Source organism: Podarcis muralis, chromosome 18 (assembly GCF_964188315.1).
Source record: "Podarcis muralis chromosome 18, rPodMur119.hap1.1, whole genome shotgun sequence".
NCBI classification, from domain to species: domain Eukaryota; kingdom Metazoa; phylum Chordata; class Lepidosauria; order Squamata; family Lacertidae; genus Podarcis; species Podarcis muralis.
In genome coordinates this window covers 6,600,799-6,887,908 of record NC_135672.1, presented here as the reverse complement: position 1 = coordinate 6,887,908, position 287,110 = coordinate 6,600,799, and the positions used below count along the sequence as shown (strand labels likewise).

Below are 287,110 nucleotides of genomic sequence, written 5' to 3'. Positions count from 1 at the left end.
CCTCCTCTGGACACGTTCCAGTTTGTCAGTGTCCTTCTTGAACTGTGGTGCCCAGAACTGGACACAGTACTCCAGGTGAGGTCTGACCAGAGCAGAATACAGTGGCACTATTACTTCCCTTGATCTAGATGCTATACTCCTATTGATGCAGCCCAGAATTGCATTGGCTTTTTTAGCTGCCGCATCACACTGTTGGCTCATGTCAAGTTTGTGGTCAACCAAGACTCCTAGATCCTTTTCACATGTACTGCTCTCAAGCCAGGTGAGACCAGGTGAGAGCCAGGAGACCTCTCATCTTCAGGTGTGTGTGTGTGTGTGTGTGTGTGAGAGAGAGAGAGAGAGAGAGAGAGAGAGAGAGAGAGAGATGGACAGACAAACAGAGACAGGTAGAGGCAGGGAATCGAGCAGTCCCTGATTGGTCAACTCATGCAAACCCCACTTCTGAAAGCTTAGATTCACCCAAAGCTCCAACATAAATGGGCAGCTGCAGATGAAAGTGAAGGGAGAGTTGAAAGCACACAGCCCCCCCCCTGATTCCTGTATGTTAAAGGTGCTGGGAACCATAGTTCTCTGAGGGGCAAACAACAGCTTCCAGGGATCTTTTTATGTGTCAAAGGTATGCTTTACTGTTTTTTTTTAAAAAGGTAAATGTTATGTACTGAAGTTCTCACCCTGGGCCAGCAGGGGGATACTGTAGAGAGTTATGCAAATGAAGGATCGAAAGTGACGTTCAGTGATTGGATAGTTTTAGAAAGTTGCAACAGTTACGCTGTTCTGGAGCTCTATATAAGCAGGCTGACTGAGCTCTTCAGTTCAGTTCTGTTCTGGCCTCGGAATAAAAAAGAGCTGTTTGAAGAATCGCTGTGTCGTCTGATATGTTCGCCCACAACTTAACAGTAAAGGATCCCTGGACGGTTAAGTCCAGTCAAAGGTGACTATGGGGTTGTGGCGCTCATCTTGCTTTCAGGCCGAGGGAGCCGGCGTTTGTCCACAGACAGCTTTCCGGGTCATGTGGCCAGCAGGACTAAACCGCTCTTGGTGCAACGGGACCCCGTGACGGAAACCAGAGTGCACAGAAATACTGTTTACCTTCCTGCCACAGCGGTACCTGTTTATCTACTTGTGCTGGTGTGCTTTCGAACTGCTAGGTTGGGACAGAGCGACAGGAGCTCACCCCGTTGCGGGGATTCAAACCGCTGACCTTCTGATCGGCAAGCCCAAGAGGCTCAGGGGTTTAGACCACAGCGTCACCCGCATCCCCTCTTTATGGTGTGTTTGCAGCCCTTGATTTGAGGCAGGGGGGGTCACCAACGATCAACTTCAGAAACCTGTTGTCAGTGGTGAGAAAATCTCCTCTGTTACAATGATCACCTTTTATTTAACAAAATGCTGCATGATTGTGAACAAGCAAACAAAACCTCTAAGCTGTTTAGAAAAATATAAAGCAAAATGTTAAAATCATTGATAAGAATCCAGCTGAAAAATAGGTACTTAAAATCGTTTAAAAGCTCATTTAACGTCAAAAGCAGCTAAAAAAGAGATAAAGCACATCTGGATAAGCTTGCCTAAATGAAACAAAAAAGGGTTTTATGCAGGGTGCTGAAAAAGTAAACAACTGATTTCTTACGAGTGTGGGTGGAAGGTAGGTGGTGCAATTATAATTCGTGCTTTGAGGATGGCCAGATATGGGGTGGAGCATCAAAAGGATGGACAATGTTGGCCACCAACTTGGATGGTTTTAAAAAGGTTTGGACACATTCTTGGCAGATAAGCCTGTCAATTGCTGCTGGCCACAATCACCACATTCTCTTTCCACCATCAGAGGCCGTAATGTCCTGAATTCCTGTTTCTGGGAATCACAAGTTTGGATTCTGCTTGTGGGCTTCCAATTGGAACATCTGGTTGGCCACTGTGAGAACAGGATGCTGGACTAGGTGGGCTAATAATAATAATAATAATAATAATAATAATAATAATAATAATAAATTTATACCCTGCCCATCTGGCTGGGTTTCCCCAGCCACTCTTTGTGGCTCCCAATATTAAACATGATAAAACATCAAACATTAAAAACTTCCCTAAACGGGGCTGCCTTCAGATGTCTTCTAAAAGTCAGACAGTTGTTTATTTCCTTGACATCTGGTAGGAAGGCGTTCCACAGGGTGGGTGCCACCACCGAGAAGGCCCTCTGCCTGGCTCCCTGTAACCTTGCAATGAGGGAACTGCCAGAAGGCCCTCAGTGCTGAACCTGTGTCCGGGCAGAACGATGGGGCTGGAGACACTCCTTCAGGTATACTGGACCGAGGCCATTTAGGGCTTTAAAGGTCAGCACCAGCACTTTGAATTGTGCTCAGAGACGTACTGGGAGCCAATGTAGGTCTTTCAGGACCGGTGTTATATGGTCTCGGCGGCCGCCCCCAGTCACCAGTCTAGCTGCCGCATTTTGGATTAGTTGTAGTTTCCGGGTCACCTTCAAAGGTAGCCCCACGGAGAGTGCATTGCAGTAGTCCAAGTGGCAAGCAACCAGAGCATGCACCACTCTGACGAGACAGTCTGATCATTAGGCTGATCCAGAAGGCTCCTCTTATGTTCTTATGCTTGCAAAATGATTTAATTCTACCCTGACTTTTGGACCTCAAAGAGGCTCCTGAGGCAGCTGGTGCTCCCCCAAAATAAACAGACATAAATCTCACTATATACATATATGTGTGTGTGTATGTGTAAAAGGTCGGGACGCGGGTGGCGCTGTGGGTTAAAGCCTCAGCGACTAGGACTTGCCGATCGAAAGGTCGGCGGTTCGAATCCCCGCGGCGGGGTGCGCTCCCGTCGTTCGGTCCCAGCGCCTGCCAACCTAGCAGTTCGAAAGCACCCACGGGTGCAAGTAGATAAATAGGGCCCGCTTACCAGCGGGAAGGTAAACGGCGTTCCGTGTGCTGCACTGGCTCGCCAGATGCAGCTTGTCACACTGGCCCCGTGACCCAGAAGTGTCTGCGGACAGCGCTGGCTCCCGGCCAATAGAGTGAGATGAGCGCACAACCCTAGAGTCTGGCAAGACTGGCCCGTACGGGCAGGGGTACCTTTACCTTTTTATGTGTAAAAGGTAAAGGGACCCCTGACCATTAGGTCCAGTCATGGCCGACTCTGGGGTTACGGCGCTTATCTCGCTTTATTGGCTGAGGGAGCCGGCATTCAGCTTCCAGGTCATGTGGCCAGCAGGACTAAGCCGCTTCTGGTGAACCAGAGCAGCGCACGGAAACACCGTTTACCTTTCCACCAGAGCGGTACCTATTTATCTACTTGAACTTTGATGTGCTTTCGAACTGCTAGGTTGGCAGGAGCTGGGACAGAGCAAGGGGAGCTCACCCCGTCGCGGGGATTTGAACCGCCGACCTTCTGATCGGCAAGTTTAACCCACAGCGCCTCCCGTGTCCCCAATGTGTGTGTGTATAAACAGAAATAATCATTTTCTTAGAAGCCAAGAACAGAACCAGAAAGGGTCATGAAAACGTAAACATAAACTTTAATTCACCTGGGTGGTTCCAAAAACTATGAACATCTCTTGGTAAAAGGAGTCTCTGGAGTGCTGGAGCCATGATCCTTCGCCCTAACACTCTTTGGATTATTCCTGAACATCTGCGATTTCATTCCGGATAATGATGGGGATCTTTGCCACCAAAGTGCTCATGCACCAGGGGAAGTGGACGGTGGCCGTCAACTCGTACCCGACATCCATGATGTCGTCGGACTTGCATGAGCTGCTGACGGACATGACTTTGGGCAGGGAGAGGGTGCTGTTGATCTTGGTGGCCTCGCAGGGGGACCCTCTCCCGATGTGAGACTCCAAGCGCATCATCTCCTCCCGCTGCTCCAAAGTGCGTTTCTCGGCCCGGAGGTTGAAGGCCTTGTAGAGGACCACAGTGTGCAGGGCGAAGACCACTTTCTTGATGGACTTCCCTGTCCGGTTGGTGATCTCCGTCGTGAAAGTGATGTCATCTCCCGGCGCGTAGATGTTTTTGCCAAGGGAGAGGCGCAGGGTGATGGGGGAGCTCTTGAAGCAGCAGTTGTACAGGAGGGCCTTCTCGACTTCCACCACCAAGGGGAACTTCAAAGCCATCGGGCAGCGGGAGAAAAGGGGATGCAAACACCGGGTGAATATAAGAAATAGAAGAATTTCCTTGTCAATGAAGCAGGCCGCGGCCAAATCACCCATCTAACCCAGGCTTCCTCAACCCCGGCCCTCCAGATGTTTTTGGCCTGCAATTCCCATGATCCCTAGCTAGCAGGACCAGCGGTCAGGGATGATGGGAATTGTAGTCTCAAAACATCTGGAGGGCCAAGGTTGAGGAAGCCTGATCTAATCTATCTCGTGTTTGTTACGCACTTTGAGCACCTCCTGAGATACCGTAACCACATTCTGCATGATGGTTCCTGAGATCAATGAGATTTTAGCTCATGTTGGGATATCACTGGGCACCCTTTTGAATCAAGATGGCAGGCTGAACCTTTCGAAACTGTGCCTGTTTTAACCAAACCTTGCACAATGGTTCTTTGAGATTGTTGAAATATATACCAAAAATCCATTTGAGTCGTGTGACTCAAATTGGGTCTACTAGACCCATTTATTTCTAAAGCGAGGTGGACTAAAGTCGCTTCTGGAACTGTCCCCCAAAATGTAGGTCCACTACAGAGCATAAATGAAACTTATTCACATCAAATACAACATTAAAACTTCAGCAGTGTTCTGTAGTGGTTAGTGTGTCACACTAGGACCTGGGAAAGACCAGGGTTGAGTCTTCACTCAGATATAAAGCTCATAGGGTGACTTTGGCCCGGTCACTACTCACTCTCAGTATAACCTACTATACAAGGTTGCTGTGAAGATAAAATGATGGGGAGCTGGATAACTGTACATGCCACCTTAAACTCCTTGGAGAAAAGGGTAGGATATGAAATAATAATACAGTGGCACCTTGGTTTAAGAACAGCTTAGTTTATGAACAACTTGGATTGAGAACGCTGCAAACCTGGATGTAGGTGTTTTGGTTTGTGAACTTTGCCTTGGAAGCAGAACATGTTCCGCTTCCTGTTGAGTATGCTCCATTTGTAAATTGAGTCCCCCGCTGCTATGGGAAAGCACGCCTTGGTTTAAGAATGCTTTGGTTTAAGAACAGACTTCTGGAATGGATTAAGTTCATAAACCAAGGTGCCACTGTAGTAGTAGTAGTAGTAGTAGTAGTAGTAATAATAATAATAATACAGTCGTACCTTGGAAGTCGAACGGAATCAGTTCCGGAAGTCTGTTTCACTTCCAAAATGTTCAGAAACCCAAGCGCCGCTTCTGATTGGCTGCAGGAAGCTCCAGCACTCAATCGGAAGCTGCAGAAGCCCCGTTGGACGTTCGGCTTCCAAAAACCCTGTATTTTCCCGTCTATAAGACGCCCCCCATGTATAAGACGCCTCCTATTTTGGGGGACTCAGATTTAAGAAAATGGGGGGAGATGGCCCCATGTATAAGACGCCCCTCTAATTTTTTTTTTACTATTTTTAGAGGGGGGGGGGACCTAGTCTTATACATGGAAAAATATGGTAGTTTGCAAACAGGAACACTCCTGGGTATTCGGGAGCCGAAACGTTCGAGAACTAAGCTGTTCGAAAACCAAGGTACGACTGTAATAATAATAATACAGTAATGGACTTCGAAATTTTAGAAGATTTGTGGTGTCCGTGGATAGCGGGAAAACGGAATTTGGCCCAGCTCAAAAAGGGAAGGGAGGATTCAGTCGTAGAACCATAGAACGGTTGCGTTGGAAGGAATCTCCAAGGGCTCATGTAGTCCAGCCCCACTGCAATGCAACTCGCTTTGAACCCGCAGCTCTGAGAGACTGACCTCCGATATGACAACGTCCTGCCTGAAGACGGAGATCCCTTGAACCAGCAGGTACTTCTTCTGCTTCCGGAGAATAAGCTCCCTCGTTGCGCAGACGCCTTGGAGGAAGTAGCTGATTCGTCCGACCCGGCTAGTGAAGGTGGAGGGGATCCTGGGAGGCAAGACGAAGTGGAAATCAAAAGGGTGGACACCCGGACCCAGCCAGTTCCCTGCAGGCCAAAAAGAAATTCTTCTCACTTTCTCTTCGTTTTCTCTGGTTGGAGCTCTTTGTGACGTGTGAGCCCTGGGAAGCCACTGGCTTGAAATCGTCCCTGTGAGGACTAGGCTAGAGCATAGCTGTCAACTTACAGATTTGAAAATAAGGGACCAGCAGCCTCAAAAATAAGGGACCAGCAACCAAAATAAGGGATTTTAGTCAACCAGCTTCCGAGCCAAAGGCAAAAAGCCCAGCCAGCAGCCAAACGAAGCCTCAAGCGGTGGTTCCCACAGCGCAGCAACCTGGCAAAGGGGATGCAGCAAGGAAAACTACTGTCACCTCTCCGCTGGGAAGCGCTGAGCAAAGGCGAATCCCCAGGCAACAACGCGGCCGATTTGATCAGCACGAGGCATGCAACCTCCACCCCCCAGTCGTTCTTAGACTTCTTATTGCGTGAGCAATGCAGCCAAGCAACAAATTGGAGCCTCCCTCCTCCCTGGCGCTGGGATAAGGGAGTTTCCCGTCAAATAAGGGACGGTTGACAGCTATGGGCTAGAGCAAGATTCGGGTCCTTCTGTGCTCTATCACTGAGCTACAGCCCCTCCCCTAAAATTAAAGTAATGTTCCAGTCCTCATTCTTCTGAATAGAAGCCAGGTTCAAATACAAGCCAGGCCCCTGATCCAGCTAGCTCAATATTGTCTAGCCCATGGGAGCCAGAACCCCATTAACTTGCAATCAAGTTAATTCTTAAGATCGACACACCTTCTTTTACACGCTTATTTTGGTTCTGCCTGGAGGCCAAGGTGCTCATTTTGTGAAAGATACTAGGGAACTTGTTATGATGACTCCTCAGCTATAATGGCTCTCTTCCTGTGCTCAGAGGCCCTCTTGCGTTCATTACCAGGTCCTGCAATCCAGATCTGGCGAAGGAAGTCTCATTTTCAAACCAGACCTTCTTTATTTATTGCCATTTTTAAAAAATTTTTTTTGCTGGCATCTGTCTTGAGATAACAGCAGAGTGCACCTCTGGAGCTGGAGAATCACAGCGCCTGCTGTGGCTGCAGAGACAGGCAACTTGTAACTTCCTGAGTTGCTTTTGCTGCATTAGCCCTGGGTTGTATGTCTGGAGGTCCTGGGCTTTCAGGATGAGAAGACCTCACTGAAGCTGGGATAGCTCAGTCTGTAGAGCATGAGACTGAATCGCAGGTTTCAGCCCTATGTTGGGCAGAAGATTCCTGCATTTGCAGGGAGTTGGGTTAGATTAAAGGTAAAGGTAAATGACACCTGGACGGTTAGGGTTATATTCATAGAGAATCATATTCTTTTAACAGGAATGCAAGAAGATGTCATGCACATTTGTCAATGGCATGTTAAAAGAATATGATTCTCTATGAATATAACCCTTGCAGTTTGGTGCCCTGCCTAGAATATTATATAGTAGATCTGACCCATAATTGACAGTGTCCATCAGACAAATAAAATATTGTAGAACCCTTTAAACCTGTAACTGAGGTAAGAATAGCCAGCATTTTAATTGTAAACAGTATGGTCTCAACTTCTTTTTTTACTATTAAGATCTGTCTCCCCATTTTTTGTGCAGAAATAAAAGGTTTAAGCAGCAACAGACAACCCTCTTTCCTCACGCTCTATCTTGAAAGTTTTTGTCTTGTGGACGTAATCTGCCTTGTTGACGCAGGTCCCGGGCTGGCTGTAGTCCTTCTCGACGTCGGTCTCTTCGATCCACTCAAGGTAGCCCCTTCCGATCAGCTCAACTTTCACCAGAGGGTCCACCAGGGTGCTGTGGAGGCTGAGAACCAGTTGCCCCTCTACCACCGAGCCGGCTACGTACACATCCTTCGGAATCACCAGCTCGATAGACTTCACCACCGACATGGGTGGCCCAGAAGGAGCTCCGGAGACTGTTCCCTCCGATCTCTAGAATCCCTGCAAGGGCTGCGGTGGATGATGTCAAAAGGGCTTGTGATGTCACAACAGTGTGTTTCAAGAAAGAGCAGCTCCTTGCAGAGGGAATGTTAGAATTCCTGCTCCGTGATTGCAGTCATGGGATTGTTGTCTTTCACATGACGGTGCATGTTTTGACTCCACAGAGTGGGAAGTGACGGAGACAGGATGTTTGTGTTACTGTGTTCCGTGAAGTGGGACTCTTGTCCTTTGTTCTTTTCCTCTTTGCTGACTGATGCTAGAGAGAGAAGGAGCCATGTTGCAGTGCTCCGTGTGTGTTTTTATGTAAATAAAGTAGATTAGCCAAAATGCTGAGTTGCTGAGGTCTGTCACGCAAGTTGCGAAGACTCTGCGGATCCCTAAGTGTACCGATGTCTGTTGGCATCGGTCGCTGTGATGTTCGGGCAGAAGAAAGCTTATGAAGCTCCCGAACGATCGACCAGGAGGGAGAGAACATGCCAGTCAGGCATGTGTCTCTGCCAGGGTCCTACTTGAGTGTAGGCTGAACTCCTGACAGGGAACCCAATGGCGACACCATTTAAAGCCCTTGAATAGTCAAGTTACTTGGTATGGGGAGTTATGGGGTGTTAGAGGAGGGGAGTACCTCTGGCTACTACAAGAGACACCACTTGCCGACAAAGGTCCATGTAATCAAAGCTATGGTTTTCCCCCGTAGTGATGTATGGAAGTGAGAGCTGGACCATAAAGAAGGCTGATCGCCGAAGAATGGATGCTTTTGAATTCTGGTGCTGGAGGAGACTCTGGAGAGTCCCATGGACTGCAAGAAGATCAAACCTATCCATTCTGAAGGAACAGGTAGGTAGCCATGTTGGTCTGTTGTTGAAACAAAATTAAAAAAAAACCTTACAGTAGCACCTTTGTTGTTGTTTAGTCGTTTAGTCGTGTCCGACTCTTCGTGACCCCCTGGACCAGAGCACGCCAGGCACTCCTGTCTTCCACTGCCTCCCGCAGTTTGGTCAAACTCATGCTGGTAGCACCTTAGAGACCAACTAAGTTTGTGTGCATGCACACTTCTTCAGATACTGATTTCCTTCATTCTGAAGGAAATCAGCCCTGAGTGCTGACTGGAAGGACAGATCCTGAAGCTGAGGCTCCAATCCTCTGGCCACCTCATGAGAAGAGAAGACTCCCTGGAAAAGACCCTGATGTTGGGAAAGATGGAGGGCAGAAGGAGAAGGGGACGACAGAGGATGAGATGGTGGGACAGTGTTCTTGAAGCTACCAGCATGAGTTTGACCAAACTGCGGGAGGCAGTGGAAGACAGAAGTGCCTGGCATGCTCTGGTCCAGGGGGTCACGAAGAGTCGGACATGACTAAACGACGAAAGAACAAAAACAAGTACCTCTGGCAAGGGACAAGGTTTTAAGGTCCTATTAGATTCAGCAGGGCTTACTCTCAGGTAAGTGCATTTCGGGCTGCACCCTTTGTGACCCAAGTTTTGGGTCCTTTTTAGGTTCAGGGTGTCACTGCTTTACACCCCCCCCCCCACAATATTTGAAAACGTCATCTTTGTACTTAAACACAAATTGGCCGGGAACGTCATTCTCTGTGTCCTTATCCATTTATTTAAAGAACAACAAACTGGTGGTTGCTTTAACTTTTTGATATGTGGCGATTTGAATCATGAGGATGAAATTGAAGAACTGCTGAGTCTTGAATGAATTGCCTTGGAATTGAGGACTTCATTAGACTTTCTTCTGCCTTTTCATTTTATTTTGTTCTAAGGGCTTGTTAGAGATATTGTGTAAGCGTGGTGTCAGCTCCCTAAAAACAGGTCAGCAACTTTGGGGCTCCCCCCCTTAAAAAAGGTCGACAACTTGGGGGGGCGTCAGAGGGATCTTTGCACCACGGCGCCGGATATGCTTATGACGGCCCTGGCTAACACAGTGGTTTGACTTAGCCCCCGGAGGCGGACTCCATTGTCTCTTGATGGAGGCCAACAATGGGTTACCTTTCTGACCCGCCAAATCCTTCCACCCCATGAATCCAAAGCACACCTGAAGTGCATAGCCCCCCCGCAAAGAACCTTGGGAAGTCTGTTAAAGGTGCTTGGGATTGTAGCATTGCGGGGGGTAAACTACAATTTCCAGGATTCTTTTTTTTTATAATAATATTTTATTAAGTTTAACAATAGAAAAAAACACAACCACAAAGAACAATAAAAACACAGGGGAAATATAAAACATAGTAATACAAACATTTAACCTAACAAGGGAAAAGAAAAAGTCAATACACACACAAAAAGGTAAAACACAAATCACTCTTTTCTAGTTTTTTATCTTTGATTAACTTATTTTCCTGACTTCCTCACGCCTCCCTTTTTTGTATCCCTTTTTAACAGTTAGTTCAGCAAATTCATATCCTACTACCTTTTCCTTACTTATTTTACCTTCCAAATTTATAATTTCAAATTTTTATCTATCTTGTTGCTAGAACCCCTTCATTTCATTTCAATGTCATCAGCATTCATACATTTTACAATACTTCTGTAAATAGATTTTAAATTTCCTCCAATCTTCTTCCATCGACTCTTCTCCCTGGTCTCGGATTCTGCCAGTCATCTCCGCCATTTCCATATAGTCAATTACTTGCATCTGCCATTCTTCCCGGGTGGGTAAATCTTGTGTCTTCCAATGCTTTGTGATGAGTATTCTTGCTGCTGCTGTAGCATACAAAAAGAAAGTTCTATCCTTCTTTGACACCAATTGGCCAACTATGCCCAGGAGAAAGGCCTCTGGTTTCTTCACGAAAGTATATTTAAATATCTTTTTCAACTCATTATAAATCATCTCCCAGAAAGCCTTAATCCTCGGGCACGTCCAGGATTCTTAACGCAGTAGAAATGTGTTTTAAATATATAGTGCGGGTGTGACATTTATGGGATTTTAAGTTCAGCCTCACAGGTTTTGTTCTCTGTGGGAGACATGAGACAGGAATCTCATACTCAGGACACCGCAGTTCTATATAATAAATCCCCAGTAGACCATGCGGGTGGCACCGTGGTCTAAACCACTGTGCCTCTTGGGCTTGCTGATCAGAAGGTCGGCGGTTCGAATCCCCGCGACGGGATGAGCTCCCGTTGCTCGGTCCCAGCTCCTGCCAACATAGAAGTTCGAAAGCACGTCAAAGTGCAAGTAGATAAATAGGTATCGCTCCGGCGGGAAGGTAAACGGCGTTTCTGTGCACTGCTCTGGTTCGCCAGAAGCGGCTTAGTCATGCTGGCCACATGACCCGGAAGCTGTACGCCGGCTCCCTTGCCCAATAAAGCAAGATGAGAGCCGCAACCGCAGAGTCATCTGTGACTGGACCTAATGGTCAGGGGTCCCTTTACCTTTAGAGATCCATCATCTTTTTCTCTTTTTTGCTCAACAAATTGTTCCAGTATTTCCAGTGTGGCAACAAAGAAAATCAAAGAGCCTCACAGTGCCTTCTAAGAGACTTGTTATTTATCAGTGATAATTAAATATTTGACAAATGGTGGTTATTGCTGAGATGATTATATTAACCCCTGTAGTGATGTGCGCAGGCTTTTAACACTTAATTTTACACTGGCCTTTGTTATAAGAAGTAAATGTGTTCTGATGCAAGCTTTTGCAGGCTAGAGGACCCAAGATGCATGAAAAGTTTCACCAGATGCATGAAAAGTTAACAAACTGCCAGGAATGAAGGGGGAGATAAGAATGCTAATTGGCAATGAATGCAAAAAGCACAGTCCACGACAATTAAATTAGGGCTTGAACTTTTACAAAATTAGCACAGTGACTCCTCATATCAGCAATTGTGCTGATAACAATCAACATTGCTGAGTAAATTTAATAATAATAATAGATTTAAGACTTTCAGTAATGCCTTTGCCTCTCTTCAAGATCCTGAATGAATACAATTGGGATATGTTTGACTCTTTCAGCAGTTTCACTCTTTGATATGATTATGGTAGTCAAGATAACATTGGAAGGATAATACTGGAAGACCAAAAGGCCTCTATGCAAATTAAATGATGGGATTTAGCCATTTTGAGCAAGTCAGCATGCTTAATTAGGGTGTAGCAAGGCACTCTGAAGTCTATAGGTTTGACATAAAGCAGAACATTTTAAAACTTTAAAACTTTGCTGGCATGCTAGACAAAACAAGATATTTAGAAATATTTTCCCATTGTGGTTGTATTAGGGTGCACTGAATTTTTCAGCTTTCAAATTCCAAAAAATGAGGGGTGCCAAAAAGTTGTAACATGACTTGGGAACTTTGGTTAAATTAATATACAGTAATTTAGTTTTGCCTGGTAAGTAAACTGTGGGTAAAATTGCACAGAAATAATTAAAAATGATTGCCAAGTAGCTGCAGTTACATATTATTATTTAGCATTGCCTGACATTTTCACAGGGTAAAATTAAAATTATTTGGTTTCCCGGAAACAGTTTATGTGCTTCTTCATCAAATGTAGACTTACCAAGCTAAACATTGTTCAGTCACAAAAACAGCAGCAGATTTGAATTCTTCACACCCAAAATCATATTTTTTAAGACCCCTCATTGAAGAAATTTGAAGAAATTCACCTGTTAAAATGACACACACTATTTTGTATTTTTTTATGGTTTCCCCACCAGTTCATCTCTGTTAGGGCTGTGTGTGTGTGTGTGTGTGTGTTTCAGCTTTTAATGAAAAAAGAAAAGTGAGGAAAGTTGACCTAAAGGACTGATCAAAAGCAACCAGGTAAGACGCAGGTGGCGCTGTGGGTTAAACCACAGAGCCTAGGACTTGCCGATCAGAAGGTCGGCGGTTCGAATCCCCGTAACGGGGTGAGCTCCCGTTGCTCGGTCCCTGCTCCTGCCAACCTAGCAGTTCGAAAGCACGTCAAAGTGCAAGTAGATAAATAGGTACCACTCTGGCGGGAAGGTAAATGGTGTTTCCGTGCGCTGCTCTGGTTCGCCAGAAGCGGCTTAGTCCTGCTGGCCACATGACCCGGAAGCTGTACGCCGGCTCCCTTGGCCAATAAAGCGAGATGAGCCCCGCAACCCCAGAGTCGGCCACGACTGGACCAAATGGTCAGGGGTCCAATTCCCAGCACACTTAATAATACAATTCCAAATATTATTTGGGAGAAGACTTCTGCTTTAAATGGGTGGTGTTTTCACAGTTCCAGAAAACGCAAATTTGATAAATTCATGGTTAAATGCAAACTAAATGAACTTTTGCACATCCCTACTCAAAAGTAACTGCCATTGAACTGAACACTGCTTACGCCCAGGTAAGTGAGTAGAGGGTTTGCAACCTCATGAGGCGAAAGCAAAACAGCTTCCAGAGCTGGGGTGACCGAGTCAAGCTGAACGTTTTAAGCCATCTCTTGATCAGTCGATGTCTGAGCTATTATTCGTCGCGCATGCGCACTCAACCCTCCGAGCGGCAAGCCGGAATGGCAAGTGAGCCGGGATGAAGCCACGCCCACTTCCTCCCAGTTCCCGCCACCGCCGACCAATCAGGAGGCTCAGAACGGCCCACAGCAACTTTCCCCGCCAAACTCTAAAGACTGGAGGCGTAAAAAAGGAGAATTTTGCGCGGGCTGCGCCAGTTGCGGGGGACCTTTCGCTCCCAGCTTTTTTATAGACACTCACATATATATATATACGTATAAAATATATATAATATAATATGCATAATATTGCCACGTGAGATCTACACCTGGATCAAACGGAAGCATTTGGGATTGAGTAATACAGTTTTACTTTTTTTAAATTAATTTTTCCATCGGAGGAAGGAAAAAAGGCGCGCTTTCCCCGTCTTCGGATTTGCAAAGAAGCAGAGCCGAGAGAAAGAGAGAGAAGTTTTATTTTTTTAAAAAAAAGACAAGCAAACCAGGTGAGTGTCCTTTTTAAGACAGAAATCCGCAAAGCAATTGTATTTCAGAAGTGGAGAGTGTGGTGGATCTCAAGGCGATCTGCCCCCAGGTAAGTGTTGTCTAGCATTGCAGGAGAGGTTTGCGGGGTGGGTCGGCTGCCAGCGGGGTGGGGGTACTTCAATTCCTCTCCCCCCCCAACCCTCAAAGTAAGGGTGCATATCCAAATAGCGGGAAAATAAGTTGCAATTTTCTGTTAACCTTAATATACTGCTAATATACTGTTCGTTGTTTAAGCAGAGTCTATATTCTGCCCTTCCAAGTCTACTCAATTAAGCCAGATGGACTTAACTCCCAGATCGTTGCAGGGCAAGGGCTGCAGCGGTGGGTGGATGACCACACATTTTTTTAAAACGGCCACACGCATTCATGAAACATACCCTGGAGTAGGAGCATTCATTGCAATGAATGGGAAGGGGGGAAAAACACTTATAGACCTGTACATGGACTTCCACGTCATCCCTGTGGCATGGTGCAGAGCGAAAGCCTCTGCATGCAGGCATGGCCAAACTTGGCCCTCCAGCTGTTTGGGGACTACAACTCCCATCATCCCTAGCTAAAAGGACCAGTGGTCAGGGATGATGGGAATAGTAGTCCTCAAACAGCTGGAGGGCCAAGTTTGGCCATGCCTTCGGGTGGGAAAGGACGTCCCAATTAGGTTTACTGGGGTTTGCTCCCAAGTAGCATAGCATAGCATCAGTAGTATTATTCATGTGGGGTAATGGCCAATGTCAAGGGACACGGGTGGCGCTGTGGGTTAAACCACAGAGCCTAGAGCTTGCCAATCAGAAGGTCGGTGGTTCGAATCCCCACAATGGGGTGAGCTCCCGTTTCTCAGTCCCTGCTCCTGCCCACCTAGCAGTTTGAAAGCACGTCAAAAGTGCAAGTAGATAAATAGGTACCGCTCCAGCGGGAAGGTAAACGGTGTTTCCGTGCGCTGCTCTGGTTCCCAGAAAACTGTCTGCGGACAAACACCGGCTCCCTCGGCCAATAAAGCGAGATGAGCGCCGCAACCCCAGAGTCGGCCACGACTGGACCTAATGGTCAGGGGTCCCTTTACCTTTAATGGCCAATGTTAGCCACACTGAGAGTAGACCCATTGTTTTCAATGGATCCATGGGTAGCGGGGCAGCTGCCCCCTTAAATAAAGTAAATAAATAAAAAGAACTCACTGACCAATTGTGTGGCAGATAACTCGGTTTTGCCCTCCCTCCCCCTGCTCCCAAATAGATCCTGGCCACGCCCATGAATGGATCCACCCTTGAGTGGCTAAAGTTGCTAGAAATCCCACTGAAATTGACAGGGTCAAGGTTTGCTTTGCTCCACCTCAGATTTAGCACAGGCTTCTTCAGCCTCGGCCCTCCAGATGTTTTTTAGACTACAACTCCCATGATCCCTAGCTAGCAGGACCAGTGGTCAGGGATGATGGGAATTGTAGTTTCAAAACATCTGGAGGGCTGAGGTTGGGGGAGCCTGTTTTAGCAGAAACAAACAGCTTCCGGGCGTGTGATTGTTGCACAACAGTCAGTCTTGCTCCCCCTTGAAATTTTTAAGTTTTTGAGAAGTACATTTCATTGAGTTCAATGGGACTTGTTCCTAAGAAAACGGGTGCATACACCTATTGGTTAGTAAGGGCCATTGAATTCAACGGGATTTCCTTCTGCTTAGGCGGTCAAAGGATCGCATATTGAGAAGTTGATGAACTTGCCTAACTTACGTCCATTTGCTTCTATGGGTTCCCGGCTGGATGCGGCTCGTCTTTTTTTAATATATTATATCTTTGGCCAAATGGGGAGAGTAGTTGCACTAAGAATCAATTCCATATGAAGAATGTCTCCAGGAAATGAAAATAAATACAGTGCGGCTGAGAAAATCAGCTATAATGAATTTAAAAAGGAGGAATCAAAGGTTAAAATAAGCTTTGCGTACATAAGGTTCCAGGTTCAGGTCCCAAGTTCCGCCCTCAGCATCTCACAGCAGAGCTGGACAATCCTGGAGCGCTTCTGCCGGTTAGTGTAGACAGCACTGAGTTAGATAGGCCCAATGGTCTGTCTTTTCCTGTGGTCCCTTTCAATGTGGCTTGCCCCATTTAACTCACTGGGGGTTTTCTCTTGCATAGGCATGTGCAGGATTGCGCTGCTGTTGAGAGAGAGGCTTTCGTGGACTGCATTAGACAAAGGTTTCGGGGATGTGTGTGTGTGGTGTTGGGCCAAAAATGCGCCGTCGAGCTCCAGTTGCACAAATGCCTGCCAAGGCAGCTGTATCTCCTGTCCTCCTTGCTTCTGGCTTCTGTGTTAGGGAAACCCTTTGGGCAGGCATAGGCAAACTCGGCCCTCCAGATGTTTTGGGACTGCAACTCCCATTGATGGACCTGTTCCATATCTGCTATTGGTTCCCCGGAGCACAGATTCACACGAAGTGGCAACCAACCTTGCAGGTTTCGACAGGATTTATTTGAAATGCATATGCAGAACAAAGGTACAGAGCGATAAGCCCGCAATCTGCGCACCCCAGTCAGGGTGCGCCCACTTTTTATAGACTATACAAAAAAACAGAGAGTGAGACTTTACCTTCTTATCCAATCAGGCTCTAACATTCCATGTTTCTCCTTTTGAAGGTTAACACTTCTTAATTTACTCATTCTTGGTTTGTCTGCCTGCTACGGCCTTCCCTGTCTCATAACAGTTGCTTTGTTTGTCTCCCTGCTTATGGCCTTGCCGGTCTTGTAACACTGGCTTTGATAACAGCATGCTGGAATTTCTATTTCTGAGGCCCTTCACCATCATCCCTGACCACTGGTCCTGTTAGCCTAGGGATGATGGGAGTTGTAGTCCCAAAACATCTGGAGGGCCGAGTTTGCCTATGCCTGCCTTTGAGTTAGGGCCAAGAACCCAGGGAGTTGAATGCCAGCCCTCTATGCCCCCGTTTCTGGCCCTTGGAATGCTTCCCAAGTCATAATCCTTTTCCAGGCAGTTCCATGTCCTTTTGTCCGGCTGGGATGTGCTCTTGAGCTCCAATCATGCCTTTTTTCTTGTCGCGATTGGGAGACATAGGGGTGTGTTTGTGCAAACCACTTGCCTTTTTGGGCTCTCTGCTGTACAAAACAAGGCTCACATCTGTGGCGCTCTGCCCTCTTTAGCCCCCGTCCGCCACTTGCATGCAGTAGGCTTTCCCAGAGGGAATGTGCCCCTTGTGTTGATACAAGGCTCCTTAGAGCATGGTTTGAACTAAGGCAGGCATAAGCAAACTCTGGCCCTCCAGATGTTTGAGACTACAATTCCCATCATCCCTGACCACTGGTCCTGTTAGCTAGGGATGATGGGAATTGTAGTCCCAAGCATCTGGAGGGCTGGAGTTTGCCTATGTCTGAACTAAGGGGTGGGAGTCAGTCCTACTCTGACTAGAAGCCATTGGAGTTAACTTATATATAATTTTTTAGCAACCACCAAAACACAAACAGTGAAACCCCCCAGGCGGCTGATACATTGGGTATCCATAATAACATATTCAAATCAACCATATGTACAATTCTATATACCTTAACACTCCTCCTTCCACAAGGTTGATTTTTAACATTTTAATTGCCTCAATTTGTTCAAACCTACTCAAATCATTCAATATCTTCTCAAACCAATCCTCCTCTTTCTTACTGACCTTAAACGCTTTCATTCTATGTATCTTCACAGTTAAGTATTCTAAAATTATAATATTGTTCAGTTTTCTCCTCCATTGGTTCACCCCTAGCTCTTACCCATTGGAGTTAACTTAGCTTTATTTTCTTTTGGTGGGTCTGTTCTGAGTAGGGCATAATTGAATACAACACATTGAATACCCCCAGGCTGAGGGTGGCTTTGAAAGGAATATGAGTATTCAAAGAATTTTAGAGCTGGAAGGGACACTAAGGGTCATCTAGTCCAACCCCATGCAATGGATGGGGGGGGGGAAACAGCAGGAAAGGGCTGTTTGGTGTAGTGCAGGGGTCTGCAACCTTTAAGACAAAAAGAGCCACTTGGACCCGTTTCCGAAGAAAAAACAATAACTGGGAGCCGCAAAACCATTGCGACATTTAAAACAAATATATCTCCGGAGCCGCGATCTGACAGCGGGCAGGAAGGTGACGTCGGGACGGTGCGTGACTAATGCACGCACTGCCCCCATGCGACGTCACAGCCAGTACAGCGCCCGCCACAGTGAGGAGTGTCGGGGCGCACAATGCGCCTCCTCCCCTCGCTAGTATCTGCCCCGGAGCCGCGGCAAAGATGTGAAAGAGCCACATGCGGCTCCGGAGCCGCGGGTTGCAGACCCCTGGTGTAGTGGTTAAGAGCAATAGACTCGTAATCTGGTGAACCGGGTTCGCGTCTCCGCTGCTCCACATGCAGCTGCTGGGTGACCTTGGGCCAGTCACACTTCTCTGAAGTCTCTCAGCCCCACTCACCTCGCAGAGTGTTTGTTGTGGGGGAGGAAGGGAAAGGAGAATGTTAGCCGCTTTGAGACTCCTTAAAGGGAGTGAAAGGCGGGGTATCAAATCCAAACTCTTCTTCTTCTTCTTCTCGTGAGTTTCTCGGGACACAGCTGCAGTTGGTGAACATTTTAGAATTGTTTTGCTTGTGGTCCTCCAGGCATTGCTAAGCTGCAAACTCCCACCCTCAACCCCAACTTCTGGGGACTGCAGTCCCCACACCTGGCCCACTTGGCAGGGCTGTTGTGAAGATAAAATTGGAGCTCCTTGGAGGGAATGGCAAGAGACCAAACCTTTTTTCAGCCCAGGTTGCCGTTGAAAGGGTGTGAGCAATGCCGCCTGTGTTGTTGTTTTTTGCAGGAAAGTGAGACAAGGATTTCTAAAGCTTATTTCTTTGTTTTGGTCATGGAGCAATCGGGCCTGCCCCTATTTATAGACAACTGCGCTTTGGTGGGGCTTGCAGACAAACTGGTGCTTTTTGCGGTTTTCCAACTGCAGGCTGTAACAGGAGGAAGTGCAATTAACCAGCTTCCAGAACATGAAGGCGGCAAGCTTGCAAATCTGCTTCAGCCTTCGCCGCCATGCTGGCTGGGGGCTCATGGGAGTTGTAGTCCAACCAGGAGGTTGGCAGAGGCTGATCTGGTTGTTCCAGAAGTGGAGAGGGTGATTTCCTCCACTACTCCAGCTTTTGACCTTTGCAGCAATATCTTGGGGGGTATTTTGTTTAGGTTAAAGGTAAAGGGACCCCTGACAGTTAAGTCCAGTTGCGAACGACTCTGGGGTTGCAGCGCTCGTCTCACTTTACTGGCCAAGGCAGTCAACATTTGTCCGCAGACAGTTTTTCTGGGTCATGTGGCCAGCATGACTAAGCCGCTTCTGGCAAAACCAGAGCAGTGCACGGAAATGCCGTTTACCTTCCCGCCAGAGTGGTACCTATTTATCTACTTGCACTTTGACGTGCTTCCGAACTGCTAGGTTGGCAGGAGCAGGGACCGAGCAACGGGAGCTCACCCCATTGCGGGGATTCGAACCTCCCACTTTCCAATCAGCAAGCCCTAGGCTCTGTGGTTTAGACCACAGCACCACCCCCATCCCTTTGTTTAGGTTACGTAAACCCAAATTAATGAGGACATTATTGGCTTATCTCTCCATTGGATCTTTTAATCCAGTGCTCTTCAACCTTGGGTCGCCAGATGATGTTGGACTACAAGTCCCATCATCCTCAACTATTGGCCAATCTGGCTGTGGATGATGAGAGTTGTAGTGCCAACAGCGTGGCATAGTGGTTAGACAGTGTGAGAAACTCAGATATATATGCTAATTGCCAAATGGCACTTTAAACCTGGGTTATGATTGCTGCAACGGAATGTCTAGGTGCTAATCCCCCGGTAGGGTGGTTATTATTATTATTCATTTAATTTCTATAACACTTAATATTTTAAAGGGAAAAAAACCTCAAAGTGATTGACAACACACTAAAACCAGTGTTAGGAACTCTCATATACGTATTAGCTAGGCGCCAAATGGCTCCTTGAACCAGGGTTACAGTCGCCAAAACGGACTGTCTAGTTGCCATTTGGGGATCAGACGGCTCAAAAGTTGTATTTTTCTATCCGACTTTTTGGTTCCTAAAATTCATTATGATTGTGCAGATGAAATATAATGGACAGAATTCTACAGGATGTGTGAAAACAGTCAGGATGCAAGGATTCCCAAGGCATGGACCTCCGGATGGTGGAGACGTCAGGCTCCGTCTTGGTACCTGGGCATCCATGCTTCAAACCCAGAAACCTGTCTTTCCCTCCTTCCTATTCCACCTTTATCTCAAAGAAGCTCAAAGGTGGTTTACTTTCTTCTCCCCCTCCTCCAGCCTTTCCTGGAGACTCTAAGGATCAAACCTGAGACGTTCTGATTGCTTTGAAAGTGCTCTGCTACTAAGAATAGAATAGAATAGATAGAATAGAATAGATTCTTTATTGTCATTACACAAGTGCAACATTGCACAAGTGCAACGAAATTGGATGCCATCCCTTAAAAACAACAAAAGCAAAACAACCACAACAACCAAACAAACCACATTCCAGCCACACCCACACCAACACCCATCAAACTCCCAGGTCACACTATCGAGTTACAGCATTCAAAAAGGCCACAGCTCTTGGATAGAAACTGTTTTTCAGTCTATTTGTCCTTGACTTGATGTTTCTATATCTCCTGCCAGAAGGCAGTAGTGCAAACAGACTGTGTCCAGGGTGAGATGAATCCTGCAGGATGTTGTTTGCTTTCCTAAGACAACGGGAACCGTACAGTTCTTCCAAAGATGGGAGAGGATGACCAATAATCCTTTGGGCTGTGGTTATGACCTTCTGGAGCACCTTCCTCTCCCTAGCTGTACAACTGGAGAACCAAGCACAAATACAGTATGTAAGAATGCTCTCTATGGAGCCTCGGTAGAAGGACACCAGCAGTCTCTCATTCAGATTGTTCTTCTTTAAAAGTCTGAGGAAATAAATTCTCTGCTGGGCCTTCTTCACCAGAGCAGTGGTATTTGCGCTCCAAGTCATGCCCTGATCGATAGTTACTCCCAAAAACCAAAAAGCTAGGGTTAGTGGGTGTTATCCCATTCCCTGAGTGGTTTAACAATTGATCTTTTCCCCCAGAGATCTCTGGGGGAGGAAGAGGGAGTCTCCTAACAACTCATGATTGTTCAAAGCAGCCTCATATTGCCTTAAGCCCATGGCGTGAATGTGGCCTTAGTCTTTGTTCTGCGAATTTCTGGCTTACTGCATTAAAGGAGCAAAAAGCTGAATAAGATCTAAGATCTATTCATTTTCCTTTGTCCCAACTACAAGTGTTAATGTAATCAACAATCCTGAGATGGTTGCAGTTGTCAGTTGAAACCTTCTGGGCTGAATTCAATTTGCATCTTCTGTAGTTGTAATTTTACTGTATTTGGGGAGAATTGTTAATAAAAAAAAACCTTTAAAAAGAAAGAAACCTGCTGGACTTAATGAAACTGCATGCTCATTTTAAACTTAAGGGAACTATCTGTCTTACTTCCAAATAAGCCATCACAGAGTTGCAGCCTTAACTGCCTTTTGTCTTTAGGCGTGTCCAGAAGATGCGTCATGTTAATGAATTGATTGATAATGATAAATAAGTATCCAGTTTTTAATTTTGGCTGAACTTGGGTGACTTGTATCCAGGTAAATTCTCCTGGCTATAGACCCACTGAAATTAACAGAGCTAAGTCAGCCTAGGTAGTTTATTTTCCGTTATTCTTGTGTGTGTGGATACATCTTTAATGTATTAAAGCGAATTTAAATAGCATAAAGGCAAAAGAAATGCCATTTATTTCTGAAATGGGATTTATGCAATTGAGTTTAGAGTGGCAATTGGAATTATTTCAATTTCCGTGGTGCTATTACAGAAAGTCCCTCCATAATCTCAATAGCTTTTTAAAATTAAGGTGGTTGTTGTTGATGATGAATATTTATTTTACCGCCTGCCCCTTTAAATGAACTCAGAAGCGAACAGCTCCCTCTTCCCTGCCCCGTCTCTCCCTCTGTCTGCTCTTTTACATAATCTCGCGAGAGAGCCTCTCAAATTCCCGTCCAACCCTCGCGCCGGGGGCGGTTTTTTTCAATTTTTGTGGCGCGCGCCTTCCAAGTCCGCGAGGGAGAAGGGAAGCGAGACACACACTTCGCTCAGGGGAAACGTGGCGCAGGCGAACTTGCTTTCGGTGGGGGCGGGCGGCGCCTTAAGCGGCGGCCAATGCGGTCCGCCGCTATGCGGGGACTCAGCCAATGGGTGGCGGAGGTGGCGAGAGAGATTGGGAAAAAAAAGCCGGAGCAGGAGGCGGGGCGGTTGGGGAAGGGAAAAAAATGCGGGAGCGAAAGGAGCCCAAGTTTGGCTGAGAGGTCGCGCTGAGTAAGACCGGCTCTGAGGGGATTTTGTCGCCGGGGTGCGTAATTGTGGGGCTGGGGGCTCTTTTTAACGAAGGAGGGCATAGGGCTCATTAATTGTGGGGAGGGGGGGTCGCTTTTTGGGTTGGGGGCGCGCAAAGTGGGTGGTGCGCTTTTTTGGGGGGGGCGCACAAAATAGACAAAGGGGGTGGCAGCAGGCGAGTGGTCTGTTTTGGTGGTGGGGGGGCTGTGGGGGTTTAAGGGGGACTGGTTGGGGCAACGAGGTGTTGCGTATTCCTGGCAAACGACAGGGGTGGGGGGGGCAAATGTGGGAGAAGCAGGGGGGGTTGGTGGTGGGGGGCTCAATGTGGATGGCCTACTTCTGAGGGGGCTCATGGGGCAGAATCTATAGGGATGTGTGGGGAAATCGGTACTTTCCCACTGGGGCGTCTGCGCTGCACTAGGGGTGGAAAAGGGGTAGGAGAATGAATAATTATTAATAATAACTTTTATTATGTATCTTATTTTGTTACATTTGTGTGCGTGTGTGTGCACGTGCGTGTATATATACACACACACACAGTGGTACCTCGGGTTAAGTACTTAATTCGTTCCTGAGGTCTGTTCTTAACCTGAAACTGTTCTTAACCTGAAGCACCACTTTAGCTAATGGGGCTTCCTGCTGCCGCCGCGCCGCTGGAGCACGATTTCTGTTCTCATCCTGAAGCAAAGTTCTTAACCTGAAGCACTATTTATGGGTTAGTGGAGTCTGTAACCTGAAGCGTATGTAACCTGAAGCGTATGTAACCCAAGGTACCATTGTGTGTGTGTGTATATATATATATATACAGTGGTACCTCAGGTTACGTTATGCTTCAGGTTACAAACTCCGCTAACCCAGAAATAGTGCTTCTGGTTAAGAACTTTGCTTCAGGATGAGAACAGAAATCGTGCAGCGGCGGCGGCAGGAGGCCCCATTAGCTAAAGTGGTGCTTCAGGTTAAGAACAGTTTCAGGTTAAGAACAGACCTCTGGAACGAATTAAGTTCTTAACCCAAGGTACCACTGTATATAGATAGTGCCGTTCACTGCTTTGGGAGCCTTGAGTTAAAAAGCAATCCGTAAAGAGTGTTAAATAAAAAACCCGTACTTTAGCTGGCAGTGGGATTGGGGTGGTGGCGGCTTGGAAGGAATCATATTTTTCCCTGGGGCGCGAGGGCGCTGGTAGTAATTGGGTTTGCATATGAGGGGATGTGCCTAGTATATATGTACGTGTGTGCATGGGGGGCGCATGGGGAGAGACTGGAAGTGTTGCTGGGGCTGGGAAAGCGAGGGGGGGATGTTTCTGAGGAGCACAATATCAAGGGGGCAGGAAGGTGTGAAAGACGTGCCAGGCAAATTTCACCCTGGGATGTTGGGCCAGATGGGTTCTTTTGGCCTGACCCAGTAGCTAGGTTCTTCATGGTCCGATTCGGTATAATGCAGCTCCTGGTTGTGGGCTTGAGAACGTGAGAGGAAACCTGCTGGATCAGGCCAGTCCGGCATACTGTTCTCACAGTGGCCAACCGGGGTACCCCAATGGCAGGACCTGAGCACAGCAGTAATCATGTGGGTACCTTGTTGGCCTTTGTAAGAACCAGAGGGCCTTTGGCCATTTTCATCTTTAGTTCTTATCAGTATGATATTTAGAGGGGGGCCAGTGTGGGTCTTCTTCTTTAATTACAGTGAAAGTAGGAAAAGTTATGAGAGAACAATTTGCCTGCTGAATTTCTGGTAGTAGAATTGTCCTGTGTAACTTTTTCCATTTAAAAAATATTTTCTTTTTTCTCCCTCCCACTTTATAACCTTGTATTAGTGCAACATTTAGAGAGTTACCACAGTTTTTTTAAAAAGTTGATGGGCAAATAAATTGGTTTGGGCATGTATATATTATGAAATAATAACCGTATGCATGCAGTGTAGAAGGAAGAAAAATGCTGTTAATAATTTGTGGGGTGACTGAAGGGAGGGGGTAGCATTTCTTATTCCCGCTTTGCCCCATTTTCCCTCCTTGTGTTTGTAATCTTGTCCTTTGCTTGTCCCTTGACAAAGGTACAGCCACAATGTGGATTCAAGTGCGCAGCATGGATGGGAAAGAGACGCACCGAGTGGACTCCCTTTCCAAGCTCACCAAGGTGGAAGAGCTCCGGCAGAGGATACATGAAGTGTTCAGGGTGGCACCTGATAGGCAAAGGCTCTTCTACAGGGGCAAACAGGTACCCGTCTCCCATTGTTCTTCCCTCTCCCAACTGCTATCTTGTGCATCCTCACTGCCATCCAGGCCCCACCTACTCTATACATTTAAAGCAGTATCATCCCACTTTAAACAGCTGTGGTTCCCCCAAAGAATCTTGGAAACTTCAGCTAGTTAAGAATGCTGAGAGTTGTTAAGGTAAAGGTAAAGGTACCCCTGCCCGTTCGGGCCAGTCTTGACAGACTCTAGGGTTGTGCGCCCATCTCACTCAAGAGGCCGGGGGCCAGCGCTGTCCGGAGACACTTCCGGGTCACGTGGCCAGCGTGACATCGCTGCTCTGGCGAGCCAGAGCCGCACACGGAAACGCCGTTTACCTTTCCGCTAGAAAGCGGTCCCTATTTATCTACTTGCACCCGGGAGTGCTTTCAAACTGCTAGGTTGGCAGGCGCTGGGACCGAGCAACGGGAGCGCACCCCGCTGCGGGGATTCGAACCGCGACCTTTCGATCAGCAAATCCTAGGCGCTGAGGCTTTTACCCACAGCGCCACCTGCGTCCCGCTGAGAGTTGTTAGGACACCCCTATTCCCAGTTCTCAGTCATTTAACAATGAATTCTGAGCACTGCAGCTCTGCAAGGGGAATAGGGAGTCTCTGAGCAGCTCTCAGTGCCTGTAACAAACTACATTTCCCAAGGGTTCTTCGGAAAATTCCATGACTCTTTAAAGTGGAAGGATACTGCTTTAAATGCATAGTGCTGATTGGGCCCAAATCTTTATGTGTGGTGCAGAAGAAGGAAATGCATTTTTCAATTCTCGGTTGAAAGAAACAAAAGATTGGCTTTAAAAAGGTGGGTTTGCTCCACCACTTTTGATACAAGGGCTTTCAAGCTTGAGTTTTCCACTAATAAAGTATTGTTGCAATGAATGCTAGGGTTCTGATGAAGCACCTTGCTTTGTGAAGCAAGCATCCCTACTGGTGGGGTTATGTAAGAAGCTGGCAGATATGCATCTTAACATAGCATGCATGCATTGAGTGCTGCTGGAGCTGTTGTGCCTGCAGGGTAAAACTAATGCAGGTTTTCATCCTGCTGTTGGTAGCAGCTGCTTGGTCATTGATGTTAATGGGCAACCAAGGATTGAAATTCTTGTTAGCCAGATTGTTAACTTTGCAAATGTGCTTAGACTGAGAATGAGTCCTGGCTAGTAGCCTCTTTGGAGAGAGTTGCATGAATTGATTGAGAACTTTTGAGCTAAGTGTATTGCTAACTTTGTTAAAAAGGAAAACAGCAACAACCCTGACTTGCACTGCCATCTAGCGACTTTGTTTAAACAATACTTTGTACTGACACATACTCTTTCAGTGATCTCTCCCTCTTAGTCCTGAGGTATCCCAGTGTACACTAGAGGGAACAACCCTCTAGTGTTCTGCTGAAATCAGTGTTTTGATGTTAGGTTGGCATTTTAGAAAGATTCTTGTTGCTTCAGTCCTTGTAAATGAGATTCAGAGTGATATATAAAGTAATTGTCTTTTGTTAGGTGAATATATTTGCATTTAGCTGCTCTTCCATTCTGCTTGATGGTGTGTTCTGTGAACTTGAAAAGCTTGTGTTCCCCTCCAAATGTTAAAAAGGTCTTCTCTTTTGGATTTTGATTGTTAGCTCAGCAATTTTATTAGGAGCTTTGGGTTCATTAGCAGTTTTAGGGCAGAGGGTCACCATTATGTTGATGATATCCTGCTCTGCTCTTTATAATATTGTGCTAGTTCTGAACTGATGCCTGAAAGGCAGTGCTAGGTCAGAGGAGGGGTAATACCTGAGTTTAAATCTTGGCAAAACAGAAGCACTGTGGATGCATGGTTCCCATGTCTGGGAGATGCACTAGTTACCTGTCCTGGGTGGGGTTGCACACACTCAGGAGTAATACTGTACACATTTTGTGGGTACTTGGGATGTAGATGTGTCACTTGAGGCTTAGGATGCCTTAGTGGCTAGGAGTACCTTTTGCCAGCTTCACATCTGACTGGGATAGGTTGGTTACAGTGGCTCAAGCACTGTAATGTTGTGAATAGACTGTAATGTTGTGGATAGTAATGCGGTCTATGTGGGGCTTATTCTTGAGGCTGGTGTATTGTATTGCAGCCCAGTTATGTTGGCTAATGACGACATAATACCTCTGTTGAGAGCTGCTTTGTGTGCCAGTACAGTGGCAACTTATATTCAAGGTTTTACTTCATATAAAACTAAATAACCTGGGGCCAGTGTACTTTAAAAGATCACCTTATTCCTTAACCTGTTGTATCTTTCTGAACTTGGTGATCTGTCATTGAGACATTTCTAGCAGTGTCAAACTGTCCTCTGCATGACATTGTGCACTTAATGTGATGGCACACTGCAGTTACGAAACTCTTTACCTAATGAAATCAAGCTGGCACTGTCTATAATGAGTTTTGGACACCAACTGAAGACTTGATTATTTCAGCAAGCCACCATAGGAGAACATTTACTCTTTCTTGTTACATGAAATTGTGCACCATATCAGTATTTTTTTTTGTGACTTTGCAGTATTGAATTGAAAAAATAATTCAGGGATGCGTTCAGAATGAGAAGGAAAATAGGGTCCCTATTCAGGTGAGCGAGTGCTTTCTTAATGTTACTGTCTTTTGAAATTAGCCAGGCATGTTCTGCAACTGGTGGGAGTCCATTGTGACCGTGTGGAGATCTCTGGATGCCAGGTTGGCGACTGGGGAAAGCAAAATGTTACTTATCTGAAATATTTTTCTTGAAGCTTGTATTAGTTTTATTCTGGATTGTTTTATTTGATGTCTTAATTTGTTGTAAAGTGCTTTGAGTTTTGTTCTTTAAACTATAAACTGGTATAGAAATAGAATGAGTAATAAAAATAAACATCCCATTGGAGGGGAATCAGCGTCAGCACATTCTGTTGTTGTGACCATAGCCTAGGTTTAAGGTGCCATTTGGTGGTTAGATTACCGTATATCTCTTGAGTGTGTATGTGTTTGCAAGACCTTGAAGAATCGTCAAGGTCTGAGCTTGAGATTGTTCAAAACTGTTGAAAATGTGGGCTGTTGGAGTTTTGTCTGTTTGATTTGGTATTTTACATACCCTCTTTAATACATCATAACATTCCCGTAGCATTTGAAGGGGTGAATAATTTCCCTTAAAACCGGTGATTTGTTCCAGGGATCCCTGGCTCCTTAGTGCACAGGCCACTAACTGTGGATAAAAGGTAAAGGTACCCCTGCCCGTACGGGCCAGTCTTGCCAGACTCTAGGGTTGTGCGCTCATCTCACTCTATAGGCCAGGAGCCAGCGCTGTCCGCAGACACTTCCGGGTCATGTGGCCAGTGTGACAAAGCTGCATCTGGCAAGCCAGCGCAGCACACGGAACGCCGTTTACCTTCCCGCTGGTAAGCGGTCCCTATTTATCTACTTGCACCCGCGGGTGCTTTCGAACTGCTAGGTTGGCAGGCGCTGGGACCGAACGACGGGAGCGCACCCCGCCGTGGGGATTCGAACCGCCGACCATGCGATCGGCAAGTCCTAGGCGCTGAGGTTTTACCCACAGCGCCACCCGCGTCCCCAAACTAACTGTGGATAAGCTTCCCCAAAAGACAGCTAGACACCAGTGTTGCTTTTCTGAAATGCACAGCATAGGGGAGTATTTCATTCAAGGATGCATTCTTGGTTCATGTAGATAGTGATGGGGGAATGAACTATACACCTCGTAAGAGGGATGGGTAATATGTAGTCTGACAGCAACTGGAGGGCTGCAGCTCAAATAATCCCTGACCACTGGCTGTGCTGGCTAGGACTGATGGGAGCTGGAAGTCCAACAACATCTGCAGGGCCACATGTTCACTATCCCTGCCCTAGAATACATCCCAGGCTAGGGACATAGGAAGCTGACTCAGTATTGCAGCAAGAGAGGAATCCAGGGGTATATAGACTGGGGTTCCTTGGCAAGCACTTCAGTATAGAGAGGGTTTGCTGAAGGTGGTGAAGCTGAAAATTATTTCCTTTAGGCTTCCAGAAATGCTAGTTAGGTGGATTGCTGTGTGTTAAAACTTGAGCTATATCTTTGTTTGGAGGAAGCTGCCTGTCCTTATTTGCTGCTAATTAGGAGCTAGCCATGAACTTTACAAAATATTTTGTAAGCACTGTGCATATCTTAAACAATATGACAGCCCTGCATGCAGGCTCACATAAACCCTGTATAAAAAGGGATGGGGACAGAAGAGAAAATGGAATGAGACTATGGTGTGGTTCAGTTGTGACATATTTTTTGTCAGTGCTCCCTTGTGTGCACTAATGCAAGAGTTCTAGGGTTTGTTAAACTTTAAATTCATGTTTACTTGCTGTGGTTTAATCTCTAGCAAGTGGAAGTCAAGCCTGCCCCGTCTTATCAGCCAAAGAAGGAGGAGCTCCCTGCATGAAAGGGCACTGTGTTCCAGCTGCCAGTTACATGTGATTTCATAGCTGAGGGGAGGCACAGTGGCCTCTTGGCGCCAGCCCTGTGACTTGGAGCCCCTGGGTGGTTGTACACTGTGTCTCCCAGGAAGAACATAATGGCAATAGAGAGATCAAATTGGCCCCGTCATTGGCCAGTGAAGCTGTAGGTGCTCCAAGGATTGTTTTCCTCTTCCCTATTCCTTTTGTGCCACATTGATTACATTGTAAGCCTGTGAGCGGGGACATTGCTATAGTTGCAGAGGGGTGTGTGTGTGTGTGCTTGGGAAACTTAATTAAATATACAGTGGTGCCCCGCAAGACGAATGCCTCACAAGACGGAAAACCCGCTAGACGAAAGGGTTTTCCGTTTTGGAGGTGCTTCGCAAAACGAATTTCCTATGGGCTTGCTTCGCAAGACGAAAATGTCTTGCGAGTTCCTGCAGGGTTTTTTCCCTTCCCCCCCCCCTTTTCCCAAGCCGCTAAGCCGCTTATCAGCTGATCCGCTAAGCCGCTTAACAGCTGATCCGCTAAGCCGCTTAACAGCTGATCGCTAAGCCGCTTAACAGCTGATCCGCTAAGCAGCTTATCAGCTAAGCCGCTAATAGTGCTAAGCCGCTAATGGGCTTGCTTCGCAAGACGTAAAAACTGCAAGATGAAGAGACTGGCGGAATGGATTCTTTTCGTCTTGCGAGGCACCACTGTAGATTGCTTATATTTCTATGCCACTTTTAATTCAAATGAATCTCAAAGTGGCTTGCAAACAATAAATAACAATAACATAACAAAACACAATAGAACATCACAAATGCAGCATAAATAATATAAAATAATTAACAAGCATCAATAAAACAATTACAATCTGTAAAACACTATTAACAAAATTGCAACAAAAATAAGCTAAAAATCACAATTACAGCAAAAGTCACTATACGATTAACAAATCAATAAGACATTTTTAATCTATAAAACAATATTAGTCACATTAATAAAATCGCAACTGTAAAAAAAAAAAGCTAAGCATTCATAGCTAAAACTTTCACTTTATCTCCTAGAATGTTGCTGGAGATAGTTAAGTTTCCTTGCAACTAAAACTTTGGTTGCAGGCTGCTGTTAAGAGACCCAGGAGCAGTAAGAGAAACATGGCAATGTCCTATCCCAGAGGTTTTCAACCTTTTTTAAGTCCATGGCTCCCCTGATACTTTCTGTGGCACCCCTGTGGGGCTCAGGAGCCCAGTTATGTCACCCCTTGCCTGCAGAGCTGGCAGCCTCATATTTTTTCAAACACCCTTCCTTGTGGAGCGTTCCCTCAGCCTCCCCTTCCCCTCTGCTTGGGAGTCCTCTGAGTATGCTTTTCAAGTTGAAAAGCCTTTTCCTAAGGATGCCATGCCACTATTCCAGTCATTCATCTTCACTTCAGTTTACTGTAGTACTGTTTATTATGCTATGCGTATTCACTAAACGATGACATTTTGATTGAATAAGAAAGAGAAAAGAATGCTTTATTCTTGCTTTTACTTCGGCTTTCTTTAGAGATCCTGCTGTTACGTATGCCACATGCTGAGGAACTTGCACCGCAAGTACAAATGTGTCCTCATCAAAGAGCATTAGTTGAATTTCTTTTGGTTGAGAGTATCTCTCTAGGAATTATTGTCTGATAAATGCATGCGGACATCTTTGTCTTAAGATACGTACTGTAAGGTGCAGAATCAATGGAAAACTTTGCAGGCTAATTCCTGTTCCCAGCTTCTAGTGTGCCCAAATGAGTAATACAGACCTAAATTGTTGATGAAACCTGTAGATTGATTTGTTGTTTGGTTGTCTTGGGGGGGGGGCACACACTAGGTGTTCTGAATTGACAAAGAAATGGAAGAATGTAAAGACCTGCAGTGTTTACAATAACTTTCAGAGAACTTGCAGCATTAGTCTGTTTGGCAACTTTCTTAGGCCAGTTGCATATGACAAAGCGTCTCTAACCCACAAGAGCTTATGCTATACAGTGGTACCTCGGGTTACAGATGCTTCAGGTTACAGACTCTGCTAACCCAGAAATATTACCTCGGGTTAAGAACTTTGCTTCAGGATGAGAACAGAAATTGTGCAGCAGCGGGAGGCTCCATTAGCTAAAGTGGTGCTTCAGGTTGAGAACAGTTTCAGGTTATGAACAGACCTCAAGAATGAATTACGTTCTTAACCCGAGGTACCACTGTAATACACAAGACTAGGGCTGGGTAAGAAAGATTATAAGGAAGCCAGAAGATGGTTAGATATGAGGATCTTCAATAATAGTCAAACAGTAAGATAGGGAAATAATTATTAGACATATGGGAAATTAATGAGAAGGGGCAAAATACTCAAGCAATAATATGGGATACTGTACAATGAAAGCTGTGATGAGGGGAATTGGTCAGACCATCGCAAGAGGTGTTGAAATTTGAGGAGGTTGGATAGTTATAATGGAATGGTCTCGGGGGTGGGGGGCACAGTTTTATTTCTATTTATTTATCATTATTACTTTGTTTAAAATAATAAAATAAAATAAACAACAACAACAACAAAAATGACTAAGGCTGGGCAATATTTGGTTCTCAACATCACGATATATTACCAGCTAAACCAGAGCTTTCAAAACTTTTCATGTTGGTGACACAGTAATTGAGTTTTACTATCAAACTGGAGGTTAAGCTAACCCCTTTCCAGCCCCAGGAGGAGCATAGGAAGCATTAGTGCGACATACCTATACACTGCAGCCAACACACTAACATGTCATGACACACAGTTTGGAAAGCTTTGAGCTAAACATTGCAATATTTCAATATACCGTATTTTTGGCCCCATAGGACGCACCGGCCCATAGGACGCACCTAGTTTTTTTGGGGGGAAATAAAGAAAAAAAATTATTTCCCCCCCCCCTGGTGTGGGGCTGGGGCGGGGGAAGCCCGAGCTTCCCCCGACCTCAGCCCCCAGAACAGGCTGCTATCCGCAAGCCGTGGGAGAGCTGCGTGAGGTCGCGCAGCTCTCCCACGGCTAGCGTATAGCTGCGCGAAGCCCGAAGCTTAGGGCGTGCTGAGCTCAGCGCGCCCCAAGCTTCTGGGTGCAGGCAAGCTCTCCGCTAGCCGTGGGAGAGCTGCGTCTCCCACGGCTAGCGGATAGCTTCCTGAAGCCTGGAGAGCGAGGGGGGTCGGTGCGCACCGACCCCCCTCGCTCTCCAGGCTTCAGCGAAAGCCTGCATTTGCCCCATAGGACGCACACACATTTCCGCTTCCTTTTTGGAGGGGGAAAAGTGCGTCCTATAGGGCGAAAAATACGGTATAAGGTATCATGATAACTGATATAAGGATGGAACTATGTTTTGCTTTCTTAGTGTTGAAAAGAAATGAAGCAACTTGTAATATTTCTGAAGATAGTGATAACAGGACGATATGGTGTGAGTTGTATGGGTAGCTTGCTGAGTAGTATAATGGATTCCTTGGGAGTTGAAAAGAGGACAGTTGTACAGAAAAGCATTTTATGTGTAGGATGAACCTATTCTTCAACTAGTTGATGGTGCTCGAAGCTTTTTGTACTAGGGAATGGAGACTAGCACCTTGTGCTTGGTACTACCAACCCTGCACAACATTTTGCTTTAACTTTGTTTAGTCTATTCACAGTAATGCTGGCATGAAAACAAAATGGGCATCGAACCTAGGAATTAAAACTGAATGGAGCAAAACATTTTGACCCACTTCAAATGGTTTTTGGGTTGGCTGTGTGTTAAGTCGTTGGATGTTGATATGTGACTGGTGGTCTTCCTACTCTTCTTTTACAGATGGAAGATGGTCATTCCCTTTTCGATTACAGCGTTGGCCTGAATGATATAGTCCAACTGCTGGTGAGGCAAAGCCCTGCCCTCCTGCCTTTGGCTAACAAAGAGAAGGATTCCGAACTTTCAGACACGGACTCTGGGTGTGGTTCAGGCCAAAGCGAATCTGATAAAAACTCCAATAATGGGGAGGGGGCTGTGGAAATGGAGGGACCACCAAGCACAGCAGGCCAAACTGATCTGGTGGACCCAGGCTTTGGATTCTACAAGGTGAGGTTGTTTTAGGCTTAATTTTAATATCAAATGAGCAAAGCAAAAATGTCTATAAATTCTAAAAACAACAACTCCAAACATGTTAGAATTGATTTCATTTTGCAGTTTATACAAATTCATTGGTCAATTTCATTGGTCAGTTTACACAAATGAGAAAATGTCTTTTGACACTTTCCTAAATAAATAGCTGTATCTAAAAACAAGCAAAATATCAACAAATTGGACACATGTTGAAACTGAGCTGTTCTCAACTGCAGTGGGATAAAACCTATACAACATTTATTTCTGGATGGAGAAAGGGAAGACATACCTATAGTACAAATGCATGAAGTTGGATACCAGTCCAACTGTGAACACTTGCATTTGGATTATTTCCTTTTTGAAAAATGAAATATCCTTTTATTGCAATTGCTCAGCTTTTTGTTAATTTGATAAAGGGGGAAGGAAAGGTCATGGTATCGTACTCCTTAGCTTTCTTTGCAGAAGAATATTTCTGCCCATATTAAAAGACTGGTCTGAAAACCTAAACAGCATCTGCACTGCTGCACAAGGTTAATATCATAAATTAAGGATGAAGCAGAATAGGGTACAAGTCTAGCCTGAAAGTATCTTGTGCATTTTACAATCCACAGTTGTTCCTTTGTGTTCTTTGTTTCCTTTTCTCCCCATTTTTTTTTAATTTTCCAAAAAAATTTAAACAAACAAACATAAATCTCAACTGTATTTAAACCAATCTTAGTGACATTGTTATGTGACTTCATGGAATCCCCCTAGTTGAATTTCAGTGTATATCATTATAACAGTTTTCCAAAACCAATTTTCTCATAAAATTCACTTAATCACTTAACATCTTTCTTTCTTTCTTTCTTTCTATTTTAACTTTAAACATTTTAATCTCTAACATTACATATTTAAAACCTAAGCCTATCTGGTATTTGCAAGCTTTTCCAATTAAATTATCTTAACATATTTAACTAAATAGTCTTTGAATTTCATCTATTCCTCCTGGTACTCCTCTTCCTTCTGGTCGCGGACTCTTCCAGTCAGGTCGGCTATCTCCGAAAAATCCATCATCTTCATGTGTTTTTTGTTTCCTAGGCTACTGAGGCAGGGGTCAGGCAATAGCACAGAACAGGAGAAGGAAACAAAAGTAGTGAGGCCCTTTCTGTGTGCCATGGATGCAGAACCTCAGGCCTTGGAGCCGATTGTGGCTCTTCAGACCTCTATATGGCCCTCAGGACTTTCTCCAGTGCTGCTCCATGCCATTCTAGAACAGGGTATCCCAAACTCAGGTCTCCAGCTGTTGTTGAACTACAACTCCCATCATCCATAGATAGCAGAACCAGTGGCCAGGGATGATGGGAATCATAGTCTAAAAACAGCCAGAGACCTGAGTTTGGGAAAGCCTGTTCTAAAATATTTCTGCCTGGTTGGAATGTGTTGGAATGTGTCTTTAACTATAAAAGTGCCCATCTGTTGATCTTCCCACTTCTTTCCTTCTGGTATGTGCCCCCAGAAGATTGGCCACCTATGATCTAACACTCCAAATACCCATTTCCCTTCGACTTTATTGCTTTTCAGAAATGAATGCTGTTTACCTTTTGAAATGGCTGTAATTTTCAAGATTGAGTTTATTTATAAACAGCTAAATCGCTGGACTCTGGGCTTTTGTTTTTAGATCAATGAGCTAGTGGATGCTCGTGATACAAGCATGGGGGCCTGGTTTGAAGCTCAGGTTGTCAACGTGACCCAGAAAGAAAAAGCTGCCAACAAGGCAAGTGAGAGTGATGAGGAATCTGATCTGCAAGAAGCCATTGCTGAAGAGGACATTGTATATCATGTGAAATATGAAGAGTGAGTGTTTTGGTTTTTTTCTAGTCCCTTTAGAACAACAGGCAATTAATTTTTTTGGCAAACACCTGATGGTGGAGTTCTATTATTCATAGAATAATAGAATCATAGAGTTGAAGTGTTGAAGGGTCCCTGAGGGTCATCTAGTCCAACCCCTTCAATGCAGGAATCTCAACTAAAGCATTGGGGATGTCTTTTGGGTATAGATGTAACCAGGCACTCACACTTTGTTTTCTATGCTGAATGTGCTATATTGCCCCAGCCACCTTCCTAAACTTGGAGCTGCAGAGGTGGGTGGTGATAGTCGTGGAGCTGCATGATGATCCCTGCCTGCTCTCCATCTCTGGGAGTTGCTTGAAGCAGCTGGAGTGCCTTACTGTGCAGGACAGAACAGGCAAGCCCTCTGCCACTCCTTCCTGTTCCCTTTCCCCTTGGAAAAGTGGGGGGCTTTCCTTGGCTGCCGCGTGAGGCTATCTTTTTCTTTGGCAAAACATGGGCCACTTTACTGCTGGCTGTAAGTGGCTGCTTTTAGAAATGGTTTGCTCCTAGTTTTCCCTGCACTCTTTTCTATAATCAAAAATGAGGCAGCCTCTGTGTTGCAGTAGATCACCAAAAGATGGCAGTTCACAAGAAACTGGAGGTCCCAGTATACTGCTCATGAAGATGGCAGCACCCGCTAGGTGCAGAAATGCAACTTGGGTCTGAGTGCTGCATATGTTTATACTACAGTGTACACAGGAATTATCACTTTCTAGTTCAGGGGTGAAGGAGAGAATAGAGCAGGCAAGCCAGGTCCTGATCTCCCCCACCCACTGTGAGCCACTTTGACAGATAGGTGTAATTTGACAGGTATCAGTTACATGACATCATGGCCATGTCATGTGACTCAATTTCAAAGGAACAAATTGGTAAGGCACTCTTAAGTGTGCTCCTGAATCCTCCTTTGCAGCCTGCCTTGAATACAAACTGTGGCTTCACAAGGAACACTTCTTTTTTGAGTTCAAGCTGTGACTACGGAGGGGGGGAAATAGTTTTTTAGCTGCACTCTGAGGTTTCAACCTGCAGTGTAAACTTTCCTCCACCTGACATCGTATATGACATCAGCCCAGGGAAAGAGGAGTGTGGTTTACCCAAAACTGCCTGGCAGGTCAACCTCCAAGGCTTGGCAGGCCTAAACGGTTCCTCACCGTTACTGGAATTTGACAGATCTTCACGTATTGCGTATCTTGCCTTAAAATGCCTTTCTCTTATTCCAAGTGAGATAATTTTTAATAGAATTTCCCTGACTCACATCCAATGTTCCCCCTTATTTTCATTTTTTTCTGTTGGAGAAATAGCCAAAAAGTCCTCAGGAGAAACCTTTTTTGTTCTTGTTATCTTGTCCAGGCCTCCACATTTCCAGTGCAAGCAGGGACTTCTTTTAGTTTTTACTCTCTGTACAGTGCTTGAAAAAATTTGAACAGTTTAAGTGATTGATGATAATTTTAAGACTTATGTTGCTATGGTAGGGTGGGTTGCATTTACCATGTGGGGTTGTTTTCTTACCGCCTCCCCCTGTCCCCCAATGAAGCTATCCAGAGAATGGTGTCATTCAGTTGAGCTCCAGAGACGTGCGTGCTCGTGCCAGGACGACTCTGAAGTGGGAGGAGCTAGAAATAGGAGACGTCGTCATGCTGAATTACAATCCTGATGATCCAAAGGAGAGGGGATTTTGGTATGATGCAGAGATCCTGCAAAAACGAGAAACCAGAACATACAAGGAGTTATATGCCAAGATAGTTCTTGGGTAAGTGATAGATTATGAGCAGGGAATCCCATCTGCCAAGCCTCCGCGGAAAATTTTATTCTGCGACACCCCAAATCCTTATTTTGTGCTGTCTGATGACCTAAACCCAGGGATGGGAGAGGCATTTCTCTTAACATGCCATATGTGTGTACCAAAATCTTTTCTTCTTCTTCTTGACGTGCAGCCAATTCTTATATACTTCCCTTCTAGGGATGCTGGAGATACCTTGAATGATTGCCGAATTACTCTTGTGGATGAAATCTACAAGATTGAAGAACCTGGCTGTGCTGTTCCACTTACTTCTGAGAGCCCACTAAAAAGTAAGTCATATCACTTCTCCCTCCTAAGCACTTAGAGGATAGCTGTCACTGGGGAAAAACGCCATACTGGGTTCTCTGAAAGCATTCTCTGAAATCTTCCAGCAAACCAGCTGTCGTCCATCCCCAGTGGGTGGCATAAAGTTCCCATTTAGTTATCCTAGCAAATAACCGCCCTCTGCGAGGTTTCTTGTGGTTTGTTCTCCTTGGCCTGATCAGTATGGTGTGTGGTGTTTCCTTTTCCACAGGGCAGAGTGGACCTGTGTGTAAGCACTGCAAAGACAACCCTAGCAAAACCTGCCGGATGTGCGCCTGCCATGTGTGTGGAGGGAAGCAGGATCCAGAGAAACAGCTAATGTGTGATGAGTGTGACATGGCCTTCCACATCTACTGTCTTAACCCACCTCTTAACAGGATACCTGATGATGAGGACTGGTAAGTAGCAATGAACACTTTTTGAAAATTATAATGCTTATTGAAGTTTTAACAGTGCATAATAAAACGAAACAGGTGAACAAACATAACATAAAATTAACTGAACAAATATAGTAAGCCAGTAAAATAGTGATGAGACAAATATTGGCAGCTTTTTAAATTGATTCGTAAGCAGACAGAAAATAATTTTAAGTATTATAGAAGCAGTGGATGCTTACGGCAAGTCTTAAGGTCACATGACCCATGGCCTTTCTGGTTTGAAAGTAATCTTGGGAGTGGGATCAATACCCTGGAAACCCCCCCCCCCCCAATATGGCTGATTAAAACCATTGTTGAGGTTTTGGTGCCTATTTCTTCTTTCCTTCCATTTCTGCCTAATTTACCCTGGACAATCATTGAGCATGTACTGGAGATGCTGACATATCTAGCAATCAGACATGGCTGTTTCCTATTGCCATTAAAAGCAAATGAAGCCCATTAAGAGTCAAAGCACTGCTTCTTAGCCAGTCATGGATCACGGGACCAATGCTTTCACAACCCTGTTTGCAAGGGTCCTCCTAAATACCCCAAAGACAAGGGGCTCTTTTGATTACAGCAAATACTTTTGTGACATTTCCTTCTATCTCCTTTCAGCTTATTTTTATGAAAAGTGATATCCTGACCTTTGGAAATGCCAGGGGTCTAGCTCTGACCCCTTCTACACACAACATATGTGTTCTGTTAATTCTAACTATTCCCTGGCTTAGTCAGGAGTTTGTTGTGTACCTTTTTAAAGGGAGTTTGCAAGACACTTGGTGATCTGATGTGTAATGAGCATGGTTCTTAATAGCATGTTGGATGTGGGCGCCAGCCTGGCTCTCCTCTTTTTTCCTTGCACCTCAACTTTGCTCTCAGGGTAGGAGGGCTGTAGCTCAGTAGAATACCATGTTCTTTGTATGTTAACTGGCACTGCCAGCTATCAGGGCTGTGAAAAACCACTGTAGGCAGCCCAGCTAAAGGCATTTGAGTTATTAAGCTGGGTATATCCTTTTTAGTTTTGCCCATTTGGTCTGTCTTCATATACTTCTAACTGCCAGTTTCACAAGGAGGAAAACTGGATGAAAGAGTTTTGTCAGGTTCACTGTGCATTAGTGTTGGCTCTGTGCTCTAACACACATTGACCAATCTGTATATGAAATTATGGATGCAGCTTTTAACAGGTTTTTTCTTCTTCTAATAGTGCATATTAAAAATAGTCGTAGGAACCAATCCTGGCCCCCCCCCAATGACGCGTCTGTTTTTTAATTTTTTGATAACTAGGTATTGTCCTGAATGTCGCAATGATGCAAGTGAGGTGGTTTTGGCTGGTGAGAAGCTGAAAGAAAGCAAAAAGAAAGCCAAGATGGCATCTGCAAATTCATCCTCTCAGCGGGACTGGGGCAAGGTCGGTCCATCCTGGTTTGTTTTGTCTTGCTCTCCTGCAGTGGCAGACACATGTAAAAACCTCAAGACGGATGTGTACACAATTACATGGCCCAGCCAGCTCAAAGTATTTCACATGTTCTCTAATCTACTAGAATGTAATATGTGTTCTACAAAGAGAAAAGTCACAGGGGTGACAAGTCGGTCCAAGCAGAGTTGTCTCTTGACAGCTTAGGAAGTCCTGAGAACAATTGCTAGTTACAGTGGCTTGCAGTGGAAACATCTACCTTTCAACAGCACAGGGCCAGTATTGGGCAGGTTAAACGACCCATTTGTTAAATAGGTAGCAGGAATGATTCTGTGCTAACCTTAGATGGGACTGCTTTGTTACATGGGTTTTATTTGGGGGAACGTAATGGATGAATGTGTCCTTCTCTTAATAGCTCAATAGCACAATAAATTGGTGGGCTAATTTGTGGCAATTTCTGTTTTGATCTGTGACTTCTTTATTTTCTAGGGCATGGCATGTGTAGGTCGCACAAGAGAGTGTACCATAGTCCCATCAAACCACTATGGGCCGATCCCTGGAGTTCCAGTTGGAACCATGTGGAAGTTCAGAGTCCAGGTGAGATGCTGTACCTGGCCCTATTCTTTTTCCATTGTGGAGTGGGTGGGTGTTCCTGGGAACAACAGACAACTGCTATTTATATCTGGGTACGAATGTGCAAGAAGGCCCTTGAATCTGATGGCAAGCAGGATGCTACTCATTTAGCTCTGTTTGCAAGAACTACAAATTCTGGACTGGCAAGTGGCTACTGCCATTTTTTTTTTATTGTGGCCCTGACCTTTTCTGTTCAGAAGGGGAATACTGCTTTTCCCATTGTTACTTACCTGCCTGAAATGTAACGTGAAGAGCTCTTGGGGAACTGCACTCTCACTGCAAATGGAGCCACGGCAGTTATAGCTCGTAGGTGGTGTAGTGGGTGAAGTGTTTTACGTTCATTACCATTACAAAGTTTCCATATCTCCCCACCCCATTGATCCTCTGGGAATTGGATGCTTCCATGTGACTGTCTGTACTTGACCTCATGGATTTGCATTTCTCCATAGGTAAGCGAGTCGGGTGTCCACAGGCCCCATGTTGCAGGTATACATGGCAGAAGCAATGATGGAGCCTATTCACTGGTCCTGGCAGGCGGCTACGAAGATGATATAGTAAGTGTTGTGTGTGTCAGTTAGCTCATCTCATCATTCTCACCTCTTTTCTAGAAGGCCCGATAAATTGCTCTTAAGAAGTACCCTGTTAGGCAAAAGGTTTGTCCTCTTTCTCCCATCCCAGTTTGGATCATGGAATGGACTCCTCCAATGGGGTGCTGCTCTTACTTCTTCACACTTTAAAACATGAATTGTTTGTGGTATGAACATGATGTATTGTGTAGAGAGGAAAAGAGTGTCAGATGTCAGAAACACTCCTGTAAGCTCTCTGTCTACACTGGTATGAACCAGTGAGGTTAATACTATTTTTGTTTGTCATATAATGTGTGACACAATGTTAGCACTGGGTGAATGCATGTATCAATCCTATAGTAGTTACAGTCTGCTGTATGCTGTTGTTCAATTTATTTGTTGCCTAATACAAAGCGTCTCTAGGAGACTTACATACTCAGCTAAAGGACCCATCGTGTTTAACAATAAAACAATATGATCATTACCACCCACGCCACCAAAAAAGCAGTATGCTGTCCTTGAGAGGTTACAGTAAGAGGCAAGGCCAAGGGCTGCTCAGGGTTGCGGCTGTCTTTTTATATATCTACACAGCCACAGTGTGGCAGAACTGGAATTAAAAATCCTCTTGAATGTCACCCATTTGGGAGGACACAATAATATAGTAACATCTGAGTTAAGCGATGTATGTGATTTGAAATAGGGCTGGAAAAATATCGCAAAATTCCTTGGCTGCCACAGGTTTTTTTTAAAGCGCAGATTGGTGGAGTTTGGCAAGTACCTAAGTGTTTTATGTGGCAACACCAGTTTATTCAGGTGCTTGAGTGACCAGGTGATTGGGATTTTCCCAGTCTTGGATTGAACCATCTGAATATATTTCAGGATCATGGAAATTCTTTCACTTACACGGGAAGCGGAGGTCGTGACCTTTCTGGAAACAAACGTACAGCTGAACAGTCTTGTGATCAAAAACTTACAAACATGAACAGGTGAGGCAAAAGAGCTTATCTTCCAAGGGGTTTTCAGGAAATGGCAAGCTATGAAAGCATTTCTATTTTTGCAAGCATTTAAAGAAAGAAAAGAAGCAGGTGTTTTATAGATGTTTACTGACCTGCCTAATGTGGTGGCTCTTGAAACATTCTTGCTTTGTTGACCACCTCTCTAGGTTGTAATAATAAACATAATGTTTATTATTACATGGGAAAGATACATTGAGCAACTTCTTCCAGTTCTAGAAGCTGATTCTCTCTGCTTTGTTTTGGAAATATGTTGAAAAGCAGCATAACTCCTTCACAGTTTGCTTATGGGCTTCCTGGAGGGATCTGGCTGAGCAGTGCGGGAAGCAAATGGATTTTTGTGTGGGGAGCAGATGGATTTTTGGCCTGGTCAAGTGAGGCTTTTCTGTCCTTAACCATGCCTTATTCTGTGATGCGGGAAGAAAAGCTACTTGCCTCTTCTGCCCTCATCTCCATACCAAAGATCTACAACTGGTTTCGGGAACCTGTGATCCTCCAGATGTTGCCGGATTCCTGTTTGCATCACCCCTGGCAATTGGCCAGACTGGCTGGTGCTGATGGGACTTAAAAGGAGGGTCACAGGTTCCTCCTCTCTGATCTCTTTAAGAACTAAGGGCTGGGTTCCCACAAACACTTTCTCTTTTTCAAAATTATTTTGTAGGGCGTTGGCGCTGAACTGCAGTGCTCCAATCAATGATAAAGAGGGCTCAGAGGCTAAGGACTGGAGAGCCGGAAAGCCAGTGAGGGTGGTGCGGAATGCAAAGGGGGGCAGGCATAGCAAATATGCCCCTAAGGAGGGGAACAGATATGACGGCATATATAAGGTAAGGAAGTTTGCCTAGGCAATGTGGATTCAAAGTGGGCTCATTAGGAAAGCATTGTGTGGCATTTAAACCTCTCTTCTCATTTCCTTTTACAGGTTGTTAAATATTGGCCTGAGACAGGGAAATCTGGCTTCTTAGTGTGGCGCTACCTGCTCAGGAGAGATGATGATGAGCCAGCCCCTTGGACCCGGGAAGGGAAGGAGAGAATGAAGAAACTTGGGCTGACAATGCAGGTAAGTCATGCTGCAGAGTGTGGAGAAGCCTTGTCCTTTGAAGGGTCAGGAGTCCAGCTGCTACGAGAGAAATGGTGGTTAAGGTAACCTCTCAGGATTGTGTTATGCTTCTGACCACTTATTTGGCTTTGTTTTCTTTCTCTGGTAGTTGAACAGGAGTGCACACCTGGTTCAGGTGTGCTTGATTTTCTCTCTCCCTGTAATGCCCATTGAATGTCCTGTGTTCAATACCTACTGCTGAAACTTTCGGATTTTGAGCAGCGTGTTAGAGCCATGCAGACATTAAGCTAAAAACCATTCCCCAGTAATTAGTGGCTGCTTTTTTATTAGAAAAAAAAAACTAGCTGTCCCCCTTTTCAGCTCAACAGTTACAGTGGAACATGCTTAGATCTTGAGGGAAGATGCATTTACACCAGTTCCGTCCAGTAGGCAGCCTAGCTCTCTGGATTTTATGGCAATACATTTTGCTTTACATCTGTACCTCCCATTGCTGCAGTTATGTGTAACACCAATTATTAGTCTTTGGCACTGGTGGCAGCAAGAGCAGTGCTGTGGTTGATGGATTTAGATCATGCTTCCTCAACCTCGGCCCTCCAGATGTTTTGAGACTACAATTCCTAGCATCCCTGACCACTGGTCCTGCTAGTTAGGGATCATGGGAGTTGTAGGCAAAAAACATCTGGAGGGCCGAGGTTAAGGAAGCCTGATTTAGATGGTGCAACTCAGCATTCTTATGGTAGGAGAAAGGAATCCTAAGAGCTTCCCTGTGAGATTAGACCAGATCAGTGGCCAGTCTTGGATTAAGGGATGTTGTCTCTGAGGGCTATGCACAGGCTAACCATTTCTCATCCCTAATTCAGTATCCTGAAGGGTATCTGGAATCTGTTGCAAACAAAGAAAAAGAAAACAGTAAGAAAACTGAAGAGCTTGAAACCCCAGGGCAAGGGAAAAGGAAGCGGAAATCTGGTAGGTATTGATACTGGAAAATAGGGGTGGGTGTGTGCCTATAGAGGCCTAACTTTCTTTTACAAGACTCAGAGTCCCCCAGGTTTGTTATTGGTCAGAGCATAATGAGCTGTGCTGAAGCAGGGTCCAGTGAAAACAAGGTAGATCTTTATTCTTCTGCTGCAGCACGCTCCCTCCTCCCTGCAAGGAGGTGAGAGAGAGAGAGAGAGAGAGAGAGAGAGACCAAGAACAAAGTGTGTCACATCTTTTAAATGTTTGCATTTTGGCCGTCAGAAGGAGGACATCCCCTTACCTCAGTGTCACAAATATATCACACAGTCGCTTGGGCAAGCCAAGATGTGTTAAATTTCTGAGGATTAGCAAGATTTACATAGTTCCAAACAGAGGTTATGCAGAGCATTAACACTGGAAATAGGTTCTCCTAGGGCAGGGGTGCCCAAACTTTTTTCAAAGGGCCATATTTGATGAAGTGAACATGCGTGAGGGCCGACCAAAGTAGCCAGATTAGGCCCCTGAAATGGACTTTGGACATGACTGTCCTAGGGATTGATTGATATGGCAATCAGGAACGTCGCACACCTGGGCAATATTTGAAGACAGTTGACACTTATTGAAGCCAAAAAGGGGGTAGGCAAACCTCTTCGGCATTTCCCCTGACAGGCAGCAGCCTACATGATCTCAGGCAATGGGGTTATGGAGGATGTAGGGTCTCCCACAATGCAAAGAGGCACACATGACCAACAGGTTCCAAAAGTAAGAATGACAGGTTGTTCCATAGTGAAATTCAAGCTTCCCTTGTTTTAACAGGCTAGATTTAAAGTATCTGGCTTAAATGAGGAAAGGGTGGGGTACATGCCTCCTTTAGGAACCAGGCAAACAAAGAAGGGGGACAGGTGGATTTTCTGGATAGCATGTGTGGTGTGGTGCTTTGGGGTGACATAGGGGTGCACTTATTTTATGTGCATCCTTGGGAGATGTGGTGGGGCACATGGTGCCACAAAACAGATGTATAGAGAAAAGAAAGGGGGTATGCAGTGGGAACTTTTCTGGTAACAGTATACCTTATCCAATTGTCTACAGTTTTCTTCTTTGGAGGGGGGCAGGCAGAAAATAAAACTGAGATAAAGCATATCCTGTGTTTTCGTTTCCAGGAAATGAGACGGACGTCTCTGTTTCTCCTGCTGGCACACCAAAGAAGACCAAGGTTGAAGTCTACAAGCTCACCCCCAAGCAGAGGGCCCTCATTAAAGATGACGAAGCCAATGCAAAGTTGTGGAGTGAAGCACTAGAAGCCCTTAAGGACGGCCCGGTATGTGTGGGGCGGGTGCAGCTTGTCCCAAAACAGGGTTAAGAAGCAATGGTTATTGGCATTCTGTTTAACTTGGGATTGCCCTGGTCTGTACATGCAGCATAATGCTTTTTAAAAAAGGCTTCCCACATTAAAAGCATCAGCACCCAAGACAAAACCTAAGCTCTCTCTCAAAGTAGAAACCCAGCAATAAGCGAGGCTGGGACCAAGTCTTTGCCTCTACCATGCAACTGGAAAGCTCACAGCCTCCCTGGGGAGAGCATTCCACAAGTGGGGAGCCACTGCAGAAAAGGCCCATTTAATGTTTAAGCAATAGGAGAACAGAAGTAGCATTACTGTAACTCCTCTATCTCCCTTTTCACGGCAGAAATTCCTCAACAAAGTGGAAGAAACTTTCCTGTGCATTTGCTGTCAGGAAGTGGTGTTTCGGCCAATAACAACGGTGTGCCAGCACAACGTATGCAAGGTGAGGAGCTGCCATTGATTTTCACTGCTGTGCCTATTTCAGAACATTGACTCTTCCTATAATTTTTAAGACTTAAAACCTGCTGAATGGCTCTGGAAACAGAGGGGAACCTCAGGCCTGCGGGCCAAATTTCGCCTGGTCTGAGTCCAGTCAGGTGTGGAGCAAGTGAATAGGTTGCACAAACGAGTTCCTCATCAATTATTCAATCGCATAACCAATTGCTTGCAGAAAACAGCATTGCAAGCCCTTTTCTGAGCAAAGCCCCTTGCGCTGTGGTTCCCAAGCGTCTGGCACCCTGCTGGCTGTCATGTGCTTGGAAAAATACAGTGCAAAGGGCTTTATGGGGGAGAAAACCCGGCCGTCAATCATCTGAGACCATCAAGATGTCAGGCAATTGAGTTGTCCTTCCCACAGGTCACCAAAGTTGTCCTGTGTTGACTGAGAACAGATAGAGATCTAGGCCAAAAGCGTTCCCACTCTTGTTCTAGGGTGTGCAATATTGTGTGAGTGAACAAGGTGTCATCAGTAGGCAGAGCCGAACTCTACAGGGACGGGGAACCAGTGCACCTCCAGCTGTTGTTGGACTTGCAACTCGCATCAACGTGGCTAGTGGTCAGGAATAATGGGAATTGGAGTCTAACCTCTGGAGCTGCACAGCTTTCCATCCCTACCCTACAGGGTGGCTGCATGCAGAATAAAGTACAAAAATTGTGTATCTTCCAGTATTTGTTAACCTGTTCTAAGAGGCCACTCCGATCTTCCACTGTAGTATTTCATGTGAAATGGGAAGGTCCTACTTAAGTCAAGACCGCAACATCATTGGGATTCTCTTCCCCAAAAGTTGTTAAAAGGAAGCAGCAGCAGCAGAAAACTAATTGTGTAAAACCACTAGCTCTTGGTAGCCAGTCACTGTAATTTGTGAATAGCAAGAGACTAAGGGCAGAAAGGAGGTGCTGTACTAAAATCTGTTGTCTAATCTTCCTCTGACCCTAGTTACTCTGTGATAAAGCTGTGATAAGGTCCCATGCCCTCTGGTAACATCCCTTGACTCACTTCAGTCTCCTGCTTTGTTCAAAAAGTTAATTGTCAGCTGAAGCAAGGTGAAAGAGTACCTCCCTCAGGCAATATTGGGTCATTGCTTTTGTCCTGGGATTAGTGAAGATGCAAATATTTGCAGGGTAGAACTCTTAAGGTGAATAGAGTGAGATGATGGCTGGATAGGGTGTGACTGAAATATCCTGGTGCTCCTTTTTTCTGTATAGACTTTAGCTGTTATCTCAGGGGGGTGATTCAATCTTTTTGTGTGTGTGGTGAAGAATTCTCATCACCCTTCACAAAAACAGGTGGGTTTAACAGACAAGTTTCAGCAATAACTCCTTTCAACACAGGCTGTTGTTGTTTTACTACAAACTTGATATACCTAGTCTACGGAACAATAAAAGTATTAGCATAGCTGGCTTGACAGAGGGCCCTCCTTGTTGCCCTTTACCAGAATTAAGTTTGCTGCAGTTTGTGTGAATGTTGGCAATTTTATCACTGAAGCAGAGTATTCTTAAGTTATATTTAAAGCAAGATGCTATCTTAGATGTGGGTTAGCACTCTTATTTCTCATTACAATCAGCAAAGGGTGGTACTGTGGGGAAGGGTTGAATCACCCATTCATTATTATTATTTTTACTCTGCAGAGTTTTGAATCTTAAATTAGAAATTTGTTTTCTTAATGCAAGGATCAAATAATATTTGCAAAAGTATGGTTTTTGTTTCATCTTATATTGAGTTGTTGTGGCTCTACAGGCTTCCAGGCAGGTGTTTTCTCAGGCCCGCCTGGATATTCTGGGGATTGAACCAGAGATTTTTCATGCAAAGGAGATTACTACCCTTTCATAAGTAGTAGCTATATTTTTCCCAAGGAAACATACTACACTCCTGTTGGCTTTCATGCTTTTGGCAATCAATAAACAAAAACAAACCCCAGATGCACTTTAATAGCTATGACAAAACTTTTAGTGGATGGGTTTTATGTCCCTGTTTAGTATTGTTATGGCTAAATCTAGGTGCGGGGCTACTCTGCCACCCAGCTCGTCGGACTAAGTAAGTCCGCGGGTCCCTGCGGAAGAAAATGAGCTCAGCCGGACAGGAGCAAACTGCAGAAGATCCAAGTTTATTGCGCAACAGGTTCAAGACGAGATTGAACAGCGAGAAAGGAGTGACATGAACTTTTGAAACTCCCTCCATGTCCCAGAATACAGTGCAAAATACATCCCAGTTACATCATGAATACATTAAGGAGAGGTTGGGTTACACAGATTACATCATGAATACATTAAGGAGAGGTTGGGTTATACCGAATTAACATATAGAGGAGGGAGGGGGAATATGCAGAGCTGGAGATATGCGCAGATAAGCGCTTCCTGAGTGCCGGTGATGGGAAGACAATGGTCCATATACACATAGTCTGCCACCTGGCATTGCCCGGAGGAAAGGCTTGGCAGAGTGATTTTGACAGGATTAGGGTCTTGGCACCTTACTTGAGGGATTATGGAGGACAGGGGAGGGGTGATGGAGTCCTAGAGAAATTGAGCAAATTGGCACGTTGATTTTCTATGGATTTTATAGATTTTAGTCCCTGTTGACATTGACAATTGGGAATAAATGGATATATTGTAGCGAAGAAGGTGAAGAAGACATGCCCCCCCCCTTCCGTAACAGTATGCTAGTGGTCTTTAAAAAATTCTCATTTCTTTGATGTCTCTTTTACTCCCCAGGACTGCCTAGATCGATCCTTCCGAGCAGAAGTCTACAGCTGCCCAGCCTGCCGTTATGATCTTGGCAAGAACTATACAATGCAAGTGAATGAACTGCTGCAGACCCTCCTGAGCCAGCTCTTCCCTGGCTATGGCAATGGACGGTGATTCCAAAAAGCACTTCTAATTTCATTAAGATTTATTTTAAAAAAAGCAAAACCTTGTGGGGGTTTTTTGACGGGGTTTTATTTAAATAAATAGCCTTTCAGAAAAAAGCTGTCACTGTCGTCTCCCTTCCCTGAAAACTATAAAGGTTGAGGAACCTGCTTATGTATTTTTGTAGTAATGATTGCATCTTTTTTTTAAGGAAACCTTCATGGTTGTAGGAATTGCAAATTTCTCATTGTGTGCTACTAAAATCTACAGAATTGCAGTTTTTTTTTTTAAATGGGGTGTCATTTCCTTTTAAAACTAAAAACCTAGTACATGGCTTGGTTGCTAGAACAATCTCTTTGATCTATGGATTTTTTTTACTGTTAAGTTTGATGCTCTTGATCTTTTTGTGGCAGCATTTTTTTAAAAAAAACTGTTATCACAGCATTTTTTACGATTGCCGGTTTAGGACCCGCCGCAGTGATCATTTGAGACCCCTTGATTCTTGGAGTGTTGACATTTTTTGCTAAAAGCCCTCTTCTCTACTGGTTACTTGTCTTAACCGCCTTTATGTAAAAGTTACTACCTCAGTCTCCACATTTAATCAGCCAGGTGTTGCTTCCTACTTAATAGTGCCATATGGGAACACACAAAAGCCATTTGGAAGTGCCTTTTTACTGCTTTTTTTTTTTGCTGTGAAAGACTGAGCTTTCAACATTGGAAAAGCACTGAATTTTCTAAACTGCCAACAAATTTTTTGCTCCTGGGATTCAAAAATGTCACTACCGCTGCTCTAGATCATTAGCTTTAGACCAGTGTCCTGCTTTGTGCATGTCTGAATATTCCTTTTTATCTTACTTAGAATGGGAAATGAGACATGGAAAGGCATGGTTGTATATTCGGTGGTTGGTCATTCTTGCTTCAAACAGTACCAAACCCTTACAGTTCAATACCTCAGGATAAAGCAGAGTTGATACTAAATCACTCTTCACATCATACAGACTGGAATAAATGTGCTTGTTTAACTTTTTTAGCCTCTTTACCTCCTTATAAATGTATAATATTGTTTGGAAACTTTTATGACTTTTGAATTATGCCACAGTTTTGTACAAACAAAAGTTCTCAAAAATAAAATACCTTTTCGTATCAAAGAGAATGTGCTTGATTAAATTTTGGAATTCGGTTTTTAGTTTGGTGATGATTAGATCTGTGTGGCTGGAGATCTAGATAACTTTTAGTCCAGCTGTTGCTCCCCCTACCCCACACTTAATCAAGGAGTTGACAACCTTATCTTGAAATAGCTGGCTGCCTGTTTTTAGCATGTGGTATAAACACTGGTTACAAACTGAGGAAAATGCTAGCAGCAGCAGCAATTTCAGAGACGGTGAGAAGATAAATTTGTGTAAAACTTTTGTTGTTGTTCTTGATTGCATAGCTTGTTGTGGAAGAACTAACTGATTCATAAAGGTCCAGACTATGCTCCAAGTTGGTGCCCTCCAGATTTTTCAGATTAAAACTTCATTTTAAATATAGGATTGTCTTTAAATTTCCCTTTTTCTTTTATGTATGTATCCGTCTGTCTTATATATTGTAGGTTGCTGTTACAAGTAATAAAACTGCTCCTTTCCCATTATGGGGTACCCAAGAGCCCTTATAAAGTTCTTTTGTAGGTTCTCTATCGGTAGGAGAAAATAACATGCAGGAGGGAGGAAGAGGACCCAGAACAAAGGTGTGCAAGCCCTTATATAGACATTTTAAATTGCCCACCTTGGAGTCCAAGACCACCTGAAGCAAAGTTCTTAACCCAAGGTAATATTTCTGGATTAGTGGAGTCTGTAACCTGAAGCGTATGTAACCTGAGGTACTACTATACCTGATTGCATTATTTGGATTTTGGGCATGCTATTGTTATTATAACTACTTAATTCCTGAATCTAGGTCATAGGTCACAGGCTCACACCCTGTTCATATCTTGAATGTGCCCTGAGGACAGGATTTGTGAGGAAAGAGACAATGGGGAGGTTTCCCACTTTGACCTTGCAGAGAAATATTTGAGGTCAATTTGTTCAGGATCTAATCTGGGGTTTCAGACATGTGGTTTATATATACAGTTATGAACACTTAGAAGAATCTTAAGGTCATATATAAAAAAGGGGCCAATAAATGTAATTATTAATAATAATAATACTCCCATCAGCCCCTGCCTTCATCCCATAGTCCCTTTGCAAGGGATCAGGAAGTTATTGTCCCTCATATGGACTACGCCTCCCATCATCCCTGACAATTGGCCATGCTGTCCGAGGCTGATGGGAGATTGTAATACCAAACATATGGAAGGCACCAGCTTGTGGAAGAATAGTTATGTTACAGAAACACCAAGAGTGGATTGTACTTTCTGAGGCCAAGATTATTAAACTTTGGAATTTGCTATCCAGTGTTGAGGGACAATTCTGGCTCTTAAAATATAAAGGTTGCCTGTCCTGAGGAGTAATTTCCAATGGACACAGAAGGATAGATGCTAAGGCTCACAATGCAAGACGTTTGTTGGAACTGGAGCTTTTCTTGCTTACAGTTGTTCATCATAAGATGTGAACTCCTTAGACTTCCAGTTGGTTGGCTTTGGTTGTGATTCTAAGGGCTCTTTCCAATGCATGTACAGTGGTGCCTCGCAAGACGAAATTAATTCGTTCCGCAAGTTTTTTCTTCTTGCGAGTTTTTCGTCTTGCGAAGCACGGTTTCCCATAGGAATGCATTGAAAATCAATTAATGCGTTCCTAGGGAAACCGCTTGCCAGGCTGGCGGTGCGGAGAAGGGCTTTTCTCCCCACCGCAAGCCTTCAGCACAGGTACGGGAACAGAGGGGAAGGCGCGCAGCGCTTTCCCTCTGTTCCCGGGGCTTGCATGGGAGGAGGGTTTTTCCTCCCCACCGCCAACATTCAGAACAGCATTCTGAATGTTGGCGGTGGGAAGGAAAACCCTTCTCCCACCCCAAGTCTTCAGGACAGCCATCCGAAGGCTGGCGCGGGGAGAAGGTCTCTCCGCCCCCCCCCCCACGCCAGGCTTCGGTGCATCCTTCAGAGGCTGCTGCCATAGTCACGCGTCACTTCTCCAGCTGGGAGAGGGTCGCGGGGGGCTGGTTTAGCCCTGCGCGCGCTCTCCCGGCTGGAGAGGTGACGGGCGCCTATGGAGGTTCCTGCCATAGGCGCGCGTCACTTCTCCAGCCGGGAGAGGGTCGCGGGGGGCTGGTTTAGCCCCGCGCGCGCTCTCCCGGCTGGAGAGGTGACGGGCGCCTATGGAGGCTCCTGCCATAGGCGCGCGTCACTTCTCCAGCTGGGAGAGGGTTGCGGGGGGCTGGTTTAGCCCCGCGCGCGCTCTCCCGGCTGGAGAGGTGACGGGCGCCTATGGAGGTTCCTGCCATAGGCGCGCGTCACTTCTCCAGCTGGGAGAGGGTTGCGGGGGGCTGGTTTAGCCCCGCGCGCGCTCTCCCGGCTGGAGAGGTGACGGGCGCCTATGGAGGCTCCTGCCATAGGCGCGCGTCACCTCTCCAGCCGGGAGAGGGTCGCGGCAGGCTGCTTTAGCTTCTTTAGCTTCGGAGCATCCTTCTGAAGCCTGGCGGCGGGAAGAGGTCTCTCCGCCCCCCCGCCAGCCTTCGGAGGAGGTCCGAGGACAGTGGGGAAGACGCGCTGCGCTTCCCCGCTGTCCCGGAGATTTCCCTATGGGCTTTCGTCTTGCGAAGCAAGCCCATAGGGAAATTCGTTTTGCGAAGCGCCTCCAAAACGGAAAACCCTTTCGTCTAGCGGGTTTTCCGTCTTGCGAGGCGTTCGTCTTGCGGGGTACCACTGTAATGAGATTTATGTTTCAGGGCAATGGCTTACACTTTGGCTGAGAGATTTAAAAAATGCATTGGTCAGAGCTGTAGCTTTAAGGACACTTGGAGGACCACATTCTCTTTTTAAAACAAGGCTATGGGGTAAGATAATAAATCAACTCTTCAACAGGTGGCTATCCAACATCTGCTTGAACATCTATGCAGCATATAGATCTCCTCTCCCTGTAGGCCGTTGGCTCCATGAATTTCTCTTTATCCTCCATATCTTAAACTGAGTCTACCCTCCTTACTGTTATGTCCATTTGATCTAGTCTGGCCTCTTCTCTGTAGGAGACCCTCAAGTATTTGACGAGGGTTCCTGTGCACACCCCACCCCACCTTCTCTAGATGAAACACCCTTCCTTCTGAAACCTGTTTCCATAACCAAATGATGTGTTTTTCCTTGCCTTCTGAGCCAATTCCTGTTTTGTTTTGAACTATTCTGCATTTTTTATTTTGTCCTTTCTCTTCCAAAGAATACCAATACATCTGTATGAAGGGCAGATCAGGAAAGCAAAAGCTCATCCTGCCAGGTGCGCGCATTTGAACTTGGGCGATCCTTGGGAGAGTCCCCAAGCCCAAGATCCCCTCCCGGCAGCCTCAAAAGCATGCTTTTATGATTTGCAGTACTGTAGTGACCTTCGGCCCCCATTGATATTTACATTGCCCGCTCCTTGCTCATAGAACTCTTTTGAATAACAATGCATTGTGCCAAGGGTGTGGGGTGCAGATTGCGGGAGGTGAATTGGAGAGATTAGTGGGGAAAGGGTGCAGATCTTCTTTTGATCTAATTTGCAAACCAATTCTCCCCTCCCCTCCGGGGCGCCCGCGATGCTGGAAAAGCAGCCAGCCGGCCCACCGGCCCCTCCCTCATTGGTTCCCATAACCCTGCAGCCCCCTCCTCCTCCTGCACGCTGATTGTGTGTGCACGTCCTCACGTAGGCCGCCGGTGCTGGCTTTCCCATCCAGCCCAGTGCGAGGAGGAGGAGGAGGACCCAGAAAAGGGCGTGTCCCGTGGGCTACCTTAAGCCTCGCCCTCTACCCAATCAGAAGCGGAGCTTGCCACTGACCTCCTTCCCCCGCCTTCCTCATTGGTCCTGCGGCTCAACCAATACCGGAGTGGGAAAGGGAGAGGGCGGGGGAAAGGCTCGAGAGCTCTTGCCATTGGGCTGAACCAGAAAAAAAAAGAGAGAAAGGGGCGTGGCTTGATGGAGAGCGAGAAGGAGGCGTGGCCAACCGCGGCGGTGTTTTCCTCCCCCTTCCCCCCCGGAGTTGGTCCTCGAGCCTGCCCTTCACTCGCCAGCCGGCCAGCCAATCTCGCGCGCGGCGGAGGGCGGGACCTCCTCGGCCGTTGGAGGAGGAGAAGATTGGCAACGGCCGCTGGCGGAGGCGCCCCTCCCCCCCCCATCCCTCAGCCCCAACTGCTTCACCCCCGGACCTGCCTCCGAGGAGACCCGTTGGAGGCCGCTAAGGCGGCGGCAGCGTCGTCGTCGTGGTGGTCGCCAGCCCCGGGAAGGCCGAGAGTGTTGGCGAGTGTGGTAAGGGCCTTGCGACGGCGGGGGGGGGCGGCGTGTGTGGAGGTGTCGCTCATTATCGCGACGGAAGGAGGAGGAGGGGGGGGGCGTTATCGCTTTATGTCTTATTTTACCTCAGGGGAAGGGGGCCGGGCCTACTGGGGGAGGGGAGGGAGGGGATTCCGCCGCCGCCGCCGCCGCCGCCGCCGCCGCCTCGGAACGGAAGCCCCGCCTCACAACGCCGTGCGTAGCTCCTTCTGTGAGGGAGGCGCTCGGGGTCGCTCGTTCTTTTTACCTCAGGAGGAAGGGGCGCGGGGACCGCTTCCCTCATGGGACTCCCCCCCCCGCTCCCTCAAATCACAAGTTTTGGGTGAGCAGGGAGGGGGAGATCAGTGTCGAAAGTGACTGCGCTGCCTTCCCCCCTACTTTGCAAATAAAACATATGTGAGGGAGAAGTGGGTTTTGCAGCACTGGGTCACGCTCTGGCGTGACTAGGAGAGACCCGCTTGCCTCTTTGTATTATTGTTTGTGGGGTGTTTTGAGGGTTGTACAGTATGTATTTCCAGTCTTGGAGGAGAGTTCAGGAGTCAATAGCAGGTCAGTAGATACCTGCACACACACACACACACACACAGACATATAGAAGGCGAATTGCATGCACAAACACACATGCACACACGCACACATAAATAAGAGGCGAATTGCATGCACAAACACACATGCACACAAGCAAACATAAATAAGAGGCGAATTGCATGCACAAACACATGCACACACATGAATAAGGCAGATCGCATGCACAAACACATGCACACACACATAAATAAGGCAAATTGCATGCACAAACATATGCACACGCACACATAAATAAGGCAGATCGCGTGCACAAACACATGCACACACATAAATAAGAGGCGACTTGCATGCACAAACACACATGCACACAAGCAAACATAAATAAGAGGCGAATTGCATGCACAAACACATGCACACACACACATAAATAAGGCAGATCGCATGCACAAACACATGCACGCACACATAAATAAGGCAAATTGCATGCACAAACATATGCACACGCACACATAAATAAGGCAGATCGCGTGCACAAACACATGCACACACATAAATAAGAGGCGACTTGCATGCACAAACACATGCACATGCACACATAAATAAGAGGCGACTTGCATGCACAAACACATGCACACATATATAAATAGGCAAATTGCATGCACACACACACATGCCCACGCACACACAAATAAGAGGCACATTGCATACACAAACACATGCACACATATATATGATAGGGATACATGCACATCAATAAGAGGCAAATTGCATACACAAACACACATGCACACATATAATAGGGATACACACACACATATCCCTATACACACACCAAAAAACCCGCACATATATAATGGCAAATATATACTAATATATACACATTTATGTATAAATATAATAGCATATTATTGAATCCCAAATGTCTCAACTTACTGCCTCTGTTCCATCAACACACACATGTATATATCAAACCAAGTCCTACTCTGGGTATACTCACCAAATTATTTATTGAATTTATTGGTTGTTGTTTTTCTTTTAACCTGGGCAACTCAAAAGTGTCTAATGTGTCCTGTTCACTTCAGGGGGTCTGCTCTTGAATGGAATTTAGCTGGACACGGGTGTTATATAATATTAAGTTGTATCCAGTGTTAGTCAGTGTAGACCCATGGAAATGAATGAATGTTACTAGCTTTGGGCCTATCATTTCAATAGGTCTGATTGAAACTTGGATATGTATAAAACACAATGAATAGAGTGCATCATAGTCATAGTAGAGATCCATTGAAATAAGTGAAGATGGCTAACTTGGTTCTTTAATAGTGGTCCTAGTCTGAGCAGAACAGTTTGTTAAAAGTTAATGGTTTAAATGGTAATTGTTGCTTTTTTATGGGTTGTATCCACTCATATTCGGAGCAGACCCACTGAAATTAAAAAGCACGGCGAATTTGGATCAGTTAATTTCAGTGAGTCTCCTTTGACAAACACCGGCTACCTTGGCCTGAAAAGCGAGTTGAGCGCTGCACTCTATAGTCGCTTTTGACTGGACTTAACTGTCCAGGGTCCTTTACCTTTTTACCTTATTTATAATAATTGTATTTGAGATTGTTACTCTTTTTCAAGTTGCCTGTGGGTCTTTTTGTCCTCACTGTTAGTGTGGTGAATGTAAATCTGGCGATGTATTATGTAAATTGATGACGATAGTAGTCTATATTGTGTTGTTTTAGTTTTGTTCTAAAAGTATCTGCTATTTGTGTGTAATTTTTTTGCTGTTTTGTACATTGCACAAGGCAATTAATAAAACAATGACGATGATAATAAATTGGAGAGAGTGAAACCACAAGATTCTTGTCTTTGTGTAGCAGAAGCAACAGGCTTAATCTGGGGACCTCCTCATCTGTACTATTATAGAAAGAGTTTACAGCAGTTTGTCTTATTTGGAGATGGGAAGGTAGGAAAGCCTGCTCACAATGTTCTGACACTATGTACTATAGCCAAAAGAGACCCCTCTTCTCCCTTCTCACCCATGTTATTACATAAGTGACTGAAAGTGAAAGCAACTTCACAACTTTATTTCTCACTGAAGTGTGGTCAACAAGTACCAGCTGGGTGCTATCTGGGAGCTGCATTTGAGATTTGCAAGGCACCAGCTGCATTTTGCACCTGGCTATTGACCACTTGCGATCAAGTGAAGGTGCCAGGATGGCGCCTGACATCTCCACTATCTGGAGGTGTATACCTAGGGATCATTAGATCCTGACTGTTTTCACACACTAATACCGCATCCTAGAGAATTCTATCAGTTATCTTTTATCTGCACAATCAGAATGGTTTTTAGGAACCAAAAAGTCATATTGAAAAATACGGCTTAAGGAGCCATTTGGCACTCGGCTTTTATATCTGAATTTCTAACACTGCTTGTAGCCACTGACAAATTTATAATCTATTAATTTGTCCAATCCCCCTTTGACATCTTCAAAGTGACTGCCCACTAAATGTGGCAGCTGGTTTCTCTTCAGATGTACATGCGATAAATAAATTCTTCTGCTTACCTGCTTCAGAAAGCTGGAGGATAGGGCTGTGTGATATGTCAATTTATCGTCCAAAACTGGTTTGAAGTCCATATCGTAATGTTGGTTTCATAATTTTTGACCTGGCAATACAGTATATCACAAATGTGTGTGTGCTGTGCAAAAATCACAATGTGGGGAAAAACTGTGAATGCTTCTTTCGATTCCTGCAGTCCCTGTTAACTCTGCCGGCTCAGCTCTCCCCAGCTTCAATCAGGGGGCAGCAATTCACAAGTTCAGGCACTGGCAAGAATCCTGATACAGGAAAAATTGTGAAGCCAGTTAATACGGCTACATAGTTCCATCCTTATTTCAGACATCGTGATATATTGGTATATTGTGATGTTTAGCTGGTGATATAGCGCAATGTTGAAAACCAGTTATTGCCCAGCCCTACTGGAGGGACCAACCAGATAGAGATGTCAGTTGCTAGCTAACCTGGCATCCAGAGATCTCCACGTGGTTGTAATTAGACCCACACCAGTCACAAAATGTGCCTGGTTTCTAATGCTGCTGCCAACCCAGCAACTCAAGTGTAACTCTGAGCCACAAGACGCTTCACAGGCAGATGAGTAAGCAACAACTTTTGAGATAAATGAAGGAACAGTGGGAGAAACTTAATTCTTAGATACCTTAGATAATGTGACATATTTTAGTAAGATCCAGGTTGGCACTTTAAGAGCAGCAAAATACATCCTGCTCTCGGTATGTAATTGATACAAGCCCTTCAAAAGCCACACTCCTGAGGTCTAAACTTTGAGCCTAATTATGGCCAACTAAATGCCAGCACCCAGTTTACAGTAACACAGTAGAGCATCCGACTAGAAAAATATTATTAACTACACAGCTGTTGCTGTTAACGAACAAATAAAAAGGAAGAGAGAGCACACAAGCATATCCAGTGTGGTTAGATAGTGTCTTTTGTTTTACAGTGTAAGACTTGCATTTTTGGAAAAAAAGACTCATCCATTTAAAAAAATTAAACATTTTACTTTATATATATTGAAGCAAATGCTTTGCAGAATATGAAATCAGTCTGTCTGGAGTTGTGTGTGTAGAGGTGAAGGTCACTTTCCTGATATGACGAAAAAGATCCAGCAAAGTTTCCCATAGGGCAAGTTGACCTAGTCAGAAGGCCAGATCCAGAAATGGCCAACTTTCCACAGACCACTTTGACAAGTGGATGGAGTCCACTACAGGTGATTTGAACTTCAATTAACTTCTGCAATACAAAAGAAACATTTGTTCCTAATTCTTCCTTTGAAGCCCTAGCCTTTATTCATTTGCAATACCCAGGCTCTCTAGGGACCTTTGGTTGCAACACTTGTTTTTAAGTGTCAAGCAAGCAGTTAAGAACTTTTTTCATTTGCCAAATTTTTAGTGTGGGTGAAATTTCTGTCTCCCTATTTTTATTTTGCACCTGGTTTTCTTACCTGAAATTTATTTTTTTGGAATTTTGACTGTTTTCCTGTGTTTACTGAACTTTTTGTAAGCCTCTGTGAGCTTAATTTACTGTATAAAGAAAAACTGAGTACAGTGGTGCCTCGCAAGACGAAAAGAATCCGTTCCGCGAGTCTCTTCGTCTTGCGGTTTTTTCATCTTGCGAAGCAAGCCCATTAGCGAATTAGCGCTATTAGCGGCTTAGCGGGCTTAGCGGATCAGCTGATAAGCGGCTTAGCGGATCAGCTGATAAGCGGCTTAGCAGCTTAGCGGATCAGCTGTTAAGCGGCTTAGCGATCAGCTGTTTAGCGGCTTAGCGGAGCAGCTGTTTAGCGGCTTAGCGGAGCAGCTGATAAGCGGCTTGGGAAAAAGGGGGGGGGGGAATGAAAAAAACCCTGCAGGAACTCGCAAGACATTTTCATCTTGCGAAGCAAGCCCATAGGAAATTCGTTTTGTGAAGCATCTCCAAAACGGAAAACCCTTTCGTCTAGCGGGTTTTCCGTCTTGCGAGGCATTCGTCTTGCGGGGCACCACTGTATGTTTTATAGTATATATAGATGTAAATAGAAATAAAATACAGATGGTCAGATAGGGAACTGACCAAAAAATCTTTCCATTACCTGCACAGTCACTGATGCACATTTTCAATAGCTGTACCTTTGCCTGAAGATCAATGCTTATATGATGCTAGAGCTAACATAAAGGTAAAGGTACCCCTGACCGTTAGGTTCAATCGCGAATGACTCTAGGGTTGTGCGCTCATCTCGCTCTCTAGGCCGAGGGAGCCGGCATTTGTCCGCAGACAGCTTCCGGGTCATGTGGCCAGTATGACTAAGCCACTTCTGGTGAACCAGAGCAGTGCACGGAAACGCCGTTTACCTTCCCGCCAGAGTGGTACCTATTTATCTACTTGCACTTGACATGCTTTTGAACAGCTAGGTTGACAGGAGCTGGGACCGAACAATGGGAGCTTACTCCGTTGCGGGGATTCGAACCTCCAACCTTCTGATCGGCAAGCCCTAGGCTCTGTGTCCCAATGTGCCACCCACTAACATACTGCACTACAACTGCATGCTATGCATAGCCTAAAATGGTCAGGGCCCAATGTCTTGATTGGTGGGTGGCAACAGAATTGCCAGGGTTGTTGTGGGAACATTTGTTGGCATTGTCTCTTGTTTCTAGAGTTATATTTGTGCTTTTTACTTTGCTGCTGGGAATAGAATAGACTCATGGAGTTGGAGGGCACCCTGAGTATCATCTAGTCCAACCCCCTGCAATGCAGTTATCCCTTATTGGGTCAAAACTGCAACCTTGGCATTATCAGCACCACACTCTAACCAACTGGGCTAGTGCATAGTATTGTGACTGTTATCTATTTCCTTCATTTATGTTCCACCTTTCCTCCAAGGAACTCTTTTTTTAAAGAAGCGGTTTGATGATAGCTTCTTTAAAGGGGCCCATGGAAAATTCCTCAGAGAGGGGAGCATTCACCACCCTACAGAATCCATTGCCCAGCCCTGCCTGTCTCGCTTTTAAGAGCCAGGATGGGTAAGGATCAAGGTGGTCAGTTTTACTTGCCCAAGAAGCCTGTTCAGATCCACTGTGGTAACAGGTTGAAATTGATCCCATACAACTTGACCAGACACAGGTCTCTGGCACTCTCCTGCCTTGGCCCTGCTACTACAGTGGCATCTAGCTTTTTCCAAATCTTGAGTGATTATAGCTGCAAAAAACTGCAAAATTCTTACAAGTGATCTTTTTTGGGCACTGATGGAAAAGGTGGTTCTGTTAGACTATGAACAACCTGAAAGAGTCTCCTGGACCTGTTTTCCGCAAATGCAATAGAGGTGGCGAAGAATATCCTCTTTGCCATCACTATCGCCACTTGGTAGGCTCAACATTGAACTCTTAATTCTTGTTTGGTCCGATTTAGAGTGAGGTTTATTTTTGCCACTGCTACTCTAACCATTTCAGCAAATGTTTCATCACCCTCACCTCTGGGGAAAACTACAGGGCCATTCAGGCTCCATGCAATTGGAGAGGGCACTTCAGAGCCACACAGTTAATAGCCCTTGTTAGCTCCATATTCCAGTAAGCCACCAGGGAATCAGCTGAGAGGCCATCAATATGGAATAATATATCCCTCAACACTCTCTGGAAGCCATTTGGATCCATTAACTGGTGGGGGCAAACAATTCAAATTGGTCCCACCTCCCTGCGGAGGGGAAGGGTTGCAGAGAAGTCTAGTTGCACCAGGAAATGATCTGACCATGGCATTTATTTTGTTCCACTGGAACTTAATGTCAGATCATCCACAGAGGTAAACACCAGATCTAAGACATGCCCATGGCTATGAGTAGGGCCAGATTTATTCAGGGACAGCATGGATGTTAGAATCCCCTAGAACCACCAGACTAGGTGTCTCCAGGAGAACATCCAACACGACCTGAAGCAGCTCAGGCAGAGAATCCATTTTTAAAAAAGTAATACTTAAGTTTTCCAATTTAATAATCCAATAAAGGCCACATTAGAGACATTCCGAATTACTGTATAAAATAATCTAACAGTCCAAATATTAAGCCAAATCATAAATCTTTGTTTGACTTCCTATGCTCTGAGGTTGGAGGATTGCCATCACCTCACATTTGCACTGCTTTCTTTATTAGTCCAGGTGGTTCCCATAATTCAATCCAATATTAATCCTTAGTTTGTTTTCACAGCCTCTGAATTCGTCCAGCAAGCGAGTTATATCAAAACAGTATGTTTCTGTGTCGGTGTTTTATTTCCTTCCGTGTCTTTCACTTTCACTTCTTAACGTCAGTAATTATCCAATACAACACATCCCAAAATGGAGGAAATCTGGCTTTCTGTCAGTTGTTCTAGGTGTACGTCCAAACCTTCGTTTCATCTCGTACTAGAACAGATAGGCCTGTACTTTGGCTAGAAGCCTCAGTTCCCATCTTCCGCTCTTAATGGTCTATCAGAACTACTTGCAAATTCGTAAATCTTTTCCACACAGTTAATAATTAGATCAAAATTAGATCAGTATTACAGTACAGTATCTCTTGCGTACATAATCGGAATTCAGACTTTCCAGGAGGATTTGCCAAGTAAAATAGCAAATACACATTATATCAAAAAGAAACAAAGGAGACTCCCCCTCCCCTCCCTTTCCGTTCTGACATACCAGTTCCATAGTAAAGATAGTCTCTCTTCCACTCGAATCCTTTAGCTCCTCACTGGCTGAATCAGTTGGCAGAGAAGTTTATCTCCCCTCACTCAGAGCATGCCTGTTAATTAAGTCCGAATTACCATCTTAAAAAACAGGAGTTCGTTTGCTCATGGCGGTTATTTTGGAGTGTTGCCAAAGAGACCCCCCAGCCTGGGGGGCGGTTGGGAGGATGATTACTCCCATCTCATCATCAAAATATCCTGTGCGAAATGGCTCAGGTGTACAACAGCCTCCGCCATGGCAAGGCAGGGAATCCTTGGTGCAGCAGGGAGGTCAGTACACCAATAGGAATCCTGCGCTAACCCTGAAGGAGGTGGATTAGCCCTGCCAGACCTTAAACTTTGTTGTGAACCAGCTGCTTTTTGCTGGCTGAGAGAATGGCTGCTTCTTGAAAACACTGAAGTGTTGGATAATGGCAGATGAAGTTGATGGACTATATGGAATTGGCGGAATTGACTGGCAAAATCCGAGACCAGGGAGAAGAGTCGGTGGAAGAAGACTAGAAAAAGTTTAAAGACTATTTACAGAAATATTGTAAAATTAATGAATGTTAGAAGAATGTTGGAATGAAGTTATATGGCTTTAGTAGAAATGTTATAAGGAATTAAGTATAAATAGATTAATAGAATATTGAAGGAAAAAACAAGGCTAGAATGTGTTAAGATAATTATAGGATAGAAAACAGGAAGATGGAAAGGAATTGCTGAAACAATTAACAGAAGTGGAATACAAAAAGGGAGGTGTGAGGAGGTCGTTGAAATAAGTGAATGAAAGATAAGATATTGAAAAATGTTTGAGGTGTTTTAAACTGTTTTTGTTTGTTTTTCTTCTGTTTTGTTAGTTTAATGTGTTAGTGTTATGTAGTGTTTTGTATTGTATAGTTCTTTTCTTTTTTTTGTAAGTGTTTAAATGGTTGGAAAAGTAATAAATATTATAAAAAAAAAAGGAATCCTGCGCTAACCCTATTGCCCAACTTTCAGAACGTGCACTCGGCAAACTGGGTCTCCCTAATAGGATGCCGGATGAAAACTAATGACATCCTAAAAATCAGTGCAAACCCCCCTACCTGCCCACAGGACCTGGGTTGCTGTGAGTAAGCAAGAACAGGCCCACCTAACATGTCCAACCAGGTCTCAGTAACACATGCCAGGTCAATTCCTCCATCCACAATCGAGTCATGGATGGCAGTGGTCTTAGGAATCATTGACCTGACATTGCACAGCAGCACCTTAAGGTCATATGGGGCACCCTTGTTGATACCTGTATCCTTCTGGTCAGGAGCACACCCGGAGGCAGGAATAGTCTTCAGATGACAACTAAAGTTGCTGCCTCGGTAATGACATAATCTCGCCCTAGTGTAACTCTTCCTCCTGCCTGTAATTGGGATTGAATGTCCCAATGCCTCCCCTCTGTGAAACCTGCCTCAGCCATTCTGTTCTGAACAACAACAAGCAACATGCCGGCTAATAATATACTAACAGAATATTTGTAACATTATACTGTTTCGAAATTCATAAACAGAAGACATATAATATGTGCATGGAGTCACAAATAATAGGAATTAAATAAATGTTCCAAGAACAGGAATGTAGGAGTAGTGAGTCACTATCAAAGATCACTGAGATGGAGGCAAAATGCCTTTCCACAGTCAGTATCCTACAAATGCGATGATAGGTGCTCCAAACGTAGCAATAGGGTACTCCGAGCACAGCAGCAGACAGAACAGCTCTTCCAGGATAACGAACTGTTTCAATGACAATTCTTCATCAGCTGGCAAAAGTGCTCAACTAGAGGCACTTCCATGACTTGATTCCTAATGTGGGATTGATGCTCTCCTGTTCGGACACTGCCCGCCAGTATGGTAGATCCAATATAAAGCAGATTGCAAGGGCATCTTATTAGGTAGAAGAGTTTGGATTTGATATCACGCTTTATCACTACCCTAAGGAGTCTCAAACAGCTAACAATCTCCTTTCCCTTCCTCCCCGACAACAAACACTCTGTGAGGTGAGTGGGGCTGAGAGACTTCAGAGAAGTGTGACTAGCCCAAGGTCACCCAGCTGCTGCATGTGGAGGAGCGGAGACGCGAACCTGGTTCCCCAGATTACGAGTCCACTGCTCTTAACCACTACATCACACTGGCTCTACAGCATCTTTGTATACAGGCATACAGTATCTTTGGTCTGACATGTACTGAAATGACGGATGGTAAATCTAAAGTTAGAATAAGCATCATAGATCTCTTTCGTCTGTCACACAAAAGGGCAAGATAGACATCTACCGCATTTATGATGACCCATCAGGCTGGAACTAGTGGGAGGACGTGTCAATGTAAGGTCAGAATGGACCAGCCATTCTGTTGGCTAGGGCCCACTCCCGGGGCAGCCCTGACCCTCTCCCCTTAAAAACAAAACATATTATGCCAACTACAGTGGTGCCTCGCAAGACAAAAAGAATCCGTTCCGCGAGTCTCTTCATCTAGCGTTTTTTTCGTCTTGCGAAGCAACCCTATTAGCGGCTAAGCGGATTAGCGCTTTTAGCGGCTTAGCGGCTATTAAAGGCTTAGCGGCTTAGCTGCTAAGAGGCTATTAGCGGCTTAGAAAAAGGGGGGAAAAGCGGGGGGGGGGGAATCGCAAGACTAGCAAGATGTTTCGTCTTGCGAAGCAAGCCCATAGGGAAAATCGTCTTGCGAAGCAACTCAAAAACGGAAAACCCTTTCGTCTAGCGGGTTTTCCGTCTTGCGAGGCATTCGTCTTGCGGGGCACCACTGTATAAAGTAAAGTAAACCAATAAACCAATAGAAAATAATAATAAAAAGAAACAATTTACAGTTGTACACAAATTAAAATGACCCCAACCAACCCAATAAAAACAAAACAAAACAACCAAAATTTAAAGCTCCACAGATTAAAAGCTGTTTAAAAACATTTTCCAGCAGCTGGAGCAGTAAAACCATTAACAGCCCCTAAACACTCGCCCCAACCCAAGAGTTTGTTCCAGTGAACCTTGCAGCAGGGAGCAGGTCCTTCAGCACTCACAGAAGCAGATGTTACTCTGGCCTCCCAGGAGCCTCTTGTAGGTTCGTGTGAGTCTGGGCCACACACCCTAGGCCAGGTAGAAAGGATCTTGCAGCAGGGAGCCGGTCCTCCGGCGCTCACTGTTCTTCCCTCAACTTAAAGTGGTTCATGTTACCAATATCACCACTTTTCTCTTTTGTTTGACTTTCTTGTTGAAGAGGCAGAGGGGCAAAGGGGGGAGGAAATACTGGGAGGGAGGTTAGTCATTTGCAAAAGAAAGCAGAGATGTTGCAGTGGTTAAGTGTTAGAGTGGGCGACCAAGGTTCAAATCCCCACTGAAAGCTCACTGGGTGTCCTTGGGCCAGTCATTCAACAATACAAACAACACAATAAGTGAGCATCTCACCACCAATGAGGAAAAAAGTCTGCGGCATCTTTATTATTATCAGTGTGTACCTTTTTTCTGAGTGGCTGGAGATAGCAGAGAGAGGAAGAATGTATTGTACGCTTTCAAGGACACAAGATGGGGAGGCACGTCTGAACACTAAGCAACTCCTGTGGTGGAGACAGGGGCATAGTGTCTCTTATTGCTGCCCGGGGCGGTGCACTCACACACTGGAGCCTGCCGCTTCTGCCCCTGGGTCAGGCCTGACCTGGGAGTGGAGCTGTGGCCGGCTGGCAGTGCTGGGCCACCGTGTGAGGAAGCTGACATCCATAGCTCCCTCATGTGCTGGAGCCCAATGAAGGAGAGCTTGATCCAGAGATGGTCCACCTATATATTGACCTACTCCAGCCTCTTTTTCTTAACAGCTTGAAACAGTTGTAAATAAAGCAGTCTGCAGCATACTTCAATCTACGTTCTACACATTTTCAGGAGGACCACAGTTGTAGGATTAGAACTTGTCGCCAGTTGTTTTCCGGTGACTCAACAGCACCACCTAGTGACCATGTTGAGATTTCCAGTTCCGCCATTTACTAGTGAAATAATTCTTCACTGCAAGAGAGCCAGGGCAGCTGCTTTCATCCCCTTTCCATGCTACTCCCCCGAAGCCTTTATTGGGTCCACACCATCCCAATAAAATATTTGAGGGGGGCACCCCCCCAAGTTGATGGGCATTGCCATTCAAATGGTGTGCATGCATGCATGGCATCATGTGGTCGATTATGCAGGGCAGTGCCTACCCCCCCCCCATTTTATTCAAGTTGGCACTCCTGCTTTTACCTCTCTCTGCCTTTTGCTGTTCAGAGGCCCATTTTCAGCTTCGCTTTTGGTTCCTGAATAGGAGAGGGCTGGATTGACACACACACCCCTTATTTCAGAAGAGAAGGGGTGTATGGGTGTGCTTTTAAGCAAAATGAGCTTTGCTTTGGGGGTCAGAGAGAGGGAAGGGAATCAAAGCAGAGTGGGGAGGTTGTTTTGTTGTTTCAACACGTTTACTTTGTGAGTATTCCTTTCTTGTTTACGTAATGAGGCACTGGAAGGCTGCTTTAGAAGGCTGCTTTAGAGAGGTCTCTCTTCCCCCAGCCCCCATTATTTGGGAGGAATATTAGGAGGAATATTGTGGCATTTTAAAGAAACACATTAAAGTCTGACATCTCCTTGTTGTATTGTGAGGAAACTCTTTAATATCGGGGACCCATTGGCTGTTTATACACAAGAAAACACCCATCAAGGGAGAGAGGGTGGATTGGATGGTGCTTACCTTAATCTTTTTAATGTTTTAAGAGATTCTCAAATCCTGGATATTAAAATGCAAAATTCATCAACATTTACATAGTTTGCCATGGTAAGTGTCTCATGCCAGGTAACCTTTCATGTAACTTTTCATGTAACAGGATTTTGAAGGTGCAACTGTACAGGCAGTCCTGTAAAAAAGTTATACAGTATTGCGATTGGAGAGGTACTGCTCAAAAATAATGAATTATTTTGCATGGGTGTAAGCCCTTTTGAATTCAGTAGGATCTATTTCTGTGTAAAAATGGTTAGGATTGTGCTGTTAGGGCTGTTCTTCCAATAATGTTGATATAATAGACACATTTAGCTGTGACTGCAGTACTTGCTGAAGTGTGTGTGTGTGTAACATTACATTACACGCATGCGCGCGCACATATACATACCAGTATTTGTAAATACTTATGGTTGGTTACTGTTGCTGAGACTGATTCCCATTTTTATTTGTGGTGTCCAATTAAGATCTGCTATTAAAAATGTGATATTAACAATGTGTCACTGCTGCGAATTGTGTATTAGTTCATGTGTTTAGAAAAAACAAATAGAAAGTGCTCTGCTGCATGGGGGGGGGGGGAAAGGCACTGGTGACTCCCCATTCTGTTTTTGCACCTGCAACCCAGGTTCCAGGAGCCATTTGGCTCCTAGCTTATACACCTCACTTTCTAATACTGTCACGGTGTTCCCACTTAAAATTTAAAGAGGCTATTGTAATAATATATGTATTGGATGTTACCCACACCCCCATAGGAAATTGGGAGTTCTTAGGGCATTTGGGAAACTTTAAGACGAACAACCACACCTTTAGTGTTAATATAACAGTAGTATGCATGTGCGTATGATAGAAGCATAGTTTTGAAGCAGTTGATTTTTCAGGTGCATTCTTGCATTTGAATCAGAAAATACCTTTAAATATTGATTAAAGGAGAAGGAGGTGCCACTACATTTTGCAAACACGCACCCTCTGATGCTGAAGGGACTCTTGGCACTTGGCTGTTGTTGAATCAAGACCACCCAGGGACAACTGGGGGATTCCTGCATTGCAGGGGCTTGGGCTAGACGCCCTTGAGGCCCCTTCCAACTCTACATTTCTGTGATATACATTAAGAAGAACTGGGTCTTTTACCTCTATAATGTCAACAGTGGACTTTTAGAACAGGAGCTGGCATTGCACAAAGGCATTAAGTTACTAAATCATTGTGAAATACTTTTATCGAGTGAAATAGTGTAATTAACCTTGTCAAACAATAATCTGAAACAAACATTACTATCTTATCCAAATAATACAGTATTATTGATATGTTACATTTTTGTGGTCTTCCTTCTTTTCTTTTTTAACCTTCTCTGTCTCTTATTAGTCAACTTTCCCAAGATAATTTTTTGTTAGACCTGTGAAAGACCTGAAAGTAATTTTAGTGTATACAGTATATATTATTTTTACTTAGGTCTGGTTTTGTGTCTCATGCTCTCTGTAAGCTGTTCAATATAAATTGTATTTACTTTTTTTCTTTTCTTTTGCTATAGCTATTTTCTTGTAAATGAAGAGAAGAGAAAAACTAAAGAAATAAACATAAATGTTAAAATTGAGAATTTTGATTGAAATATATTCAGTACAAAGTATTTCAATATGTCACAAGCTTATCCCATCATTAAACCCTACGGTGGGGAAGTAAGTATTGCAAGCAGATGATACCATAATAGAAACAAGAAAATACAGTGGTACCTCTGGATATGAACTTAATTCGTTCTGGAGGTCTGTTCTTATCCCGAAACTGTTCTTAACATGAGGCGCCATTACCTCGCATCCTGGGGCAAAGTTCGCATCCGGGAGCAACTACTTCCAGGTTAGCACAGCTTGTAACCCGACGCATGCACAACCAGAAGCGTTTGTATCCAGAGGTACCACTGTGAAGAGGTTAGTTTATTCCTTCACGGAGGGATTCTTAACTTTACCCAGTGTGGTTTATTTGTGTCCTGTGGTCCAATAGTAGGTGGTTAAGGATATTTGCCTGGCTATTGGAATAGCATGCCACCCTCCAAGCAGCTGTACATTAAACAATTTGCTATTTCATAAATGGAATTATATATAGTTTATATACAATTTATATAGTTGGGTGAAGATTTTATTTTAAATCCACGTTTCTTGGTGTAGTAAAGATTATTATAAGATGACCTCTTTGAAGATGGTTTTATGAAGCATTTTAGATAATTCTCTCCCTGCCCCCAAGTTCTTTATACAATTGCTTATTCTCTTCTCACAGCTGTTCACTTGCTAGCATTCATCTGCAGTAAAGCTCTGAATCTGGGTCAGTGTGTCACACCCACTGTTGGAGGGCCTGAAAGCATGTCCTGTGACCAGGAGTGCAAATAAGTTGAGTTTAGAGAGGCACTACAATACAATAATGGCTTTTAGACTAGCTTGTGGCGCTGAACAGAAAATGGTTGCATTTGTATATTGTCAAAATGCGGAGGAAGAGAAAGAGACTGAATGAATGAATGAATGAATGAATGAATCAATCAATCAATCAATCACTGAAGGATATAATTGCAGGCTTGTAATTTTTATGGTAGCGGGTTTTTGGGGGGGAGGACTGTTTATGTAATCAACAGTGGCATTAATTTTATCATGTATTTGCTACCACCTCTCCCACTCCTCTGCTCTAAAAATAGGTGAAGTAAATATGACTTTGCTCATGTGCACAGTTGAGGGAAGGAGGTCTGTGTTGTTGAGGATGATACTTTTGGTGCTTTAACTGTCTGTGTTTACAACTAAATCAAAGCTATTTACATATTTGTCTCAAGCAGCATATCTCACTTGCGGTTTTTAGTGGGTAAAACTCTAATTTGCTTTTCTTTCAAAATATAAACCTATACACATATGAAACATAAGTAAAGGTAAAAAAGGTAAAGCACCCCTGAGCGGTTAAGTCCTGTCAAACTCGATTATAGGGTGCAGCACTCATCTCTGCTTTCAGGCTGAGGGAGCTGGCGTTTGTCTGAAGACAGCTTTTCAGGTCATGTGGCCAGCATGACTAAACCTCTTCTGGTGCAACGGAACACCGTGATGGAAGCCAGAACACACAGAAATGCCATTTAACTTCCTGCCACAGTGGTACCTATTTATCTACTCATGCTGGTATGCTTTCGAACTCCTAGGTTGGCAGGAGCTGGAACAGAGCAATGGGAGCTCACCCCGGACCTTATGATTGGTAAGCCCAAGAGGCTCTGGGTCCCATACATGAAACATAAGGATGTTTGTCAGGCTTTCCCCATGTCCAAAATACTCAAAATCCAATCCATTAGGTGTGCCTGCCTAGCTTCCCTGCACAAATGCTTTTTCACCCACTATGGCATATGCACCTATCAGTTTCACATCTTTTCTACTTAATAAACCATCCCCTCTAGCTTCTACAGTGGAATGGTTCAGATATATTGCTCAACCATAGTTTACCATTACAAGAACAAATCTCAGGCTCATCTGCTCACTCTGCATGGCTGTGAGGGGTTTGCAGGTTCTCCTTTCTGTTTTTAATTAACCACACTGTGTCATGTCAGCTGAACCTGAAAAAGTGTGAGTGGTTTTAAATATGTAACGTTGAAAGAAACGAAGCTCAAACCATAGCTTAAGAAGTTGGGATGGTTTTGGGTTGATTAGATATAGTTTAGTTTTCAGGCATACAGCCGCTAAACTCTGGTTAAACTAAGATGGAAGCCAAAGCTTCTGATCTTCATAATGACCATTGGTAGTGCCAATAAAAGAGGCCTATAAGAAGACACTCAAATTATATAGCAGTGTTCCTAAAGTGGTGAGCAAGAGGCAACAGCAGGAGGATTTAAGATGTAAAACAGATATTGGTACCTGGCATGCCACATTTACCATCGCTATTGACTTGGAGATCCTGGGATCCATCGCAGGCTCCTCCTCCTCCTCCCTCCTTCTGAAGCCAGCTTACCTTGGGGGGGGGGGGAGTAGAGCACCGGTGGTGGGATGAGGGGGACGTGGTGGTTGGTGGGGGAGGCATGAAACGAAAAGCTCTGTGCCTGCTCGCCCGCTAGTTCAAATGCAAGGAAAAGAATAAGAAAGGAGCGCACCCCCCCAAACAGCGAGGAAGGCAAATAACAAAGCACATGGGGGAAAGCCCCCTTAGCGCTCCATGAGTTTGAGCAAGGGAAAGGCTTTAACGCAACAGCAGGGGAAAGAGGTGGAGTAAGGGCTTGGGGATGCTGACTCGAAGTCAGCTGAGATTTAAAGCAACAGTAGGGGAAAGACGGAGAAGCCCGGGGCACGCGCCTCAGATCTGTGTAAACTAATATAAAAATATAGTTTGACTTACCGGTACTTGTCCATCTAACAACTATTTGGATCTGTCATGGTGATATCCAAACATAACTACTGTATCTGTGAAATAAAGTTCCATTTATTTATTTGTTTGTTTGTTTGTTTGTTTGTTTGTTTGTTTGTTTATTTATTTATTTACTTACTTACTTAAAATGACTTCAGAGGGTGATAGATCACTGCCAGTTTTTTTATACTGGATTGTAGATCACACCCTACTTTCTCCTTTGTCATTACAATAAGAGGTCTGAAAATACTTTATTGTAAGAAAACGCTAGTCAGACTGAAGATACCAGTAGCCCCCTATTTTTCAAGCATAGAATGTGGGCAGATTCTTTTTCCTGGACCCTCCTCCAGTGTTAAATGTTTCCTTATAAAAAAAAATCATTTCCTAGCTTCATTAGTAACAGTGAATGGATGGCAATTGCAAATACAGTATTAGGCAAACTTGGCAGTTTCAGAGTTTTTGGCTTTGTTTTCTAAACACAAGTAAAACAAACATTCTAAATGAGTTACAGATAGGTAGCCGTGTTGGTCTGCCATAGTCAAAACAAAAAAATTTCCTTCCAGTAGCACCTTAAAGACCAACTAAGTTAGTTCTTGGTATGAGCTTGCGTGTGCATGCACACAATTCTTCAGATTCTTCAAGTATCTTTCTTCAGGTATCTGAAGAAGTGTGCATGCACACGAAAGCTCATACCAAGAACTAACTTAGTTGGTCTTTAAGGTGCTACTGGAAGGAATTTTTTTTGTTTATTCTAAATGAGATCACACTGTAGAGCATCAGAGATTTTCTGTGTGCAAACTGCAAATTGCCAGGTGCAGATTACCTTAATTTGCACAGGAAAAATTGAAACAAAAATTTAAAAGTTTCTGGAAAACCAACAAATGTAAATAGCTAGATAATTCTAGAATAACTTTCTCTAAACTTGACTGCTGTTCCATTTCTAATTTAATTGAGGATGACGATTTGTAGATATGGGATCCTGGCTCCAAAATAAGGAACTACACTTGAAGTTGGAACTGTTTATTCTTTGAATTGAGGAAGACATGCTATTATTTTTTTATGTACTCTTTTCTGTTCTCTCCATGTGAAATCATTAAGGAGCACATTAAGAACATTCTCTGTATTACAGTAGGTTTTGTTGGTATGTTGCAGATGAAATGTTAAACTAGCCCTGTGCAAATAGTAGGTGTCTCAGTGAAGACATTTTAGCCCACATACTGTAATAGTCCTGAGAAGGAAAGCTGAAATTGTATATCTTCCATTGGTACTGGAAAAGAAAAAAGGGGGATATATTACATCTTTAAACATCGCATGTATCAAATGTAGCAAAGAAAGATCTAAGCAAATGTTAGTTTAACCAACCCTTGAAAGCAGTGCTTGTGAGATTTTCATGAAAAAGTAGGGGAAATAGTTTCTGGTAGGGGTAAACACTGGTCAAAGATTGCAATTGTATCTGTACCTTTGGGAAGCAGCCTGATCTACTTTGGAGCCGCACTCTGTCTTTCCACTTTGTACTGTTATTCAAGAATGAATTAGATCTGTTAAAAAAGAAGTGTTGTTTTCTCCCTATTCAACATAATGGGGAATCAAAAAATGATTGTAACTTCCCACCCTTTTTTATGGAAATGGGTGAAATGTACTGGCATAGCTCCTCTCGAGTTGATCCACTCTGCCAAATTGTAAGATACACCCAGGGGAGTTTGTGCAGGGTCCATTAAAGCTTTTTTAAAAAAAAGAAGAAGAAGAAAAAGTCTACAATTTTCATTTTCTGTCAGAATTGGAAGCAATTTGCAGGCATGGGCATCCCACCTGAGGGGTTGAAGCCTACCAGTTTTTAGAATGATAGGTGCAGTGATTTTCCTTCAACAAACTTTGTAGTTTTGAGGTAGGTACAGAAGAACCATAGACATAGAGTCGGATAGGGGGCAGGGAACAGTAGCTATAAAGTAACATAAATCTTCATGGAAGACAGGGATGGGGGTAGATGCATCCCCCCTAGCAATGTGCATCTTACCCAGAGGGTTGTTCTTGAGAGGTGGGCTTCTGTCCCCATGAGGTTTTGGGTATGTGATAAAGATTTCACCATTGACTTGCATAAGGGGAGTCACAGGACCCTCAAAGTACTGTGATTGTAGTGAGTTGGAAAAATAATTCACTGGGATTAAAAGAGACCTGCTTGGCAAAATGAAGATTCCCCCATCCTTCCCAGCTCAATCTTGAGCTCTAAGCATTTCCCCAGTCTCCATTGACTTCAGATGAACAAAACCACAGTTCTGTATTTTTGGGACAGACAAGGCTACAGAGTGACTTAGAAAGTTTGGGAGTCTCCAGTTAGACTCGAGATGCCTTCCACGATCCATCACAGAGGTGCAATCTGACTTAGAGGCTTCCTCAAACCACCTCAATTTACTTTGTAATTCAGAATGCACTACCTTTGTTTCTTTCTCAGCCAGCATTGACCAAAGAAATTGTTTAGCTTAAATTTGCACCATACTTACTGTAGCTCTGGATCATCATCATTTTTTTATACTTCATGACAAGATACATTGTGGGTTGATTTGATTAATGAAAAGAGGGAGCTGTGATAAATGTAATCATTCCACTCATGCAATGCAAGTGAGAGCCAGTGTGGTGTAGTGGTTAAGAGTGGTAGTCTTAGGGGTAGTTCCCCTAGGGAACTGGGTTCGCGTCTCCACTCCTCCACATGCAGCTGCTGGGTGACCTTGGGGTAGTCACACTTCTCTGAAGTCTCTCAGCCCCACTCACCTCACAGGGTGTCTGTTGTGGGGGAGGAAGGGAAAGGAGAATGTTAGCCGCTTTGAGACTCCTTAAAGGGAGTGAAAGGTGGGATATCAAGTCCAAACTCTTCTCTTCTTCTTTTGAAGACAAGGCATTATGAGTTGGGTGTAGCAGTCTTAGGTGCAAAGGAGCTCTGCTGAATTACTGTGAGTGGATCATATTCCTTGACAGACTACTAAAGGAAGACTTGCAGAGTTAATTTATGGAATCAATTTGAACTTGTAACATAGAATATCCAAGTTTAATCTTTCTTTGTTTATATTTTTGTGCCTTCTGTTGTATACTATAATCACTTCTGTACAGTGTGTCCTTATTCCAAGCTTAAATGGGGACATTTGATGCTAACGAACAGATGCTGACTTTAAATGGCAATTAGCAGAACCTGCCTAACTTGGTACTTTGTAGTAATACCCTGTTGTATTTTTTTGTGGAGAGGGGGGAAACAATTTTGTCATTTTTGCTTTCAGATTATAAAGTGATCTACAGGAGTATCAAATCAATATTTATTGGGATGGAAAAAGCTCAGCTACCATGAACATTTTTTAGTGTGTATCAATTCAAAATTTGTGCTGCCAAGTGCAAAAACATGGAGTGTTGAATGGTTGTGAATCCTTTGTAGGTTTTACTTGTCTGGTTCATAGGATTAGGAATTACATTTGTCCACATACCTCTGTAACAATGCTGGCAAATCAAACATTTGCTCCAGACATTTAGTTTCAAGGCAAAGCTTGAGATCTGAAAATTTATTTCCTCTTGATTTTTCCGCAGTTGTGTCTTGTGGAAAGATTTTTGCATATTTATTTTTGTTTTGACATAAACTGTTTTGGCTTCATACAGACGTGCTGTAGTTGCTAGTCTGGAAAAAGCTTTAGGCCATGTAAGTCCACATGCTCTTTGTTTGCTAAAAGTTAGGGTGTGGGAAAATATTGTACTATTTTTTAAAAAAAAAAATGCACATTTTTAACACTGGAAGAGTTGAATTTGAGTAATAGACATGTTTCTTGCAAAGCTCCCAGTTTTTTTCTATAGAGTTTTCAAATTGGATCAAACTTTTCTGTAGTTAAAAAAGTATATCTTTTTCAATATCTAATTCTCTAGCCACAGCTTTGTCCATAAATTAGTGCAGGTTAGTGCCTGATAGGGCCAAAATACTGCATTTCCCTGACACTGTATGCATATGGAAGTCTGCAAAACATTTGGGCAATGCCTTCTTATAGCCCAGATAGAGTATGTAAATCTCATGACATCAGTGGAATTACATCAGCATAATTGCATCCTTGAGAAGAGAAGACTCCCTGGAGAAGACACTGATGCTGGGAAAGATGGAGGGCACAAGGAGAAGGGGGCGACAGAGGACGAGATGGTTGGATAGTGTTTTCGAGGTTACCAGCATGAGTTTGACCAAACTGCGGGAGGTAGTGGAGGACAGAAGTGCCTGGCGTGCTCTGGTCCATGGGGTCACGAAGAGTCGGACACGACTAAACGACTAAACAACAACAACAAATTGCATCCTTATGATGAAAGAATAATCAAATTTTGTATAGTCGTGAAACCTATATTTCCAAAGAGTTGCTGCTGCGCAGAATAGATTGATCCCATCATAAGCATCACATAACATTTTTATTTCTGAGAAAGAATGCAATTAGTTGTTTGTTATTGTCTGTTTCTGTTAATTTTATTCTGGTGTTTGGAGACCTCAACAGGAAAAAAGATAGGATAACCTGAAGGCAGGAGCTGTGAAGTGGTGAATCTAAATGTCCCACATATAGAGCAGGAGTGGGCAAGCTTTCTGGATTTTTTTTTGGGGGGGGGGGGAGTAGGTTTTTGTGTGCCTTTAACAGCTGCATGGTGGGCAGAAATTAAACAGGAAATTACACTATCAACAAGCATCCTGGCTAACCATAGAACACCTGTCATTCATGGCCACTGGTCCAGATGGAAAAGAGAGACTACCACTAGCTCCAGTCTGGTTGCTAGCATGGATCAGGACAGATGTGGCCTCTTGACACCTCCTCTTCATTGCCCTCTTTGCTGTTAACCTTGGCTGCTGCAGCTGCAAGATTTGCTGTTGCCAGGACTCTGCATTCTAGGGGAGCTGGAGCTGACCTTGTCACCTGCTAAATAAAACAGCCCAATACCATTGCTGGAGGAGGTGTTAATGGTGTCCACATTGGGGAAACCATCTGCCTTAGTTGAGTTCTATTTAGGATGAATGGGTCTTTTTGGAGTAAAATGTAACCAAATAAGACTTCAAACTGTGATATCTGTTACTTCAGGCATTTCTTTTAGAAAGTTATTCAATTAAAAGGTATCTGAAAAGCTAGTCGGGCTTTTATTTTTATTTTTTAAGTGTTCCAAAGCAGAGGGATAGCTTGCTGTTGCTTGGAAAGAATTCTTTTTAGTACTTCATTTCATGAACATTACAGCAAATGTTGCATGGCATGGTATGGGGGTGGCATCTGTGATAACCTTAGTTAAAGGACCTGCTGAATCAAGCTAGCAGTCTATCTAGTCCAGTGTTTCCCAACCGGTGTTCCGCGGCACACTAGTGTGCCGCGAGACGTTGCCTGGTGTGCTGTGGGAGGGAGGCGGGCGAGTCGGGCGGCGAGAGGCGGGGCGGCGGCGGTGAAGAGAGGCCGCCCAGCGCGGGGCTCTCGCCGTCTGCCTGCCTGGCTGCCTGCGTGGCGCTGACGTCACGGGGCTGTAACGTGCCCCACATAGGCACACGCGGGGCGGCGAGCGAGCTCCCTCCCACATCCCATCGTCGCTCGCTTCGGCCGGCCTACTGGGCTGTCGCAGGCGGAAGGCCTGCGCATGCGCGAGGTTTTCGCGCCTTCGGGATTCCCTTCACGCCTTCCTCCTCCCGGGTCCTTGAGAGCGCGGGAAGCGGCAGCGCGAGACCGGCCTTGAGCCTGGTAGGTATTGCGCTTGCCAAGGCAGTCATTTGGGAAATTAAAACTTGCAAAGCAAGCAACCAGTTCAATCTGAAGTACGTGTATGCTTAATATCCTGTATCTGAAACCTGTTCTGCCCCCTCCCCCACACTTGGTGCCATTTTCATCTACACATGCAGCAGAGTAATTTGACCCAGAATAGTACCAATTCAGATGGCAGATGGGAGAATGACAGTGCTGAATGCTTTCACATGTAGAACAGTCCCTGCAAATAAAAACCCAGCATATTTGGAAGAGGGCCTAACCATTACCTTCTATGCTGTTACTATTTTTTTTTTTTTTTTTACATAAGTAAAAGTTTATATATAGTCAATATAGGCACAGAGTTAATTTTTTAAACATTTTCTAATGGTAGTGTGCCTTGAGATTTTTTTCATGAAACAAGTGTGCCTTTGCACAAAAAAGGTTGGGAAACACTGATCTAGTCTAGCATCCTGTTGTCACAGTGGCCAACAAGCCGCTGGTGTTCAGAGATATACAGTGGTACCTCGGGTTAAGTACTTAATTCGTTCCGGAGGTCTGTTCTTAACCTGAAACTGATCTTAACCTGAAGCACCACTTTAGCTTATGGGGCTTCCTGCTGCTGCTGCTGCGCCGCCAGAGCACAATTTCTGTTCTCATCCTGAAGCAAAGTTCTTAACCCGAGGTACTATTTCTGGGTTAGCGGAGTCTGTAACCTGAAGCGTATGTAACCTGAAGCGTATGTAACCCGAGGTACCACTGTACTGCCTCTGACAGTGGAGGTAGAACATAGCCATTCACGAATCTGTCCAGTCATCTTTTAAAACGATGCATTTTGGTGCTCATTTCCTCCTGGGGGAGAGTCCCATAATTTAGCTCTACGCTTTGTGAATAAGTACTTTTGCTATCTGACATGACATTAAACTTGATTGGCTTTCCCCGAGTTCTAGTGTTATGAGGGAGAGAGCAAAACCTTTCTCTATCCACTTTCCAATACATTTCAGTGCCATGTATAATGTTATAAATTTCTATGATGTCACGACTCTTATCTTTTCTCTAAACTAACAATCTCAGGTTCTGTAACCTTTCCTTGTAGGGAAGTTGCTTCATCTCCTTTCTGTTCATCCAGTGACATGTGGTCTCCTTCATTTGCCAGAAGCAGTGTTGGTTTGCTGTGCTTTTAGATAATTAGAGATTGTGAGTGATGAGTTTCCTTCTCTCCTTCCACTGTGGGTTCTATAGTTAGCTGTTGCACTAAGCTTATTTGTGTTAATTAGCTGGATGTACCTTTCAGGTACGCAGGTGGCGCTGTGGGTTAAAGCCTCAGCACCTAGGACTTGCCGATCGAAAGGTCGGCGGTTCGAATCCCTGCGGCGGGGTGCGCTCCTGTCGTTCGGTCCCAGCGCCTGCCAACCTAGCAGTTCGAAAGCACCCCCGCGTGCAAGTAGATAAATAGGGACCGCTTACTAGCGGGAAGGTAAACGGCGTTCCGTGTGCTGCGCTGGCTCGCCAGATGCAGCTTGTCACGCTGGCCACGTGACCCGGACGTGTCTGCGGACAGCGCTGGCTCCCGGCCTATAGAGTGAGATGAGCGCACAACCCTAGAGTCTGGCAAGACTGGCCCGTACGGGCAGGGGTACCTTTACCTTTTACCTTTACCTTTCAGCTAGCATCATCTGGGGAGTCTTCAGTCTGAGAAGTACATGTCTTTCCCTCTTTGATTGTTGTGGATCCTGGTTGGTATAAAATGCTTCCCACCCACATTTTTCTAATCTGGGCAGCAGTGGCAACTGAGACTCATTTGGTGACCCAGATTTTTCCTTATTTTGTTTCATTGCCATGAAATTTTACTTAGGTATGGAATTAGATACAGTACTTGAGAAGCTTTTTCGTTTGCTTGTTAGAATGCAGAAATCCAGAAATTTAAAAGGCAGGCTAAACAGTTCTTCGATGCAGATTTGATAAGAACCTGGGCTTTCTTCTGGTGGAATATATGCCTAGGTCAGATTATGGTCAAAGACACTCTAGATCAGGAGTGGTCTAAGGTCAGTCTTTCATAGTCTTTAAAAAACCAACAACTTGAAACCCACTAACGATCCAATAATATATGTGTTCAGTCTAGGGAGCAAGAGTGCATCCTCAGGCACTCTTAAGTGACCTCATGTTTGCACTCTTGCTTAAGTATGGTCTTGCTGGATCATATCAGTGCTTCCCTGCATCAGGAAGTGTTTAATACTTGACGTCTTGGTATGTTCTGATATATGCTATGAGCTGCCTAGAGTGGCTGGGGAAACCCAGCCAGATGGGTGGGGTTTAAATAATAAAATTATTATTATTAGCAAGATGCACCTAATCCAGCTGCCAGTGGTATTTTTTGCACATACATTATTATTTTTCATAATTCTTCTTTGGCTAGACATGAAGAGGAGCAAAGATGCATGCAGGTCTCTGAAGTTAGAGTCCTCTGACCATTCCTGCTACATCTCCTGCTGCTCAGATTTTGCCAGGAATTGCCTGCATACTTTCAAGCCATAGTGCTTTAATAGGTGCCAAATAAATGTAATATATAAATAACGGACTTTTATAATGAGTGCATTTTGCTGTCACAAGGGCCAGGGACATTCTTTTAAAAAAATACTTACCGTATTTTTCTCTCTATAACACGCACCAGACCATAACACGCACATAGTTTTTAGAGGAGGAAAACAAGAAAAAAAAAATTCTAAACGAAATAGTGGATATATGATTTTTGTGGTTCATGCTGTGGCCACAGACATGTGATCTGACAGTGAGTTTGGAGTAGCCTAATGCAAAAATCCTGAGGATCCATGTGGATCCATGCTTTGTAACCACGGAGGAGGGAAGGAAGGGGAACCATGGATCCTCTGCTCACGACTGCAGCAGATCCCCCCCCCCCCCGCCACCCGCAGGCATTCGCTCCATAACACGCACAGACATTTCCCCTTATTTCTAGGAGGAAAAAAGTGAGTGTTATGGTGCAAAAAATACGGTACCGTAATTTTTATTACTGTTGCACCATTTATACAGTTACAGATTATTCTTTTCTGCAGCATTCTTTTATACTATAAAAAATTGAAAGTTGGGATTCTCGGGATGCTGAATTCTATGTTCTGAATGTGACTTCATAGCTGACACAACTCTGCTTATGGTCAGGAGCTGCCATTTCAATCATCCAGGATCCTCATCATGTCAGACACCCGGGGAGGATAGCCACTTGTTACTATAGGCAGTACCCCAGGCATAGCATATGAAAACAGGCAAAGGGGCAACTAGGTCAATGCCAGTTCTGTTTCTACACTTGGTAGGGGATTCCTATTGATTCACCAGAATAGAGCAAGTGCTTTGTGTCAAAGTAGTTTGGCTCAGTTGTTGAAGGTGCCATCAGTATAAGAGACTTCCGGGTTAGCGCCACCGGCAATGGCGGATTTCCTCTGATCGGGAGGAATCCGCTCCGTGGAAATCAGGGTCTGGACCGCCACGGCGAGGCAGAGACCCATTAAAAACCACAAGCGGGAGAAGCCTGTGGACCTGGGATTCGGCTGCCACCTTTTGCGCCTCCCCTACTCACGGGGAAACCCGGTTTCGGGGATCCGGAGCGACGTGGGGTGAGCGGCGCGGTGCTGCGAATTGACTGCTCTTTTCACGGAGTGAAGCCACATTGCTGTTGCCGGAGAGCGCTGACTTTTTCCTGTGGACAATTGGACTTTAAACAAGTACCCGTGAGTAGAATGGAAAATTGGATTATTAAACTTCGTAATTTGGCACCGAAGCGGGAAGGTCTAAACAGGAAGTCTGCCTTCCGCTTTTGTAAAGTTTGAAGCAAAGACATCGCAAGCTAAAGTCTGAAAAGTTTATTGTAAAGGACTAAATTTCCATCGGTTAAAATTACTAAACCCCCCTTGGAAGCAGGAGAAGAGGGGGGAAATTTTAGATCGTTTAAGCCTGCAGGAGAGAGAGTAAAGAAAGATAAATTTCTACCGTCTCGAACCTGGGAATGGGCTGCCAAGAAGATAGACGTTTTGGGACAGTTCATTGACCGTGAATAAAATGTATGTTGACAGATAGTTAAGTGAGAGAAACATATTGATTCCAATGTTTCCTTTTGCACTTAAAAAGGAACAAAATGCTAATGATACTGAGCTCTATTTCTCCATAACATCCGAATCGGGATTGGAATGGCCATACAGGCCCCAAACCAGTGCCTGGAGGCAGTAGTGAGATGGATGAGGGAAAATGAGCTGCACTTGAATCCTGGCAAGACAGAGGAATCCTGGCAAGATAGAGGCCAATAGTTCCCATATTTGATAAATTCATCAATTGCCTATCCTGGATAGAATTGCATTTGTATCCAGGGGTGCTTCTGGATCTAGTAGGTTTTCCTGCTGCATTCTTAAACCCTCTGCAATCACAACTTTACGCGCAGCAGCTTTATGCGCTTGGCTGAAATTGTTTTTTTAAGGGCAGGGTTGGGAGAGAGGGAGAAAAACATAAGGAGAGGCTGTCTGAACTTCCATGGAAGCCTCCAGAGCCTGCCTGCAGCCTTCCAAGATCCTGGAAAAGCAAGACAGAGGACTTAAGAGCTTTCTGTGGCAGGAAAAGCTGGCACCGAATAAAAGCTCTTCATCTTGCTTTCTGGGTTCTGGAAAGTGCTTGTGCGGACTTAAACCTTGAGCCTAGGTTAAGAACTTTGAGAACTTGAAGAAGAGAAGTTACTTGATCCAGGGACAGCCCACATATATATTGGCCTATCCCTACCTCTTTTTCTTAGTGGTGACTGTTCCTGCTCAGGCTGCACAGAAAAAAACTCCTTGGTTCCTGCAATTCATTCCAGTTGTACAGATAAACTATAACTGATAGAATTCTACAGGATGTGGTGTTAGTGTGTGAAAACAGTCCAGATCCAATGATCCCAGGTATGTACCTCCAGATGGTGGAGATGTCAGGCACCATCCTGTAGCTGATAGCCAGGTGGAAATTCCTGGCTAATTTTGGACATTTTGGACACTGGTCAGCAAATGTTGACCCGGCTTACTAGCAAGCCTCTAGTTGTGTTTGCTGCCAACCTCCACTGCTTCAGGTTCTCCCTCCCACCAAAAAAAAGTTCTAGTACAGTTTGGAGAAAGCAATAATAATAATAATAATAATAATAATAATAATAATAATTTATTATTTGTACCCCGCCCATCTGGCTGGGTTTCCCCAGCCACTCTGGGCGGCTTCCAACAAAGATAAAAAATACACTAAAATGTCACATATTAAAAACTTCCCTGAACAGGGCTGCCTTCAGATGTCTTCTGAATGTCAGGTAGTTGTTTATCGCTTTGACATCTGATGGGAGGGCGTTCCACAGGGCGGGCGCCACTACCGAGAAGGCCCTCTGCCTGGTTCCCTGTAACTTGACCTCTCGCAGTGAGGGAACCGCCAGAAGGCCCTCGGCCCTGGACCTCAGCGTCCGGGCAGAACGATGGGGGTGGAGACGCTCCTTCAGATATACTGGACCAAGGCCGTTTAGGGCTTTAAAGGTCAGCACCAACACTTTGAATTGTGCTCGGAAACTTACTGGGAGCCAATGTAGGTCTTTCAAGACCGGTGTTATATGGTCTCGGCGGCCGCTCCCAGTCACCAGTCTAGCTGCCACATTCTGGATTAGTTGTAGTTTCTGGGTCACCTTCAAAGGTAGCCCCACATAGAGCGCATTGCAGTAGTCCAAGCGGGAGATAACCAGAGCATGCACCACTCTGGCGAGACAGTCTGCAGGCAGATAGGGTCTCAGCCTACGTACCAGATGGAGCTGGTAAACAGCTGCCCTGGATACAGATTTGACCTGTGCCTCCATGGACAGCTGTGAGTCCAAAATGACTCCCAGGCTGCGCACCTGGTCCTTCAGGGGCACAGTTACCCCATTCAGGACCAGGGAATCCTCCACACCTGCCTGCCTCCTGTCCCCCAAAAACAGTACTTCTGTCTTGTCAGGATTCAACCTCAATCTGTTAGCCGCCATCCATCCTCCAACCGCCTCCAGGCACTCACACAGGACCTGCACCGCCTTCACTGGTTCTGATTTAAAAGAGAGGTAGAGCAAGAATTTCAGGGAAGGGATGTGAGCTTATTGGGCATTTTTTCTAGAAGCTTTTTCCTCAGATGAACTAAGGGAAATGGTGGATGCCTGGATCCAAGGAGAGGAACTTGTACACCTTGGCAAGGGTGCCAGACCTATCCACATATGTGGTGCCTCTTGATCTTGTAGAATGCAGGCAAGGAAATGTTTCTCTATCTTAACTAGGTGGAGAAAGAACTTGCTGTTTCAGGCACCTTTGTGGGGTGGGATGGGGTTGGCTGTTTTCAGTGTCTTTTAAGAGGTGCTTTTTCAGGGGAAAAGTTTTGTTTGACTTGCATTACTTTACCATTTTTTTCACTCTTGTGGAGGCAGATCAAAAGTAAGCATTTCCTTAGTAGGACTACCTACCTAGCTTCTTTACAAGATGTACAGGGAAATTATAGTTTACAATGCTTAGTTTTCTTGGACTACAGAGGCAGGGAGCCTTCCATATTAAGTACAGTCATACCTCTTGTTACGTTAGGTTCAGGTTACGTTCTTTCAGGATACGTACCGCGGCAATCCGGAAGTAACAGAACAGGTTACTTCCGGGTTTTGCTACTCGCGCATGCGCAGACGCTCAAAATGATGTCACGTGCATGCGCAGAAGCGGCAAATTGCGACCTGCGCACGCCCAGACGCGGGTTGCATTCTGCTCAGGTTGTGAACAGGGCTCCGGAACGGATCCTGTTCGCAACCAGAGGTACCACTGTACTTAAATAGTTTTGCATCTTGCTGCCTTTTGTTTTTATGCAAACGGATTGAGGCATTGCTTGGGGCTAGACTAGGTTGTGGGGAATGCCATCATCCCATAACTCTCTGCTGCCCTCTGCTGATGCTTCAAGTGAATAGCATATTATCGTTTTAAAATATAATCCTGTAGCTTTTATGTTTGCCAATAGAATGATTTTGCTGAAATTAATTATGGCATCTACTTCTATAAGGTGCTTCCTCGTGTAAAGTCACTCTTAACAAAAATCTTGGCTAACATGCCAAAGTAGATGAGGCACTGACTTGGAAATCTAAAGCAAATGAAACAGTTCTTTTCAGGTCGGTTGATGGTTTTTAAAATTCTGAGTGCTCTTCTGCTGCCTCTGGTGTACAGAGCAAAATTGATACCAGTCAGACTCTGTGATGCTCTGTAATTAGTATATTCCACAAGTTAAAGAAAACTACCAGTGTTCCCTCTTAGCAGTGCATTGTAGTAGCTGTTAATGCATATTTTCAAAGGCAGCCTGTTCCAAAGACGAAGCTGAATTATTGTAATACTGAGATGACCCCAGAAGGCAGGCCCCACCCCTTTCCTTCCTAGCAGTAAGACACCAGCAGCAACTCCTGTTGAGGAACAGTTGCCTTCCCTTGCTTGATGGGTGAGCAGGCGCTGGACCATGCTATGAAGACAGACCCTCCAAGTGTCCCTCTTTTCCAGAGACATCCCTGATTTAGAGAACCCATCCCAGTTTCTGATTTGATCCCGGAATGTCCCGCTTTTACTTAGGATGTCCCTATTTTCATTGGAGAAATGTTGGAAGGTATGGAGTTATTCAACTCCTGAGCAGTCGGAAGGCAATCCTGTATAGGGAAGGTTTTTTTTTTAATTGTTTAATGTTTTTAAAAAATATTTTTATACATGTTGGAAGCTGCCAAGAGTGGCTGGGGCAAACCAGTAAGATGTGTGGAGTATAAATAGTAAAATTACCCTTATAGAATGGGACATCCCTATTTTTGTTGGAGAAATGTTAGCGGGTATGTGAATAACTGGGACAGAGCTGTTCAAAAGTATCTCCTTTGGTCAGAGTTCCTCAGTCTCTCCTCCCTTGAGCCACAGTATATCTTGGACAAAAGGCAGAGCTTTTCCTTGGATAACTGCAAATTGTACTGTTCCTGTTTCCTCTGTCCTTGACTGAACCTAGACACAGCAAAAAAGTGTTTCAGAAAAACACGTTGTAAACCTCAAAGGGGGAAATCACGTTGGCGAAAGACAGAACTCCACAGTGCCATCTGGCGTCACAGTGTTATAACACATATAAAATGTTTTTACTTTACTAATGTAGCCGAATCCCTTGTAGCTTGAAAGGACACTAATAGTGAGACCAGCATGGTTAAATCTAAGATTATTCGCTTTGGGTTTAAAGTATGAAAAATGACAGTAATCTGGGAAGGTAGCTCTGGGTGCAATGGGTCTTTTGTCAGGGGTAGGAATATGTTTTGCAGGCGACCTAACCTGAGAAGTTTAAAATGTACTGTAAAATGTTCTAATGCAGAAAGAAGTGATGGCACACCAAAACTTTCCCCTGTGCTTTGCATTCCCTTGTAGAGAATAAGAGGAAGTATGGTTTGTATAAATATATAACTAGTGATTGTTTAAAATTACTTTTTAGCCACCCTGGGAATCATTTTTCTGAGGGTGCAGGATTTTTTAAAAAACAAAATAGTCACAATAATGGTTAGAGTTACTGTAATTGCAATGGGTGATATCCCATGTTAGCCATACTCCGCATAGAGCCACTGGAATAAATGGACTTGAGTAGCCTAAATTCATAAATTTCAGTAGGTTTGCTCTTGAGTATTGCTGAACAATAACAACTTCATCTCTTATTTAATTTTAATTTTATACTATAACTAGAAGCTAGAATAAAATAAGTTGTCAAATTAAGAGTTCGCTTCTCCTCCCTGGAATGTGTCAGTAGATTTGCCACATTGCCCACCTCTGATAGCTGCGTAAGTTGTGCAAATATGATTTCTTAATTTTAATAGTAATAATACTAATTTATATTTTGTACCCTACCCCCTCTGACTGGGTTGCCCCAGCCACTCGGATCAGCTTCCAGCACTACATATATAATATTCCTACAACTGACAGTAGGTATTTTGCAATGACAATTTAAAGAATATCTCTAATAAGATTGTCCTTGTTCCATGTTGACTTCTTGGACTGCTGAAAATAAATAAACATTTCCCATTGGATGCATAAAACTAAAAAAGAACACAAAAAGAAATGAATCAAAGGGGGCGTGGTGGTCTTCATTTAACTTTTATTTTTATCCTCTCTCACTTTCTTTGCTGTATAGGGGCTAAAAAATCACCAGCATGATGGGGTCTGAAAACCCAAGTCCACAGAATCCCAGCTGTAAAATCATGACGTTCCGTCCAACACTAGAAGAATTCCAGGACTTTGGAAAATATATTGCTTATATCGAATCCCAGGGAGCTCACAGAGCTGGACTTGCTAAGGTGAGTTTGGTCTCAGTGGTCCAGGAAGTGGTCCCAGCTGATCTTCCTATGGCCTGGGACAGTAAAGGGTTTAATTGGTAGGAGCTTGGTTTTAATTGGGATTAAAGTAAAGATCAGGGATTGTCAACCTTTTGGTCCTTCAGTTGTTAAATTCTGAGAGGGTTGTGTGTACCAGTCACAAAATGGTTGCCATTGAGACACGAGAATTCACAAAATGGCTGCCACATCTAAACAAGGGTGGGGTAACAGAACCACAAAATAGTGCAAATGTTACAGATTTTTTTTAGAAATTATTTCTTTTTACATTTCATAGAATCATAGAATCCTAGAGTTTTGGATGATAAAGGCAGGCTAGGTAAAGGTAAAGGGACCCCTGACTATTAGGTCCAGTCGTGGCCGATTCTGGGGTTGCGGCGCTCATCTCGCTTTACTGGCTGAGGGAGCCGGCGTACAGCTTCCGGGTCATGTGGCCAGCATGACTAAGCCGCTTCTGGCGAACCAGAGCAGCGCACGGAAACACCGTTTACCTTCCTGCCGGAGGGTTCTTGCACTGGCGTACTTTTGAACTGCTAGGTTGGCAGGAGCAGGGACCGAGCAACGGGAGCTCACCGCCGACCTTCTGATCGGCAAGTCCTAGGCTCGGTGGTTTAACCCACAGCGCCATCCGCATCCCAAAGGCAGGCTAAGGTGTGCTAAAGGAGGAGGTCGCTGGGCAAATTCTTTGCGTCTGCCTTCGCAGCAGAGAGACGCAGGGCAGATTCACAGGGAGGAACCGAGGCAAATAGTGGAGACAAAGTTGTAGCCCATTTTGTAGGCAAAATGAAAACCGACCAACTCCCAGGCATGGGTGGCATCTACCCAAAAGCTTTTAAAGAACACCAGTGTGACATTGCTGACCTTAGAATCATAGAATCGGAATAGACCACAAGTGCCATCGAGTCCAACCCCCTGCCAAGCAGGAAACACCATCAGAGCACTCCTGACATATGGTTGTCAAGCCTCTGCTTAAAGACCTCCAAAGAAGGAGACTCCACCACACTCCTTGGCAGCAAATCCCACTGTCGAACAGCTCTTACTGTCAGGAAGTTCTTCTTAATGTTTAGGTGGAATCTTCTTTCTTGTAGTCTGGATCCATTGCTCCGTGTCCGCTTCTCTGGAGCAGCAGAAAACAACCTTTCTCCCTCCTCTATATGACATCCTTTTATACATTTCCACTACTTCGTTTGAAATGTGGGTTTAAATAGTGAAAGACGTTTCAGGAACCTCCTGGAACAAAGAGCAAAATCCCACTTAGCTCTTGATTCAGGACCTCCTGCCCAACCTTCCCAAGAGAAAGATGTGTAAATGACACTCACCAAGTAGAATTTTGGTGTGTAAAGAGCAGGAAGCCACAATAGAAAAAGCCAAGAGCCGCCTGAAAGCAAAACACACCCCTATCTTCCTCCAAATTAACAGCTGACCTGGGACGTTCAAACTCCCACTTAACCACAGTGTTCGCAGGGACCCTATTTGAATCTCTTCATCAGTGTAGCACCAACATGATACACAAACAGACCTGGGACACAGATCTGTATGATTTTTTTACATGGGATTTCTCTCACACCATGATGCACTACAGATCACACCTATATTTAGACAATGGTTTGGGGCAGATCAGTTGTCAAAATCATCAGGATACATATGTCCTGCACCTTGAAATCATGTTTTTGATATGTAATAATGCTAGCTAGCACAAGAAAAGTGTTTTTTATTGTGCTGTCCACAAATACCAGTGCCAGCTTAAAGTTTGATACTGGCTTTCGGGGGTAGCTTTTGGAGTTGGGCAAATGAGCACAAAGGGAATGCCCTCTGTTGAATGTACTCTGTTGGCACCCCCCCCCCCAACATCTTTAAATAAAGTACCAATGCTTCCAGCCCCCTGTACCCACCATGGCCTGTGTGAGGGAAGCTTTTAATGTTTGATGTATTACAGTATTTTAATACTTTTTTGGAAGCCGCCCAGAGTGGCTGGGGAAGCCCAGCCAGATGGGCAGGGTATAAATAATAAATTATTATTATTATGAGGTGGATGGTTGGAACGGCAGCGGGGGCTGCTTCACAATTTCCAGGCTGTCCCCTAAAAAAAAATAAAAAAAATCTATTCATCACACTTAAAGTGCACAATGTTTATTTTATTAATCATAATACTTTGTATTCTACCTTTTAGGTTACAAGTCCTTCAAAGTGGCTTGTGGGTAACATTCAATTATATATTTTAAAAATTCAGTTAGTAATACTAACACAGAGCTGTAGCTATGGGAGGGCTAGCCAGGTTTTTTTTCTTTTCTTTTTTGCCCTGGGTGAAGCCTCCAGAGGGGCGCCATTTAGGCTCCCAGCCTCTGTGTGTGTACACAAATGTACACAGAGGGGTGCTAAACAAGGTCTTTGACCCAGGTGAAATAAAACCTAGTTTCGCCCCTGACTAACGTTAAAAAGTGGTGGCCCTGAGGAAGGCGTGGGAGTGGGGAAGTGGAAAATCTAGTTGGAAAAGGCTTAGTTTATATTTATATAATTGCTTTCTCTTTAATATCTTCAACATGGGCATTCAAGTGTGTTGGAGCATCAGGAAAGTTGTCTCCGCATAGTTGAGCCTCATTTGCCACAACCTGGCACAAAAACACACGCAGGGAACATTCAGCAGAACAAAACAGCTTCAGCAAGGAGTGCGTTGAGTCAGGAAACACAAGGTCCTCATTGAAGCAGGTCAATTACTCATTTTATTACCGATTCACAGGGGAAAGGAGTATTGTTGAAAGCTTTCCAGGTCATGTGTCCTTGTCCAGTCAAGTGTACTAATGAATTTCACTAGGTTTGCTTCCTTAGAGGTAGATTATTCTAACTAGCTATCAGCCAGTTGTAGATGGCAGGTACAATGAGGTTTTCCTCTTCTATTGTCTGAGGCTTTTTGCTTTGCTGGGTGCTTAATTATTGTGTCTTAACTACCTTTTTAGGCAGATAGCAAAAGGGCTTTCTTCTGGAGAATTGGGGCAGGGGGTGTGTGTTACTATTTTAGGTGTGAATTAGGAATAGCAAGGGTGCCCACAGTGAATTCCATTTCCCCCTCCAAATCTTTGGAACCTGGGACACTTTTTTTCTCTATGTGCAAAACATGAAGCACATAGCATGCTTGTTCTGAGCGTATTCCAGCTGAGGAATGACACGCCTTCTCCCTGAGCTAGTGAGCCCCACCTGGGCTGTAGGCCCTTGCCTGCCTAAGAAAGGAAGTAAACTTCAGCCTTTTTAATCCAGAGGTTTGTAGGCAGTAATTTCCTAATTCAGCCTGGCCAGGTGCCGTTTAATTTTGCTTTGCTGTTGGAGTTTTCTGCATTGTTCAGTTTCCCAGGACTTCTCTGGATATCTTCCAGTTAGCTGGCCTCCACTAGACTCAGCATGGGCTCCTTGATCACAGTGAAACAGATGGTTTGTTTTCTTAGTTGAGTTGCACTGTATGTAGCAGCAGCTTATCAGTATCCTACAAATAGGCTGTGTTGTACAATCAGAAAGCTTCTTGCCCTTTTCAAGGTGCCAACATAAGACAAAAAAACAGTCCTCTCAATATTGGTTGGAGTTGGTGTGACAAAGGACAAGGAAGGAAGGGATATGTGAACTAAGATTGGGTGGAGAAGCCAATATAAGCAAGGCAGTTTAATTGCTGTTACATAAGATGCTCAGGCTTAATAAGCTGCCAATGGGGAGTCACTTTTTTAATTCCAAGAATGCCCCTCGAGGTACTTTGATGCCTCCTTTATCTCCAGCCAAAATGTGACTCTTCCATGTTCTCTTGCTTTGAGTGAGGGAGCGTTGAGAATACTGCCTTTGATAGGGATATTCATGCTAGCAGTTTCTGCTCAGAAGGACCCTACATCTAGGGTTGGGCATTTGCCAAAAAAAATTTGGTCAACTGACCAAATATACTGTCAAAGAGTGGTCGGATGTTTTGAAAGCCTTATCAACAAATTTGATACGTAAGAACAATAAAGTAAAAATGAATTAAGTGAAATTAAGAAAAATCGAATTCATTAATTTCATTGTTTTGCAGTAGCACTCCCTCCCTCCCTCTCTCGCTATTATAACCAATTTTGGTTCGATTTGTCTTAAATGTGAACCATTTATTGCAGAGCAACTACCGTATTTTTCGCACCATAGGACGCACTTTTTCCCCTCCAAAAATGAAGGGGAAATGTGTGTGCGTCCTATGGTGCGAATGCAGGCTTTCGCTGAAGCCTGGAGAGTGAGAGGGGTCGGTGCGCACCGACCCCTCACGCTCTCCAGGCTTTGCACACCTCTCCACAAGCAGCGGGAGCCCAGCGCTGGGCTCCCGCTGCTTGCGGAGAGTTGCCTGCATGCCGAAGCCTGCGCGCGCTGAGATCAGCGCGCCCAGGCTTCACGGACCTCTCCGCAAGCAGCGGGAGCGCTCCCACGGCTTGCAGAGAGCTGCCTGTTTGGGGGCTGGGGTCGGGGGAAGCTCGAGCTTCCCCCACCCCAGCCCCACGCCTGGGGGGGAAAAATAATTTCCCCCCCTTTATTTCCCCCCCAAAAAACTGGGTGCGCCCTATGGTCCGGTGCGCCCTATGGTGCGAAAAATACGGTACTTGTCTTGGCTTTTATCTTCGAAGACCACAATCAGCCTACAGTTATAGAACTGGCACCACCTGGTTCCTGTAGCAAATAAGTTGGAGTCACAAGGAATTGCAGGCAGTGACCTTTGCTGTTGACGGCTGCTTCTGTTCCTACTGCAGTTATAACTCATAGGCAGCAGAAACTTTGCTCATCTGCTAGGTTTGCAGCTGACTGATGTAGGAATGGATTCAAATAACCTTGACTCCTGCCCTTTCTAGTAGTGGCACCATAATGAAATAAATAGCTGACTCTGTATACAGTGGCATTCTTAGCTTCATTGAATATTTGACCAATATGTGATCAATTGATTCTCAGTTGATATTTGACCAGTGACTTGACCAGGATGCCAAGTGTGCTAGCTCTACAACTGATGATGATATTAGCATAGTATTATTATAATAATAGTAAAGGAGCTTCCTCCAAAGTAAACAAGTAATGAAGCCAAGATAATCCTGGCTGCTGTTTCAATGACAAAAATAATTATGTTACTGTAAGCCTTGTGCCTTTTAGTGGTGATATCTTGACATGTGCTTTCCCACCTGCTTTCCAGGTGATTCCTCCCAAGGAGTGGCAGCCACGCAGGACCTATGACGACATTGACAGCATGGTCATCCCCGCTCCCATCCAACAGGTGGTGACTGGGCAGTCGGGACTCTTCACTCAGTATAATATTCAGAAGAAACCAATGCTGGTTGGAGATTATCGTCACTTGGCCAATAGTGAGAAGTATGTACATGTTAGGACCATTATGGTGTTTGTTTTAAAATGGACCATGATTTAACAGTGGGAGAAGCACTTTCTTATTTAGTATTGATAGAGGCAGCCTGGGTGTTGGCCATGTTTAGTTTCCTCTGTGATGCACCTTCCTGTCCTTTTTATAGGGTTTGAGTCTTTTTCTGTCAAGGGCCACACTCTCAGGGATAATCTCTAAGAAGCTGCATGCCTGCTATGGTCAGAGCCAGAGACAAAAGTACTCTGGATTAACTAATCTAGAATAAAGACTTTCACTCCTTCAATTTCTACCTTCAATTTCTACTATGGCTACTTTAGATTAGACTTCTCAGTCCTACTGAGGTCTACTCAAAGGAAGCCCCACTGGGGTTTGATGGGATTGCCCTCCTGCTGTTCTGGAAAGCAAGCTGAAGTAATTTCTCTCTACAAATGCGTGCAGATACAGCAGAATCTCAACAATTTGTTCTTAGCTATCTGGGGGAAAACATATGCTACCCAAGCTATACAAAAAAGGGGAAATGCTTTTTTGAAAATAATATAAAATATTGTCTCAGTTGCTCTGAAATTACATAGAAAAGAAGAGAAAGCAGTTTGAAAGCTGGAGAAAATAAGTAGGGAATGAACAGGAGGGAAGGAAGGAAGTCTAATGGGGTTTGAAGAATGAGGGCAGCTTCAGGAGGAATCGGAGAAAGGGGAGGTGCATCAAATGAAGTGATTCCCACAGGTGCATTCTGGAGAACACACGGCTAAAGCACCTTTCCCGCATGGTTCTTAATATGGGACTGGGCATAAAAGGCTGCATGGCCCTGCTATTGAGCAAAGAAGGGTAACCTAAATTTTCTCTCTGTGTGTGTTTGTGTGTTTTGTTGGCTGCAATCATCAGCTACCACAATTCTGGTGCTTTTAAGGTAACTGGCTAAGCCACATTGGGGGGCGGGGGGGGGAAGCTCCCCAGTAGTCTAGTTGCCCTGATGTGGCTTGTCAGGTGGAATAAATCTTTACATAGAAATTGCTTTTCTGCAGGAAAGTCATGCGCAGTTTCAACCCTATGTGCCAGCTCCAGCGATTTAAAGCTCCTCCACACGTATATGTGTGTCGTGTGGCTGCAGCTGTGTAGTTTGCACGCTGTTCCCTACATAGAAGCACATTCCTTATAAAAGTGATCAGGTGTGTGAAGTACAAGCATGTGAGATTAAGTGGGTTTGCCATGTCTAATCTTTGGCTTCCTCTTCTATTTCATTGACCAGGTACTGTACCCCCCGGCACCAAGATTTTGATGACTTGGAACGCAAATACTGGAAGAATCTGACTTTTGTGTCTCCTATTTATGGCGCAGATATCAGCGGTTCCCTTTATGATGCAGTAAGCGACCATGAGATGCGATGAGTGTGTGTCCGCTCTGCAGGCCCAGATCAGTTTGAAGCAGGCTTAATTGCAATTCTAATTAAATGGAAGTGCTGAGAACCTTTTGTGCAGGGATTTCTGGCTTCTTTCAAAAGTACTGCATTTCGTGTGATTCCTTAGTTAGGAGCTGTGACTGGCTTTAAATTTGCAAAGTTCACATGGGTGGTGACCCTTAAGCCGAACTCTGTGGATATAGCCTTACGTGCATTATACTTAGGGCAGGTTTCAGTCATGATTTTGTCTCCCTCTTCCAACTTCCATTGTCATCCTTCCCCCCTTCCTCTGTGAATCAGATCTCTCCGTAACATTGGTGGAGAGTAATTCATGTTGCAGAGGGGGGCTTTTGTACCTGTTTGATGGTGTGTGCGTGTGTGTGCGTATGCCAGTTCTTTCCCTCAGACCTGCTGCCCAGTGGACCATTGTGTATCCCATACCCCTGCTGTTGGTAATGCCTGCAGGCACCCTGCTCTTGCCACATGCGTTTCCTTAAGACATTGCATGTGGATGTGGCAGTCAGCAGCCTCTCTGTCCTGAAGCCAAAGGAGCTCTTACTTTCCCTCCTGAGAGTGGCTTCTTTCTCCTCCTATAGGATGTGGAACAGTGGAATATTGGGAATCTGAACACTCTACTAGATATGGTGGAACATCAGTGTGGAATTATCATCGAAGGCGTGAACACCCCCTACCTCTACTTTGGGATGTGGAAAACCACATTTGCTTGGCATACAGAGGACATGGATCTTTACAGCATCAACTACCTGCATTTTGGAGAGCCCAAATCGTGGTGAGTATGTTGTGGGTGGGTATTTAGCATTATAAAAGAGACCACAGAGCCATCTGGGTCCAAAGCAGGACCGCTAGCAGGGCTGGCATTCCTGGGAAGCTTCTTTGCGCTCAAATCCTACCCCTGGATGCTCTGTACCAAGGAACCACAAGCTTTCAACCAAGGAAACATTACCTGCCAAAGCTGGAAGGGCCATAGCTGAGTGGTTCAGTCTCCTGGTACATGGCAGGGCTATGTAGTCCAGTGTCCTGGTGAAACCTCACCCTTTGCACAGAGATCATCCAGAGAATGGGCGTGTCACCTGAAAGTGTCTGCAGAGTAAGGGACAGAATCCAATCACATACAGCAGTTGAGAAAGCCTCCTTGTGATGTGACTCCAAAAACCTACAATTCTGCTTCAGCACCCAGGAAAAAATAATATCAGGCAAATATAGGAATATGCAAATCAGGCAGTTTCTGGTAATCTCCTGCTTGGCAAACTCCTGCTGCAGTGATGCAAAGCGTGAGTATGTCATATCTTGTCATACCCTTGGCACACTGTGCCTTTTGGGGGGAAATCTGCAACGGTCAGATCCTGTTAAGTTGAGAAATGGGCAGGCCTTTCCTATGTAGCAGCATATGGGCTGGGAGTTTTGCTACTGCTGTAGCTTTATTAGCAAATGGTATGTCCATATATGCTACTGTTGATGTGGAAAAGAGCTGTCAGGGAAGAGGCAGCCTTCTGATTCCTGGGTGCATGGTTTTTTAATTGTATTTAATGCATGGCAACTTGATGGATGTCCCAAAAGTGTCCTTTCCTGAGATTAGTGATGCAACTTATAAATACTGACATTTCCAGGCAGAGTGGATCTGAAATGTCACTGGAAAGCTGTTGTCTGCCAGAGCACTGTAACAAGATTATTTTCTGCAGTATGATTTCCCATTGGCACTACTGGTCTCCGGGATGGCAGTGCCTGAGGGTGTGCAAGAGGTGCCAGGAGCATGGCTCAGACCCCAGTTAATGAGACCATTTTTGCAGTTGCCATTGCCTTCCGCATAGGAATGGGCTAATCCAACTAGGGCTTTGGTGTCATGGTGCAGTTTTAAAAAAAACACACACAAAAAAAACATGGCTTCAGGATTTTTCACATTTAGTCCAAAAGACATACCTCTTCCAGGGGCACCTTTTTGTTTCTGAAGCACACTTTAACTTAGAGATTGATTTATTGTACACCCTCACAGCTCATCTCTTCATTTTCGAAAGCTCCAAAAATCTTGCTTTATTTGCTTCCTGGCCTCCGCTAGGTGGCGCTAGTTCCAAAGCTAGAAGTTCTCTTGGTTCTTTAGACACAGCTGTATTTTCAGTGGTTTGATTTTAGCATGCTAATAGGGCTGGGGGCTGAGCTTCTGACAAAGCTCTATGACAGACTTCTAGCAGGAAACGAGTATATTTTTCCTACTTTAATTTTTCTCTGTTTCATTAGTTTTCAGATCTACAGAGGTAAAGGCAATCCTTAGCAAAGTTCTTCCCCCGTTGGACTAGCATAAGTGGCACTAGAACCTTGCATTAACATCTTTTTGGCATCAATTGAAGATTTTCCTCTTCTCCCAGGCATTTGATTGTTAACTTCTCTGTTACTCTTATGGTTGTTTTAGCTGGCTTGTATATGTGATGAGAGGATTGAGTTTCTGTCTGTTTCTTTTAGAATTAGTTTATGATCATTTTGAGTGTTTGCTTTTAATTATTTTGTTGGTTTTTTGTATTGTAGGTTGCCTTGGGCCTTTTTGTAGTAGGTGCCTTTACAAATGAAATTAATAATGTTAATAGTAGCAATATAATTCTCACGTAGTGATTTATTCAAAGTGGAGGGTGTGGTGGTTGAAATCTGTTCTGAGTTGCAGCTAGACCTTCCAGTCAGTTTCCTCCTCCTTGCACCTCTCTTTTTATCCTGATGGCTCTGCCTTCCCCCATCCATTGCAAACACACAAAGGGATTTTGTAGCCCTTTGTCTTTTTCTCTACATTAATATCCTTCAGGAGTAGCAAAGGCAGAATGGTTGGCACCTTGTAAAACAGGAGCACAATATAAAAGCCTCCAGAAAGCAGAGGGACCATAACTCAATGATAGAGCACCTGCTTTGTATGCAGAAAGTCCAAGACTCACTCCCTAGTGCATCTTGTTAAAAGGATCTGGTAGCAGTTGATGGGAAAGTCTTCCCTCTCCCTGAGACTCTGGAGAGATGCTGCTGGTCAGAGTTAATGATAATGGGCTCATCGACAAATAGTTTGCCCTTCTATATGGCAACTTCCTATATTTGTGTTCTGTATGCAGGACAGGGAAAATACTATTTGTTGTGAACCAAAATCCTGCCACTGGAATGGTTTGCACTTGATGGTGCATGTACAACACCAATTTCAATTGGCTTAAGTCCCATTTTACTGTCGTAGCTCTGCTCCCCCTCACTAAAATAAGTAAAATAGAATAAAATAGCCTGGGAACTATAGTTTTATGAGGGGTACTGAGACTGCTTTGAGATCATCAGCCTGTTTAGTAAATTGTACTTCACTGTGTGTGAGGGACGCAGGTGGCGTTGTGGGTTAAACCACAGAGCCTAGGACTTGCTGATCAGAAGGTCGGTGGTTCGAATCTCTGCGACGGGGTGAGCTCCCGTTGCTCGGTCCCTGCTCCTGCCAACCTAGCAGTTCAAAAGCACCTCAAAGCGCAAGTAGATAAATAGGTACTGCTCCAGCGGGAAGGTAAACGGCGTTTCCGTGCGCTGCTCTGGTTCGCCAGAAGCGGCTTAGTCCTGCTGGCCACATGACCCGGAAGCTGTACGCCGGCTCCCTCAGCCAATAAAGCGAAAAGAGCGCTGCAACCCCAGAGTCGGCCACGACTGGACCTAACGGTCAGGGGTCCCTTTACCTTTAAGGTAAAGGTAAAGGTACCCCTGCCCGTACGGGCCAGTCTTGACAGACTCTAGGGTTGTGCGCCCATCTCACTCAAGAGGCCGGGGGCCAGCGCTGTCCGGAGACACTTCCGGGTCATGTGGCCAGCGTGACAAGCTGCATCTGGCGAGCCAGAGCCGCACACGGAAACGCCGTTTACCTTCCCGCCAGAGCGGTACCTATTTATCTACTTGCACCCGGGAGTGCTTTCGAACTGCTAGGTTGGCAGGCGCTGGGACCGAACAACGGGAGCGCACCCCGCCACGGGGATTCGAACCGCCGACCTTTCGATCGGCAAGCCCTAGGCGCTGAGGCTTTTACCCACAGCGCCACCCGCGTCCCTTTACCTTTACCTTACTTCATTGTGTTCCCTGGTTGGGAGCTGTAGCACCAGACTCTCCTTGCAGGCTTACACCAAGGTGAATTGAGCATTTGTGTTTCTATCTGTTGCAAGTTGGATGCCATGGTTTACAAAGGGGCATGAAGACATTGGGCTCTTCCTCTGTGAAAAAGACATCAAACTGATTTAGTAGTGGAATTGTATTCCAAGATCTGCCTCTGGGTATGAAGAAAGTATTCTGGCTTCCTTTGCGTAGTCTGTGCTCTGCATCTGACCAGCCCTTTTCTTTTCTGACCCCCCCCCCCCCGGGCAATCTGTAGAATGTGCCAATTGGATTACTTTGCATTTTTCAGCATTTGTTGCTCGCGTGAATGTTTACTGTTTCTTTATATAAATTCAGCTGAATGGATTATATTCCATGCACTGCGGTTAGAGCCTATTCCATTCAGGAATAGGCTAGGATTGATTGCCTTTGCACAGAACTGTCAGGTGGAAACAGAACAGAAGCCCACTAGCAAATGCAGCGTTAATACTTGGCTGGATTCAGTGCTACTTAGTCCAGCATTAAAGGGAGGTCTGAGAATACCCTCTGAGCCCGTGCAGTTTTGATAAGAGAAGACTAATCCTGCTTCCTGGTGGGGGTTCTGTAATCAGAAGACCACTCTAGCAGATGTTGCTTTTGTATTAAGGCCAAAAGCAGTTGGGCTTTCTGGGCAAAGATTTATTAACAGAGATTAGTTGAAACCTCTTCTGGCCAATGCAGGAGGGCTTGGGATTTCTGATTTGAAACTCTGTCCTCCTGAGATTGATTAAAAAAAAGAAAGAAAAAAGCCAGCTTCACACATGCTTCCAGGGTACGTCTTTGCCAAGGACAGCCAGCTCTTCCTCTAAAGCTGTTGCAGCATAGATCTGCATTCATTAATGAGATTCCCATAAGCTGACCCCCTGCCATCGAAGCAGGGCTTGGTGATGAAGGTGACTCAGCGGGCATCAGGAGTTTGGCTGAGGGAGGAGGTAGGTGGACGTTTTGGCCTACGATGAATCAAGTTGCTTAGTCCCAATAGCCCCCAGGCCCTGCTTAATGAAAATTATAAAGCACAGCAAGTTGGTTCCTGCCCACGCGGGTGGAAACCACCATTACAACGTGTGTTTATAACGTTGTTTGCAGAGCTGGTTTACCCATGCATACTTGACTATGCGTCATCAGGTGCCTTTATGTTTCTCAATAGGATGTCAGTAAAACCCCAAACAGAATTATGATAAAAAAATCAAACTGATTGTTTTTCAGGAGTCATGCTTCCAGCTCCTTTTTATCAACTGTATGGTAACCTAAGTGTAGAGAAATCACACAGTGTTACATGTATGTCTGAGCCAGGGCTTGCTCAAACACAGTTTCAGAGCCTTGTCTAGAGGGTTGCAGCTTTTTGCTTTGTTTCGCAAGTGCCTTTAGGGCTTCAAACATATACTCTCCTACTAGGCAGCAAGCCCCATTGAAGATAGGATTGTACTGCATGCTTGTTAACATGGCATAGAAAGCAGAACAGAGCTGCTTTTAAGCTGAATGCAGCTTCTGGTTAAGGTGTTGACTTGTTCTATAGATGTTGACTTGCTCTATTTCAAAAACTGGATTAGAATCCACTATTCTGCATGGATTCCATACACCGCAGGAGACAAGACTTGCCATCTACCAGAAATTAGTGCCTTTTTATGCCTGGTTTGCACCTAAGGCTACAGTTAATTAAGGTAGAAACAAGCTGTGGTTTGTTTGATCGCCTATGGGACAACTTGTTTGGCTTAGCAGTCTGTGTGAACCAGGAGTCAATGGAAGTTCCAGCGTCATGGAATTCCTTCCCAAAAGGAAACTCATTAGATCCATGCCCTTTGAGAAGGGGAGTTGAAACTTTTTTCTTTTGTCTGACCTTTTGAGTTTTTATCCTTCACTTTTACACAATCTCTTACTTTATGCATCTTATTGCTGTATCATATGAGTGCTTCTGTTTTTGCATTAATTCATTATGAGCCTCTTTTGGGGGACTAAGTAGTTGGGATGTAGTGGAACGAATAAATAAAAAAGGACATTGTCTCCACCTTTTAAATGTTCTGAGTTCTACATTGCCTTTCTGATGAAAGAATACTGCAAAAATGAGGGTCGGGCTATTTCCCCATTTCACCTAGATTTTCGCCTGACAGCAGCTGTCCATGATTTCAGGTCAAGATGGGTTTCCCCCACCAACTGCTATCTGCATACTATGCACTGTACCACTGGTCCCTCCCTCTCCAGGTTTAAGCTCCAGGCTGGAGCAATATGATACTATTTCGGTGATCCTAATTTCTGTGAGACCAACACAGACCACCATTCTTGCTATTGCAAATAATAAGGATGCCATAAGTCAGCAGGGGGAGCTCTTCGATTTCAAGAAAAAAAGACTGGTGCAGCTGGCTGCCTTTTGTCAGAAATGCTTGTTAATGATGATTCCGTGACTCTCCTTCTCTGGTTCTACCTCTGTGGAATTTTCCCAGCTCTCTTCATCCTTTTTATAGACTCTTCGACCCTGGTAGTGATAATCTTAGAGTACCTCAGGGAATAGTAGGAGTGAAGAGAGTTACGAACTCCACCAGTTTGGAAGTCATGCTGTGCAATAACAGAGGCAGAGTTGGTGTTAACAGCCACTGGCAGGAGATATTTATGCATCAGGACATTGCACTCATTTCTACATGAGTGCCCTTCCATGCCTTAAAAATAGTCCCTTCACAATAAAATCTTTGTTCATGTCAGTTCCCTTCCCCTATTACATATGCAAGAATTTATTCGGTGGCTTAACCAACTAAAGTTTGGGTTGATTAATCAGTAGGAGCCAGTTTTAATCAATGGAGTATCTTATATTAAGATTTGATTGATATGGGGGGGAAAGGGGGGATATGATTCTAATAGCAAATGACCAATCACTGTGTTGTAGCTTATGCTGAATTATAAATTGTATCATACTTCCATGTGTTTTAAAGGGGAAAATATTGAGGCTGTGTTATTGTGCAGTTTTATAAATATAATTGATTGATAAATGAGTTAAATGACAGGTGATGGATTGACAAAAGATCTCCCTCAATTCTTCTAGATTGTTAGCTTTTTCAAGTGTGCCTTGGTATTCTGCAACAGTATTGGAGAATGTGGCCAACTAGTTGTGTATTTATAAAGCTACTTTGCATTTACCTTTGGGGCAGAGTTAAAATTAACCTAGGGCCATTCTACTTTTAGTTATATGTGTGTCCTTTCTGTGCCACCCAAAATGGTTAGCTTGCAGGTGAGGTGGTTTTGGATTTTGCTGGTGTGACCTGGAAATGGATGCAGTATTTCTGAGAAGTAGCAGCTTTTGGTTCCTCCAAGGCCAGAGTGTGCTTGGGAGCAGCCACATCCATTGCTAGACACTTTGAAGGTCAGTGCACTAAGCTGGATGAATGGAAGCTGGAATGAGAAATGCCACAAGAAGAATCCATTGCTGTGTTGATCAGGCAAACGCAGGTGGCCTGCCAGTCATAGGGGCTGACTTTTCCCTTCTAAACTTGAGGAATCACTGAGGAGTGAACTAGTTTTAGTCCACCTGAGTCTCTTATGAGTCTAGTTTCCTGGCCCTTGCGGTTTTTCGCCCAAAGCCTGGAGTCCTTGGTCAGCTGTCATGGTGCAATACGTTTGAAATCTGCACTACTTTCCCTTATCTGCCCTTGCACTGGAACATGAATTCATGGGGCAGGGTATAACATGGAGTATTCGGGAGGAGGACAACTGGCTTCAAAATCCACACCATTGGGAGCTTTTGTGCTGCCAAGAAATTTCATATTAAGCCGCCCACGTGGGGAGCTGCCAAATTGAGCCCATTGCTTTGCATGCTTCTCTTCATCTAATTATAATACACAGCTCTTTCATTCCTTGCTCTAATTACCGCCTTTTCCCAGCCTGCCCTCAGTCTTTGCATTCAGTCCTGTTCTGCATCCCATATTGAACCTCTGGTGGTGGTGGGAGGTTTGCGCTGTATCAATTAGGCATATTATATATAATTACCTTATACACTTATATGCAATGATTAAAATGCAGCAAATTGCTAAATTACATTACTGGAAAGCTTAATGTTTTTTCTTTTTGAGACGAAAAGAAGGAAAACCAATTGAACTCTTCCTTCCTTTCCCTCCCCAAAATACAACCAAGCTTATGAATATTTATGTGCTGACCTTTGTAGCCCCCCCCCCCATGTCTTTTGAGGGCATTAATCACAGGGGGGGGGGGTTGATAGTAGGAAGCATAGGTGGCGTTACTTCTGTTCAGAATATTGATACCAATGTTGGTCCACAGAATGATCGACACAAACAAGAGATGTAGTAGACCCAAATACTGTTTTAGCAAATATTAAAGAAAACCAAAGGAAGCTATCACTCCATTAAAAATAATTCCAAATAAAGCTTGGCTGAATATTTTGGATACAGTCAAACCTCATTCTGCATCTGCCTCCGCTTGCGTCCGCTTTGGCGGATGTCCGCAGCAAACCCAGAAGTACCGGAATGGGTTACTTCTGGGTTTGGCGCATGCGTAGAAGTGCTAAATTGCGCATGCGCTTTGATGTGCGCCATTTTTGGGTTGTGGCAGGGCCTCTGGAATGGATCCCCACCATAACCTGAGGATCCACTGTATTAAAATACTGTCGAGTGAGAGTTTTGAGGCAAGCTAGCAAAAATAAGGAGGAGGATACAAGAAGAGTTTGGATTTGATATCCCGCCTTTTACTCCCTTTAAGGAGTCTCAAAGCGGCTAACAATCTCCTTTCCCTTCCTCCCCCACAACAAACAGTCTGTGAGGTGCGTGGGGCTGAGAGACTTCAAAGAAGTGTGACTAGCCTAAGGTCACCCAGCAGCTGCATGTGGAGGAGCGGAGACTCGAACCCGGTTCCCCAGGTTACAAGACTACCGCTCTTAACCACTACACCACGCTGGCTCAAATCATAGAATCATAGAATCATAGAGTTGGAATAGACCACAAGGACCATGGAGTCCAACCCCCTGCCAAGCAGGAAACACCATCAGAGCACTCCTGACATATGGTTGTCAAGCCTCTGCTTAAAGACCTCCAGAGAAGGAGACTCCACCACACTCCTTGGCAATGTGGAGGAGGATTCTTGTGTCGGCTTTCTAGGTCAGGCAGGCAGGAAATAGGAAGAAGTGGATGGAGGTAGCTACCCAAGGAAAGGGAAGGAAAGTGAGTAGACTTTGGGCAGGAACCAAGGTAGCAGCTATGAAGAATGGAGTCTTAATTGGTGGAGCAACAGCATCCTTTGCTGGTGACACCCTGGGCAGGAAGGGCATTGAAACAGGACGATGATGGCAGATTCTCACTCTGAGGAGGCTGGGTTCTCTTGTGAGACCAGGCGTGGTGGCAGGGAGCATGAGCAGCCTTCAGGCTGCACAACAGCACCCTCCAAAACATCCTGCCAAGGTGGAGACGGCTGCATGTTTCCACCAAATCTAGTAGGAAATCTGTTCAGAAGGCTGTTAGACAGAGGGCTGGCAGGGGATTAGAATAGATGGCCACCTGGCCCCTTCTAATTCTGTTAACCCAACTCAGAGTATTTACTGTATAGAACCAAGGAACAGAAAGGTTTGAACCAGATCTCTTAGTAATCAGATTACAAATTGTCTATCTTTGTTTGAGGAAATTGGGTTATGCAAATCCTTTGGCAAATCAGTTAAAGAAAAAAACATTGCAAAAAATGCATGAAACAGCTATACATTCGCTTTTTTTGGTAATGTTGAAACCCACTGGTGGAGCGGGGGGTGTGTGTACTTGCAAGGTGGAGAATGGATAGGGAAAATTGAATTAGTCAGCCTAGAGAAGCTAGAGGTTTGGAAAAACCCATCCAGTTCAGATTCATTTTCATGGCATTACTTAGCCTAACTAGAGGGTTTGGTGTTTGATACTGTTTAAGAGCTCAGTTCCATATTGAAGAGGGCCTCAGTGATGACATGCCTGTTTTTGTCCTTTGGTAGGTTACAGAATTCCTTAGAGAAAGTTTCAGGATGTTCATAGCAGCACTGAGGACACAAAAATTAGGCACAAAGCAAATGCACTTAATTTCCTTTGAGGTTTGTCTCCTGCTTTCATAATAAGATGCAATATTGGTTTAAGCCAGTGTTTCCCAAACTGGGTGTTACCACTCCTTGGTGGGGGGTGTTCAAGTGCAATTGGGGGATGTTGAATAAAATAAGGGGGCAGTGGAAACATAAAGAAAGAAGAGAAGAAAATTTTGAAAAACCGTTGTACATTATTCATCTGTTGTGTAATGATGCTTACTGCGAAGTCGGGAACTGTTGTGGGACGGTGACAATGCCTCCCCTGGATCCAGTGGTCGGTTGTGCTGGAGGCGAGGGGTTTCCCAGGCTCTAAGTTAAAGGTGTCATTTAGCTCCTAGCTTTCATATCTCAGTTCCTAACACTTGTTGTCTGGGCAGCCCAGGCTTGCGCCCCGGGGAGGTCGCTTTGGTGCTGCTCGTGCAGTGGTTTGACTTCACCCCTGGAGGTGCACTGCATTGTCTCCCGAGACAGATGGATGCCAACAGCAGGGAGGAAGCAAGAGAAAAATACAAAACAGCAATGAAATGCGAACTGCTCCATCCCTCTGGCACATACGCTATACTCTGGTAAATTTCTGTTTTTTAAATAGAAATGGCCCTGCAAAGCAAGATTTATTGTGGCATGATTTATGGCTCAGCTGCAGCACCATTTGGCAGAGCAAAGCTCTTCTCAATTGATGAGCTAGTTGGGGGCTTGGATGGCACGCACTCCCGTTTATTTCCTATAGCCAGAGACAGGGAGGGCTCTCCAAGTGGTGTGGAGAGCAGCCTGCTCCTGCCTTCTCTGGCTCGCCCAAACTGCCTGGGAAAAGAATTCTTCATTAGAAGTCTGTGCGTAGCTCTGAGACTCACAAGGAGAAATGATGTATATATTAAGAGTTTGCATCCCCCAGTAATTTGGTGATAGATGGGAGGAGTGCAGCATGGAGTTATTAATGCAAGCTTTCAGGCTTCATATACCGCAGTCATTAGTTAATCAATGTGAACCCTGCCAGCCCACCTGCTAACATTCAAACGGGCCTTACTGGAGCCAACATGGCCCTGTTCATCCAGCAGGTGGAGTTATAGCAATGGCCATTTGTTTCTAGCAACAAGGAGATTCTGGCCTTCGAGTAAGTAAAGAGGATGAAGGAGTGAATTATAATGTGCTAAAGCTTTTGCCTGTGTGCCTCCTAAACCCTGGGTTTGAATCTGCCACTCAAGGTGTAACAGGTGGAATAATGAGGGGAGTTTAAACTGTTTTCTCACCCTGGCAGGGGTGTTGGCCAAAAGATGCTTCTTTCCTCTTTTCTACAGCTGTTCCTCTAAAAAAGATTCCTCATCTGTCAGTGTGTTGTCTTGATGAGGGAACCGCCTCCTCCCCACCCCTCCTACAATACTAATAATTCATCCCAGCTCCGTAGTCTGTCAGGATCCTCTCTGGAAGGAGGGGTGAGCCAGAAGTCTCCAGCTGAAAGCTGCACTCTCTCCTCCCTCTCACTCCATTTCAAAAAGGAAAAGAAACAAAGCATCTGCTCAAAGCCTGGCCCTAGTTTGAAATGAAGATCTCTGGAAATCTGACAGCATCACAGATTGGGTTTAATAACGTTGTACAGACTTTGTCTTTTCCCCATGCCATGCAACTCTTTTGCCAACCTGATCTTCTGGCATAGGTTTCCCCTATGGAAGGGAAGCAGCTTGTCTCCTGTCTGATAACAAAGTTATGCTAGTGAAAGGTATAAAGAGACATCCTCTCCATTAGCCACACACAGATCCACCCACTCTGACTCAGTAAGCCCAGCTTCATCTACTGCTAAGGGCTGTACTCTGTCCAAAGCCCAACTCAGCAGTAAACCTCATTTGCTATGGGGAGTGGGGGAGGGTAGGCAGGGCAAGTTGCTTCCGCATACTTTAACAAACCTCACAGGATAGCAACTCTTGAGTACTTTGGAGTGAGGAGTAGGAAACACCTGTAGATAACCAGGTGCTGGAATGATATGACCCCGTTCCACAGGATCTGCATGAATATTTGTTGGAAGGTTATCTTCATGTATGCAGTTCATTAATACAGGCATGTTTTCTCTTTTGCTCAGCAGTGGGAAATAGATCTTTGGGTTGATGCAAACAGCAAGCGTAATAATGAGACTAACTTTAAACCAAACCGGATTGCTCTAAACCCAGATGTGTTTGTACCCAGTGAAATGGGCAGCTTGCATGTACAAGTTGGTGCAGAGCAGAAACAGCTGTTACATATGGCCCTGACTTTAGTGTTTCTCTTTTCTCGCTTTCTCTTTCCCCTCACTCCAAATTATCATATGCCTAACTTTCACAATATTAATAGGGAGCTTATGAAACGAGGAAATGTTTCAAGGTTTTTGGGCAGTGCCTACCACCCAGTGGTTTTTTTCCTGTGCTTTAAGTCTGCTACAAGTCTGCTACTCTGTTTAAGCTATTGCTGGAAGAATAGACCTATACAGGGTTTTGATTTAGCAGGCAGTTTAAAGGTATCTTTACAGGAATGAAGCAAAGCTTTAAGTGAGGGAGAAGGTATATCTGACCTCCAGTGTCCTGTAACTGGACCTTGTCTAGTTAATGGGAGTACTTGAAATGCTTGGCTTGTGGTTGCACATTTTTATCTAACAGGCATTCAGCAGCTGATAACACAGGTTGACATTTTTTCATTCCCCCCCCCCCTCTAAGAATTTATTAAATTTCTTCTCCTGGGACAATGGATGGAGGATTCTGTGTTAAAACTCTTCGCTCAGGTAAGTGGATTAATGCTGATTTGGGCAGCTGAAAGGACCAGCAGGCATAGGATTGTGCAGCCCAGGGTCATGCTCCTTGTCCAAAACAATTTACTGTTTGAAATACAACAAGTTTGCAGGTTGGTGCCCGATGTGTGAGATGGTGCAGCTATGCTAGGCTGACCATGGAGGAAGGTTTGTATGTACTCCTCCCCATCTTGCAGATGATTCTGAACTCAGGGCGCATATTGTGTAAGCTCTTACTCCACATCTTCTGGAAATGGTGGGTTTTGTCACACCTAGTGTGACTCCTCTCACAAGCCTCCCCTGGCTGCATAATCATTCTACAAATCCCAGCATTTCTTCCTTGTTGCTCACAGAAGAAAACCTGGAGCAAAAAATGTCCCAGAGAAAGCAACCATTCACACGTGTACTGACCCATCCTTCAGGGTGTCTTACATTAGTCTAGTTTGCCCTCCTACCTACCCCCACCCCCAAACTCAGTGAAGTTAAGCTGAGGCCTTCTGACTTGAAAAAGGCTGGCCATGTGGGTATCTTGATTTTTTTTTAAAAAAAACAAATTGTTCCCAATATGTGGCATGTTGAGACACCACTTAGCTTCAGTCTCCTTTGCACAAGAGGTGGATGCAAACATTATTCTTTCTGAAAGCGTTGCATCTGCCTGCCTGCCTGCTTGCTTTGGGCTTTCTAATGTGAGAGCACTTTGTGTGATTGCACTCTGATCCTGCCATTTTCCATTTTACTCTATTGTTTTGAGTCTGAGTAAATACACTCTAGTCCCCATGTTTATCTGACAGAGTTGTAAGTGTGTATGTATTTCAAGAAAGAAGAAAATCAGTGTTAAAAATCACTAGCAGGTGCCGGTTAAAGATACCGAATTCAATCCTCTGTTGTCCTGTAAAATGATCAATTGAAGATAAAACTGCATTATCTTGGTAACAGTCCTTTCCCATGAAGAAGGAACTTGATTCATGCCTGATCTTATCTTTGGAGCAGGTAATCATAATCATAAAGTGAATAAATGGCTTCTGATGGAGGCAGGAACTCACATTGAGGTTTCCTCACTTCATTTGCCAAATTTTTTGGAGTTGAAAGGGCAACTTGTGCATATCATTTATTTTACTATAGGAGAGTTCCAGTTATTACCTCTGTCAAACTTTCTCAAATGACCCAATCCTGATAAGATAATTGAAAGGGAGCTGTGCTTGCTGTTGGCCCATGTTCTCTCAGTCTGCTGATGTAGGAGTGTATAGGATCTGGGTAGGGCAGGTTAAAGGTAAAGGTAAAGGGACCCCTGGCCATTAGGTCCAGTCGTGACTGACTCTGGGGTTGCGGTGCTCATCTCGCTTTATTGGCCAAGGGAGCCGGCGTACAGCTTCCGGGTCATGTGGCCAGCATGACTAAGCCGCTTCTGGCGAACCAGAGCAGCGCACGGAAATGCCGTTTATGTTCCCGCCAGAGTGGTACCTATTTATCTACTTGCACTTTGACATGCTTTCGAACTGCTAGGTTGGCAGGAGTAGGTCAGGTTAGGAAGTGAGAAACTGGACCTGTACACACACTAAAGTTTCTAGATTGGGAGCAATTTGCAAATACTGAGGGGTACCATTAAAATGTTGCAAATGTAGATTAGTTTGAGCAATGTGGTTCTGCACCCCTCTCTACCTGACTCTGGGATCTCCAGAGATGCCCTGTCCCTCACTGGTCTTGCTCTACACCATGCTTGAGTGCATTTGCCTGGCATGCATATGTCGTTTGAACTGTGAGAATGCCTCTTGCTTGCCTGGCTGGAGAGAGGCATGCATCTCTCTGTGTGTGTAGAAACCACTGGCTTTTGCTTGGTTAGAATGTAGTCTACTGTACAAAGTTAAGAAACCCACCCATTGCTGTGTCTGCTTTTATCTCTGGCCCTGTCCACCACTGGCAGGCAGCCCTCAGAAGATCGCTTGTGAGGGAATGCAACCCAAATCCCCATTCTTGATTCATATCAGTTTATGGTTTCTTTTGAGCCCACTTTTTGGCAGCCATTTTCTACCTTGCTCACAGAGATGTGCTGGTATTTTTTTTTAATGAATGGGCTGCTTTACTATAGGTTAGCATTGCTCTGGGGTGTGAGACCGATGGATGCCAACAACAACATTGTTCCAGGCTCATTGTAATATATGGCACCATTGTGTACTGCATTGCTTCTGTTTCTCAGCCCCAGAAGCTGGAGCATAAAGTAAAAGCATGAGCCACGTCATCAAGCAACTTACCTTTCCCTGGCTTTTGCCTTTGATGTGTTGGGGCTTTAAGAGCAGAATTTAATTTGTCCTATTAACACCCTGCTGGTGGAGGTGGATGCATGTAGCTTCTCCCACCAATGAGTCTATTTTTGATGGGAGCACAGATTTGTCTTGGATAATGTTTCTCCAATCCCCAGGTTGTGGACATAAATGCCAGTGTTCACATTAGCTGTCCCTGGACACATTTGCATCTTGCAGAACTTTTAATTGACAGCTTTCAGCTCTTGTCATCAGGAAGAGGTTATGTAGGTATTAGTTTCTGTGAATGGTCACTAAGTTTGACATGAGTAAACTTGACTAATGGTCTCAGGCATTTTAAATGCACTAATATCCACTCCTTTTCTTTTGGTTACTGTTTCTGGTTTTGGTAATTATAGCATGTTAAAAACTATATGGAGCCTCTTTTGCCCAGACCTTGTGCAGAGACTGTGAAATTAACTTTTGCACCTTCCAACATGAGTTGGATGGAAGTGACATTTTCAAAAGTCTGCCAGTTGAACTCTTGGCATTTGCTCTTTGGTGGAAGGGATGCTGCAAGGAGGTTGGCTGCAAGGAGGTTGAGCAATCTAATCACCACTTAATTGCTGTGGTGCCGAAGTGGTGATGGTGGCAGGGATCAGAATGGGAGCACTTTGAATGGCTTTCTAAAACTCTACATCTCTGTGGAACTCTTGTTGACAAATTTGGAATAACCCAAAGGAAACCTCAGAAGAAGATGGAAGGCAAGCCATGTAGTGGAAGGAGCTTGGTGTGTTCAGTCAGGGAAGCAAAAATAAAATAAAAAGAGCAACCTTTACATAGGTGGTTACTTCAGTGTTCCCTAAATTGTTGTAGCTTGGGACACATGTTCTCCCCACCTATCCTACCCAGACTAAAATCTGAGACACACTTCACTGTTGTGCTAGATAAAGTGTCTTATATTTTGTTTAAAGACAGCCACCCTCTTTGCATCTGTAAAATAACCCTTTTCATGTGGTCTCCTGACAGAACTCATCAGTTTGCCCAGTACAACACCGTCCAATTCCCAATAATTTTTATTAAAGTTTAAAAGAAAATACAGTGGTACCTCGGGTTAAGTACTTAATTCGTTCTGGAGGTCCGTTCTTAACCTGAAACTGTTCTTAACCTGAAGCACCGCTTTAGCTAATGAGGCCTCCTGCTGCCGCCACACTGCCGGAGCCCGATTTCTGTTCTCATCCTGAAGCAAAGTTCTTAACCTGAGGTACTATTTATGGTTAGCGGAGTCTGTAACCTGAAGCACATGTAACCCGAGGTACCACTGTATACGAAGGTAAAAATCAAATATCCAATATCTTTTTATCGAAGATAAAAAACTGATCGAGATAAAAACACAAACCAATAAGAGGAAAAGAAAGAAGAAAAAGGAAGGAAGGAAGGAAGAAAAGGGAGAACTTCCAATTCTTCGTCTGTCAGCTATGTAAAAAAAATATTAAACACATCTACTCCAAGATAACATCCAACAAGTCTGCTTTCTATAAACCAATATTTTCTTCAATCCTCAAACCCAGGTATCATAAGTTCATTTTCTTTTTCCCACGCAAAGTCTATGAGGAGTTCCTAATCTTTAGTAACTATTGAAAATGATTTTTCTCTTATTCTACATGTTAAGTTTGCCATCTCAGCTAAGTCCAATAATTTTAACAACCACTCCTCCATGGTAGGTGATGCTGAATCTTTCCATCTTGTGCATGTAAAAGTCTCGCCACTATGATAGTGTATTGAAATAATATTTCATAGTCTAGTACTTAAAGGTTTAAATATGAGGCCTTGGAGTGATGCCACATCTCTTGAGCTGCAGTGCTGCCTCATTCAAAAACATTTTGCTTCTATATATAATGTGCCTTCCCCACCAGGGATCATTGAGTGGCAGATGAGCCCATCACATCGTGTTAGTGAACCCTGACACATAGTTACCAGAACAGGGACCATCGCTCTACCCCTCCACAGAGCATCTCTATTGAGAGAGAAATGATTTCCATCAAGGGAGGCAGCAGGAGTAGCTCAGGAATAACTTTCTTTGTAAGGTGTAACTGTGCTGGACATAAAGAGCGTATGGGGAGTACAAAAATAAGATGCACCCCCCTGAATTAATCCTGAATTAAGGTGTAACTGTGCTCGACATAAAGAGCGTATGGGGAGTACAAAAATAAGATGCACCCCCCTGAATTAATCCCTGGAAGAATATGTAATGTTCTTTGTTCATAGGAATACAGTAAAAGGGAAACTCGGTGTTTTTTTTAATGTCTAAAAGGAAATTTGGATAAAGGCAATTGTGTCCACTCTGTTTGCTAAAAAGGAATGAGTTTAAATTATGAGAAAATGCATTTACGCTAAATGTTGGGAGTAGGCTGTGTTGCTCTAGCAGTTGTTCAGCGGCAGAATGAGCTTCCTGGAGAAAGAGTGGGATCTTTCTGTGGAGGTTTGTTTCAAAATTAGGAGAAGGAGAACTGCTGGATCAGCCCAAAGACCCATCTGGTTCAGCACTCTTCTCACAGTGGCCAAGCAGATGCCCCAATGAGCCCCCCTCCAAAAACGCAACCCGACGTGTGTTGTGCGTGTGATGTCACACACACTCCGTGCAGGTATGTGTGCACGTGACGTCGCATGTCTGTGTTACAGCAGCGGTCACCCGCAATTCTAAGGGCCAGATGGCGCCCCTGCCCACTGCTATTGCTAGCAACTGGTAATGGGAGGAATATTGCTTCTGATGGTGGAGGGTAGAACTTGCTGTCTTGGCTAATACAAATAATAATAATAATTTATTATTTATATCCCGCCCATCTGGCTGGGCTTCCCCAGCCACTCTGGGCGGCTCCTCTTCAGAATAGCAGTTGAAATAGATGTCCCCTATAAAGCTTTTGAAGTTTGTGCCCTTTTGTGGAGCGGGAAAGACTGAATAGGAAAACTGAGGATGGCAACTGTCTACAATTGGGGTGCTCTCCAGGAGTTGTTGAGCTCTTAACTCCCACTTGTCACAGCTAGCATAGTCAGTGGTCAGGGATTTTGAGAACTGTAGTCCAGCAACATCTGGAGAGTCCCATGTTGGCTAACCCTCATCTAATGTTGTTGAGTTGCAGGTGGAAACAGTTATGTTTGAATAGGGAGAAGCAGCACAGGTTTGCTTAGGGCTGCTGCAAATAAAATTTTAACAGCGTTCATTGCTTGGGGATAAGGTAAATGAATTTCCTCCCTTTCGCAAGAGAGAAGCCTGAAGGGGTGGGGGTTGTAATATAGTATAAATGGGAAGGTCTCTATAGATCACTTGGCCCTAGTGGCAGTGACGTCTCTGTATCTGTGAATCTTCTGCCTGCCTTGTCATCTTTTATAGGTTTTCTGATTCAGTCATTGTATCCTGAGATGGCTGGTCTGTCTTCCTCTTTCTTGACACACTCATTTAATTTTTAAGCTGGCCGGGCTTTTGCTTATTTATGTTCATTGTGCTTGATAATAATTCTAAGCCATTAGAGGGGAAAATTGTATTCAAAAATGCTGTTTCACACTTTATTTGTTTGATGATCTGGAGTGATAGAAAATAACACATTTGCTTGCTTTTATAGTCTCATAATTATTCACATCCATCAAGCCATTCCAGGGGAATAAACAAAACACTGAGAAAGCCGCACTATTAATAGCATTCTCTTCAGCAACAATGAAAAGTATCTTTCTCATGGGATTGTCCAGTTAGGAGGCTCCCTGGAAGCAACTATAAAGCTTCTGCCTTTTGCCAAGCAAACAATTTTTTAATCTGATTACCCTGTAGATTAAACATTAAGAGGATGTGTGGTTGTTAGGGAAGTGTAGCACAGTCACAAATTGGAGACATGCTTTGCTCTGGTGGTTTACTGGTTAGGTTAGGCTAAGTTATATATCCACCAAGATTAATACAGTGGTGCCTCGCAAGACGAAATTAATCCGTTCCGCGAGTCTCTTCGTCTTGCGGTTTTTTCGTCTTGCGAAGCACGGCTCTTAGCGGCTTAGCGGCTATTAGCGGCTTAGCGGCTATTAACGGCTTAGCGGCTTAGTGGCTATTAACGGCTTAGCGGCTTTAAGAAAAAGGAAACAAACTCGCAAGAACTCGCAAGACGTTTCGTCTTGCGAGGCAAGCCCATAGGGAAATTCGTCTTGCGGAACGACTCAAAAAACGGAAAACCCTTTCGTCTAGCGAGTTTTTCGTCTTGCGGGGCACCACTGTACCTCCTACCCGTCCCCTCCCCAGCATTTTTGTATGAATTGCTACTCTTGGTGTGGCTCCTTCTTGGAGGGAGGCCAGCTCAGGCAGAGATACAACAGACAGCCTTTTCTGAAAGTGGTTAGTTCAACCTGTTTCTTAATTGAGAATGATTGAGAGATCCAGTCATGCCGCATGGACAAAGTTGAATTACTCACATCCAGGGAGGGCTGAGTAGAAACATCAGAGCAGTGAGCAGGCAGCCTGATCTGTGAGTGGCTATTCTGGGCTCACAGGAGCTTCTATTCAATTCACATTGATTGCAGAGCACTATCAGTTTCCTTATGACACATTAATATGGGCTTGGTGAAAAGTTAGGGAATTAGTGTGCTATAAGGTGTTCCTGAGGTGAACCTCTGGACAGGTACAGTGGTGCCCCGCAAGACGAAAAACCCGCTAGACGAAAGGGTTTTCCGTTTTTCGATGCGCTTCGCAAGACGAATTTCCCTATGGGCTTGCTTCGCAAGAGGAAAACGTCTTGCGAGTCTTGCGATTTTTTTCGTCCCCCCCCTTTTTCTAAGCCGCTAAGCCGCTAATAGCCTTTTAGCCGCTAAGCCTTTAATAGCCGCTAAACCGCTAATAGTGCTAAGCTGCTAATAGGGTTGCTTCGCAAGACGAAAAAACCGCTAGACGAAGAGACTCGCGGAACGGATTATTTTCGTCTTGCGAGGCACCACTGTATTGAGAATATGCATCCAGTGTAAGAAACTTAAGCCAACAACAACAACCAAAGTTAAGTGTCAAATATGTTCTAAACAGTTTTAATGAGTGGTTATTTATAGTTAACAATGTCACACAGAACGTTATTTTTGAATGATATTCACAAATTTGAACTCTCTTGTTTTAATCTTGGAACACCCAGAATCCCACCAATCCACCCATTCATAACTATATATTATTTCTGGTCTGTTGATGGCTTGAAATGTGGATAGGCTCCCCACTTTACAGGTGCTCCCTTGCTTGCTTGACCAGAGATGATACTTGTTTCATCTGTGACACAGATTAGCCTACTTTATATACAGTGGTACCTCGGGTTACAGACGCTTCAGGTTACAGACGCTGCTAACCCAGAAATAGTACCTCGGGTTAAGAACTTTGCTTCAGGATGAGAACAGAAATCGCGCGGCGGTGGCTGGAGGCCCCATTAACTTAATAATAATAATAATAATAATAACAACAACAACAACAACAACAACAACAATAATAATAATAATAATAATAATAATAATAATAATAATAATAATATTTTATTTATACCTCGCCCATCTGGCTGGGCTTCCCCAGCCACTCTGGGCAGCTTCCAACCCAATATTAAATTACAGTAATACATCAAACATTAAAAGCTTCCCTGAACAGGGCTGCCTTCAGATGTCTTCTAAAAGTTTGGTAGTTGTTGTTCTCTTTGACATCTGGTGGGAGGGCATTCCACAGGGCGGGCGCCACTACCGAGAAGGCCCTCTGCCTGGTTCCCTGTAACTTGGCTTCTCGCAGTGAGGGAACCACCAGAAGGCCCTTGACGCTGGACTTCAGTGTCTGGGTAGAACGATGGGGGTGGAGACGCTCCTCCAGATATACTGGACCGAGGCCATTTAGGGCTTTCAAGGTCAGCACCAACACTTTGAATTGTGCTCGGAAATGTACTGGGAGCCAATGTAAGTCTTTAAAGACTGGTGTTATGTGGTCTTGACAGCCGCTCTCAGTCACCAGTCTAGCTGTCGCATTCTGGATTAGTTGCAGTTTCCGGGTCACCTTCAAAGGTAGCCCCAGCTAGAGCACATTGGAGTAGTCCAAGTGGGAGCTAACCAGAGCATGCACTACTCTGGCGAGACAGTCTGCGGGCAGGTAGGGTCTCAGCCTCTGTACCAGATGGAGCTGGTAAACAGCTGCCCTGGACACAGAGTTGACCTGTGCCTCCATGGACAGCTGTGAGTCCAAAATGACTCCCACCTGGTCCTTCAGGAGTAAGGTGGTACCTCAGGTTAAGAACAGTTTCAGGTTAAGAACGGACCTCCAGAATGAATTAAGTTCTTAACCCGAGGTACCACTGTATCTAAGAAAATAAGCCATGGCAACATTTAAAATGCAAAACAATGCCGGGGCAGTGGTGGAAAACACAGTCAAGATTTATTGTGTGGCATGCAGAATATCCTGCCTGATTGGGAAAGGATTTACACAGAACACCAGTCAGAAACTCTATAACTTTTTCTTGGTTCCAGAATTGTTGCAGTTAACTAATCCCCAGGCTACCTTATAATTTTGGCAGCTGAAGCCATGAAGAAAGCCATTCATAAGCTACCTATTTACCGCCAACAGCCTTAAGTTAGCTAATTTGTCGCATTGTGCTCCAAACTGTGTTTGCAAAGAGTATTAAGGCAACAGGCATAGCTTAATAGCTTAGTTCAGTGCACACTTAAATATATAAAGAGATGGTCATAGATGAATTCAACCTCTGGCTACTGCCAGGGTGCACTAGCTTTGCAGCCATTTCATAGTCGAAATGCCCTGGATGATTTTCTCTACTCATCCAGTTTCTGAAATGAGACACCTAGAGGGGAAGCTCTATCAAAAGAGTGAAGCCCTCCAGAAAAATGTCTTTGTAGGAAGGGGGCAGGAAGCAGCTTCAGCTGTTTCATGTAGGAGAAGCAGGGGCCAGGAGGAGAGGAGCAGCTCTAAACCTGTTGGGTTGCTAGGGGCAACCCGAGAACCTTGACTTGCAAGTTTGCAGCCAAGGGAGCTGGTAACTGGCTGGCAGGAGTAAGAGCTGAGATCTGAGGGATGAAATGGGGGCCGGCAGTGAAACTGATGAAAGCAAAAAACACTGTGCAAGGAATGATTTTTTTCTTTGCAAGCTGTCTTAGTCGGTCTTAAAGGGGAGCTCTTCTGTGTGGGCTTGCTGGTAGGTGTGGGGAGTGATAATTTGCAGAGCCCTTGAAATGCAGGATGGGAGGCTGTTGTGGCTCTTTGAGTGAGTGTCATAGACAGGTACTGAGTTTTGTGACTGCAAATCAATCTGTTACCCAGGAGATGGGTAGATATCTAAAACCCAGGCTTCTTTGGCTTATGCTGTTTACAAAGGGAGTGTGTAGGTGTGCTGTATTTGTAAAGAGAAGGTTTTATGTGTGCTTCTCTTTGTCAAGAAGGTTGGAAGGTTGTCACAACTTACTTAAGGAGTGAGCAACATATCTGCTGAAGAGGGGGTGCTTTTCAGCCTCTTGGAATGCAAAGATATGTCCGACATGGTGAGAGCTACTGAATTTCAGCAACGTTGCTCCACCTCACTATGAACTTTTCCTGGCTGTGCTGGCTTGGTTCTTAGATTTAAAAAGGATGTATTTTTTGATCCACTGGGGTTAGGGGAAATCATTTGTAGTTAGGCGTTCAAAGGGCCAGATAATACCTGGGGCTCAATGGGTTGCATATCATAAATTTCTCACACCTCTTTTTAAATGTTTCAGCACTAATAAATACATGTGGCATGGAATACTGGTGCTTGTGATTCCACCCCCACCCCCCGCTGCACCAAGCACTCCCTAAATCTGCAGTATTTCGTACTGTTCCATCATTTCAGTTCAGGTTATAGGTAAAGGTACCCCTGCCCGTACGGGCCAGTCTTGACAGACTCTAGGGTTGTGCACTCATCTCACTCTAGAGGCCGGGAGCCAGCACTGTCCGGAGACACTTCCGGGTCACGTGGCCAGCGTGACGAAGCTGCTCTGGCGAACCGGCACCAGAGCAGCACACGGAAACACCGTTTACCTTCCCCCTATAAAGTGGTACCTATTTATCTACTTGCACTTAGGGGTGCTTTCGAACTGCTAGGTGGGCAGGAGCTGGGACCGAACGACGGGAGCTCACCCCACCGCGGGGATTCGAACCGCCGACCATGCGATCGGCAAGTCCTAGGTGCTGAGGTTTCACCCACAGCGCCACCCGCGTCCCTTCAGTTCAGGTTACACACATATAATTGAAGAGTCAACAAACAGCGAATGAAATAACTGGCGCAAAGTGCTGTCTTCCTAGTACTTTGATACTTAAGCATACAGGGAATCATATTAGAAGCTTCCTGTGTAGGGGAAATGGGGCAGCCAAAGACACATAGGTAGTTGAAAACATTTGGAATCAATGCTATGGGACATGTGTCAAAAACTCTAGTATCTATAAACATATGAAGCTACTTTGATAATGAGGGCAAACTCTTGGCCCACCTGTCCCAAACTGGCAGCAACTCTCCAAGGTCTTTGGTAGAAGGTTGGGTTCTTCAACTGGAGAAGCCAGGGATTGAATTGGAGCCCCTTTTCTTGCCAAAGGGCCCAGTGTGCTGACCCCGCCCCAAAAGAGCTCTTGCTTGCTCTGCTCTGTGGCTTCGAGGAGGTAAGAAACAGTAGAAGACTTATCATTCTTTGATCCCTGAGATCCTCTGATGGGGCACTTCTGCTAATTCCCCATGCCTCTGAAGTTTGGGTGGCCTTCACTAGGGGAGAGGCTTCAGGGTGGCAGGCCGTGCCCTGTGGAACTCCCTGTCAGTACAGATCCATCAGAAACCAACCATGCCAGTTTTCAGACTTCTTCTGAAAACTACCATTTAGACAGTCTTTCACAATATGGATTTCTCTTTTTAACCTACCAGTGTGTACTGAATCATTCACGTTTTAAATCAGGGGTCAGCAAACATTTTCAGCAGGGGGCCGATCCACTGTCCCTCAGACCTTGTGGGGGGCCGGACTATATTTTGAAAGAAAAAACAAAACCAAAACAAATTCCTATGCCACACAAATAACCCAGAGATGCATTTTAAATAAAAGGGCACATTATACTCATGTAAAAACATGATTCCCAGACGGTCCGCTGGCTGGATTTAGAAGGCGATTGGGCTGGATCCGGCCCCCGCGCCTTAGTTTGCCTACCCATATTTTAAATTATATTTTAGGGATATTTCTGGACTGATTTTACCATATTTTGTAAGTCACCTTGATATATTTATGAAAGTGCAGATAAGAAATATATAAGGTGATAGAAGTTGTAGTGTAGTAACATCTTGAAGGTTCTCCACACCTGAACTGGAGACTGACTAGTAAGTGAAAACCATAGGTGTGCCCCTTGTGTTAGTTTATTTATTTCAGCTATTTATATGCCACTTGATCATTGAAGTTTCTCAGCAGTGTGCCGAAAAATTACAAGTAGCATAGTGGGGGAAAATAAATTAAAATTAATCATACAAACAGAAAAACCCTTAAATGCCTGTTGAAATAGAAAAGTCTTTGTCAGTTGGCTGAAGTTCAACAGGGAGAGTGGCCATTTGAATGCAGTTCTTTTTGCCACTACCGGAAACATGTTGTCAGGCTGAAGTGCTGCCTTCCTGGGAAGGCTGTATAGTTCACTTTTCCCAAGGTTGGGTTGTTGTATCCAATGTCAGTAAAAGGTAAAGGTACCCCTGCCCGTACGGGCCAGTCTTGACAGACTCTAGGGTTGTGCGCTCATCTCACTCAAGAGGCCGGGGGCCAGCGCTGTCCGGAGACACTTCCGGGTCACGTGGCCAGCGTGACATCGCTGCTCTGGCGAGACAGAGCTGCACACGGAAACACCATTTACCTTCCCACTAGAAAGCAGTCCCTATTTATCTACTTGCACCCGGGGGTGCTTTCGAACTGCTAGGTTGGCAGGCGCTGAGACCGAACAACGGGAGCACACCCCGCCGCGGGGATTCGAACCGCCGACCTTTCGATCGGCAAGCCCTAGGCGCTGAGGCTTTTACCCACAGCGCCACCCGCATTCCTATCCAATGTCAGTAGACCCACTGAAATGAAAGGAGATGACAAACCTAGCTCCATTAATTTCAGTAGCTGTAGTCTGAGTAGAATTTCGCTGGGTACAACCCCTCTGACTTCAAAGTTTATATCCTTGTTTTGAAAACTTACATGTGGCCGCTTGCTCTAGTAACATGCTGACATTTGGGAATTCAGAATGTTTGTTCGGGTCATGCTCTCTCCTTTTTAAAAAATAAAAGGAGATTTCTATTTCACTTGCCATTATAAACCTTATTTTTCTAGGGTGTGTGTGGCTTATCTATTAAGAGAAAAGCGTTTACAAGATGAGATCTGGAGGTAGTGCTGTGCCTGGGCCTTGCTGCAGCCGTAATGGAAGGGTTTCAGAGCAACTGGCAGAAATGATATTTCTGGATATTTGAACATCTCCCTTTTGTTTTGACACCTCGCCTTGAGGTTAATGAGCGAACAGTTTGATCTTCCCTGACATTTTGACTTCCTCCCCGAGGATAGCCTGTTATCACTGCCTCTCCTCCAGCAGAGAAACCAGAGAGCTTAAAACAGAAGATTAAATTGCTGTTTGGTGATAGGCAGGTAGGTTAAGCACTGGAGAAAGGAGCTGGTGGCCATCAGGGTGGGCAAGTGGGGAAGCTGTCCCACCGATGTGGCAAAACTGGTTAGGTGGTTGAGTGCTGAGGTTCCAGATAAGAATTCCTATGGGTACAGTTGTTAGCTACCTGGAATTTCCTATGGAAAGCTAGTGTCAGGGAACTGCCATCAGAGCCAGAGGGAGAGGGAGGGCTCCAGAGGGATTCCGGAGAGCGTCCCGGGAGGGAGAGAAGCAGCACATCTTCTGGGGAAGGAAATCAGCGTAGCACCAGTGGAGAAGGGGGGCAGATGGGGGAATCGGCGAGGTGGCTCCAAGACTCCTCGCCGGGGACCAGTGGGGAGAGCACGGGTCCTCCGATGCCCACACCCTGCGCAGAAGGCTTCCGCGCAGGGAGAGTAGGCGGAGACTAGGCGTCAAAGAGCTTCTTTGCTGGAAGAAGTTCAAGAAACGCCCACTGACGGATTCTGCCAGCGATTGAGACAGCCACGGGCGAGTGGCTGTCCAGACAGAAAGGGTTCACTCAGGCAACCAGCCAAGTGTGGCGCCGATTTACGCACAAGCAACCCCTAGAACCATTACAGCTAGCATTTGGCATAAAATACGGATCTCTAAGAAAATGTGGGGTTATGAGACAGATTATTAATGTAGCCTTGTGTCTTAAGAGGCTATGCTGTGAGCTGGGCTCTGATCTAGCTTCTGCCATGAGCCTGCTTAATGGCATCAAGCAAGCCACTGTGTCTCTGCCTCACCCCTTTCCCCATCTGCAAGATATGGATAGCAAAACTGCCCTACCTTACATGGTTGTTTGGAAAGCTATGGAGTGCTTTGAAAACCCCAAAGAGCTATAATACAGCAGCTGTATAGAAGGAAGGCTGCTGGTAGATGAGATGTTAATCAGCAGGGCGTGGCAGACAGAGACTACGGGAGTCCTGTTTTGCCTTCGGATTGATAAGATGTTTTTTCAGGGATCAGTGCCTGTGTCAGGCTGCAGGGAGAAATATCTTCTGAACTGTTGCCAGTGACTGAAAACCAAAGATCCTTGTTCATTGTTGATATTCCTTCTTGCTGTTTTTGCTACCTAAACACACACACATCTTGTACTTAGTCATGGGGAAGTGCAGAGAAAACGGTACTCACACACTATTTGGCAATGCCCAACAACTGGGGGGGGGGGTCCTCTCATATATTTTAAGGGGAGGTCCAAAGGGATCTCAGCCCCTATGATTTGGCTGCTATTGCGCTGCAGAAATACTTCACATTGAGATGTTAGCATAACACCTGCAGAAACCATGCCATTTTAAGACTTCATTTTGTGGGGGGAGGTGCCAGCATCAATTTTTAAGGTGATTGCATAACCAGATTCCTGAAACATTTCTAGGTCTGATCCTGTGAACTTGAGAACTGGAAGCCAAAGTATTAAATCAGGGTTTTATCTTGAGACTTGCTCCTCTATCAAATAGCCATTGTATGTTGAAGTTGTAGTCTGTCCTTCTGAATAAAATTCATGGACTTCTGTTTTCTCATGGGGATTCTAATCTGATATGACTAATTCTTGTGGGCTCTTTATACATGCTTGATCGGTTTCCTTCTGAGAACAAATGGAGGACAACAGCATTTGATGAGCAACGCATGCTCTTAATTTTAGAGGTTTGGGGTTTTCAAAAAGTCTTTGAGATAATAAAACCTGGTTAAATCCTCTAACACGTGTTCCTTAGGGGAATATGAGGGTCAGTTGCTCTTGTTTGTGGAAGACATTGCTCAAGCAGAAACCAAAAAAGTTTAAGCTGAACATTAACAGTGTGATAGTGCAGAAAGATCTCGGAGACCAGGGTTTGTATCCTCATTCGGCTGCATGATCTTCACTGTCTCTCAGCCTAGCCTACTTCATAGTGTTGTAGTAAGGATAGAATTGATGTGAGAGAACCACATACACAACCTTGAACTCCTTGGAGCAAAACTGGGATATAGATTGAATGAATAACGATGATTGCTGGTGCAACGGTATGTCCAAGTCATTTGGAATATTCCAGGAGAGGGAGGGATGCAGGCAAAGCATTTCAGAAGCCACTCCAGCTTAACTTGCCCTCTTCTTACCCCCAGCAGTTGCACTGTGAGAAGTGTCCTGATGAAATTTTATGTGTTTATATACAACACACATATATACAAACTTAGTTGGAAGGAATTTTTAAATTTTGTTTCGACTACGGCAGACCAACACGGCTACCTACCTGTATGTTGACACTGTTTGCTCAGTTAACCTTATAATGCAATTTAATGTTACCTGTAGTTTGCCTTGGAAGGATTTGTATCCTGACAGGTGGGATATAAACAACTGAAATAAATATCCATCACATAGGACTGCGTTAGGTGGCTGTTTTAACTGGATTAATGCTATCCATTAGTTTGCCCTCTGATTTCTAAACCTCCATGACTTAAAGGTAAAGGTAAAGGTACCCCTGCCCGTACGGGCCAGTCTTGACAGACTCTAGGGTTGTGTGCCCATCTCACTCAAGAGGCCAGGAGCCAGCGCTGTCCGGAGACACTTCTGGGTCACGTGGCCAGCGTGACATCGCTGCTCTGGCGAGCCAGAGCCGCACACGGAAACGCCGTTTACCTTCCCGCTAGTAAGCGGTCCCTATTTATCTACTTGCACCTGGGGGTGCTTTCGAACTGCTAGGTTGGCAGGCGCTGGGACCGAACAACAGGAGCGCACCCCGCCGCGGGGATTCGAACCGCCGACCTTTCAATCGGCAAGCCCTAGGCGCTGAGGCTTTTACCCACAGCGCCACCCGTGTCCCCTCCATGACTTAGGGGCTCACAATTCCACTTACAGTGGCAGTGATCCTTCTGCCTTATGTGTGTAACGAACTGAGCCGCTGCCTTCTTCTTGGAGCTGGGGAGAAGATGCAAGATCACATCAACAGTTGTGCTGTGCTTCAGAGGTGCTGTGAGGGCCTCTGGAGCACCTCAGAACTACCAGGTTGATCGTCTGTCCCTCTATATATTAAATGTTGGAACAGGGGAGGGGAGCGAGGCACTGTTGCTGAGGTTTGGATATGCAGCACAAGTCATAGGCAAGACCCCACCCATCTTGGGTGGGTCAGAGTTCTGACAACCACAACTGTTTGTTGGCTTCTTCCTATAGCCAAGAGAGAGCATTGCTGGAGGAAGGTTAGGTTTCACCCCGTCCCATCCATCTCCTCCTTCGTTATGTGGTTCTGTATGTGATGTGCTACTAGTGCAACGGCTGGGCTCAGTTCATTTTTTCTTCCATTCTTAAATTTGTTGATCACTTGAAAGAAGGCACTGAGTCCCCTCCTGTTAAATGCAAGCCAAGCGTGCTCTGGCTGTTCTTTCTGTGTGTTTGTTGGCCATGGGCTGCAGATATTGCCTCCTATTCTGCTTTTAAGCGCATTAACACAATTTTCTGGGTTCCTGTCCAAGCAAACTCCTTTTAATTCTCTCCCTGGGACTCCTCTCTAGAACTTCATGCATTGCCTTTGCAGTCTGCAGACTCTGATAACGCAGTAACCATGTTCCAACATATTAAACTTTTAACATCCTCAAGATTCAATTAATCTTATCTTTACAACTCCCAATTACAGGCACTAATTAAGTGAAAGTAGCATAGTAGACCTAAGGATGTTGCATTAATCATCTGCTGCCTCATACGCCTTTTCCAAATCCTTCGACATATTCCCAGAAGGAATGGAATAGTTCAGTTCCTGTTCATTTTATTTTTTATTTTTAGGGTTGTTAATCCCACAAAGGAGTGTTTGTATCTGGATTAATTTACTCATTTGTTTCATGTTACCGATAAATGGCATTAAAAAAATTAAAAAGTCCAAGATGAGCAAAACTGAATTATTTGATAATTACACAGTTTAAAGGGCCATTGTTGTGGCTTTAGTTAAAAGAGTTGTGGGTCACACTAAAGATTTCTTCTTATTTCATAAGATTAGCTGTTACAGGATGGCTTTCTGTTCCTGGAAAATTGTTTTTTGTTTCTGTTTTAAGCTGCCAGTTTAAATCAGCTTAAACACTAAGTCTTGAAGAATCCTCTTTCTGTACAATTTTTCTTCCTGGACATCCTGTTACATTAGATTTTACATTATGAGTCTTCAGATCACTTCAGAGGGCAGAAAATATCACTTTGGGAGAATTAAGGATATGATTTCCATTCTTTCATTTGAATTTCCACTATGGTTAAAGCCACCATTTTCAGAGTATTGCAAACTTCCCTCATGGGAGGGGTGCAGCAGGGTGATAAATGAATCACTGAGTGTGTACACAAGCACTGAGGCAAGAGTATTATTTCCAGGAGGCATGGGGAACCAGAGGGCTGTATTCCCCCATGAGAAACCTTCTGGAGCCACATGCTAGTGGTGGGTTGGGCCAGAGGCAAAAGTTCCCTTTGAGTAGGAGGCTACATTCTAGCCATGCAAAAGTCAGGTTTCCACCTGCTGTTTATGCAGTTCTAAATCATTCTGATTTTGCTGCTTGTTGGAACAAGGGGCGAAGAGCTATAAACAGCCTTGAGGTCCTGCCCTCTGACCAATGAAACAGTGCAGTGGTACCTCGGGATACAAACACTTTGGGTTACAGACACCGCTAACCGAGAAGTAGTACCTTGGGTTAGGAACTTTACCTCAGGATGAGAACAAAAACCGTGTGTTGGTGGCACGGCAGCAGCAGGAGGCCCCATTAGCTAAAGTGGTACCTCAGGTTAAGAATGGTTTCAGGTTAAAAACGGACCTCTGGAACGAATTAAGTTCGTGACCAGAGGTACCACTGTACAGTACCTCGGGATGCGAACGGAATTCGTTCCGGAGCCCCGTTTGCATCCCGAATGGAACGCAAGACGCGACAGCACGTCTGTGGGTCGCGTTTCATCACTTCCGCGCATGTGCATGACGTCATTTTGACCATCTGCGCATGCGCGAGCCGCGAAACCTGGAAGTAACGTGCTCCGTTACTTCCGGGTCGCCGCGGAGCACAACCCGAAAGCGCTCAACCTGAAGCATATTTATCCCAAGGTATGACTGTACGTGAATTATGAAGGAAAGGTAGAAGATGCCTTGAAGAAACGCAGAAGTATCCAAATGTGTAGGACCTCCTGGTTCAGTTATTGGTGCAGAGGGTGGGTGGAGATTAGAGCCTATGGCTTGCTCCAGATATCTCTTCAGCGAAACCATGGTGGACGGAGGGTGCCAATTTGGGCCCCAGGATATGGGTGCCCAATGGCGCCCACGACGTAACATGACATCATGACATCACATTAGGTAGGCATGCTGCAGCGGTGCTTCTGGGGTTGCATGGTGTGGTAAGAATTCATGTCTTCACCACCTTGTTTGTTACCCAGGTGAGGATCAACCACCTTTTGAATAAACCAACAAGGAAACTATTTCCAAGTCCAGCATCCATATTTGGGGACCCAGTGTTGATATTATAGCTATTGCAGTAGGGCAGAGCTCACGCCACTCAACGTGCCAGTTGAGAAGGTCTGCCCCAAGGCACTTCGGAATAAAAGCTTATATAGTAGTTCAAACACAGCAAACAAAGAGCCATAAAACATCTTCACATACGTCAGGAAGTAAAACACACATGGCTCCATACTGGTATCATACTGGGGCTCCATACTGGACCCCCACATCACCTTGGAATGGCCCCGATGTGCCCAGACCATTTGACCATTTTAGGTCTCGGATGTCTGGTGTTACCCTGGCAACCTAGCCTTCAGTGAGGGAAGAGCATCATAAAATCCTCTTCCTGGGTCTCAGATAGCTTCAAGGATAGCTGATTTACACTCTGGTGCTAAAACATCCTGCCATTTGTACCACTTTCAGGGGTAGATAAGGAGAGATGAAATGCAGTGTAGGGGGGAGAGACTCACAAATGCAGAACACACAAAAATCAAGCCTAATACATTCTAATAGGTTAAATACAATTAAAGTGAAACACTGAAACATTATTAAAATAATAAAAAAATTCTACCAGAAGTTGTATTGGAGGCCTGGCAGGGCTACGGACATTGCTTCCAAGGCCACGCCCAAAGCCTTGAGAGACCCTCCGATGCGGCTTCTGGTTTTATACCAGTCACTTGGAGGCTTCGCCGGGCCTCGGATGTCGCCTCGGAGGTCGTGTTGGGCCTCCGACTCAACTTCCGGTACAACACCAGAAGTTGCATTAGAGCCCCGTGGTCTTAGCCCCCACAAAAAAAAATTGTGAGTGCCCAAGCACCCAGCGTCCCCTAGAGTTGGCGTCAGTATGGTGGATGGGGGTAAGTAGCGTAATCTACAAACAGGCTCTCAGTGAATCAGTGTGGTAATGAGCTCTGTTTTTAAAATTTCAGTCTTATTGATGAGCACTTTTGTTTCCGTTGCTAGGTATGCTATACCTCCAGAACATGGGAAGCGGTTGGAGAGACTGGCAAAAGGTAAGTTTGTATCTGCTAGTGACCTTGTATGTTCAAGCAACTGCTCAAGGCCTTATTTTTGAGGAGGTGTGAGCCAGTAATTTGGGGCTGCTTCAGACTGTGACACAGTTCTATAACAGAAAGACCCATGCAGCTCATGTGCATTATATGATATATCTAGATTTATGAATTTTGTTATGTGCTAACATTTTATTTTAAAATACTTTTATATTACCTTCAATAAGAATATCTCAAGGCAGTTCACAAAAAACATTCTAATATGATGGATACAGTAAATACAGCAGTGACAAAGTCAGGATAAATTCAGCGCACTGGTATTAAGGATCAGGAAAGGCTTTTGGAGAATAATTTTTAGCAAGTGCCAAAAAACTAGAACAGTAGATGCTTGCCTTATCTCAGGTGGTTCTATAAGCTGGGAGCCACAACGAAAAACCCCCTCCAAGTTGTCACAAAATGGACCTTTCGAAGGCTGTGCAACAACCATGAAAGCCTTGTTCAAATATTTTAATGACTTGGACTAGTCTATCCAGTACACAGCATTTCCTCAGATAACCTGTTCTAAGTTGTTTAGGGCTTCATAGACCCAGTAATATGTTGGCAGCTGCTGCAGTTCTTTTAAAAGTGGTGTAGCATGCTTCTGGTAATCTTCTCCTGTTAGCAATCTAATCGCTCTGGACCAGCCTTAAGGGCAGCCCCACGGCGAGCAGATTACAGTGGCCCATTCTTGAGGTTAGCAATACATGGGACACTGCAGTCAGGCTTTTTGAGACTGGGAACTCTTGAGGCACTCTTAACCACTGCAGCCAACTGGGCCTCCAGCAGCAATGATGGACCTAGGAGCACCCACAGACTATGCACCTGTTTCTTCAGTGGGAGTGAAGCTCATCAAAAACAGGGAGGTCACCTAATAATTCCTGGACCTCCCTGTTTTTGATGAGCTTCACTCCCACTGAAGTGAATAATTCCTTAGAAAACCCACATATTGGGATCCAGCCTCAGCTTCTTGGCCTCATCCAGACTGCTGCTGCATCCAGGCACCATGCCACAATTTGTGCAGGAACATTGTCTTTGTCTATGATCTTTGAGAATTCTTGGAGAACAGGTGAAGTCTCTACAGATTGGAAGCGGGCACATGTTTCCATCTTCAAAAATGGGAAAAAGGGAGACCCAGGTAACTACCACCTGGTGAGTTTGACTTCAATACCAGGGAAGGACCTAGAAGAGTTCAACAGTTGGTCTATGAGCATTTAGAAAAGGATGCTGTGATTACTATGACCCAGCATGGGTTTCTCAAAAATAGGTCATGCCAGACCAATCTGATTTCTACTTTTGATGGAATTACAAACGTCGTGGATCAGGGAAATGTTGTGGACACAGTGTATCTTGATTTCAGTACAGCTTTTGACAAAGTCCCCCGTGATATTCTCTCAAGGAAGCTGGTAAAATGTGGGTTGAATGAGGTAACTGTTTGGTGGATTTGCAGCTGGCTGACTGACCGAACCCAAAGAGTATTCATTAATGGTTCCTCATCATCCTGGAAAAAAGTGACAAGTGGGGAGGCAGGGTTTTGTCCTGGGCCCATTGTTGTTCAACGTCTTTATAAATGACTTGGATGAAAAAATTGAGGGGATGCTCATCAAATCTGCAGATGACACCAAACTGGAAGAGGTAGCTAATGTCGCAGGAAACAGAAACAGAATTCAAAATGACCTTAACAGATTGGAGAACTGGGTGCAAAATGAATTTCAAAAGGGACAAATGTAAGGTTCTACACCTAGGGAGGAAGAACCAGATGCACAAATATAGGATGGGAGACACCTGGCTTACTAGAAGTACATGTGAAAAGGATTTAGGTAGGGGTCTTGGTGGACCACAAGCTTAACATGAGTCAATAGTGTGATGCGGCAGCAAAAAAACCTAAAGCTATTCTAGGCTGCATCAATAGAAGTAGAGTGTCCAGATCAAAAAGTAACAGTACCACTGTATTCTGCCTTGGTTGGACCACACATGGAATATTGTGTCTAATTCTGGGCACCACAATTTAAGAAGGATGGTGACAAGCTGGAATGTGTGCAAAGGAGGGGAACCAAGATGGCCAAGGGTCTGGAAACTAAGCCTTATGAAGTATGGTTGAAGGAGCTGAGCATGTTTAGCCTGGAGAAGAGACTGAGAGGAGATATGAGAGCCATCTTCAAATCTCTTAAGGTCTGTCACATGGAAGAGGAAATATGCTTGTTTTCTTCTCTGGAGGGTAGGACTTGAACCAATCGCTTCAAGTTACAAGAAAGGACTTTCAAAAAAACTTTCTGACAGTAAGAGCTGTTCGACTATGGAACAGACTCCCACAAGAAGTGGTGGACTCCCCTTCAAACAGAGTTTGGATGGCCATCTGTCATGGATGCTTTAGCTGAGATTTCTGCATTGCAAGGGGTTGGACTAGATTACCCTTGGGGTCTCTTCCAACTCTATGATTCTTGGCTCAGACCCAAAATAAATGTGTCATTAACATACTGATGATACTGTGTTAAAACAGCATTGGAATCAAGGTGGTACCTTGTGTCATCCCATAAAATCACTAGCAGGAACTGAAGTATAGTCCCTTAATGCCAACCCTGCAGGCAGGAGCAGAATATTGCCTCCAGCTTCCAACCCACTTGATTGAAACAAAACATCCAAGCGATTTACGCTAAGCGAGTTTAGTAACACACCATGGTTAATCTTATCAAAGCCACACCTTGTCACACTGCAAACAGCTTGTTAAAGAGTCACTATGGAGTGTCTTCATTTGTTTTAGGTGAATACTATGAATATAGCCCAGAAAGTGTCTTGAGATAAATTGGAAACTCTCTGCCCCCAAAAGCAACTGATACGAGGCAAAGCTCTTGACTTTCTTACCTGGTAGTGTTGGCATAATCCTGAACTTGGAGTCAACTGCTCTTCTCAGTGTAACCACCACTGTGATAGTGTACTCCAATCATTTCCTTAAATGTGTCACTCGAGCTTGGTCCAGAATTTTTTTATTAGCTAGCAGTAAGGATTCAGGAACTGCTCTTTGCCAAGGAACTGAAATAGCATGAAAAGGCTAGCATTTTTCATCCAGTATGAAAAAAAATGAAAACTAGCTCTGGCGAGCATCCGGAATGAAATGCTGAGTTGGTACAAATGTATATGCGATGTATTGTTGTGAGAGGATCTCTTGGAGCAGACACTTATTTATTTATTTAATTTAATGGATTTTAAAAGTTGCTTTTCTGGGAAAGCCCATTCAAAGTGGGTTACAACATTCAGAACCCCCACAATGGGTGAACAATAAATAAACAAACAAACTATAGAGACACAAACCTGTAAAAAAACAACAACAACCACAATTAAAACAATGACAACCAGACAACAAACAGTAATATCTCATGCCTGGAATAAATTTGCCAAAATCAGACCTCTCCAGATAGGGCCACAATTGGCTTACCAGCTGAAACTGGTAAAGGTCGCTCCTAGTCTCTGGGATTCCTCAGGCAGTGCAAAATCCAATTATCACTTCCTTTGAGAGAGAGTGTTACCAGCTGTAATCCTCCTTCTGGAGCTGGGGTCTCGTCTCCCAACCCACAATGCCTATGTCTTGCTCAGAGTTAATTGCAGTTTGTTTACCTTTGTCCATCCCAGAGCGGCCTCCAAGCATCAGTTCAAATTTTCAACAGCCTCTCTGGGGTCAGAAGAGGGAACCGAAAGGTAGAAGTAAGTGGCACCCATTCTTGGATGTCTTCCTCCAGCATCTTCATATAGATGGTGGATAGCATGGGGGTTAATCTAGAGCCCTGCAGAGCCCCATAAATCAATAGTCATGGGGAAGAGCAAAAGTCTCCCCGCATCACCTACTGAGTACATCCATCCAGGAAGGACTGAAAGCAGCCCATCCCCAACAGATGGCCCAGGAAGTTACTGAATGCTTCTGCAAGGGCCAGGAGGACTTCCAGGGTAGCACACACACCCTGTTCATCCTCAGGCACCTGCTGGGGTGACCGAGACTGTGTCCATTCCAAAACCAGGGCTGAATCCAGATTGGAATGGATTCAAATAATCAGCTTCATCCATAGCCTGGAGCTATGTGGCCACCAGCCTCTTAATCACTGCCCCTAGAAAAGACAGATTTCGGGATTTGTCAATAATTATTCAGAATAACAAATTTTAAATCCAGCTTTTTAAAGGAGTAGCCTTACTAACACCTCCTTGAGGCAGCTCTCCTTCCCTTAGGGAAGCACCGAGTCCTGATCTTGATGTTTTCACGAGCCCAGAATCAAGCCAGCAGGTGGTAGCCTCATAGCAACAAGCAGTCTGCCCACAACTTAACCACTTGAAATTTATGGCACCCTTTGCCCACACACCCCATGTTGGTGTATCAGTGCCTTGTTTTTCTATTTGCCAAATGAGGAATCTTTATAGCAGTTCTGACTGAAGCTCAGAGAGTGGCAGGTTAACCTCTTTGAAGCTGTTATATTTTTGAACTTTCTGTTTTGCTTCCTGGTTTAAAGTACGGAGCATTCTAGTCAAGCAGTAAAGGATCACACAGAATATCAGAGCATTTATTAAAACAGTACATTATAAAAGAGCAGAACTTGATTGAAGCCCTTCTAAAGAGCCTTCTTCCTCTTTGCTAGCTTCTGGACTGACAGGAGTGAGGTGGTCATGTGACCTGCTTGGGCCTCGGACGGAGCTGGCTACAACCACCTTAGCAGAGGCTATTCTGTTTATCTCAATTCAAGTGGTTCCTTCAGATAACCAAGACCCCAGACTATTTAGGGCTGTACACACTAGCTCTTTGAATAGTGCCTGAAAAAAAGCTGGTAACTAATGTACTGTTCTAAGGCCAGTCTGGTACGGCTGCCCCAGCCAGATTTAATCAGTAAACTGGCTCCCACGCTTTAAATTAACTAATTTCTTTTAGGCAGCCTCCAAAGCCACACCCATGTTAACAGTAGTCACACCAGTGACCTGGGAAGGAAACCAGAGGCTCCTGGCGGTATTTAAATGGGTATGTTTTAAAATGCTTGTCCCAGTGGAAAGTGGGTTTTGATATGTGCGCCTTTGGGATGGTGTAGGCTAGGGCAGGATAGGCAATATCCCTCTGCTTTCTCTCTTGATCCTGACTTAATAATAATGCAGAATGTCTTCATAATACGTTTCTCATTTCTTCATTTGTATTTAGTCTGTTAAATACAAACACCATTCATATTGATTGCTGAGCATTTTTCATTTAGAAAGTGCTTACAGGTTCAATAATTGTGGATTTAGTGGGACATAATTATCGAAGTTCTTTGTGATATATATAACAAGGCATGTGCTGGTTCAGCTGACAGTGTTATGTTATGGTCTGAATACCTATTTGTGGGGATGATAGTCTTCTCATCTTTCCTTGCCCCTCTCTACTGCACTATCAACTCCATGACATCCTCCCACTTTACACACCCTGAAGCAAACTGAATTTTTAAAAGACACAGAATCAAGAGCACACGTGCAGACCCTCCATGTGTCCCGATTTTCCAGGGATGTCCCTGATTTAGAGAAGCCGTCCTGGTTTCTGATCTTGAATGTCACCCTTATCCTTAGGATGTCCCTATTTTCACTGGAGAAAAGTTGCAGGGTATGGAGTTATCCAACCCCTGAGCCATTTGAAGGCGGTCCTGTATAGGGAAGTTCCTGTATAGGGAAACAGAGTGCTGGGGCAACCCAATAAGATGTGTGGAATATAAATAGTAAAATTATCATTATGGAATGGGATGTCCCTATAGTCATCAGAAAAAATGTTGGAGGGTATGCATTTGGGCCTGTCTCCCCCCCCCACCCCACCCATAAGGGCTAATATAATTTATGTGGTGAGGTGGCAGCTTCCCAGAGATAGGATAATTACTTGATAAGCAGACCCCTCTGTGACAGTCTTGCAGGTTAAAAGGTGCTATATATTATAGAAGAATACTGAGCAGATATCTGATAAAATTGTTCCATTGAAGATTTTTAGCCTGATATCATCTATCTCTCTCCTTCTTCTTCTTCTTCTTCTTCTTCTTCTTCTTCTTCTTCTCCTTCTCCTTCTCCTTCTCCTCTCCCTTCGTCACACACATGTAAGGCCCCTGTGGTATACTGGTCAGAGCCATGCCGGCCTTTGAGATGCAGTCTTTCTGTTTCCACTACCTCTCCAAACAGCAATAGCAAGATGTCAGGTCTACTCCCTGTGTTAATATTTAAAATACTTAAACTTAAAGCTTGGTTTATTCACTGGGGGAATGTTTTAATGCAAGTCATCCTTCACCTATTTGAATGCTTTGAAAGGGAAGTGACCGCGCTTCAGTCAACATGGAATAGGTTTTAGGGACTGGCTTACTCTCACTTTGCCCACACTATCTAAGAATATAGTGGTGTAGGAGGAGCTGTAGAAGGACACTGACAAATTGGGACATGTCCAGAGGAGGGCAACCAAAATGGTCAAAGACCTGGAAACGATGCCTTATGAGGAACGGCTAAGGGAGCTGGGCATGTTTAGCCTGGAGAAGAGGAGGTTAAGGGGTGATATGATAGCCATGTTCAAATATATAAAAGGATGTCACATAGAGGAGGGAGAAAGGTTGTTTTCTGCTGCTCCAGAGAAGCGGACACGGAGCAATGGATCCAAACTACAAGAAGGAAGATTCCACCTCAACATTAGGAAGAACTTCCTGACAGTAAGAGCTGTTTGACAGTGGAATTTGCTGCCAAGGAGTGTGGTGGAGTCTCCTTCTTTGGAGGTCTTTAAGCAGAGGCTTGACAACCATATGTCAGGAGTGCTCTGATGGTGTTTCCTGCTTGGCAGGGGGTTGGACTCGATGGCCCTTGTGGTCTATTCCAACTCTAGGATTCTATGATTCTGTTGCTACCACTTGACAACAGGAGCACATCCTCCTCTGCAGCTGAGTCTGTGGTTCTTGTTGCATTGTCAGAGATCAGCTTCTGCTGTAGTCAGCTAACTGTTGCTTGAAGGAGGAGAATAGATTGGTGTGAGGCAGCAGTGTTGCATCTTATCCCTTTTCCAAGATTGCAGAGTGAGTGGGGTAGAAAACCCCCAGCTCCCACAGCATCATCTGGCCTGGTTGTGACTGTAGAAGTGAGTCCCCTCCCTTCCAAAGGAATTCCAAACAGCAAGGTAAAGCAGGGTTTTATTTAGCAGCACCAAATTATTACTGGAAGTTTAGAGCTGCTGGGTGACAATGAACACTATCCAGACAGCTGCATCCCCCCCCTTACTTTCAACACCCAAAGTAGTCTGTCAGTGTGTGAAGCCTTTTCATTGACATACCTAACTGACCATTTCTTTGGGGGGGGGGGCAAAAGAAATAAGGCTGGCCAGTGATTGGACTGAAATTATAGTGTCAAGTAAATAGAAAAACACATGAAGTGCCCAGATGAAGGAAACCATCATCGCCTTTCTCTTGGAAGCCATCCACTCTAGTGACATCGTATAAAATAGAAATAACATATTGAAAACCACTGACTGGAAAATGAGAGCTTCAAAGCAATTTTATATTCACACCATTTTCACTCGGTCATATGTCAAAGCTTTACAAAAACTACAATTTCAGCAAGCATAGAGCTCCACAAGTCCCAATTGCCCACAAGAGGGTATGTGTATGTGGTGTTTTGTTTTTTAAAATAGAATTTGGAAATCTGCATTAAATGAAAAGCATGGAGTGTGGCTTTCATTTTAAGTATAGCCTTCTTATTTGAACCTAAAGTTGGAACAACTTGGAAATTTTGGGTGCTGTTTTGTTGATAGCTTTGCTGAATTATTTAGCTCAGCACTCAGTGCTAGTGACCAGTCAGATGCCACCGGGAAAACAAAATGATCAGGGTGTCAGTCACACCCCAGCACCTGTTAACTGAAGGTATACTGCATGGATGTTTGACTTCTAAGTTTTCATAGCTAATAACTGCTGATAGATCCCTCTTCCACATTAATTGGTCTAATTTTTAGCATACACAAAACACCTTCTGTGTACGAATGTTTGCTTAAAGGTATATTGCACTTTCCCCTTGGCATACACAAGGTTGGTAACGTTATACAGTTGTACCTTGGATCTCGAACACCTTGCGAATTAAACGTTTTGGCTCCCGCACACCGCAAACCTGGAAGTGAGTGTTCTGGTTTGTGAACATTCTTTGGAACCCGAACATCCGAGCCAGCTTCTGATTGGCTGCAGCCAAACAGAAGCCGGGCCTTGGTTTCTGAAAGTTTTGGAAGTCGAACAGACTTTTGGAACGGATTCTGTTCAACCTCCAAGGTACTAATGTACACTAAAACATTACTTCTTATAAACTTCTCTTAAAACCTTCAGACACCTGACAGAAAATAGAAAAGTGTCTTCTCTGTCTGCTATGGGAATACAGTGGTACCTTGGGTTAAGAACTTAATTCGTTCTGGAGGTCTGTTCTTAACCTGAAGCTGTTCTTAACCTGAGGTACCACTTTAGCTAATGGGGTCTCCCGCTGCTGCCACGCCGCCGCACAATTTCTATTCTCATCCTGAAGCAAATTTCTTAACCCAAGGTACTATTTCTGGGTTAGCGGAGTCTGTAACCCGAGGTACCACTGTAGCTGTTCCCCTCTGCTAGAGTTAGAGAAGAACTTTTCAGTTTCTAAGAGCCAGGCCTCAGCAGAAATGAGATCACATTTATTTCCTTAATCTCTAGTACCAGATTTCTAGGAGTTTACGGGTTTATCATATCAGTAGTCTGTTTACCCTCTAGACTTGCATATTCCGGTCTTAAACAAACTCCCCTATAGCATTTGCGGTTTAGAAGGAGGTGGGGTCAGCATCTGCGGTGAAAAGCAACAAACAGCAGTAACGCCCTGCCTTCCAGTGCATCACAGTTCCAAAGATGTTCAGCGCATGGAATGAGCTTGCAATTAATATGGAAAATGAATAGCTGAGCTATAAATGGGCTCGCTGGGAGAGTTGCAGAGCCCATGGAGGGACCATTAATGTGTTGCCACGTTATTGGTGCTAATCACTTAAAATGTGCTCCTTTATTAGTAGCTTTAATGAGAGCCACTTAAACTGTGCATTAAAAAGAGGAACTGCAGAGAAGGACGATGAACTGGGTGGCAGGCACTCATAATTCTAATTGAAATGCTTTTAGTATGGGGGGTGGTGGAGTTCCCAGAAGCCAGTAATTCTTTGCACTTTTAAAACCCTCCTCCATTATGTAGCATCAATTAGTGTTTTGTTGTTCAAGTGTTGGAATTATATTTTGCTCCCTGTATACTTCCTCCTCTTCCCTACCTCCACTCCCAGCGTTCTCCCCCTGCCTGCCCACTGGGACCTGTTTAATCAGCAGCATATAGTGGAAGCATTGACTGGTGCAAAATCCCAAGGCTCGAGAGTGAGTTACTTCAGTGCCATGAGTCATGACCAGGATCATAAAATCAGAGAATCGTAGAGTTGAAAAGGACCGCAAGGGTCATCCAGTTCAACCTCCTTAAATGCAGGAATCTCATCCATAACAGATGACCACCCAACCTCTGCTTAAAAACCTTCAAGGAAGGAGAGTCCACAACCTTCCAAGGGAGACCGTTCCAAATGTCGAACGCTTCTTGCCGTCAGAAAGTTTTTAGCCAGAATCTCCTTTGGATCAATCCAAGGGTAGAAAAATATCTTACACTCCCAGATGCCATTCTGAAGCCAGCAGCAGATTGACACTAGCATCTGCCCTGTGCAATAATGAGAAAATGTAAATTCCTGGGTGCCAGAAGCAAATGCCAGGTGCCCTTGGGGAATTTTCCAAGTCTGCTTCCACATTATCCCAGCAGAATTCAGTTGTGCATCATGTGCTGGAGCCAGAGCCCACAATGGTGTTGCCTTCGAGATAAGGTCCTTATTTTCCAAATTTTGCAACAAACTCTTAACAGTACTCTCCTTCAGAGACGTGTACAGTGAGGACAACTTTATCAGGGGCCAGTTCTTATAAGCATTAACATATTTGGTCGCAGTGATAGAAAACAGACAAGATTGCTCTCTGTGGCTGTATTATCCGTGGTTTGCCTCATTTTAGTTTATCCTCCCAGCACAAATGTTGCATCCATGCTTCAGGTGAGTCCCCAGATTTGCTTTTGCACATGTAACCAAACAAATTACTGTTCGAAAACAAAATTTATCATCTTCCTAAATTAACTTATGGCCCGGTTATGGGAATGGGTCTGGAGAAGCCTTTGGCTAGCACACTTCCTTCCCCTCCCTTCTCCTTCTGCACACATGTAAAGGAGATTGAAATCCTCTGGTAGAGAATTTATTTTGCATGCAGAAGGTTTCAGTTTCATCTCAAGGTAAGGTTGGTAGAGACCCTACCTGAAACCCTTGAGAACCATTACCAGCCAATTTGAATGATACTGAGCTAGATGGACCCAATGATCTGACTCTGTACCAGGCAACTTCCAAGGTTCCTAACTTGGAGCACAGGATTCTTCTAGCCATAGTTAGTTGATTTAATAAATGTGTTTATAACTGCATGTCATACAGTACAATGCTTACAATAAAATACAAATTTAAAACCTTGTAAGACAACAAGTGTTTGTAAGCAGGTGGCACTGTGGTCTAAACCACAGAGCCTAGGGCTTGCCGATCGGAAGGTTGATGGTTTGAATCCCCGTGACGGGGTGAGCTCCCGTTGTTCGGTCCCAGCTCCTGCCCACCTAGCGGTTCGAAAGCACATCAAGTGCAAGTAGATAAATAGGTACCGCTCCAGCAAGAAGGTAAACGGCATTTCCGTGCGCTGCTCTGGTTCGCCAGAAGCGGTTTAGTCACGCTGGCCACATGACCCGGAAGCTGTATGCCGGCTTCCTCGGCCAGTAAAGCGAGAGGAGTGCCGTAACCCCAGAGTCGTTCGTGACTGGACCTAGCGGTGAGGGGTACATTTACCTTTACCTTTAAGACAACAAAATGATATTACATGCAGTATTAAAAGCTGACTTTATGGCCAAGAAGGTTCAAAAATTATCCACACCAGACCGAAATAATAATTCTGCAACTTCAATCCCATTTGTTTACTAAAGGCTACATTGCATATTTAAAGCATTTTATAACCCATGAGGAATGGTGTCTGGCTTATGTCCTGAAGAATTGTATTCCATAATTGTGGAGCCACTGCCAATAGTGCTGTCATCCATGTGCTCTCCAGTCTCACCTTGATAGGTGAACACCTCAGTAGGGCTTCAGAGCTATGGGCAGGCAGATAGGGATGCTGGTGGTCCATCAAATAATCTGACCCCATGCTATTTAGAGCTTTAAAGGTCATCACTAGCTGCCTAAGGTTGAAGCCATTGCCACTGGAATCCATGGCATAGGTGCAAAGGAGGTTTATTATTGTATATTTTTTGAATTCCAAATGCAATCAGAAGAGCCAGCAGAATATATTGTAGTATCAGAACAAGGCAGGTACACTCATCCACACGTGGTGGCGTTTTGTACTTTAATAGATGAGTGTCTCCCTCAGGAAAGTGTGGCGTTTCTGCCTGAGGACATTCAGGCCCTACACAACTAGTTACAGACAATGAAAGGACTTAAACATGCAGGCACAGCAGAAACTTTTAAATTGGTAGTACCTATAGGTGAAAACCTTGGCATGTTGATGGAAGTGATGTGGATAGCAGGATGCGGAGTCTCCACATAGTACTTGCTAATGTAAGGGTTCCATCTGGATCGACAAAGTGTTATGAGAGGAGCAATAATTGGAATTGAGCATTTGTGTAAAGGATACAGCTTTTCTTCTGAACAAGGGGTTATTCAGAGCTGACGTGACAAATGCCCTATTCCAGACACTGTCTCTGAAGCATGTTGTTTAGAAGGAGAGGAAGGTGCTCCAGACTTAAACTGAAGCCATTCTTTACACTCCAGAGCTTGAATCAAGGAGAGGAAAAAATGCGGACACGAAAAGGGAGATTAAATCATTCTCTCAGGATGTGTTTTATGCTGCCACTAATAGAAGAATGAAGCCAGCAAGGCATTCTCAGCTTGGGTTAGCTATAATAGCAGGGTTGGAAATAGAAAGGTCATTGAAGTTGGAGGCCTACAAGGTCATTGTCTGCTGCAACATAGCTTGAAAAACCGAAAATAGAAACTGACATGTAGCAATGAGGGTACTGTTCACAACTCCTGAAAATCGCCACTGCACATGTTGCTTTTGACAACGAGAGCCAATTTGTTTAAAACTCTTTTAAGTGGGTAAAAATACATTGTATGGCAATATAGGTGTTTGCAGATCAAGATACTAAAGCTGAAGCTGATGGTGTGAGATGTGTGGCACTGACACAAGGCATACAGAAAGGAACAGGATGTTGGCCATGCCTTAGTTGTGTGGGACGGTTACATTTCTACTAGATTATGCTGCTATCAAAATGGGTGATGTCCTTGGATTCTGTTGCCGGCACTTCAGATTAAAGGAGGACTAGTTTGGGCGCAGTGGAATTCAACAATACTCTCTGTTCCTCAGCAAAATATCAGGTCAATATTTCTGAATATAGATGTAGAAACAAAGCTGCACAGTGTGTTTCTCAACCTGAGTGTGATCAGATCTGCATAATGGTTGCACATGACCTTGCGATTGGAAGAGTGGTCTTGATACAAGTAAAGGAAAGCTTTCAAAATTCAGTAACCACTTTGGAGGATTTCACACAAAATGGCCCATTCAGTGCTCATTCAATCTGGGATACTAGTTTGCTGCAGGGCTATTCAGAAAGATGGTTTCTGGGATATATCTGAACCTTTGCAAGCACGTGCACCGGATTCTGCCAGCTGCTATAGAAATCTTGAGCGCTGAAGAGTCGTTTAAAAGAACAAATACCTTATACCTGTGGTAGTTTCCTGAGACTCAGCATTTTTTTCTTCATGCTTCAGGTGCATTCATGTAACATGCTTCATAACGGCATGAGTTTTTTGTGGAATGCTAAGAGCTTGCATAGGATATTTCCTGCTGATTTCGAGGGAGCACAAACCCCCACTGGAGAACATTCTTCTTAGTGCTAACCAAGAAATGTGTAAAAGCCTGCTGAGGAGGAGGCGGGTAGAGCTGTGGAGAAATGTAACCTTCAGGATGATGATAGCATATTAACTTGGGTACTCTACAGCCTAAAGTAACACACACAAGTCGCTTCATAAGATACCAATTAAAGCTCAACTGTTGCAATTGCAGTTGATGTTCAGTAAATGTCACATTAAATGGGGTTTTGCAGCCAAGAAGGCCCTGCCTCTGGTGGGGATGTTTTCCCAAGGTTGGTTGGTAATGGGTAAGTAAAAAAAACATATGCTTAGAAGCCTTTTATGCTTCTGCAGTATGCAAATTCTGTTAAATAAATAAAAAAGGTGTTCCTGAGCCATTTATGGCTTTGTACTATAGTGCCAGCATCTTGAATTGTGCCTGATAGCTCAGTTACAGCCAGTGCTGTATGTTGAGGATGGGTGTAATATAATCTCATATTGCTGCCCCACACATAACGGACAACAGAATTTTGCATCCGTTGCAGCTCCCTTCCATTCCATTTTGAAGGGATGCACACACTCACACTCCTGCCATGATGGTTTCCCATAGTAATCTATGCAATGCAGGAATCTTTTTGTTCATTGTGGGGTTCATAATAATAATAATAATAATAATAATAATAATAATAATAATAATAATATCTTTATTGTCATTGCCCCCTCTCGGGGACAACGAAATTACTTTCATACCCACAACCTTGAGATTAAGAGTCTCATGCTCTACCAACAAAGCTATTCAGTATTTATTATACTCTCACACACGGTGGTATCCAATGTTAGTCATACTAGTAACTTTAATCCATTGGTATCTGAAGAAGTGTGCATGTACACGAAAGCTCATGCCAGTAACAAACTTAGTTGGTCTCTAAGGTGCTACTGGAAGGAATTTTTTTATTTTGTTTAATCCGTTAATTTCAGTAGATCTACAGTGATCAAAATCCAACCCAGAGGATAAGGTGATAAAACTGTTTTTGGACGGCAGCTGAGAGATTAGACACACAATCATGTGTAGAAAACTGGCATGGGAGGAAAAAATAGTTTGAGCTGGTTTTGAGCCTAGTAGAGAGTATTTTTCACAGGGGAATTTAGCTCTGTGATCCATCACCTGCAGTCTGCATACCGTCAGAGAAACAGTTTTGACACCACCTGCTGTTTGTGTGGATTAGGCTGAAAGTGCAGCTTCTGTTTCCAGTAGGTTTTGCTTCCCTCCAGAGATTACCAGGCAAAACTACCATGTTTCCACCTTTCTCCACTTTCCTGCTTGCACAAACCTAGGGGCTCTGCCTGCTGATTCATCTTCATCTGGGTCATAGTTAGTTTGAACATGTCCAAAACATATTTATTTGAGTTTGTGGGTGGGTGGGGCAGGGAGCTCCCTATTACACATTATTACTTTTATTATTATTATTATTATTGATTATTATTATTATTATTGTATTCCACCCTATACCCGTAGATCTTAGGGCAGTTCACAACATAAAATCACAGTATAAAAGACACAAAATACATAATAAAAACCCAAACAACCCAATAATCCCCCCCTGTCCACAACACATTTAAAAGGCCTAGTTAAACAGAAACATTTTTGCCTGGCACTTAAAGGTGTATAATGGAGGCGTGAGCTGAACCTTCCTGGGGAGAGCATTCCAGAAACAGGGAAACACTGCAGAAAAGGCCTGTTCTTGTGTTGCCACCCGCTGGACCTCTCATGGACTTTGAGGAGGCACACAACGAAGGGCTTCAGAAGATGATCTCAGAGTCCAGGTAGGTTCATATGGAGAGAGGCGGTCCTTGTGCATCTTACTTGCCTTGTTTGAACTTTGAGGGTTTATGATGGTGCTGCCTCCCTCCCCCCTTAGAGCTTTTATACATACATGAGAAAAATGATGCCTGGATAAGTAACAAGTATGCAGCTGTTGGCACTTCCTCTAGGTGGTCAGAGGGGATTCCCTTGGGATACAAAACCATAGAATTGTAGAGTTGGAAGGGGGCCTGAGGGTCAGTGATGGTAATAGTTTCTCTCCTGAATCCTCCTGCAGGATTTTTCCCCGGGAGCTCTCAAGGGTGCGACGCCTTCCTCCGCCACAAGATGACCCTCATTTCACCATCTATCTTGAAGAAATACGGCATCCCTTTTGACCGGGTATGTATGGATAATGTTTCAGGACATACACAGGTTTTCAGAGAATGCTGGTCGAGAGCTGAATCCTCCAGCATACAGTTAAAGGTAAAGGTACCCCTGCCCGTACGGGCCAGTCTTGACAGACTCTGGGGTTGTGCGCCCATCTCACTTAAGAGGCCGGGGGCCAGCGCTGCCCGGAGACACTTCCGGGTCACGTGGCCAGCGTGACAAAGCTGCATCTGGCGAGCCAGCGCAGCACACGGAAAACGCCATTTACCTTCCCGCCAGTAAGCGGTCCCTATTTATCTACTTGCACCCGGGGGTGCTTTCGAACTGCTAGGTTGGCAGGCGCTGGGACCGAGCAACAGGAGCGCACCCCACCGCGGGGATTCGAACCGCCGACCTTTCGATCGGCAAGCCCTAGGCGCTGAGGCTTTTACCCACAGCGCCACCCGCGTCCCTTCCAGCATACAGTTATGTTACATTAAACACTCAAAAGTAGGGTTCTGAGCTAGGTTCAGTGTTCTGGTTGAGGGAAATAACTTGATGATGATGCATTTTTACTTCCAGAGACAAATCTATAAATTTTGTTTTATTATTGTGAACCCTTTGAGATCCATGGTGGTTTGAGATTGTAGTGGTTGAAAAAGAGCCATCAAAACTAGTACTGTGGAACTTGTGAAGCAGGTACTCTTAATTCCTTCCTCAGCTGCCCATCTGGCTGGGTTTCCCAATTGAAGAAACCCAATTGAAATTAATCTAGACAATCGGCATTACCCAAGAACACCTGATGTTGTGTGGCAACCATTCACTTGAGGACATTGTTAAAAAAAACCCACCACCATATATTTGTGACTGGTTGATAGCTAGAATAATACTCAGGGTTGAAGGAAGTGTTCTTCGCTTGATGGCCTTGGCCAAGTCTCTCACCCTTACTGTTGGGAGGATAAAATGGGACCACTTTCGTTTCTTCTACCCTAAATCTGTGCAAAAATGAAATAAAAAGGTGTAGCACAAGATCCTGCCAGAAACATTAGCTCCACTCTGCTTCTCTTCCTTTTTCATTGTTCCTCTCAAAGGAGTGTGAGAACTGAAAAATAGGGTAGAAATTCAGTCCCCTTCCCTCATTCCCTGCAGGGGAGGAATTGTGTTGGAATCCTACAGGGACTTCACCTCTCCAGTCCACCATTTTTCTTTCCCAGTTGAACTGTTGATGTTTAAGGTAGTTTGTAGTTGTGAGAATATAGAAGACAGGTTTAAGCAAGGCATGCATTGGCCATTAAGCAACCTGCATAGCTCTTTTCCAAAGTGTAATGATGTCTTCATTGAAAATGGAGTGAGAAGAATCATTTCAGCTTTCAGCATGGAAAATAGTGCTATAAAAGTTTTCCTGAATTGCACACCTCTCTTTACGCTTCCTAATTATTTTAAGGCTGTAGGAAGTATAGTGCAGTCTTAAACACCACCTGAGAAAGGGGTATCACACAGTCCTGGATGGAATGGCTGTTCACAGTAGGGAAGAATATGACTTGCAGCACACGAGAGAGGGCGTTCTATCTTTGGCATTAAGACTGTGTTTAGCCTGCTTTTTCTGACACTTTATTTGTCAGACTGAGTAGATGTTGTTCAGGCTGCATGGGAGAGAGAACATGGGAGAGAGCCCCTTGCAAAATCTCCGTGTTAGCTATGTGGGAAACTGGCATAGAATTCTGTTTCATTGTGTACCCAATGCAAGAATGGAGGCCTCTTAAAGGCTGGTGGATCTGTGAATGCTGAATGCTTTTTCTTTTGAAGGCAAGGGAAGGTTGGCCATAAGATTCTGAGGGCCTGGCCCCCAGCAGGGGAGGGATGTTGCTTTCCTGACAGCTCCTTGCTCCTCCTCTGAGGCCACATTGTGGTAAGGTGATGCAGGGGGACCTCCTTTGTCCCAAGCAAGTCCAGCCTAACTTAAAGCAGCAGCCCTCTCCAGAAGTGGCTTCCATTCACAGAAAGCAAGCCAAAGGTTCCTCCCATTTCTCCCTCCACAAATGCATCAAGATTCCTGGCAGGCTTCAAACAGGGCAAATACCTGGGTGTTTATAAATCTTAGTAATGGTATTTACTTCTCTAAAGAAATCAGATCGATACCTGAGCTTTTTAATAATTAAAAATGTGTATTTCTGTAATCCGCTATTGATTTCCCCATTTATTCTGTGAAGGCCTTGCAGAAGTCAGTAAATTCAGGGCTTTTCACTGTGAGTGGCAGCCGGTGCTGGCTTTTCCTCAATAGTTATTACTTTTCTACCCAAGCCCATCCGTCACCTGGAGTGCTTTTCTAATTTATTGGCGGGATAATGTTGACAGCAGTGATGTGAGGAGGATATGCACTGTGGGTCTTGGGATGAAGACACAGGGATGTAGATTTTCTGACAGGAGCATAATCTCTCTGTCTGCTTAACTTAACTGTCTGCAGCTTTGCCTTGATTTATGAACAGGTTCAAGTGGAGCTGGGCAACAGAGGCCAGGCCTGAACTTCTCTCACCTGTATCGGGAGAAGCAGAGGAATACAAAGCCTCTTACAGTACTGCTGTCAGGCTGGCTCTCCTCAGGGGAGGGGAGGGAGGTCGTGAGTGCAGATGGTTGTCCCTCTTAAACATTCTTTTGAGTAAAGTCCTCATGCTTAAGAATTAGGCTGTGACACATTAGCACCTCAGCAAGTCGCAGCAGCATTTTAACCAGTCACTTTTCATGCCTCAGGAGCATTGCTGCTGCTGGTGCTGCTGCCTCAGTCAGGGCTGGCTGAAGACATTTTGGCCCATCAGGTGGAGAAATCCTTATGACATTTCCCCTTCTTATGTTAGTTAATGCCTAACTCAGCCAGTTGGAAAGTTTCTGTACAATTATGTGGTAATAAGGATAGAGACAACCAATCCAGAGGGTGGCAGGCTGGTTGGTGATGCTCAGCAGACCTGATGTTAGTTGTTCTTCAGAGGGATCCCAGTTTTTAAAGCAAACACCCAAGTTGTGAGTACATGGAGGTGTGTAGAAGGCCTTCTTTTATGCATTAGCCAGTTTCCCCCTTCTTTGGTTGTCCAAATCAAATCAAATGATCTGAGGAATCAAACTCTCTTTTCCTCTGAAATGAGGAAAACCAGATGTTTTAAGACCTCAGCTCCCCAATTGCATAATAAGTAAAGATGTGGTTTTCCCCAAACCTCTCCACTCTGGTGGCAGAGAAACGAGAAAAGTGGGTGCCAGCTCATTCATATTCCTCCCTCCCTCCCCCCCCCCCTCTCTCTCTCTCTCTCTCTCTCTCTCTCTCTCACACACACACACACACACACACACAGTGCTGTTGCAAACATGATGGATATGAAATTGGTGCTTGACATCCTGGTTCTTTAAACTCATCCTATGAAAGTTTGTCCCACTCTTGATTTCTTCCTTGGTACCTCTGATTTAGATGTCTCACATGTGTAATATAAGTGAAAGGGGAATGATTTAGGGGAAAGTGGGGAAAATCTTTGTGAAAGACGCAAAATCTTGAAAGCAGAGTTACTGCATGGTGGACTTTTGTGGGTGGTTGAAACTACAGTGCTTCTCTAGTGTTTGATTCCCCCACTGTACAAATATGCCTGTGTTTTGAGTATACAGCTGCTGAGATATGTGCAGCGCTGCTTGCCAGGACTCGGGACTACACCTGCCTGATATGCTGTACTTGAGACTGGCAAATAATGGTTTTAGAGTAGAGGTCCACTATTTTTGCCTGGACTTGATAACTAAACCAAAAACTGTGGTTGCCAGAAACCTGCCCTCTATTTGCTTCTTGGGCTGCTTCTCTGTGCAAAGTCAAGGACAATCTTTCACTCCCCTTCCCAGCTCCAAGATGTCCTGGCAAGGCACTGCCTGCAGAAGCCTCTTCTACTTCTCCAACTACAGAGCTGGGAAGAGTTGAGGGGGTTGATTAATTTGTTCCTCTGGAGTGCTTTTCTAATGCAGTGGCAAAACAATCTCCAGTCTTCCTCTTAACACTGGAACTGGAGAGAGGACTAAAAGCTGCCATGCTACTGCAGAGACAGCCCTTCTTCCCTCCCCCCCCCCAGCAGCTCCTAAGTTTGGGAAGAATACCTGTGGCCTGTCATATGATGCTGCACATTTGCCATAGCAACTGAAATTGCCAGACTCAATACTGTCACTTCGATCCCCTTCTGCAGACAGTGACAGCATTTCTGTAGTGTATGGTGGTCTTGAGATTTCTTTATTATATTTCATAGAATCATAGAGCTGAAAGGGAACCAAGGGTCATCTAGTCCAACCCCTGCAATGCAGGAATCTCAGCTAAAGCCTGCATGACAGATGGTCATCCAACCTCTACTTAAAAACCTCCAAGGAAGGAGAGTCCACCACCTCTTGTGGGAGTCTGTTCCACTGTCAAACAGCTCTTATGTCAGAAAGTTTTCCCTGTTGTTTAGTCGGAATCTCCTTTCTTATAACTTGAAGCCATTGGTTCGAGTCTTTCCCTCCAGAGCAAGAGAGAACAAGCTTGTTCCCTCTTCCATGTGACAGTCCTTGAGATAGTTGAAGATGGATATCATATCTCTTCTCAGTCTCCTCTTTTCCAGGCTAAACATACCCAGCTCCTTCAACCATTCCTCATAAGGCTGCGTTTCCAGACCCTTGATCAGCTTGTTTGCCCTCCTCTGCACATGTTCCAGCATGTCAACAGCCTTCTTAAATTGTGGGGCCCAGAAATGAACACAGAACTCCAAGGCAAAATAAGTGGTACTATTACTTCCCTTGATCTGGACACTCTACTTCTGTTAATGCAGGCTAGAATAGCATTAGCTTTTTTTTGCTGCTGCCTCACAGTGTTTACTCATGTTAAGCTTATGGTCCACCAAGACTCCTAGATTCTTTTCACATGTACTACTGGCAAGCTAGGTGTCCCCCACCTTATATGTGTGCAGCTGGTTTATAACCTGGCATTTGTCCGCATTGAAATTCATTTTTTTTAGTTTGGGCCCAGGTCTCCAATCTGTTTAAGGTCATTTTGAATTCTGATTCTGTCTTCTGTGGCATTGGCTACCTCTCCCAGTTTGGTGTCATCTGCAAATTTGATGAGCATCCCCTCAGTTCCTTCATCCAAGTCATTTACAAAGACATTGTTAACGGGCCCAGGACAGAACCCTGCGGCACCCACTTACCACTTTTCCCCAGGATGATAAGGAACCATTAATGAGTCCTCTTTGGGTTTGGTCAGTCAACCAGCTACGAATCTACCTAACAGTTACCTCATTCAACCCACATTTTACCAACTTCCTCACAAGAATATCATGGGGCACTTTGTCAAAAGCCTTTCTGAAATGTTTTAGTTGCATGTGACGTCTGGCTGGAGAAGTGTGCCTTTGGCCTTCCCAGAACACTAAAAGATTGTGGTGCTTGGATTTCAGGCAGCACAAAGCCAATGTGGGGGGAGTTGGTTGGGACCCTGGTGGGGCATGCAAAGAGTTTATTGCAGGTCACCTGGGTTGGCGAATGTATGCATTTCCTCCCTGCATTAGTTTGTTCCCATGAGAATTCCTTGTGGAAAACCATATTTCTAGAAGGGGTAGCTGTCTTTCCTAAGAGATCCCACAAAGATATACGGAGAATCCTGAAAGCAGCCCTGGGTGACCATAATCGGGTCACCATAATCAGCCCACCATCTTGGTTTCAGTGTAGGGGCACTTCTTGTCACCTCTTGTAATGGTTCTAGGGGTTCCTTGTGCGTAAATCGGCGCCACCCTTGGTTGGTTGCTTAGTGAACCCTTTCTGTCTGGACAGCCACTCGCCCGTGGCTGTCTCAATCGCTGGCAGAATCCGTTAGTGGGTGTTTCTTGAACTTCTTCCAGCATAAAAGCTCTTTGATGCCTAGTCTCCGCCTACTTTCTCTGCGCGGAAGCCTTCTGCGCAGGGAGGGTGTGGGCATCGGAGGACCCGTGCTCTCCCCACTGGTCCCCGGGGAGGAGTCTTGGAGCCACCTCGCCGATTCCCCCATCTGCCCCCCTTCTCCACTGGTGCTACGCTGATTTCCTTCCCCAGAAGATGTGCTGCTTCTCTCCCTCCCGGGACGCTCTCCGGCATCCCTCTGGAGCCCTCCCTCTCCCTCTGGCTCTGATGGCAGTTCCCTGACACCTCTCTTACTACAAATACAGATTTCTTTTAAAAGGTCACATTGCCTTGGTCAAAGCTTTGCTACCTCTTTGCTTGATAATGGCATATTCTTTTCTTCCTTTCCTGTTTTCAGATCACCCAAGAAGCCGGAGAGTTCATGATTACTTTTCCTTATGGCTACCATGCAGGATTTAATCACGGGTTCAACTGTGCAGAGTCCACCAACTTCGCCACCCTTCGGTGGATCGACTACGGCAAGATGGCCACCCAAGTAAGTTCCCACATCCTGGTGCTTTAGTTGCTATGGGGCAAATTACAAAGCTTGCCTTGCAAATTGGGAGCCGGTCTGCCTGGCTCAGGTTTCCTGCTGAATTTCTGCCTAAACCGTGACTGAACCATTGAGTTCACACCAGCATCATGGTTCATGCCACCCCGGCTGAAGTTTGCAAAGCCACTTCAAACTCTGGTTTTAAAATCTGTTTCAGATGGGAACCCTGCCTAGTGTTAACAGACAGAGTTAGCACATATAAGGCTTAACCACAGTCAAGGCAAACAAAGAGTGTATGTGGAACGTGTGCTGGGGTTGGAAAAGAGTGCACACTCCTCAGGCTGGCTCCCAGTTAGCAAACCATGGTTTCATGGGGCTTACCGTCATTTTTTACTCAGCTAAGGATATGTGACTCAGACAGCCTCTTCCATCTATTTCTGGCTAATAATAATAATAATAATAATAATAATAATAATAATATTTATACCCCGCACATCTGACTGGGTTTCTCAAGCCACTCTGCAGCATACAGCACATTAAAAATTGTAAAACATCAGACATTAAGCTGCTTGTTTGTATGCCTGGAGCCTCTGTCACATGCGCCCAATGGTTCTTTTTCCTTTGACGTGGCTAACATGGCACACTGGTGCAAGCCCTAGCTTTCCCCCGATAGTGTGCTGCAATGTAACAATATGTTTGTGTCTGTCAGTAATTTTCAAAGTGTGTGCCATGAGAGAACTACTTGTGTGTGAGAGAGAAAACAGTTAAATGGTTAATAGGTCCTGGTTGGGCCAGAGTACCTGCCCCACAGAGAAAGCTGTCTGCTGTATCGCTGCTTGATTTACTGCTCTTCGCCTCTTTCCAATTCGCCTCCACTGTGGGCAGATAATTCTGCCTTGTCTCTGCCTCTGAGGTGTGACCACCAGCTATTCCTGAAACAGAATAGCCCTTTCTGGACGAGGTTGACTACTGGTCCTTTATATGAGACACATTGACTCGTGGAGAAATGGGTTGGGCTTGCCTCGGGTAGTCAGTTTCTACTCTTGCACCTGAAAAGGTTTATTTTCGGACTATGTAAGAGTTGAGGGTTCTTCCAGTTCTGAATTGGGGATTGGGGGAGTGGGTCTCTACTTCCATGTCTCTGGGAAATCACTGGTGCAAGTGAAGCACACATGAGAAATTGTAATCCCAAGACTCGGTTTTGAAGTAGTGCTGAGGCCTAAGTACAAAATTGTGTCTGAAGACCACCTTCCGTTTTAAAACAAAGCATGCTAATCTAAGCAGATTTTATTATAAGAGGACTTGGAATCTGATCCTGTCTGCTGTGGCCTTGCTTGCTAGGTTTTCACCCCAACACCTCTAATTTCATTGTTTTGGACCCCAGAAAATGGTAGTTTGTCATGGAAATTCTGAGAAGAGTTTTAACTATGGCAGCTGCCAGTGGGCAACTGCTCTAATATTAAAAGCAATTTTGGGCTTAGCCATGTGTTCAAAAACAAGTGACATTTGGGAAGTGGAGACTTTAGATTGAGGCTCCGTGCTTACATTGTTGGGCATTGTAGCGTGAAATTACTGAACAAGCAGTGATGGGGAGACTTTCCAATCCACTCTAGGTAGGGGGACCTAGGGAGAGGAGGAGGAGGAGATGCCCCAGCTGTTCGCTTTTTATCACAAGGGGCAGCAGTGCTTCTCTTTCCACACTGACAATCACCCCACAGTGCATGCTTACGTAGTTGGTGTTATCCAGAATGGTAATTTGGCTTTTCAGAATTTCTGCCTTTAGGGAAACCTTTCCATGTCAACTTCCCCACTGAGGCGTCTCTGTTCTGGAACACATTCCAAGTGTGATTGCTCATACCGGCATCAGACATTGCTGCTGCCCCAGGTCAATAGAGAGTGCCCTTCCAGCAAGCCCTGAACTCCCTTCCAGATTGATAGCACTGGGCAAGCTGTCTTTCAGAAGATCTTGTGATCCCATTGAGGGACTTCTTCTAAGCTTCCAATATGTTAGGAACAAAGGTGGAAGACTTTAGCTGAGGGAAAGTTGTATAGGAGGAAAAGGGAATGTAAGCCTATTTCATTCCGTGATACTTCAGTCACAAAGAACCCTGACTCCTTTGATGGAACCTGCCGGGCTTCAGCCTTGCCCCCAGACCTGGGAGCCAGAGTCTACTCCGAGGAGGTGCCAGGATGAAAAACAATACACAGAGAAATGGTGGGGTGGGGGGAGAGGAAAGGAACATTTTAAGGCTTTGGGGCGTGGAGCAACATCTGGGAGGTAGCCAAACATCTTCCCCTGCAACAGGGTAGCAGGGTTTTTGGACAACACAGCCTCTCTCCTCTAACTTTGCTTGGATTCCTTCCTCTTCGGGTGAAATAAACTGATAAGTGATTGTGAATAACACACACAAAATAAAGCAAGTAACTAACATGCAATAAGAGTGGAAGCAAACAAATCTTCCCTTTTTTGAAATCCATGAAGCTCCAAGTGAACATTGAGAATCAGAAGCTGTGGACCTTGCAGACATGGTTCTTCTGAGAGAAACTGAGTTGTGTTTTTATTTTTCAAGGATATATTATTTATTGGAATAGATTAGGATATAAATCTAATAGGCAAAAAAACCATGCTTATTTATTTGTTATTAAGAAATTCGTTTCACTGAATTCACTGGGTTTACTCCCAGGTAAGTGTGCATAGGATTGAGTGTCTTCTGTTTCTTCCTAACAGTGCTGTGGTTTACATACTATCTTGAAGCCCAAATAATCCTCTTTTTACATTACTGCAGCTTTTATCTTAGGGGGAAAAAACAACTATTTTCCCAGCAGATTGTCTGTGTCCACACTAGGGCATTCATGCATTCATTCATTCATTCACTCATTCACTCTTTCCATGTTTGGCTTTGCCTGTACATGAGCAGTTTCAATTTCATGCCTCCAAAGACTGTTGGGTATTTCTCATTCACTAGTTGGTGCTGCTTAAAAGCATGTATATTGTTGTCCTCTCAATTGGCACTTCCCCGCCCAATTTCAGAAACTTATGGGCTTGTGTGCAGCTATTTGTTAACATGTTTGCTCACACCATATTATTTTTTGAAACACAAGTTTTTCAGTATTATTTGAACAAAATAGATGTTTGAAAAAAGTTTACTGCAGGCAGTGATTTGGAATAGCTTTCATATGAAGTGGTACCCCCCTTATGGTTTTCCCTTTCCCCATGCCTTTATCCACAAGGGGAATTTTTATTTTTATTTTTAAATAATAAAAGCTGTTCTGTGCAAGAACAGTGTTGTGCAAAAGAGCAGTTGTAAAAACAGCTGGTCGAGAAGGGCAGGCTGCATCCTTTCCTTCTGGTTGATGGAAACAAACCAGGGGGTGTGATGATAAAAAGCACCCAGCAAAACATTACCAAACATATAAAAACAAGAAAAACCCTACCCAAATAGTGTGCTGCACTGCATCCACAATCAGGCAACATGTAAATTTATCATAGAATCTTAGAGTTGGAAGGGGTCCCAAGGGTCATCTAGTCCAACCCCCTACAATGCAGGAATATCAGCTAAAGCATTCATTACAGATAGCCATCCAAACTCTGCTTCAAAACCTCCACAGACTGAGAGTTCACAACCTCCCATGGGAGTCTGTTCCACTGTCAAACAGCTCTTACTGTCCGAAAGTTTTTCCTGATGTTGAGTCGGAATCTCCTTTCTTGTAACTTGAAGCCATTGGTTTGAGCCCTCCCCTCCAGAGCAGGAGAAAACAAGCTTGTTCCTTCTTCCATGTGACAGCCCTTGAGATATTTGAATATGGGCATCCTATCTCCTCTCATTCTCCTTTTTTCCATTCTAAGCATACCCAGCTCCTTCAAGCACTCCTTGTAAGGCTTAGTTTCCAGACCCTTGATCATCTTGGTTGCCCTCCTCTGCACATGTTCCAGCTTGTCACCAGCCTTCTTAAATTGTGGGGCCCAGAATTGGACACAGTATTCCAGGTGTGGTCTAACCAAGGCAGAATAGAGTGGTATAGAGTGAATAGAGAATAGAGTGGTATTCTTATATTGGATCTCATTATTGAGGGATTGGAAAAATCTAAATTTAGTGGGAGAAAGGTGTGGGTTGCTCCTTTGATCTGGATACCACCAAAAAACAAGAAGTAGCTTCAGTTCCATGTTAAACTCCAGGGTGGATGGATCAGAAACATGTACCATCATGTACAAAATTCTTCCACAACGATGTTCTACAGAAAATGATTACTTCAAGTTATTGCTGCTAAAGGTGATTCTACAAGCTTTTGGCTTTATTTCTGTTAAATAAATCATGACATATGTCATGTTGTTTATCTGAGGTTGTAGTTACCTAATTTTAAGATGTGCTTAGGAACGGATGATTGTTGTTATGTCTTCATACAAAACCACAGAATTCAAAGAGGGTGCGCTTTCTTTTTCCCATGACTATAGTTTGTGTCCCTCTTAAACGTGAGGTGGGTTTGTTAAAAGAAAAACATCTATACTCGTGATTGTACCAGACAGTATGTTCTGTATGTAAAGTTATACATATATTTATGTTCTTAAAGCAGTTAAGGAAGTTTAGGATGTGAAAAGGTGACTATTTCATTTATTTCACTCTTTCCTGACTCTCTGGTGTGGTATTTGTGGGGTGGAACATGTTTTCCACTATGGCAGGTTCCCTTTTCTCCTCCAGATGTTGCTGACAACTCCCACCACCCCTGACCATTGCCCATGCTTTCAAGGAATGATGAAAGTTGTAGTTCAGCAACATCTGGAAGCCCAAAGATTCCCAACTCCTGACTTATGGCTTCAGAACATTTAGAATATTTACATTTCACCTCCTACCTGCAGTCAACACTACATTTGCCAGTGTGCTCTTTAGTTACTCACACTTGAGTGATTATACACAATCCTAAAGCAAGCAGCACTAATAACTCACTGGACCGATGTTGCTGCTAACTATGGCAGGACACGATTTGCCTGCGCTTCACAAATGCACACGGGGGGGAGTTTAATGATCGGCTCATTAAAAGCGAGTTCCACTGTAATTGTTGGACAAGCATTGGTATTAACAGGAAATGTGCTCTTCAGTGGCAGGTTTAAAGGTGCAAAGTTGGCTGTTGGGAAGAAAAGCAGTTTATACCTGAGAGAATCCACAAGTAGGCCTTCTAAACTCTCTGATTTAACTGAAAATTGGCCTGCTGAGTCTTAATGTGTGTATATATCTGCACTACAGTCATAATTGTTTTCACTGCCATGGCTTTACGTATGTGGACCACTCATAGTTTCCGTCTCTCAGGGGAGAAGAACCACCTACTTAACTCAGGTAGGGCAGAATTGTGAAGATTAATGAACTAAGGATTGTAAGCAAAATTATTGATGGTGCATCTAGCACCAGCACAAATAAGCTTTAGAAATGGCTTTCTAACATTTTTCGCAAACCTAGTGTACCTTCAAGGCTAATATTTGGAGCTGCAATCTGGTTAAATAAATTTAAAGCTACCGGTAATTAGTGATTCAGTTTGCATATGAGTAGAGGCAATATTTCTGAAGAAGTAATTTCCCTTTGGTTTTAGATGATATGCCCATGTATCGTAGCTGGCATCATCTTAGAAGAGGCATTTCTTCTGATTGAGAAATAGGAGAATGCCACTTTTAAGACAGTGCTTGCCACTTTCCTGTTTTAGAAGCGCAAGCTTGCATGCTTATGTGTTTGTTCAAAAAAATAGCTATATCATTGTTCCCACGGGGCAATCTCTGTGTCATTTTTAAAGCGCTTGGCAGCTGGAATGCTGAGTGCAGCCAAACTACTACTTGGAGCTTTGGTTTCAGTTAGAAAAGAGGGTGGTAGTGGGGAGATCCATTGGGTCTCCTTTCTGAAAAGTAAGCCCCCTCTGAAAAATCACCCAGATTTTTCCACATTGGCAGACTAAGCCTCCAGCAAGGGTATAGGTGTGGGGAAGAGAGAGTTGTGTGAGAGAGATGGCTATTTGGCCTCGCCCCACGTTAAACATTGCAGCCCTACTTACTGATATTATCACAATTTTCCTCCTTATCCTTGGGAGTGGCAGCCGAATACACCATGCTTTTAGCCCAGTGCATTTTTAGGTGTCTGTATCTTTTAGGGGCTACAAACCTTTTTCAGCCCATGGGCTCATTCAAAATGTTGAGAGTGCTCTGGGCATCAGTCCCCTCTGATTACTCCTCTTCTCCTACTTCCCAGTCACTCCCTCTGCCTTGTGTGTGTGTGTTTATATTTCCAACCTTCTTGTCACCAATTGATGCCATGCTTCGATGAGAAGTCATTGCAGTGGGCAGTAAAAGATGTTTTAGTCCCATTGGGTAGAATTCAAAGAGAGAAACCAATAGCTTTTATTGGCCAACTTGTTCTCATAGAGTAGCATACGAGTTTTCAAACTGCACAAAGCTATTCAGTGTGCAGAATCAAAAGGCCACTCAGTTTTTATCAATTTACATATTCAATAGCCAGCATGCTTCTTTGCATTCACCCTGTAGGTAGCGGACATGAAAACATTTGTGTTGTTTGCAAATTACAAGAAGCGCTTCACAAAACATTCAGCAGCAGGTTCAGATTGCATTGAGAGTGTTCAGTTCAAGAATGTGGCCAATAGGCCAAAGTCTCTTGCTCAGACCTCGCCCTGTCTTGCTTCTAGGATGAAACCAGCCCTTGAGCCACCTGCAAGTGCTCCCTCAGCCAGTCTCTTGTAAAGTGGCTTTCTCCTTTTCTGTCTCGAGGGGTTTTTCTTGGTTCTTCAGTGTTGGTTTCTGTTGAGTGTGATTGCCTGTCTCTCTGCCTTCCTGGCTGTCTCTGATTCCTGACTCTTAGAATTGAATTCTCACTCCCCCATCCTTTCAGCACACAGCAGTGGGAACCCTGACAGAATCCCTGCTCACACAGCAAGGATGGCTTTGTAAGTAACAGGTAGTGTCTTGCTGCTTCCTCTGTGCTTAATTTTATTTTTGCATTACTTCAAATCCAAGTGTTACTTGACTGCTTGTGGATTGCTCATTACAGAGTCTGTCATGCAGCGATAATGCCACAACACTGATAGTGTTGAGACGCTGCTTCTCTTCTCTTCCACCCCCCCCCCCATCTCTCCAGTCCATTTTCTTCCATTTGAATAATCTTTTCTAGGGTTTTTTTTTAATTTTGAAATCATTTTGTCTCCCCTCTATTAGCTGTGTGCATGTGTCTTACGACTTGACAGCCTCTCTGTGTGCTTTTCCGTGTTTCTTGTGCCACAGTTGGTCAGGCTAGTTCCAGAACCTAGCTATGCACTGTTGAACTGTAACTAAGATGAGATGTTCAATCTATCTATCTCCCAGACAGTAGTCAAGATCCCAGTGTGTTTGGGGATGTATTTCAGGGCAATATTCGAGGTCAAATGTAACTGCATAAAGATGTACCTGACTTTTAGATTCTCTCAACTGGGAGCATAGTGGAAGCTGTAAGTTGAAGGCAGCTGTGCTTATTTAAACCTTGCTGTTTTTAATGTAGATGCATTTGACATTGGATATTCCCCTGAAGGGAAGGACTGTACAGATTAAAATGCACTTAACCTTGGAGTTTCGTACACCTTAAAAAGAAGTCCTTGCCTCAGATTTTAACGATACCACTCCCCTTTTGTGACTTCCCCAAATCTTGATAAAATGCCAACATAGGAAACTGATAGCCCTCAGGGTCAGGAGGCAAGCAGCTGGTGACACTTGCTTATATATTTTCAGAAGGATAAAAGGAGGAGTTTAAGGGACTCCTTTTTTGATCTGTCATTCTTGAACAGTGCCCTACATTGACAACTCCCCACAACTCTTTGGGGGCTAAAAGGACCATGATGGGGTGGTTTGTGTTTCCTCTCCTATTTTTAGGGTTACTTCTACTGGGTCATGAATGGACAAATCTGGGAGTGGTCCACTTCACAGCAGTGAGCTCTCTGGGCTTGGCTGCCTGAGGGTCGAGGCAATGGCGGCAGTCTCAGGGACACACAACTCCCAAGAGTGGGGTCAGGGTTAGGCTTCTCTCCTGTGCACCACCAATTTCTGCCTTGATGCTTTCTTTCATGGCTGGCGCTTTTCTCTGCCAGCTGAAGACAGGCTGCCCACCCCCCAACTAGGTCTCCCAACTCTGGGGGCTCTGTTCACTGGCAGATGGTCAGTAGGCCCTCCTTGTGGCCAGAGTCACCCAAGGAGGCGTGATCGCCAGTTGTTCTCCTGGCTCCTCTCCGAACCCTTTCTCAGCAGTAGCGGTGGAGGTGGCAGCGATGCAGGGGCCACTCAGTCAGTCCGGTCAGTGGTGCTGTTTCTCAGCAGCTCAGCATCCCATGGCGGCCACCATCTTACTGCTCTGGAAGTCCAATTCTAATCCATGTTAATGATACTGTTTGACACCATCAATTACGTGTATGAATCCCCTGCTAAGAAACTCTCAAATATTTGTGCAGCCCTGTCCTTTGTGCCAGCATAGATCTATGTTGCTGCTGCTGTCATAGTCCCAAGAGCCTCAGGTTTGCAGTCTGGTTCCTTTCTGGCGCACTATGGAGAAGTCATTAAAATAGTTAAAATGCAGTGGGAGATACAATAAGCTTAAAAGCAAGAGGTACGCTGACTTAGGTTCACAGGTCACAAGGAGGAAATGCTGATGTCTTTAAATATACAGTGGCTGTGGCTTTAAATGAGACAAGGCTATGGTGGAATTTGTTAATAGTGTTAAATTAAAGCACACCTTCCAAGAGCTGGGCCATAACTCCAACCAGGAAGTATTGTGTTTCCCACCTCCTGCAGCAGCACTTAATGTAAACCTGTTTCCAAGCTGCCTGCTCTGTCTGGTACATGGGGGTATAGTTACTGTGGCTCAGCCTCCAAACATAGTTTCCTTTGGACAAGCTGCTTTAGTACACCCTGCCTTGTACAGCAGGCATCCTTCCCAATGACACAGGACTTGTTCTGGTCCGTTTATTCATGGCTTATTGTTCTGATGTGGATTGCAGTGACACCCTTGGCATCTTTGAAGGCAAAGAAGTACTCAGTGCGTGTAATGTTGACTTGAAACCAGTTACGTTGGCAACTCATCAGTTCTTTCTCTTCTTTTGTTGTGCAAACTGCATTATATGGGAGGGTGATAGTCTTGGATCAGAGAGACTGTGGTTAAAATCCCCCATTCTACTGAATCAGACTGCCCAGCTCAGTATTATCTACTGGCAGTGGCTCTCCGGGATTTTGGTGAATCCAGGACCATCTTCTACATGCTAAGTGTGTGCTTTGTGGCTGAGCTACAGCCCTTCTTCAGGTGTGCTGTATGTCCATGGTAGGGTATGATGGGATCCTGCTACCTCATTTTCATAGTCAGCATTTATAAGGTTGCCCAACCCAGAGCCGCCTCCCCCCCCCCCCAGTCTCTCTTTAAAGGTGTTTGCTGAAGCAGCAATTTTCTTATGGAAACACTTATGCATTATATCCCACCCCCCTCCTTGCTGTGCATGCCAGGCTTTCTATTTCTTTGACAAACCTTGACTGGAAATTGGTGGATGAGAGCAATTTCTTAGGCTCCCTATTACATTAATAGTAGCAGGCTGTGGGAGATGATAACATCTGTGCTACCTCAGTCTTATATTTTCACGGCTTCATTTTTATCTCCCATTTGCTCCTAAGAAGCCTTAAAATTATCTATTTCAATACAAAATGGGGTCAATTTCCTCCTCTTGTTGCCTGTCTCCCATTTCGATCAGCTGCGCACAAGCAGCATTCATTTCTTCCCAACCCCCACCTCACATCTTTGACAAGCTTTCCATCACTGATCTCTGTTTGAGCTTTTTCCATTCTCCAACACAGGAGCTTGTCTTGTTTCTAACACATTCCAGTCTGTTCCCAGGCTAGTCTGTGGGTTGCTCAAATGATAGATTCATTTAGGGCTGGGGCAGCGGATGTGGTGCCCTCAATATGTTGTTGGATTCCAACTTTAATCATCCCTAGCCTTTGGCCATGCTAGCTGAGGATAATGGGAGTTGCAGTCCAACAACCTCTAGAGAGTATCGCTTTGGCTACCCCTCCTTTAGAGCCATGTGATTGCAATCAGGTATTTTGGCCTCAAACTCACTTTAATACATTGGACCCCCTTTAGCAATCTCATTGGAGCAGGTTCACACTTGGACCCCAGTGTTGCCAGGTAGGGGCCAGGAACTGGAGGCCCAGGGCCAAAATCTACTCCATCAAAAGATGCAGTCCCATATTGGCAGGCAGGAGTTCTCCCCAAAATATCAGCAGAGGGCAACCAAAATTACTGGTGGGCCATGATTGGAGGGCTAGCTAGGGGTTGAAGTACTAGCTATCACTCACTTTGCAACATGGAGGCTAGTTGATGATGAAGTTGTGAAGTATGAGTATGAACCTTGGGTTCAAGGAATCTTCTTTTCTGAGCCTGTGTCAAGACAGGAGACTGGTTGCCACACAGTGGGGAGGTGAAACAGGACATTCCCTAGGCTGAAAGATGGCAGAGCAGCTTGGTCGATTTCTAGAGATGAGCTGTCTAGACTGAGCAGTTAGGTCAGAGTCGGGTGCTTTAAAGAACCAGGTCAAATCCAATTGAGGTTTGATTATCTCACACACACCCTCACCCCTCAGGGCAGTAGATCAGGGAATTTGACAGTCTGCTTATTAATTTTAGTTATGGCAGGTTAGAAAATCCCCCTTCCTGCTAGCATAAGTAGAGGCATCCCACAAAGGCCCTCTGGCCCCTTCATAGAAGCTCTCGCCACCAGCACCCCATAATATTTGCCTTAGCCACTCACGCTGACAAGGTCAAAGGAATCTTCAAACCCATTTTTCACAACTGCAGCTAATAAGTTGTAGTACCTTCATCTGACCAGCTGTGTTTGTGGTGCTCAAGGACAGCAGATAGTCGATCTCTTTGGGCAGGCTGGTACATTGCTGCAGAGTAAGGAGCTTGGGCTTGACTGCCAATTCTTCACTAGAGACTGTCCAATGTCTTACAAAAGCATATGTGCAGTGCAATGTGCAAGTAAGGCATTTGAATACTCCCTTTGGCATTATCTGTTTGCAATCGACACTTCTGTGGGGTTATTTATGCGGTTGCCCCCACCCACAGACATATAGGGCTCTTTGATATTATTCTGTATTCTACCCCAGTTCCTTGCCGAAAATGCAAGATTGTGCAAAATACCTATAACTGCAGTCAGAATAAATGAAGCAATTTAGCACTTATTCCAAAGTGTGGAATTAGGTGGCTGAGCCTGTGGAAGAGAGCACAGAGCCCTAGATATTGTAAATTCAGCGTTCAAGGCAGTTTTAACAAGGGGAAAGGACTATGCTAATACTCAGCAGTCCCCCCGCCTTTTCTTTCTTTTTAAACATTAATTGTTTCACATAATACATTTCACAGATTGGTTCTGCTGCTTCCAAAGATGGCTTGCTTCTCCCTGTTTGGTTAATCAGTTTGCTTGCTTTGAGTGATTACCCAGGCAGGTTCCTGAGAGTGGGGAGATGAGGCTGCTCTTCGGGAATGTAAAGTACTTGCTCCTGACCCAGTTGAATCTGTAGGTATCCAGGTTGCCATGATCTCTCTCTTCTCTGCCTCGCTAGCAATCTGATTTATAGGGCTGAAGGTGGCGTGTGTTCTGTGGCTGTGGTAAAGAGTTAACTGAAGAACGACTTGCCTGCGGCTTATTCTCTCCATGACTTATTCTCTGTCCACCAGTGGGAAATTGCTCATCTTTTGGGAGGTGCCAGCTCAAAGTCTGCCTAGCTTCAAGAAAGGTGGGGGTGACAGCTATAGGACCACCCCATGATTTTTCTTTCCTTATCATAAAGCCAGTTCTGCAGCATTTAGGCTCTTCTTTGGGCTAGGTGCAAGAGATGACCCTGAAAGCCATGTGCATGGAATGCCTGCTAATTATGGTCAGTCCATAACCTTAGCTAAATGAAGACTAGTTCTTGCAGTGATGGGACCAGTCCTTGCAGTCTCTGCCCCACACCTTAAATCTCTCATTCATAGTTTTAGGCTACATTCACACAAACAAAAAGTACCATCATCTTGATGCAGACAGTTGTGGTCAGTACAGATAACATACTTCCTGCCCTCTCCTTGAGGATCCCTTTCCGCTAACAGATCCCAATATCCCATGATGGAAAACATGCACCCCTCCATATTACATTTTTCACCTACTCACTCCTTTATGCCCAAAGGGCTCTAGCCTCTCCTTTAGTTTGAATAGTAATGAAGACTTTGGGCAGAGCCCTCTTCTTACATAACTCCGGTTGCTTTTCCCCTTTTGCTTCTGTCCTGGCTGGTCTGTGGAGGTGAGGGGCTGGTGTGCAGGAGAGAACTCTGGGCAGACCCTCTAGGAGGCTGAACTAGAGAACCTTTTGCCCATCCTGGCTGGGGCCAGTGTCAATAGTGGGCTGGCTAAATAGAGAATATGGCTGCAATTGTTCATGCTGGTGGGTAAAAAGCCTGTCTCCTCCCCCCCTCCCCCCGCTCCGAGACCCCAGTTGTCTTTTCTGTCCTTCCAGTCATCTCTGCTCTTGTGACTTTTCCTCGCTGGTGACTAAAAACTCTGCAGGAGTCCTCAGAAATGATTACCAGTGCAATTTTAACACATCTTTATTGTTTTGCAGCAAACTGGCTTTGGGGAGAAACAAGTTCTCTCTCTTTTTCTTCTTGTGGCCTGGGGAATCATTCCTGGACTTGCTCAGTAGAAATGTTTTGCGGGTTTCTGAGGGTAGATGTGCACAGGGGCGTGTGTGTGTGTGTGTGTGTGTGTGTCGCTTCAGAGAGTCGGGAGGGTAAATTGAAGAACCCTCTCTGTGCGCTTCCTTGCAAGTGATAAATGTGTGCATTAAACTGATGTCACTACAGCCGAGAAGCATGTTCTCCATTTGCAATCCTGCTCCTGCCTCTGTTTAAATCATTTGGCTGTTTAGCCTGACCTCTTGTTTCCAAGCTCCTTTCCCCCTTCCCTCAAGGCTCTCAATCCACAAAACAATTCTTGCTGCTTCTCTTCCCTCTCCCCCTTTGTTAGCAATCTAGCTGGCGGTTATCGTCAGCTGTCTTGTCCGCTGAAATTGGTGTGATCGGGCCAGTGATACTTGTAAGATGAGAGGGGGTAGAGGAAGTAACAATAATTGCTCTGAGCAAGCACTTTCATTGCGCACACAGAGCTGAGCTGTAATCAGGGCCTGCCGTGTACATTTCTAGGCTGGATAATGCACTTGTGTGCCTGTAGATGCTGTCTGTGTGCTGCTCCATGTGTGCCCCCAAGACCCTACAGGGTTCTGGTTGACAGCAGTAATTTTGCACCAGACTAGTACTAGCTCAAGAAGGTTTATGAACAGGTCACAGTCTGTAAAGTAATGGTCTTCATATAAGCTGTGCTGTGGCTGCTCCTCCTGTTGAAGCCCTGGTCTTGTTACAGCGCATATGGTGATATGAGGAGCCCTGCTGATGTGCTTGCTGCTGCTTGGCTTTCGATGGAAATTTAGGCTGTGCAACCGGATGATGGATAGAGAGCAGGTGGTCCAAGTTCCACAGTGAATACAGTCAAACACCAAACTTTCATCATCACTGACTATTTGCCAAAAGGCCACAGTTTGGAACGAATCTAGTCTATATATTAATTAACCCTTTGATTGTATCACTTGGGGCAAGGAAGGGAGAGCTGTGCATTCGACTCTTCCACTGTTGGGCAGCAGACAGGTTTTTTGCAGATGGAAAAATTAGCATGTCAGAAAGCTTCACTGAAATCAGCCTGGATAGCTCAGTTGGTTAGGGCATTGGTGCTGATAATTCCAAGGTTGCAGGTTTGGTCCCCTTACAACTGCATATTACTGCATTGCAGGGGTTGGACGAGATGATCCTCAGGATCCCTTCCAACTCTATGATTCCACATCTCCTCCCTGATAGACTAGTTGTATAACTAATGCTAAACAGCTGTATAAATCCAACCCATAAAGCTGAGGCATTGGCCCATGGCTGCTCCGGTCACCAGTGACAGTTGCATGAAAGCAGAAAGGATTCAGAAATCCTGATTATGTGTTGTCAACCTCTGTATAATTACAAAATTTTAAATTGAAGACTATTAATCGTATCTGCTGCCAGCACGTTGCTCTTTGTCTTTGCCATCATTTTGTCTTGAGTACCACTGGATGGAGGAGAGCGGGGGAATTGCAGTGCAGTATTTCAGATAATGGAAGATTGGGGGTAGGGGGAGGTGATACCGTGGTGTGAAATGGCCTTGCATTTCCCAAGTAGGATATGTGGGAATTGGACTTGAGTGGATATTGAAAGACAGTGAATTTCAATTGAGAAAAGACCAAGTAGTGAAGCTGGTGATCTTTGCAGCTGCACCCGTGTAGTCCTGCCCAACCTCTGCCCCTATAATGCCAACAGCGCCATTGGAATTTTCAGAGTTTGTGCTTCAGATCATGATGCCAGCGTGGTTGAGACACATTGGATTGTATCCAATATTACCCCTGCTCAGCATTTCAATGGGTCTCCATCGAGTAGAATTTGTACCTTTCCCATGAGTCATAATCATTGAAAAGTAGCTGTGTCTTCCAGCAGGCTGGTGAATTCCGTGCACCGGTAGCAGGAAATGAAGCTTCTGCTTGCAAATCAGTGACTGAAGATGCACCCAGCAGGCATCATTCACTATAGATTTATAAAGTACTGTACGAACTAGACAGTTGTTTAATTTAATGCATGCACTGAAGCAGGGCTGTCAGGGAACAGAGGGGGTTGGATATTTTAGGGTTCCCAAACTCATGACTCCTTAGAAGGATTGTGTCAGAAAATTTTGCCTTTAGTCCCAGGCGGCCTTGGCTTGGAAATGAAAGCTAGAATCCTTTGAAAACAGATTTGCAGTATGCTGTGGCCCTGCTCTTTGGTCATCCACAGAGGACCCAAAGCTTAATTCGAGCAGTTGCTTGGAAGTTGTTTCTAGAGGACGAACAGCAACCCTGAATGCTCTGTTTGTAGACTTCCCAGAAGTGTTTGCTTGGTCTTCTGAAAATGAGATGCTGGACTAGGTAAAGTATTAGTGGAATCCAGCACATGTGATTTATTTATTTTTAAAGCAGCCCTGAAACAGTATTCTCCCACTTTGCCTCCAGAGTGCTCAAGACAGCTAAGAACAAGGATAAAACCATAAAGTAACAATTTAAAGCAATCCTTATGATTTAACAACAGAACAGCAGCAGAAAATTCCAGAATACAGCAGCCGTTAAAAAACTAAAACAAATCCAGAAACAGTTCATACAAGGCAGTATGGTTCATAGTCCAAGTGCCTTTCTAAAAAGAAAACATTTTACCAATATGCAGATGGTCTTTACTGAGGAGACTGAGCTACAACTCCCTGTCTTGACCTACAAGGAGATGCAGCTGCCTGTACAGTGGGTTGCTTGGGCTTCTGGATCTAGAATTATCATAATTTTTGGCTGTGTCTATGCAGGATGACTTTGAACTGCATCCCATTTAATTCAGTAGGGCTTACTGAATAAACGGTTATGAATTTGAAAATAGTGTAAAGGCAGAGGCACAAAACTCTCTTTAAGAACACTGGTGGTCCTTGGCAAAGTAACCAGTCACCAACCAAACAATAAACTCTGGTTTCTTTTCATAAATTAATAACAACTACCACGCGGGTGGCGCTGTGGGTTAAACCACAGAGCCTAGGACTTGCCGATCAGAAGGACGGCGGTTCGAATCCTCACGGCGGGGTGAGCTCCCGTTGCTCGGTCCCTGCTCCTGCCAACCTAGCAGTTCGAAAGCACGTCAAAGTGCAAGTAGATCAATAGGTACCGCTCCGGCGGGAAGGTAAACGGCATTTCCGTGCGCTGCTCTGGTTCGCCAGAAGCGGCTTAGTCATGCTGGCCACATGACCCGGAAGCTGTACGCCGGCTCCCTCGGCCAATAAAGCGAGATGAGTGCCGCAACCCCAGAGTCGTCCGCGACTGGACCTAATGGTCAGGAGTCCCTTTACCTTTAATCTACCTGAGAGTAAAAGGCCCATGTCTATCTGACTTGCTGTAGGAAGGTCTACTGCTTTCTATTGCAAGACAGACAAAAAGGATACACTGGGATTAGGAGAACAACAGGACGAAAAAGGCCTAAGAACCATGTGGTTTTTGCCAGGCTTTTACTGGGAGGAGTATGTTTCCTTTTAGCAAACAAAAATGTTTACCCAAGAAAAATGGCTGCTTCAGTCTGAAAGCAGACAAATGTTAAATACCATAATCCTGCAGTTTAATATTTCCGTAATCCAATTCCTTAATCCAATTTGTTTACTTATTTAAGACTCATCTTGATTAACAAAAAATCAATAAGCCCCTTGTATTCAAGGGTACTTTGCCAGCATCTTGTCTTATGCTCCTCATCATGGCTTCCTCAAACCAAACTATGGCTCATTCCTTCAGTGAGCATTCCACAGTAAACCAGAACCTAGAAAACAACTCCAAGAAGGAGCTAGCCAGTACTCTTGGGTTCCTTACGTTCACAGCAGGGCTTGAACCAAGTGATCTCCAGAAAAAGAATTTCCACTTGCCTTTTACAACATGAGGCAACATTTACTTCTGTCCTGCTCTGTCATTTACTCTGATTTAGTAGAATTCTGCTGTGAATGCCAACTCCCATGGGGGACTGACCTCCCCCTTGTAGCTGTTCTCACATGCCCACCATAAGCAGAAGAGCAAGGTTAGATACAGGGCTTGAGAGAACAAGGCTAAGCTTTGCGAGATAGGCATTTTCAGCCCATGCCTTCTCTTCTCTTCTCTTCTCTTCTCTTCTCTTCTCTTCTCTTCTCTTCTCTTCTCTTCTCTTCTCTTCTCTTGCCCACCCATGTTTTCTCCTAAATACCAGTGCTCAGCACTGCAGGAGCAAATGAAGAAGACCATTGGGGGTGTGGGCCCTACAGCTATGGATTGAGGGAGCTCACAGAAAACCCTGTCTAATCGCTTTGTTTATGAAGCACTCTGTTGTTTCCAGCAGATTTTCTAATGAGCCAGTATGTTGTCAAGACTTGCCGCAGTGGTGGTAATTATACCAGAAATGGGGTGGTTAGGGCTCATCTTCTTCAGCGCAAGCCATTGGCTACCTGCTGGCAATGTACACATCATCTTTTCAATTTTCCATATTTTTTATATGAAAAAGATAATTTAACCCTTGATGAACCTATGGTCGATACTTGCCACCTTCTAACATTACCCTTTTAAATGTGTGCTTTGACAATTCATGTACTTAATGCATATGGTGCAGAGGAGAGAGATTGACTGCCTACAGAAAAGGAACGCTGATCAGTCAAGGAAGTCTAGGTCCCTAAATGTGGGCTAGTTGCTGTTGTTAATAATAATAAAAAAATGTATACTGGCAGTTCACAAGAACACAAAATGCATAATAAATACATCACAAAACAATAACCCCCCTTCCCCTCCCACAATCACATTTAAAAGGGTATAGAATGTTAATCAGCCAAAGGCCTGGTTGAAGAGGAACGATTTTGCCTGGTGCCTAAAGGTGTATAATGAAGTTCTGTGGCTTTCCTTTGTTGCTGGTTGCACAATTTCTTCTTATTACATATGTGGGAAAATGTTCGCATGCTTATCCCTACTCCTCCCCTTCTGGTGGTTCAGAACAGCAAGGTTCCCCCCTCCACCCCATTCCATCCATAAGAAAGAAGACTCATTGAAGAAAGTCTTCCTCCTCCTCCTCTTCTTTTTCTTCTTTTTGAATTTATATGCCACTCTATACTCACAGGTCTCAGGGCGGTTCACAGGATATAATCAGAATAAAAACCACAAAGTGCGCAATCAAAATAACAACAACGGCAACCCAATAATCCCCCAACACATTTTAAAAGGGCATAGGATGTCAATCAAATCAACCAAAGGCCTGGTTGAAGATGAATGTTTTTGCCTGGCACCAAAGGGTATATAATGAAGGCACCGGACCGGGAGAATCAATCTGGGGAGAGCATTCCACAGATGAGGACCCACTGCAGAAAAGGCCCCATTCTTATGTTGACACCCTCCAGACCTCTCGTGTACCCCCAAGCTACAAACCTGCTCCTTCAGAGGAAGTGTAATCCCATCAAGAGCAGGCGACCTCACACCCATCTGGTCTAGGGAACCACCCACTAACAGTGCCTCAGTCTTATCTGGATTGAGCTTCAGTTTGTTGGCTCTCATCCAGTCCATTATTGAGGCAAGCCACTGGTCCAGCACTTCCACTGCCTCACCTGCAGGTGTAAAGGAGAAATAGAGCTGAGTGTCATCAGCATATAGCTGACAACATACTCCAAACCTCAGGATAACCCCAATCCAGAGGGTTGGCCTAGGAGGCACCTTCTGCTTCCTCTCTGAAGCCAGGCTGCATACATACCGTCAATGTGAGCAGCCAGTTGTGTAAAACATCCATCCATGGGGGATATGTTTGCCACACAAGCCCAGTTCAGGTGCTGTAAAAAGTTGTGCATGCGCCCTCCCTCCTTGCTGTGTTGAACGGCAAGGTCTGGGGGTGTTTTCTAAGCATGTTCCCGCATCTGGGAGCCCAAAGTGCACAGCACAAGGTCACAGGTGGAAGGAGTGGGGCTGACATGTGCATCCCTGCACCCCACAATGCAGTTTGATTTTATAATTCCAGAATAGGATGACACTTGCCCTTAATCTAGCACAAAGAGTGATAATAGCTGTCCTCACTGCATGCGGGGCATGAAAGGTGACCAGCTTCCCATGTGATTGCAGCGTTACTCACCACAGTTTTTAAAAAACAATTTGAAAAATACTTTATCCTTCCACATAGCCCACAGTAAGGGGAGTCATAGTAGCAGCTCTTTAAACTTATCTTTAATCTGATCTGTTTCTACACGGCAATAAATGAGGTTTTATGTTAACATTCCACGCACTGCTGAGCAGATAGCATTCAGCTTTTGGCTTAATGGTTTATTGTTGAAAAGAGGCTCCACCTTCTGTACAAGAGATATAGAACTGGGCTTTGCTTTACATTTTTATGCTATGTTATTACTTATTTTTTTTTAATAAAAACGAGCCATTTCCCTTAATTTCACTCATTACATGGACGATTATTAGCGGCATAAAAGATAATTTAACATATCCGGGGGACACGATAAAACCTTGATGAGAATTTGTGCCTTTCTTCCACCCTTTCTTGAGAGGCAGATGTGGGGGAAGGAGCTCCCTTGGTTGCTGGTGGACTGAATTTTTTGGATCTTAGCAGATTTTGGAAAGCTTGAAGGGTAGAGGGATGGCTTTGGGCAGGCATAGGCAAACTCAGCCCTCCAGGTGTTTTGAGACTGCAATTCCCATCATCCCTGACCACTGGTCCTGTTAGCTAGGGATGATGGGAGTTGTAGTCCCAAAACATCTGGCGGGCTGAGTTTGCCTATGCCTGGCTTTGGGGCTCTATAGAGAAAAGTTTATCTACACCTCGGGGGGGGGGGGGATGATTGCCTATCAGTCATGTTTATCCTAAGCCACATCATGCCTGTCCTCAGACCTAATTTTCTTCTGCATCTTACATATTTTTTCTCCTGCTCACAATACATTGGGGCATCAGCAGCTGCGAGTCATGGTTTTGTTTTAAACTAGTGCATGCGCGCACACATGTTTTTGAAGAAGCTTGGCAGCGGGCGTTGGGGCCCCAGCTGCAGGTACCTCAAGGCAGGAGACAAACCATTCATTGGGTTGGCCAGCTTCATAGTTTTAGTTAACATCAGTGTAGGGTGCAACGGGGTGCCATAGATTTTTAAAAGAGGAGATATGATAAAAGGGGTGATATGATAGCCATGTTCAAATATATAAAAGGATGTCATATAGAGGAGGGAGAAAGGTTGTTTTCTGCTGCTCCAGAGAAGCGGACACGGAGCAATGGATCCAAACTACAAGAAAGAAGATTCCACCTAAACATTAGGAAGAACTTCCTGACAGTAAGAGCTGTTCGACAGTGGAATTTGCTGCCAAGGAGTGTGGTGGAGTCTCCTTCTTTGGAGGTCTTTAAGCAGAGGCTTGACAACCATATGTCAGGAGTGCTCTGATGGTGTTTCCTGCTTGGCAGGGGGTTGGACTCGATGGCCCTTGTGGTCTATTCCAACTCTATGATTCTATAATATTTGCTTCACCAGCAAATACCAGCTGTGGATGGGACATTTTGGCAAGTAGTAGTATGAAACTGCAAAAAATGTTATGTTTGTGTAATACGAGTCTTACTTCAGTGTGTTGAGGTTGGTCTGCTGGTGCAGTGATCGGAATCTGACTAGCAGCTTATTTCATTGCAACCGGAGAGCATCCGCAAATACTCTTACCACATTAAGCTTGCCTAAAGTCTCCTCTCAATTTTACACATGGGGCAGAGGTGTGAGAAGAGATCAAGGTTTGTGAGGCTTGGCCCAAAGGCCACTCAGAGACTCCATAGCGGAGCTGGGATTTCTGTTCTGCTTTTGAAAACCAAGGGCGGCACTTTGTGCACTTACTACACTGGCCTTCTTTCCAAGCCTGACAGTGGTTTTTAAAGGGGTTAAGATTCTGATCCGTGTCCTGACAGAAGGCCTCTTGCTGCCTCAGGAGCCTTCTGGGTAGAGAGAACTTAGCCACCATCACCCATGACCTGGTAGCTTTGCGTTAGGTTATTATTATGCGCTCTATGTGGGGCTGTCTTTGAAGATTCAGTGGTACCTCGGGTTACATACGCTTCAGGGTACAGACTCCGCTAACCCAGAAATAGTGCTTCAGGTTAAGAACTTTGCTTCAGGATGAGAACAGAAATTGTGCTCCGGCGGCGCGGCGGCAGCAGGAGGCCCCATTAGCTAAAGTGGTACTTCAGGTTAAGAACAGTTTCAGGTTAAGTACGGACCTCCGGAACGAATTAAGTACTTAACCCGAGGCACCACTATAGTTCAGAAACTGAAGCTGGTTGACATCACTGCAACTAGGTTGCTAAATGGCACTGAGCGAGGATCTTGCTGAAGTTGAAACAACATGGCTCACAGTGAGTTTCTGAGCTCAATTCAAAGCGTTAGTCTTAATCTTTAAAGCCCTTCACCAAGAATGGAAAATGTGTGGCCACCCAGATGTTGTTGGACTCCAGGCTAATGGTCAGAGGTGATGGGAATTTGAATCTAACCATTTTTGGAGTGTCGCTAGTAGCAAGTAGAGAGCGAGAGAGACTTTTCTGTGATGGCTCCTTGCATTTGGAATGCCGCCCCCACAATGTCTGTCTTAAGGCCTCATTGCAATCCTATACATGCCAGGCAAAATCATTTCCCTCAGGCTTCTAAGAACTACTAATGTAAGCATTTTCAACGCAGAGCAGTTTGTTTTTCTTTGTATTTGAATGGACTGTTGTCGCTTTAGTTTGTTGCTTTTAATTTGCTCTATTAATTCACATGCTTTATATTAATATGTTTCTATCAGTGATAATAATTATGGTAATTGTAACTCTTTTTTCTTAGTACTTTGTTAGGCACCCGGGGACTAACTTTTTGTTGTTGTTGACAGTGTGGGATATGAATTATATCAATAAGTAGGAAATGACCCAGTAAAATTTAATAATACCCATATTAGTGTGTTTAACCTCCCCCAGTAGGTAACATCCTCCTGAAGATCACACCCCTTGACCTGTATCGCTGTGCTAAAGCAGAACAAAGATCCTTGCAGCACTTTCTGTGAGAGTGGCTGGTCAGATGTTCCAGGGAAGCTCACAGGCAGGGTGGTGACAGGTGGATGTCTCTTATGGCTTGTCCCCAGCATCTGATAATGGTGGATATCTTGTCTTTTTAAACATGGACATTCTGTTCTTAGCTACCATGGTTGATAGCTGTTTAATCTCTCTGTGAATTACTGCTTGTGTTCCTTACCCTGCCTTTCAGGCAACTTGCAACAAAACAAAACAAAAGCATGCCCTTAAAGCTACGTAGGCTAGTGGCCATCATGACATCCTGGGCCAGTGAATCCAAGAAGTTGATGAAGTCTGCCCAAAGCCTGCTGCCAGTGAACTGTCATTCGTTTTATTTTCCAGAAGTCAATTAGTTGCTGCTGTTGGGTCTTTGATGCCCTGTAACTGGAAGCAAACAGTCAACCTTGGCATGCTTGCTATTTTCTTCCCCCCTCACTTTCCTCTTAACTCACGAGCTGGTCCTGGGAGAGCTGGCTTATGAATATTCTGCTCTTTGATCTGACACTCTCCTGGGATGCTTGGTGACAGCCACGCTGTTCCTTGGCTCTTCGGCATGGCAGCCTGGGCACCAAATGAGAGAGGGAAATGGTGAGAGATGCAAAGATGCTTGATTAGATCCCAGAGTCCCCAAACACTGTAGCTGTACTTTTGTGTGTTTTCATCTGTCATTTTTTGATGTGACAAGCGTACAGCCGCCTTAGTTACGGAGGCTGCTTCTGATGACCTTGTCATTCTGAAGCATTTCTAGGGGTGAAGAACCAGGGCAAATTCAACCCAAAAATTTTGGGGGGGAGTGGGGCAGGAGGGAGGTAGAAGGAGGGGGGGAAAGAAGTGGACTATTATGCAGTTATACCATGAGTTTGGGGTGTAAACCCCAGGATCTGGTTTGGGGGGCTTCTCTGGTATGGCCCAAAGAAATCCCTCACAAGGCAGACTTTGATGCTGTTGATTTAGCACTGCACATCTGGAAATGTTTGCTACTTATTTCCCAAGGAACTTGATGAAGGAGCGATCCCCAAGAGAGTCGCTCACACACTCCTTTGTTATTCAACTGCAACACAACAGCCCTGCAGTGCTGCCAGCAGACCTTACTCTCCAGTAGTTTCTGCCTCCCCCCATTTACTCCTCTGGGAGGGAATCTGGGATGCACTAGTGAATTACTTTTTAAATGGTTCTGAGCCTGTGCTCCAGCACTCCTTACGTTCAATCTGCACCTTTGTGGCTTACTTGAGTGCAGCCTGCACTGTAGCTGAGGCTCTCCCAGACCTCATAAGAGCATGCTGGTCACTTACAACTCCAGTCCTAAGCTCCCAGTAGCCTGGATGCCAAGCATCTGGGCATGTGGGGATCCTAAAACTCTGAGGCTTGCAAACCTCCACACTTCAACAGGCAAATTAAGAAACCTTATTAGGACTAAAGCTAGGTGGAAAGCAGGCAGAAAGTCCAAACAGAATACAAAATAAACCTGGACAACTGGCTCTAAAACTGAACTAATCCTAATCTATTCACTAATGGTTTAACTTCACTCGCAAAGAATCAGCAAAGCCTGGCAGCTTCATAGGAAATCCTGGTGCTGGAAAGGGAACTGGATACCTTTATGTTGGGAGGAGAACAAGCCGCAAGAAACAGCTTGATTTTTTTTAAGTCTCACTCCATTCTTTTTTGGGGTGGGGTAGGGGAAGTAATAGGGATGCGGGTGGCGCTGTGGGTTAAACCACAGAGCCTAGGACTTGCTGATCAGAAGGTCGGCGGTTCAAATCCCCATGACGGCGTGAGCTCCCGTTGCTCGGTCCCTGCTCCTGCCAACCTAGCAGTTTGAAAGCACGTCAAAGTGCAAGTAGATCAATAGGTACCACTCCGGCGGGAAGGTAAACGGCATTTCAGTGCGCTGCTCTGGTTCGCCAGAAGCAGCTTAGTCCTGCTGGCCACATGACCCGGAAGCTGGACGCCGGCTCCCTCGGGCAATAAAGCGAGATGAGCGCCGCAACCCCAGAGCCGGCCACGACTGGACCTAATGGTCAGGGGTCCCTTTACCTTTAGGGGAAGTATTGGCTCTTTCTGGTCCCTTTCCCCAGGTAGACCCCTTAAGTACCTGTTTCGCATATGAAGAGAACTGGCGGGAGATACCTGATAGCCTCACTCAGAGAAATGGTGGGCAGATCAGGGCCCTTCTTCACACTTGCCGTGCTCAGAATGGGAGATCTACCATGCAGGCCACATAGACCTCTGGACAGACAGGAGTCAGAGGCAGTTGCTTGCTGCTTGCAGAATATTAGATCCTGCTCTGGACCCAGGCCTGTCGGAGCGTCATAGTTGGAGAAGGAGTTGCTTACAGAAGGGGTGTTCTAGATGGGATTCATGTGGCAGTGGACTTAACCTAGGTGCAGAACCAGAAAAGCAGCTTGGCAGCTCCTAGTTTTAGCCCTGGAGTGGAAGTCAAGAGGTTTTGCTTCCTACATTGCATGGTGGCTTGATTGATGAAGAGGAGTGGCTGCTCTAGGCATAGGAAGGCAGCATGGTTAGAACCACAAGGTCAGAGGTAGTGTTGGGCCGCTCAGGTGGGCGAGAAGACATAATTTAAACAGGCATCTTACAGTTGGAGCACTGCAACAAGTGACTGGTGCAGAGAGTTACTGGGAGTGGGTGGTTGACTGCATTCACCATCTGATTGCCTATCCAGCTTTGAACCTTCCTGTTGCCTCCTTCCTAAGCTTCCAATGTCTTTTCCTACCTAACCCCAACCATTGTCCCTCTCTCTGCTCTCTTGGCACATCACCTGGCTAATATTGCACCCCTTTGTCCACGTCTGCAGTGCTTCCCACCTGCAAGGGGTGAAAGGGGCTTAGCCCTTTGTTACAGAAAGCTCTCCAGAACCAAACGGGCCTATCTTCAGAAGCCTCATTTTCTTTTATTGGTTCCTGATTTAAAAGTAGAAAGCACCTTGCTCGCTAATTTAGCTATTTGGAAGTCCTGCATTATCCTCAGGTGGATTATAGTGGAAAAGAGCTTCAGAGTCCATCAATTGTGCTACACAGACCTCTGGGGAGCAGGGTTTCCAATCATTTTTTATTTTTATCTTTCTATTGACCACTTAATATTTTAAGCAATAGCTTGGGATTCTTGGGGGGGGGGGTGTCTAGGGTTCTGTCGGTATTTGAGAGAACCGTTCAAGCATTCTTTGTGTCCCAGTTTGTTTTAATTTTCTCTTTTAAAAAGGAACGGCATTGTTAAAAAATCTTTTAGAGAACAAGCACCTTCCTTTCCAGAGAAAGGGTAATGGGGAGCATATGTGTTGGATCACTGGGCTTGAAACGCCAGCACATTGATTGCTACAATTAGAGGTCATGGGGAGGAAATACATTGAAAATTGATTGGCAAGAGGCTGCAGTATGACTGGCCTGGCCATTGTGTGCTAGAAACCGAGGAAATTCCAGGAGAGGGGTGGCGTTAGGCTGTTGCAGTGAAAAGGCCAGTCAAAACATGTTAAAACCAGCAGTTTTCAAACCACGTTCCAGGAACTCAGCCCCAGGCAGGATGATAGGAATTGTAGTCCAGCAATATCTGGAGGGCCAGATGTTTCTCATCCCTGACCTAGAGGATTCTGAATCTGAATCTTGTACACTGCAGATCCAATAGGTGTATCTGTACCCCTCCAAATACCACTCAGCAAGCATCATTTATGGATTAGCTTGTCTTTTACCTTTCTCCCTCACAATAGTTTATTTTCTAGATGACACTCCCAATTCCACAGGTATTGAATTTCTACCCTGAAACCTTGAAACTTGGAGGGAAAATTGGGTTTTGGGGGTAGGAGGAGCAAGAAAATTTGCAAGGGGGAGGGTTGTGCTTTCTTGTATGTTTATAAAATTGTAAAAGTATAACTGTTTCTGTTGTACTAACACATACGTATTTGTAATTAGAGGTGTGGCCACAGCCTAAGGTGCCTAAGTGTATCTTTTTGCCAGTTAGGGGAGAATAAACAAAAAGTTGAAAACAGAAACCATCAATATTGCAGTAAATAACAGTAAGACTTTAGAAACATATGTATCAGTCAGGAAAAAACCCTAAATAAATTCATACTTTTAGAGAAAAAGCTCAGGAAATAAACATCCCTATAATGGCAATAAATTTGGATTTTGTTCTTATATAATACTATTGAAATTTTCAATGTTGTCTTCATAATCAGACAGAGCAAGTGTCATCGTAACTGGAAACTGATTTATGTTCTGCTTCATCCCGGTAAACAATGTTTCGTAGCACAACTCCGGTTTATATGTTTTAGCAATCCATCACTCTTTATTCTGAACTTTGAGCTTCATGATTTTCGGAAAACACAAATGTGAGTGCTGAGGTTCAGTTCAAAGATGAAGCCAGTGCAATCCACTTGTTAAGAAGCAGCCCATGGTATATAGTCCTTCTGAAATTTAGCAGTGGAGGTTGGGAGCCCTGATATGGAAACGGCCCACCCTTTCAGTAGAAAGCATATCGGAAGCTGATGATTTCAGCCTCTTCTGCCAGGTATAGTCTTGTTTATTTGTTTTTAACATGAGGAAGCATTAAATCATGGGGTTCCTCCCCCTCCCCGCTCACATTCTGTGGTGGGAGCTCTTAACACTTTTTTCCCTTTTAATGTACAGTTTGGTTCTTAGTAATCACAGCATTTTCCCACCAGGCAACCTGCCTTTGCTAAAGTGTCGCAGCAGGGATACAAACGCAACTGCTTCAGTGTTTATTTTTGTAGTCAGGGAAAGGGAAATGTTCCTTTTTTGTAGTGAGAGAACAACCCATATTCCTTATTCAGATCATCAGGTCAGGTGTCAGTTTTGTTAATGAAGTTCAAGTGAAGGTGTTAACAGTGCCAAAGCAAAAAGTGGAGACATAAGCTTGGCTTAGGGTCCTGGTGCAGTGAAGGAAAAAGAAAATAGTCCCCCAGTCCCTTTATATCTGTCAGCAGCGCTCTGATTTGCTGCTGCACCAGGCTGCTCACTGCCCCAGAAAGGATTACACAGCTGTGCTGGAGCTGAAATGCAGGGCGGGGGTGCGCGCGTCTTTTTGGCAAGAGGCTTTTGTGGGAGCAATGCGGCACAGTGGCTAAGAAAATATCGCCGCCTGGGCAGAAAGAGGCCCCTGAGGACCCAGCCCGGGTGTAAATTATGCATGTGCACCAGTGTGAAAGCAATAAAACAATATTAAAATTGAAATATAAACATACATCATGGTAGATTTGTGCATGTAAAGAGGTGGGCGAGGGAGACGGAAATGTGCCTGCTGTTGAGCTGAGGCATTGCAGAGAGGCTGGGGGAGGGAGAACCAGAGAGAGACTTTGCGGCCAAGTGACAGTAAAGCAGCTCTCTGAGGACTCCCCGTTCCCCCTTTTCTCCTGGAGCCTTCGTGGGGTGTGCCTATATGAATAACACCAGTTGCAGCAAGAGAATCTACGCTGGGATTAAGTACTCCCAGAGGGATCCTTCCCTTTGGGAGTGACAGAAACATTTTTTATCCAGGAGGTACACCCCCCCTTCCTTCTCTCAAGCAGAATCATGTTAGTCAAATCACGAGAGCGTATCTTCAGTTTCTCAAGGGTGTGTTGTGTTACTGTTTCTAGGCAAATTTTATATGCCACCAAGATTTGCTTACAATTTAACTATGTTAAGCTTTTGTAGCAAATGTCTTTAAAATGCCACCAGAGTCTGCTGTTGGCAAAGCTACCCCCTTGGAATAGCAACTTGAAGCTCGGTTTCCAGTCTGGCTGCGTGCAAGGTCCACTCATGTTCAGATGGGCGTCAGAATTTGCCTGTTGAGGACTGAAGATACGCGGTGAAGAAGGAAATAAAGGGCAGGACAGAATTGCTATTTGCATGATGGAGAGCTGCCCTGTAGAAAACCAGACTACATGTCCATTGTTTTCACTGACCTGGGGCTCTACCACTGAGCTATGACCTCTTTCTCCAAGAAAAGCAGCTCTTTGCCCATGCCTTAAGAGGCACAATAAGGGACAGTGTTCTGCCTGAGCCTCTGTTGTTCCAACCTTACAATGTCTGTGACAGCAGTGTCTCACACTGAACGTAACTGGCCTATAGAAAGAACTCTGTGAACTGAAAACAGAGTCATTGTATGTACCCTTGTTAGCTATGAAAATCCTTTAATAAAAACCGGGGAGGAAACTGTTCAATGTCCCCTTGCCTGTGCTTTGATGAATGCACTTCAGGCCTTGCTCAGTTCAAAATATGGTGCCTGTTCAACCAGCATTTTGAATGGATCAAGGGCAACTTTGGCCCCATTGGCTGGCTTAAAGGTAAAGGTACCCCTGCCCGTTCGGGCCAGTCTTGACAGACTCTAGGGTTGTGTGCCCATCTCACTTAAGAGGCCGGGGGCCAGCGCTGTCCGAAGACACTTCCGGGTCACGTGGCCAGCGTGACAAAGCTGCATCTGGCAAGCCAGCACAGCACACGGAAACGCCGTTTACCTTCCCACCAGTTAGCGGTCCCTATTTATCTACTTGCACCTGGGGGTGCTTTCAAACTGCTAGGTTGGCAGGCGCTGGGACCGAGCAGCGGGAGCGCACCCCGCCACGGGGATTCGAACCGCCGACCTTTCGATCGGCAAGCCCTAGGCGCTGAGGCTTTTACCCACAGCGCCACCCGCGTCCGGCTGGCTTACTCCTGTATTAATCAAACCACTGGCAAAGGGTTCTTAACCACTTCTTTCATTGATGCTTGGAAATGACCTCTATTTTTGTAGTCCGGGAAAAGGAAATGTTAATTTTTTGTAGTGAGAGAACAACCCATGGCGATTAAGAATCTTCTCCAAGAGACCGACAGGGAAACTTGGATAGAAGTGTTCTTTTCCCTCCCTGCACACCCCACACCCTGGTTGTAAGCTATTGAAATGTGCAGATTGAGTTGCACAGCTGCATTACCTGTCCTTTCTATGCATTGCAGGGGCCAACTTTGGCCTGTGCTATCTCTTTGCATATAGTTCCCACTGTGATCCATATGAGTCAGACAGGGCAATAGTGGGTTTGTTGATGCAGCTTTATTGCAGCTTAGACCACAGTAGACTAGCACCCTGCTTCTCCAAGTGAGTGCCTTCCCTCCCTTCCCTCCCTGGGAACACACTCAGGTGCCTTTTTTAATTACTTGGGGGGGGGGGACTATTGGAAAGCTGTTCGATACAAATCCCTTAAGCTACTGTTGATGGAGGCTCTGGGGAGAGCTCTAGCCCAGCCAGGAACCTGAAACACGGGCACCATCTGTGGTCTGCAGCTCCGTAGCCAAATTACATTCTGGGATCTTTCTTTCTGTCCTCTGCTATTTTTCATTAAGCGAATTGGGTTTGCTGGAAATCGCCCGGCCATAAATATTCTCTCCCTGTTTGGCGCTGGTGGGTTATTATTGCTTGTTTTTCACTGCAGAGCAGAAGGTGGTGCCCTGAACTCTCTCTCTGAAATTAGAAAATGGGAGGAGGGGACAATCCTCTAGCAAAGGAGCGGGAGCCTGGCAAGGGAGAGCCTTCCTCTTCTCCTCTCCTGCCTGCTTCACTTTCAGAGCCATAAATATTTTCAAAAAAGAGCCAAGACAGCCACCTCCACATTGGTTGGTTAACTTTAAATCTGTATGTGCAAATATGTGTCCCACCCCATTGTCTCTTCGGCCTCTCTGGCCTACAGCCACTGCCTCCAAATCTGTCTTGCCTGGGCATTCATTTTTCATCAATGGCTCTCATCCCTTCCTGTCTTTGGGACTGTGAGTTTGCTCCTCATACACACTGGTATCTTAGTCCCTTGTCTTTGCCCTCCATTTTGCCACCCTTATTTCCTACATGCCTCTGCCGCTACCTCCCATTATTCAAGTCTATTCGCAGCTCTTCCTGGACCTAAGTGTAGGCAAGGTTTTTCACTTTCTACTTAGGGGCTATTGTCTTCCAACCTTAGCAGGCAGTGCTTGTGCATATGCCATGTCCTCACAGCAGTTCAGTCACAACAAGAGGGGCTTGGAGATGTTGATGGGTGGCAGCCAGTGTTAGAAACTGATATATGAAAGCTAGGAGCATGGGTGCAACAACGGAATGTCTAGGCGTGCTTTTTTATAACTAGAAGACAAAGCTGAAAATGAATGAACTGCAGCTAAAATATTATGTTCATTTTCACATGGTCTAGCCCACCCCCCTAATATTCTTAAGAGGGTCTCTTCTCCAGTCTTCAGAGAGTAGCTGGAAGTGGGGAGGCCGAAAAGGCCCTCCTTTCCTTCCACTCTGCAGTTTTAATCTGAAATCTTAGGCCCAGAGCTCAGAAACTGCTTGTGCTAATGAAGTTCCTCGTCGTGAAATGTGCCTAGAACAATGGGAATTTTGAACACTGGTGGCAGCCAGTTTGGGGTATGTGGAATGCAATGCAATTCTGTTGGTACATCACCACCACCACCTCTTCCTTGTAACACTAAACTGATGGGTGTCTGGACTTTGTTTTTCAGTGCACGTGCCGGAAAGACATGGTGAAAATCTCTATGGATGTTTTTGTACGGGTCCTCCAACCTGACCGATACGAATTATGGAAGCAAGGGAAAGACATCACTGTTTTGGACCACATGAAACCTACGGCTCTAACCAGCCCAGAGCTAGAAACCTGGAATCAGACGAAGAATGCCCTGAAAGCAAAGATGCTGCGCAAGTAAGAGGGTCCTTTTGTGCCCACTTCTTGTCTGCTTAGAATGTCCAAAGTTGCTCTGGAGAGACCACAGGAGTCCTGATGTCACTGCTGAACTGTCAGAGAAGAAAAATAACATCTGCTTTGGAGGGCAGGCCCAAGCAGCGGCATAGCTAGCTGCTCGGGTGCCCAGTGTGGCGTGTGTGTCCTGCAGCCAGGGGCGGGGTGAGCTGCCCATGAGGGCGGGGCAAGCCAAGGCAGGGCGCTCTGCATGGAGCCTCTCCACAGCCTCCCCCTCAGCTGTAGGGCGGCTGAGGCGGTGGGCAGACACAAGCCCCACGCTGCTCGAAAAAGCAGCGCAGAGCTTGCAGGCAGTCCGCCCGCTGCCTCCCCCTCAGTAGAGATGCGTGGCTCAGGCATGCTGCAGGCCCCTCGGTGTGGCGCCCAGTGCCCCCCGCCTCACCTAGCTACCACTGGCGTAGGAAGGGAGGTGTGGTGGGTGCAGGAGTTACTTTTTTTTAAAAAAAAGTTGCCATTTTGTCACCCCCTTCAGTGATGACACCTGGGGCAGCCCGCACCCACTGCACCCCCTTTCCTGTGCCACTAGGCCAAAGGAGGAATATTGTGACACGACCTTACTAAACATGATCCTCTCTTGTGGGGAAGAGTTTTGTCCAATGGAGTCGCATAGATACAGTGATAGGGCATGCCCCCCTCTCCCCCCCCCCACCTGCTCAGCAAACCCAATATCTGCAAGAGTACCTGCTATTATTTGCTTTTTTTCTTTTGAATCATAGAATCTTAGAGCTGAAAGGGACCCCAAGGGGTCATCTAGTCCAACCCCCTGCAATGCAGGAATCTCAGCTAAAGAATCCATGACAGATGACCACCCAACCTCTGTTTAAAAACCACCACCTCTCGTGGGAGTCTGTTCCATTGTTCAAACAGCTCTTTCTGTCAGAAAGTTTTTCCAAATGTTTAGTTGGAATCTCCTTTCTTGCAACTTGAAGCCACTGGAATGCTGCCTTCAAAATTCTCCCTCCCACTTCCTGCTGACTTTCAACAGTAGTAGCTTTTTTGTGTCATAGAAAACACCCAACAAGTTTTGCAGTCTTTTGTGCCAACCTTTAAAATATCTACAATGATGGGCCTTTATATAAAATGGCTGTGTAATTCAACTTTTTTTCTGAACTAGATAGCATTTTTTGTGCATTTCTGCTTTTTGGAAGAGAACAAACCTTACCTGGGTGGGTTGCAGGCTAACACCTAATTTATGACAATAGAATGCTGCTTCCGTTGTTTTTAGTTTCCCCCCTCTCCATTCCAGTGTAAAAAATATAGTTCCTTATCGTACTCCCTCAAATCCTTTCATAATTTTGAAATATCCCTGTCAGGTCATTTAATGTTGACATGTCTGACTTGAGCTGCGCTCGCTTGCCCTTGCGTTTTAGATGGCTATCGAGTGTCAAGCTTATTTGCCACACTCAATTTATTATACCAGTCAGGATTCAGTTTCAGAATCCTAGTGCGGAGATCTTGATACAGCCAGGGCTGTCTGTATATTCTCCACTTCTGTACACTTTATGTTAGCACAGAGCGGACTTATCTGTCATAGAGTTTAATATCCTGAGAACATTTCCCTCCCAGTTTGAGTGTTCATTTTTGAAACAAGTTTCCAGCCCTTACTATTGCAGAAGAAGGCTTGGGATGCCTTTGTGCCTTTCTCCATTCCCCATTCCATTATTTCTTCCAATTGCTCCAGTGGTGGATTTCACTGCCCCTACTAAAAAACAGCTCAAAGGTCTTATGTCCTCTAAAGCTATTAAAAAAACCAAAACCAGTATGGGAGTTAGTTCTGTTTTTACTAGGATCGGTTTACATTTCTTCAATAGATTGTGACATACAGGGTACCTACATCTAGAAAGTGTCCTAATCTCTACTGAGATTCTCCATTTAAGCCTGGAACAGCTTGGAGAGTGCTTCACATACATGGTGCACTCAGTGCAGTAGAGGTCATAGGAGATGCAGTTCCCAGAGTTCTGGATACCTTGGATGAAACCTCCCTAGGAAGTACAGTGGTACCTTGAGTTACAAACGCTTCATTTTACAAACTCCGCTAACCTGGAAGAGTTACCTCGAGTTGAGAACTTTGCCCCAGGATGAGAACGGAAATCGTGTGCTGGTGGCGAAGCGGCAGCAAGAGGCCCCATTCGCAAGAACAGTTTCATATTAAGAACAGACCTCCGGAACGAATTAAGTTTGTAACTAGAGGTACCACTGTAATGTGAAGCAGGCAATGGCAGGGAGGACACCATCTGTACCAGGACGTGCACTAGGCCCCATCACACTTCAGAAGACTATGCAGTGTTGGTAATTTTGTGTGTGTGTGAGAGAGAGAGAATTTATGATAGTTGTCTGCTTAATTAGTCCTTTCATAAAGGATTCACGGCCTGACCTCTAAATGGTCACCACAGTGGAATAATGACTATTAGGTAAAGGTAAAGGGACCCCTGACCATTAGGTCCAGTCGTGACCGACTCTGGGGTTTCGGCGCTCATCTCGCTTTATTGGCCAAGGGAGCCGGCATACAGCTTCCGGGTCATGTGGCCAGCAGGACTAAGCCGCTCCTGGTGAACCAGAGCAGCGCACGGAAATGCTGTTTACCTTCCCGCTGGAGCGGTACCTATTTATCTACTTGCACTTTGACGTGCTTTCGAGCTGCTAGGTTGGCAGGAGCAGGGACCGAACAACGGGAGCTCACCCCGTCGCGGGGATTCGAACCGCCGACCTTCTGATTGGCAAGTCCTAGGCTCTGTGGTTTAACCCACAGTGCCACCCGCGTCCCTGATAATGACTATTAGTGAGGTGCAAATGTTATCCTCTCTCTTTTCTCCCCTCCTGCCCCACCCTCAACTTAATGCACTTTGCTCTCTTAGCCTTTCCTCCTCCTCATTATTTTGGGAGCTCTCTGTCATGTCATTTGTCAATTGTCAGCAGCAGCATTGCAGTGCTTGCTCTCTGTGGTCGTTATGCCTCATGAAGCAGCTTATGCTCTCAGTCCAGCTTCAAGTGTGCTCTGCATATATGTATGTCATGCTTCCATCACTTACCGCTGCAAATTATTTGCTAGCTAGCATAACCTCACAGGTATAATCACTTTTTACTTATTTTAATTTTTGCTTTTGTTTCTCCTGCTCCTTCCTGCATTCCTCACCCTCAACCCTCTCTTGCTTAAAAGTGTTTTATGGTTTTAAACCGAAATGCATTTTCTCTGCTCGGGCAGACTACCATGCTAGCAAGACCATTTTTCTGCTTGAAAACCTTGTTAACTCTAAATCAGCAACCCTATCATGTCTGCTCCTGGCAGAGTAGAGGATGGTTGGCTGAGGATCCAGTTTTCCAAGTTGCCTTTAATCGTCCCTTCCTCATCCTCTAGCAGGGCACACAGGCCCTACTGTCAGCTGAGCGTGACCTGCTGGGAACCAGGGCTGGAAAAATCCCAGCCACCTGGGTGTCTGGGCTGCCAAAAAAAGAGAGGAATTTTAACAGATTTTCCCTGCCCTGTGCAGACCTGGTGCCTGACAACTAGATATTGCAGGCTCCTAAAAAATGTGTGCTGGCACCTAAGAAATTTGCATTACTTTCCCATCTCTGCCAGGAGCCATTTGTCACACTGCCCTTGACTCTTATTTATCAAGCCTGTAGCTGATTTTGTCCCCAAATCTGCCTAACTTAGTGAAGCTGTTGGCTTGAAACATGGCTGCTATTTACATAACGGTTAATTGATTGTGGCTAAAGCTAATTGGTCAACAGAGTGGATTGTCAATAGAGAGCAGTGATCCCATTCCACAGACTTTCATTGGATTTGAAGGTTTTTATAAATGGTTTGCTCTGCCACAAGACATGAAACCAAGTGTGTGTGTGTGTGTGTGTCCTGCTCCACCCCCCACCCACCCCAAATCAAGCACGCTTTAGGAAGAAAGCAGTCTCTACATGAGGAAGTTTAGTGGTAACACTGTAGGGGAAGAACCAAATCCTTCTAGGAGTATGCTGCCCTTTCTAGAAAGCTGTGTTATAGAAACCATTGGTCAGTTTATCTTAGTACGGGCTACCCTAACTGGCATCACCTCTCCAGAGATTCAGGCAGAAGTCCTTTCCTAGCCTTACCTGGAAATGGTCAAGTACTTGCTCATTCACCATGTTATTTATAGCTCTTCTCCCTTACCTGCTTCTTATCTTTCACATCTGTATTCTGCCTAGTCCTAGATGATTAAGTCCTGCATTAGAATACTGGCCAAAACAGCTTTCCAAGGAGATCCAAAAAGTTACAGCAGCTGTGCTGGTTGGATCCAGAGGGAGGAAACCTCCAGGTGCACATACACACACACACAAAGTTCTTTATTGTCCAAGAGTGCCCCTGAGGGAGAGCTCTGTTAAAAATGCATTCGGCTCAGTAAAAACTTATTCTTGTATATTAGAGGGGTCCCCCTTCTTTCTCCTGCGGTTGGTTCTTTCCTGCAAAGCAGGACTGTGCCTTACCCCAGTTGGAGTTGTCCTGCAGGCAAGAGGGCATCCAGCAGGGGCTCAGGTCTCCGAGATCTATTTTACTTGTGACTTATTTCAAGGTGGCAACAACGGCCATGAGCAAGACCTTGAGCAGAGAAATAGGCTGTAGAGCAGAGCAAGAGTATTGTTATTGTTACTGTTATTGTTATTAAAATGTCTATACCACCCTTCACCTGAAGATCACAGGGCACTTTACAATCTGGGATAGGAAACCAGAAAAGACATGAAGGATTGTTTTGTTGCATTTGTGTTTATTATCTTGCCTTTTCTTCCCTGATGGGTTCCCAGCTGGTCACCTCCTCTCAGGCACTAACCAGATCTGGACCTGCTTAGCTTCCACAAGGCATCTTCATTGTGTGCCATGGATATGTTGAACTGTCTGGTCAGTGAGAGGCCAGACAGTGGAGGCTGAGCTGAAAACAGAAGAGTTTCTACCTTCGTATCATGTTAGTTTTTACAGAAAGGATATCTGTATGGCTTATCCGATTTGATGTCATGGATGTGGGAGAGGTTTGTCTTCCTCGGCTAAAGGATCCAGATATGATCCAAGTGTGCAGCTAGACAGAATACACTCCTGTTCACATCAAGAGGGTCAACATAGGAGTCATCCATGGGGTGCTGGACTTGTAGGTATTTTCAGCAGTCTATGAGAATGTCGGTAACTGGCAGTTCCTCAGGGTCTTGGCTAAGTGACCCCGTTTGTTCTCAGCAGTGGTGAGATTCTCAAGTAGCCTTGTTCACATTAGTTTTAGATAACATGAGTGTACAGACCTGGATTGTGATGCATAAGGCAGTGTAACTTTATGAAAGTGAAGCATGCAACTCCTGATTTCTACTTGTAGAGATGGGGTTAAACTAGCTGAAGTTTGCTCCAATTTTTTCTGCAAGCAATCCCCCCCCCCCCGTCACTAAAAATATAGCCTCCAAACATCTGGTTATTAATTGGGAGACTATGTCACTTCCCTTCTGAGGAAGCATTGCAACTTCTCCTGAATCTTAGTGAAACAAAATTCCAAGACTTGGGTTCCACTGGTGGGTTCCTGCTAACAAATTGTCTTGTAAGTGTGAAGTAAACTCACTTGGAGAGGGACCATATGGCTCAACTCTAGTCATTAGTAAGTCCTCTGCTAGTGCCTGCCTTTCTGGGTTTTTCTTCTTTTCTTTTTGGACGTAGAGCGTTTCTCTACCTAGCCCCCACATCACTTCCAACCGGTTGGGCTTGTTGCCTCATTAAAAGTTCCCGTTAGCTATGTTCTGCTGTGACAGAATTAATGTTGCCCGCCCCCACCACCGACAGGCTGTAAAAGGTGTGGAACTTGGGTGGTAGGTTTTGGGCTATTCAAAGTTGCCTTGAGTTGCTGTGTGCTATATTGGTAGTGGCTGAGAAGAGTGTGGAGAGGGGACCACAATATGTGGGGGGGCTCTTTCTTTCTTTCTTTCTTTCTTTCTTTCTTTCTTTCTTTCTTTCTTTTAAGCCATATCTGTTTGCTGAAACCAATGGCATGCAGGAGACCAGAGGCATGGGGACACTTAATGGGTTGAAAGCAACAGGAAGCAGCTTAATTAACAGAGATGTAGCTATTCATGCACACACATGCTCACACATATACATACACAGAGGTCGGAGAGAGAGTACAGTGGTACCTCAGGTTACATATGCTTCAGGTTACATACGCTTCAGGTTACAGACTCCGCTAACCCAGAAATAGTGCTTCAGGTTAAGAACTTTGCATCAGGATGAGAACAGAAATCGTGCTCCAGCGGCGCGGCAGCAGCAGGAGGCCCCATTAGCTAAAGTGGTGCTTCAGGTTAAGGACAGTTTCAGGTTAAGAACGGACCTCCGGAACGAATTAAGTACTTAACCTGAGGTACCACTGTATTTACAGACAGGTGTTGGTAATTTTTGTTTCTGTGCTTCAGAGAAGTTTTTTCAACTTTTTTTTTTTTTTAAATCCTTCAGAAAGATGTTTGTTACTAACACAGTTGTGTCGCCCCTTGGCTGTCATTTGTGTCTGCATGTAGGATGTTTGCTTTATCAGAAACACCGAGTAAAGGCAACATTGCTTCCTGCAAAAAGACTCAAAACCCACACAGTTTTGGCTGTATGAGGCAGCTGTTGTTGCACAAGGAGATAGAGAGGAAGGGAAGGGACATTTTATGAGCTCTGGGGATCCAGGACTACAACTGATACAACCATTTATTTATTTATTTATTTATTTATTTAAATTACAGAGAAAGAATAAATTCAAAATTACACCTGAATAAAGAAAAAGAAAAGAAAAGAAAGAAAAAATACAATAATAAAGGGGGGCGTGAATTAATGAGATACACAAATTTGTTCAAAGGATACAAACCATAATTTGAGTATTCTATACAAAAGGCTCCTAGAAAGAAATTACATTTATATTTCTTCTTCTCTTTCTTCCCTTACAATCACTTGCTTTCTGTTCCAGAAAACTTGTTTGAATCCCTGTTATGTTAGTTGACTTCCCTCTCTCTCTTTGCGGCTTCGACACTTCTCATTGGTTACCAACAATCTGTATTCCTTTATTCAAATCCATTTTTTCCCATTAGTTATGAAACTGATAATTTGGGGGCATTTTAAAAAAATTGCTTATAAAAAATATATACAGTACAAACATTCTTCCAGACTTTAATATCAGGATGTTCCATGCCTTTATTTCTTATCTTTATTCATCCCTTAATACAGGGATGTGGGGGACTGGACTATATTGGGGGCGGGGGGATGAACGAATTCCTATGCCCCACAAATAACCCAGAGATGCATTTTAAATAAAAGCACACATTCTACTCATGTAAAAACACTCTGATTCCCGGATCATCCGCGGGCCAGATTTAGAAGGCGATTGGGCCGGATCCAGACCATCGGCCTTAGTTTGCCTAAAATAAAGTGACTCCTGACCTTTAAGTCCAGTTGCGGACGACTCTGGGGTTGCGGCGCTCATCTCGCTTTACTGGCCAAGGGAGCCGGCGTACAGCTTCCAGGTCATGTGGCCAGCATGACTAGGCCTCTTCTGGCGAACCAGAGCAGTGCACTGAAACGCCATTTACCTTCCTGCCAGAGCGGTACCTATCTACTTGCACTTTGACGTGCTTTTGAACTGCTAGGTTGGCAGGAGCAGGGACCGAGCAACGGGAGCTCACCCCGTCACGGGGATTTGAATCGCCGACCTTCTGATCGGCAAATCCTAGGCTCTGTGGTTTAGACCACAGTGCCACCCTTGTCCTTTAGTTTGCCTACCCATGCCTTAATATGACCTGTTTTTCAGCCAAGATTGGGTCACCCTGTATCGTTGATTTGAAACCTATTCCATTCTGTCTTCATGTACACAGAAGGTGATTATACCTATTTACAAAGCTCCGCCCTCTCCATCTTCAGGCCTGTTGCTGAGACTGGTGGACTGAGCTGTGCATACACGGGGTCCTTCTGAGCACATTAGAATCCCCCCCCCCCTTTGTGCCCACTAAGGGTCTTCAAAAAGGTTTTCTTCATATGTTTGCTCTGACCTGTTGCCTGGCTCGTTACAATGTTAGCTATCCTGACCTCTCTTATGAAATGGTTGCAAGGATTTATAGAGTACCTGTGGCCCACTCAAATTGTGTCCAAGAATTGGCAGACGCAGCAATGGAGAAAGAGAAAGTGATATTTTATTGCTGAGCAATAATGACCCAGTGGAATGATTTCCAAAGACTGGGCCCCGAAGCCCTAGTGCAGTAAGGCTTTATACCTGAGTACATACACCCTAAAACATGACAAAATTGTATATAATTGCATATGGCAGCAAAAATCGAACCAATGAGCGCATACATAAGCCTTTCCCCTGACCATGTGAAGAATACTCCCCAACTTCTGCTTTCCTCAGATGGTACATCAGCCTGACCTTTTCCCCAATTTACAATAATAAAGAGGAAAAGAAACTTAATTTTGTCCGTTGATAATATGGATAACCCCCACACAACATTTGCTCCTGTCTAGAACATTGTGGTTAGCATTTTCCTGTTTTTAGCAGCTGAGGAGCTTGCCTGGACAGAGGAAAGTGCCAGCACATCAGATTTATTGCTTCCTACTGGTTCGAATCCACGTGACGGGGTGAGCTCCCGTTGCTCGGTCCCTGCTCCTGCCAACCTAGCAGTTCGAAAGCACGTCAAAGTGCAAGTAGATAAATAGGTACTGCTACGGCGGGAAGGTAAACGGCATTTCCGTGCGCTGCTCTGGTTCGCCAGAAGCGGCTTAGTCATACTGGCCACATGACCCAGAAGCTGTACGCCAGCTCCCTCGGCCAGTAAAGCGAGATGAGCGTGCAACCCCAGAGTCAGCCACGACTGGACCTAATGGTCAGGGGTCCCTTTACCTTTTACTATGTTAGCGAGACGTTGAGTACATTAGAAGAACAAGGGGGAGAGAAATGGGGCAGAGGTCATTTTTGGATTTCTAAAATCTAAGCATTTAGCTCTGCAGAAGCCTTAGTGATTCAAAATCAGATACATGGGTATATAAGAATCATCATAAAGATATATGGTTATATATGGATATATATGGATAGATGATTATATAGAAATCATAAGGGTAAAATTCATCCAGGTGATCCTGCTACAAAATTGCTTCCAAGCAATTGCTTTCCTTCCTCTGCCAGAGCCTTTCCATTCACGAGGCATTACCATTTCTTTCCCTTCCCAAATCCAGGGCTAACAGAAAACGAAGCCAATCCCGGAGGCATAAGACACAGGATCAAAAGTTGCTTGGGGATGCCATGGGGATGGAGCCTGCCTTGGATGAGGTGAAGGTGAAGGAGGAGCAGAGGAGAGTCCCAAGTTTGGATGAAGAGGACAAAAACAAAGCCTTGGATGGCAAAGAGGGTAAGGCTTATTGGACATTATAGAACTCTATATCATGAGCATCTAAGCTCTCATTAAAAATGTTTCTTGCCCCTCTAGATCAGGCTTACATTTTAGCACTCACCTGCTAGCCAGAGTCGACAAAGAATTGCCTGGTGGAGACAGGGACCGAGTGCTCTATCTCTCCCAGCGCAGAAATGTCACGAGCTGCTGGAAAAAGAGGCCTTGCTGTCTCTCTTCAGCAAGTGAGTAAATAGGACACTGGAGTTTTTGGAACACTTCATGAGCATAATGCCAACGGACTTTGTAAGCAAGCCTTGACTATGTTTATGCCCTACTTTTCAGCCAAGATTGCCTCCCAAAGCAACTTTAAATTAAATTCCACACAAAGATACAATATAATTAAGGATATGTTGGTGGGGGCAGGGGGGACCATTTCTTATGGCTCTTGGCAGTGGATATCACAGTCCAGGTGCCAGACTCTTCCTCTAGAGAGATATTGGTAGAAGGGGCCGCAAATGGACTCAGTGGCTCACTGATGGCAATGATCCCAACCCTCTCCCACTGATCTAGAGAATCTTCAAGATAGGACCACATGAAACCACCTTAAAACTGATGAAAACTGTTAGGGTACCTGACTGGGAATGGCCTTCAAGATCCTTCCCAGCTTTACGACACAAAATCCTGACTGTTTATGGGTGCAGACAGCTTGAATTGTTTCTGGTTGCCCTCTTCCTTCGCCCAGCAAGGGTACAAACCACAGAGCAGCTGGCTTAGCATTGTCCAAACCAGAATTCATGGGAGAAAGGAACTGCGAGTGTGGGTCTGGGGGTAATGCTAATCTCTGGGTTCATTTTCCCCTGGACTAAGGGGGAAGCAAGTGACGCGGGTGGCGCTGTGGGTAAAAGCCTCAGCGCCTAGGGCTTGCCAATCGAAAGGTCGGCGGTTCGAATCCCCGTGGCGGGGTGCGTTCCCGTTGTTCGGTCCCAGCGCCTGCCAACCTAGCAGTTCAAAAGCACTCCCGGGTGCAAGTAGATAAATAGGGACCGCTTACTAGCGGGAAGGTAAACAGCGTTTCCGTGTGCAGCTCTGGCTCGCCAGAGCAGCGATGTCACGCTGGCCACGTGACCCGGAAGTGTCTCCGGACAGCGCTGGCCCCCGGCCTCTTGAGTGAGATGGGCGCACAACCCTAGAGTCTGGCAAGACTGGCCCGTACGGGCAGGGGTACTTTTACCTTTACCTTTAAGAGGGAAGCAAAGAGGGTTTGCTTGAGCTGTGTGAACCAGCATACAGCTCGTGCACATCATGGTGAAAGCAAGCTGATCTTTGCTGCTTCCCAATTTTGCCCAAATGCAGCTAGTGAAGCCCTTCAGAATGACACCTTTGAGGCCCAAGGGGGCAATTTCTCCAGAATTCAGTTGTCAAATTCTCATTGGGCATTGTTGGTTCTTTTGGAGAGTACCAAGGCTTCTTTGCCAGAATGAAATCTATGCTTGCTGAAATATACCATCATTTACTACAGCCATTAAGAATTCAGCCTAAAATAGCTTTCTTGACAGGCCTTGGAAGTTTCTTCCAAAGCTGCTTAAGCTTTTCTAAAAGACATACATTTTTCTTCCGTACTTTGGAAAGGGTGGAATCTCTCCTCTGTATGGCTGCTACACCTTTCATTAGAACAAGGGAGGCTTGTGGAAGATTCCGAGGGGCGCAGTGTAATCAGCAGCAGCATTTATTTGTTTGCTTATATATCCTGCTTCTCTACGAACGGTACCCTGAGTGGCATGCAGCATAACCGCAAAACATATAATCAATAAGACTTATACTTATCAAACCTTTATTAGGCATTATACAAATAAAACCATAAAAGAGAAAATAAGATATAAAAGCCTTAAAATATATATAAAAAGGCAGCAGTTGGCTACATACATATATATATATATGCATATAGAGTCAGTGGTTTTCCTTGTTAACCTGCTCCTTGGAGAACTGCTACCAAAAACTCGGCTACCCCCGCCGTTACCCTTTGGTCAACGTCGGATAGGCAGAATCCTACACATTCACCTTGCTGGGGTTCCGGACCAGCCAAAAGAGGGGACAGCACGCGTTGACGGAGCGTACTGTACAATGGGCAATGAAAGAGAATATGCTCTACAGTGTCCGGGACATTCATAGAACATCTGCAGAATCTCTTGTTTCTAGGAATGTTTTGATATCTTCCCCTGACAAATGCTGCGGGAAAAACATTCAAACGGGCCAGCATAAAAGCCCTACGTTGGGCTGGGATTATTAATTTAGTGACGTAATTGGCTCTGCTATCTAAGATATTTAAATCATAGAATATGGGGGAGCAAATTTTGTTTACAGCTGCCATAATATTTTGTCTCTCGACATCCTTTAGTCTAGTTAGGATATTATGGAAAATGTATTGCTCATTAGAATTGTACAGGGGCTCCAGCTCGATGCCTAAAGATTCAATCTTTTTTTCGAGGTACTGATACCATCTTGATTTATAGGAGTCTTTGAGCAAATCAGCGAGCAGACTTGATGGAGGGCAGCGAAAGTGGCAGCGTAACCAGTACTTTATTGAGGTGGACCAGGCCCAATATTCCATTGTGTGTATGCCTATTTCTGCACACATTGTTTCATATTTGATCACAGCTGGGAGTCCAAGAATACGCCTCAGAAAGCTGGAGTGAATCTTTTTTAAATCACTGTTATATGCTTGGACCCATAGCGGGATTCCATAGAATATCTGGGATTGCACTTTTGTTTTGGAATATCTGATTGGCCGCAGGAATAAATTGATTGCCTTTCTGATAATAATCAATAAGAAAGCACAACACAATTTCTAAAAGCAATAATAAAGAGCATAATACAGCCAAAACTTAAAATCCCACTTGCAAGCTTCCTACAGGAACCTGGTTGGCCATTGTGAGAATAGGATGCGGGACTAGATTCACCTTCGCTCTTCTCCAGCTTCAGGCCCCTTCTCATATTCTTATGTTCTAACATCAGAAATCCCTCAGCTTGTAATTCCACTGTGTGGAAATGTAAGAAATTTGACAGGCGGGTTAAAAACTAGGTGGTGAGAAATATATATTACTCTGATTGGTCATAAGGGAGCATTAGTAGAAGGTGAAAAATTCTTAAATTCTTCATTTCCATTCTTAAATAAAATGACAGGAGGCTACAGTTTGCTTATGGCTACTGGGAGCAGGGTGTCTGAGCAGGACTTCCAGTATCAAAGCAGTGTCACTTCTTTATCCTGCACAGCCCTTTGCCATTCGTTATTTTTATTTCATTTATTAAATTGGTATACCGCCCTTCACCCACAGATCTCAGGGCAGCTCACAACATAAAAATGGCTAGCAGAAATAGAATAAGCTAGTTTGCGGTGGGGGCGGGCTTCAAGTTGTAGAACTTAGATTTCTCTCGCAAAGGCTCTGCTCCATTACTCCTCCGACTGTGGGTTGAGGGACATTAATGTGTTCTGAAAAACACATTTAATTAAAATTAAGTCTCCTGAGAACTCAGAGAAGAGGCTGCCTACTGCATCTCAACATGTTTCCCTGTTTTGCATTTCTTCTGTCCAAATAGCTTATGTTGAGTGGGGTGGGGAGACAATTTTTTTGTATGCCTTTATCAGAAGTGATTGGATCATCCAGTCATTCATGACACAGCAGAATTACCTGCACTTAGGGGAGGTATGGTCATAAGCAGAGCAGGTGGGCTTCTCTGAGAATGGATAACTATTAACTCCGTAGGAACTCAAAAGGTTAACCCTCTTTGACTGCAAGAGGGAAGCATGCCTTCAGTTTAATTTTTAATTTCAGAAAAGAAGTGTGCCTTTAGCAATCAAAGGTTTGGGGAATATTCCTCCTGTTCCACTCTTGCATGTGTGTAATGTGTTTGTGTTTAATAAAATACAGATTTTTTAGCTTCTTTGGGCACTTTTTGAAATGAAAAGGCAGGGTAAGAAAATTGTTTGCAAACATTGCACTGTAAAGGTAAAGGTAAAGGTACCCCTGCCCATACGGGCCAGTCTTGACAGACTCTAGGGTTGTGCGCCCATCTCACTCAAGAGGCCGGGAGCCAGCGCTGTCCGGAGACACTTCCGGGTCACGTGGCCAGCTTGACTAAGCCGCTTCTGGCGAGCCAGCGCAGCACACGGAAACGCCGTTTACCTTCCCGCTAGTAAGTGGTCCCTATTTATCTACTTGCACCTGGGGGTGCTTTCGAACTGCTAGGTTGGCAGGCGCTGGGACCGAGCGACAGGAGCGCACCCTGCCGCGGGGATTCGAACCGCCAACCTTTTGATCGGCAAGTCCTAGGCGCTGAGGCTTTAACCCACAGCGCCACCCGCGTCCCTTACACTGTACAACCCTGCTTTAATTGGGATCTGCCCATGTTTCTTTTTTCAGTAGCTTGATTCTGCAATAATTTTGTGCAGGAAAGCCAGGAATACAATATACACTGCTCCCAGTCCTTGTCGCTCCTAGATTTTGTTGGACCCATTTGTTTTACTCCTTAGGCAAGGAGCCACTGGTGTGCGGCAAAGGAGTTGCACAACCAGAGCAAGTGACTCCCTGCCGCTCCATCTTGAAAGAGCCAGCAGCACATTGAGCAGGACGTGCTTGGCTTCTGTACGAGCCCCAACAGTTACAGCATGGAATAAATGGCCTGAAAAATGCCGATGTCTCCTGGGGGGATGAGAGATAAGTGGCACAGGCAGAGCTGAGGAGCCTTGAGAAGAGAAGAGGGGAAGATGAATTGCTGTGTTCAAGATGAACAGCTTTTAAATTGGAGCTGAGCCCCGCTACTGGCAACTGCTTAACTGCCTGCATCGGTGGGATGGAGACTTTTCTTCCAGCCCTGTTACTGAAATTCTGACTTTGTGGCTGAGTAGCTTTTGATGCTACTTCTAGGATGTTGCTGTTATCAGCCTGGACTTACTGATTTTCTGTTGAAACCTTAGGAAGCCGTGCTTGTTTATTGTGAGCTCTGGAGTAGAGAGCCAGCCTTTTCTTCAGGCTCCCACTCAGACCTTATAAGTAAATGTGCAAAAAACAACAACCCTAAATTGTGTGAAGGAAATAGGTTTCAAGCAATTCATCTGTGAGTAGCGTCAGACAACTGCAGAGTATTTTTATGGCCCTCAAATACAGTTCTCATTCATGGAGATGGTTGCGTGTACAGTTGCCAGTCAATGAAATGTACAAAAATGAAGTGATGTGAATCCGCCCTTGGAAAAGAGTTACGAGTGCAGACTCCTCTCCAAAGCGTGCCTATGAACTGTTTCTTTTGTGAATCATTATATCTGCATCTCTTCACAATTAGGGCAGAGTCCCCTCTAGAAACAGAGAAAAGGAGACCTTGTGGATTCAGACCAAAAGCTCAACTCGTACTCCAGCATCTTGTTCCCCACAATGGCCCACTAGATGTTTCCAGAAAGCCCATAAGCAGGACACAAAGGCAAATTGCCTTCATGGGCCTGTTGTTGCTCTCAGCAGCTGGCATTCAGTGACATAATTGCCTCTGAACCTGAAGGGTGTATATAGCCATCTCAGATAGTAACCCTTGGCTGTTGACTAGATTGATTTAAGCTCTTCTGAGAGGGCAATGGACTCCTGCACGTGGAGCATGTGGCAACGGTACAGCATACTCCTGAATAACAACCTGACATGGGTCTGGCCTCAGGCAGCAGGCCTCTTTAAGGAAAAATATTGATCACCATCACCATACTTGTTAAGTGCCGAAAGACAGGAAGCATTGGACAAAGAACCCCGATTGCTGGCTAAAAAGGGCCAGCCCATGACTACTCCCCATCTTGCCTGCCCAGTGATTTTAGGATGGGGATTTTAGAAGGATCAGAACTGTTCCTTTGCTGAAGCAAGGTGTACCCCCCCCCACGCCGCCCATCCAGCAGAGGAGCAATCAGCTGGCGGACCACGCCTTGCTCAGGGAAGGGGACTGGTTCCCATTCAGCTCTTCCCCAGCCCTGCTCCTTTCAACCTCTTCAGCAGAGGTTGAAAGCAGCAGCTCAAGGCTGCTTGCAAAGAGCTTTGCAAGCCCCCCTGCTGCTGCTGCTTTCATCCTACCAAATCAGCTGTGAGGAAAGGTTACAGCATTTTGGGGGCTTCATAGTTTAGAGGGAAAGGTGTGTAAAAGGAAACATGATAGAGGCGTATAAAATTATGCATGGCATGGAGAAAGCGGATAGAGGAATGTTTTCTCCCTCTCACGACGACAGAACTGGTAGGCACCCCATGAAGCCGGAAGTTGGAAGATTCAGGACAAATTACATTTTCCACACAATGTGTAGTTGAACTGTGGAATTCGTCAACGAGGGCCACAAAAGTGGATGGCTTTAAAAGAGAATTAGATCCACAGAGGATAAGGCTTCTGAGTGCCAGATGTTGAGATCACTAGTGGGGAGATTGCCAGTGTGTTCAGGGGTAAGCGACCTGTTAATCACATGATGTCATAATGACATCAGATACCGGTAGTTGGCTTGCCAGAGGTATTGGGGAGATAAAAGGTCTGGTCCACCAGGTCAAAAAGCTTCCGCACCCCTGCTCTGAACCACTTGCCACCGACTGCTGCCAAAGCCACCTGTTTAGAAGTCAGTGAAGGACAGTGCATTGTAATTGCAGGAAGGGGGGGGCAGCTTCCACCCCCAACCCAACACGGAGTGTAAATGCAATCTTACATTTTGTGGCCAGGGAGAGATCCAATTTGACTTCTCATTTGATGCATTCATTTCTCTAAGGAAATTCTAAATTCCTTTCATGCAGTGCCTCAAAACCAGCTTTATCTTGAAGTATTGTTTACACAAATGCACCCCTGACTATTTTTGGCTAGATCTCATTAACTTTTCTTTATTTTATTTTTAAATAAATTGGTGTAAATAAGGCTCTTCAAATAACCGGCTTCTGGGAAATGTTGTGACACAGACTTCTGCCAGCAATAGGCTTCTGCAGGGGGAGTCTTAACAACTTCATCTAGCTCCAAGCTTACTCATTTCGCAGAGCCCCATGCTGTGCTTTGGCTTAGCTGATCCCCCTCCCCGGGCTTTGCAATGTGTTAAGCCCTGGCCTGTAGCCTTTGCTGGGCTTTAATGTCAGCATCTCAAGATTGGGAGGCGAGCTGTTAAATCTTCCTGATGGTGGTTACAGTTCCCCATTTCTCTTTGCCTTCCATCTCACTCCCCTTTGAGTACCCTATTCGTAAAGGAGAGTGACCTTTTATAGTTGTCCAGACATCTTGTAGGTGAAAAACAATCTCTCAAGAATCAAATTGTGTGTGTGTGCGTGTGTGTGTGTGCTGGAGGGGTTGGCTCTTTCTCGGTGGAACATCTATTATTTACTGTCCCTTGAATGGACTTGATAACTTTATTCATGAAGCTACTGGGGGAGGGGGAATAAAGTTCCATTAATTCACTGCAAATGCAATAAAGGCAGCAGTTTCGAGGCAGCTGCCATCATGACCCACTGGAGGGCTGGCAGAAATTTCAATTTGGGGGTGCATGTGTACTGGAATACTCGGAAAACAAAGTGGCAGTCGGGGGTAGGGAGTTCTCTTTTGTTTTATGGGTGGCCCTCTGTCTAGATGGGAAAATACTGAGGCATCTATCTGCCTAGTGAGTGTGCGTGCGATCTCAAAAGTGCACTCGTGAGTTGACAGTGGGGAGATAAAATGGATGGTGGTGGCTTCTGAGCCGGGTGGGGGCACTGGGCAGGAAAGAGATGAGAAGAGAGGACTGGGAGAAAAAGAAAAAAACGTATCACCGGCATTTTGTGATAGACCCCAGTTCAATGCCTGGCTTGATTCATGTCCTACGTTGCTGCCGCTGCTTTCAGAGACCTTGCAGGAGAAGCTGTTTGGCAGAGAAGTGATTTAGGGGTCTCTGTTCAATGCCTCATTTCCCAAGTTTTGTTGACTGCCCAGCGTGTAATGGCAGGGCTTATGTGTATGGAATGAACTTGAACCGAGTGTCTGACTGCTGGGCTTGAAGGCATCGGGGAGCCAAGACTCGTCTTTTGCCACAAAAGGAGCTCTTGCCTGTTCTTAGATCTTTTTTTAGAGTAGTAGACGAAACTGAACCCAGCAATCTGGAAACCACACAGGTTTGTTTTTAAAATAAAAATAAAAGATGGACTATGTTGAGTTTTATAACGTCTTCATGGTCACTTCTGAGGTTCACTCTTCATTCTCTCTGGCCTGACAATGAGCATTCTACTTTCTCATCAGGCCGTGTTTGCATTAACGGTTACTTCAGTTTGTGCCATCCCTTAATTCACATTAACTCCTGTTCTCTTCACACTGAGAGAGGAGATGAAAGTCATTGCAGGCTTTCGTTTAAAGCCTGCCTGTGTTCTTGAATCATTTGTACTGGAAGCACGTCTTCACATGACTTCACTGAATGTCACCTGTCTTGGGAACAGGTGAGGGATGTATTCTTCTACACAAGGAGCGTGTTGGCAGCACAGAGATGGAATTAAGAGTTTTAGCAGAAGCTCTGCTTTGTCTCCCTGCACCATCAGAGACTTCGGGAAAGAGGGTGATCTGGTGTGTTATATAAAATCCTGCGAATCTCAGCATTTTTAAAGGCAATTTTGACTGGTGTTGCATTTGTGGAACTTCAGCCCCAGAGAGATGTGACCAATTCTGCCCTGTTTTTCATCTAGATGCCAGGTTAAGACTTCCTGGGCCAGGTTCAGCTAGGTTCCCCCCACCCAAATCTCCCCAAATCTACTGGGGGGAGAACCCTCAGAACAGCACACTGAGAAAGGAGATACTGTTTTGTCTGCCAAGCAGAAATGCTTGCACTGGTGGAACAATCTTCTTAGTGTGGCATAGAATTCCACCCCCAGTGTTTGCCAAAGAGGTGGTTGAATTTAATTTTTGGTAGATTTAATGGGTGCTGTTTTGCTGGTATGCTTTAGTGAGGTTGTAATCCACCCTGAAATCAATTGTTGTGCAAAATTATTATCAATTTTCCAATTAAGCACCACCAGCATGCTGATTTTTTAAGGTGACATGGGTCTCGGTCTTAAAGCTGAGTATTTAAGATTAAATACTGGTTAGGGAATGTCTGATGATAATGAATTGTGAATCTAAGGCAGGGATCCTTCTGTACAGACTTTCTTGGGTGTTAAGATCAGCAGAAGTCCATTTGGGTAGTTTTACTGCCCTCAGAGGTTCAGGTGAAAGTGGCCTGGAAGAGGGAATTCTCTGTGGTAGTCCCCATGTTGTAAGATTCCTTCACTGCAGAGGTGTGTCTGATGATTTAAATGTACAGCTTTGGGCAAATGCTACACCCTGGTCTTTGACTCCTGAAATGTGTGTGTTCAGGACCCTCCCTATTCCTGTGGCTGGAACTTCTTGTAAATGTTTTAAATTATGAATTCTAAATCATCGTAACCTGGCATGGGAGCTGCTAGTGAAGGGCAGGTAATAATTACAGTTATGGGGTGAAAGGAAGAATTTAACGTGAGGCTTTGTTGTTGTGAGTTTGGCAGTAGCCTTGTTGGAACTGATCATCTTCTTTTGTCAAAAACAGGTGAATGCAAGCCAAAGACCCGAATCCCAAAAGTAAAAGGAGAAAGGAAGAAGAAGCAGCAGCACCCCCACCCCTTGCCCCAGCCACCTCAGCTCCCACTGCAACAACTTCTGCCTCCCCTGTTACTCCCACAGCCACCTTTGCTGAAGCAGCGGGAGGGGCAGCATCAGGTCCGTTCGGAGAAGGGGGGGCCTGAAGCCCAGTCCCCCAAGTCTGCATCAGTGGAAGAAAGCATCCCCCCAATGCCTGCCCTCGATGCCCTGCCCCCCGAAGCTCCTGGTGAGGAGGAAGGGTTGAAGCCACGCCGCATTATCCCAATGCTCTTTGTGGTTCCGCGGCCCAAAAAGACATCTTCAGAGAAGAAGCATGCCTCGTCCCAAGACGTGCTCGAGAGGTTCGTCACGCAAGAGCAGATGGCCCCGTTGGATCTTGGGGTGAAACATGAGAGCGGCGAGGGAGAAAACGCAGACGTGCCTGCTGAGCCTAGTAAATTGCAGGTAGTGTTGAGTGTGGTGGGGTCTACGTAATGAACATCTCGTAGTTAAGCAGCCAGGTCAGGGTGTAACAAGTTTCCCTAGGTCCTCATTTGAAATTCCTTGCACCTCCAAACATAGTGGACAAGGAAGCAGAAGCAGCCACCACATTCCAAACCTATCCTTGAAAAGTTGCATAGAGGCCGCTGCACCATAAACTCCTCAATTTCCCTATATGCCATGCTCCATGTCCACACTGGACTGCCTCCCTCTGATGACGCCCAGTGAAAGGCTTACATTTCAGAGCCCCTGAAATCTTTTGGGCAGCCCCTGTTTTCTGGGCCTCAAACACAGTGCCCTCCACTGTTTAACGTTGACCCTGGTTTCCTGTAAGAACCTGGTTGACCGATAAGGAAGTTCTAGGAGTGACAGTGCTGTGGGCTTCTAGTCTGTATATAGGATGTTTCAGGGGGCTGGTTTCCTTTCTTCCTGGTGTGTCATTGTTCTTCCTTCTGCCTCCTTCTCTGCTCATGTCACTCTGTCTTCCCTGCCCAGAGAGGTGTAGAATAGGTTTAGCCAATATTGGTTGAACTGTCAGTCCCTAGTAGGGATGACATGAAGGGATTCAGAGTGTTGACATGCTGCTTCCGGTATCGCCTGGGCTAGCACTCAGGTTGCTGGACAAACCCATCCTTCCACAAAGCACTCCTTTTTTTAACAAAAGAGGATTGATGCAGTGCTTGGTAATCCATGCTGCTGTCACTGCCAGTGCACTGTGGAAGCTAATGGTGCAGTTGTGCCTGCTGTGGATCGGTTGTGTGTCCTGTGTGTAATCAGCTTGTAGACCTGTGCTGGTGTGAGCAGAGTCCCAAGTCCAGGTGTAATGGTTCTAGGGGTTGCTTGTGCGTAAATCGGCGCCACCCTTGGTTGGTTGCCTTAGTGAACCCTTTCTGTCTGGACAGCCACGCGCCCGTGGCTGTCTCAATCGCTGGCAGAATCCGTTAGTGGGCGTTTCTTGAACTTCTTCCAGCAAAGAAGCTCTTTGACGCCTAGTCTTCGCCTACTCTCCCTGCGCGGAAGCCTTCTGCGCAGGGAGGGTGTGGGCATCGGAGGACCCGTGCTCTCCCCGCAGGTCCCCGGCGAGGAGTCATGGAGCCACCTCGCCGATTCCCCCATCTGCCCCCCTTCTCCACTGGTGCTACGCTGATTTCCTTCCCCAGAAGATGTGCTGCTTCTCTCCCTCCCGGGACGCTCTCCGGAATCCCTCTGGAGCCCTCCCTCTCCCTCTGGCTCTGATGGCAGTTCCCTGACACCAGGCTTCAAGATCTCTCTTTTCCCCTGCTCCAATCCCCCACATCCAGGATGATGAGACTTCCGTTGCCTGGTGCACAAGGCTGCTCTTCCCAAACAAATCCGGCAAAGATAAATGTTTTTGGAGAAATCCTCCGCTGCCTTATAGCATTCTTTTTTCTTTTTAAAGACAAATGCAAATCCACGCCTCCTTTGCAGCTCTGCAAGATAGGTCACTATTGGTTCCATTTCACTGGTGGGGAACAGAGTGCTTGTGTCTTCACAGTCAGCGCATAACAGAGGACAGACCTGAGCCCAGGGAGAAGCCAAACCTCCTTGTCACTGGAACAAGATGGGTTCTCTGATGAGATTGCCTTTTTGGATCATAACTTAGTCTTCTGATTGAAGATGCAGCATTGATAATCTGTTGATGCTTGGATTGTTTGTGAACACCATGTGTTTAGCTTGCCGGGCCAGGAAGATGATGACAGGAATGGCTTAGTGCTCGCCCATCCCCAAACACCTGATTATTTCTCAGAGACATTAATGCTGCTTTCCCCCTCAGATGAATCTGAACATGAAATAACCTCAACTGTGAGGACTAAGAATCACTCCCCCAGGTGACAAGGCAGGGAAGCTTAGTTGACCCTCATCCTTTCAGGCCATCTAGGTATTGGCAGGCTAGTACAAGCATTTTCGGGCTTGCTTGCAAGGCTTGCTTAGCATTGTTCTTCTTAGCTCTTGAGCACATCACATCCCTTCTGATGTGTTTTTTGCTATCTTGTGCTCCAGCCAAAGGAATGATCCCTGCCTCAGCCAGATAATTTACGCACACAGTTCAAAAAGTTGGACTGAGGGGAGGGACTTGATGCTTAGAAATTAAATGATGGCAAATAGGAAATTTGCTGTATCTATTTTTTCAGCCACACATGTGGTCTGTGTGCATTTGCACATAGTGAGAGGACAAAAAGGGCACCTTGTGGGCTTGTAGTCTGCAGTGTCCTGACAGAACTGCCCTGTTGTCGCATTTCCTCATGGTTTGTGTGTTACCCAGAGAGGAATTATACCAATTTTGAAACAGTGTGCTTTGAATCAAGTTCATCAGATTTTAATGTTCAGGGCCTACCCTCACTTTAAAAGGAGTTTGGGGTTTTGTATACTTAGTCAATCTGTCTACCCTTCTGTAAATCACCTAGTGGCTTTGTAAGTCTTGTGTTTTTGGAATTCCTTTTAAATTGGGCAGGCATTGAGTAGAGGTTTGACCTAGAGTTTGACTCTTGCCAAGTGGGAATTCCCCCAGTGATATCTCAGAATGCGGTATTGGAATTGGTGGCTACAGACAGTTTATCTGAAAGTGCAGTGTGATGTTGTCAGGCTTATAGGAGTTTGAAATGGCTTCTTGTTGAGACAAAGCCCCACCAGCTCACTGGGCAGACTCTTCTTTCTGTGTGCTTCTCATCTGACTCTGTCTCTGACCTGTTGTGTTTGGCCGGTGATACCACCTTCTTCTTCAGCCTTTAAGTGGCTCACTCAGTTGGCCTGCAAACTTTTTATTTATTTTATTACATGTACAGTGGTACCTCGCAAGACGAATGCCTCGCAAGACGGAAAACTCGCAAGACGAAAGGGTTTTCCGTTTTTTGAGCTGCTTCGCAAGACGATTTTCCCTATGGGCTTGCTTCGCAAGACGGAAACATCTTGCAAGTCTGTTTCCTTTTTCTTAACACCATTAATACAGTTGCGACTTGACTTCGAGGAGCAACTCATAGCACGCGGTGTGGTAGCCTTTTTTGAGGTTTCTGAAGACTTTGGTGATTTTTGAAGCTTTTCCAAAACTTTCCCGACACCGTGCTTCGCAAGACGAAAAAAATTGCAAGACGAAAAAACTCGTGGAACGAATTAATTTCGTCTGGCGAGGCACCACTGTATATTGCATCTTTCTTCCAAGGAGCTCAAGGTGGCAGACATGGTTCTTCCACTCCCATTTTAACCTCACAGCAGCCCTGTGAGGTAGGTTAAGCTAAGAGACCATAACTGGCCCAAAGTCACCCACAGAGCTTCACAACTTGAGTGGGGACTAGAATCCCAGGTCTTAGTCCAGTACGCTAACCACTACTCCACACTGGCTCTTGACATGACCACCACCCCTGCCTCATCCACCCCACATGCACCCATTATATTCCTCTCCAAGCAGAGAGATTTGCTTAATGACACTGTCATTTATGTTAATGTTATATTCTTTATATCACGTTGTTCCCTGAGTATAATATTTCCTCAGGGCCCAAGAGGAATGACCTTAATAAGGGGGCCATTGATAGGGAAGAATTTGTGCTTATAAGCAAAGAACCACTGTACCGTTGTTGAAGTGAGATAAGCTTGAAGCAAATCAGGCAGATCTCCAAAGCCCAAGAAATTTGGGGTGCTCTTGTTGTGTGTGTTGTCTGTTCCTCTGTCGAATTGTTTGTCTGTGTTGCATTGTGTGCCCTTTCGAACGCTGCATTCCTCCCTCAGCCCCTGGAACGTGAACAGGGTTGCCCAGATGAGTGTGGTGCAGTGTAAACTGAGTGGTTCAGGGTGTATTATTATTATTTTCTAATGTGGGGAGGTGGCCATTGCACATTCCAGTGTAAGTAACGCACCTTCACCTGTTGCAGGCAGTCCTACGCTCGGATGATATCACCTTGTGGCGGATCCCTAGAAGGGAGAGGCGGGAGTTGTTCAAGCGAGTTAGCGGCAAGCCAGCGAGATACGCTGCAGCTTTGTTCACCCGTATGGTCCCCCCGGATGAGCTGCGGAGGTGGCGAAGCACTGTTAGCTATCGCGGGGGCAGAGGGAAGCGTGCTCTGCCGCACAACGTGGTTGCCCGCTTGAGGCACCTTTTGTACAAGCAGTACTCGGACATAGTGGCGGCTGACTGGAGAAAAATCCGGTTGAAAATCAACAAGATCCTTTGGGCTTAACGGGGCCGCCTCTGGGTGCCTCTGCCCAGTCCTGAGTGGCGCTGGAATGCACTTGGCTCTTCATGGGAGTTCTCCATGGCTGGCTGCGCCAGACGCCTCCAAGAAATCAGACTGTGCTGCAACGTGTTAAGTGCCTGATGCCAAAGCAGAACTCTTCTTTGCCCGTGTTTGTGCTGCTGGCCAGCGCATGGGCGGAGCAGGTGCAATGTTTTACACTGTCTGGCTGTGAAGTGCCTGTGGCTTGTAGCCTGGCAATAAATGGTGGTGTTGCTGTTTTCATTTTCTTTCTTTCCTTGTGGTCTCTTTTGTCCCCCTTTGAGTTTTTAGGCTGGTATTCCGTGTCTGTTTGATGTAAGACCATCTGGCTGAGCATTAGAAACAAATGGAACCTATGCTTGGCAGCCCCAGGTGGTGATGGAGGGCAGCGCTTCTGATGTGGCAGGAGGGCCTGTGAACATACGGTTTTCCCTGGCATAAATACCCCATTGCTCTTTAAAGATGGGCATTTTTTTACTGTCAGAGTTTCTATCCCTTATTGGCCCATGCAGCTTTCCACTTTTTGCGCATGCTGGTGTCACAGGATTTCCTTAAAATTGCACTCCAAGAAGAAGAAGAAGAAGAAGAAGAAGAAGAAGAAGAAGAAGAAGAAGAAGAAGAAGAAGAAGAAGAAGAATGCATTAGTAGTATTATAAGAAGCTGGGGATAGCTAGGAGCAGAATAGGGGGGTGAGGGGGAAGTTTGGGCCTTGAACGAAACACACTTTGAAGGCTGCAATTATATTTTTGGGGTGATAGTGGAAGCAGGCTGAAAAAGTATCAGCTATCATAGAATAAGTCCCCCCATAGCCAAGAGCAGGGCTGCCATCTCAGGGGAGCATAGAGCTTGCAGTTCCACAGAGAAACAACATGTGGCTGAACTACTTGGGAACTCCTTGCTGGCAGACGTCGTTACTTCAGGGTAATGTCCCCAAAAAGGTAGAATGAGAGGTGTATTCCAGAAGAGCTCTTCCTCTCTGCTGCCAAGTGGTGAAGAGTTTTTATAAGAATGTGTAACTAGGAAATAACTGCAGGGCTGTCTTAGCTTGTAGTGAGTCCCCCCCCCCCCGAACCCAGAGCAGCAAATACTGAACCCCCTCCTGCAGTTCCCCTCCACACACTGTCCCAATTCTCAGAAGCAGAGAACAAAGGTGTTTGGATTTTCTCCCTAGCCAAGACATAAGAGCAGCACAGTTGTGTCTGAGCTGTATTGCTTCAGACTGCTCATGTGACTGAACCTTTGTAGGTGTGTGGAGGGACACACAGGCGCGCTCGCACACTGAGGAAACTAAAGGACACAACTGACTGAGCCATTACTTTCCACGGGTCTTTGTTCCATGGAACAAATCCCCAGTCCAGGTCGTGAAAGTGTATATTTTCTCCTTTCCACTCACCCATGGATATTGGCATTGAGAATAAAAATAGCACGATTAATTCTGAGTTTTGTCATAAAAAGTTGTGATTGGTAGGCCCTTCTCTGGCACTGTATACTCAGTCAGCATTCCACGAACCCTGACACGTTTTTTTTTAAAAAAAGTAAATTGATTTCTGGATAAAAAGGAAAAGCCCACACAGCCCCCTCAGTGGTGCACAAAGAATGTAGATGAAGAAAAGGGCCCTGACTCTTCCCCACTGCAGAACTGAGAATTACTGAAACACACGGAATTTCCTTGGAGTGCCTATACCGAGTCACCATCGCTAGGCAACCCTTTCTCTGACAGAGCCTTTCTGGAATAATTGGCTTTGTGGGCTTTAAAATTCAGATGGATGTGTGTGTGTGCATATATGTCAGCAGGTAGGTGTGACAATTGTGTGTATTCATTGGTTTTGCTATGAAAGCTACTAGGAGTTTGAACACAACGCATGCGGAAGGAGAAACAAGCCGGTGCCTCAACTGGGGACATGAAGTCTGCCTGGTAAATGAAAAGCTTGCGTCCGTAAGAACTGTTCGGTTATGGTTCTCCCAGCTCCGTGCGTCGTTTAATCCAGCCTTCCTGAGCAGACGCAGGCTACGCTATCGCGGGAGTGGAGATGGCCAGCTCCTGGGTGCCCATGAATCACCATGTTCTCCAGAATGCAGCCCAAGAGTCTGAATGTGTATCTTGCAACATTAGCAGAGCTCCTTGTCAACCAGCACAGTGAAGTGTTCACCATCTGGACCATTCACTAGAGGGAGGGCTGTGGCTGCCCAGTGTAGAACAACTGCTTTGTATGCAAAAGTCCCCAGACCCAATTGTCAGCATCACCTGGTAAATCTGGGAAAGACCCCTGTAAGAAACCCTGAGTTATCACTGTCAATACTGAGCAAGGTTGCCCCCCGGTCTGCCTTGATCTAGGGCAGTTTTCTGAGTTCCTTTTTAAATCGACCCTCTTTTTTTTTATTTTAGAACCAGGATGACTAGACTCATACTTTATCTTGGGAGAAAGGACCATAGCTCAGATCTGGCAGACTAAGGTCTCAGATTTTGTCCCCAGCATCTCCAGATAGGAATGGGACTCCCTTCTGAAACCCCGGGGAGCTGCTGCCAGTCAGCTTATATAGACAACACTTAGTTTGGTGGACCAATGAAGTTGTGACTGTTAAAGTGGCACGAGAGTGCTTCAGATCTATGGCATGGATGCGACCCTTGCCTGTGTGCAATCCCTTCCCTGTCTCTAGAAGGTTGGCAAAAGTTAAAATAAAATACTGTCTTAAAATCAACACAAAATGGGCGATATATTGTGTTAGTCATAACTGAGTATGGTTTAATTTGATGATATTGCCCATTTAAAAAAAAACATCTTTGCAATAAAATGTGACTTGTTAAACCAAGACACCCAGATTATAAAAACCACAAGTGTTCTAGAAAACCTGGTTTTAATAGGAAGATTTTCATCTGGGGATGAAAAGACTACAAGACTTGTGCCTGACGAGCCTGTTTCACAAGTGGAGTGTCACGATTGAGAAAGCCCTCTCTTTAGTAGCTCTTTGAATAGAGTGCCTCTGTCACATACTTATCCAGTCCTGCTTTTAAAAGCCTCTTTTGGAAAAGAAAAATTTTCACACACACACACCCCATTAGCTGTTTTCATTGCCCAAATCCTGTCTCTAATGTCATTTAAAAGGTCTTCAGAACTTTCACGCTGGAGTATCCATATAGAAAATAACCGTAACCCTTCTCAAAGGTACATGTGTTATATGCTCTTGCAATCCTGTGCAAGGGGAGGGATTTGCTGTAGAATTCAGGGCCTTGAGGGCTTCTGCTTTGATTTGATTGAGGTTTCTAGCCCTTGTGGTGGCGGAGAAAGGCTTGAAAGCGTATGTGCAATGCAGAAGAGTCCTTTCAGTGACTTCTGTAGTTCCAGGCTCCTCATTCATGGCAGAAGCAGGCTGGGCTAAGCAAAATTGCTAAACAGACCTGCGGAATAGGCATACTGCGTTCACTTTCAGAGTTTACATTGCTCTGTTGTGGAATTTGGGCTTTTGTAGCGTAAGGGGATGCACAGCTCTGACTATGCTCCTCCCCCCCCCCAACTCGCAGGACTTTACTGACCTGGTATCACCACAGGGCAAAGGGTAGCGATGACCTGCCTCGAATCTTTTCACTGTAACCTGCGCCTTGCTTCCATCATCCTGAGTTAGCTGACATAGATTGAAATAATACGGTTGTATTCTTTTGTCATTGTTCCCCCCGCCAGACAACTTCTACTTTCTCTAAACTGAAGATGGAGATTAAGAAAAGTCGCCGCCACCCACTGGGCAAGCCCCCCACACGCTCCCCACTTTCTGTGGTGAAACAGGAAGCTTCAAGTGATGAGGGTAAGTATACAGGTTCTTCCGAGCACCTTCTAGCTATGCTGTCCAACCCTCCCCATCTTCCCTGGTGGAAATATTCCCAGGTACCGTATTTTTCGCCCTATGGGACGCACTTTTCCCCCTCCAAAAATGAAGGGGAAATGTGTGTGCGTCTTATGGGGCGAATGCAGGCTTTCACTGAAGCCAGGAGAGCGAGAGGGGTCGGTGCGCACCGACCCCTCTCGCTCTCCAGGCTTCAGGAGAGCCCCAGCGCCAGCCCCACAAGGTCGGGGGACAGAGGGAGGCGGAACACCGCCATCCCGCTGTCTCCCGAAGTGGTTTGGAGGCTGACGGCGGGGAGACCCCGCCGCCAGCCCCGCAAGCTCCGGGGACAGTTGGGAGACGCAGCGCGTCTTCCTGCTGTCCCCGGACCTGATCTGAAGGCGGGCGGAGGGGAGAAGAGCGCTTCTCCCCGCTGCCAGCCCCGCAAGCTCCGGGGACGGCTGGGAGACGCAGCGCATCTTCCTGCTGTCCCTGGACCTGATCTGAAAGCGGGCGGCGGGGAGAAGAGCGCTTCTCCCCGCTGCCGGCCCCACAGGCACCTGGGGGGGAAATAAATTTTTTTTTCTTTATTTCCCCCCCAAAAAACTTGATGCGTCCTATGGGCCGGTGCGTCCTATGGTGCGAAAAATACGGTAGGTGGAGGTAGGGCTGTGTGTGTGTGTGTGTGTGTGTGTGTGTGTGTGTCTTCACTTGCCTCTCGATCTCTACAGATAGTTATAGTATTATTTCTGTCAGCCAGCGGATCCCCACCTGGGTATCCAAACTTTCAGGATATGGCAGCAGCCCAAAGGTCTTTCACTTAACCTGCAACCTTTTAACTGCAGGTGCCCGGGATTGAACGTGAGACCTTGTGCATACAAACCTGTTGAGTGAGGAAGCACATATTGGTTGCTCTTTATTAAGTGTTCATCTGTACATCTCTTTAAGGCCACCAGAATGATATTTTCATTCATTCATTCATTCATTCATTCATTCTATCCCATCTTTTTCTCCAAGGTGATGTATATACTTCTCCCCTTCCCCACAACAACCCTGTGAGGTAGGTTAGGCTGAGAGTTGTGACTGGCCCATGGTCACCCCCAGTGAGCTTCGTGGCCAAGTGGGGATTTGAACCCTTGTCTTCCAGGTCCTAGTCCAGTGCTCTTAACCACTACACCATGCTGACTCTCTCAATTTCCCCCTTGCCTGTCTGGTTGGTTGGCTGCTTGCTGACTGAGGACCCAATACCTCAAGGACCGCCTCTTCCCCATATGCACCAAGATGGACCCTACAATCCTGTACCCCCTGCACCGGAGGCCTGGAGGGTGATAGCACAAGAATGGGCCTTTTCAGTGGTGGCTCCCTGTTTGTGGAATGCTTTCCGCAGGGAGGCTCACCTGGTACCATCATATTATATATATTTAGTTGCCAGGCAGAAATGTTCCTCTATGATTCCTCTATAATTTTGCCTCTTAACTACCTGTGGCCTTTTAGAGTGGGTGAGATTTATTAATTTCCCATACCCCCTTGATTTTAATGCATCTATGTGGATTTGTTTCTTGTTTGTTTGTTTGTTTGTTTGTTTGTTTGTTTGATTGCTCGTAAGTTGCTTTGAGTTGCCTTGGACAAGAAAAAGTGACTAACAAATTTTATTAGCAATGGTAAATCATAATATCCAACCAAGTCATCTGTATCTTTCAAAACCTCACATGCCATATGGAATCCGTTAATCCTCCAGGTGCCATAGCATTTCAGGAGTTTTATCTGCCAATACAGGCCAGTGGCTTCCTTATTAGAATTTGGGCATCAGAAAGGAACTACTTTGTAGCTCCTGACACTGGGATGTGGCACATTCCAGTAACAGGCAGGGCGAAGCATAAATGCCTCTTAGCACATGATCAGACACACAGTTGTGCATACATGGACACAAATCTGGCGTGGACTGCGAAAAGTGCTCAGGAGCCAGAGGTCCCCCTTCCCTATGACTATAGAAATGGGCAATGCTGTGCCATGGTTATCCTATGTCCAGACTGATGGTTCAAGTCTTCTTCGAAACAAAATGTTGTTGTCCACCCCACCCCACCCTACAGCAAAGAGGATTATCCTCAAGTGCTTGAATCTGCAAGGCTGTGCTAATCAGATTTGTAACTGCCACAGTGCGTGGGAGAGACTCCTCCAGTTTCGGCCTTGTCTCGTGCCATGGGACAGGGTGTTGATGGAGTTCTGCAAAACTTTTCCGTCTGCCTGTTTCTATTCTCTTCCCTCCTCATTTCCCCTTAGGGGAGTTAGGGCAGCAGAAATACATACATTTAAGTTGCTGGTGCAGTTTAAACAGGTGAGCAGTGCATCTGTAACGCTTCTGGTCCAGGCAAGGGAGGGTAGTCATACATTACTGATAGATTCCTCTGAAAGGGGCATGGGCAGATGTGGGTGGGGCAGCTGCACGGAAAACGGAACCCAGGAAGTCAAGTGCTCCCAAAGGTGTGTGATGGTCTCCTCAGAGCTTTGGGCACCTACCTGCACCTATATGATGATGAGGATGAGGCACTGCTGGGTGGTCATTGCAGGCAGGTGTGTGGGTATTGCGGTGTGCCCAAGGATGCAGAGGAGGGTAGCATCACTCCACTGGAAGTTCTTCCATCCCATTAGGATGACACAAGGCCTACATGCCACATTCTGCTGGTGGAGGTCATGATCTAGGTCCTGACCAGCTGCAGATGCCTTGTTTCCCAGGGAAAGGCAGGAAACCCCATCTCCTCTTTTAGGTAGAGGTTGGGCCCTACTCTGTCACCAGGACTGTCAGGCAAAGAGAGGAATACTTCCTTCCCCCCCCTCCCTTCCCCATCTGCTCTGGGTGCTAGGACAGGCACAGCTCCTAAACTAGGGACAATCCATGCTTAGATGTTGCCTTTTCTGTAGAAGTTGCACCCTGGGATGGCTGCAGCTATGAACATCTAGTTCAGTGATATCCTCATTCACTGTAGAAAAGTGGAACACTGGATTTGCTGTGATAAGTTTTGCAGTGGGTGGCACACATGCTGTGGACCCCAGAGAATTTGTTCTCTCTGCTGGGGAGAGTAGGGTGGTGGTATTTGGCTCTCAGCCAGTGCTATTTGGGCCTGGAGATACTCCATACCTCTTTTTCCGTTTCCTCTTACCTGTTATTTTTGCTGCTAAGGAAAAGTTAGCATATCTGAAAGTATTCACTGTTTGCTGATGTGCTAGGTCCTGAAACTGGGAAGTCTCTCCTGCACAGGATTGCAAGTTACAAAGCAGAATTGCATTGCTTTTTCTATTGCAGAGAGTAGGACCAGCACATTTGAGCATACCTTCCATACATTGTGAAAAAGGAACTTATCACATTAAGCCCAATGGTCTGTTTTCATCACGAGACACAGAAGAGATACTTTGGTTAGCCACTTTAAGTTACTACATGTGCACACTTCCTTCCTTTCTCTTCTTACCCCTCTCTCAAATGCGTCCCTCTGGATTTCTCTTCATTCCCTCGTTCTTCTAGATTACTCCCATTGCAAGCCCCTTCCAGCTTCCTTGTATTTTATTCCCCTGCCCTCCACTTCTCTTAGGCCTGTCCTTCTCCTGGGCTGTTTGAATTGCCCTAGCTCTCTTTAAATCCTAGGCAACTGAACCTCTGGCAGGCTGCAGCCCTCCTGCCTATCTCTGACATGAAGACAGCTCTGCCAATCAGGCTTCGTTGACTTTGCCACCACAACGTCCCTGGTTGCATTACAATATAGATTAACAGCCAGAAAACTAGCTTTTCCATTCCTTCACAGAATCTGTGCAAGATATCGACATTTTATTCGCTGACAGCTCTCCCCTGAACAATTAGAATGGAGTGAACATTGATTGCATCACAGCACCTCCACAGTCGTCTAGGGGAGAGGTTTGCAGGTGACAGCTGGCAGCAGTTTTTTTATCCTTTGTATCATTTCTGTTTCTGGTGATAGCTTCACCTCTCTACCCATTGGCTTGCCAGATCTTAGCCAGGAGGCTTCGCCTCCCACCTGAAGGATAGTCTTGTCATGAAGCACTGGTACTTCTGAGGGGCTTGAGTCACAGAGCTGTCAAGCCTGGCCACATGAAACTGTGACTTTTCCTGCTCCCCATCAAGGAATTGGCAGCATTTTTGAACTGAGCACCTCTTACCAATATAAACAAGACCACTGTGCATGGGGAGGGAAGCTGGGAAATGAGAGGCCTGCATGGAAGTGTTTGGGGGGAGCAACACTCTGTGCCGAACAATCCAGACAGATAATGTGCCAGTTGCTTCCTTCACTTTTTAACCACGTGCATGTTATACCTGTATACCTGAAGGAGTGTCTCCAGCAGCCTGGACACTGAGGTCCAGCTCCGACTGCCTTCTGGCAATTCCCTCCTTGTGAGAAGTGAGGTTACAGGGAACCAGGCAGAGGGCCTTCTTGGTAGTGGCACCTGCCCTGTGGGACCCCCTCCCATCAGATGCCAGGAAATAGGCATCTGTCTGACTTTTAGAAGACATCTGAAGGCAACCCTGCACAGGGAGGTTTTTTAATGTTTTTGTGTTTTAATATTTTGTTGGAAGCCACCCAAAGTGGCTGAGGCAACCCAATCAGATGGGAAGCATATTAATAATAAAGTACAGTGGCACCTCAGGTTACATACGCTTCAGGTTACAGACTCCGCTAACCCAGAAATAGTACCTCGGGTTAAGAACTTTGCTTCAGGATGGGAACAGAAATCACGTGGCGGCGGCGCGGCGGCAGCGGGAGGCCCCATTAGCTAAAGTGGTGCTTCAGGTTAAGAACAGTTTCAGGTTAAGAACGGACCTCTGGAACGAATTAAGTATGTAACCAGAGGTACCACTGTAGTAGTAGTAGTAGTTGTTGTTGTTATTATCATCATCATTGATAGTAGTAGTAGTACTGCAGAATTCAACCAAAGGCCTGTCTAGTCCAGCATCCTGTTTCCTAAGCAGGACATGAAGTCAGTGGCCCTCTCTCTCCCCTTGTTGTCTGGCAACTGGTATTCAGAGACACGCGGTTTTGGGTTCTAGAGGTAGCTTGTAGCCAGTAATGGCTTCCACACATGGGTCCCGAGGCAGCTGACAAAGAGGAGATAAGAACTTCTTCTGATGCACTGAAACGTTACTGCCTCCTCCATGACATTTTAGGATGGTTTGACTGCTCCAAGGCTAGCTAACCCCAGCTGATTTCTCTATAGCAGTACTGTGGTTGCTTTTCACTTTATATTTTCTTTTTTCACAATTATTTTAACCAGCCAGCCATTAAGGTTGAGTAGGTCCAGAAGTCTAAGCTTATATTTTTGATAAACAAAAGTTCACTTAGACTTAGTGTTCAGTTATTTGGTAGGTACATGTTTACAAAAAATGTGTGTGTGTTTATTTCATTAATTGATTGGCTTTTGGATGACTTGCTATCGTGTCTCCTTTATGGCTGAGTGGATTGGTCTTACAAAGTGGGTCATCCCTAGTCGTTGTTCCTGCCTCTCTACCTAACCCTGATATCTCTCTCTCTCTCTCTCTCTCTCTCTCTCTCTCTCTCTCTCTCTCTCTCTCTCTGCTCATCTTGTTCTTTAGAAACCCTCCCATTCTCTGGTGAGGAGGATGTTGGTGACCCTGAGCCCTTGAAGTCCTTGCTTTCCCTGCTGTGGAAAAACAAAGCACCCAACTTTGCTGCGGAGAGGCGATTCAATGCTGCTGCAGCATGGACTGAGCCATACTGCGCCATCTGCACCCTCTTTTATCCCTACAATCAGGTAATTCTGCAGCTTCAGTAGAGGAGCAAGCACACAATACCCCAAGGTCCCCTCAATCAGCAAGCAATTTCTTTAAATACCTGTAATCTTTTAGAAAGGTGTGTAAGGATTTTAGAAAGCTCTTAAGTCCCCTGCGGAAGAACCATAATTCTGGCATGCTTTACCTTTTTAGCTTTGGGTGGAGAACAGTAAGTATGTAGGTGTCTCATCTATTGATATCAACGTTTGAGATGGCAGCTTTCTTCTTGGTCACATTGCATGCCAGCACTTATGCAGATGGGTGTATGCTTGATTTATTATTACTCACCTCCATTTGAACTGGTGGTGGTGGGTGGTGATGATGATAATATCATCAATATCATTTGTGGGTGACCTCAGTTTGCCTCCAAACTAATAGACACTTGGTCATCTGATTTCTGATTAGCCAAAAGTTGCAGTCTGCCTTTCCCAGGATACTCAATTCCATTACCCTTCCAACCCATTTCCCCCTTCCAGTTCACATAGCCCCAGCAACAGCCTGTGAGCATTCTGTGGCCACTCTTGGAGGATTTCTCTACCCTTTTAGAGTTCATTTCCCCCTAAATCTTTGTTGTACTTCGACAGGTTTTGGGGGTCCCCCAAGCCTGCTGATACGTCCCTCGTTAAAGCCAAAGCAGCAGCACCCCCAAACATATTGATCTACAATGTCAGCCTTGGCTCTTGACATGTGTCAGATTGAGATGGGCTGCTCCACTTTGTATTGTAGGTGTGTTATACCATTTAAAAAGGTAAAGGTACCCCTGCCCGTACGGGCCAGTCTTGACACACTCTGGGGTTGTGCGCTCATCTCACTCTATAGGCCGGGAGCCAGCGCTGTCCGCAGACACTTCCAGGTCACGTGACCAGCGTGACAAGCTGTGTCTGGCGAGCCAGCGCAGCACACGGAAACGCCGTTTACCTTCCCGCTAGTAAGCGGTCCCCATTTATCTACTTGCACCCGGGGGTGCTTTCGAACTGCTAGGTTGGCAGGCGCTGGGACCGAGCAACAGGAGCGCACCCCGCCGCAGGGATTCGAACCACCGACCTTTCAGTCGGCAAGCCCTAGGCGCTGAGGTTTAACCCACAGCGCCACCCGCGTCCCCTTATACCATTTACTTTGTGTGAAATTTCACTGCAAATGCTAAACTGGCATATCAGGCAGCCAGTCAGGTTCTAGCCCAGCCTTCCTCCCACTTTGCCAGTTTTTCTTTCTGCAAGTTTGAAAAGCATTTTTAAAAAGTATGCACCTGTAATCAGAAATTGTTCTGTCTACCCCCTCAGTGCTCTAGTGCCTTTTTCTGCTGCACATGCAGACTGCACCTTAGAGGGAGTTGTTTAAAGATGGCCATATTATGGGTCAGTCCTACATACAGGTATCTGACTTCCAGCTGTTCAGAGGAGGAGCTATTTATAGTACCACTATCTCCTTGGCCCTTCAGGTGGCAATCGGTAGTAAAATATTTAAGAGCTACTGATCTTTAAACCATGGCAGGATGTGTAAGAACTTGTTTTTTTTAATTGACCGGTAACTGAATTGAAGGATGCAATTTAGTGATCATCTGGGGCTCATGCCTCACTTTGTAGAGCAGGAACTGGAAGGATAGAATGTAACACTCTCTTCTCCATCATGTTGGGTTTAATCTCCCTATCGTCAGGGTAAATAACATATAATATTTGTGTATGTTTTCTGGGCACAGTCCAAGCTTCATTGATTAACAGAAGCAGTTGCTGGCATTTCAAGATTTGGGAAGTTCTGTTTGCGGGGGCGGGGTGTGTGCGCTATTTCTTTTCTTGGCAACAGCCAAGTGTTAAGCACTTACTAAATGCACCGCATCTAATCATCACCACCTTTCGTTTCAAAAGTACATTAGGAATCAGACCACGTAGGACATGGGCCAGCCAAAATACTGTACAGAACTCTTTGCTCTGGAGATGGTATAGCTGTAACATTTGCTGAGCTGGATGAAGCCAAAAGACCAGCCTAGCCCAGTGCTCTGTCTTCCACAACAACCAACCAGTTATCCAGGGGGAACCAAAAGGAGAGGAATGCAGCAATAGCCATCTGTGCTTGACCTCCAGATTATCAGTGGCCTTAAACTGATTACCTTCAGGTTAATGTAAAAGTTGTTTCCCAGTGATAACCTGCCAAGGAATCCCACTGCATCATATAGTATTCTGGGAAGTTCATTTCACCTGAAGTGGGAACTATGGGAACCAAGAGGAAGTCCTAGCTGCACCCAGTGCTCCTCCCCCCACCCCACTCCCACTTCCCACCAGCGGCGTAGCGTGGGTTGTCAGCACCCGGGGCAAGGCAAGTAATTTGCGCCCCCTAACCCGTGGATTTTGCGCCCCCTAACCCGTGGAGCGCGGCCCCCCAGATGTTGCGCCCGGTGTGGCCGGCCCAGCCTGCACCCCCCACGCTACGCCACTGTAGCACAGAACACCATCCCTAATCCTGCAACTGCAAAAAGTTCTGCAACACAGCACAACAGACCGTGCAAAAGGATCGTTGTTGATGCTTTTATTTAAAAAACGTAAACAACAGCCATCTTTATTTACACTATGAGCTAACTGTCTGAGATGGGTAAAACTAATCCCAAAGGGCCCTTACAAACAGTAGATTATGCTACATTTTCCTTGTTTAAATCCACAATGTTTTGGTTTTTTTAAATGCACTCTACCTCCCCACCCTTATACCCTTTCCACCCAATACGGTAGACGTACACCTGATGCCTTTGTCACACATTACATGCACCCAACCCCTTCCCTGCAGTCAGCTAGATTTCCCTCGCAATAAACGTGGGTGGGTAGGTACCGGAGAAGGGAAACCTGAAAAGAGGAAGTGGCTGCTTTCCTGTATTCTGCCTCAGGGTCTTACTGCCCACCCTTCTCTTTTCGTTGCTGTGTTTGCTCAAACGGAACAAAGAGCAGGGAAAGCCCCTCCCCTCCAGGCAGGCAGAGAGAGAGAGAGAGAGAGAGGCGCCCTCCACAAGTTGTCGAGCTTGGGCAACAGCTGTGCAGCCGACGGCGAGGCGCCGGCTCCCCAGGCTGCAGCGCTTGGCCAGGCGCTGCGCTTGCATGCCTGGCCGCGCCCAGGTTGCCTCAGCGCAGCGCGCGGAAAACAGAAGCAGTGGCGGAGACGACGACCCCCCCACCCCAACCAAGCCTCGATTGCTTGTCCCTTCCCTCTGGACTCGCGCCTTCCCCAGGTGTTGCGCCCGGTGCGGCTGGCACCCCTGGCACCCCGCACGCTACGCCACTGCTTCCCACATCATAACACATTGCAGGGAAATGGGTTGCAGGAGGCAAGCTACAAGGAGGAAAGGCGTATCTACTGTAAAAAATCTCCTCAATCATGAGGGTCAACATCCACCCCCAGCCCAGCCCGGCCAAAAAACCTCTGGACACTTCAAGGGACCAAATGCAGGGTTGAAACAAAGTGTTTTTATGTTCCTCTTGTGAGCTCTCTTGAGACCTCTGGTTGGCCACCGCTGGGAACAGGAGCTAGAATAGATGGACTCTCAGTGTGATCTAGGAAGACAACACTTGCATTTTATTTATTGGCTTTCTGTGGCACCCTTCAGCTCAGTGACTGACAGACCAGCTTACAATAAAAATCGTAAACAGCCAATAAATGACAATGGGCAAATAAGTTGAATAAAACCAGTGGCTATAACTCCTCGGGAAATAAAAGCAATGGAAAATGAAAAGATCTCTGCTTGGTGCTAAAAAGATATGTACATAGGTGTCAGGCAGGACTCCCCAAAGAGAGAATTCCATAGTAGCCACGTAAAAGAAGATCTTCTCCCTGGTTGCTACCTGCTTCACCTCAGATGCCTCCAAAGATTACTACAGTGCTTGTTGGCTTGATGTGGAAGCAAACACCTCGTTAGATAAACAGGTCCCAAGTTGTGTAGCCTTTCCCAGCCTGGTGCCACAGACATGTCGTTTGACTACCGATCCCATCATCACTGACCATTAGCCATGCTGAAGATGCAGGATCTGAAGATCATCGTGCAGGGGAAGGCTGGTTGAAGGCACTTTGAATTGGGCTCCTGAAATGACCAGGAGCCAGCAGAGGTCTCTCAACACAGACAAGATGCATGTCTATTGACTGGTCCCAGTTAATACTCTAGCAGTTGCATCTTGTACTGTGCAGGACAGTGCACTGCAGCCATCCAATCTGGAAGCAGTGAAATAAGTATAAGAATACATATCCATGCTAGTTAGTAAAGGACAGAGTTAAGGACTTTAGTTGTAAGAGTATTTTGCAGAGTTTTGGGTTTTCAAAAGTGATTTTTAACCAGAAAAAACATTTTTGTGTGTTTTATTTCCTAGTTGCCACATGGTGCTTTTGGTTCTGTTATGAGAGAAGTAACACACCCTTACTTTCTCGACCTGCTCTTCCAATGCAGAACAGCAAGATAAAAATATACCGTATTTTTCACTCTATAAGACGCACCAGACCACAAGACGCACCTAGTTTTTGGAGAAGGAAAACGAGAGAAAAAAATATTCTGAATCTCAGAAGCCAGAAGAGCAAGAGGATCGCTGCGCAGTGAAAGCAGCAATCCCTCTTGCTGTTCTGGCTTCTGGAATAGCTGCGCAGCCTGCATTCGCTCCATAAGACGCACACACATTTCCCCTTACTTTTTAGGAGGGGAAAAGTGAGTCTTACAGAGCAAAAAATACGGTACTTATTTTCCTTTTAAGGATTTTGGCTTTCTGGTTTTCGTTTCGGATTTTTAGGAAACAGGCTTAGATAATTTTACTTTCCTTTTGGAGATTTTGAGAATGTTCTATTTATGGCAGTTTTTCAAATTTTTATTGGGGGGGGGTGTTCTTTTTTCATTTTTCTAAAATGAAATGGATAGCAGGAATTCTGTTGTTGAAGAAAGCTTCAAATTACCTAAGCTTGCACAAAGCAATTTCATCCAGTGTAAAAAATGATTAGAAGCCAAATATGATATGAAAGGTATTTTAGAATGTATTGAGAAAGAGAAATCCATTGAGGACAGAGCCTCAGAGGAGTGGGAGCAGCAGAATAAATTGGCAGTGTCTATCATTCTGAATGGTATTTCAGGTGCCCAAATGGTTCACACAGAGAGAGGTGACATATCAGCTCAGATGATTGAAAATTTGCAAAAAGCATTTGATTAGCAAGCAAGCATTCACGCCGTGCCTGGGTGAGATATTTAATTTAAAGCTTGAATCCAAGAATGACCAACAATCACATGACAGTGTTCCTATCAATTATTGAAAAGCTAGAAATTTCACAATACAAAATGGATGAGGAACAGAAAGTTTGCAATTTCCTGGGGACACCAGGACCTAAATTTCAAACAATTGCAACTCTCATGGGTTATAAGCCAAACTTAACGCTAGGAAATGCGATTGGGCACCCGAAAGAGGAATATGTGGAGAAAAGAGCAAACTCTTCAGCCAGCAGTGTAAGACGCAGTGACTCAACTCTGTGTCCCAAAGGAGAGCCAAGGCTACAACCAGAAAAATGGTTCAAGTGTAACAAAGTGTAACAAAGAGGGACACATCTCCAGATTTTTTGAAGCCATGAATTCGGGAAAATCTCCTGCATTTAAGCAAGCAAGCCAAAATAAGGGGAGCAAAAGAAAAAGTGTTGTCTTTTGCAAGGGAAGAATCTAACTGTAAACAGTTATGGCACAAAATCAAATAGACGGTTAACTGATTTGGGTGTTCTTTGCACGTGAGTTATGATAATAATTTCTTTGGAGGCATTAACAATATTAACCCATTAATGGATTGCAATATTCCCATAAAGGTATCTAGTGCAAGTTCAGGAAGCTTAAATTACAAGCTAAACAATCAATTGAGAGAGAAAGTTGCATGTTGAACTGCAACATGCTTAGTTACAGATAGGTAGCCGTGTTGGTCTGCCATAGTCAAAACAAAAAAAATTCCTTCCAGTAGCACCTTAAAGACCAACTAAGTTAGTTCTTGGTATGAGCTTTCATGTGCATCTGAAGAAGTGTGCATGCACACGAAAGCTCATACCAAGAACTAACTTAGTTGGTCTTTAAGGTGCTACTGGAAGGAATTTTTTTGTTGCAACATGCTTAGTTGTCTACGCTGGACAGAAAAGGTTTCTGTGTGCAATTTGAAAATGGATAACGCTGGGTAAACGAATGCATATTAGTTCCAGCATGGTTTATAAACATAGATCTAAGGGAGGACTTGGGATGCCAAACTTACAATTCTGCTATGCGGCATTTCAAATTAAATCACTAATTCCACTGATTAGGGGCCAAATTGAACTTCCCCCCTCCATGCCAATATTTCAAGCACTTTCCTTAAAACTATCAGATTTGGTGATAAAGGGAATTGATAACCCTTTTCTAAAAAGAGCAGTTATGACAAAAATCAAAGGAGAATGAACCGTCTCCATTAATTCCCTTTCTAGACCATCCCACCTTTATACAAGAAGACAAATATTGGCTATATAAAGAATGGGAAAATGGGCATGTATAGAATTCGAGAACTAATATACAAAGACAAAGCAAAAATGAAAGAAAGGCTAAAGGGATAGCTAAAAGACCTACATCCTAATTGGCTTCAACTTCTCCAGTGCTGCTCATTTGCAAAACATATAGAAGAAAGAGGGGGAGGATTTCATTCCCTCACAATATTTGAATCAAAGTATATTGAAACCAAAGTATATTGGTTTCATTGATCTATAGTATACTTGCGGAACACAAATTGGGGAATGCAAAGAAATTAATGTCATTGAGTGGGATGGCATATGGAGGACCTCACCCTTAATTAAGAACTATCTCATCTCACCTTCAAGAAGCTTCTCTGAAGGTCATTCTCAGGTGGCATTGTAGTCTGGTTCATCTAGCCAAAAACAGTAAACCCCTCTGGGCAATGTATATAGGACACAATATTGAATTAGCAGCATGGGAAAGATTGTGGAATGTCGATTTGAAATTTACAACGTGTGGTGCGATAAAATGAAATGAAATGAAAATTATGTATAGATGGTATCTGACTCCTAGTAAATTAGCAAAAAGTCTGAATCCGATACCTGTTGGAAATGTAAAGAGAAGGGGGGTACCTTTTTCCAAATGTGGTGGTCATGTAAGGTACCACAAGCTTTCTGGGAAATGATTTATAATGAGTTGGAAAAAAGGTTGAAGATCACTTTTCTTAAAAAAACCAGAAGCTTTTCTTTTAAGCATAATTGGTGGAGAGGTACCCAAAGAGCAGGAAGAATATATATTTATGTATGCTACTATGGCTGCTCAAATGATTTATGCCCAGAGATGGAAAGAGGAAACAGTTACAACGAAGGAAGACTGGCAATTAAAATTGATGGAGTATGCAGAAATAGTGAAACTTACCGGAAGAATAAGAAACCAAGAAGAGAGTTTTTTAAAACAGAATGGGGGGGGGGATTACTGACTATTTGAAGATGTAAACAAAGCATTAGCAGGATTGACATAAACATGTGCAGTAAGAAATAATTAAAAGGGAATGCAAAGGGAATATTAGTAAAGAGGTTTGAACTGGATATGCAGTAACAAAAAGATGTAAGCTAAGTAACTGCAGAAAGGAGAGAGATGTGGATTGATTATGTAAAGACCTAAGTTTTTTCTGTTAACATATTTAAAAAATGAGAATATGAAAAATAAAATTTTAAACAAAAACAATAAACCTGTATCGCCGCATTTGATGAAGGTGTTGTGGGAACACTGCAACATATTTTCATGCTTGCTGGGAAGAAGAAGAGGAAGAGGAGGAGATTTTTATAACGCCCTACAGGTCTCAGGGCTGTTAATAGGATAAAATCACAATATAGAAACTCAAAATACATAATCAAAACAAAAACAACCTAATAACCCCCACTCCATCACATTTTAAAAGGGCATTGGATGTCAATCAGCCAAAGGAACGTTTTTGCCTGGTTACGGAGTTATGGACTTAAGAACAGGAAAGGTCAGCGCAAGACATATGGTTCATTTTGATGAGCCCAGCAGAGCTGATAAGAGAGGAGCGGTAATAGATTATTCTGAGCAGTCCGAGGAAGACACACAGGACCTCATATACTTTCCTGAATGATATATGACAGTTCATATCTGCCTTCTGCTACCACACCACCTGGCACAGATGATGAACAGGAGGAAGAAGCAGAGGAGCAGATTCCAAGTAGCACTACTGCCAGAAGGGATGAGATGGAGACTGATGACAAGATGCCTAAACAGGAGGGTGAAGAGGATGCAGATGTGGCTGCAGAGCCCAAAGGTCAGTTGTTAATTGAGACCCAACAAAGGTATCCTGGCTCCACGACTGTCCAACATTGCAAGGTTGGCATGTCCCCTAGAACCTTCCACCTGGCCACTGAAACTTGCCTGTGGAAGGATGCTGCACAGGAGGAGTTTGATGCACCAGAACAAGACCTGGAATCTCACCAAGCTGCTGCTTGGGAAGAAGGCAATTGGAAGCAAGTGAGTATTTGAGGTGAGGCAGGGTGCAGAAGGGTAAGTCGAGCACTACAAAGCAAGACTTGTAGCAAAAGGCTACTCGTAAATGTATGGAGAGGACTTGGATGGTACTTTCACACCTGTGGTGAGGTACACCGCCATTAAACTGCTTTTAAGCATGTTGTTGTTGTTTAGTTGTTTAGTCGTGTCCGACTCTTCGTGATCCCATGGACCAGAGCACGCCAGGCACTTCTGTCTTCCACTGCCTCCCGCAGTTTAGTCAAACTCATGCTGGCAGCTTCGAGGACACTATCCAACCATCTCGTCCTCTGTCGTCCCCTTCTCCTTGTGCCCTCCATCTTCCCCAACATTAGGGTCTTTTCCAGGGAGTCTTCTCTTCTCATGAGGTGGCCAAAGTATTGGAGTCTCAGCTTCAGGATCTGTCCTTCCAGTGAGCACTCAGGGCTGATTTCCTTAAGTATGGATAGGTTTGATCTTCTTGCAGTCCATGGGACTCTCAAGAGTCTCCTCCAGCACCAGAATTCAAAAGCATCCATTCTTCAGCGATCAGCCTTCTTTATGGTCCAGCTCTCACTTCCATACATCACTACTGGGAAAACCATAGCTTTAACTATACGGACCTGCTTTTAAGCATACTAGCTTCTAAACAAATGGACGTGAGACGTATAAAAACTGCATTTTTGCATAGCAGAATCTCAAAGAACAGCCCAAAGGTTTTGTCAAGCCAAAGGAAGTTCATCTAGTGTGCAGGCTTCAGAAGGGCTTTATGGAATGAAACAAGCTGCAAACGCATAGAATGAGAAGTGGCACAGCATGCTCAAACAGCCAGGATAGACGCGAGGTCACACAGACAAGTGTTTGTACCCCAAATGCAAAAATGGACAATTTTCTTATGTTTTGGCTTTTGTGGACGACTTGATCATTACAACTAAAAATTTTCAAGACAATTTCCAAGTCATGAGGCACTTAGCCAAGGATGTGAAGGTGAAAAATCTTGGGAAAGTTTCCTATTACCTAGGTGTCCAAATTGAAAGGAAGGAAGATGGATCTTATCTTCTAAGCCAAAAGCAGGTGGTCATTGAATTGCTTGACAGCCTGAATCTGCAAGAAGCCAACTCAGTAACCATACCAAGGATTTCTGACTTCCTAAAGAGTTGAAATGAATCTAAACTCTTACCTGACAACAACCAGTACAGGTCAGCAATAGGGAAAATTTTATACCTGGCCATGACAATGAGACCAGACATTGCAAATGCAGTGGGAATCCTGAAGAGGAAAGTGAGTTCCGATGGACTGGACTGTTGTGAAGAGAGTTGTCAGATACCTAAAAGGGAACCATGAATTGTAAACTTAAGCTGCCAGCAGATTGCAATCCATAACTAGTAGGTTACACTGATGCTGATTTGGCAGGAGACACTAAGAATTACAAGTCAACAACAGGTGGGTTCCTCTTTTTGTTTGGAAATGATCCATTTCTTGGGGCAGTTATAAGCAGAAATGTAGCTTTGTCTACCACAGAGTTAAGATTATGTAGCTGCAACTGAAGGATGCAGAGAACTAGCCTGAATCAGCCAACTGACTATGGACTTGGGTTTGGGACTGAAGAAGCCTATTTGATTTGAAGACAACCAGAGCTGTTTTAAGCTGTCGTAGAGCATGAAATTCTACATGAGAACCAAGCACATTAGGGTTGAGTAGCGCTGTGTGTGCAACACGATAAAATGGACTTGTTGAATTGGCCTATTGCCAAACCAAGGAGATGACAGTGGACATTCTTACCAACCCTTTCCGAGCTACCGAGAGGCAGCTTTGAGAACTTTCGAGTCAAGACTCTGGGTGGTTTAACAAAATTGTGCATGCAATTGTTAAATTTTCCTGAGAAGGGGTTTGTTTGTAGGAGTTTTTGCAATCGGACAAAACAATGCATATCTGTTCTAGTCGGTAAAGGGACATGGAATTTTATGCTTGCTGCTGGGGCTTCAGTTTCTTCATAAGGAATTGATGGTTCTCCCAATGCTGGCCTCAGTTTGTGCCCACCTACCCTTTGCACATGGGTAAGGTAAAGGTACCCCTGCCCGTACGGGCCAATCGTGTCCGACTCTAGGGTTGTGCGCCCATCTCACTTAAGAGGCCGGGGGCCAGCGCTGTCCGCAGACACTTCCGGGTCACGTGGCCAGCGTGACAAGCTGCATCTGGCAAGCCAGCGCAGCACACGGAAACGCCGTTTACCTTCCCGCTAGTAAGCGGTACCTATTTATCTAATTGCACTTTGACGTGCTTTCGAACTGCTAGGTGGCAGGCGCTGGGACCGAGCAACGGGAGCGCACCCTGCCATGGGGATTCGAACCACCGACCTGACGATCGGCAAGTCCTAGGTTTTACCCACAGCGCCACCCGCAATAGCACATGGGTAAACACTATTTAAAAACCAAAGTTTCACAGTGAAAGTGTGTTGTTGTGGGGGCATGAGAACTTTCCTGATTTCCCCTGCTGTCGGACAATGGAGTGTGTCTCCCTAGCAGTGCACAGTCCTGCTCTGCAGTGAACTTATAAGGAGACTTGGTCTCTGTTTAATCCTTTGTCCCTCGGTGCTGGTTTTGCTACCAGAAGCCTTGAGGTGCTCTTCTGGAGAGAGAATCCTGCTGAAGGAACAGGAGACAGCTGCAAGGAAGTGGGGGAGGAACGTCTGTCTCCTTATGCACCTCTGTCTCTTCCATCCCATCCCCCAAAACCCTTTCCAAAGGATGTTTGGCAACTGGTGCATTTGGGTGATACAGATCCCTTTGGGGAAAGGAAAATAGCAACAAATGTGACTCATGGCTTCACTGTTCTTGTGGGATGAGCAGTGGTTCCTTTCTCTGCTCTCATTCGCTTGAAATAAATTCATTTTTTCCTCAAGGACAGAAAGGAAAAGCTGCCCCAAACAAGTTCTGTTTCCCTTTGTCTTGCCTTGTTATGGCATAGCAGGCACTGAAATGGAGGCAAGAACCCTCCTGGACTCCACCCCATTTCACTGCCCCGCCACCAAGGTAGTTACAGGGCTAGCTAATCCAAATGAATAAGCTCACTGCATGGGAAAAATTAGGATGCCAGGCTAGTTGGGAACACAGAGAGCCAAGACATGATGGTTGTTCCTGATTGATGGTCACAGTACAAGTATATGATCATACAAATGTTGCATTAATGTCCCCTTTCTTAATGTCCTGTTCTCTCCCCAAAACCTGCTTCTCTGTCATAACTCCTTCAGAAAACAGCAGCAGGTAACCCTTTCTGCATTTTCACCTACCTGTGAACCTCCTTTGCTCCTTCCTCTGAGCGTGGTGGATCAAATGCTTTGCACTGCTGGCCATGCAGTTAGCATCAAATAAATGTTGAATTGATGTTTCCCAAGTCTAATGAGACACTGCCCCTGCTTAAGCCTGCCAGATTGCTCATTCCTCTGTCTCCTCCCTGAAGGCTCATTACTGGATCTGCCCACCCAGCTTCTCCACCCCACCCCCTTTCATGTTTCCTTCCTCCCTTGCCCATCTATCTCCTACAAAACCTACCATGTCCTTTTCCTTCTCCTCCTCCCCACCTCCTCCCCCATATTCTTGATCTGCAGCACATCCTGCGGCCACCATGAACCCTTGATTTTTTCCAATGGTTCCACTGAAATTGGGGGATGTGTCAGCTGCAGCTTTTCATAGGTCTGGCACCAAGAAGTCGTGATAAACTGTTTGCATCCTCTTCCCCACGACTTCGCCGTTGGGTGGGGCTACTCCTGAATTTAAGAAATGTCACATCAATTAGAATCCCATGTTAAGCTGACACACAACTTTACAGGATTTTAAAATTGTATTCTTTATTAGTTTTTCCAATGTGAGTCACTTCAGCTCAATTCAGATCTCAAGGGAAACCATGTTTTCCTCCAGTGTGAATTTCCCCACTGTGTCATTTCGCTGGTGCCATAGCCAGGTGGGGGGGGGGGCGCTAGCCGGGTTTTTTGCCCCGGGTGATGTCTCCAGTGGAGCACCATTGAGGCTCCCAGCCTGTGTGTGTACGCAAATGCACATGCAGGTGTGTGTGCATCTTTGACCCGCATGACAATAAAACCTGTTTTTGCCCCAGTTTGGCTCGCTGCCTGTCCCATCTCCTTGTGACTGGAATAAAGGAGATTCAACCAAACCACAGCTTCCTGAGGAGCAATGGGTCAGTGCGTCTGGCTGTCAACTAGAAGATTGGTGGTTCAAGGCCACCCACCCCACCCCAGGGACAGTTGTGGGCAGTATTCCTGCATTGCAGGTGATTGGACTAGATGACCATCAGGGTCCCTTCCATCTCTACAATTCTTTGAGATTTACACCTGAGCTCAGTTGTGGTTTGTCTAGCTCTAGTTAGTGAGTAAACCAGATCATGAGACCACAGTTCAATCTTGACTAATCTCTAACCAGAGTTTGAACAGACTGAAGATCCCCAAGTTCAGACGGCATGGGGAACTAGAACTTGTTTAAAATGGTTATCAAGTGTCTCCCATCTCCTTGTAGCTGCAAAAGAGAAGAGGTGTGAACATGTGAACCCGAGGCTCACTGCAGCTCATTCACATAGGGGGAAACGGGCTTTCTGTTACATCTGAACCCAGGACTTTGAGTAGTTGTGTGGTGAATGAGACAGATAAGTCTTGTAAATCGAATCAGTTGGATGGAGTTGCATTGTCTCCATGGCAAAAGGGAATGAACTGTAAAGCAAAGGGGGCTTGATATGTGATCATCAGAGGTTGACTTTTCTATTTAATTGCATTCCAGACTCTCTGGATGATGAGCAAGCTCTACTCAGTAGTAATTTGTATTTCCCCCCCTCTTCTTGCAGTTGGAAAAAGAGAGAGCCACAGTCGCCCCTGGAGAAAGCTCCTCGCTCCAGCCACCTCTGAAATACGAGCAGAAGACCAAGCCTCTGATTCCTGAGATGTGCTTCACCTCAAGTGGCGAAAACACAGAGCCCCTCCCTTCCAACTCCTACATCGGAGAGGATGGAAGCAGCCCCTTGATTTCCTGTGCCAAGTGCTGCCTGCAGGTCCATGCCAGTAAGTCTACGCTGAGATTCTCTGTTGTGGTTGTATTTTGGGCCCAGCCCTTCCTTTCTTTTTGGTGGCATCAGAACTTCTGTTGGTCCTTCCCCCTCTGCCTTGCAGCATTGCATTGGACGAAAACACCCTCCACCTGTTGCTGCAGCACAGGTTGCCTGGTAAGAACAGCCACCTGAGAGCATCCCTGGGAGGGATGTAGATTTCCAAGGAGGTCTGTGCGTGCCTAGAACTAGAACTGCCTTTCTCTGGGTTTCATTGTCTCCTTCCTCAACCATCACAAAGCATAGAGGCATCGAAAGCTGCTTTAGATAGTCCACATAGCCCAGGTTGGGCCACTGTGGCTGGCAGAGAGGTCTGTGTCTTGCAGACACAGAGAGGTCTTGTTTCCTGTAATGCAAGAGGATTGGACTAGAAGACCCTTGGGATCCCTTCCAACTCTACTATTCTATGCTTGCACTTTCTACCTGATATTTCCAAATGGAGATGCCAGGAACCAGCCCTGTGATCTTCTGTCTGCAGAGCAAGTGCTCTGCCACTTACGCTATGCTCCTTCTCCCGTCCTGTAACTTAATGTCACTCTTTTGTCTTCAACTGATTGTCCTTCATCTTTCTGACCTCTGGTTAAATGTTCGTCAACTATGAGCATTTCTCCCACTGCTGCCTTGTTTCTTCTCTGTGAATTTGGCTCAATTATTTCTTGAAGCTATACCCTGCCACCCCACACCTGTCTGCTCAGGCTGGAAGTCAGTGAACACAAGCAGCATTTCACAGACTCTGTTTCATGTTCTTTGGGAGCCTCATGACTCCTGAGACATGAATCTATTAGCATTGTTGTTGCTGCTGTTGTTATTATTAATACCCCACCCATCTGGCTGGGTTTCCCCAGTCACTCTGGACAGCTTACACCACATAAAAAATTGAAAAGCATTAAGCATTAAAAAATTTCCGATATAGGGTTGCCTTCAGATGTCTTCTAAAAGTCAGATAGTGGTTTATTTCCTTGACATCTGGTGGGAGGGCCACAGGGCAGGCGCCACTGCTGAGAAGGCCCTCTGCCTGGTTCCCTGTAACCTCACTTATTGCAGTAAGGGAACCGCCAGAAGGCCCTCAGTGCTGGACCTCAGTGTCCGGGCTGAATGATTGGGGTGGAGACGCTCCTTCAGGTATACTGGGCCAAGGCCATTTAGGGCTTTGAATTGTGCTCGGAAACGTACTGTGAGCCAGTGTAGGTCTTTCAGTGTAGGTCCTCCGTGTAGGCCAGGTCCGGTGTTATGTGGTCTCAGTGGCCACTGCCAGTCACCAGTCTAGCTGCCACATTCTGGATTAGTTGTAGTTTCCGGGTCACCTTCAAAGGTAGCCCCACGTAGAGCTCATTGCAGTAGTCCAAGCGGGAGATAACCAGAGTGTGCACCACTCTGGCGAGACAGTCTGTGGGCAGGTGGGGTCTCAGCCTGCGTACCAGATGGAGCTGGTAGACAGCTGCCCTGGACACAGCTCCATGGACAGCTGTGAGTCCAAAATGACTCCCAGGCTGCACACCTGGTCCTTCAGGGGCACAATTACCTCATTCAGAACCAGGGGTCCCCCCCACACCTGCCCACCCCCTGTCCCCTCAAAACAATACTTTTGTCTTGTCAGGATTCAACCTCAATCTGTTAGCCACCATCCATCCTCCAAAAACCTCCAGACAATCCATTGATGTGCCTGTTCCTTGAATCACAAAAATAACACAGACTGACATCTTTGGGGATAGCTATCCGTGTTTTGGCCAGTTTGTATTTAAACAGCAGGATGCAAACTTTTCAGTCCAGCAGGATTGTTTTGCATGAGTTTTGGGCCACTTTTCTCTCTTGCTCTTTGTTTCCCACTGGGACCTGCATGGAGGGCGTGTGCCCCTGCCCCGGAGCTGTGGCCTAATAAAATTTGTTCCTCTTTAAGATGTTATTCCTGAAGTTGCCATTGGTCTGCTTCCCCTTCCCTTCTGAGCTCTTTTTGGGCAAGTGGGAAGAGAATGGAGATGTGAGTTTTGGGAGAACGGAATGCCTTTAAGGAGCGTCTTCGGACACGAGCAGACACTTAAGGGTTTTTAATTTTACGGAGATTATTAAATGAGGAGGGAAGGGGTGGGTGTGCCACATAGACACCTTACTCACGTATTCTGTTCTGAACGTTATCAGAGTGGGGCTTGTAGCGTCTTTCCCAGGGTGTCCTCCGCCTGCTGGGTATGGATTTCTTCCTCTCTGGCTTATCCTTCTAATAACCCTTGTGAGGAACAGACTCTGGTGCGTATAAGTATATGCAAACAGTCCTTCACAAGAAACCTTGAGGGCATCTTCCAACAGAGATGCCAAAGCAAAATACTTGAGCAATAGGAAGCAGCTGCAGTTCCCATTTGAAAGCAAACCCCCAAGAGAAAAAGAAGCCAGGTCCAAGCCTCTCTGCCTCACCCCAAGCAAGGGTTGGGAATGCCACCTGCCATAAACCAAAGGGCTTTTTTTAATTATTTGTTTCAGATGCTGAAGCCTCCCCTCTGATGTTTTCTGTTTATAGATTGGGCTCCTGGCAAGACAGTATCTATTAGAGGAGAGTCCATTATTTTATTGGGTCTTTCCCCCCCTCTGACACATCCATTATAGGCCGGCCTCCTTCAAAGCATTCAGCCTGAGCAGAATGGTTAATTTGGAAGGCAGAGAAGGTCTAGGAAGGACAAGGGAAAGTTTCTGAAACATCTCTTTTTTATTAAAGATTTCTTAGTTTTCAAAAATATGCGCATTGTCTCTTTTTTCAAGTTGTGTTTTCTGTGATCAGTTTCCTTCGTTGTGAGACATTAGTGTTGCATGCAGGATTCGGTTGGGAAGGAAAGAGGGGGAGGGTGAAATGGCGAGGGGGGTGAGAATGCTTCTATTATTCTACTTAGTGTATGTGTGGGGTTTGGTGTCAGCATCACTTGTCTGCGTTCTCTTACTATTTGCTTGTTATATTTCCTTGGTGGTGAGAGAGGTTGGGGATGGCCAAGGGTGTGGTTGGTTGTCTTTGGTTGGCTGTAGTGAGATTTGTTTACGTGTGTGAGTGTGTGAGTGAGCTCAACATCCAAAAAACGAAGATCACGGCCACTGGTCCCATCACCTCCTGGCAAATAGAAGGGGAAGAAATGGAGGCAGTGAGAGATTTTACTTTCTTGGGCTCCATGATCACTGCAGATGGTGACAGCAGCCACGAAATTAAAAGACGCCTGCTTCTTGGGAGAAAAGAGATGACAAACCTAGACAGCATCTTAAAAAGCAGAGACATCACCTTGCCAACAAAGGTCCATATAGTTAAAGCTATGGTTTTCCCAGTAGTGATGTATGGAAGTGAGAGCTGGACCATAAAGAAGGCTGATCGCCAAAGAATGGATGCTTTTGAATTCTGGTGCTGGAGGAGACTCTTGAGAGTCCCATGGACTGCAAGAAGATCAAACGCATCCATTCTTAAGGAAATCAGTCCTGAGTGCTCACTGGAAGGACAGATTGTGAAGCTGAGGCTCCAGTACTTTGGCCACCTCATGAGAAGAGAAGTCTCCCTGGAGAAGACCCTGATGTTGGGAAAGATGGAGGGCACAAGGAGAAGGGGGCGACAGAGGACGAGATGGTTGGATAGTGTTTTCGAGGTTACCAGCATGAGTTTGACCAAACTGCGGGAGGTAGTGGAGGACAGAGGTGCCTGGCGTGCTCTGGTCCATGGGGTCACGAAGAGTCGGACACGACTAAACGACTAAACAACAACAACAACAACGTGAGTGTGGGGTGTTATGTGTGGATTTTTGGATCAGGTTAGCAAGGTTGATTCCTCCTGTGCTGCTCCCTCCCCACGAATCCACAGTATATACAGTCCCTGCATCTGTACACACCCCACCAGAGTCACAAGAGACGTATTCTATACCAACCCATGGCTCTCCAGAAGGGACTGTATGGGAAGGAGATATGTCTGCCTTGCCGTAACTCAGAACAGGAGCACTTTGCACTGCGGCATTTTGTTGCAGGTTTCACCGGTTTTACTAGTTCCATAAGAGAGATCTGAACTCAGTATATAAAATGCAGTTATTTGTCATACTTTGAAATGTTCAAGAATGGTCACAATCCATCTAATCTAGCCAGGCTCTTTTTTCCCCATACCTTGTAAGAAGCAGAGCTTGAAAACCACACTCTGGTTGTTGCAGACACTCCCCCCCCCCCCGCCCCACACAATCAATACTTCCTTATTGTCTCTCTCCCTCTGTTTGCATTTCGTTTTTAGTTTGCATCTTTCAGAAAATTCATCTGCTCTTCCAAAAGACCTATTCTTCCATCCTCTCCCCAAATACAGAAGCATATTTTTCTGTGCTCTCTTGAAGCAAGAAATCGATGTTGAAATTTCACAGTCTCTTCACACAGCTCTTTTGGACTCCATAAATATTTTAATTAAAGACAACAGTTTCCATTTTGCTTTCCTGATCAGCTTTCTGAAGGTGTGACAACCGAGGTCTTTCTTTTTCACAAGGTCTAGATTAAATCTTCTGCCTCCCCTGCCCTGGGTGTGTGTGTGTGTGTGTGTGTGTGTGTGTGTGTGTGTGTAGGAGAGAGAGACAGAGAGAGAGAGAGAGAGAGAGAGACTTCAAGGAGACTATGGGCTTTACATTATTGACTTAACCACTGCCCCATCCTTTCCCTTATGGGGATTATATCTGCCTCTGTTAAGTAGCTGCCTTTTATGTAACTCTAAAGGCTTCAGCATTACCTGAAGGTTTATTCTCTCCCCACCACCGAGATTGTAGAAATAAAGTATTAAAGCTCCTCACCCAAATATCCTGTTGAAAGAGAGAGAGTGGCCGTGCCTTACTTGGAGCCTTTCACTTTGCTTTGGCCCTTCTCCTAGAGTTAAATCATGTAGAACCAGAGTGGGGAACCAGCAGCATCGGAAAGCCATGCAGACTTGTCTGTTAGCCATGGAGACTGAGGCTGAAGGGCCACTGGATCAGTGGCAGAGTTAGCCGCATGGACGCCCGAAGCTGTGGCCATGCCGTGCACCCGGGGCGAGCTATGGAGGGGGGGCGGTGCAAGCCCCCCGCATTGTGCTTTTTTGACACCCCCCTCTGAGATGACACCCAGGGTCGGCCGCCCCCACCTTCCTACACCCCTGCACTGGATTCCCCACCCCTGATGTAAAGCGGGTGTTTTAACTCATTGTGTGCACAGGGTCGAAGGGCCTGCCTCCTCTTTTATATATTAATTATGAAATGCCTTTGTAAATTTCTTTTCTGTATATTTGAAGTGCAGAGATGTGCGTAGAGCACCAGTGGTGGCTGCTTCTCAGCTGCAGAACTCTCCTATCCCGAGGGAGGGCCAATGCCCTAGCTTTTGAGCTTCCTGCAAAAGCATTGTGAAATGTTTTTTTTATTTGGGCTAGCATTTAGAGGGGAAGATTTTGGATGGTAGGGAGGAGAGAAGGCATAGTATTCATCTTTTGTCTGTTTTTATTAGGTGTGTTATTCATAGCTTGTTCTGAGCACCAGAAATGAGTGAGCTAGGCATGCGGATAATTCATTAGCTGAGCTCTGTGCACAAGATGGTTTTCCCTTCCTCTCTCTGAGCCTCTGGTTTTACTAAGATGGTTTCCTGCATTACTCCCATGGCATCAATTCTGCTCCTGGAAGAGCCAAAATGTGAAATATGCGCCTGGATTTTTAGTGTTGCTTTCTATTTATTTCAACCTGATGCTTTTCTATTTGTCACAGGTTGCTATGGGATACATCCTGACATAGTGAATGAAGGCTGGACCTGTTCCCGGTGCTCAGCCAATGCATTGCTAGCGGTAAGTCAAGCCTTTTTGGAGGTGGCCAAAAGGACATTGGGGCAAGGCTATAATGTGCACGTCCCAATTTAGGGTTCAAGCTTAACTTCATAACCATGTGGGCTATAAACATACTGCTTGCTTGTTTTGTTTTAAAAGATTTCCCAGATGCTACAGCAGTAGACATGCCCCTAATATGAAAACGTTTGGACTCTTCCTTGAAATGCCTTTTTTCTCCTTTAATTGCTAACCTGTTTTTTTCAATATTGTGCCTGTAGGATTGCTGTCTTTGTAATCTCAGGGGAGGAGCCCTTCAAAGGACCACAGATGGAAGGTATATAGAATACAAAAATAAATATATTATTTGCATGCCTCGCAATCCACCAGGATTTTATAAGTTTATAACAAGAAGATCCTCAAAATCCCATTGCTATGGCTACCTTTCTAGGTGGACTTGGATTTGTTATTTCCATGTGCAAAGTCTCTTGGGTGGCTTAGGCTACCTTAATCTGTGTGAGGCGCCCCCCCCATGCCTTTTTAACTCTTCAGGGAGATTTTGCAGCTAAGCTTTCTGTTTAAGATTTCTGTTTTGCATTTTTATTTTAAAGTTAGTGGCGCTGTGGCTTAGCAGTGGCAGGGCCATTTTCTTCCTTCCCCGGGGACGATGGGGAGGGGTTAAGCAGGGGAAAGGGCCATTCTCCAGAACTAGGCTGGGGGAGCTGTGGCCCTCCGTATGTTCTTGAATGATAATTCTCGTCTTCCCTGAGCGTTGGCCGCGCAGGCTGAGGCTGGGAGTTGGGAATCCGACAGCATATGCAGGGCCTCATGTTCCCTATTTCATGCTTTAGAGACTTCTCCCAAAACTTTGAGAAATAAATGCTGCAGGCATTCAACTAGTGAGTTCTGAAGTGAGACAGGCTGAGGCACAACACACACCCTTTCTATTGCGAGGTGTGCCAAAATTGTTGCTTCTGTAATAAGTGCTCCTAGATACCGTAATTTTTGCTCCATAACACGCACTTTTTTGCTCCTAGAAAGTAAGGGAAAATGCCTGTGCGTGTTAAGGAGCGAATGCACTGGATCGGAGCCGTGGCTGCCGTCAGTCAAGCAAAGCGGGAGCCGCTTGCAGGGCTTTGCACGGCTCTAGCTTTGCTTCCTTTATAGCCTTATAGCCAGGAGGAGGGGCTCCTTTGCTTGCTTTAAAGCTACCTACGGAGGAGCCGGGGATGAGGGAGGGAAGGAGAGCCATGGCAGCAAAGCGGGCAGCAGCCGCTTACACGGGAGGAGGGACAGACGGGAGCCATAGCGAGCCGGGAGAAGGCAGGCGGTTCAAAGCCAGCAAGCGCTTTTAAAGTAGCCAGCAACAGCTGCTGCAGCCTCAGCTAGCAAAGGTCCGCGCGCTCTCTAAACGGAGCAATGAGGCTGCAGAGGGACAGGAGGGCTTGGATCAGGAAGGATAAAATTTAAGCAACCAGCAGCAAAAAACAACAACAACAAAACCAACCTGGAGCTCTGAGCCACGAGCGCAGTGAAAACCAGGAAGTAAAAAAAAAAGGCTATCCCCCGCTTCTCAGCTGCTTTCAGGCAGGATAGATTTGAGCATTGTCTGGGTCCTAGTGCCCCTACCGCTTTTTTGTGCTCCATTCTATTGCTGCTGGTGGCTGCTTATCACTCAGGCTGCAAGGAGGAGGGCTTTTACACAGCTAATGGCGAATCCCCTGCAATCCAAGTCCTCCTCACTTGCTCAAATCTATTCTGCCTCAAAACAAGGAGCAGAAGGAAAAGGCTGCAAACTGTTAAATGGAAAAAACCCCAGGCACAGGGCAAATACCTTAAGTATACCTTTAAAGCAACAGTGTTCTTTCCCTCCCCGCTCAGCTCACAGAAAAGCTCCTTCTCCACACACCCCATGCGTGCTCCTTGTCCATTGAGTGCTTTTCCTTCCCTCCCCACTTAAAACGTGGTTACAAAGCACGGTTCCACATGGATCCTCAGGATTTTTGCACTGGGTCACCCCAAACTCACCATCAGATCACATGTCTGTGGCCACAGCATGAACCACAAAAATCATACATCTACTGTTTCGTTTAGAATATTTTTTTTCTTGTTTTCCTCCTCTAAAAACTACGTGCGTGTTATGGTCAGGTGCGTGTTATCGAGCGAAAAATACGGTAACCGGAAAGTCGATTAGTCCAGTTTCATTGCTGCCAGTTAGCTCTCTGCCAGGGACCAGCAACTGCTAGCCTGTGGGCCACGTGCTCCGTGGACCATGAAGAGAGTAGCTTTTCATTATTATCATTATTATTATTTTCGTTGTTTTGCAGGTGGGTCCATGTAATCTGCGCAATCGCTGTCCCTGAAGCCCGCTTCCTCAATGTCATTGAGCGCCACCCTGTAGACATCACTGCCGTTTTGGAGCAAAGGTGGAAATTGGTAAGGACCCATCAAAATGGGTAGGAAAAAGGAGGGACACAACTTGAAAAGTGACGCAGGGTGTCAGCCTCCCGAGAGCTCTGGCAGACTTTGGCTTGGAGGTTAGGAGAGGCTCTGTTACGCTGTCGAGTTTCCCCCTCCCCCTACAAAGGGGGCTTTGGTTCATGCTGTGGAGGTAAAACGCCTTCATTATTCAGGCCAGAGTGACGGCTCTGAATTGATACACAAGCGATAAATTGTGTGGAGCCAGCTCCTTTATGGATAACCTGACATTTCCAGCTCGCCGTCCTCTTCATTACCCACGCTTGTAACAGCAAATTAAAAATCCTTTTTTTACATGGGACTTGCTTGTACTGCTTAATGGGCCTCCCCAGAGAAATCTGTTAAGTCCTCTGCAGCTGCCATGAGGCTTTAAGGCTTGTCCCATCCCTTTGTCTGCTCTGCATTTCCTTGCTCTTTTGAATAGCAGTTTCACAGAATGCGTTTGGTCTGGAGTTTCTGCCTTTTTATTATTTTATTTTTGCATGACCCATGTCACTAGCCCTTGTTTTTTCAGGAACCGCATGCACTGGCCCATATGCCAGTTTTAGAATCTAGAGCCTTAAAATGCAAACACGCGCATACACACATAAACACAAATTGGGAGAGTTTCCAGCTGCTCCCAGTAATCCCTTCATTCCTTGGGTGGTGGGATGAGCAGATCTAAAGGGCCGGGCAAATCATGGTATTGAGTCTAACTACGGCACTCCACGTAAGGAGCTGTGCTGAACTGCAGCAAACAGAAATGAAGAGGCACAGTCCTCCACCTTGCTGCAAGAATCTGTTGAAAGAATCCTTAGCTTAATAGTAAAGCACATACTTTGCCTCTAGAGGGTCCCTCGTTCAGTCCTCCATTAAAGGGCTCTTATCAGGGTCTGGGAAGATCTCTGTCTGTCTTGGAGAACAGATGGGGTCTGATTAAGGCACATGAAGAAGGCCTCTGATGATGATTGCCAGGTCCAGGTTGGATCATATGGGGAGAGGAAGTCCTGAAGGTATTGCAGTCCTGAGCCATATAAAGTTTTATAGGTCAAAACCAGCATTTTGAATTCGGCCTGGAAACTGATTGGCAGCCAGTGAAGTCAGGACAGGATTGGCATTATATGCTCAAACCGTCTTGCCCCGGTGAGCAACTTGGCCAATGAATTCTGCAGCGGCTGAAGATTCCTTTACAGGCAGCCCCATGTATAATGCATTGCAGTAATCTAGCCTAGCATTTGAGTTCTTGTTCAGATTGTGCAGCTCCTCGTGCCATAAAGAGAGAAATAGCTCCCCCCCTTTTTTTTGCAATGATATCTTGAGTGGGTTAAATAGACCGGGCTTGAATTAGTCTCAGTGGGAAAGCGAATCAGGCAAGACATCTTGCAGAAGACGAGCCCCCTGCCGCAGTTAACTAGCTTAAAAGCTAGAAACCAGGCACCCAAATCCACTGCTTGTTCTCCTTTGCACATTTCACCATGCAGTGACAGGAGGTCTTTTAAGGAAACACCCAGGCACAACTGTTTAGCTGCTTCAGGGGAAAAAGTTCTGTGAGCTGGGTCTTGCTTCGAAGAAGGAGCAGATGATGATATAAAGGTCAATGAGGCTTGGGATCTTATGTGGCAGAACAAAGAATTGGGGAGAGGGCAGAAAGAGCATATTGCGATAATAAAGGCTTAAGCAGACAGTTATCTTGAGTTTAGAAAAGACAGGTTTTCTGTCTTCCCTCCATGTAGTGCCACCTGGGACTAGGCCTGTTGTTTCCAGAATAAAGGCTGAAAGCTAGAGAATTTGCCCAGGACTACCCAAAGACTCCATAGCTGAGCAAGGAGATGAGGCCTGGTCCCCCTGTTCAAACTCTCAACACTGCAGGTTGGGCTCAGTTGTAACTGCCAAGGGCAGGGCAGGGTATGTCCACGAACCCCGTGCTTCTGCATTCACCCTGTGCCATACCTTCAAGTTTTTCATCTGATCCGATATCTACATCCTCAAAGCAGTGATACGTGGAACATCGTAAGATACCACATTGTGCTTATTGCCAGTATGCCAATTTAGGAACCGAATGGACTTTGTCTCCTGACCATCCATTGGACTTTAATTTCTCTTGATATGTTCTGTTTGCATGATGCGTTGGTCTATGGAATTACACTTTGTGAGATATTATAGGTTGGATTGTGTTTGAAATAGAAGTTACATAGTCAAAACAGCCTGTTACATTGTGTGTGTTGTTACCAGGAGTGTAGAATTTGGCATATGATTAGCAGCTGTTCTTCCCTCTCCTTCCATGGGGGATTTTAAGCAGAGGTTGGATGGCCATCTGTCACAGATGCTTTAGCCGAGTTTCCTGCATTGCAGAGGGTTGGACTAGATGGCACATGGGGTCCCTTCCAACTCTTCAGTTCTGTGATTCCAAAGGGCCACTTTGATAAGACATGCACACACACACACAGCCTGCTGCCAAGGTTCCATTGACCTCATCACTGTTCTTAGCGCTGGGGGACCAGATTTGGCCCCAGAGTTTCTAGTTGCTGACCCCTTGACTAATATTTGATTTTGATGGTGTGTAATAAATGCTAATATGGCACAGTGAAGGAAGACAGCTGTCTTCACCTTGCTATTTCTGTTTGATTCACAAATTTTGTTAGCTGGGCGGTGGAGGGGGTCCTCCCTTTAGGGGGAGGGTCCTGAGCTGTGGCCCCGCCACACATGTCAGGTATCAAGGCCAAGCTCTCCTTTGTCATAAGTGCAATGTGCCGCTTGGTTTATCAACAACACCATTTGTGTGGCTCCTGATTAATGGGGCTTTGCGGGGCCCGCATCTGTAAATTATTTACGGCACACAGATTCGGAATAATTAGCTGTCATCTTCTCTGTGGAATACATGAAATGTAGCTTCCATCATGAGGCAGACAGGCCATTTCTTACTCTTAGCGATGATGGTGGCGATGATACGATTTTTCAACGTGGCTTTATTTCCGGGATATGTTTGTAGGCGCATGGTTTCTCCTTTGCTCCCTTCATCTCATACCTTTAAAAGATTTCTGCTGCTTCTTCCCTGGTAACATTTTATCTTGCGAGACTGATAATGGCTAAGGGAGATGCTCAGCCTCTTCCTCCTTGTCTGACTTGTCAGGACGCATTTATGGCAGAGTGCGTCTCCTCCTCCCCCCTGCTTTGCTGTGTTGTTAACTTAATTTGCTAGAAAATTGGTTTTGAGTTGCGTGGGTTGAGTGACCGGAGGCAATGAGGAGAGGCGGAATGTGGATGAGTGGGCGGTTCTAGATCAGCAAGTTTCAAACGGTGTTTCAGGGAACCCCAGAAGTTTTTCTCAATGAGAAGAAAAGCAGGCAAGCTCACTCCTGGAAAAGAGCTCCTGGGGTCAAGGCAAGTGACATGGTCCAGATAGTAGGGTTGCTGAGTTCAGCAGGCAGGGATCCAGAGGCGCACAGTGCGAGTTAGTAGACATTTTCCATAGTGGGAAGATGGCGGGGCTGCAGGAATGGAGGTGGAGGTATCTATTTTAGCAGCATGTCTCACTTGCAAGTTTCTCAGACTGAGGAACTGAGCTTGGAGCAGTAGCCAGGCCCCTACTGGCTCCTCTGGTCTGGATGCACCGAGAGAAGCTACAGTACAGTGTCTGGCCATTCTAGGGGTAACACATTGTTGTGGCACTCCCAAGAGCTGCCCTAGTCTTTCAGAGAACAAGGAGCCTGGGCCTGGCTAACAGTTTGTTCCCCGTTATCCATATTTCCCTACCCAATGTGACGCAGGTGGCGATTTGGTCTAAACCACCGAGCCTCTTGGGGTTGCCGATCGTAACGATTGGCATTTCAAATCTGCACGATGGGGTGAGCTCCCGTTGGTCTGTCCCAGCTCCGGCCAACCTAGCAGCTCGAAAGCACAAATAACACTGTGAGTAGATAAATAGGTACCACTATGGCAGGAAGGTAAGCAGAATTTCTGTGCACTCTGCCTTGCACAGCAGTGTCCCATTGCGCCAGAAGCGGTTTAGTCATGCTGGCCACATGACCCAGGAAGCTGTCTGTGGACAAACACTGGCTCCCTCGGCCTGAAACGAGATGAGCGCTGTACCCCATAGTCTATTTCCGACTGGACTTAACCGTCCAAGGAACCTTTACCTTTTTCCTACCATGTGTTGGGTACCACACACACACACACACACACACACACACACACACACACACACACTCGATGTGATTCCCACCCCCCTTTTCGTGGTTCCGTGTAAAGTCATTTCCGAAACTGCATCTCCCACTTTACAACTTTTTGGTAGTGGCGCCTGCCCTGTGGAACACCCTCCCTTCAGATGTCAAGGAAATAAACAACTATCTGACTTTTAGAAGACATCTGAAGGCAGCCCTGTTTAGGGAAGTTTTTAATGTTTGATATTTAATCTTGTTTTTAATATTCTGTTGGGAGCCACCCATAGTGGCTGGGGAAACCCAGCCAGATGGGTAGGGTATAAATAATAAAATTATTATTATTATTATTATTACTTGGTTACTCTCTAGTTTTCTTTTAAATTAACCTTTTAAGTGCTTGTTTTTAGATTAATCCTGCTAATGCCGTTTAGATGTTTGCAATCATTTTTGAGATAGTGTTAGATACCTTCTAGCATGTGGTCTTGGCCTTGTCTGACCCAGCTGTTGCACCCTTGAATGCACCCCAGAATTCCCTGCACAGCCCACACCTTCCAGGGTAGACATGTGGAGAGAGTTCCTGGAAAAGAGGCCCTTCCCAGTGCTGGCTCATTTCAGCTTCAATCAGATCTACATTGGAAGCCATTCCAGTTGTCTCTGTCAACACTGAAAGGTGGCACCGTTTATTGCATTTCAGAAAGGAGGAGGTGGGCTGGACCTTTGGGTTTTGCACCGCCCGGCCTTCGTTTGCCCCTGAGCCAGCCTTTGCCGCAACTTGAGATGTAGTTGCTCTTAATAATCTCTGCCTTTCTATCACTGTGCAAGGTCTGTTCAAATGCCATAGTGACAGCTAGTGGTCAGATGTTTGAGAATGACAGGCATGATGGAATCATCTGTCCACTAGCTGTATTGAAAGGTATTGAAGCAGTATAAGGAATGTTGGATTGTTTCTTCCAATAATGGGAGGAAAGAAGTCATAGTTCAAGAAGAAATTGGACAAGTTGACTAAATTTGGGGGGTAAATTATTTTGATGTAGCTATAGGGTGGAACTTTTGAGTTTTTCGAGGAACAATTAGTACATGAAATAAATCTGCTACAGTGGCTGACATGCTATATGAGTAATGTTTTTAGTGGTTGATATATTTTTGTGTATGTTCCTGTATTGGCCTTGATGTCGGGAATCAAGCCTTTATCAGGAGAAACTGGCAGCTCTCCCATGCACCCGGCTTGATCTCCTGTTGACCTCCCTGTCTGCTTTTCCGGCAAGATCCAGGCAGAGGTCGCGATAGGCGATCCTTCTCAGCATGAGAAGGACACACACACTCTTTCCTGCCCCCCCCGGCAGGGGAAAGAGATAGACAGAAACGTATTTACATGCCTTTATTTCTGTCTTTGCAGCGTTACAAAAAACATGACTGCTCTCTTCAAATTCCGGCAGTCGAGAGAGAAACTCCTCCTGTACTTCCTTTACAGCTCATATTACACTCTGAGCTAATCCCGGTGCTTCGCACTGTGAATAGACTGTCCCTCTGTTTCCCACGGAACAGTCCCAACATTCCCTTTATGTTTTGCTTTCAAGCTACCAGCAGCTCGCGGGTGCATTGCTTCTATATCGTAACAGTTTTGACGTATTTTCATTTGTGCACATTTTGATACTTCAGTGTTGAAAACAAACACAAAATCCCAGGGTTGGGGGCTTGTTGTGAAGTGTGTGATCAAGTCAGCTAGTCAATACCAATGAAATCTCATTATTAAATTGCCAATACCCAAATCCCTCCCTGATTAGAACCAAGTGCTGATATATGACATGCCCTATAATGGCACCTGAAGGGAATCTCCAGCTTTTCTCAGCTCAGACTGCAACAATGCAAACCCAACACTCTGGCTAATAACTGTTAGTAAATATATAATCAGTATAATGTCATTCAAAATATACGAATAAGCCACTTCAAAATAATGTATATATCATACAACACATCTCACAAAATATACAAGTAACTGCAAGTTGTTATATGTATCAGAGTCAAACAAAGGTTCAAACAACCAATGAATAGCGAGGAATTCCAAACACTCTCTCAAAGGAAGACATCTATCCAAAGTCTCAAAAGGACAGTGCATCCGGAATAGTTCAACTGTTTCGGAATAAAGTCTTCATCAGCTAGAAATGGAATAGCAAGCAATGAATGACAACAAAACTGAGCAACCTGTATGTAGAACAAAATAGAGAAAGAGGTACATACCGAATAATTATCAATGAAATATGCATACTAGTGAAGATCATACTAGTGGATTCAGTGCTCACTGGATAATGTAGCTGCTGATGCTCACAACACAAACGCAGAGAACATACAGAGTTGACCACAAGTGTTTCACATCACAATTGTTGCAGACAATGTAAAGAAACTTAAAGCAACGGTACGTCAATTCTGGCGTTACAATGCAAAGACGGCCCATAAAACGACGAAATAGAGCAGATTTGGATAGTACACAACGGATTTTACATAAAAAAACATTCACATAAAACAATAGAAGTCGAGTTCTGAATTCAGTCCCCCTCAGATATGTGGATTTAAACAAATAAATTAAATGGGTTTCTTGTTGACGCAATAACGTCAACGTCTTGCCCAACCCCTCGTGTACGTATCTTCCTCTGGGCTGGCAATTCACGGATGAAGACAGGGGACAAGCATCACCCTTCCAGTAAACCCAGCTATATAATACTTGAATTGCAAAGTGGGGCTGAAAGAGCAGGGCCTCTCATAAGTTTACCTCATGGCTGACATGAAATGTGGCCTAGCCCACACCCTAACAGCAGTTTCATCTGCAACGCAAATTGTTCCAAGAGATTCGAGCACGTGAGCCAAGCTGCAGGTGGAGCCACAAGCATAAGAAGTCAAGTTAGAATTGCCAGAAATGTCCGTGGTGATGGGTAGCTCTGTGCCATGCAGTAACACCAACCTTTATTCCTTCCCCAGAAATGTGTGTACTGCCGGAGGTGGATGAAGAAAGTGTCAGGCGCCTGCATCCAGTGCTCTTATGAGCACTGTTCCACCTCTTTCCACGTCACCTGCGCCCACGCAGCAGGGGTGCCAATCGAGCCAGATGATTGGCCTTATGCGGTGTCCATCACATGCTTCAAACACAAAGCGGCTAGCCACATGGTAGGTCTCCTCAGTGGTTTATCTCTCTTCCTTCACTCCTCTCTCTCGTTTTAAAGAAGCCTAATCTTGTTGCTGTTTTTAATCTGCCGTTCGTAGATCCCATTTTCAAGGGAGGTATCGCTGGCCCAGACGGTGATTACAAAGAACCGGAACGGTCTCTACTACCGGTGCAAAGTGATTGGCGTGACAACGCAAACCTTCTACGAAGTCAATTTCGAGGATGGCTCCTACAGCGACAACATTTACCCAGAGAACATTATTGTAAGTTAGCATAGGTTTCAGGCGGAAAAATATTCTATAGGTCTCTTTGCCATTCTGGAGGGTGTGTACTACTTTTCTGCTTACATGCCCATGAGTCTTGTTTCTATTATTGCTAAAATAAGAATTCTGTCTTCTTGAGTTAGATTTAAAAAAACAAAACAGAAAAGATAGTTTGAGCTGAAGATCTAGATCTAGTATGGAATTTATGAATGGCAGGAAAAAAAATTTAATTGCTTCTGTTGTACCATCCGAGGAAGAGTGGCTTCACAAGGTTCGCTGGTAAAACTTGCAAGATATGTGTATTTACGAGATCAAGAAGTTTGTGATAAAAGATGGTTCAGTTTATTTATTATATACAGTCGTACCTTGGATCTCGAATGCCTTGGCTCCTGAACAAATCGGCCACTGGACAATCGAAACCCAGAAGTGACTGCTTGGTTTTCAAACGATTTTCGGAAGCCAAACGTCTGGCGCGGCTTCCAATTGGCTGCAGGAGCTTCCTGCAGCTATTCAGAAGCCTTGCTTTGGTTTTCGAACATTTTGGAAGTTGAACGGACTTCTGGAACAGATTCCGTTCGACTTCCAAGGTACGACTCTACATCGGCTTATATAGGGCCTTTTCTACTTCTCTCATAAATGGGGGCCTGTTAGATAAATGAGAGATTAAAATTGATAGAGGTGTGTGTATTCTCTCTTGCTATATATTAAAATTGTAAACCCGTAATCGTGCTGCAGTTTGTGTGGCCACTTCCAGCATGATGACAGAACGGCAGGCAAGCAAACAGCGGAAAGTGGTAGCAAGCTGTTTAAAGTAGGGCGGTGGGCATTTCAGAGTGTGGTTTGGCAAACGGCTTTCTGAAGACCCTCCACCCTTCTGTTAAGCATTGCTTCAGTGGAGAGGTGCTTCAGGTGGGGACGAATGGGGTGGGCGAGGAGGGAGCGGGATGTCAAGAGAGGAGGGATTGGCCCAGGTGTGGGAGAAGGGTTGGCAATGGAGTTGGCAGGTATGCGGGGTTGGCGAGCAGGGATGGCAGCCGCTTGTATCCTATATTTTGTGTCTGCAATTATTTTAAAAAACCAAGCTGGGTCAGACTAAAGGCCCATGTAGCACTGCATCCTGTTCTCAGACGTGGCTAGTCAGAGGCCTGTGACAAGCCAGCAAGCAGGATCTGCAAAAGCATCAACTCTCCCCCCTTGTAGTCATGGGCTTACTGCCTCTCATACTGCAGGAAGTACCGTATTTTTCGTCCCATAGGATGCTCCATCCCATAGGACACACCTAGTTTTTTGGGGGGGGGAAATAAAGGGGGGGGAATTCCTTTATTTCCCCCCCAAAAGCAGGTTGGGGAAACCGAACCAGGTCGGGGAACAGCAGGATGGCGGCGCTGCGCCTCCCCGCTGTCCCCCGAGCTTGTGGGGCTGGCCAATGTCTGCCCGGCGCGAGGGGCGCCCTGCTTTAGGGCGCCCCGCCCGCCCGCCGGGCGGCAGGCTGCTATCCGCAGCATGGGAAGCCCTGCGGGGAACTCCTGCAGGGCTCCCCACGCTGCGGATGTATGCCCGGCACGAGGGGCGCTCTGCTTCAGGGCGCCCCGCCCGCCGGGCGGCAGGCTGCTATCCGCAGCCTAGACAGCCCTGCGGGACCTCCCGCAGGGCTGCCTAGGCTGCGGATGTCTTCCTGAATCCTGGAGAGCGAGAGGGGTCGGTGCGCACCGACCCCTCTCGCTCTCCAAGCTTCAGCGAAAGCCTGCATTCGCCCCATAGGACGCACCCAGGTTTCCCCTTCATTTTTGGAGAGGGAAAAGTGCATCCTATAGGGCGAAAAATACGGTATGTAGAGATCATGTCTGGTAGCCTTTATAGCAGCAGTTCTCAACCTGTGGGTCCCCAGATGTTGGACTACAACTCCCATCATCCCTGAGCTCTGGCCTTGTTAGCGAGGGGTGATGGGAGTTGTAGTCCAACAACATCTGGGGACCCACAGGTTGAGAAAGGCTGATTTATAGCCTTGTCTTATTATTTGTGCTTGAAAATCCTGTAAAACGTGTCTGTGGGTGCTTGCCTGATCCAGCCCCTTCCCAGACTTCCTTAGTTGAACGTGTCATGGTGCCAGCCATTTCTGCGTGCTCCCCTCCCTCCCACAGTCCCTCTGACTTTCTTCCCTGACTTGCCTCTCAGAGCAGAGACTGCCTCAAGATGGGGCCGCCCGCTGAGGGGGAGGTGGTTCAGCTGCAGCTGACGGATGGCATCACTTACCAAGCCAAGTTTATTGCTGCCCAGATCAGCCAGATCTTTCAGGTAAGAGCCCAGCAGTGCCTTGGCCTTGGCCTTCCAGGCTAGATGCTTTTACTAGCAGAGAAATGGACGTGCTTCTGGAATTCAAAGATGGACTGGTGACTTCCCTGGAGTGATGTTTCCTGACAAGTGTGCTGCTCCTCCATGTTCTGGGGAGAACCGCGTGTTAGCAAGCAAGCCCTGCCTTTGCTCCAGCTGGTGGATTCAAACAGGGAAAGCAAAGCTGAGAGGGTTATGCCCTGTAAATTGGAGCCATCACGGCGTCATCATTTCCCAATTGGAAACGCCCCGCTTAAGAGGAATAGCGCATACAACCAAACAGTGAACAGAACGAGAACCCGTTCTCCGGGGCTAAGTAGCCTTGGTTAGGTTTAGAAGGAAGGGTGGTTGGCTGGCCCCACGGAGGTTGCGGAATGTAAGCTGGAGGTCAGGTTGTCTGATGGCCACTCTCATTCCCTTCTGTAGGTAGAGTTTGAGGATGGCTCTCAGCTGATGGTCACAAGAGGCAATATCTACACCCTGGAAGAGGAGCTTCCCAGGAGAGTAAAATCACGCTTGGTAGGTATCTCAGGGCTACTTTTTACAAAGCTGCTGCTGCTGCTGCTGCTGCTTTCAATTGTTTTCCAGGACAGTTTTTGCTGCAGTGGAGAGAGGTCATGTCTCCTTTCTAGTTACAGTGGTACCTCGGGTTACATACGCTTCAAGTTACAGACTCCGCTAACCCAGAAATAGTACCTCGGGTTAAGAACTTTGCTTCAGGATGAGAACAGAAATTGCGCGGCAGCAGCGGGAGGCCCCATTAGCTAACGTGGCGCTTCAGGTTAAGAACAGTTTCAGGTTAAGAACAGACCTCCAGAATGAATTAAGTTCTTAACCCAAGGTACCACTATACTGACTTTGCTAAATCGGTTACCTGTTGGCTAGGGGCAGCCTGAGGCATTTTGGCACCCGAGGAAAAATAATTTATAGTGCCCCAGCCACTCTGGGCAACTTCTAACAAAATATAATATTTTTTTGTTGTTGTTATCACCATCACCATTGCTGCTGCTGCTGCTATCATCATCATCAGTATTATGTGGTGTGAATGTGGCATTCTTCTTCTTCTTCTTACTATTATTATTATTACATCACCATATTTGTGACTCTATCCATCCCTTGGAGAAACTGAGTGATCAATAAATGGTGTTGTATTCATTCAGAAATCTCTTAAAGTGAAGCTTGGGCCCACAAGGAGATGCTTTCACCAATTGCCCACCTCAGGATTAATTCAAGAGCGTTGGTGTCCAAGGGTCTCCTGCCAGCAAAGCAGTGGCTTTTGTGAAATGTTGTCTCCTCTCGTCTGAAAGGGCGCTTGAGTTCTCTCTGCCTGTGTGCCTTCTGCCTTCCTCTCACACCTGTCCTCCTCCTGTTGCCCTTCTAGTCGCTCAGCACGGGGACGCCTCAGGAAGACGCCGTCCCGGGAGACGACTTGAAAGCAGCCAAGCGCCCTCGGGTGGGCAACACCAAGAGCCCCGAAGACCCTGGCCCTAGCCCCAGCTACTTTGCCATCATGGAGACCCTGCTGCAGGCACCCTTCCAGCCGGGAGCACAGAGCAGCACTATGTTCTAAACCCAGAGGAACAGTTGATTTAATTTTTTTTCTAAAAAAAAAAAAAAAGACACAGCTTTTTAAAACATCCTTTTTCACATCCCTGCGGAAAGTAATTTAACTAGAAAACTGTGGCGTGGGAGACCCAGCCTTTGTGCAATAACTTGCAAATTAATTATTTTATTCTGTTCTTGGTGTGGACTTCAGAGGATCTCGCCCTGCTCTGGCCTACCTCTGTTCTTCCTTTTGACGAACTTTTGAGTAGAAAAAAACCTGGGGGGGGGGGCGTTAACCTTCCGCACAGAAACTTTGGAAGAATATGTGTCAATGGAGGTTTGTGCAACTGAACCTTTGATTCTTTGTTTGTTTTTTGTTTGTTTTCAGTGGTTAAAAACCTGGAGAAGCGTTCACTCCAGTTTTCAAATCTGTTTTTCCCCCCTCCCTTACTCTCTCAATATATATTTTTCTTCTTTCCTGTATTTCTTGAAAAGGTGCTATTTCCCTGACTACTGAAGCCGCCTTTTTGGAATTATCAATTTATGTGTGTGACACACACACACACACACACACACACACACACACACTTTTTAGAAAAAAGCAATTGCATTTTAAAAACAAAACAATGCAAGCAGCAGCAATGTAATGAAAAAGTGAAGTGTTTCTACTCCCCCCCCCCCGAACATGGCTTTAAAACAAATGAACTCCCCCCACCCTCATTCTGATTTTGTTTTAAAAAGAAAGAAAAAGAGTTGATGCCTGGTTTTATTGGAGGGAGGGCAGGTTTTATTGAAACGCCTCTTTTAAGGGGAGAAAATATGTTGGGGTAATGTTTGTGTTGAACAAAGTTAGTTTTCCTTTAGCCGAAATGTTTTATAATAAATGAGAGCATCACAACAGAACTGCTACTGGACAGAATTCAGTGTTAACCCTTTCATAAAAGTCATAAAATAGGTTGCCTGTCGCATCACCACCACTGGGGAATTTTGTGTTGGGCCTTTGGAAAGGTTGCATATTATTTCCCTGGCGTTGCGTAAGCAAGGGATTTCGGTTAGGAGGCACAAGTCAATTGGCTGTTCTTTGGCAGGTGATGGAAAGAGGGTAGTCAAATGAACTGTTACCACATTGGGCGAGTGAGTGGTGTTGGGGGTGGTCCTGATTCCCCGTGCAGACGAAGTTACGAGCTGCAGGGGTCGTTTAGCAGGAGCGAGACATGACAGCATGTTTTGGGTCATCCTGAACTGGTGACAGCTTGCTTTTGCTCAGTTCCAGCAACTTCATGGCTAAGCAAATCAACCCTTTGGGGGGGGCAGGGGGGAGAGGTTAGCCTGTACTCTGTATACAGGGTTTGCCACATGCTTCAAATGGTCCCCAGTATGATCTGCACCAAAAATAATTTTGCCCTCACTTCACCGTTTTCTGAGAAGCTCTTCCTTGGTTGTGGGTCTGGGGGAGGCCTTCTTCCCATGGCGTTTTCTACTTCTGGAAACACCCTTTCCTGAGACAAAGGCTTTGAATTTATTGGGGTTTGAGGAACACCAAGACAAGCAAGTTAAAGTTTCCAGCTATATTAGCCTTTGCAGATGTTCAAGCCATATGTGGGAGGTGAGGGGGGGTCACCCAACTTGCCTTTATGCGTTGGCTTTATCATTTGCACAAGGCGGAGAGCCCGGCATGTTAGAATTTCCACCCAGGTTCTGTTAGTGGTGGCAAACACGGCATCCTGTGTCTTTTAAGTGGCAGTCCTCGTCCCCTCCCACCCCCCTGGGTGTGCATCCATGCCACATGGCTTAGGCAAAGAAGAAAAGGGAGCATTTAAATGGAGGATTCCTCCAGGAGCTTGTAGAATCTTTTCTACAAGATGCATTCCGTAATGGACCCTGCTTTTTACCCTTCCTCACTAATGGCTGCCAATAAGATTGTCTGCCGGGTTAGCGAAGGGGAAGAGAGAGACAGGTAAAGGTGATCTTGGAAGCCCACGAGCTTTCATCTCACATTGTTTCCTTTTTTCCCCCCTCCCCACAACCTTTGCCCCTGGGGGGGGGGGTGAAATCAAACCCAAAACTTACCCAAAACAGGATCTTAGCAAGCAGTTTCTAAACTTCCTTGCCGTGGAGAATCAGAATGCAGCTGAAACTTTCCTCTGTGTTGTGTTCCCCTGTCTCACCTCAACACACACACACACACACACACACACACACACACACACACACACTTATTTTAAACCCACCCATGTGTGCAGCGGTTCCCTCCTTGGAAGAAGAAAATGGCATAAAGGGTAGTACTGCTTGTATAAAGGACATTTTTAAAGAACAAACAATTTGTGTTGGCTCCTGGGTTGCCATAGTTCAAGTCAGTATTGGGGTGTGTGTGCGTGTGTGGGTGGGTGTGTATGTATGTAGCTCCCTCTTTATTTTCTTGATAATCCCTGGGAGGGGAGTGGGGCATTTGTTCAGGACGGGTTGGTTGCAAGAGAAGGGGGCATGGGGGGGGGTCCACTGTAAGGATAAATGCTGACTGAAATATCACCATTGCTGTATTTATTGTGTATATTTAAATTGTACAAAAAAAGGAAACAAAAATGTTGTTCTCCCCTGCCCCCCCCCAAATATGGTGACCTTTGTTTCTGCTTCTGCCGTGAACCTGGCTTTTGTAGAACATCTTTTCTTTTTGTTGGTGGTTGTTTCTGTTTTATCCCCCATCCACCCCACTTCTTCTTTTTCTAATACACTTACCAGTTTTGGAATGTTTCTGTGATCTCTTTGGGGAAAGGGCCTCCGTAGGAGGAAGCACTAGCAAACCCCCTTCACTTCCTTGCTGACCCTCCCCTGAATTCATATTTGAAAGTGGTCTGTGTGTGATACATCTCTAGTTATCTATCGGGGTTTACTTACTCTTAAAACAATCTGGTTTGGTTCTCCCCTTCTCCCTCTATAATTAATGATGGGAAACTCAGGGATTTCTTTGGGGGGTGGGGTGGGATGGCCCAGAGTTGTCCCCTCCCTGAAGAGGGAAGATTTCTCTCCAAAATTTTGTGTTTTGTTGCTCCAAACTCAACTATCTTCTAGTCTAAGGCCAAAATGGAGGAGAGGCATCGTGGCTTCTGAAACTGAAGGTTAGAAATAGCCATCAAACCCTAGTTGATGCACCTGCCTGGATGTGTCCCAGCCCCATTGGAAGCCATCTGAACTGTTGGCTATCTCCACATCTTGCAACAGTGGAATGTGTCATTAGTCCCATTTGTCTGCCCTGAATACCCCACTTATCATTTTTCTTGGACGGTCCCCGAATTCTAGCACAGCGAAGGTGGGAGAAATTCATCTGCCCCCTCCACATTGCCTTACCTGTGCATCATCATAATATAATTCTCATCACACTCCTCCTTAGTCACTTCTAAACTGAAAAGCCCCCAGTGTAGTTGCCTGTTCCCACTGGGAAAGTATCCCAACCTTCTTGCTAATGTTTGCTTTCCCTTTCCAGCTGCTGTGATGTCCCTCTTGAGACTGGGCAACCCAGACCTGGCCTTAGTAATGTGGCTGTGCCACATATCCTAGCTGTTGGATGTCTCTTGTCTCCTCCAACCATGACCCCTGAGTCCTCTGGACCTTGGAAGTTTTTTACGGAGAGACTCCTGAAAGCATTGTTCTCCTCGGGGGGTGGGGCATTTTCCAAACTTGGGAGGATCTCTTCAGACCTCAGGGTTCGGAGTTGATGACTCCATCCAGCCACCTGTCGAAATTCTCTGCTCCTCTTGGAGAAGGCAGAGGGCGCAATATAAGGCTGTTTGACAACTCCACGGTGTACCAAACCAAGATTGCCCAGCATAAATTCTCTATGTTGCCTGCCATCATCTGCACCCTGCTAGGAGGATGACAAACACTCAGTTACGCCCTGGGCTTGGAAGGCTCAGGCAGCATCTCTAGGCAGGTTTGGGAATGTCTTCTGCCTGAAACCCTGGAGAGTCACCACTAGTCAGTAGAGGCAATACTGCGCTTAAATGGACCCAACTCTGTATAAGGCACCCTGGGCCTACATGGGACGCGGGTGGCGCTGTAGTCTAAACCACTGAGCCTCTTGGGTTGCCGATCAGAAGGTCAGCGGTTCGAATCCCTGCGACGGGGTGAGCTCCCGTTGCTCTGTCCTAGCTCCTGCCAACCTAGCGGTTCAAAAGCACGCCAGTGCAAGTAGATAAATAGGTACCACTCCGGCAGGAAGGTAAATGGCGTTTCCGTGCACTCTGGTTTCCGTCATGGTGTCCCGTTGCGCCAGAAGTGGTTTAGTCATGCTGGCCACATGACCCGGAAAACTGTCTGTGGACCAACGCCGTCTCCCTTGGCCTGAAAGCAAGATGAGCGCCGCAACCCCATAATCACCTTTGACTGGACTTAACTGTCCAGGGGTCTTTTACCTTTTACCTTTACCCTGGGCTCCTGTGATATTGTCAGGTTGTGTGTCACTCGTTTCTCTGGGAGCTGTGCCAAGCCATGAGCAGTCTGGCTTCCTTGTGATACTGTGTTGTGGTTAGCAGAGGGTCCCCACACCCTTTTCTCAGATGAGAAAAACATATATTTAAAGCAGGTGCACAAATCCTCATAGTGATAACGTACATCATCTTAATACACAGTACAACAACTCTCCAAAGGGAGGTCGGTGCTAGCCCTAAATACGGACAGCAAGTGGCTAGGTGGACTTGCCAGTTCTCCCCACCACCCTTAACCAACCCCTCACACTGCTTTCTAAAGTCGTCTTTGTTGGCTTTGTATTTTCCTCTTCTCTTTTTTTGGGGGGGGGGAGAGGAGAGGGAGACCCACAAAATCTCTTACACGAGCAACGCCTCTGCCAAGGTGTTGTGTCTCCCACAGGCCTGGGTGGTAGTGGGGCATCCTTGCCAGCCTGTCTGCACACCTTGTCAGGCTGCAGCTCCTCCTAAAGCACGTCTATTTACTGCCATAATCGGAAGCCCCTAAAAGGGAGAGAACGAAAGCCACCCGCTATTAAATATAATTGTCATTGTGACAGGCCCATTGTGGGGCGGAAAATTTGTGCCTTTCAGAGCTGTCTGTGTGATAAAGAGCAGCGGTAAAATCAGAAATTAATCCCCTGGCAAGAGAATGACATGGTTATCGCTGGATTGCTGCTAACAACTTACTCAAGGCATCTCTTTAAAAGAGAGAGAGAATGGGGAGGGGGAAACCTTGCCTCTGCCCCCCCCCCCTTCTTGTAGGTAGCAAAGAGAAGGTCGTTTGCTTATTTCAATCCGCTCAGATCTAAAAACAAAATCAGTTTTCTTTTGTTCATTGATTCCATGGGGACATCAACTGCTGTTCTGGAAAACAAATAAACCAAAAACCCTTCTCCAAAGAAAGGAAAGGGATGGTGTAATCCTGAACCAGGAGCAGCCCACCAGTGAGGCAAAGTGAAGCCATTTGCCATGGGGGGCAGGTCCAACCCTGTCACCCCAACTGCTGGGCTACTACCAGAGCTCTCCCCCTGCCAGCATCATGGCAGCAGCACAGGTGAGGGTGCAGTTGTGGCAGAGGGAAGGAGGGGGCCCAGATCTGTGGGAATTGGGTGCTGCCTTGGGGGTAGGGGGGCATCAGGCAGCCCCACCATGAGCTGATCTGTCTCCACTGCAGACCTTCTAGGTACCAGGGGGGGGGAGTGCTAAGAGAGGTGGTCTCTTAGCTCCCCATGTCGGCGGGATTGTCAACAGCCTTGGATCTCCTGGGGAATCTATCCTCCAAAGCAGGAGTGCCAACTTGGCCCCGCGACCGTGGGTGCCTGGGGGCGCCATGTAGCGTGCATGGCCCTGGCACTGAAATTTGTGGGTCCCTCCACAGGGAATTTTGTCCCTCCCAGGGAATCGCCACCTCTGCTCCCAAGGAGAGGATTTCACTACTAACCACACCCTCTTTCCGAGGTTTTGATTGCCCAAAACCTTGTTCTCTTATAATGGCAATGCCTCCCACCTGAGAGGTGCCCGAACTGAGTTTCATATTCAGAGAGCTTCATTGTGGTGATTTAAGGGCAAAGAGCGCCCATACAGCAAATATTCAATACACAATCAGCTTCTCAGCTGTGTGCGAACTCTGCAGTGTCATTTAGGCTTCTCTCTTGCATTATTGCCCTTCCACTCATCTGACCAGTTTGTAAGAGCTAGCCAGGAGGGCTGTTCTCTGCCTCCACTCAGAGGCAGTCACAGTTCTAAATGCCTGTTGCTGGAGACACATGGCTTTCTGGTAGTACATGTGAAAAGGATCTAGCATTCTTAGTGGAATCAAGAGTGTGGTGCAGCAGCAAAAAAGAGCTAATGCTACTCTGGGCTGCATCAAGGGAATTAATAGTACCGCTCTATTCTGCCTTGGGACGTGGGTGGCGCTGTGGGTTAAACCACAGAGCCTAGGACTTGCCAATCAGAAGGTTGGCAGTTCGAATCCCCATGACGGGGTGAGCTCCCGTTGCTCGGCCCCTGCTCCTGCCCACCTAGCAGTTCGAAAGCATGTCAAAGTGCAAGTAGATAAATAGGTACCACTCTGGCAGGAAGGTAAACGGCGTTTCCGTGCGCTGCTCTGGTTCGCCAGAAGCGGCTTAGTCATGCTGGCCGCATGACCCGGAAGCTGTACGCCGGCTCCCTCGGCCAATAAAGCGAGATGAGCGCCGCAACCCCAGAGTCGGTCACGACTGGACCTAATGGTCAGGGGTCCCTTCACATTCTGCCTTGGTCAAACCACACCTGGTGTCCAGTTCTGGGAGCCACAGTTTAAGAAGTATATTGACAAGCTGGAAGATGTGCAGAGGAGGGGGACCAGGATTATCAAGGGTCTGGAAACCAAGCCTGATGAGGAATGGTTGAAGGAGTAGGGTATGTTTAGCCTGGAAAAGAAGGAGATATGAGAGCCATCTTCCAGTATCTCAAGGGCTGTCACAAGAAAGAGGTACAAGCTTGTCTTCTCCTGCTCCGGAAGGTAGGACTTGAACCAACACATTCAACTTACAAGAAAGGAGATTCTAATTCAACGTCAGGAAGAACTTTCTGGCAGTAAGAGCCATTCGACAGTGGAACGGACTCCCTCGGGAGGTGGTGGACTCTCCTCCCTTGAAGGTTTTTAAGCAGAGGTTGACCAGACATCCGTCATGGATGCTTTAGCTGAGTCCTGCATTGCAGGCAGTTGGACTAGATGTGTTTTGAGGTCCCTTCCCACTCTGCTATTCTATGATTATAGACCACAGGAGAGGAGGGCTCTGTTCTGCTGTGGTGAGAACAAGATGCTGGACTATGGTAGACCATTGGCGTGATCCAGTAGGCTCTTATGATTGGGCATAGCTTGGAAGCCCCATTTGGAGGAGGAAGGTGGGGGGGGGGGGCTGGAAGGCAGCACACAGAGGTAGAGATGGGAGGTTGTCCCCTAGGAGCCTCATTGGGGAGTGGGGAGGACTTTGACCAGCCAGAGGGGGGCAGGCTATAGAGGAAGAGCTGGAGCTGAATGCAGAGGGGGCCAAACACTGCCTTGCTGCTGAAAACCAGGTGCCACCTTTACAGGTAGGATCAGGGACACTTCCTCAAATGAACTAATGTGCGTTCACTTGCATGACAGAACCGTGGGGGGGGGGGAGAGAGAATTTCATGAGCTCATCACTCCATCTTTAAAAGCTTGGCAGGACAGTGAGTGTCACGTGTTGGAACGTCTTCGTACTTCCAGTTGCGAACTTCTTTCCTTGCTCATGGGCCTTGCAATCTTGACCTTGCTGCTGAGCCTGTGCCGCTATCAGCCTGAATGAAGAGCTCTCCCTGACTCTCAGGTAAGAGCCACTGCTGTTGTGTTTCGGGATGGGGAGCCTGAGAATGACTGTGTTTTTGCCCTTGGGGAGAGAAATGCGCAAAGGACCTCACCTCCTTTCTGACCCTTTTCAACTCTGGATTCTTCAGATTGAACTGTGACCTATTGCATGTGACGCAGTCCGTCCCGTCCCCCCGCCAGAGCCGTGGTCCTCCCCTGACTGCAGACCCCCCAAAGCCTGCTCCCTTTCACACACAAACGCACACAGACTCTTCCCTGCCCGCCCCTTCGCCCACCCCCCCAGCCAAATTCAATCAGATAACGTATAAATTAAAGGAAGCACCAACAGTAAAAAATATGCCAGGATCTGATAACAAAATCTGTTTGGAACAGCTGCCTAGTGACAAGTCTAATAAACTGTATTAATGGTGTCATTATTATTCCCTAATTAAAAGCTAATAACTAAGAGTTAATTGCCTTTAAAAAGATGAAGCAGCACCCAGCTCTGGCGTGGATTTATCTCTGTTTTGCTTTGCCTGCCTGGCAGGGTTGATATTTCTTGGGTAATTAACTGAGGCAGAAAGCTACTAATCTCCTTTTGTTGGTATAGCCACTTGAATTTAAAAGGTGTGTTGGGTGTTTTTTGTTTCAACGCCCCCTTTTTTCCTGTGTGTGACTTGAAGAGAGGTATGACTGAGCCAAGGATGATAACTTTTAAGGCTGTCTACTCACTTTAATGTTCCTTCACAGCAAATCAGGGCACCCACTTAATATGTAGTTGCACCTGCCAGATAGGTAAAAAAGGTAAAGAACCACTGGACGGTTAAGTCCAGTCAAAGGCGACTATGGGGTTGCAGCGCTCATATCATTTTCCAGTGTTTGTCCACAGGCAGCTTTTTGGGTCATGTGGCCCGCAGGACTAAACTGCTTCTGGCGCAACGGAACACCGTGACGGAAACCAGAGCGCATGGAAACACCATTTACCTTCCTGATGCAGGGGTACCTATTTATCTACTTGCCCTGGAATTGCCGATGATACGATTGATGCCAAACTGAGATATCTATTAAATGATGATGACCCCCTAAGATCACTCACGGTTGCCAGATTCTTGATCAGCGTCCTATCCCTAAAGAAGAGAAATGGACTCCTGTGTGGCTCGGATAATCCCTTTAAACCATGATCTATGTTTTAGGATGTAATTAGGTGATATCACCATTGATGTCTTCTATTAATTTATGAGCAGAGGGCGATGTTTATGTTACAAATTTATTGTAATGCATGATGTTGGCCTTTTGTTTTTGTTTTGCTTTGGTTCTTGTCTGTTTTTTGTAAGTTTTGGCGGTTTTAATTTGGAGGTTTAAGTACATTATGTTGGTTGGTATGGGAAACTGTCGCGTGACGGGCCAATGGCCGTAATAAAGATCAATCCAATCAATCCAATCTACTTGCCCTGGTGTGCTTTTGAACTGCTAGGTTGGCAGGAGCTGGGACCGAGTAACGGGAGCTCACCCCATTGTGGGGATTTGAACTGCCAACCTTCCGATTGGCAGGCCCAAGAGGCTCAGTGGTTTAGACCACAGCGCCACCCGCGTCCCTACCTCTCAGTATGGTCACTGGGTATACCTCTCTTAACTGGTGTGTGCAGACATCATGAACTGACCTGTAAATAAAGCAACAAATCCATCTTCCTGGCATTCTTGAAAAACTTTAGGTCCACTGGAAACTTATTTACAGGAGACTTACTTTCTGGATCACGACTGCATTGGGGAAGACTTGAAAACGCCTTTGCGAGAGGTAAGTACGCTTGGAGCTTGCCTAGTTCCTGTAGCTGAGTCCTTAAAGACAACTTAGAAACTTCAATTGGCTCAAACTGCAGCAGCTGGATTGCTGGCTGGGGTTCCATTTAGATCCTACAATAAACCCTGATTTGAAACAGCTGCACTGGTTACCAGTTTGTTTGTGGGCCCAATTCTAGGTGCTCACTTCAGGGTTTAAACTCCTTAACAACCCAGGCCCCCAGTGTCTGAAATGCCACCTTTTTCGCTACAGACCATCTTGGGTGATGAGATCGACAGAGGGGACCTTATTGGCAATACCTCTGCCCTCAGTGGCTGGCCCAGAGGGAGAGGGCCTTCTCTCTGGCAGCCCCTCTGCTGTGGGACTCACTCTCCACAGAGGTGCATCACTGGGCAGTTTCTGGATTTACCATTCTTCTGACAAGCAGAAATCCAGCAGGTGAGGAAGATGTGAGTCATTGAAATTAATGTGCGTTGCTAACTTAGATCTGTAAATGTCATTGTCTGTCCTCTGTGAGTATAATCAGCATTGGAAACAACCCATTGCAATGGGATAGGGAGCAGGTGGCGCTGTGGTCTATACCCCTGAGCCTCTTGGGCAGAACGATGGGGGTGGAGACGCTCCTTCAGGTAAACTGGGCAGAGGCTATTCAGTGCTTTAAAGGTCAGCACCAACACTTAATTTTGCTCGGAAACATAACTGGGAGCCAATGTAGGTGTTTCAAGACTTGTGTATGGTCTTGGCAGCCACTCCCAGTCACCAGTCTAGCTGCCGCATTCTGGATTAGTTGTAGTTTCTGGGTCACCTTCAAAGGTAGTCCCACATAGAGCACATTGCAGTAGTCCAAGTGAGAGATAACCAGATCATGTTCCACTTTGTCAAAACAAGGATCAGGCAGGAAGGGTCTCATCCTGTGTACCAGATGGAGCTGGGAGACAGCTGCCCTGGATACAGAATTGACCTGCGCCTCCATGGACAGCTGTGAGTCCAGAATGACTCCCAGGCTGCGCACCTGGTCCTTCAGGGGCACAGTCACCCCATTCAGGACCAGGGAGTCCCCCACACCTGCCCACCCCCGTCCCCCAGACATGCACTTGGGGACTCATTTTGCCATAGATCTGCATGCTGGTAGTGCTTCTGTTTTGACCCGTCTTGGATCAGGCCGTGACCCAGAGTGTCCTGAAGCCCGCTGCTTGTAGTGCTGTGGTTTGTGAAGGGGCAAGTGGCTTCTCCTTAAGGTCCTGGCTGGTCATGATCCCGATAGCTGCTCAAATCAATCCTTTGACCTCTGTGTGGAAGAGCAATCCCTTCATCATTTAACGGGGAATGGGGCAAACCCCAAAGAATTCAGGAAACGAAATTCCCAAAGCATCCGCCTCAAAAGGCAAACCAGAATCTTTCGACATAAAGCCTGCATTTGGTTGTAAACAATCCCTCAGGTTGAGGGAGAGAGATAAAGTACAGGCTTTATTTCATTTCCCTCGAGATTTTATCCAGGGAAGGAAACGGGGGGGGGGGGGGATACAGTCACTTCTGGGATTTTCCTCTTCAGATGTTGACTTAATCTGAAAAATTTTGGCAGCCAATGAGGCGTGGAGCGTCAGGTCTCGCTGCTATCTACTGCAGCTGAATATTTTATCTGGCTGGCAGAAGGCGGCAGAGGGTTGGGAACAGAGGAAGCTGCCTGTATGACGACTCGGGTCATCAGCCCAGTTTACCTCAGTGTTGCCAACCCTGAGTGGCAGCCGCCCTCCAGGGCTTGCAGCCCTACAAAGAGATACTAGGGACTGGTCCTTCTGGACCCTGCTGTTGAGCTGCAACTCCCTCTACAGTGGTACCTCAGGTTACAGATGCTTCAGGTTACAGACTCCACTAACCCAGAAATATTACCTCGGGTTAAGAACTTGACTTCAGGATGAGAACAGAAATCGTGCTCCAGCGGCAGCAGGAGGCCCCATTAGCTAAAGTGGTGCTTCAGGTTAAGAACAGTTTCAGGTTAAGTACGGACCTCCGGAACAAATTAAGTACTTAACCCGAGGTACCACTGTACTTCAAATAAGTGAAGGTAAAGGGACGCCTGACAGGTCCAGTCGTGGCCGACTCTGGGGTTGCAGCACTCATCTTGCTTTATTGGCCGAGGGAGCCGGCGTACAGCTTCCGGGTCATGTGGCCAGCAGGACTAAGTCGCTTCTGGCGAACCAGAGCAGCGCACGGAAACGCCGTTTACCTTCCTGCCAGAGTGGTACCTATTGATCTACTTGCACTTTGATGTGCTTTCGAACTGCTAGGTTGGCAGGAGCAGGGACCGAGCAACGGGAGCTCACCCCGTCGCGGGGATTCGAACCACTGACCTTCTGATCAGCAAGCCCCTAGGCTCAGTGGTTTACTTTAGACCACAGCGCCACCCGCGCCCCACTTCAAATAAAGCTAGGTTCTAGTTCTCATGGTTCTGAGAGAAGCAAGGGCCACCAAGTCCGTGTGCCTCAGTTTTGCCTCTGCTGACTCTCCAGGATTTCTTTCCCAACCTTACCTGGAGTTTCCAGGGATTGAACTGGGAGCCTTGAACACGAGAAGCAGGTGCTCTGACAATGAGGCCTCCTCCCTCTCTGGGTCAAATGCCTGTGAGGCAAGATTCCCCTAGAAATCAAGTAGAAAGAGAACTCTGCAAAGGTGGTGAGGGATTTCATCTCCTTCATGCCACGGCGGAAGTGCCAAAGAGCCCTGCTAACAGAACTTGTAGGCCTCCAGTTGTGATAATGGATTGTTTCATCAGTTTCACCCCTTCCTAAAGAAATAAATTCCATCAATTGTGTCTCCGAAAAATTTTACACATCACTTGGGAAGACAGGTGAACTAACGCCAGTGTACTGGAAGAAGCAAAGACCACCAGTGTCAAAGCAATGATTCTTCAACATCAACTTTGTTGGACTGGTTGTGTCTTTCAGATGCCTGAGTATCGTCTTCCAAAACAACAACTCTATTCCCAACTTAAAAATGGACAGCGTAATGCTGGTGGTCAACAAAAGAGGTTCAAATACTCTCTCTAGGAAATCTAAAAAAATGTAGTATAAACACCAACAATTGGGAAACACAGGCCTGCGAGCGCTCCAATTGGAGAACAGCCTTTACCAAAGATGTCATAGGCTTTGAAGATGCTCAAACTCAGGACAAAAGGGAGAAACGTGCTAAGAGGAAGGCACGCTTGGCAAACCCTCACCGGGATCAACTCCCACTCGGAAACATCTCCCACTGTGGACATGTTTATACTACTTTTTTAAAAAGATTTGGCTTGAGAGAGTCTTTAAACCTCTTTTGTTGACCACCAGCATTACGCTTTCCATTTTTAAGTTCGGAATAGGGTAGTTGCTTTGGAAGACGATCATCAGACATCCAAACAACATGGCCAGTCCAGCGAAGTTGATGTTGAAGAATCATTGCTTCCAAACTGGTGTACTGAGTAGAGACAGCCAACATGGTGCTCTCCAGATGTTGGTCTATAACTAACCATTGTCTCTGCTGTCCCGGGGCTTGTGGGAGTTGGAGTCCAGCAGCATTTGAAGGGTGAGGCTCTCCAGGGTTTAGACGGGGGTCTCTCTTTCTTAGCCCTGCCTGGAGAGGACAAAGATTGAATCTGGGCCCTTTGCCATGCAACACAGTTGATGACTATGCCTCCTTCCCTGTAGATGGAAAAATCTGTGCAGTTGAGGACCACTTATTTGTTTTTTCGCACTCCTACATCCCCAGTCCTCGCCCAGTGCACTAGCAACTACACCACACTGGTTTTGTAAAATACAGTCTTGGAGGTCTCGGAGTGCTCATGGAGTGACCTTAATTCACTGTAGGGGTCTCCAGGTTAGGAGCACCCCAGACCCAGAGATTTCAGGGCCCAAACCAGAGTCTTTGGGGGCAATCCCTGGAGATGTCATTGCAGGGAGACCCTGGAGATGGAAGTTAATTGGGAGAAAGGGAGGAGAGGAGGAAAGTCCCCCACCTCGAGTCTCTATACTGTAATTTGTCTGCCCCCCTGGAGATGGAGGCCAGGCAAACTTGGAAGGCTTTGGGTCAGCCCTAGAGCAGTGTTTCCCAACCGGTGTTCCGCGGCACACCAGTGTGCCGTGAGACCTTGCCTGGTGTGCCGTGGGAGGGAGGCGTGAGAGGCGGGGCGGCGGCGGCATCTCCTGCTGGATGCAAATCCAAACATGGCGGGCGCCTCCCTCGCTCCTTTGTAGGCGGACCATCGAGAGAGAAAGAAAAGGAGGCGAAAGAGTGAGAGAAGGCGCCTGCGCGGAAAGAGGAGCGAGCAGTGCGCCTGCGCGCCGCGGCGCCCGAGATCGCTTCTCCCCACCGCCCCTTGCTTCAAAAGAGGTCCGGGGACAGCGGGAAGCGCTTCGCGCTGCCCCCGGACCTCTTTTGAAGCAAGGGTTTGCGGGGAGAAGCGATCTCCCCACAGCCCCTTGCTTCAAAAGAGGTCCGGGGGCAGCGGGAAGCGCAGCGCTTCTTCCCCGCTGCCCCCGGACCTCTTTTGAAGCAAGGGGCTGCGGGGAGATCGCTTCTCCCGGTGCTCCGAAGCAGGGCGGGGGGGCGGGAACACCTGCCCCAGCCGCCCCGCTTCGGAGCGCTGCTGCGAAGCCGGGCGGGGGGCGGGAACCTCTCCCCCCGCCGCCCGGCATCGGAACGATGCCCCGATGCTGGGCGGTGGGGCGGGAACCTCGCACCCCGCCGCCGGGCATCGGAACGAGGTCCTGGACCTCTTCTGAAGACAGGCGGGGGCAAAAGTCTTTGCTCCCCCCGCCTGCCTTCCCGGGACAGCGGAGACTTCTCCGCTGCCCCGGGTGATCTTAAAATGCTGGCGGGCGGGAGCGAAGCGTTCGCTGCCGACCCCCAGCATTTTAAAATCTCCTCGGGGCAGCGGAGACTTCGCTCCCGCCCGCCAGCATTTTAAAATCGCCCCGGGACAGCAGGGGCTTTTAAAATGCTGGCGGTCGGCAGCAAAGCCCTCCTGTCCCCGGAGCTTGCGGGGCGGGAGGTGGGAAGAAGGGCTTTTCTTCCCACCGCCAGCCTTCAGAACAGCCTTCTGAAGGCTGGCAGTGGGAAGAAAAGCCCTTGTCCCCCCCCCCCCCCAGCCTTCAGAAGAGGTCGGAGGACAGACTGTCCCCGGACCTGGTCTGAAGGCGGTTTCCCTAGGAACGCATTAATTGATTTTCAATGCATTCCTATGGGAAACCGTGCATCGCAAGACGAAAAAAACCGCAAGACGAAGAGACTTGCGGAACGAATTAATTTCGTCTTGCGAGGCACCACTGTACTTTTTATATAGTCAATATAGGCACAGAGTTAAATTTTTTAACATTTTCTAATGGTGGTGTGCCTCGAGATTTTTTTCATGAAACAAGTGTGCCTTTGCCCAAAAAAGGTTGGGAAACACTGGGCTAGAGGGCTAGAAACCCTAATTAACTGTCTCCTAGAAACTTGCCCCAATGTCGGCCCAGGGAATTCTGCCTCATCCTCTAATCACAGAAGTGTGAAGTCTTTCCTCCTCCTCCTCCTCCTCCCTCCCTCTGTTCTGCCGCTGCCCCCCAGGTCTCCCAAATTCAAACCACCATCTGTCTAGAAGATTATTAGCTGATGGAAGACAAATGTTGCTTTTTTGGAAAGTTCACTTTATCAGGTTTTTTTTTAAAATAAATAAATAAATAAAAATTGTGGAGGGAGGGCTGATTTCATTAAAGTCTCCCCCGACCCCAGAGCAAACTGCAAAATGCATTTAATGACCGTCTTGCGAAGGGTAGCTTTTCCTTGTTCTGTGCCTTTAAAATGTATTTTTAAAAGTGGGGGGTGGGGGTGGGAGAGAGATTTGAAATCTTCTGGGGGGTCTGTGATAATTAAAAAGATGATGCTCTAACATAATTCTTAATTAAACTGTAATGAGATAAGAATTTGTGTGGTCTGTTCTTTGTCTGTTTGGCGGGATGTGCTTGCTCCCACCATAATTATGTGATTTATGATCTAACACGCCAAGATGTAATTAGTTACATTTTGCCTTGGCCCTCCCCTCCCTCCCCCTCCCACCTTTTCAAAATTTAAACTTTTATTTAGATTAGAAAAATGCCACGATCTCAGGTTATGCTGGTTTCCCCTGGTGAGAGAGATCTTTCCCCCCCCCTCCTTTAATTACAAAAGAGATGGGGAGGGGATGTTCCTGCGGAGGAGGGGGCAGAGGACAACAACTGCAATGTGTGGAGAAGCAGATATTCCAGAAAATGCAAATTGGAGGCGAAGGATTTGCAGGAGATGGATGGAATGAGCAAAGCCAGAGATTAGTGGAAGGATCTTGGGGGCAAAGAGAGCGTTCCCAGTGGAAAGAAAAGATAACAATGAAAACTGGAGAAAATCATCTCTGCCCTGGAAGAGAGTAAAACCAACAGTGGAACACAATGTGCTCACAAGTCTTCTTCTTTGGCGATCCCTCGTGGCCAAGCAAGATTGTCTTCCATGAACACGGTTTTAAAAGTGAGTCCATAAGTGAGTGTGGAGGCCAGTTCTGGATCCACACGTCCTTCCACAGTGGGGACGTTGGGTTTCCAGGCAGGAGTTGATCACCGTGAGGGTTTGCCAAGCGTTCCTTCCTCTTAGCACGTTTCTCCCTTTCATTCTGAGTTTGAGCATCTTCCAAACCCATGACACCTTTGGTCAAGGCTGTTCTCCAGTTGGAGCTCTTGCAGGCCAATGTTTCCCAGTTGTCAGTGTACTACCTTTTTAAAGATTTGCCTTGAGAGAGTCTTTGAACCTCTTTTGTTGACCACCAGCATTACGCTTTCCATTTTTCAGTTTGGCATCCACACAACATGACCAGTCCAACGAAGTGGATCATTGCTTCCACACTGGTGTACTGAGTAGTGACAGTCAACATGGTGCTCTCCAGATGTTGGTCTATAACTAAGAGGATGTTGAAGAATCAGTGCTTCAACACTGGTGAAGGTAAGCGCCTGTCCGCACCTCGGCTTAATTTGGATTGTGAACCACTTGTGCCTCCTTTAACTTGCCCTGGTCCATGTAACATTCTCCTCCAACTCCGGCCATCCAACACTTTCTGCTCCCTAACTCCTAAGATTCCTCATGCAGGTGAGGTGGCTCTCCCATTCAAATCTCCAAAACCTAGGGATCTAGGGAGGAGATTGTTCCTCTTGAGGATGGAGACTGGCAAGAGCAATGGGGACTCTTGTCCTTTTACTCATGGAGAGGCAACCTGCTTTGAAACCTGGCCAATTTGTTACAGGTAGGGCCCATCCTTTGTGCCACATATTCTAGGCACAGGTCTGTGTCATGGGCATAGCCAAGATTTACCGTATTTTTCGCTCTATAAGACGCACCAGACCACAAGACGCACCTAGTTTTTGGAGGAGGAAAACAAGAAAAAAATATTTCTGAATCTCAGAAGCCAGAACAACAAGAGGGATCGCTGCGCAGCGAAAGCAGCAATCCCTCTTGCTGTTCTGGCTTCTGGGATAGCTGCGCAGCCTGCATTCGCTCCATTAGGAGGGAAAAAGTGAGTCTTAAAGAGGAAAAAATACAGTATTTTTTTGGGGGGTGAAGGGGCTCTATGTTTGGGGGCAGAACTGAGATATCTGTGATGCAATTGGTCAGTTAAGTATTTTTATTTATTTACTTGATTTGGGGGGAGGGGGCAGCTGCCCTCCTTACACTACGGAAAACCCGATTGCCATTTGCCTATTCAGCAGTAGAGCTCTTTCCAGGCATGATCCATATTATTATTATTATTATTATTATTATTATTATTATTATTATTATTAATTAATTAATTAATTAATTAATTCCCCACCCATCTGGCTGGGTTCCCCAAGCCACTCTGGGCAGCTGCCAACAGATTAAAAACAGAACAAAACATCACACATTAAAAACTTCCCTAAACAGGGCTGCCTTCAGGTGTCTTCTAAAAGCTTCCTTTAAAGCTCCATACCTGAGCACTTTTATTTTTTATTCTTTCCGGCTCTGGAACTTTCCTCATGAAAACCATTTATTTATTTGATTTTTATTTGATTTTACAAATAGAAATTTATAACCATACCAAATACACATCCATATAGAGAAATTACTCTGAATCTTGAGACTTCCTCCCCCCGCCTCATCCCCTCCATGGATCCTAATCGTCAACATGTTCAACTGCATATTATTTTGTAATCCATATTTTGGGGTTTGTAAAAGTGGCTGGGAGGGTGGGATCCCTTTCCAACTCTCTTGCTTGTACCATGACCTGCGGCCAGGGCAGCTGTTTATCAGCTCCATCTGGTACGCAGGTTGAGACCCTCCCTACCCATGGACTGTCTCGCCAGAGTGGTGCATGCTCTGGTTATCTCCCGCTTGGACTACTGCAATAAGCTCTACGTGGGGCTACCTTTGAAGGTGACCCGGAAACTACAACTAATCCAGAATGTGGCAGCTAGACTGGTGACTGGGAGCGGCTGCTGGGACCACATAACACCGGTCTTGAAAGACCTACATTGGCTCCCAGTACGTTTCCAAGCACAATTCAAAGTGTTGGTGCTGACCTTGAAAGCCCTAAACGGCCTCAAAGGCCCAGTAGACCTGAAGGAGCGTCTCCACCCCCATCGTTCTACCCAGACACTGAGGTCCAGCGCCGAGGGCCTTCTGGCGGTTCCCTCACTGCGAGAAGCCAGGTTACAGGGAACCAGGCAGAGGGCCTTCTCGGTGGTGGCACCCGCCCTGTGGAACGCCCTCCCACCAGATGTCAAAGAGAACAACAACTTCCAGATTTTTAGAAGACATCTGAAGGCAGCCCTGTTTAGGGAAGCTTTTAATGTTTGATGTATTACAGTATTTTAATATTTTTTTGGAAGCCGCCCAAAGTGGCTGGGGAAGCCCAGCCAGATGGGCGGGGTATAAATAATAAATTATTATTATTTATTCTGCGGTGACTTCTCTCTCTCTCTCTCTCTCTCTCTCTCTCTCTCTGTCTATCTCTCTGCCCTGAACTGCCTTGATACCATCTCAGCCGCTGGGTATATTGTATTTTGAAATTCCAAAAGCAGCCCACCTGTGATGTGTTGCTAATTTTAACATCCAATCCCAACACCTGCAGGGTCCAAAATGTGCTTTTTTTAAAAAAAAAAAAAAGTCTCAATGCTGCTGCTGCTGCGAGCTCCTTTTCTTTTTATCTTCCTGCAAACCTCTGTCTGTCTGTCTCTCTGTATATAAGGTAAAAGGTAAAGGACCCCTGGACGGTTAAGTCCAGTCAAAGGCGACCATGGGGTTGCGATGCTCATCTTGCATTCAGGCTGAGGATGAGGGAGCCGGCGTTTGTCTGCAGACATAGTCTATGTGCCGCATTCTGTAGCTGGAGACCAATTTGGATAAATGTTTGCATTCTCCCCCTCCCTGCCTTTCTTCTCTCTCAAGGGTAATTGCTTTCCTAGTTTCGTTTTACTGTAATGTGCTTATTTTACAAGTTAACTGTGGTCAGAAAAAATAGATATTAGAAGACTGTGTATTCAACATTCTTGCATCTTCCCCCTCCATCGGCTTGTTTTGGGGGTGAAGTTGGTGTGGGATGTATGCATGTGGAGCAAAACAGCTGCTTTGGACACCTGAGCGCAATGCAGGTTTCATTTGCTGAAAGGCGCATGTTGTGTCCGTTAAACGAATCGGCGGGAAACAGTCTTTGTGCAGTGGTTAATTATGAGAGCCATGGTGGTTGGAGGTTTGGTGTTATGTACTGAAGTTCTCAACCTGGGCCAGCAGGGGGATACTGTAGATAGTTTTCACTCAGGTCCACATATGCAAATAAGGAATTGAAAATGACATTCAGTGATTGGATAGTTACAGAAAGTTGCTACTGTTGCTTTGTAGTGGAGCTCTATATCAGCAGGTTGGCTGAACTATTCAGTCCAGTTCTGGCCTGTGAATAAACAAGAGCTGTTTGGAGAATCGCTGTGTCGTCTGATATGTTCACCCACAACTTAACATTTAGAGCATGGGTAGGCAAACTAAGGCCCAGGGGCCAGATCCGGCCCAATCGCCTTCTCAATCCAGCCCGCGGACGGTCCAGGAATGAACGTGTTTTACATGAGTAGGATGTGTCCTTTTACTTAAAATGCATCTCTGGGTTATTTGTGGGGCATAGGAATTCGTTCATCCCCCCCAAAAATAATAATAATCCGCCCCCCCCACATGGTCTGAGGGACGGTGGACTGGCCCCCTGCTGAAAAAGTTTGCTGACCCGTGCTCTAAGGGCTCAAGGTGGTTCTTTGCAGCAACCCTATTTATTTATTGGTTATTTATAAATAACATTTCAGTCACGCTGAGAGTGATGACTGGCCCCCAAGTTCACCCCAAGAGCTTCAAGTGGCTGAGAGATGTGAACCCTCATCTCCCCGGGGTCCTCATGCGGCTACACCATGCCAGGTCTCATATACAACCTGAGCATGGGGTGGAGAGGCTCATAGGGTAAACAGCCTCAGAGATGTTGCTTCCCTTTTAGGTCTTCAGCCCCACAGTCCAGTGCAAACACATCTCACTGTCTGCAGTTTTCAGCACCCAGCTTTTCACACACACACACACACACACACACACACACACACACACACACACACCTCTGCACGTGGTTCTCCCATGTAGCAGCTATGTGTGACAAGGCAGAAAGGCCCCCTCATTTCTTCTACGGCACAGGGCATCAACATGGATATGCAAAATTGTGGTCTTTAACTACCCAATACACTAAGGCCTGGGGGCCGGATCTGGCCCAATCGCCTTCTCAATCCGGCCCACGGACGGTCCGGGAATCAGCGTGTTTTTACATGAGTAGAATGTGTCCTTTGATTTAAAATGCATCTCTGGGTTATTTGTGGGGCATAGGAATTCGTTCATCCCTCCAAAAAATATATATAGTCCAGCCCCCCCCCCCACAAGGTCTGAGGGACAGTGGACCGGCCCCCTGCTGAAAAAGTTTGCTGACCCCTGACCCAGACCAAAGCTGGATGGAGAGGTGTGTTTGCAGAAACTAGCTCCCTGTTGGTTGGCCTCCGTCTGCTTTGGGAGACGGCGGAGGAATGTGCCTTTGAGGGTGAGGTCAAGCCTGGCTGTAGAGAATGATGTGGGAGAGACATGTTTTGTTGCAGCCGGGGCAAACGAAGGTGTCTGGTTATGCTGCTGGAAAGGCAGGGCGTTCCTTCTCTCTGTGCTGCTCCCAGTGGTCATTCCTCCTCCGGTCACTGCTATCGATGCACAACTTGTCTCCAGAGCAATCGACTGCAAGGGATTCTCACATGGCGGGGTTGGTGTTGCTTCATGTCTCATTTGCAGACACCTTCGTACTGCCAAAGGATCCTGCCATCTCCCAAGATGGGCTTGGGAGAGCGCAGCTTCGTCTGAGACAGCATCTTGCCATGTGATGCCCAAAATGTGTTGTTGTTTAGTCGTTTAGTCGTGTCCGACTCTTCGTGACCCCCTGGACCAGAGCACGCCAGGCACTCCTGTCTTGCACTGCCTCCCGCAGTTTGGTCAAACTCATGTTAGTAGCTTCGAGAACACTGTCCAACCATCTCGTCCTCTGTCGTCCCCTTCTCCTTGCGCCCTCCATCTTTCCCAACATCAGGGTCTTTTCCAGGGAGTCTTCTCTTCTCATGAGGTGGCCAAAGTCTTGGAGCCTCAGCTTCAGGATCTGTCCTTCCAGTGAGCACTCAGGGCTGATTTCCTTCCGAATGGAGAGGTTTGATCTTCTTGCAGTCCATGGGACTCTCAAGAGTCTCCTCCAGCACCAGAATTCAAAAGCATCCATTCTTTGGCGATCAGCCCAAAATGTAAAATTTACATTTGTCGCTCTGCCTGGGGCTCCAGAAAGGCATGTGGCCCCTGCAATAGCCAGTACCAGCCTTTAGGGGGCAGCAGCAGCCGCTCCCCCCTGCCTTGTCCCCTCCCCTCCTTTTAAAAACCAAACAAACCCCCAAGACCAACAATTGAGGCTTTGAGTTAAGAGAGAACAATTGAGATGTGACCTTTTGAAGCAACTTAAATAGAACATTTATGTTTAAAAGGAGGGGAGCCGGGCTCCAGAGAAGCTTTAAAGAGCCATTTATTAAAGTATGAAAAGGTTGTGGTTCCCCTCCTTCCTTTTCTCCCTCTCCTTTCAGGATTTGCATATAAATGATTGCAAAGGATGGTTTTTGGCTGGAGAGAAGGGGGGGGGACAACTCCTCTCTTTCTCAAAAGTCCACCTGCAGCTGATCTAAGTGGCTGCTGCAGGCTTGGGGGAAAATAAAGTCTCAGTAGCAATTTAGGATAATCCGGGCTCCCCTAAGTCTACGTGGCTGGGGCTTTTCAGTATGCAAGCTCTGGAATCTAATTAAGGCCTGTCTGCTTAAATGGAGGTTGTGCGGGGGGGGGGGGGGGCGGCACTTGGACTGAGCAAAGGAACCTTTTGATGTTTTATTTGTCTCTGACCTGGAGAAGTTAGGACATCTTACCCTGGGAACTAACCTGTCAACTTTTGCTTCTTGCAACACTCCCCCCACCCCAATTCTAGGGTTGGAAAATACATTTTTTTAAAAAAAAATCATGCAAAATTTTCCAAATATGTGTCTCTCCCCCCCTCCCACAAATTTAAGTACAGGGGTGACCAAAATCGTTGTGCACAGACACCCCCCCCCCCGACCTGTGAGGTTCCTTCAGGTGGGCTTCAGGGGCGACTCTAATTTATTTATTTATTTTCTTCATTCCTTCTTTTGTTTTGTATTGTATTTCATTGTGTTGAAATCTTAATCTCGTATGACTTTTTTGTTTTATATATAAAAAAAGTCTGCATGTCGCAAAGCTCGTTACCATTGCTGAACAGTGGGTGGTTGCAGCAGCAGGGGGAAAGGGGCAGAATCGCTAAGCAAAGACCCTCAGCCATTTCCCAGTGGTCCAGGAGGGAAGAAATTTTTGAAGCTAGTATAACCATTTTTGCAAGCTATGTCTCTCTCTCCTCCGCCCCCCCAAAAAAAGAATGGATTTTTTTGCACATTACTGTGAATAATCTTCCTCTAAGACAGTGGTACCTCTACACGATCCGTTCCGGGGTGCTGTTTGCACCCTGAAAAGTCCGCAACTAGAGCAGCGCTTCTGTTCAAGCATGGTAGAGCACTTCTGTGCATGTGCGAAGCGCGCAGAATATGTGCGGCAAGCCGGAAAGACGCAACATGAACCTAACGCAACATGTCCAGCCCTGTTCAGGGAAGTTTTTACCGTGTGATATTTTAGTGTATTTTTGGTTTCTATGGAAGCCGCCCAGAGTGGCTGGGGAGGCCCAGCCAGATGGGCGGGGTATAAATAATAAATTATTATTATTATTATTATTATTATTATTATTATTATTATTATTATATTATGAGGTATGACTGTACAGAACAATGTAAGGTTGGTCGTCACGCTGCAGTTCACATGGTCGCCACTAGGCGGCCACACCAACTCCAGCATGACAGGGGCAGGTGAGCTGTTTAATGGAGGGTGGAGGCAATCAGAGAGCTGTGAGCTGGGAGGGGAGGGGAGGTTTGGGCTAGCTGTGAAGCAGATAGGTGAGGGAGGAAAGGTTGGCCAAGTGGGACCCCAAAGGGTCATCTAGCCGAAACCCCCTGCAGTGTAGGAAGATTTGCATTGAAATGGGAACTAAACAACTTTCTCCCTCACCCTGACTCTCACTGGCCCTGTGGAATAGCCAGTGTCCTAAGATGCGGAAAGTCTTGCAGAAGAGAATAATGATATAATAAAATTTTATTTATATCCCGCCCTCCCCAGCCGAAGCCGGGCTCAGAGCGGCTAACAACAATAAAAGTAACACAGCATTCTAAAATCAATTAATTCTAAAATCAATTCAGAATCAAATTAATGGCAACCATTGGGCTAGAGTTCTGTGAGGGTTACCAAAGGAGGGGGTCAGACTGTGCCTTGGCCATAGGCCTGGTGGAACAGCTCCGTCTTGCAGGCCCTGCGGAAAGATGTCAAGTCCCGCAGGGCCCTAGTCTCTTGTGACAGAGCGTTCCACCAGATCGGGGCCACGGCCGAAAAAGCCCTGGCTCTGGTTGAGGCCAGCCTAACCTCCCTGTGGCCCAGGACCTCCAAGATGTTTTTGTTTGAAGACCGTAAGGTCTTCTGTGGGACATACCAGGAGAGGCGGTCCCGTAGGTACGAGCGTCCTAGGCTGTATAGGGCTTTGAAGGTTAAAACCAGCACCTTAAGCCTGATTCTGTACTCCACGGGAGCCAGTGCAGGGTAGAAGGGAATTCTTCACTTCAGGAAGGCTGGGCCAGAGCTGGCAGTGACTAAACAGGAGATAGAGAGACCCTGGAAGCTTAGGAGAAGCACGGACTGGGTGTGTCACAACAGGACTCAGTCCGAGAGGTGTGCAGAGAAGGGCAACCAAGATGATCAAGGGTCTGGAAACCAAGGAGAGATGGGAAGAGCCATCTTCCAATATCTCAAGGAGCTGCCCCATGGAATTGGGAGCAAGTTTGATTTCTCCTGCCCAGGCGGGCAGGACTCAAAACAATGGCTTCAAGTTCTAAGAAAGGAGATCGCAACTAAGCGTCAGGAATAATATTCTGACAGTAAGAGCTGTTTCACAGTGGAACAGACTTCCTCAGAAGGTGGTAGTAGAGTCTCCTTCCTTGGAGGTTTTAAGCAGAGGTTGGGTGTCCACCTGTCATGTATGATCTAGTTGAGATTCCTGCATTCCTATTGATGAACCGCCCCTACCATCTGCCAAGGCTATAATAAAAACTAGAAAACTAGGCTGTGGGATATTGAACGCCAAGAACTAACAGTAGCAGCAGAGAAAACATGTCCCCCTCTTTATTTTCAACTTTCTTGGGCACATGAGTCTAACCACAATTACCTTGAATTTTTACTTAACCCACAAGAAAGAAGGGCATTTTCGCTGGCCAGGTTTAATTCAAACCCATCAAACCTCCTTTGGGGAAGGTTCTCAGGCAGGGTGGAAGGAGAAAGAACTTGCCCATGTGAAGACCACCTGGTGGAAACCCTCACACACCTGGTTCTTAATTGTAAGCTATATGCTGATCTCTGTCAGCAATTTCTAGATCAACTCTGCATCCCCAAATGGAAACCAGAGTTGGAGGTCATACATTTTCTATTACCGGCGAATGATCACCAAGTTAGTGGCTAAATATCTCTATTTGGTTTTTTGTCATCAAAATACACTGCAGACGTCTGATCTCCCTGGGGACCTAGAGATGTGATGATCATAGAATCATAGAAGAGTTGGAATAGACCACAAGGGCCATCGAGTCCAACCCCCTGCCAAGCAGGAAGATAGACTGCTCTGCCTCCTTTCTCTTAGCAAATGTTTTGCTAAATGTTTACCCCTGGGGAAGTGGTAATTCTGTACAGTGGTACCTCAGGTTACGTACTTAATTCGTTTCGGAGGCCCGTTCTTAACCTGAAACTGTTCTTAACCTGAAGCACCACTTTAGCTAATGGGGTCTCCTGCTACTGCTGCGCCACCGGAGCCCGATTTCTGTTCTCATCCTGAAGCAAAGTTCTTAACCTGAAGCACTATTTCCGGGTTAGCAGAGTCTGTAACCTGAAGCGTATGTAACCTGAAGCACCACTGTATTGATTTGTTTTGGATGTTTGTATGTGATGCCAATAAAAGGTTTGATGATGATATAGATGAACCCTCTTTCTCTCTGAGTTCACTCTCTGGGCTGAGTGGAGAGGGCATTGTGTGAAAATGGTTGCAGAGTTGGTTCCAGAGAGCTGGCATTGGAACAGGAATGCTTTTGACTGCCCCCCGGCATTTGCATTCAGGTATTGGGGGGTATTTTGCCCTCCAATGCTCTTTAGCAGCTACATGAAGCTGTTGGCAGGACTGGGTGGGAATGGCCCTGTGTGTGTGGCTGGTGGCAACCAGCTCTGCCTCTTTGTAATACAGCGGTACCTCAGGTTAAAGATGCTTCAGGTTACATACGCTTCAGGTTACAGACTCCGCTAACCCGGAAACGGTACCTCGGGTTAAGAACTTTGCTTCAGGATGAGAACAGAAATCGCACGGCAGCAGCGGGAGGCCCCATTAGCTAAAGTGGTGCTTCAGGTTAAGAACAGTTTCAGGTTAAGAACGGACCTCCGGAACGAATTAAGTTCTTAACCCGAGGTACCACTGTATCTGAATCAGGAGCAGCCAAGCAGGTTGGCAAGGTGATGGCCCTATGAATGAGACAGGTCAGGTACCTATTCTGGACAAGGTTGTGCTCCCTTTAGAGAAACAGGTACATAGTTTTGGAGCGTCCCTGGATCTCGAGGCACAGGTGACCTTGGTGGCTGGAATTACAGAACTTGGAAGGTTCCCCTGCAATGCTAAAGGCTGGGGGAGCCTTTTACCAGCTTCAGTTGGTATGACAGCTGCATCCATTCCTGGACCAATGATGGTTTGGGCACTGGTAGCCCCAGGGCTGGATTACTGCAGTGCAGTCTGTGTGGGGCTTCCCTTGGACTCAGCAGCTACTGCATCTTGTTGACAGCGTATCTGCTGTGGGAGCTGAACTGGCTGCCATTATGCACTGGGGCACAGTTCAATATTTTTTCTTTTAGCATTTGAGTTCCTAGTCATCTTGGGTCGAGGATTCTAGCTCTAATAATAATAATAATAATAATATTTTTTTTTTATACCCCGCCCTTCCTGGTTCAAAAACCAGGCTCAGGGCAGCTAACAGCAAATTTAAAACACTTAATTGTAAAAGCAGCATAAAATACAGTATAAAAACACGAATAAGAATAAAATTCAAAGTTCAGAAATCAATTTAGGGGAAATCCATCTAATAAGCATTAGATAATCCCCAGGGCTAGCTGGCTGAATTGGTCCTATTTGGGCCAGCGAGGAGGCCAGGGGAGAATTAGTTGTGGGGTCTCAGAGCGGGTGATCTTCATAAAAGGGGAGGGGGACGGAAGAGAAGGGAAATAAAAGATCAGGCTGAATTTAAATTAAAGGCCAGGCGGAATAGCTCTGTTTTACAGGCCCTGCGGAAGGAGGTTAAATCCTGCAGGGCCCTGGTCTCCTGGGACAGAGCATTCCACCAGGTCGGAGCCATCACTGAAAAGGCCCTGGCTCTGGTGGAGGATAGTCTGACTTCTTTAGGGCCCGGGACCTCTAAACTATGGTTATTCATGGACCTTAAGGTCCTCTGCAGGGCAGACGAGGAGAGGCGGTCCCGTAATTATGAGGGCCCTAAGCTAAGGTCCTTATCTAAGGGACCACCTCACCCCCACTGATCCTTCCCTGGACCCTGCACTCCTCAGGCGGGGGCACTGCAGAGAGGAATGCACACCCCGGAGGTGTGCTTAGCATGTATTAGAAACTGGGCTTTTAGTGTTGTGGTCCTTGCTGTCTGGAATCAATTGCCAGCTGAAATGAGCCAAGCGCTGAGCACATTGATATTTAGGCAGCTGCTAAAGAAAGCTTTCGCTGAAGTCATTTTGCGGCATATTAATTGCAGAAATGGCTTTCTTGCTTTTCATTTATTGAGTTTGCATTCTTTTGTGTTTTATCTCACTGTGCACTGCTTCAGTGGTTTTGGTTGCAACGTAGCTTTATAAACCCAACAAGGTCATTTGCCAGAGTTTAGCACAGCACAGACCCAAGTTTGCTCCCCTTAAAGGTAAAGGGACCCCTGACCATTAGGTCCACTCGTGGCCGACTCTGGGGTTGTGGCGCTCATCTCGCTTTATTGGCCAAGGGAGCCGGCATACAGCTTCCAGGCCATGTGGCCAGCCTGACTAAGCCGCTTCTGGCGAACCAGAGCAGCGCACGGAAAGGGCGTTTACCTTCCCGCTGGAGTGGTACCTATTTATCTACTTGCACTTTGATGTGCTTTTGAACTGCTAGGTTGGCAGGAGCAGGGACCGAACAACGGGAGCTCACCCCATCATGGGGATTCAAACCGCCAACCTTCTGATCGGCAAGTCCTATGCTCTGTGGTTTAACCCACAGCGCCACCTGCATCCCTTGCTCCCCTTAAGCCCTTCCAAAAGCGAGCCACGACTCTCCTCATGGCTACCAACACATGCCCCATCACTGTTGGGTTTGGCCTGTTACTTTGCTCATTTCACTAAATACTGCGTCCCAGAATTTTGCCACCTTGACAAGGCCATCACATGGGGATGCACGATCCTTGTGTTACAACCCCTCCCACGCATCGTCATGCACCACTTGTGGGTAGAAGCTGAGACAAGACCTAGAGGGGGACTCGTGGCTGTGAGCAGTAACCCAGGTAGATGCCTTGCTTGTTTCAGTTGCTCGCCCCAGGGGAGGAGCCAAGTGAGAGCAACTCTCAGGCAGGTCCAAGTCCATTTCTGGGGCCTAATCCAGTCCGCCAGGCGATTTAATCCAGCCCCCACAACAGTATATGTCCTGGGGTAAAATCCAAAAGAAAGCTCAACAACTTTGGCCGGCCCTCACACATTCTTTACTTCATCAAATCTGTCCCTCTTTGAAAAAAGTTTGGGCCATAGCTGTCAACATTTCCCTTTTTTAAAGGGAAATTCCCTTATTCTGAGGGACGCGGGTGGCATTGTGGGTTAAACCACAGAGCCTAGGACTTGCCGATCAGAAGGTCAGCGGTTCGAATCCCCGCAACAGGGTGAGCTCCCGTTGCTCATTCCTTGCTCCTGCCAACCTAGCAGTTCGAAAGCACGTCAAAGTGCAAGTAGATAAATAGGTACCACTCCGGCGGGAAGGTAAATGGCGTTTCTGTGCTCTGCTCTGGTTCGCCAGAAGCGGCTTAGTCATGCTGGCCACATGACCCGGAAGCTGTACGCCGGCTCCCTCGGCCAGTAAAGCGAGATGAGCGCCGCAACTCCAGAGTTGGTCACGACTGGACCTAATGGTCAGGGGTCCCTTTACCTTTACCCTTATTCTGAATAGAATTCCTCACAAGAAAAGGGAAAAGTTGACAGCTATGGTTTGGGCATCCCTGGAGTATCGGCATTTGCACACTCCTTGTTTGCAGTGCGCAACAATCAGATGTGCATATGCTGCCCACAGGCTTTTGCAGATGTGAGTGTGTGCATTATGCAACAATTCCCTTCCTTCCTCCACGGAGAGAGAGGGTGAGCATGCCATTTATCTTTCTTGCTTGAAGGCTCCTTCTCCACCTGCATCAGAAGCAGACCAGGTGCGTTGGCAGCTAGCAATGAATGCCTAGCATATGCTTGTTGATTGCAATGCAAGAGGCTGCTGTTGAAGTGCGAGTGTGTTAGCAGCTGTGGGTTACTGGGAGGCGGCGTACATAGACTGAGCTCAAAGCCTGAGCCTTATTCAGATTGGATTACTTTATCCAGCTGTAAAGGGACGCAGGTGGCGCTGTGGGTTAAAGCCTCAGCGCCTAGGACTTGCCGTTCGAAAGGTCGGTGGTTCGAATCCCCGCGGCGGGGTGCGCTCCCGCTGCTCGGTCCCAGCGCCTGCCAACCTAGCAGTTCGAAAGCACCCCTGGGTGCAAGTAGATAAATAGGGACTGCTTACTAGCGGGAAGGTAAACGGCGTTCCATGTGCTGCGCTGGCTCGCCAGATGCAGCTTGTCACGCTGGCCACGTGACCCGGAAGTGTCTGCGGACAGCGCTGGCTCCCGGCCTCTAGAGTGAGATGAGCGCACAACCCTAGAGTCTGGCAAGACTGGCCCGTACGGGCAGGGGTACCTTTAAAGTCGCCCCCCCCCCCCCCGTGCTTTTTAGCATCAATAAAGGAGACGCCAAAAAAGGAAAAAAGAATTTAACGAGCACATTGCTGCAAGCATAAAAGATCAACAATAATCCTTTTAGACACATTGCTGGAATGAGAGACCAGTTAGGGAAGCAGCTGGACCTTTGGATGATAAAGGCAGGCTAGGTAAAGGTCAAGGGACCCCTGACCATTAGGTCCAGTCGTGGCCGACTCTGGGGTTGTGGCGCTCATCTCACTTTACTGGCCGAGGGAGCCGGCGTACAGCTTCCAGGCCATGTGGCCAGCAGGACTAAGCCGCTTCTGGTGAACCAGAGCAGCGCACGGAAACACCGTTTACCTTCCCGCCGGAGCGGTACCTATTTATCTACTTGCACTGGCGTGCTTTTGAACTGCTAGGTTGGCAGGAGCAGGGACCGAGCAACGGGAGCTCACCCCGGTGCAGGGATTCAAACCGCCGACCTTCTGATCGGCAAGTCCTAGACTCTGTGGTTTAACCCACAGCGCCACCCGCATCCCAAAGGCAGACTAAGGTGTGCTAAAGGAGGAGGTCGCTGGGCGAATTCTTTGCGTCTGCCTTCGCAGGAGAGAGACGCAGGGCAGATTCACAGGGAGGAACCGAGGCAAATAGTGGAGACAAAGTTGTAGCCCTAATAGGCAAAATGAAAACCGACCAACTTCCAGGCATGGGTGGCATCTACCCAAAAGCTTTTAAAGAACGCCAGTGTGACATTGCTGACCTTAGAATCATAGAGTTGGAATAGACCACAAGTGCCATCGAGTCCAACCCCCTGCCAAGCAGGAAACACCATCAGAGCACTCCTGACATATGGTTGTCAAGCCTCTGCTTAAAGACCTCCAAAGAAGGAGACTCCACCACACTCCTTGGCAGCAAATTCCACTGTCGAACAGCTCTTACTGTCAGGAAGTTCTTCCTAATGTTTAGGTGGAAGCTTCTTTCTTGTAGTTTGGATCCATTGCTCTGTGTCCGCTTCTCTGGAGCAGCAGAAAACAACCTTTCTCCCTCCTCTATGTGACATCCTTTTATATATTTGAACATGGCTATCATATCAGCCCTTAACCTCCTCTTCTCCAGGCTAAACATGCCCAGCTCCCTTAGCCGTTCCTCATAAGGCATCGTTTCCAGGCCTTTGACCATTTTGGTTGCCCTCCTCTGGACACGTTCCAGTTTGTCAGTGTCCTTCTTGAACTGTGGTGCCCAGAACTGGACACAGTACTCCAGGTGAGGTCTGACCAGAGCAGAATACAGTGGCACTATAACTTCCCTTGATCTAGATGCTATACTCCTATTGATGCAGCCCAGAATTGCATTGGCCTTTTTAGCTGCCGCGTCACACTGTTGGCTCATGTCAAGTTTGTGGTCAACCAAGACTCCTAGATCCTTTTCACATGTACTGCTCTCAAGCCAGGTGTAACCTTGTAACAAAAATACATAGCTTGTCCCTCAGACCATCCTCTGCCTCCCTATCTGAGGACAGGAAAGTAGCCAGTGTAGTGTCAATTTTAAAAGGGGGGGGGGGTCCTGGAAATTTCAAGCTGGTTAGCTTAACCTCTGTCCCAGGAAAACCGGTGGTTGTTGGGAGATTGAATTACTGAGCATGAAGAACAAGCCTCGCTGAAGTAGAATTAGCATGGCTTCTCACCAACCTATTAAGAGTTATATGAGAATGTCAACAAGTGTCTGGAGGTGAGGTGGCTGACATTGTGTACTTGGGCTTTTGACAAAGGAACTCACCATAGACTCCTGAGTAAGCTTAGCAGTCAGTCACAGGATAAGAGGAGAGGTCCTCGTGTGAACCAACAACGGGTTATGAAGCAGGAAACAGAGTAGGGATAAATGGACAGTCCTCTCAATGGAGGGATGTAGCAGGTGGTGTCTCCCAAGGACCTACTAGTTCATAAATGAGCTGGAGTTTGGGGCGAGCAGTGAGGCAGCCAAGTTTGCCGACGATACCAATTTGTTCATGGAGCTTAAAAGCAAAAGAGGGCTGCAAAGGAACTCCAAAATGATCTTTCCAAACAAGAGTGAATGGGTAAATGCAACTCATTGCAAACAAGTGTAAAGAGATGCAGGGCAAACAAAACTTAATTTCACATATACACTTGTGGGATCTGAACTTGCAGCGACTGACTCTCCCCATATGAACCCACTTGAGATCCTTCTTTGTGTGCCTCCGCCATGAGGGGTCCGGGGGGTAGCAGCATGAGAACAGAGCCTTTTCTGTGGTGGCTCCCCATTTGTGAGATGCTCTCCCCAGGCAGGCTCACCTGGCACCTTCATTATTCTCGCCTATTAGGCACCAGGCAAAAATGTCCCTTCTCTTCCAGGCCTTTGGTTAATTAATCTCTGACCTTCTTAACTGTGTGTGTGTGTATAAGGTTTATAGTTTTTGTTAGGTTATTTTTGTGTGTGTTTTCATACTGTGCCCTGTGATCTTTGGATGAAGGGTGGTATTTAAATTTAATAACAACAGCAGATAGCTGGATGAAGATGCTGACCTAGGGTGCAGCGGCTATGAAAACCCCCAAATTCCATGCTAGGGACCATTAGGGAAAGAAACTGAAAATAAACTGCTGTCATACAAATCTGTGGCGTGACTGCATTTGAAATAATGCAAAGTGTTTTTGGGGAGCTTTCAAAGAGGATTAGACAAACGACAAATTCATGGGGGGGGAAGAGGCTCTCAGTGGCCACTAGCCACAATGGCGATGTCTGTTTTTCAACATTGTGGGTGAACCGCCAGCAAAGTATTGTGATGTACTGACATATCACAATGCCTGAAATAAGGATGGAAACTACCGTATTTTTTGCTCTATAAGACGCACCAGACCACATGACGCACCTAGTTTTTGGAGGAGGAAAACAAGAAAAAAAATATTCTGAATCCCAGAAGCCAGAACAGCAAGAGGGATCTCTGCGCAGCGAAAGCAGCGATCCCTCTTGCTGTTCTGGCTTCTGGGATAGCTGCGCAGCCTGCATTCGCTCCATAAGACGCACACACACATTTCCCCTCACTTTTTAGGAGAAAAAGTGAGTCTTATACAGCAAAAAATACGGTATGTGGAGGCGAACAGGGTATATTGTCCTGGCAACTGCTACTATTTAGGGGTCTAAAACGGATGCAATTTTTACTTGCCTTTAACGTTTTGCTACAACTGTTAATTTTATAGTAGAGAGCGACAGGAACAGAAGGAATGATGAGGGAAACGATGACCGGCTTAATGGGTTTCGCCCGCATCGGGATTTTTTTTACTTAGCGTGGGCACACCTTGTGATGTGCAATCTGTTGCCGTGTCAAATATTTATGGAGCCATCACGATGATGCAGACTTCAAACCGGTTTTGGTCGATGTAGCGATACATCACCCAGCCCTGCTCCGAGCAGTGAACAGAGGGGATGATGGAGACAGGGCCTGGACTATTCACAGGACCCACTTAATGCGAAATCACCTGGGAGTTGTAGTTTGCTTACGGGTGCTGAGAGCAACCACCGAGGAGACCCCTATTCTCCTCTCAGAGCTGCTGTTTCCTGGAGTGGTTTATCAATAGAACCCTCTTCCCAGGAAGATCTGGGAGGGAAATAGGGGTCTTCCAAAGGTTCCTAAAACTCTTTTTTGGAGAGGCTAGGACTGTTAAGAGACACGGGTGGCACTGTGGTCTAAACCACAGAGCCTAGGACTTGCCAATCAGAAGGTTGGCGGTTCAAATCCCCGCAATGGGATGAGCTCCCGTTGCTCTGTCCCTGCTCCTGCCAACCTAGCAGTTTGAAAGCACGTCAAAGTGCAAGTAGATAAATAGGTACCACTCTGGCGGGAAGGTAAATGGTGTTTCCGTGCGCTGCTCTGGTTCGCCAGAAGCGGCTTAGTCATGCTGGCCACATGACCCGGAAGCTGTACGCCGGCTCCCTCGGCCAGTAAAGTGAGATGAGCGCCGCAACCCCAGAGTCGGCCACGACTGGACTTAATGGTCAGGGGTCCCTTTACCTTTACCTAGGACTGTTTAGAGTGGTATCCTAGTGCTTTTAACTGTATGATGTGAATATGGCCTCAAGAGTCAGAATTTCATAGAATTGTAGAGTTCAAAGGGAGTTTTGGTGTTAAGGAAATGATGGGATAAAACGCTGCAAAGCATTGGGTAAGACTTCATAGGTAAAGGTACTGGTAATGTAAAGGACCCCTGGACGGTTAAGTCCAGTCAAAGGTGACTATGGGGTTGTGGTGCTCATCTCGCTTTCAGGCCGAGGGAGACTGCGTTTGTCCGCAGACAGCTTTTCCGGGTTGTGTGGCCAGCAGGACTAAACTGCTTCTGGTGCAATGGGACCCTGTGACGGAAACCAGAGTGCACGGAAACGCCATTTACCTTCCCGCCAGAGTGGTACCTATTTATCTACTTGCACTGGCATGCTTTCAAACTGCTAGGTTGGCAGGAGCTGGGACAGAGTGGTGGGAGCTCACCCCGCCGCGGGGATTCGAACTGCTGACCTTCTGATCAGCAAGCCCAAGAGGCTCAGTAGTTTAGACCACAGCGCCACCCACGTCCCTACAAGACTTCATAGACCTGTGGAGGAAGAAGGAACCCCAGAGGGTTCTCATTCTACTCCACCGTTTGCCGTGATGTCGTAACATCTCCCTGGAAAGAAATAAAAATGGTTGCCCCAATCAGATCCCTCTTGCCCCCCCCACCCCCCCGAACCCGCCCCCCCACCTTTCAAACAATTCTTCAGTTCTGTATTTTTTTTTTCAGACAATCTTCCTTTAATACAAAGTCAATATATATATCTACATAAACAGTGGCATGGAGACCACTTAAACTGTTTCATTTCGAAATAACAGTGTGATAGCAACAGGGTCTTGCTTTCATACAAAGGAAGGGAGAAAAAGAACTTTTTTTATTTTTTAAAAAATGGGGGGTGGGAATAAAAAATAAAAGGTTGGCACACCCAGTTGCCCCCCTCCAACTTCTCCTCTTCCTCCCAAACATCTACCAATATATATGTCCTTAAGGAAATGTTAGGCAACATTGTGGGGAAGGGAAATCTCAAAGACCCCCCCCCCCCTTTATCATTATTATCAAGCCAGTAAGTTACTGCTGGGTCATTCTGTCTGCAGCCCCCACCATTGCCCGGGGGTGGGGGGTTTAACCCAGCTGCAAAATTGCAAAACCGAGGAGTGGTGTAAACAGAACCCAATATGTTTAGGGCAGGCTTCCTCAACCTTGGCCCTCCAGATGTTTTTGGCCCATGAGCCAGTGGTCAGGGATGCTGGGAATTGTAGTCTCAAAACATCTGGAGGGCTGAGGTTGAGGAAGCCTGGTTTAGGGTGTGTGGTGGGTTAAGCTGTACCCTTTGGTACGCCTTGGCTTCTTCGCTCAGTACCGTAGGAAAAGAAAACATTGCTGCAGGGTTTGGGGAGAAGAGATCGGTTCGTTTGTTTTTTACCGCTATCCAAAAGGTCTTGCTGCCTTAATCCAGAGAACATGTGGGAAGTAGCAAAAGCCACTGTTTTATAGCCTACGAAGCTCTGGAGGGGCCGGGGAGGGCAGCATTTAAGCCTCAAAACAACCCTGCGAGGTAGCTTAGGCAGAGAGAGAGAGAGAGAAAGAAAAAGAAAGAGAGAGATACTGGCCCAGTGCCACCCAGTATGTCTCTGTTAAGGCTGAGCAGGGTTTTGAACCGACATTCAGCACATCCAATAAACTGTCCCATTTTGCAGCGGAAAGCTCTTCCTATGACCCCCCCTCCCCTGCTGAATGCAGCCCTCCAAGCAGTTAATGGCGATCAGCAAACACCTTGTTTTTTGTTTTCGTTTTTTTACAGCCCCTTTTAGTAAAGGTAGAGGGACCCCTGACCATTAGGTCCAGTCGTAACCGACTCTGGGGTTGCAGCGCTCATCTTGCTCTATTGGCCGAGGGAGCCGGCGTCATGTGGCCAGCATGTCTAAGCCGCTTCTAGTGAACCAGAGCAGCGCACGAAAACACCATTTACTTTCCCGCTGGAGTGGTACCTATTTATCTACTTGCACTTTGACATGCTTTCGAACTGCTAGGTTGGCAGGAGCAGGGACAGAGCAACGGGAGCTCACCCCGGTGCAGGGATTCGAACTGCCAACCTTCTGATCAGCAAGTCCTAGGCTCTGTGGTTTAACCCACAGCGCCACCCGTGTCCCACCGTGCTGGCTAAAAGCAGGGTGTTTGCTGCCGCTGTCCATGCCTTGCGAAGTTGGCAAACTTCCAAGTACAGTTCTCTGGGTTCATGTGTCCTGGTGGCGGACGGGCGCCTGGTTTAAAATGTTCCGTTTCGCCATGGGTCAGGCATACAAAATGCAGGCTGCCGGAGCGGAGAAGGCTACCCCCCCCCCCAATTTTTTAAAGCGATGTATCCTGTCTGTGCCCCCTCCTCATCCCTCACGCCCCTTATTAGCCAAGCCCCTTGGAAAAGGAAGAAAATAATAAACAGCTAACAACAACAAGAAGCGTAATTCTTTTTTTAAAAAGAAAAGAAAAACGGCGAAGGTTTGTTTGTATGTGAGCAAGTTAAACCTTTCTTCTTCTTCTTCATTTCTTTTCAAAATGGTAAAAAAAACCGCAAGATGTAAAAGCAGCAATTATAATCATACGTCATTCCCCGCCTCCCCGCCCAATCTTATCTCACACAGCCATTACACGTAACGTTTCTACAGTGAAAAAATAGACTGTCTTTGAACATAATATGAACAAATAAGTAATTTGCTTTTTTTTTTTGCTTTTTTGTGTGTGTAAATTCGTTGAGTGATATTCCCCTGTAATTTTTTTTACATGTTTTTTTTTAAAAAAGGAAAAAAAAATACACTATTTTAAAAAGAGAGAGAGAGAGAGACTCAAAATAAAATAAAAAATATGAATGCCATTTGCTAGAGATACATGAACATCTCTTTAAAGAGAGCGACTTGCAAGGTTCTCTCCAGCTCCCCCCCCCGCCCCCACCCCCCGTTTCTATAAGTCCTGGGTCCTGCCTGTGGGCTGCAGATGGGAGATGATCTTTTCCCCTGTTGAGGGTCCCATAAGCCTTGACAACAACAACAAAAAAAACCTCCCCTTTTTTCAAAAGATCCATCTTGTTCCAGGGGCCTCTGAAAAAATTCACCATTTTTCTCTTTGGCATCTGATGGAAGGGCTGGGGGAGGGCACAAAAGACACCCCCACAAAAAATTACATGGTTTTGCAACAGGAAAAGGGGGAAAAAAGGTCAGCTTTTGATGTGCTAATGGAATCATGTGGCCTTCTTTTTTTTTAATTTTTAAAAAGGTGTTTCATAACCTCCACCCGTGAGAGTAAAAGGCTGCGAGGGAGTTGAAATGAAAACCGAACAGATGCAGGGTTAATTTTGTGTGGGGAAGGGGGTCAAGTGAAAAAGGATGTTTGTGGAGGAGGAGGAAGAAGGGAGAGAGTTTTCCTGATCGAAGAGACATTTTGGGTCCCTGACAGCTCCTTATTGCAGTTTTTATTTCGACATAAAAAAACCGTGGAATCATAAGGATGTGGAATGTTCCGAGTTTTCAAAAGGTGAGAGATACATGACTGTGTGTGTTTGGGGAATCCCACAGCCAGTGCTTTTCTTCCAGGAAAAAATGGTGCTGGTATGGTGTACCCCTTGTGTACCCCCAGAAAAAGCACTGCGCACACCCCACCTTTCTGCAGGTTGGCACAACATATATCCACCATTGAAATCAGAGGTTGCAATCCCCTCCAAAAAAAAATAAAAGAGAATGGTTGCTGGGTGAAAGATTGGCTCAGTTGGTCTCAAGGCTGGCTGATTCTTGCTTTCTGTCCTAAACCCTCTTTCTTTCTCTCTCTCTCTCTCTCTGTTCCTGTCTGCAAAAAACAACAACCCTGCGAGTGGCTTCCTCTAAAACTCACCAACTAGATTAGTATGCAAACCAAACTCTTAAAACGCGAGTGTGCCAGGGGCCATGCTTGTCGTTCTTTGACAGCCCCCGCCTGGTTCGTTCTTCCGTTTGGCCGCTTTCAAGGGGTGTGTGTGTGGGGGTGCTCTCTTTCCCCCTCTCTCTCTCTCTTGGACATTTGTTTGTTTCAAAAATCCCGCCGAAGCAATTGGGGTCCGTCTGGCACCGCCCCCCACGCCGCAAACACCACATGAGGTAAGAACGACAAGTTCACCACTTTTAAAGAGAAAATGGGGAAGGGGGGCACCCTCTGTTTGAGCCGCCTCAGGGCAGGAGAGAGTGGGAGCTGGCGGCAGCCCCAGAGGTGCAGGGTTTGCTGGGGGGGGGCGTGCGGAACTGCTGGCCGCTTCACTAGCTGATTGTCCGTCCCCCCCCCAACTTTAGCATCCAAAAACAGGCCGGGGGCTGAGCGGGCACAGGCGGCAGCTTCCTTCGGAATTCAGTCTGCGATTTTCTTTATTTTCTTTTTTTCCTAATAGAAAAAGGTCAAAGTTCACCTCTCTGGCTCGAAAAGACCTTCCAGGACTGCAAGTGGTCAGAGTCCGTGCAACGGATGGCTTTGTTTTTTGTTTTGTTTTTTTCTGTTTCAGAGTCGGCGTTTTGCTTTGTTTTATGTTGCATAGTGATCAAAACTGCCCAGGTATTCGAGAGCCGCTTGGTAGCAGAACTGATATTCATCCTGGAAGGAAATAAGGAAAGGGAAAGTCATGCCTCATGTGACGTCCGCTTCAGGGTACGTTCTTTCAGGTTACTTCCGGGTTTCGCCACTCGCGCATACGCAGAAGCGCAAAATGACGTCATGCGCATGCGCAGAAGCGGTGAATCGCAACCCACGCGTGCGCAGACGTGCTGCTACGGGTTGCGCTCTTTTCATGTTGTGAACGGGACTCCGGAACGGATCCTGTTCGCAACCAGAGGTACCACTGTATCTGTTTTTACAGTGGTGCCCCGCAAGACGAATGCCTCGCAAGACGAAAAACCCGCTAGACGAAAGGGCTTTCCGTTTTTGAGTTGCTTCGCAAGACGGATTTCCTTATGGGCTTGCTTCGCAAGACGAAAACGTCTTGCGAGTCTTGCAGATTTTTTTTCGCTCCCCCCCCTTTTTCTAAGCTGCTAAGCCGCTAATTCTTTAATAGCCGCTGAGCCGCTAAACCGCTAATAGCGCCAATCCGCTAATAGGGTTGCTTCGCAAGACGAAAAAACCGCTAGACGAAGAGACTCACGGAACGGATTATTTTCGTCTTGCGAGGCACCACTGTATTTTATCGATATACCTGCCGCCCTTCGTCTTAAGATCTCAGGGTGGATAAAAACACAAGGTGAAAGCTCAAATAGATAGTTACAACAAAAGCAACACAGCAATAGCACACCCCCTTCCCACAAACACATTTAAAAGCCTGTAGAAAATGAATCAATCAGCCCAAGGCCTGGTTGAAGAAGGAACATTTTTGCCTGGCGCCTAAAGATGTAATGAAAGCGCCAGACGAGCCTCCCTGGGGAGCGAAGAATGAATGAAGCCCAGGTTTTTATAATTATTATTATGAATAACCAGCCTTCCCTTCCGCCAAAAAAGTGAAAAATAAGTACAGTGAATACTGATTGTTGCCAAGAATTTTTATTTCTGCCCATGCTGCAACGTGATGTTGCGCTAGAGCAACGCAGGGAAACTTATACTGATTGATTGCACTTAGCTCAAAGGGGCATATACGTGGCTGTCCCCCACCTCATTTCATCCACAACAACCCTGCGAGGTAGCTTAGGCCGACTGGCTCCAGGTCACGCCAGCGAGCTTCATCGGTGTTTCTCAAACTTGGGTCTCCAGCTGTTTTTGGGCTACAACTCCCATCATCCCTAGCTCTCAGGACCAGCGGTCAGGGATGATGGGAACTGTAGTCTAAACACAGCTGGAGACCCAAGTTTGAGAAACACTGCTCTATCCACTAACCCAACTGCATCATCCCTTACTACTTCGGAGCAGGAAGAGCAGTCGGCTGCGAAGGAGGCTGCCGGCTTTGGCCACTCTGCGGCACAGCCTCCCTTCCTGTTGCCACCGCACAGCTGCTGAAGGGAATCCCTGCCCAAACTCTGCCGCTCCAGAGGTGGCAGGAAGGCTGCCTCTCGCCCCTGCGGCCAGGCAGAGGAGTCCTGCTCCCTGAGCCCAGCCAGCAGGGGGGGAAAACACACCCTTTTATCTTTGTTTACCTCTGTCTGCACCATGGCAGGCCTCTGCGTCCGAAGCATCTTCACCGTCTGGAAGATGTCCACCACGCCCTCGTAGCGCATTCTCTCCAGGACGATGCTGAGGGTGATGAAGACGCCGGTTCTGCCCACGCCGGCGCTGCAAAGAGGAGAAAGGGAAACATTGTGGAATTGGAAGGGACCCCGCGCTTAGGACGCGATGCTCGTAAACCTCCCTGGGAAGAAACGGGAGTCTGTGTCCCCCCCCCCCCCCAAACCAGCTCCCTCCTGACCCCCCAAATTTTAAAGCAGGCACGTCCGACTTTGAATAGGGTGTGATCTACAATCAATATCAAAAACTGGCAGTGATCTACCAGCCTCCGAAGTCATTTACCGTATTTTTCGTCCCATAGGACGCACCTAGTTTTTTGGGGGGGAAATAAAGGAAAGAAATTTTCCCTTTATTTCCCCCCCAAAAGCAGGTCGGGGAAACCGAACCAGGTCGAGGAACAGCGGGATGGCGGCGCTGCGCCTCCCTGCTGTCCCCTGAGCTTGTGGGGCTGGCCGATGTCTGACCGGCTCGAGGGGTGCTCTGCTTCAGGGCTTCAGCGAAAGCCTGCATTCGCACCATAGGACGCACCCAGATTTCCCCTTCATTTTTGGAGGGGAAAAAGTGCGTCCTATAGGGCGAAAAATACGGTAAGTTGAATGAATGAATGAGATTTCACAGATACAGTAGTTATATTTGGATATCATCATGAGAGATCCAAACAGTTGTTAGATGGACAAGTACGATACGATATGATAATCTCTATTGTCACTGTCCCGTACAGAACAATGAAATTGAAAATCTACACCAGACATTCAAAAACCAACAAGGAAGTTGGGGGAAAATGCTGTCGGATTTGTTTAGTCTCTCTTCTCTTCCCTCCTTCCCTCTGTGGTTTCTGGCAAAACGGCTGCTGCGCACCAGAAAAAAGCAAGCAAGCAAGTCTTGTTTAAGGCTGTTTATTTCCTTACAGCTCTACATGCAGATCTGCCTGTTTGGATATCTGAACCTTTTGGTGTGTAGAGCGAGGCTTGGGCACGCTACACAGACTCATGTTTGAATAAGTGAATCTTCGCATAACCAACATTTGGATAGCAGGAGCTGTGTGTATGTTTAAAACCAAACAAACGCGAATCCTAACAACGCCAAAAAAGGAAAAAGCTATTACCACTGTTGCCTGTGCAAAAATAAAAAACCAAAAACCGGATTGCAAGAGACGAAACTGACAAGCTGGTGAATTTCTGCCGCACATGTCTCTCTCTGCACCCGAGACGACTGACACAGACTTCTCTCTCAGGACCAAGTCGGCGCTTGAGAGTGAATAGCTTGTCAACTTTGCCGTCCTCCTAGTCGCTTGGCTGGTCTCGCTCGCTTCCTTGAGGTGCAGCTCGAGAGGCGAGCGGGAGAACGGGGCTGGGGTGGTGGTGGTGGAGAGGGAGGAAGGTGCTGGCTCACACAGACAATATATATTCCGCACGACGACTTAGCAACTGCGATGCTAAGTCTGAAAGCCAGCAAGCAGAGGGCTTGGACGGGGAGCCTTTAATCTCTCCAGTGGCGCGATTAATCAACTAAGGCTTTAATCGCAGATTAACAACAAGCCACTGCCCAGGGGATTTGGTGCTCTTGAAGGAGTTTGGCGGGGCGGGGAGCAAAATAATAATTCAGAGGAGGACCGGTGCTTCCGTGGGCATAAATTGGACAGGGCGGGCGGTGGGGGAGAAAAGGGGTCTCTGTTTGCCACACTTAGGGAGAGCTACTCCTTTGTTTGGCCATCACATGGTTTGAGAAACCAATCCCACCCTGGAGTCCGTAATAAAGCCAGCGGCATCCGGCCGTTAAGGCAGAGTAGATGGGAAAGTTGTGGCCATCAGTCGTTGCTGTTTAGGGGGCCTCTTGGGGGCATCGTTGGAATCACTGCAGTGCACTCTATGTGGGGCTGGTCTGGAGCCTGCAGCCAGTGCAGAACATGGCGGTTAGACTGCTTCTGGGGGCGAATTACCAGCAGCGTACAACACCCCGATTGCGGGATCTGCACCGGCTACCAATTTGCTCCTGGCCCAAGTTTAGGTGTTCATCCTGACAGCTCAGGATGGCAACCTTTTTATCTAGACAAACCTTCGGAAAGCTTGCATGAGTTTTACTCTAGCCTACTGTGGCTTTTGGGACACGGGTGGCGCTGTGGGTTAAACCACAGAGCATAGGACTTGCCGATCAGAAGGCTGGCGGTTCGAATCCCCGTGACGAGGTGAGCTCCCGTTGCTCGGTCCCTGCTCCTGCCAACCTACCAGTTCAAAAGCACGTCAAAGTGCAAGTAGATAAATAGGCGGGGAGGTAAACGGCATTTCCGTGCGCTGCTCTGGTTCGCCAGAAGCGGCTTAGTCATGCTGGCCACATGACCCAGAAGCTGTACGCCGGCTCCCTCGGCCAATAAAGCGAGATGAGCGCCGCAACCCCAGAGTCGGCCACGATTGGACCTAACGGTCAGGGGTCCCTTTACCTTTACTTTACTGTGGCTTTTACTTTCTAAATCATGGCTGCAATTTTTAAAGTGACCGGTTTATTGTTTTATCTTTTTTGTTTTTTGTCTTTGCAAACTGGTTTGAGAGTCATCGTCCCCTAAAATTGAGTGGTATATAACTTTTATGAAATAAATAAATATGAGAAGGAAGGCCCACTAGCTGTACCTTCCAGAAAAAAGATAGAAGACTTCCCTCCACCATGACTCGACTTCCTTTAGCTCAAATTTAAATACTATCATTGCATTCTTTGGATAACACGTCTCCTACAGCCATTTCTAATTATTGTTCTCGCTTGTACTTTACATACTTAATCCATGCATATCAACATATTCTTTTTAGAGCAGTGTTTTCCCATATACTCCTCAAAACATCTGAGGTTTGATGGCTCATAACTCCCCTTTCTTCGGGGGGGGGGGGGGAGTAACACCATAAAAGTATTTATCAATGGAAAAGATGATTTAATGAAGAATGTAACGCAACAAAGTTTGTTCAATTATCTGTGTTCTATCAAAAGTTATAGCCAAATGACCAGAAATAAGGAAGCACAACTTGCTTAGGTTGATATGCAGTTTTTGTTCATTTGAATGCAGCCAGTGAGCATGGGTGTTTAGAGAGCCAATCAGGTGTTATGTGCAATCAAACGTCGGAAATGCACTTTTCCCAAAAGGTTCCACAATTCTGGCCACTAGTGTATGTGCTGTGGGAAGGAAGACTTTATCTGTTCTGAATTGTTCAACATTCAATTGAGAGGGGATTTTTATATATGACCATCAGACTGCACCAAGCCCCATCAGTTTTGCTGAATGCATTAAACTAATTAGTTCAAACTGGATTTTGAATAAATTGTTATGGTTTGGGAGTTCACTGTGCTATTACTTTCCCCTGCGGCTTCCCTGCAAACTGCTATTCCGAATAATGCTTTTCATAGGGGTAGCGAGGGGGACATTGGGGATGAGTCTGCGGGACCTAGTGGGTGGTGGCCCCCCAAAAAAGCTCAGAAACCACCTGGCACAATCAGAAGCTGGCCTTGAATAACCGCCACCACCCTCAAATTAAGAGGAAGGAAGGGAGAAAAAGGATACACAATAAAAAGTCTGCATTTTGGGGCTAAGTCCTGTGCTAATGCCAAGGATTTAGGGAGGCGGGAAACTCCAGCTTCCCATCCAATCAGGAGACAGCCCATCCACAGAGGCTTAAGCTTAGCATCAAAGGATGGCTGAGCAGCCCTCTTTCCATTCCAAGGTGCAAATTAAGCAGGGGGAGAATGTGCAAACGGCGGCTTTGAGCTGGATTATTTCCTTCCCCAGAGTTTGTGTTGCTGGTTCCAGGATTGCTCCTGGCTCCTCGACTGCTGCCTGCGAAGGGGCTTACCTGCAGTGGACGGAGATGGGCCCGTCTTGGCCAAACTGCTCCTTGGTTTTATGCACCTGCCCGATGAAATCAATGAAGCCTTCGCCGGACTTTGGCACGCCTTGCTCTGGCCAGTCCGTGAACTGGAACTGGCGCACGGTCCGTGACTGGCCGTCCTGGGGGTGGAGAACGGGGAGAGGGAGGGAAAAACACAACACGTCTCTGTTAGGCTGGGGGGAAATGCAAGGGAACGAAATTGAGTTTGAATCCTGTAACCAGGAAAGCGAGATTTTTGAGAGCTGAGCGATGGCTGTAGACTTGAGCAAATTTGATTTGGGTTCTTTCAAACCCCCAGCTGGCTGGCGTTTCCTCCGCCGCCAAGCTGGCCCTGCCTGTGGAGGATGAATAAAAGATTTTAATTTAACTGTATTGCTTTTTCCTCCCACTCTCCCTCCTTCTCAGGGGCAAGGGGCAGCCTGCAAGGCTCCTTCTCTTCCACTTGGCTCAGATTTTTGGCTCTCCCTTAAAAAGTCCGCATGAAGAAGAAGAAGAAGAGGAGTTTGGATTTGATATCCTGCCTTTCACTCCCTTTAAGGAGTCTCAAAGCGGCTCACATTCTCCTTTCCCTTCCTCCCCCACAACAGACACCCTGTGAGGTGAGTGGGGCTGAGAGACTTCAGAGAAGTGTGACTGGCCCAAGGTCACCCAGCAGCTGCATGTGGAGGAGCGGGGAAGCGAACCCCGTTCACCAGATTACGAATCTACCACTCTTAACCACTACACCACACTGGCTCTCCACCAGCCTTCTAACATAAACACATGCACATTTTTTGAGATGCCATTTCCCCTAATGCAATAAAGTTTTGACTGTTATATGCATTTTCATGCACACTTGACATCAGGGCGTTGTTTTTTTGTTTTGTTCCGTTTGCATTTTTGCACATGAAGAACTGCGTGGCAACATTTGGAGAAGTGCAAATTTCA

At 45.8% G+C, this 287,110-nt stretch overlaps 4 protein-coding genes across 15 annotated transcripts in view; 2 read left to right on the top strand and 2 right to left on the bottom strand.

Moving 5' to 3' along the window:
* Positions 1 to 3,580: 3,580 nt before the first annotated feature.
* ARRDC5 (arrestin domain containing 5) lies at positions 3,581 to 7,996 on the bottom strand. The gene is made up of 3 exons (XM_028713995.2): positions 7,728 to 7,996; positions 5,888 to 6,096; positions 3,581 to 4,102 (listed from the first exon to the last, which is right to left on the bottom strand). Exons 1-3 carry the CDS (start codon positions 7,975 to 7,977, stop codon positions 3,620 to 3,622), a joined length of 942 nt encoding a protein of 313 aa, XP_028569828.2. The 5' UTR covers positions 7,978 to 7,996; the 3' UTR covers positions 3,581 to 3,619.
* Positions 7,997 to 13,607: 5,611 nt separating this feature from the next.
* UHRF1 (ubiquitin like with PHD and ring finger domains 1) lies at positions 13,608 to 48,105 on the top strand. Of its 4 annotated transcripts, none has more exons than XM_028713412.2 (17): positions 13,608 to 13,920; positions 24,412 to 24,575; positions 32,825 to 33,088; positions 34,770 to 34,945; positions 36,513 to 36,728; positions 36,939 to 37,048; positions 37,294 to 37,480; positions 38,780 to 38,903; positions 39,399 to 39,506; positions 39,992 to 40,096; positions 40,988 to 41,094; positions 41,783 to 41,945; positions 42,041 to 42,178; positions 43,039 to 43,144; positions 44,296 to 44,453; positions 44,821 to 44,919; positions 47,685 to 48,105. In XM_028713412.2, the coding sequence occupies exons 2-17, from the start codon at positions 24,423 to 24,425 to the stop codon at positions 47,829 to 47,831; spliced, it is 2,361 nt and encodes a 786-aa protein (XP_028569245.1). In that variant the 5' UTR covers positions 13,608 to 13,920; positions 24,412 to 24,422; the 3' UTR covers positions 47,832 to 48,105. The 4 variants fall into 4 exon arrangements, with proteins under 4 accessions (XP_028569245.1, XP_028569247.1, XP_028569246.1 ...); XM_028713414.2 differs by lacking the exon at positions 13,608 to 13,920 and adding an exon at positions 22,073 to 22,158; XM_028713413.2 differs by lacking the exon at positions 13,608 to 13,920 and adding an exon at positions 22,256 to 22,346.
* A 4,545-nt stretch (positions 48,106 to 52,650) lies between these two features.
* KDM4B (lysine demethylase 4B) lies at positions 52,651 to 245,498 on the top strand. Of its 3 annotated transcripts, XM_028713805.2 has the most exons (22): positions 52,651 to 53,221; positions 85,005 to 85,167; positions 90,377 to 90,552; positions 91,806 to 91,920; positions 92,552 to 92,745; positions 124,156 to 124,205; positions 139,296 to 139,399; positions 145,644 to 145,781; positions 175,966 to 176,162; positions 185,410 to 185,582; positions 195,124 to 195,620; positions 203,560 to 203,680; positions 209,295 to 209,473; positions 222,817 to 223,030; positions 228,786 to 228,862; positions 229,120 to 229,175; positions 231,166 to 231,274; positions 238,429 to 238,614; positions 238,711 to 238,875; positions 241,051 to 241,170; positions 241,633 to 241,725; positions 242,588 to 245,498. In XM_028713805.2, exons 2-22 carry the CDS (start codon positions 85,024 to 85,026, stop codon positions 242,774 to 242,776), a joined length of 3,297 nt encoding a protein of 1,098 aa, XP_028569638.2. In that variant the 5' UTR covers positions 52,651 to 53,221; positions 85,005 to 85,023; the 3' UTR covers positions 242,777 to 245,498. The 3 variants fall into 3 exon arrangements, 2 of the variants coding, with proteins under 2 accessions (XP_028569638.2, XP_028569639.2); XR_003704470.2 differs by lacking the exons at positions 222,817 to 223,030; positions 228,786 to 228,862; positions 229,120 to 229,175; ... (4 more) ...; positions 241,633 to 241,725; positions 242,588 to 245,498 and adding an exon at positions 207,493 to 207,610 and having other exon boundaries at positions 52,933 to 53,221; positions 209,295 to 209,401; XM_028713806.2 differs by lacking the exons at positions 203,560 to 203,680; positions 209,295 to 209,473; positions 222,817 to 223,030; ... (6 more) ...; positions 241,633 to 241,725; positions 242,588 to 245,498 and adding an exon at positions 199,541 to 200,125 and having other exon boundaries at positions 52,662 to 53,221.
* A 33,423-nt stretch (positions 245,499 to 278,921) lies between these two features.
* The window catches only part of PTPRS (protein tyrosine phosphatase receptor type S), a 295,013-nt gene continuing 286,824 nt past the window's right edge, over positions 278,922 to 287,110 (bottom strand). For all 7 annotated transcript variants that reach the window (XM_077922007.1, XM_077922006.1, XM_077922009.1 and 4 more), the window contains 3 exons: positions 286,148 to 286,302; positions 282,230 to 282,365; positions 278,922 to 280,706 (listed from right to left, as the gene is read on the bottom strand). In XM_077922007.1, the coding sequence (XP_077778133.1) occupies positions 280,638 to 280,706; positions 282,230 to 282,365; positions 286,148 to 286,302 (360 nt within the window). In that variant the 3' untranslated portion in view covers positions 278,922 to 280,637. The remainder of the gene's footprint in view (positions 280,707 to 282,229; positions 282,366 to 286,147; positions 286,303 to 287,110) is intronic.

Bases quoted from the DNA above. Each gene is read 5' to 3' on its own strand.
- ARRDC5 (XM_028713995.2), bottom strand. From the start codon at position 7,977: ATGTCGGTGGTGAAGTCTATCGAGCTGGTGATTCCGAAGGATGTGTAC. The intron at 6,097-7,727 runs GTGAGGAAAGAG...TTTGGCCTGCAG, and splicing joins AAAAACTTTCAAGATAGAGC to GGAACTGGCTGGGTCCGGGT. The intron at 4,103-5,887 runs GTCAGTCTCTCA...ATGGCTTTGAAG, and splicing joins AGGACGTTGTCATATCGGAG to TTCCCCTTGGTGGTGGAAGT.
- UHRF1 (XM_028713412.2), top strand. From the start codon at position 24,423: ATGTGGATTCAAGTGCGCAGCATGGATGGGAAAGAGACGCACCGAGTG. The intron at 36,729-36,938 runs GTAAGTGATAGA...CTTCCCTTCTAG, and splicing joins TATGCCAAGATAGTTCTTGG to GGATGCTGGAGATACCTTGA. The intron at 39,507-39,991 runs GTGAGATGCTGT...ATTTCTCCATAG, and splicing joins TGTGGAAGTTCAGAGTCCAG to GTAAGCGAGTCGGGTGTCCA.
- KDM4B (XM_028713805.2), top strand. From the start codon at position 85,024: ATGATGGGGTCTGAAAACCCAAGTCCACAGAATCCCAGCTGTAAAATC. The intron at 85,168-90,376 runs GTGAGTTTGGTC...CCTGCTTTCCAG, and splicing joins ACAGAGCTGGACTTGCTAAG to GTGATTCCTCCCAAGGAGTG. The intron at 185,583-195,123 runs GTAAGGCTTATT...TGTCAAAAACAG, and splicing joins AGCCTTGGATGGCAAAGAGG to GTGAATGCAAGCCAAAGACC.